This window comes from Periophthalmus magnuspinnatus, chromosome 16 (genome assembly GCF_009829125.3).
Source record: "Periophthalmus magnuspinnatus isolate fPerMag1 chromosome 16, fPerMag1.2.pri, whole genome shotgun sequence".
NCBI lineage: Eukaryota > Metazoa > Chordata > Actinopteri > Gobiiformes > Gobiidae > Periophthalmus > Periophthalmus magnuspinnatus.
The window spans coordinates 11,594,513-11,867,400 of NC_047141.1; the positions used below are offsets into that span (position 1 = coordinate 11,594,513).

Genomic DNA, 272,888 nt, shown 5'->3' on the forward strand with positions numbered 1-272,888 from the left:
CACACTTAGTGCAGCTCAATAGACCTACCCTACAAACAGAAACTGTAAACAATAGCAGTCTACAGTTTTAGTGTAGCTAGCTCCTCCCTTCAGATAGATATAAGTCAATGTCCACCAGCAATCTGACTGGAACTGAAGAAGCGGCTTGTATGAGCAGCGAAACGTCTTCACTCCTACAACGTTTTGTCCATTTGACAGATTTAACTTTCGCTTTCACTATGGATCAGATGTGGACAACTGAGGTATTACAGAGATATCCATTATAGTATCTTTTCCGATGAAGGGTCCACCACTTGCTTGTCACCATAGAGTTATTGTTGTATGAAATGAGATGTTAAAATAGCGTTTCACCACTTTTTTATTTGTCAAAGTGCGTTCTGTTTTAAATTTGTCAGTATTTCCTAATTATTTCGAAAAATACCACAACATTCTTGTACCATTACAATCAGTTGTGTACCTCTTTGGGCCCACATTCCCCTGATTGAGAAACACGAAGAACAGATGGTACACAGTGAGGATTAGGTTGTCTATGTGGTGCAGAGTAAAACCACATCATTTGAGTTGGACACTGGGACCCGCCCTGTTGTTTTGATGCAGAACAAAGCAGGTGTCTGTCAGTGAGGAGGTGAGGCAAGGGGGCTGTCCCGTGTATTGTTGGTCCAATACTGACAGATGGGATACTGTAGTCTGCCCCTGTGCATCGCTTTCACTGAGATTCATTCACTCTATATACTGTAAAAGGCAGGAGAAAATGTGTTATGTAAAAGGAGAAATAGATATTTACGTAAAACACAATTTTCTTAAACAAAAATTCTCTTCTCTCCTCTAAATCTTAACTTTCACACTTGGTCTATTTAGGTCAAAAGTGGGATTTAACACAAATTTAACCTGGACTAGAGCACTAAATCAAGATTAGAATGGGACTACTGTGCACAAAGTTTTGTTTCATTCACACATGTTTAACTCACCACCCTGCATATTTAGGCTAAGTTCTTCTCTCAAACTGAAAACACACTGTTCCACCTTGTGATGTCATGTGGTAATACAAGAAGTGCTCCAAAGTGTTTTAAACTCCATACACTTTCATTACAATAATTTGGATGATTTTGAATTGCCAGTCTCTACTGAATAAAAGATAAAAGGTACCGGGTATCACAAAGCGGAACAGAGCATTTTGAGCTTTGGGGATGTGGACAAACTAATAATAAAGTGCTACTCAAACATGTGTGAATGAAAGAAAACACAACTCTGGGTATGTTTTTGAGGATGCAACAACATTATAACATGACTTCAAGCTCTCAAGAATCCATTTTGTGCAATATAGGACCTTTAGTATTTGCAGATACAATTAGAAATCACTGAACTTGCTATAGCCAATGGGCCAATAATCTGTTTTTACATCTTGGGACACTTCTTTACAATGGAGTGATATTTTTTGTCATTGTTGATCTCAATACTTGATAACAAATGTAAATGACTAAACTAGAATGATGAGCCTAAGTGTCAAAATGGATCATTGCAACTTCTGCTGATATGAAATAATAATAACCCATACAAAACACAACCATAAATTGCAAGCTTACTTTGGAATCCCAAGTATTGCTTGTGTCTGTGTGCAACTGCATTTTATGACAACCACAAATGAAGCATTTCAGCCAGGGTGACACCCACAGAACCTGTCCTACTGCTGCTGTTCAGAGCTCCTTGAGTGAGTAATAAACATCTAACTTCAGCAGAAAGAAAAGATTTCAATCACAGAAGTCACCCAAACCAGTTCAACACACAATTTTCTTCTAGTTATATTTCTACCTTATACATAAGCAGACAAAAATGGTCCAAGTGGCTCAAATTACAATTTAAAGCCGACTTATGCATCTTTCCTGATGGAGGGTCTGCCAGTTGATCTCCATGGATTGTTCCACAGTATGGCATTAAACTTGCCTACCTCCATGGAGAATTCAGATCTGTGGAGAGGTGCCCTTGCTCACAATAATCACACAGTTCTTCCTAACATTTTGCCAGCTAATGTTTAGAGCATACACTTTGGTTTAGAGACCGCAATTTATATTTGCATCACCAAACATTCTGTATCATCTCACATCACAACCAGAACATTCACAGCTTTTCAAAGGATAAATCTACTGTAGTTACTTTTACGGTCAAATGCATGTGTATTATCTTTATAGGAGTGTTCTACTTGACATAATGTGGACAAGGGGAGTAGTTCTAGCAACCTCTTACACAAATACACAGCATTTTCCGGAAATGAAAAAATCATGGCAAACTGTGAGGCCTTAGCAAAAGCAGTCCAGAACAGCCATGTTGACACAATGTAGGAAATTATAAAACTGTAAAATAACCTTCAGTCATGTAATGTGAAAAAGGTGCAAGGAATAACAAAGTATGAAAGGTCAACAATAAAACTTTATCAAATATTACACATACTTTACAGATTAGAGATTTCATGTTCATTTATTCATACCAGCACCAAAAACAACCTGACACAAATCAAATATTAATATTAATATAAACTGTTAATTTCAAACATTTTATGAAATTATATTCTTCATTCATATCATACAAAGTAAAGCACTTTAGACTCATTTAGAGTAGGTTGAATATTATGAGTTCAGTATTGATTCAAGTTTTTTAAAATTTCCTTTTGTGTTGGCTAAATTTGGTGCAATCCACAAACCAAATTGGCAGGAACCGCAATATCTGTAAGATATGAGAAAGTTATGTTATAAATGTTAGTGTTTCTTATTACTAGAAAATGTAAGGTAAAAAGTTGTAAATACCAATTTTCCCAGGCATGGACAGGTTGAGGTTGTTCATGATGTCCACAAACTCTTCTAAGGTTTTTGTTAGACGGGGATTGTATTTGCGCTCCTCGCCAACTGTAGATACTGTCTGGCCTAATGTGAAATAAATATACAGCATTTATTGTAACATGACTACAATGAATCATATTTTTTATGTAAATAGGGCAACTTTAGTGTCTTTGCGTACCTCGGTAGTCGTGCGCAGGGTAGACTAGGCAGCCATCAGGAAGGGTGAAGATCTTGCTGTGAACGGAATTGTAGAGCCTCTTGGAACAACCTGAAATATATTTTAAAAATATAAAATAAAAAAATCTGCATAATCATCATAATAATCATAATAACAATAACAAATTCAAGTTAACTGCACGATCCTGTATTATTTTAAGGAGATAGGGTAAATTAGTATAATTCTAAATCAATAACAAAACTATAATACAGTGCAGTGATGTGGGTTCAAGGGAGGCAGAGCCTCACCTGTCAATCTTGGGGGAAAAAAAAGCGTACTTATAAAATATAATAAATGTTTATATTTGTCATCCAGTATGTATTATAAACCTCTTTTCCAATTGAATCCAGCATGGAACATTATATTTTCAATGAAGACAATCAGAATTTTTGCATGTCCCGTAACTCCCGTTCAAATACAGGGTGGAGGGACGCCGTGAGGCAGCACCTTGCTGTGCCACTCGGTGCACAGTAGAATTCCACACAAACTGTGCAGGTATGCGATGGAAATAATGTGTCACTGTCCGTCTGTATATAACAAATAAAACACTCTGACGATATGCTCTGTATTTCCATATTCTGGATAACGTATGAAACGTATTTGTGAAACATGTTTAGTCTCACAGATTAATTATAAAACAGCTGTAAAATTCTCACTCTGTGAGGCAAACAAAACGCCGGACTCATGGCAGAGGGCAAAATAGAAGATTACATTTCCAAGCTAATAAGCTTTGCAAATCTGGATTTTCAATCAAAGCAAGAAGTTATAAACTAAAGGAAGACCTACAACGGAGTTGAAAGGCTTGCTTCAAAATACTGGAAAGAGCATTACTGTTCTTTTCAAACTGAGTGGTACACTCAAAAAAACTGGCTGTGTGGATGTCCTATGAGAAACTGCCTTTTCTGCTTCCTCTGTCTTCTATTTTCAACGAGTGACAATGTCTGGTCTCAAAATGGATATTGAGACATGAAGAATTTGCCTAGAAGCTTGAATAAGCACAAACAATCAGCCACTCACAAAGTCAGATAGCTTTAAAAACTTTTGGGGTTTCTAGGACAGACCTGGCTTTGGAAGAACAGCGGAGACTCAACATTAGACTACACAATGAAGAGGTAAAGGAAAACCGTGATATTTTAAAAGACCTCATCAACGCGACCTGTTTCCTTGCTAAACACCAGCCAGCATTTGGTGGCAATGAAGAGAGCGCAGGCACTACTAATCATGGCAAGTATGTGGCGCTATTATATGCATTTGCTTAGAAAGATGAAAGACTAATAAAACATTTAAAGACATCCACTGTGTTTTCTGGCTTGTCAAACAAAGTGCAAATCTCTGTCATTTTGCCCTATGTAGTACTAAAGACTGGAGCGGTTTGTGAAGTGAAGGAGGCGTTTTGGGGTTTTGACGACGTGAGTGCAGACAGACGAGCCCCTGCAGTAGCCGAGGATGTTATGGGTGTGTTGCAGAAATACACCTGTGTTGAAAAGCTTGTAGCTCAGATGTACGATGTGGCTTCTGTTATGGCATCACAATACCAGCAACAACAGCATCTGTAGAGAGGTCCTTCTTAGCATTATTTTGTCTTGAAATAGGCTCAATTGGAATTCATTTAGACTTTAAATATAATATGTGTCACATGTTTTAGTAAAGAATGCCGACATGTGATATATAGCATAACTCATTGTCTGTTCTCAATCAAATAATGTTTAAGGTGCTCTTTTGGGACCTCACTGCACATCACTGCTACAATGAAAGTTATTTTCACTGTAAGACTGAATAAAAATACAACACTGCTCTCTAGTGGTTAGACTGAGGAACTACAAATCACATCATTTCCATTTAAAATAGACAAGTTAAGGTTTGTAGTAACATTGATTGACACCTTGCTGGAAGTCTGTTCTGCCACACCCCCTGATGAGAAGGGTGTCTCCAGTGAAAGCCATGCTCTCATCCCCCATCACCAGAGTCATGCAGCCATCTGTGTGACCCGGCGTCTCCCTCACCACTAGACACTGCAACAAATCACAGCACTATTGTTTGGTATCATCTGGGAAGAAGAAATCAAAAGGAAACAGAAGGCAATAGTACTTACATGTCTTCCAAAGGGGATCTTGTCTCCTTCTGTGACTAGTAAGTCAGCCTGGGCACCACTGTGTTTGCTGATTGCACTTTTCAGCCCCACCAGTTGCTTCTTCATGAGCCCTGTGCTTGTGATGTGGTCAGCGTGGCAATGAGTGTTTACTGTAAATATATATATAAAAAAAAACACTACGCAATGTTATTCTATGCCGACATCAGATAAAATATGAAAATATATAAACATTTATTTTAACTACTCAAAAGTTATGGATGTAAAATAGTAGTAGAAAAATACAATAAAGCAGTCCTTCTCAAATAGTGGGGCTCGCGGTGCGATGCCAGGGGGAGGCGCGTTTGGGAACATGCTTTTCTTTTGCCGTACTAGAATAAATTGTAATTGCACATCCACTACAGTAGGTGGCAGTAGCGCTCTCATTGTCAGAGTGTGGGCAGGTTGTATGAGCTCTATGCTGTAGGGTTTGCAGGTGTACACAGCAAAGAGGAGATAGTGAACAGATCAAGAACACAGAGCAGTGAACAAACCCCTCAAGAGACACGATGGAAAAATATTTAACAGGCATGAAAAGAAAGGTGGAGATAGACGTAGGTAATGAGATAAATGAAAGTCACCTGAAAGCTAAGACAAGGAAGTATGACGAAGAGTATCTAGCACTTGGCTTCACCGTGATTACTGTCGGAGACGAGGAAATACTGGGTGTTTTAATGTTTCATTTATTTCATTTTAATTTATTCATTTGATATTTATTTCATTTTAATTTTTTTGATATTTGTTTTTATTTTGTTATATTCTATTTTATTTTTTCACTACCAAATGGTTCAATCAGTTGGTTAAAAATGTGTATACTTTAAATAAGAATTGCATTTTCTATGAATTTCAGGGAAATTGATGCATTTTACATATTTTCTGTTACAGATTTTTAAAACAAACAAAAAAAAAAAACCCCACAAAACAACAATGTTACTAAAGTAATTTTTTGTTGGAAGTTGATCTATATTTTTATTTTTTATTTTTTGTTTTGTTGTTATGTAGTACTTATAAGAATTATAAGAATAAAAAAAAAAACATGAGAATGAGTTAAATATAAATATGCACTTAATTTTGACAACTAATTTAATGATATCAGTCCTAGAGGTCCAAAAGTACTTTTAATGATCAAGAATGTTAATCTTTTTCAAGTTAAAATTATCTTTATAAGATGTTTGCAGAAAGTATATGTAAAAATATATCAAAACATGGATAATATTATAGTGATTGAAAATTATTATAAATTATGCTAAATGTACTGATTTTTTTTTTTTTTTTTAAGTTAAATGTGTAAATGTTGTGGTCCATTAAAAACTGCATGTTTCATCATTTCTGATGGACATCCATATTATCAATGTGTGGAATGTGCAACTATGGGAACTGTGCAATGTGTGTAGTGTACAATTTTTATGTTGACCATTTGGTGACCCCAGCCCTTGTGACAGCAGATGGAAATTTGCCTTTGGGTATAATCCGGTGTGTTTACGTTCATGTTGAATCATGTTTGTTCATTAACATGCATTGTCCCAATCAAATAAATAAATAAAAATAAAATTACCCAAATATGTATTAAGTATAGACATTTATTGTTATCAGTGTATTGCCTGTCTCCAGCTATGAAAAATCCTACATGCAATGCAATACAAAATCCCCTGTACATCCTGATGGTACTTGCTGTGCTCATGTACCTGCCACTTTCAGGTTGAGTCCCAGCTCCTCGATGAGCTTCACGTCTCTGCTGAGGGTCTCCAGCACAGGGTCTATGAGGACAGCCTCCTTGGTGTCAGTATCTGCCAACAGGTATGTGTACGTGCAGCTGTCTCTGTCAAACAACTACAAACACAGACACAAGCATGACTCAGCAAACACAGCACCACCTCGGGACACAGGAGCAGGAGGCACACGAGCGACTTCTGTTATGATCGTGGACTGCTTACACTTTTTAAATAAGAATAATGTACTCTCTGGTGTAACTTGAATGTTTAAACATCTTAGGTGAGTAGCGTTTAAACCAAACCACGATCAAATTTCCCCTCTGTTTGCAGAAAATTATGATAATAAAGTTATGGAGAAGTCATTACAAAGCAGCAGAACTTCACAAGCCCAAACAAACAAGGGCAAGGCTGGAGAGTCCAGATGAACACTAGAGGAACTGAATCCACAAACACAATATGTCTGTTTATGACATAAAGCTAACAGCTAACAGTTAAGACTTTCCACCTACAAAACCTCTAAGCATTTACAGCATGAACGCAGTAGAGATCATATCCAGGACTGTACCTGTCTGAATAAAAGCCCTTCAGTCCGTGCCATCCTGGTGCAGTATGCTCTGAGAGCTGCTCGTAGCGGGGACACGGAAGTGCACAGGCCCGGGGAGACGCGCCTGGAGTGGGACAGTGCGTAACTGCAGCTCTGGCTGTTTGCTCTGAGGCTCAGGACTAGAGCCAGTCGGACTGGCTTCGTCCTACTAATAACGGAGCATTATAGTTCTCGATAGATCGTGACAACAAATGATTATCATCTAGGGCGTGTCAAACGAGCTATAACGATAAAAACGTAGGGTGATAAGCGGCAGTTTTCTCTTTGAACAATTAATAATTTAATCTGGACTAGAGCACTAAATCAAGGTTAGAATGGGACCACACAAAGTCTACATCAGGATCTAAGCGGGGATCACACCAGGACCAAGGCAGTACTATTGCAATTTACTGCGTTTGGTTAAAGGGCACATATTACGCTATTTTCTGATGTTATAATGTTGTTCATCGAAAACATACCCAGAGTTTTGTTGCGTATCATCCACACATGTTTAACTCACAATCCTGCATACTTAGACTGAGTTCTTCTCTCAAACTGAAAACACTCTGTTCCACCTTGTGATGTCATGTGGTAATACTGTGCTCCACTGTGTTTTTAAACTCTATACACTTTCATTACAATCATTCAGATGACTTCAGTCCTGGAATTGCCCATCTATACTGAACTAAAGGAAAAGATAGTTGTTAACAACAGATTCATGAGATAAAGCGAAATAGCATTTTGAGCTTTGGACTTAGACAGACTAATAATAAAGGGTTATTCAAACATGTGTGAATGAAACAAAACACAACTCTGGGTATGTTTTTGAGGATGTAACAACATTATAACATGACTTAAAGCGCACAAGAATCCATTTTGTGTACCTTATTTTTCCCTCTGGAGTATAAGTTGTACCAGCAAAAAAATTTGTAATGGAGAAAAAAAACATATATAAGTCGCATTTTGGGAGGAAATTTATTTTAGAAAATCCGAGACCAAGAACAGACATTTTATCTTTAACGCCAAGTTATAATAACAATAAAATAGAGAACAACAGGCTGAATAGCAGTAGAGCACGCTAATTTAACACATAGACAACAAACTGAATACGTGCCTGGTGTTAATGTAAGATATTAATAGTTAAACAGATGACTATGTTAACGTAACATATGCCGGCTTGACCACAAACACGAGAGACACGAGAGTTGTTTTCACTGATATTTACTGTGGTCTTACTTCTTCATCACAGTTCACAGTGTAGAACTAGCAAACACATAAAATTGTCATGATCCGCACTGTCCGCTCCTGGTTTTCCTCCCTGTGTGCTCTTCCCCCTCCCTCACCTGCCTGTACCTGGAGCTGGGCGGAGCTCTCGGCTCCTCCCGCGCACACCTGCTCCCCATCTGGCTAATCACCACACCTGCCATGGATAAGAGGAGATGGGGGAAGACACTCAGTGCGAGATCGTCTGTTTGCACTCACCCTGTCTGTGCTGTGTTTGTCGCCCTCACTTGTTCCTGTCGTGCTCCAGCCCTGGATGTCTCCTGCCCGCTCTGCCCTACGCCCGTCTGGTCTGCCTGTTGTCCTGTGGTCCCTTCATGTCCCTGTTTCCTGTGATCCTGCTCACCTCCGGATCACCCACTGTTTGTACCTTGTCCCTTTTCTACAATAAATCCTGTAAATATTCCCCGAGTCTGCATCCTTTGGTCCGCTACACTCACCCGTTACGACAAAAATATAACACAAGCTCTGGCTCATATCACATATACACACAAAACTGCACATGAACGCATGGAAAATATACAAAATACTTTGGCCTGCAAGTAAACAAACTGGAGAACCAAAAACTTTATATTTTACTCCTCAATTGTTTCTTAAATAGTGCTCTGTCGGGTAAAGACTTTGTATTAGAATAAAAGCTGAACCAGAAAACAGGAAGTAGTTTTCGTGACCTTTAACTAGACTTATGATAAACTAAACATTTACAATATTGTTCCAAATGAAAAAAATATCACCTTTATGGATTTATAAATACGGGGAAATTAAATATGAAATGTATAAAAGAAAACAAGTTAAGTGAATTTTCTTACAGGTATTACAAACACAACACACATCTAGTGGTCATACTAATGAACTGTAACATGTATAATCAACCGTTACATAACAAGTATGTAAACATGTACATGAAGCATAGACAGCGAATACGCTCTCTATAACTGAATACGTGCCTGGTATGTTAACGTAAGATATTAATAGTTAATCAGATAACCGAAGCATAAAAAACAAGCTAACATGTTTACTCTAAATCTCACTCCAAATCACTAAATCCATTTAATTCTTCACCCTCGGTGTCGTTTCTAAACAACTCCATCTGCTCCGGAAGTAAATGAAGCACCGCCTTTTGAAGGTGCCCTTCGAAGTACCCCTTAAAGTGTAGTTTGAAGCTTCCGGACGAGAATGTGCCCTCCTCAGTGTAGCCGCCACCTTGCTCAAATGGGACAGGCCTACACCACAGACCGCACTTCCACCGCTGTCTTTGAGTGTCCGATACATACATTACGTACGTTATTTTTAATTATTTATTATTTAATAGAAGAAAAGTCAAGATGTCGTCGTCGCAGCCGTTTCTTTCTGTTTAGAATATCAATAGGCAAATATAACGTTCAAGGTGATTTTTTTCTCATTTGTGGCTACTTCATAACTTTAACAAAATATACCTTGTGAAAACATAATAACAGAGACAGAGGTAATAGTATCATTTTTACTTTCATAGTCTATAAACCAGAGAACACTGATTAGTTGTACATATAATGGGATATTGCAGTTTAATGGTTTGGTATTTTGGCCAATGGCTACACCACTTTAATAACAGTAGAGGGCGCTGTTTCCCTTCTATGCCGTGTCAGTTCCTTTCATCTTATTATTGTAAGGTATTTTCTAGCAGTGCAGCGCTACATCAAGCTAGTATCTTGATTTACTAACACGAAGGTGAATGACACGTGCCCACCAGGGGACGCAGACCTATGGAATGTACTGGAACTCATGAAGATTTTGTGCACGTCTCAGGACTCTCTTCTATCCTTTCTGGAGAGTCCATTGTGTCATTGTTCACATTCCCTGTGTGGAGCTCATTAAACCTTCTGACTTTATGTTTCAGTCTCTTGGTCTTTGACGCTTACAATAGAAACGAACATTCTTACATTATTCTTATTGCAGTAATAATTTCTAATGATAATAATGTCTTCTTATTGTCTAGAAATAACTGCACATTCCTTTATTCAGTGTAACTCATTTTTAATCCTCAAACACACGGCCTGTACATACCTTTATTCAGATTTAACAGTTTCATGTCACACTGTTGTAGATGAAGTAAACCAGTACAAACATTTGAATGTGTATTGCGCAGCGGACTCCATTTTCTTCTCTTTTTTGAGTAGTCGCGGTGCATGATGGGATATAGCAGTGCGTGAAGTGTGCATGGATGCACGCTTCGGTTACGTCCGACCTCCATGGAAATGCTGGAAACGCAGGGCAGGTTTGTCAGGCGCATTCAGTAGGGTGCATTGAAATGGGACAGGCCTTGTCGCGCCGGAAATTACGTAACTGCCCTTCGACGCACATTTTCAGTGGTGAATCTAACGCCATTTTGGCGAATTGAGACACGGCCAGTGTGACAATAATGATGTGAAATTATACTTTAACAATTTCACATATAAGTCGCACCCCAAGTCAAACTATAAGACCTTTAATATTTGCGAATAGTGAGGTGACCTTGCTCACAATAATCATACAGTTCTTCCTAACATTTTGCCAGCTAATGTTTAGAGCATACACTTTGGTTTAGAGATTCTGTATCATCTCACATCACAACCAGCACATTCATAGCTTTTCAAAGGATAAATCTACTGTAGTTACTTTTATGGTCAAATGCATGTGTATTATCTTTATAGGAGTGTTCTACTTGACATAATGTGGGCAAGGGGAGTAGTTCTAGCAACCTCTTACACAAATACACGGCATTTTCCGGAAATGAAAAAATCATGGCAGACTGCAAACTGTGAGGCCTTAGCATAAGCAGTCCAGAACAGCCATGTTGACACAATGTAGGAAATTATAAAACTGTAAAATAACCTTCAGTCATGTAATGTGAAAAAGGTGCAAGGAATAACAAAGTATGAAAGGTCAACAATAAAACTTTATCAAATATTACACATACTTTACAGATTAGAGATTTCATGTTCATCTATTCATACCAGCACCAAAAACAACCTGAGACCAAATCAAATATTAATATTAACTATTAATTTCAAACATTTTATAAAATTATATTTTTCATTCATATCATACAAAGTACAGCACTTTAGACTCATTTAGAGTAGGTTGAATATTATGAGTTCAGTATTGATTGAATTTCCTTGTGTTGGCTAAATTTGGTGCACTCCACAAACCAAATTGGCAGGAACCGCAAAATCTGTAAGATATGAGAAAGTTATCAGAAATGTTTGTGTTTATTTCTAGAAAATGTAAGGTAAAAAGTTGTAAATACCAATTTTCTCAGGCTTGGGCAGATTGAGATTGTTCATGATGTCCACAAACTCTTCTAAGGTTTTTGTTAGACGGGGATTGTATTTGCGCTCCTCGCCAACTGTAGATACTGTCTGGCCTAATGTGAAATAAATATACAGCATTTATTGTAACATGACTACAATGAATCATATTTTTTATGTAAATAGGGCAACTTTAGTCTCTTTGCGTACCTCGGTAGTCGTGCGCAGGGTAGACTAGGCAGCTATCAGGAAGGATGAAGATCTTGCTGTGAACGGAATTGTAGAGCCTCTTGGAACAACCTGAAATATATTTTAAAAATATAAAATAAAATAATCAGCATAATCATAATAGCAATAACAAATTCAAGTTAACTGCAGAATCCTGTATTATTTTGGACTGGACAGTTATTTCAGAATAACTGAATAAAGATACAACACTGCTCCCTAGTGGTTAATCTGAGCACTATGAATCACATCATTTCCATTTAAAATAGACAAGTTAAGGTTTGTAATAACATTGATTGACACCTTGCTGGAAGTCTGTTCTGCCACACCCCCTGATGAGGAGGGCATCTCCAGTGAAAGCCATGCTCTCATCCCCAGTCACCAGAGTCATGCAGCCATCTGTGTGACCCGGTGTCTCCCTCACCACCAGACACTGCAACAAATAACAGCACTCATGTTTGGTATCATCTGGGAAGAAGACAGCAAAAGATACAAGGAAACAGAAGGCAATAGTACTTACATGTCTTCCAAAGGGGATCTTGTCTCCTTCTGTGAGTGGTAAGTCAGCCTGGGCACCACTGTGTTTGCAGATTGCACTTTTCAGCCCCACCAGTTGCTTCTTCATGAGCCCTGTACTTGTGATGTGGTCAGCATGGCAATGAGTGTTTACTGTAAATATAAAAAAAATACACAATATCATTCCCAGCCCACTTCAGATAAAATATGAAAATATATACACATTTATTTTAAATACTCAAAAGTTATGAATGTAAAATAGTAGTAGAAAATTACAATAAAGTGAAACCATTTGAATGAGTCTGTACAAACCTAAATATAAATGTGCACTTAATTTTGACAACTAGTTTAATGGTATTATCAGTCCTGGAGGTCCAAAAGTACTTTTAATGATCAAGAATGTTCATGTTAAAATTATCTTTATGAGATGTTTACAGAAAGTATATATATGTATATGCATTTTAAATCATCAGATATGTCCACATCAGTCTAGTTAATTTGTCCTGTTCTGCATTCACTGTAAAAAACCTGCACATGATTCTTATATATATATATATATATATATATGGACTTTGGGAAACATGTATTGGACATGGGGTCATTTCACTGTATTTAATTGCTAATGTTAATGATGAACTGATAATGTAATTGCACAATGCAATTGTAATGGAATGTGTATTTTTAATGTGTGTTCACCTGCCCAGAGACTGCAGATGGAAAGTAGCAGTAGCTAAATCTGGTACAAATAAACTTTTCTTTTGTAAGATTAATACATTTGTACATGGTCTCTGACAATTAAATAATAAAGAAAAAGATCAAATATATATATAATATTCATCATTAACATTAGCAATTAATATTATAATATAATATAATATAAACTATTATAAGTTATGCTAAATGTACTGATTAAGAAAAAAAATACCAGAAAAAGCTGTAATCTTTCAATAAGTAAGGGTATTGATTGGTAATACATTGTTGTGTAAATGTTATGGTCCATTAAAATCATGCATGTTTCATCATTTATGATGGACATCCATATTATTACCCAAATATGTATTTAGCATAGCCATTTATTGTTGTCTGTGCATTGCCTGTCTCCGGCAATGAAAAAATCCTACATGCAATGCAATACAAAATCCCCTGTACATCCTGATGGTACTTGCTGTGCTCATGTACCTGCCACTTTCAGGTTGAGTCCCAGCTCCTCGATGAGCTTCACGTCTCTGCTGAGGGTCTCCAGCACAGGGTCTATGAGGACAGCCTCCTTGGTGTCAGTATCTGCCAACAGGTATGTGTACGTGCAGCTGTCTCTGTCAAACAACTACAAACACAGACACAAGCACGACTTAGCAAAGTTAAATCCACAAACACAGTATGTCTGTTTATGTTTATGTAGATTTAACATAAAGCTAACAGCTAACAGATAAGCTAACAGTTTCCATCTACAAAACAACAGTGTTCATCTACAAAACAAGTTTTCAACTACAAAACCTCTAAGCATTTACAGCATGAACACAGTAGAGATCATATCCAGGACTGTACCTGTCTGAATAAAAGCCCTTCAGTCCGTGCCATCCTGGTGCAGTATGCTCTGAGAGCTGCTCGTAGCGGGGACACGGAAGTGCACAGGCCCGGGGAGACGCGCGTGGAGTGGGACAGTGCGTAACTGCAGCTCTGGCTGTTTGCTCTGAGGCTCAGGGCTAGAGCCAGTCGGACTGGCTTCGTCCTACTAATAACGGAGCACATTGTGGTGACAACAAATGATTATCATCTAGAGCCAAACGCGCAGAAACGACAACCACGTAGGGACGATGGTGTAGTGATAAACGACAGATTTGTCAGTGAATTGTACCGAGTAGCCGAGCTAAAGCTACACTCTCACCTCACATGCCCCATGTGGCGCAGACACACTGCACACCGCCGTCACCGAGCTCCTGTGCGGGAGTTCAAAGTTTAGGAGGTCACCTGCAGTGATGCAGCGTTCGTGAACGATTCGGTCCTTTGAACGGTTCCTTAACGTGAACGGTTGAAACCAGATCACAAGCCACACAGCCGACAGGAAGTAATCTACCTTCTACTGGCGAAAAGTGAAGACTAGCTTGCTACGTGACAAAGTGCAGCTTTACCAAACTAGTAAAACCTCCCTACAGTTATCACACCCCATGAACCACTTTAAATGCTGTAATCCATTGGCAGAGTGGTAGTAAGTGTGACAGAGTAATGGTATTGTAACCACAAAAGTTTAGTGCACCTTGCCCACTAAAAACAAAACACAAAGTGCAGGTGTGATTGGCTTTTTATTATCTCCACTGAGCTCATAATCAGTGTGCAATCTTGGGTTAGCCCTGCAAAAGGTTAAAGCATGTGTTTGAAAACATTTCTTTTTATTTCACTCAATACCATGTGATATTTATAGCCTACCTCCAAGTACCCCCCAACCCAATCCACCACTGCTGTCACTCGTGTGTAGACTCCTGGTTTGTTGCGGCGCCACAGCCCTCTCCCCAGCTGACCACGCCGGCCAGTCTCCACTCCCCCATGGCTGTTTCACATATGAGGGGCCCACCACTGTCTCCCTTGGGGTCAGAAAAATACTTATTTGTCAGACAGATTGCTAGACCTTGAGGAACACATATCATTGTTTCAATAGGTTACCTGGCAGGAGTCCACCCCTCCATCCATGTTGCCAGCACAGATCATGCGAGGAGTTAGGAAAACCCCGTAGACATGTGGACGTGAACACACAGATTGAGCTATTACCGTGACTTGCGCCTGCCTTAAATCAGTCATTATAAAGCCTAAAAGGAGGAAAAGGATATTAGCGTTTATCAGTGTAACACTATAATACAGCGCAAGTATCAAACAGAGAGTGAGGGCATAACCTGTATGACCTATGGTATCTAATCTTTCTTTTTTTCCTATGGTATCTAGTCAAACAAATACTGTAAATATGTAGATGACATGCAGATCTATGTCTCACTGGCAGCAGGTGAATATGGACCAGTGGATTCACTCAAAACAACTTTCTGTGGGCCAAAGACTGAAGTCATTGTCTTTGGCATGTCTTTTGGCACAGAAACAAAGAGAACATGTCCGCAGTCACCTCCAGTCTCTCTCTCTAAAACCTTCATATCAGGCTAGAAATCTAAGGGCTGGAACCTCAGGGACTGGCCTCCTGCTGGTGTCCAGAGTCAGGACTAAACATGGGGAATCGGTGTTTGAGTTCTATGCAGCTAAACCTGGAGCAGTCTTCCTTAAGATGTCAGACAGGCCTCTACTGTGACAATGTTTAAATCCAGGCTCAAAACAGTTCTGTTTAGCTGCACACTAAACTAATCCTGTTATATACTTAATTTAGAACTAGTGGTACTCTGAAAGCTTTTTTTTTTTCTTTGGTGGTACATGGTGTGAAACGTTTGAGAGCCACTGGTCTAGTTCATATATGGAGTAGCCCACCTCCTTCCATGACGTGACCCCAGCCTGTGATCCAGCAGTTGGCACCAGTGGGAAAGGACTCACTCGCCCTGGGCAAACACACCGGGCGCACACCATCTAGAGTTCACAAAAAAAGATTAAACTTTATCAGGAATGGAAATAATACTGAAAATTTGTGCTCAAGTAAAAATATAGTTAGATTTCTAAAAATGTACTCAATTACAAGTACAAGAAGTGTTGTCGAAATTGTAGCCTACTTAAGTAAAACTAAAAAGTATATATTCTCTGTGCTCTGGGTAATCAGAGCAGGTGTGATGCAGTGCTCTTATGCGTGTTTATAGGTACAGAGAGGAGCTGACACAATTGGGGACATGATGGACTTGAAAGTACTCAGTAACTTTTATGACTTAAAATGTATCTAATTAAAGTTGCGTGGCTAGAATTACTACTCATGTACAGTTTATAAAATGTACTCAAAAAAGTACTATTAAAAAATAGACTCTATTAAAGTAGTAGTAGTAGTTACTTTCCATGCCCAGCTTTTAATTTACTACAGTACACTTCTTTCAGCATTAACTCATCCAGGGACATCACTAGACCTACAGCTATACTAGGGGACTGGCCCATTTCATTTGGACCTACATATTTTTCCAAAGTCTGATGTAGTGCTCCTGTTTAAAGCAAGGGTTTCTGTCCCCCATTAGGAAATTCTGCACAAAACAGAAGTAATTTCCTGTAATCTGGTGGCTTTTAGATGAATAAATGCTTGTAGCAGCTAAACTGAGAATTAACTCCCAAGATAAGATTTTGCATATTTTATTATTAGTACAGCTGTAGGATACTCTTATTAAACGTAGCATGTGTTTTCCACAAGCTACCGATCATTTGTGTCCAGCTCCTATGCCAGTGGTAGTGAAACCCCCGGCCCTCTACTAAACTGGGCTGTGGACAGACCCTCCAGAGTAAACAAAACAATAGACGAAACTAAAGCCTCAAACATCTGTTAGGACACCTGGCCTCACGCCTTATGCTTTGCTTTGCTTTGCTTTTAATCCAACTGTAATATAGTGAGAAACTTCGCCATGATACTTTGTAGAATCAACATGGCTATATCTTGACTGTTTATGCATCTAACTACACAAATATGAGGTAGACTTTAAAAAGTGACTAAAAAAGCTTGGGCTTTGTAAAACATCTTCATGGGCTCTAAAGGTTTCCCACAGGCTTTGATTTCTCACTATACTGGTAAAATCCAACAGCATTCAGCTTAAGAAACAGCCCTCACTGGTCACCTCAGTGCTGTCACAGCTCCTCTCCTGCTCTGTGCTGTACTATAGGACCAAGGCCATATATAAACACATACATACACTGCTCAGGTCAGAGTTTTAGGAGTTGTTTGAACATACAAGTAAAAGCTTTTAGGAGTATGAGACTAGTAGCCTGGATCATGTTGAAGCCAACCTGAAGCAGCGTGCTTTGGATGAGTCCAGATTAGGAACCTGACTATATGCTTGGTGCACCAGAAGACTTTGTTCTGTGATTTGTTTTTTTATGCTAGAGCATCACTTTCATAGTCACAAAGGGTGTTTTTCAATTCCCAGGATCCTTCCTCTATAGACTATTGGGCTGCAGATTGTCCTGGACCTGACGCACCTGCACCCACTGTATCTCATCTATGTTTGTTACTGAAATACACTATGAAGACAGTAAATTGTTTACAACCAGCAATTATGTTCTGTACCAGTGTTTATTGCCATTGCCATTACCTGACATGACCCCCACTACCTGCATTCCTCCAGCAGATGGCGCCACCTCTCCTCTTACCGCTCATGTCTATGTTGGTGACGGTCCGCAGCAGTCCCACGTCGTAGTCGTTGTTCACGGGTTTGTAGCTGGGGTGGGAAAATAACTGCAATCCTCTGTAGCGTTTCCCCACAAACCCATCTCCAATGACCACACTGTTCACCAGCACGTGCCAATCAGCGGGCTCCACCATGTCGTTTCTACACAGGGGAAGCAACAAGGGTGAAAAAAACAAACAAAAATTATTATTATTTTTTGTGGGTTGATAGTGTGGCCAATTTTGGTGTCAAATCTGCAAGCAACAAAGACTCTGGAAACCTTGCACCATGCAGCATGTAGCAGATAGCCTTTTTCAGGAGGGGAAAAACTAGTGCATTGTAAAAAGCATTTTATTGGATGAGAAGCATAGATTAGTTCCAGAAGGAGTCAACCATAATTTTGATTTAAGGTGAGTTAATGTTGGCTTCATTAATAAATTGTTTTTTGCTCCACTAACACAAGCAGAAAAACAAAAATTTGCCCCATGCACTTAAAGCTGTGTAGACTTTTTTATCTATATATAATTTTGTGCAATCGTGGCTTTTGCAAGTTCATATTCAGGTTGTGCAATATATAGGTCAAGGTCTGAATTGCTAGACCCTGGATTATAAAGTCAAGATGGTGGGACTGTGGCGAGGGTTCACTTTACACACTACTCAATAGAAAATGGATTTGCTCCACCTTTGTACCGTTATTTCATACTTATGAGTTAGTTCTTACTCCATAAAACAGTGAGCAGCGGTGATGACCCAGTGTGCGGAGACGATGGCCCCTCCACAGATGTGCTTGCCTTTCCACTGCATACTGATCAGCCACTTCCAGTCACCTTTGGATGCCAGCGTGCCTCCCACTATTCTCAGGTTGTTGCTTACAGAAAGTGAACAATCTATGAATTAAAGAGAGATCTGTGAAATCATATGAATTTCTCAGGCTTTAGTACTTGATGCATTCTGTTTTCAAGTTAATTCTCAACCATTTAAAAAAGTAATTAAGCACCAAAATATGCAGTATTTCTGTATTATTGCTCTTTCCATTGTGCCATAGAATAATGTTTCTCAAACTGTGGTACATGTACTACTGATGGTATGTGAGCTCCGTCAGGTGGTACTTGGACAACTCTTCAGTTTGTGGGTTTGCCTAAGTCCATTTTAACCACCTTTTGTCCTATTTTGCATAATGTCTGTTTCGAACTACAGTACAGTGGAAATGATGCAGTCCATCTTTAAATCTGCTTTAGTCCTATTAGATTAGACCTGGAATAGTCCTGTTATAGACATGATTTAGATCTGGTGGTACTCGGAAAGCCAAATCTTTTCTTTGGTGGTACTTGTTGTGAAAAATTTGAGACCTACAGCCATAGAACATGTTAACTTCATATCATTGTTATTTGGCCATTTATATGAGACAAGAATGAAACATGTACCAATTAAAGAAAGAGTTTTGCTAGAAGTCATGTTTACTTTTGCCTAGTTTGACATTTTGGTGAAGTCTGTAATTATTTCACGGTTAGACGAGTCATACATATGTAGAGGTAATTCCATAACTGTTACTATGCAATGAACAAAGGCCAAAGCTTTCTGAATTACACAATAGTCCTGTTATAGGTTAAAGGTTATTATTGGACAAAAAATATGACCTTTATTTTGTGTTGTTGTAAGCTGTTATATGAATACTGTATATGAATAGATTTGCCTCCACTTACCTGCAGTGCTGTTTGTTTGGTTGGTCTGATTAGTTGGGTTTTTGGATAGAAAGGGAGGCTGACTGGAAAGGATGCAGCTTCCCATCACTTCACAGAAAGATGGCTTATGGTTCTCTGGCTCTGATGGAAACGCGACAAACTTGACTGATGCGAAGAGATACAAAGTGATACAAAGTCAACATGCAGATCAAACAGTCCAAAAAAGTCAATTTTAGCTTCTCTATTGCTGTGACCCAACTGGAAAATAAACATGCTCTCAAAATCGGGGCACTTTTGATCCACGTGAAATTATCTTGACCCCATAACATTCTTTGAACGTTCTAGCTCAAAAACATTCTGTATTCCTCCCGGGTTCAGATTTTCTCTTCATAAATGATTCAGATTTTGTCTAAATTAATGAGAGGGGCTTATGAGAGGACACTATCTGACATTTGAAATATGCAAAACCAATTAAAGTGAATTAATGGCAGGCAGGTTGTTTTACCATCTGTAGTCAAGTGCAGAGTCAGCGTGTGCAGACAATGTAGAAGAAGGTAACATTATCTAAGTATAAATATATAATAGTAGTTAAATACTGGTATCCGGTGAAGTGCAAAGAGTGCAAAGCAGTGATCAAAGGGTCACTATTTAAAACAAATCTATAACATGTTTTTAATTTATTTTTTGTTTACTACATTCCATACGTTTTCATTCACTGTTTTGATGCCTCCAGTGAGAATTTAGAATGTAAATATAATCATGGAAATAAAGAATGTACAGAAGAAAATATTTTGAAATAGCAAAGTTTCAGATAGCACCTAAAATCTGGGTCACTTTTTCTCTTTCAAAATCATCCTTTTCAACCACAAAACACTCCCTTAAAAAGAAATTTCATATTATGTTTGAACCGATTTTGTCAGGAATAATCTTTTTGACAGTTTTTCAATGAAGAACATTCAATCAAGTAGAACTATTCATCATCTTTAACTGACATAGGAAACCATTGAAATATTTCCAATAAAACGGCAATTCTCTTCACATCCTTTCTTTGTCTGGCTATTTATAATTAGTAATAACAAGTAGGGATGTAACTGACAGCTGTAAAGTTAATCATCCATAAGTAATATCCATAAATTATTCTTGTTTTTCTAGCTTTTTTATTTTTTGACAACTTACTTAAAAGAGCAGTGAGGATGACAAGATGGACAGATATGGCTATGCCCAGGATCAAGAGGAGAACACGTTGGGAACAGCCTCGAGAATTGACTTCTGCAAAAACACAGGGAAATGTGGTCAATAAAGCAGAAGTTTTAACTTCTGTAATGCACATAAATAGTTGTAATAAAAGGGATATTATCACAACTTCCTCCTTTTATCTCACCCTTCAGTCCACAAATGTGTAAGGCGAGTCGCTACATCCACAAAAATAAAAACATATATAAAAAAAAATGAACAAAAAACAAAAATAGAAAGTGATGGGTAAAGGTAAAAATGCCTGCATAAAGCGTTTTATTGTCCAATAATCAGGAAGCACTGTGTTAGCATGCTAGTTATTGTAGTCAGCATTACCGCGATAATGACAACAATCATGCTGACTTCGCTCTGGCCTCTGAAAGTCGTGAAAAGCACTTATAAACTCATTGCGGTGAATAATTAGGATGCTCTGAATGCATGAGGTAAGAGAGGGATAACTTTGACCACTGCTAAACGTTTAACATTTAACAGTACCAGTGCCTTTTGGTTTAACACACACAACCTTACCTACGGCATCTTCAGACTTTTTAATGAAAACATTCTATTCTCAAGACCAAGGTGCACAGGGCCATGCATGAATAAAATAGTGTAAAGCCTTAGCAGTTTATATCAGGAAACTCTCCAAATGTAAATGTCACGTAGATAAAAATATGCAACACCAGTCATTTATAAGTCCTGAGCAGTTATAGACAGAAACACAGACAGAATACATCTATACAGTTTCCCAAGGACCAGTTTATTTTTTATTCACATTAAGGCTATGGCTCCCTGGCTATGGTGGCGTATGTAACACTGATAAATTACATGTGCATTCTCAAGTACAGCGTCCTTGCAGAATGCATCTATTCTATTTGCGGGTGTAAGCGCCATAGCAACCAGCAAAAAACATGCTATTCACCCTTCATGTTCTCTTTATTCTAGCACTCACAAGCCGAAGTGTTTCATCTTACAAGAATATGTAAGGTGAGATGTAACTGTCCTCACTCACCTCAGCGACATGTTTATTAAATTGATTTTTTTATTGTTTTGGGTCTTATTTACAAAGATGAGTAGTTCTCAGTTACATTTACTCAGAGATAATATTAGCACCATACCATACATCCAGTGTTGTCACGATACTAAAATTTCAAACTTGATTTTGATACTAAGGAATAAGCTTGATACTCGATACCGATTCTGATACCATGATGATTTTAAAAAAAAAAACCACACACACTCTTTCTTAAGACAATAGAATGTCATTTTCAACATTAAATCATAGTAGTGTTTTATATTCCCATGTCATCTTATGTCTGTGTAATCCCTCAGTCGTCCAGGTATGTTCCACAGTGGTCCATGGGTGTGTACTAATCTATGTCTTACACTTGCTCTGATACAGCTCAAGATCATTCTAAAGCTATTCAGGAAGGTTCATTTCTGTTTTGTGAATATGACTTTTTTAGTATCAATACCTGTTCAAATGAGCATTTACTTTCGGTACAAATTTTAGTATCGCGTCATTGTACTCTTACTTGAGAAAATGCTTGGTTACTCTTACCACTGCTACTGTGAGTAAGGGTTCATTACATTAAAACTGGAACTAAACCAGGACTAAACTTGAAATGAAATGAGAACTAAACAAGAGATGGAATATTGCCAAACCAAGTTCACATCAGGTCTAAAATGGGCTCAGTGTAGGACCAAATAATAAGTGTGAATGCACTCTTAGTCTACAAGTGACAAAACCCATATGAGGACAATACATTAATTTCAAATAATCCAAACAGTTACTCTTCTAATTACTCTTATTTGAATGCCCATCCATTTTCTTCCGCTTGTGGAGGCAGCAGTTTCAGCAGAGAGGCCCAGACTTCCCTCTCCACACACTTCCTCCAGCTCCTCTGGTGGGACCCCAAGGCAGTCCCAGGCCAGCCAGAGAGACATAGTTCCTCCAGCCTGTCCTGTGAATGTCCCCGGGACCTTCTCCCGGTGGGACATGCCCGGAACACCTCTCCAGGGAGGTATCCAGGAGGCATCCGGAATAGATGCTAGAGCCACCTCAGCTGGCTCCTCTCAAAGTGGAGGAGCAGCGGCTCTACTCCGAGCTCCTCCCATGTGACTGAGCTCCTCACTCTATCTCTAAGGGAGCACCCAGCCACCCTGCGGACGAAACTCATTTCAACCGCTTGTATCTGCGAACTTGTCCTTTCAGTCATTACCCAGAGTTCATGACCATAAACGAGTGTAGGAATGTAGATTGACCAGTAAATCGAGAGCTTTGCCTTTCAGCTCAGCTCCTTCTTTACCATAACAGTCTGAAACAGCGACCGCATCACTGAAGACACTGCACCGATGCTCCTGTAAATCTCACGCTCCATCCTCCATGCTCTTACTTGAATGGTCGTTTTAAATTCTTCGTACTTGAGCAGTTTTTGGACCACTACTTTGTATTTCTACTTGAGTAATATTATTTTGAAGTAACAGTCCCCGTGACTATTATTCTTTTTGTTATTATTAAGTCATTACTATTTATGTAAAAAAGAAAAAATATTGCTACTTCAACTAATTAGTGTCCTTTTTTCTGTGAGGGTTCTCCAAAGTCCTGTCATGTTCTAAATGGCTCCCATCATTAGCTGCAATTAGTCTGATCACAATGTCCCCATGTCTGACGCTGTATTGGTAAAGAGCACAATTAAAATGACAAATTACACCAGAAGGCTATAATTAAGCCCATTCCTGTGAATAGACTACTTGATGGAGGACTTTCACCAGTAAATAATCCATTTGTTGCCATTTGGTAGATGGCTTTCAATCCAATCTCGGCTCAAATGTGGTGCTTAAGCTCTATAAAAGAAAATCAGGTGCCTTTGTATCAAAAACACGGCAAGGTCGAGAGGTATTAAAACAGATTTAAGTCCTAATCTATGTAAGTATTTGCCTGGGCTCGTATTCAGGCTGTAATCAAGCCTCATTTCATAAAGATTTTTAAAAGCTGTGCATCTACTTATATTTATTTTGGGGGAAAACTGTACTATACTTCTCTGTGCATGCAACCATTATAAAACTTGACTGAACTGCTCAAAAGTTAAGATTAGACAAATAAAATAAACAAGAATTAGCTTTGTTAGATGAAGTTTAAACTACCAATGTTTCTAGCTTGTAAATGGTGTTGATGACACAGGTACAAGTATTTTATTTTAAATCTCACCGCTACTTCCTGTATTTTTGTACTTTTCTTCTCAACTTTTTTTTCTACAACTGTCACTTAACAAACTCAATTTTAAGACTAAGGAATAGACTCGAGAATGATGATAATAAAAATAACATGAAATAATAGTGTTCCAGTCTTTTATATAACACTTTCATGGTTATATAAAAGAAAGGGTTCACATTTGCACATTCACTACATCAAAACTGGAACTAACAAGTGTCACTTAAGTGATGTAAAACTATGTTCAATATTTGCCACAAGTACTAGCCCTCCAAACCATGTAATGATTAGAAAAACGTTAAAACCTGTCAATATGCACTTAAAATTGATTTGGGGAACTGCACACATCAATATTTCAAAAAGCAAAAACACAAATATCTAAAAGAAAAAATAGAAAAATGTGCACAAAGTCGTACTGACAACTACTTTATGAGTGTAATTTGAGCACTTTAGCCTTAGGGTTTACTGCGAGTAAAAGAACTGCCAGAAATACAGATGGAACTAGTAAGAATATCAGAAGATGCACTTGAAATGCTCAGCTGTCTTTTTTTGAAATAATTCACACTACCGTATAAATGGAAAAACATTGGGGCTGATTCTGTTTAATTGGTCTAAACAGCAGGTTTTAAAAGTGAGATGGAGGAACAGTGAGAATTGTTTGGTAGAATTAGTAACAGGATCCTTTATGAGTATGAGTAATATCCCAGTAATTACTACACCTTTCTGCACAAAGAAGTGACATACAATTCAATGAAAAATAACAAATAACAAAAAGAAAAATAACAAAAAAGTTTAAAGCGATGGACTTATTTTAAACATGTGCTACTGTTGAGAGGGTTCATATCTCTACAGACCTGACCTGTAATTTATCCTGCTTGCTCCTTGTCTCCGTGTTGCATTATATGTTATAGCTTTTCCTATAATGTTTCATAGAATGGTATAAAACGCATCACCTATAGAATTACTGTATACAGGCCCTTCAGTGCTGTTGTTGTTGTGACGTCAAAGTTTAGAATAGCATGACCTAAAGCTGCTAAAATGTGTTGTTCAGGTGGAAAATTATTCATATATAAAATAACATGTGTCTGTATTACCTCAGTGAAGAGAAAGAGGCATCAGAACGGTTCTGTTTAGCCGTGCGTATGACTGAAAGGTTTTTATTCTGCACTCTTCTCTTAATTTTTATTATTGTATTTTTATTGTTGTAATGAAATTTTAGACCCATAAAAGAGGTAATACATTTGTCCTAAACACTCAACATGCAGAAAGCTTTAGAGTAGGACACAGAATTATTCATAAAAAGAGATCCTTTATGTCATATCCAATATATTTTCAGAAATACAACAGGCCTCTACTCTAATCAAATCTGACAATCTGACCCCTAACTTTCACCTAAAGATAATCCCAGCAGTTTTAATTTACGCTTATTCCCAACGCTTCAAGTCAGGTCAAGTTATATTGTGAATTCAAATTAGTCTCTCTAGTGGGCTAAGAATATACGTTTTGTTGTATCTGTATCTTGTAATTTGCATTTTAAAGGTAAGACACGTGATTTCTCCAGTCGCTGCATTCAGCTTGTCCAACCTCAAAAAGTTATTATTTTCAAGTTTTCAGCTTTATGAATAAATCAATGATAACTATTTATGCAAGCTCTGTTGCATTTGTCTGCATATTTATTTGAAATGCCATCATACTAGTAATTATTGGCTTGACATTTTGAGTGCACCTGACATCGAGCTTTCTTGCGTTAAATCTATGAAGCTAAACATTATTTATTTGAGGGCCTGTGCCTGATTTCAAACCATGAGTTGGGACTATGTTTGAACTTTTAACTCCGCCCGCTTAGGCCTTTCAGCCACTGTGATATTGCAGCATGACACAGAAACAATTGTCTGGGATAGGAGCCACGCAGTTTTTGCTTTTTAGTTCTCCAAATCTCTGCCGAGTGTTTGGTTTTTTGACACAATCAGCTGTAGTCGCTAAAGAAATTCATGGTCAACTATAGTCGGAATAGTTCCCTTAAAATGGGGCTGTCAGAACTGTTAAGTATCTCTATGTATCTGACTCACAAAACTACACCTGCACGGGAGTTCATGCAAAAACAACTATTTATGCAGAAAAAAATCAATAAACTAACATTTTTTATAAAGAGAAATCCAACTTCATCATGAGTTTAATCTGCCTTTTTACATATAAATTCCAAAAACACCAAATCTTCAGCTGTATAACTCAGTTGCCAGGTTCTTTCTGCTGTTGCCCCATATAAATCCTTATAAACTACAGAAAATTACTAAATAAAAGTACAAATTGTGACACCATCGCCCAGTTAATCGCCTAAACAACTAAACATCCTAGTCCATACAGTACCTGGCTGTTCAGGTGAGTCATCCTTAGGCAACACGAGACTCACAGCCCCCTCCTCCACCGGGCCCCCATCTGAGAGCTTCCTCTGAGCAGACTCTTCAGGCACGTTACTAGGGACTGGTACGGTTGAGCTTGACGGATGAGTGACTTCTGGGGGATTTTCAGAAGAAAAGGAGGTACTGCACAGTGCTTCCCTCTGCTCACAAACAGCGGGTAACTCCGGGTACAGTCTTCCAGTGGAATGATATTCAGGCAGTAGTGTCAAGACTGTGGAGGGGACTAACGATGAAATGCTCGGTATCGGTTGACTCACGGCGGGGTGAGTTGGTACGGAGGTCGCAGGCGGGGGAGCTGGATCGATTGGTGGATTGGCAGGCGGGGGGAGGTCAGAGATGCAGAGGTCGCTGGTGGGTACATTTGTGCTGGTCATTTTGATGCTTGATTCTGTTGTATTAGGTTTTGAGTTGTAGTCAGGAATCAAAATGGCGGAGATGAAGCATGAAAGAAAAAGTAACCTCCTCCTCCTCCTAAAAATAAAGCAAAACAATATCAGAGTGTAGGTACAGATAGGAATCAAAATATCAGAATATCAAAACGTATATTTGGCGTTAACAACCAATATACATAGAGTTTGATTGTTAACTTAATGGCAATTGGCCTTAATATTTTAACACTGCATTTTTATACCGTTGACAATATTTAAGTAGATGATGTATATATGTGTGTCAGAATTCCACATGTTAACTTTTAAATCACAAATAATAATAACTCTTGATTGCCCAAGGACAGTATCCTCTGATCCAAATTGGGACCACCCCGGAAAACAGAAAACCAAAAATAAATAGGTAAGCTAAATGGCATAGAGACATAAGAGTCATTACTGAACCCTGTACCCTGTGGTCTTTGATACATGTCATCAAGAGTGTCTACTTATAATAATAATACATTTTATTTATAATGCACTCTTCATTCAACAGAATCCCAGAGTGCTACAACAAAAAATTAATTTAAAATACTAATTGCTAAAAGCTAAAAACATCAGCAATAAGCTTTTCTAAATAAAAAGGTCTTTAGATCAGCTTTAGGCTCGGTCCCCTGTCGTACGGAGCCTAATGGGGGGACCTGAAGATCTGAGGGTGCGGTTTGAAGACTGCAAAGTGATGAAACAGGGAGCCAGTGCAGTGATTTAAGAATGAGAGTGACATGTTCAAATTTCTCGACTTTCATCAGAATTCTGGCAGTGCTATTTTGAATGTATTACAGTTTTTGAATGTCCTTGGCAGGAATCCCACTTGAGTTTCTTCAAGCACCAGAGTAAATCTCTAAACTTATGAAACAAAATGGTAGCTATTTGCAAAAGTGAGCTGAATGAATCAACTTTTTTTACGCATGTATTAACATTATTTGTCAAGTCAAAAGCATTTTACTCATGAATACACGAGTACACAAGTAGAGATCAAGGACCTATCTACTAACTGAATGTTTACCAGATATGATGCAAACTAATGTAATCTGAGAAAACGCTTACACTGCTGTCCAATGTAGAACGTGGAAGTTAAGAAAAAAAGAAAATTACACTTTTTTTTTTTTTTCTTTGCACAAATAACTGCTATGAATTGGTCTGGCGTACCACTGAATTCAAGCGTATTCAAGTAAATGACTGTATTATTGAAGCTACACATATCTGCCCATGACTTATGGCTAAAAACGGGCCTATTAGTCTATAAATGAACACACACCTACACGCACACACACACCCTCACCTGATGTCATCTGTACAAACTGTGCTTCATTTGCTGTTGCTGTTTATCCAACTCTGCCAAGCTCCATCTCTTATTAAAACTACCTCTACAGTAAAAAAAAAACAACACATCAACAACAAGCCCCAAACGACAACCCAGTGCCTCTAACTTCTTTGCGCTGCATCTTTTCCCAACAAAAATCCACTCCTTAATGGGTTGAAGTCATCTTTCGCCTGCACCACTTCACCACTACCACTTCTCTCCTTTCTTTGTCCACCTAATACGTTTCTTGTGTCGCTCTCTTCATTACCAACCTCCTCTCTGTAACGTCCACTCTTAAGTCATCACTCCCCATTTTCTCACAGCCAGGTCAGTAACGAATAGCTGCATTCCTGCCATTGGCCACCTATAAAATATGCATAGTGTTAATTGTAAGCCGGGGTCATAGTTTAGCAACAAAAGGTAACTTTAAACCATTCTGAATCACAATGGGAGGGAAAAGCAAAGGGTGGATACGGATAAATTAACCAGGAGAGTTGATCCATGCACAGCTCAAATAAATGTGCTCAAGCAGTTTTATATATATGTGAGTTTTATTTGGAGTTTGACGCAGTAGTGGATTTTCAGTCTGTACGTGCACAATCTCAAGAGGGGGTGTTTTGTTCGTAGGATCACATTACCTGAGTTGACAGTGTAAGCCGCTGGCACAGACGAGTAGAGCCGGGATGTTGTTACGTCTTCTTCTCTGTAACACTGAGCTCATTTCAAAGATCAAACAAGCAGGACATGGAGGCTCGTTCACAGGGATGGCATAAACACAAACTAAACATTGAGTGGAGAAAATGTATGACTTGAAAAGTGGGTTTATAGGTGTGGTAGATGACAAACAGTCTTGGACTTTCTTGGACTGGGGTGAGTGGATCTGCATGGTTGGAAATACATGGAGTCGGCAAAAAAAAAAAAGAACTAATTGGGAAGTCTATTCCAGACCCACCATTGATTATTTTAAAATAGAAATTGGACTCTTCAGGGGGTCTTCTATGCCGACTGCTAGATTTTGATGCCCTGCTGTGAAGTTCATATTTTTGGATTACAGAAATGCTATGTATCTTTTAACTTTCATCTTGTGCTGCGGCTTCAAAGTTTGAGATATTCGCTTTAATGTGTACGGAATTTAAGAGACAAATGCTTAAACATGAATACATTAATCTAAGGGCGAGTTGTAATGTACGACGGAGTATAACAGTCACACTGACAAAAGTCGAAGCCAGAAAAAGTCAAAATTTTACGAGAAGAAAGTTGGTATATTTTGAGATTAAAATTGTAGCTGAAAAAAAGGATATAATTTTAACAAAAATAAAGCCAACATTTAAGGGGTCGAAACATCCAAGGTGAAGGTAGACTGCAAAAAAGTGGTGCTTAAATGAGTGTAAAGCTTATATAAATGCCCATAAAGGAGGACAGACTTTGAAATGCAGACGTTTTACATGTACCGTGTGTTTGTAAATTATTATTATTATTATTATTATTATTATTATTATTATTATTATTATTATTATTATTATTATTATTATTATTAGACGATTTAGCTGCCACCGCTCAACTGCTAAGCTTTGCTCACAAACAAGCTCCTGGTTGGAAAAAGCCTGCAGAGTGTGGAGCTCATTGGGCAGGACACAGGTTGTGCTCTGAGCCACAAACAGGTGGAGGAGTCTCAATGCAGTCTTTACCTGTATTTAGAGAGAAAAATCTGTTCATTTTTTTGTTCTTGAGGGTGTAAAAAAAAAAAGGAAAAAAAAGAAAAAAAGGGTAATATTTTTCTAATTATTCTTTGGGTTGGTGGGATTGTACCTTAGATAAATATTCATAATAATTTTACACCAAACGAGTGGCAGTTTGTAAAGAAAAGTAAAAAAAAAGAAAAAGAAAAAAAAAAAGTAAAACGCAGGGAGTAGTGTTCTAAAACCTGTGTCATCAACTCTATTTCTCTAAAACTTTAAACACCGATTTAACAAAAATAAAGCTGTTGCCAATAACTAAGTCTTGGCCCTTGTTAAGATTATGGTTGCTAGGTAACACCCCTACATCACATCTACAGCCTATGTCCAACCAGGAAGTAAAACTATAACCTTCACCAAAATTACAAAACTATAAAAGACTAGGCAAAATATTGATGTTAGCTGTGTTTTAGTGAAATGAGAAGTCTAACCTGTCATAGGCACTTTAAATTGTACGTTTTCACATTTGAGTTTCAAGTTTGAGGATCTGATAGTTTAACAAAAACTATATCCACTTTATTAACCTGTTTTTTTCTCCTTATAATAGATTTTTGGTTTATATTTTGTCATTGAAAGTCATTGTTATGCTGTGACCTGGACCGCTTTCCTGCTCTCACTAAAATGTCTCTCTAAAATGTCTCTCTAAAATGTCTCTCTAAAATGTTCCTATCGTTAAACAAGCAGACAGCATGTGATTGCTAATGTCGGCAGATAGTAAAATTAGCCGAGAACACCCATTTGCGAACACCTGCTGTTTCTGTCCTGCTGGTGCTACACTCTTTATGTCAAGCACCATTTATGTTTATTTTAGAAGTCGATTTACAACAGAGATTTTAGTTTAGGCCAAGTTTTTATTGTGGTTGTATGGGGAAAATCTGTGAAATGTCGCAAATTTTTCCAGAACAAATCCACATGCATTACTGTGCTTTTCTTTTAATGACTTCCATGTGTATAATGCTTCTTTTAGGACAGAGATATAGACGTTAGTGGGGTCTCAGTACAGTCTGCATCTCTGTCTGTTCCACCTCAAAACTTTACTTCAAGAGGAAAACAGAATTTCAAGGTCTGTTACGTGAGAGCGGAACAAGGTGGAGGAGAGTTTTCTGTTTGAGAGAAGAACTCAGCCCAAATATGCAGCGTTTGTGTGTTAAACATGTGTGACAACAAAACACAACTCCAGGTCTGTTTTTGATGAGGAAACTACATTATAACATAGATCTGACAATAGCGTAATATGGGCAGTAATAATAATAATAATAATAAAAAAACAAACACCTAAAGAACATAACTTGCTGATTTTAGTAAATTTGTGGACTGAATGTGTTAAATGTTTTACCTACAAGTGACACTAACAGAATATATGAATAAAATAAAACTCAGATATATCCATTTGTTGGATTGATGGCAGCGTGCTTGTTTACTCCAATCATGCTGACTGGCAACTTGAACCAATTTAAAGCTGTTAGATTGACTCTGCGCTGCCAGCCTCTGCACCGCACACTATCACAGCATAGAAGCAATGTAAGCCCCAATTTGCTGTGGATGGAGCGGTCGCTCTTTTGACACAGCAGCTGGCAGCTTAATGACATTCTGTATATGCGAGGTATATAAGAGTTACAGGCAGTAACAAACTCAACTTGAGAGTGTAAAAGTTTCTGAGTTAGAAAAGTGTCAGTTTTCAATAGATTATGTCAATGTGACATCACAGAGTCTTAACTGCTCATGTGTGAAAATTGAGCTGGAGACCAGGCCATACGTCTATGGTAGAATTTCCCTCTTTAATTGTCATAATTTAGATGTTTTGACCTGGTTTATGGTTAATTTTTCTATAAAACTGGAAATAGCCACAGAAATAAAAGCTGATCAACTTTAATGCCATCTCTGTCAGCACAACAGTTTCAATATGGGATGGCATAATTACGTGAAAGGCGTAGAATAAAGATGTGTACTGTATACACAAAATGACAGAGGGCACGAGGCGAGCTTCTGCTAGTACTCTCAAAGAAGGAGCAGTTTGTCAAGTAAAAAAACTGAAGTCAGTCAAAGTGACTGAAATGTGAGTGATATGAAATTAAAATATGGACTTTTCCTTGCTTTTGAGTTGAGTATCACCTGACTAACTATGTAATTAGTTTGGCTATATTTGATTCCAATTTGCTTCTACTGGTATTTTAAAAGTATTTTTAAAATACATATCATAAATTAAAAGACTGCTTTTCTTGATTTTAAGAAAAAAGTGAACCATAGGGTTGCTCAGTACTCCTGTGCTGGCAGTAGTAAAGAGCATTCTGTGGGACAGGCGGACAGAATTACTCCTTTAAAAAAATTAAGAAAAATCTATAAATAAATTAGATAAACACTGAAACTTTTGTGATGAAACCTTTTGGTGAATTGAATAAATGCAGCTTTTGTGAGTATTTAAGAATTAATAAGGTCTGGTAACAGTAAACACGCACACTAAAGATCAAGCCAAGCTCCAGAGTATAAAGGAAAACATCTGAAAAAATGAAATATCTTCTGAGGGTTATATGAAGCCATTTTCAAAATGGTCCGACATTTCAATTTTTGAATAATATTTGTGTTTAAAGTTGCACTATATCTTTTCTGGTGAAGGGGCAGCCACCTGCTGGTCTCCATAGAGATGTTATTTTGTCTATATTATTCAACAGCATGACATTATACTTATCTATCTCCAAACAAACAAGGTTACAGGTTGGATCTGTGTAGAGGCAAGCCCCCTCAGTGGGAAGTATGCATGCTTTACAAAGTATTGTTGATGAATAAAATGATTAAAGTAATTATTATTAAGTAATTAAATAAATGTAAGCTATGAAAGATAAGCTTAATGTCATAGGCGCGTAGCATTCTATACAGAGTAACACCTCCATGGAGACAAACAGATAGTGGACTAATAATTGAATATTTTACTAAAGTACATTTTAATAGTTGACTACACCATTGCAGAGAAACACATTTAATATGGTCAATGTTTTGTACAATAAATGAACAGGCCAAAGCACTGAGGCTGAAAATTATTATTTACAAAAATCTGACATAAGAAATGTAAAGATCACTGAATATTTATGAGTCAGTCACTGAGGCAGTCATTTTAGCTGCCATCTGCTGCGGCCATTTCTCACAAGAGTAAATACAACGTGCATGATACACAATTTGTGTTTTCACAATGTTACCACCAACTACTCCTATTCACTATTTTAACATTCCTTATAATTTTGAATCTGGCAGGTGCTCAATATTTATGACATTAACAAGTTTGTTTGTCAAACCAAATTGTGTTACCATCAAAACACCAATTAGCCATAGCTAACCGTACACACCTTCCTCCAATATCTCACCATGGACTTATGACCGCCTCTTAACCGTGACCACCTCTGAATTATGGCCACCTCTGATCTGTGAAATTTTCCCCTCTCTATTCTATGATTTGAGTCATGGTGCGGTTCACTTACAAGGACATCTTTGGAGGACCATAGAGGCTAATTGGCTTTTCTGATCATTGTATTTGACACAAGAATATAATTAGTGGCAGTCAGTGTATAAGTGAGTCAAATTTCAGACTAAGCCTGTGTGTGCAGGATTTTTTAATAAATATTTTTTTTCTTTGCACCCCTGATGACCAACCGGGAAAAAGGCCCCATACCTTCTCACTCATAGATCGAACAATGTTGACATTTCATGTCTATGGTAGGGGGCGCTATAGTGTACACTATTCAAATACTCTATAGTCCATTATATTCAAATCAGGATCACACATAATTGATTCCAATTGGAGGTCTTTAGGCCAATGACTGTGACCATAAGAAGTCATCAATTCAACAGGAAATGAAGATCTTTTTTCACCAGCGTGCTCCGCAGAAACCATAAGGAGCATCCCAGAAAAACTGAGAACTTTTGAAAACCTATGTCATTACATATGGCATGTCAAATCTGATTGGATTGCTCATTTGGATCAAAAACTAAATAGGTTTCATACAAAGGCAGTAAAAGTGACAGAAGTTGAATCCAATATGGCCGACTTCTTGTTCATCACAGCACAGGACCTTACCACTGTTTTGAATTTCATGAGTTTTCTACAAAATGTGCCTGTTCCCGTCCCCAGTGGGGTCAAATTTGACCAGTTGGAGATAGAGGTATGTTCTCAATGAGTTTTTGGTTAAGGATGATGTGTGGAATATGTATAACAAATTTCAGTGATCTATGATTTTTTTTTTCATCCCAGTTAACCAAAACCATGTCTTGAAATATTACATTTTTCAGATTGGCTCCATGAAAATGATAGTTTGAGATGGCATTACTGATCCATCTTTCATTATTTTTTCTCAGTGTCTTCACTCAAAATTAGAGCTCATTAAGTTCTGATTTTCTATACTGATTACTGGCTTGTCCATTGTTGTTTATTATTTGTTTTGTTGTTTTTTCTCCTATAAGGGTAATAGATACAGTCATGTGACTTTCTCACACTGTGCCCCATCACAAATAAGCCACCTGTAGACTTTTTCACAAGTCCACAACAAACAGATCTTGTGTAAATTTTTTAATATAAACGTTTAAGAGGGCGCTAGAGAGCCATTTAGTTAGATAGCACCTTGATTTGCATATCATTGTGTTCAGCTCACAAATCTGCACACTCTCTATTGGCTTTTTTGCTCATCAAGTTCTAATTTTCGAAACCCGTCAGTGGCATGTCCATTCTCGTTTACTACTTGATTTAGCAATTTTCCGGGCTCCGGACGTGGTTTTAATTAGCCCCTTGCTGGGACGTTGTCCTTGGCTCGGGACTAATAAGAAACTGATCAGGAACAATGCCCTTCTCAATTACTTCAATTACTTTTTTACTGACTTGGGCCAATAAATACATAACTAAATTTTGTAGTCACAACTGCACACTAGGAATCTGATTATTATCAGATTTTTTTTGTAGCTAAAACATTATTAAAATGTAAACAGCAAAATCATCTGATTTCATTTTGATCATGGTCCCTCTTATTATTCACACTCACATGTGCAGTTTGCCTGTCCTTTGACTTTGGTAAGCTTGTAACCACAACCATTGAGTGTATTGAAATAGTTTTGAGATCTGCACATTATTGCATAACCATCTTATTTGTATCAACAAAGTCAATATTGTGTGAATCAGGTTTAGAGTGACAAACTTGGTTGCAGATAAAATCATTGTCATGATTGTGGCTGCTTCAATCTGTCACAGAATCCATATTTTTTCCATGGCAAATCAACTGTGTACAGGCCTGTTACATCAATACTTTTTCATTTTCCCACAATCTTTCAAAGAAAAAGACTGTTTACTTAACAAAAAATGCTTGGCAAATACTACAAGAAAGTCCATCAGTCTGACACCAATCAAGAGTTACATAAAAAAAAAAACTTCTGATGTCTTGTCTCTTCCTTGAAATTCTATTTTCCTGTAGATTCTCAGATCACATTTATACACAAGTGTTTGTCTACAGACCATAACATTTCTATGTCTGCATTGTATCGTGAGTCACATTCACTTTATTCTGATCATTTTGTTGTCGCCAAATATTATTTCTGTACATCATCCCCCTCAGTTCAAGTCTTGCATGGTCATTGTATCATCCATTTTCAGTGTTATAAGCCGCCGTTACTGTCTCTTTACTTCTTCCTCTTAAGTTTGTTGTTAAACTACAAAGTATTCCCTCTTTGGCCCTCTCCTTCTTGTTTCTCAGCAGTGGAGGATTTTGATGAAGGCCTTACGAAACTCAATGTTGAAAGTGGTGTAGATGACAGGGTTGACAGCGCTGTTGAGATATCCCAGCCAAGTGACAGCGCTGTACAGTGAGGGAGTGATGCAGCAGCTGGAGCAGTGAGCCTTAAGTACATGGGTCAGAAAGAACGGCAGCCAGCAGATGATGAAAACACCTGGGGAACAGAACGGAATGTTTATACAGTATAAAGACTACAAAGTCAAGGAAACAAAAAGCCATTACAGTACATTTTTTATTTTTTTAAACAATCTGGTGTGATGTGAAAACATTACTGAAATGGGAAATACACGAGTAGCATGTCGATGTAATTCATTTGTTCAGGAGCGGTCCATGGTATGAAAAGATTTCAAAGGTAGATCTGTTTCTGAAATCAACACATTTCAATTAACCATTGGGAAGCCATTGATAATTTGTCATAATCAGAATTTACTTTATGATTTTAAAAACACTTTCCAGATGACTATATTTGAAACCTTTGATCTAAGTGCCAATGTTCTTTTGAGACGTCAATTTTAGTCTGAGCAACCCCCATTACATTTGCTTCTAGTCACATCTGGATACATTTGGCTTTCAAGCCTAGATAAGATGTTCGTTTTTAGCCCATGGAGACAGGCCTTCCCTGGATAATCACTGTGTTGACAGTGATGCTTACACACTTATTTATGGTCAATTAGGTCACCTTTTCACCTAATTCCATTTTAGTCGGAACAGAAGGTGAAGTAGTAACCAAGGTGTAGCTTCTTTTTTAATATAGATTTTCTTTTCTCACATCTTTCTGTTAATGGTAAAGGTTAATGGACTGATACCGGTACTATACTAGTAAATAGACTCCCCTCACCAAGCACAATAGCGAGCATCTGTGTGGCTTTGCGCTCTTTCTGTTGTGAAAGCCTTCCTCTCACTCGGTCTTTATTGAGACCCCACTTGTCTCTGCCCGTGCTCCTTTCCCTACAGCCCTCACGGCCCCTCATGCCGTCTTCTAAGGTGGCAGAACGGGGCATGAGAGCTGAGCGGGACACTGTGGCGGGCAGGACAGGAGACGGGCCAACTGAGATGGACAGAGAGATCCTGGCACGACCAGCGTGGCCAGAGGTTTGTGGAGCAACTGGAGGACTCAGAGTCTGTTCCGTCTGTGGCAAGAACTGACCAGGCTCCAACTCCAGAGGGTGGACCAGAGCCTCTTTCACCAGAGTCTGGAAACAAGACATAACTTTAAAATGTGTGCATATGAAATTGTGTCAGTGCCAAAATAGTATTGCATTGTTGTGAACTTGCCACATAATACGTAATATAATCAAAGATTCAGTCCAATTTGACAACTCACAACTTTCTTTCTTGGCGCAGCGGCAGTAGATGGTCTAAGTATCAATGTGCAGAGCTTAACATCTTCTGGCTGTGTACATTTATTCTGAAATAGAACAGATTTAGTAGATGTAGTAAGTACGCAAAACAATGTTATTGTTCACATTTACTTACATTCACTTACTAAACATATAAATATGATATAGAACATAAAACAAAAATAACACTCACATTGATACCTAGGGTGGCATTATGTGATGATATTTTTGCTGGTTTTATGTGTATGATTTCTTCAGAATATAAATTTTTATTTGCACTGCCAAATTATATCAAGAGCCCAGTGACGTATAAAATGAAAGATTATGAAATTTATCCACTGCAAATGTTTTGATATTTTTGGCAACCTACTGAGACGTACGATCTCTCAACAAATGATTTTATTATTTGAGTAGAGTGCACTCTGGTATCGGATAGTGGTACCAATCCAGGAAATTTTGCTGGATCGAATATTCGTTCGCGATATCGGTTCAGCTAATATCCTGATTGTGCCAATTTATAGGCTGGTGTAGGCCTAGAATGTCTCAGGATGTTAGATATACTTTGATAAATATTAATTACATAACATACATAATTTTGTAATAAGTTAACTGTGTTTTTGGTAGAGATGCACCAGCTGGTATTGGATATCAGCACCAATACTGGGAAATTTGATGGATTGGATATCAGCTTCCAAATATCAGGTCAGCCAATATATATATATTGAAACCAGTATCGGAACTGAAAAAGCTGGATAGGTGCACCTCTATTTTTTGGGGAAAAAATGCAATTCTCAGTCCTTGAACTGGTACTGGTTAATATTGGGCCTCTGCAGATACTTACAGCCAAAGTATTGATATCGATATCAGAGCTGGATAGGTATATCCTGAAATGTGTTATAAGGGGTTTGCCAGCTGTGTCTGTGCCAACTGAATATTTATGACAAATGTTATCTTAAAGTCACTGTGCCCCATTAGTAGGTAAATATTTAGAGCTTAATTCTTCTTTTTTAAGTAAAGCTGATGATATTTACCTTCCGATGCCTGTGTGGTTCTGCCCCCTCAGGGCCACCTGCTGCATGGAGGCCGTGCCTGCGCGGGGGAGCAGTGCGTCGACCACGTTTACGTAGGACCACACAGATCTGAGCGTACACCAATAGCGTGACAATAAAGGGAACGTAAAAGGAGGCGACAGACGAGTAAACCACAAAGGCAGGGTCTGCAAAGCTGCATGTGGTGCCATCTCGACTGGCTAATGACAAAAAGAAAAAGGACTACTTGGAAAATGCAAATACAACATACAAATGTAGACAGCATTATGCTTTAGATAGTTCAAAGAGAATAATGATAATAAGTAAAAATGACCCCTTAAAAGTCTTGAAATGTCTTTTGAAAAACATTTACACAACAACGCACTTACACATGTTCTTTTTTTACCTTGAAGCCTGGTTCACAGAATTTGTTTGATGATCTTGTATTACACCTGTCCTTGTGCTTACATTATTTAAAAAGATGAGTCAGTTTGTGTGACGTGTTGACAACACTCGGATGGCGTAGGTGAATCCATTTGTTTTCAGGTCAGTCTTCCCTTCACTGCATGGAAATTCAATAATTGTTTCTTGCATCCCCCTTTAACTAAGTTAATATTTATTTCTATACGACTCAGGGGTTGGTGAATTGTTTATAAGGTCTTATTTACCATTTTAAACAGCAATTCAGTGATGGGTTCACAAGCCTCTCAAAATATGGGCCATTATTCATTCACTGTACACTATTCAGTTATCCCAGTATATTGGCTTATTTCTTTTACAGACCCATTTTTACACATAATTTCTTTGCAGTTGATGATAGATGTACTTTATAATTCACAATAACATAACATAGTTCAGTTTATGTAGTTCACTTTATTCAAGTAAACATTAAAACTTCCAAACCCTCCACACAGTGGATTTACCTGTTGGAAGTGGAAAAGAACTGAAACAGAAGCCTAGTGACATGTGTTGTTTGTTTGTGTTATCATAGATTGATTGTTAAACTTCAAAACAGATGGTTGGTTTAAAAACACAGTTGCGAAAGCCAAATAAATCAAAGTGAGTAGTGTCTGTAATATTTTTTGAGCTTGCAAGTTATGCATCATCAGATTTGGAGTTCAGTACAGCCATTTTAAAAGACACTAGAGAGAAGGGATGATATAGAATATTTTACCTGTGTTGTTGAGTCCAAATAGCAAGGGGCAGGAGATGGCAAAAGACAGAAACCACACAACAGCAATCATCACAGCCACCCTCCTCCTGGAGCTGTAGCGCGTGTTGTAGAGCAGCGGCATGGCTACTGCTGTGTATCTGTGACAATACAGACAGACACATGAGTACACTCTTTCAATAAGAGGCCTACACTCTATTTGTAAATGCATACTCATTCATGAACTGTCACTATTTGATCCCTTTGACATGTCTGTGCATTTTAAACAAAGCACAAAAGGGCTTATGTAGTGGTACTTGTTACATAACAAATGTACTGTGTACTTCAAGAAATGACGTTAACGAGTATATTATGCAGAGTTGTATCAAAGAACCTACTCCAGTCTGGGTATAAGATAATCTGAATATTAAACATGCATAAATTATGCATAATGTCAGTATGGAAGAGTAGGTTAATTTCAGTTATCAAAAGACAAAGTAACAATGATGTGGATTGTGGTCTGTAAAGATTACAGCACTACATGTTTTACTTCTGGTAACTAGTACACATTCATGATTTGCACAAGGGAAACTTTAATCAGTTATTTTTATTTAGTTTGGTTTAGTTATTGTTTTTTTTTTTACCTAGGAATGGTCCAGTCACAATCTTTCACACAAGTAGTATATTTTATAAAACAACTTAAATAAAGTTTTGATGTTTTATTTGGACATCAGTGATTAGCTTGGGTCTTTATAATTGAGAGGTCCACAGCCAAGCCGAGTTCAGACACAGGAGGAATACATTTACCTACTTTTTGTATTACATGGCAAGTATTACACAACTGTATTGTTTATGTTCAGAAAATAATATTGAAAACAGGTTTTATTTGTTTTTAATGAGACAAAATAAAATAATAAATCGTGATTGATCAATATGAAGATTTTTTTTTTTTGTCACACCTCTTAGGCCTAATTTCATGGATGATGATGAATGAATGAATTTAAACTTCCTGAACCAATGTAGCTTTGACGTGTCACTTTAGTCGAGGAATCAGTGGCAGGTGCAGGCAGCCTGCCCTCTGGAAGTCTGCTTGCTTCCTGCTGTCCTCATAAAGAGGAAGAAAACCAAATCAGCTAGTCTCCTTGATCTAAGGAGATCTGCCCCAATGACACCTTAGACTGTTAGAGCTCAAACACAAACAGTAAACAGAACCTCCTACATCATGCGCTCTGTGTCATAAAATCATTTTTATTGATTTGGAGACAATGAAGTCTGTCTCATTATGAGGAATCCAGCTGTTGTGTGTTACAGAAGAAAATCAAATCAATTGTCAAGACATATTTATTTTTATAAATGGACTAATATTAATCAATTTATTGGATATTAACTCTAAAGGCTGCTTTATGGTGCAGCGTCTAATCCACGTGGATTTCCGGCTCGATGCACGTGAAAGCCGGTCAGACTCTCATTTTTTGCAGCCATATGCGTGCTGTGTACGTGCACCTCGGTCGTTTTTTATGCGTTGAATTTCCATTGTAAATAAGGGCTGTTATTGGATGGGCCACATCCAAAATTGGATTGGAGTATAGGATTTGACTTGTTATTTTGTTTTTTGATTAATGATTGGTTTTGCATTACTAATTTTGGTTTTGTTGATATAATTTTATATTTCAGTACCAATTTGTCCATCCATCCATTTTCTTCCGCTTATCCGGGGCCGGGTCGCGGGGGCAGCAGTCTAAGCAGGGACTCCCAGACTTCCCTCACCCCGGACACGTCCTCCAGCTCCTCCGGTGGGACCCCAAGGCGTTCCCAGGCCAGCCGAGAGACATAGTCCCTCCAGCGTGTCCTGGGTCTTCCCCGGGGCCTCCTCCCGGTGGGACATGCCCAGAACACCTCCCTAGGGAGGCGTCCAGGAGGCATCCTGAGCAGATGCCCGAGCCACCTCAGCTGGTTCCTCTCAACGTGTAGGAGCAGCGGCTCTACTCCGAGCTCCTCCCGTGTGACCGAGCTCCTCACCCTATCCCTAAGGGTGCGCCCGGCCACTCTGCGGAGGAAACCCATTTCATCCGCGATCTTGTCCTTTCGGTCATTACCCAAAGCTCATGACCATAGGTGAGGGTAGGAACGTAGATTGACTGGTAAATCGAGAGCTTCGCCTTCCGGCTCAGCTTTACCACAACGGACCGATACAGCGACCGCATCACTGCAGACGCTGCACCGATCCGCCTGTCAATCTCCCGCTCCATTCTTCTCTCACTCGTGAACAAGACCCCGAGATACTTGAACTCCTCCACTTGGGGCAGAGACTCACCACCCACCCGGAGAGAGCAAACCACCTTTTTCCGGTCGAGAACCATGGCCTCGGATTTGGAGGAGCTGATTCTCATCCCAGCCGCTTCACACTCGGTTGCAAACCACCCCAGTGCCTGCTGCAGGTCCTGGCTCGAAGAAGCCATCAGGACAACATCATCTGCAAACAGCAGAGATGAAATCCTGTGGTTCCCAAACCAGGCCCCCTCCGGCCCCTGGCTGCGCCTAGAAATTCTGTCCATAAATATAATGAACAGAACCGGTGACAAAGGGCAGCCCTGGCGGAGTCCAACATGCACCGGGAACAGGTCTGACTTACTTACTTACTGGCCTCGTTGTTTCTCTATTCCCAATTTGTTGTGTTGGAAATTTATTTTTGTGTAGCTAGCCTCAAAAGTCAATTAATATAAAAGAAAGAAAAGCCTTTTAGCATGATTGTCTAAATAAACTTTGTACATTACCACTACATGCCGCCTTCATCCTTTGCTTTGGGAAAAAGTGTGGGTCTGGGACTAAACACCTAAACTGCTCACAATCATATTTTAAATAAATCCGCTAAACTTGGCAGTAACTGTGGATTAAAGAGAGTGAGGGGAGTGATTGGCAGGGTATGAGAAATAGTATGATTGGTCTAACACCCCAACTCCGCCCCTGCAGCCAGGTGTTAGTCATCAGAAACACCTGGCTTTAATCAGGGAAAGTCATGCATAATGTCACCAGCTACTTGAAATTCTGTGACTACTGAAGGCAGCACAAATTCTGATATTTTTTGACCAGAAAGCTGCAAATGTTTTAGTTTGCACTAAAATTACAAAACCGAACAGTAGATAGTAGATAAAAAAACCATGTACACAGTTTAATAGCAAAAAAGTCCCACTTCCCGGTGTTACATGAACTCCCGTTACCTCATTCAAAACACAAGCCTCTATCTTTGAAGAAGGAAATTAAAATTCAAATAAGCCCAACTGTTTGTGAAAACATAAGTCTTCCCGGAGACTGCCTTTAATGCACCTGTCAATGCTGATAGCGCACAGGTTGAGGATGCTGGCCGTGCACATCATGACGTCCAGAGTGAGCAGGATGTCGCAGTGAATGAGGCTGAAGCGCCACTCTCCCACCACCTAGACACAAACAGACATGACATGAATGCTTATGCACCCCACTTGGCCCAAGTCTGACGGTATTTGTAAATTAAATGAGAGATAATGGCAACAAGCCAGGTGGGTGCAGTCATATCTTCAAACGAAAGGTCTACTTAAAAGGACCACCTGTAACTTTTCTGTCGAAAGGTCTACCACCTGCTCGTCTCCATGAAAATGAAAAAGCTTTGACTATTGTTCTACAGGCTGCTTGCATTAAACTTATATCCATGAAGACAATGTCCATAAGTGGACAAAAGTGGAGTCTCTGGTCTATTTCATGTAGAGCTGTGCAATCACTTGCAATCATTTTTAATAAAGGTCAAGACTCAAGTCATTTCTAATTATCACTGATCAGCTTGAGGCTTTTTAATTGAGAAGTCCCCAGTCAGCCCTTTGTCAGTAAAGCATGTGGTTAGGCAATTATTAAAGCCTATATTGTTTATTGTGGAAATTACAAGTTTTCAGTTACATCAGAGGAGGAAAAGAGTGACAAAAGTCTTTTATCCTGGCAATTTAAATTGTGAGGTTTTCCTGTAGAGCATGATGTATTCTCCTAATCAGCCAGCAAGGACACAAAGAAGAAAATCATTTGAATGTGCTGTCATTAATAATCAGAGGAGTAGTAGCACCAGTACAATTCAGCCCTAAACCTTGAATGAACTTACTGAATGACTTCTCCTTTGCTGTTGAGCAATGTGGTTGTGAAGCTCTAGCTCAAGTACAAGCTGTTTACTGGGTCTTAAAATGCACATGACAAGTTTTCATGGTTTTTTCTAATTATTACTTGGTTTGGTGGGATAGTACCTGTGGTAAATAGTTATAATACTTTTACATCAGTCAAATGTCAGTTTGTGGAAAAAAGTTGAGAAAAAAGGTTAAAAAAAAAAATGCAGGAAGATGCACTGAGTTCTAAAAAGAAAACCTCTACCTATTCCAGTCTATTCAAAATGCAGTGACAATAGACACACAAGGATGGCATTTTTTCTGATGGATTAAACATTGATGTAACAAAATAAAGGTGACCTCTATTAAAAAAACAAAAAACAAAAACAAAACAGGCAAGATTTTTGTGAAACCTTAAATATAATGTTTTAGTGAAATGAGTAGTATAAGGTATAAATCCCTGTTAAATAAAGGTAAATAAAAATATCCCTCCAGATATATTGGTATGTTACAAGTAGATGTAACAACTAAAACTCACTGATACTTCCCCCATTCCGTATAACTATACTATATATTTTTACAAGCTCCATTGCCTATGAATAGGCAGGAATATATCAAAAAAGATGACACACTGGAATTTACAAGTATGATAAAACAAGTGAACAAATGATGTTTTGTTTAATCAATAAGTCTATTCTGTACTCTGAGCATGACAGAAGCTGACCAATAAGAGGAGTGGGTGGGGAAAAATGATTTAGTTTGAGCACAGAGCAGCAATAAAGAGAAAAGCAATGACTCAAAATACGACATCATGATTACATTTTTATCATCATCCAGCCCTAAAAATGTGAGCATAATGGGAGCATAATGGGAGCATGATTATTTACACCAGTGTCTTTCACATACAGACCTCTAGGTAGACTCCCCATGGCATGACCAGGATGGCCAGCAGCAGGTCAGAAACAGCCAAGGAGACGATAAGGTAGTTGGTGGTGGTCTGTAGAGCCCGCTCCCTGGAAACAGCCACACACACCAGCACATTCCCAAAGACAACGCAGAAAATGAGCAGAATCAGTAGCACAGCGTAGAAGTTGTACGGAGGAGAGGACAGTGATGGAGGGACGGTGCAGTTAGGCGAAGTGATCAAGGATGCGGTGTTGGACAAAAAGGGGTCATTAGAAACGAAGACAGACAAATTGTTTTCGGCCAAGGAGAGAGTGAAGGAGGGAGCGGGCGGTGACTCATCGGACTCGTTCAGAAAAGTCATGATGTCACTTCACTGGTCATGGTCGACCTGGAAATGGACCGAACAAAACAGAGGACAGTAAATGATGATGCTCAGGCCCTTCATACCCTGCAGTTCAGAGTTCAGCAAAGCTCTGACAAAGACAAAGCTCTTTTCTCCTATAAAAGTTTTAAAAGCCAATGGTTCCTCGACCAACAGGATCCTTTATCCTGTTATCCCTTTTACAAAGATACAAAATAGAGCTTGATCTTTTCACAGCATTGAAGCATACTGTCCAACCAAAAACAGACACACAATATTTAAACTAGCTCATGACAAAAATAACATTTTAAAAATACATGTCAAATCACCCTCCCTAATCAAACTTGTAAAAGCAGAGGGCCAAGAACTCCACCTGCTGGCTGCTATTTCTATCAGATAGAGCACTTGTTTAGCTACTATGTGAGGACTGGAATGATTGGAAAATGATTGAAGAACACATACTTACAATTATTGCTATGGATCAGACCTGGACGACTGATTACACAGACAAGTATAAGTTCTTTAACCTTTGAGAAATAATAGGACATATATAGGACAATGCCTGCCTAAACACTTACAATTCATCCTTGTTAGCAGTGTAGAATCAAAGGAACCATTCTAAAAAGACATGACTTACTTCAAAACATAGTTTTTATAAATGATTAAAAGAAAACCTATACGAAACAGCATTCATCCATGCTCAAGGGCAAACTTTATCTACAATGTTTCTATTGTGCCAGCTCACCCAGTGAGCCTTGTCTAATGATACAAACGACAGCAAACATCAAACACATAGTCAGAAAAAAATGAATAGACATATAAAATAAGATAGTGTTCGACAGTACTTCATTTTATTTTAGTCACTCTCTGTAAGATATATATATATGTAACACTTTTGACCCAAATGTAAGCTCCAGATGGATGATCAATGAATAGGAATGAATATTCTAGATTGCATCCCAAAAATCAATAGCCCACCCCACCTGTTGACCTCAGCATATTGACCAAGGCCCCTGAACTAAACACTACTTACTGTGGCATATCTATAGATTTCACATAAGGCCAGGATATTGACTGACATCCAGGGACTTGATGGGCTCGATATATAACACCATTTTTTTTTTTTTTTTCTTTTATTTGTCTCCTTAAGAGCAATATAAAAAGCTTGAGTCATTCTGTGAAATGTTCTTCTTAAGGACACTACTGTGGAGGCAGGGAGTTCATGTTTGCCTTCAGTACAAAATTTCACTAGCCTTAAAGGAGCGCTGTGGACTGCATAAAGTAATTCTACCATAAGAAATGAAAACTATAATAACTAAGACAAAAGACAGAGCTCCCCATGAGAAACTGATCTACACTGGACAAACTGCTCTCCATCATGGACACTATGGCTCACCACTCACACACTCCACGGCACATTAGGAGGGGAGAGGAGCTCATTCTCCTACAGGCTACTACAGCTCTAATAAAGGACGACATTCATACCATATTCTGGACTGTTCTACTACTAATATTCATGAAACAGATAACTTTTTATCATGCCAAATCTACCATTTTTATCTTTACACTGCATTTCCTTGGACTAGTGGCTCATTTATGAAATCGTATTTAAGTGACAGATTCAAGTGTTGACAGTTTCTTTTGAGGGTATTCACTACCTTTTTCAGGGGATAAAATGTAAATGGAAAACATAAATAACCTGAAAGAGATCTGTTGTAAATTATTGGAATTGAGCCTTCAAATGTTTGTTCAGTATTAAAAATTACCTTTTTAGATATGGTTACTTTTCAGGACTTTTGTCTCATTTCAGGGGCTTAACAAGTAATTGCACAAAAAATCAAAAAGTCACCATTATCTAAAATGTTCATTTTTATCCCTACAAAAAATACTTTGTCAACAAGTTTTAAACCTATGGACATTATAGGTATTGGGTGTCTCTGCACTGGTGCTGCTGTTTCAGAGCTTTACTGTAAATCTCTGCCAGCTTTACAAAGTGTTTTTACTTGCATCCAATTACTTTTGACCCTTTTGAAAAAGCACCATGACCTTCATAATGGGGAGCTGTGATCACTGTTCCCTTGCTCTAATTTGGATTTGAGCGGATTAAAGCTGACATTTCCATTAGAGATTACAATACAACAGTATCACCTAAATAGCAGCTAACTGTATTCTCATATTGCTCAGCCCAACTCCATGTTTGCACAAAAGTGATCTAAAATAACATTCGTGTAAAAAACAAGGATCCAAAACACACAGTTTAAAAGTTATTGCTTAAAAAAAAATGCCCAAAAGAAACATGTAATTTAGAAGATATTTTGGATAGTCTCCACAGGAACATTGTCAAACACGCCACACCTTTTTGCCTCAAAATATCAGATATTGCAGTTTGTTGAAGACTGGGTGTTATAGTATATTCCCAATGTTTTAACACACAGTTGTTGTTTTTTGCCACAAATCCCTTCCAAATCCTTCCCAATTAAAATTTTAATTGCTAAATGAGATAGATTTCTTCTTCTTATTATTATTATTTCTTGCAATTTGCAGCCCCAAAGATGTCACAGTATTTAACTAAAACAGGGATAAACAGCTTCTACTGAATATTTCAACATAACACAACCACTGGAGCGCCTCCATTGATTTCCCTTCACTGCACTCCACTGGTCTGAAGAGTCTGTACATGTTCACACTTGGTTGACAATGCACAACCTCTATATGCATCATGTCTACCACATAAACACAAGACCGTTAAAAGGTTTCTTCAGGTCAGACCTTCATATACCGGTGTGTGAATATGAATACAACCTTGTCCACTTAAAGTTAACTACTGTGCTGAACAGAGACATGACTTCTGTGGGGTATTCCAGGCTCCAGTGGAATTTCACACTTTAGGCAGGGCAAGGCAAATTTACTTGTATAGCCCAATTCGTACATAAAGTAATTCAAAGTGCTTTACAGAATAAGAAAGAACAAGAATCACAGAAATGTTTATTTTATTTTTCTGTGAAAGGAGCTGGGTTTCTAAGATTTATCTTCTTGCAGTTCCTTTTGTTAATGCCAATAATGTCAAGGCACATTATGGTTGTATTTATGTCAATTGTATGATTATTTAGTTTTTGACTATTTAAATTATTCCCAATAAAATGAAATGGCACGAGTAATAAAAAAATACTAAAGAATGGACTCGATACAGATTTTGATACCCAAATAATCATTTTAAACACTCTTTTTTTAGACAATATTGTAATTTTCAAGACAAAACAATAGTATTTGTTTATTATACCATGAGGATTTATATTAGTTCTGATAAAACTCAGGATGAGTTCAAGAAACGTCAAATTTTATCCAGTTATGTTTTTCAGTATCAATAGTTTTAGTATTGATTAGTATCTGATTTTCAATAGTTTTGACAATCCTAATTCATACACATTCATAATTAAAGTATGTGAAGTCACTACGTATTGATGGAACTGGGATGGAACTGCCAACCTTTTACATGATGGGAAACTGTCTAACAAATATGTATTTTACACTTAGCTTTGATATTAAGTGATTAATAACTTATAACTTGCTTTACAAAATTCAAAACCCAGGAAAGCTAAAAATGCTGCTTGTGCAAAAATAAAGGACAATTTGAACCAATGCCCCCTCCCCGAACCGCCACCTTAACGTGGTGGAGGGGTTTGAGTACCCGAATGATCCTGGGAGCTATGTTGTCGGGGGCTTCATGCCCCTGGTAGGGTCACCCATGGCAAACAGGTCCTGGGAGACGGGTCTGACTAAGAGCGGTTCAGAAGCCCATCATGAATAGAGAAACAACGAGGCCAGTTACGTCGCCCGGACTGGCGTTACCGGGGCCCCACCCTGGAGCCAGGCCTGGGGTGGGTGCTCGGCAGCGAGCGCCTGGTGGCCGGGCCTTTCCCCACGGGGCCCGGTCGGGCCCAGCCCGAAGAAACGACGTGGGGCCGTCCTCCCGTGGACCCACCACCTGCGGGAGGAGCCATGAGGGGCGGGTGCGGAGAGATCCGGGCAGCAGTCGAAGGCGGGGACCTCGACGACCGGATCTCCGGACATGGAGACTAGCTCTGGGGACATGGAATGTCACCTCGCTGGGGGGGAAGGAGCCTGAGCTTGTGCGGGAGGTTGAGCGTTACCGGCTAGATATAGTCGGCCTCACCTCCACGCACAGCTTGGGCTCTGGAACCCAACTTCTCGAGAGGGGTTGGACTCTCCATTTCTCTGGCGTTGCCCGCGGGGAGCGGCGGCGAGCTGGTGTGGGCTTGCTCATTGCCCCACAGCTCAGCCGCTGCGTGTTGGGGTTCACTCCGGTGAACGAGAGGGTCGCGTCCCTGCGCCTTCGGGTCGGGGACAGGTCTCTCACTGTTGTGTCGGCCTACGGGCCAAACAGCAGTGCAGAGTACCCGGCCTTCTTGGAGTCCCTGGGAGGGGTACTAGACAGTGCACCAACCGGGGACTCCGTTGTTCTCCTGGGGGACTTCAACGCCCATGTGGGTAACGACAGTGACACTTGGAGGGGCGTGATTGGGAGGAACGGCCTCCCCGATCTGAACCCGAGCGGTGTTTTGTTATTGGACTTCTGTGCTAGTCACAGCTTGTCCATAACAAACACCATGTTCGAGCACAAGGGTGTCCATCGGTGCACGTGGCACCAGGACACTCTAGGTCGGAGGTCGATGATCGACTTTGTTGTCGTGTCATCTGACCTCCGACCGCGTGTCTTGGACACTCGGGTGAAGAGAGGGGCTGAGCTGTCAACTGATCACCACCTGGTGGTGAGTTGGATCCGCTGGCGGAGGAGGAAGCCGGACAGACCTGGCAGGCCCAAGCGCATTGTGAGGGTCTGCTGGGAACGTCTGGCGGAGCCCTCTGTCAGAGGGGTCTTCAACTCCCACCTCCGGGAGAGCTTCTCCCTGATCCCGGGGGAGGTTGGAGACATGGACTCCGAGTGGGCCATGTTCTCCACCTCTATTGTCGATGTGGCTGCTCGTAGCTGTGGTCGTAAGGTCTGTGGTGCTTGTCGCGGCGGCAATCCCCGAACCCGGTGGTGGACACCGGAAGTAAGGGATGCTGTCAAGCTGAAGAAGGAGTCCTATCGAGCCTTGTTGGCTCGTGGGACTCCTGAGGCAGCTGATGAGTACCGACGGGCCAAGCGTGCCGCGGCTCGGGCAGTCACAGAGGCAAAAACTCGGGGTTGGGAGGAGTTCGGGGAGGCCATGGAGGAGGACTATCGGACGGCCTCAAAGAGATTCTGGCAAACCGTCCGACGCCTCAGGAGGGGAAAGCAGTGCTTCACCAACACTGTTTACAGTGCGGGTGGAGAGCTGCTGACCTCGACTGGGGATGTTGTCGGGCGGTGGAAGGAATACTTTGAGGATCTCCTCAATCCCACTGTCACGTCTTTCGAGGAGGAAGCAGAAACTGGGGACCCAGAGGCGGACTCGTCCATCACCCTGGCTGAAGTCACTGAGGTGGTTGGCAAGCTCCTCGGTGGCAAGGCTCCGGGGGTGGACGAGATCCGTCCTGAGTACCTCAAGTCTCTGGATGTTGTGGGACTGTCTTGGCTGACACGTCTCTGCAACATCGCGTGGCAGTCGGGGACAGTACCTGTGGAATGGCAGACCGGGGTGGTGGTCCCTCTGTATAAGAAAGGGGACCGGAGGGTGTGTTCCAATTACAGGGGAATCACACTCCTCAGCCTTCCCGGTAAGGTCTATTCCAGGGTACTGGAGAGGAGAATCCGACCGATAGTCGAACCTCGGATTCAGGAGGAGCAGTGTGGTTTTCGTCCTGGTCGTGGAACACTGGACCAGCTCTATACTCTCCATCGGGTCCTCGAGGGCTCATGGGAGTATGCCCAACCAGTCCACATGTGTTTTGTGGATCTGGAGAAGGCATTCGACCGTGTCCCTCGTGGTGTCCTTTGGGGGGTGCTCTGGGAGTATGGGGTCCGGGGCTCTTTGCTAAGGGCTGTCCGGTCCCTGTATGACCGGAGCAGGAGCTGTGTTCGCATTGCCGGCAGTAAGTCAGACCTGTTCCCAGTGCATGTTGGACTCCGCCAGGGCTGCCCTTTGTCACCGGTTCTGTTCATTATATTTATGGACAGAATTTCTAGGCGCAGCCAGGGGCCGGAGGGGGCCTGGTTTGGGAACCACAGGATTTCATCTCTGCTGTTTGCAGATGATGTTGTCCTGATGGCTTCTTCAAGCCAGGACCTGCAGCAGGCACTGGGGCGGTTTGCAGCCGAGTGTGAAGCGGCTGGGATGAGAATCAGCTCCTCCAAATCCGAGGCCATGGTTCTCGACCGGAAAAAGGTGGTTTGCTCTCTCCGGGTGGGTGGTGAGTCTCTGCCCCAAGTGGAGGAGTTCAAGTATCTCGGGGTCTTGTTCACGAGTGAGGGAAGGATGGAGCGTGAGATTGACAGGCGGATCGGTGCAGCGTCTGCAGTGATGCGGTCGCTGTATCGGTCCGTTGTGGTAAAGAAGGAGCTGAGCCGGAAGGCGAAGCTCTCGATTTACCGGTCAATCTACGTTCCTACCCTCACCTATGGTCATGAGCTTTGGGTAATGACCGAAAGGACAAGATCGCGGATACAAGCGGCTGAAATGGGCTTCCTCCGCAGAGTGGCCGGGCGCACCCTTAGGGATAGGGTGAGGAGCTTGGTCACACGGGAGGAGCTCGGAGTAGAGCCGCTGCTCCTACACGTTGAGAGGAACCAGCTGAGGTGGCTCGGGCATCTGCTCAGGATGCCTCCTGGACGCCTCCCTAGGGAGGTGTTCTGGGCATGTCCCACCGGGAGGAGGCCCCGGGGAAGACCCAGGACACGCTGGAGGGACTATGTCTCTCGGCTGGCCTGGGAACGCCTTGGGGTCCCACCGGAGGAGCTGGAGGACGTGTCCGGGGTGAGGGAAGTCTGGGAGTCCCTGCTTAGACTGCTGCCCCCGCGACCCGGCCCCGGATAAGCGGAAGAAAATGGATGGATGGATGGATTGAACCAATGCAATTCTCCAATTCCATGCAACAGTTAATTGTTTTTCAATGACTAAAAAAACTTGTAAATAGTTAGATACAGTTAAGTGGACTTGTTGCACTGCAGATGTTCAAAAAACAAATCCATGAGGCATGTAAAAAAGTGGCAGATGAGTTATAAAGATGTTCTCTACGGCTTTAACACAGTGTACCGGTGTGAAAATGAAACACACCTCAGATGCTCCGCAGCTACAAATAAACTTAGTGCTCCTTTCAATGCATCTCCCAAGCACTGCCGCCAATTCGGGCTTCATTTAGTTCGTAGGCATTAACATTCGTTATAAGCATATGGTTTAAGTCAGGTAAATTTATCTTGGCGGTGACAGCTTCACAAACAATTTCCGAGTTTCAGGTAGATTCTAGGTAGACAAGTGAGGGATAATAAAGCACTGGAAAATTAAATGAAACATGGTTGCAATACAAAGCACCTTATTTTCACATGAACTCCATTCTGAACATTTACACTTGGATGGGTTTGGCACACACAGCCTTTACAGAAATACAAGACAAAGGTCAAGGGAAGTGTCAAACGGTCCATTGGCTATCTTCACTTCATATGCCCTCACTACTGCTTTAAGCACTGCCTCATTTGCATCGTTTACTTTTCGGCTTATTTAAAAATGCATGGACTGATATTATGCATAATGAGCAACAAAGGTCAGTCTGCTAGAAACTGAAACTGTTACTCTGATATGTAGCATTTACCATTATATAAAAAGGACGTAACTGGAAGATTTGAGCCAAGATGTAATTATGTGGCACAATCAAGCATGGTATGTATAGACCTTTCCCTGTTTATTTTATTTCTCTAATGTAGAAAGTTACATCAAAGATATACCCAGATGTCAGTTCTTCAGTAATCAGTGAAGCAAACTGAATGCCAGGTTGGCTTGGCCAATTGACAAAAATAAATGTTAATTTTTGGGAGTTTCCCCAATTATAGCATTTGGTGTTGAAAATATCAGGAAGACAGAGGTAAAGAAATGTGGATCGGTTTTCATTGTTAAAAAGTGGTAAAAATTCTATCCATCTTCTTCCACCAGGGCCGAGTCTGTGGGCACAGTCTAACGTCTAAGGTTACTTGCAGACTGCACCGTACACAGCACAGCGTCATGCAATAACACTTGACTAATTACCTAAACACTGGGAAAAATAGACTCCTTGCATATTCTTTGCACAGACCCACACCCGCAGTGCTCCCAGGTCAGTGTAACAGGAGTCATTGATTTTAATCAGCATTCTTCCTCACACACTTCCCAAAGCTCCTTGGGGATGATGCCAAGGTGTTTCCAGCAAAGAGACGTAGTATCTCCCACATGTCCTAATTCTTCTTTGGGGTGTCCTCCTGATGGAAAATGCCTTGAACACTTCCCCAAAGAAACATCCAGGGACGGTTCCTCTAAATTATGTCAAAAACAACAATGTGGCAATGTGGCTCTTAGGACACTTCATTCTAAGGGAGTAACTGTTGAATGTCATATTTTAACACTGCCTTTACTATTGGTAGGTACAAACAACATAAATCGATTCTCAAGCTTCTTGTCTGTCAGCTCTCATCTCCTCTACTCTTCTGTTTCTCTTCCTCTGGGGACTTTTTGCAAAGACACTCAACAGCTCCATTACACCCTTGACCTTCACTGACCCCCGACACCAAAAGAGGGATTCTTGAAAAGTTGCCCTAGCTTCAGAAAGGCTGAGAACTGTCCTGCGATAAGTCTTTTATTTCTTTCAGAAGATTGGGCTGTGGCCGTTGGGAATGATGTGGATGTTCGGCAGCACTATAATCATCTCTCACTGCTGTGCTTTTGAACAAAATAAAAAATAAAATCAGTGTTTATCTCACACTTTTCAAACTTGTCTCAGGCATCAACCACTCCCAGAAGTCATGTGGATCATCACTCCAACATATTTTAATGAACGTGCAAACATTTGGGCAACAGATAACCACAGACCTCATATATAATGCAGCATTACTGAAAATTTACAAGGCTAATCATTGTTTTTTACAATATACAGTAGAGTAGAGCCTCTTTTGAAGGGCTATAAATTAATCAGTTGACTGGTACGTTGCCATTTCTTTTTAGGGATGTGGTGTGGCAGCACCCCCCCCCATGTGGTTATACGTAGTACATCGATTCCAAATGACTCACTAAAGTCATAAAATGTCACATAGTTACTTTTGCACAAATATAAGCCACCTGCTGTTTCCCTTGCACCTCATCTTTCTAAAAATTGCAATAAGTTGTTTATTGGCCATCTAAAAAAAAATGAACATTCTATCTCAATATCAAAGCATTTCTTTGTAGAGTGGCATATTATCAACATTACTTTTTGTTTTTACTTTGTAAATATTTTATCTTGTTTATGTTTTTACTGTGCAAACAATGTTATTTTTAGTGAGAAAGATTTTTCTTTCATCATCAGACCTGGCCCAGAATGATATCTCTCCATATTTTTTATACAGAGTGATGACGGTCTGGTCACCTCTCCCTCCGTGTCCCTCAAGCCAGATTCAGACACTATCAGATTTTATTACTTCAGTGAAGCATGTGAAACGAAGGAGCTCATTGGTCAGCCATACTTTTGAACAAAATCTAATTTCTCTCAACTCAGATTAATAGTGTTCTATAGTTTAGTTCTTCACTCATTGATTCTACAGAAATCTGCACTCTTTTCAGCCCCTTGTGATTTTTTTTCCTTTTCTCATCTTAAATAAACATATTTTATTTGATACTCAGGGTGATGCAACCGGTGACCAGACTCACAAGTGTATATTCTGGATCCCAGGCAAAAGACCTAAGTGAGCACATGGGAATTGCATATACATTACTTGAACAGTCACCTCTTGGATGTACTACTTTGTTAGCAATTCTGTTTGTCTGTGGAATTACATACCTCCAGCCTGGAATCAATAAAAACATTCTGTCTTCCACAATGCATTTTCAAGAGCATCCATTTGTAGCAATCAGTTATATTCACAGCTGAAAAAAACAAGCAAACAAAATGCAAAGCCCTTAATATAACATTGATGCCAAACAATTGATTGTGGTGCTCAGATGAGCAATAGGAATAGGAATACACAAGGACTTTGATTCCTTAATGGAATTACATCTTACATTCTTAAATATTGATTGACAAAAATGAGGAACTCGCGGCAGAGGATATGGTATAGTTATGAGGCAGGACCTGGGGAGGGGGGGTACTAATTCAGTTTACATCATTTATGCAAAAGAAATTTTTGTATTCTCGCCATCTTTTATTTAAACTGAAAGACTGCAGCGTCCAGAGGGCTTGTGTGCAGCTGCTGATGTGTACTGAATTGTAATACAAACTGAGAAGGAGCATTGCACTGGGAAAGTGTGGGTGAGGAGAACTGGATCATTTGATTGGCAATAAAAAATAAACAAAATATATGGTAGAGCTTGTGTTTTTTAGTGTTTTTAAAATTAATATTATTGAAATCTTGATAAACATCTTTTTGAAGATCTCTTCATTATGAAAGAGGTCAGATACAAGTGCGCTTTGAGTGCCTTGAAGGTGGAAAAGCGCTATAGAAAAATGTGACCATTTACCATTTACCATACAAGTGTTCATGTGCACTTTAGTAGAAACCACATAAACAATAGATGATTGTATTATGGTTGAGACATTTTAAATATGTACTAATTAATACTGATATTAAAACTGTTACTACCCCCTGGTCTCCCCATAATGTCACAGTAACAACAAAAGGGAATTTTTTTAAAGAATCTTTATAAATCTGTATCTAATTTGTATAAAAGGTACAAAACATAGGCTATGGAAAGAACAGGAAAATATATTTTATGTTTAGGGCACAAGGCCATGAATGCTTTGCTTAAACCTATAGGTGTTTTCATTTTTACGAACTCCAGGTTGAGAATCACTGATTTTGTCAACAACTCCTCATTAGGTCACTCTTCACATAAACTGACACCTAGGGGTATTAAAATGGAAAACAAAATTGAATGTTCTGGGTTTTACTTGAGTCTTAAAATAGATAATGTCATCACATTTAATTTGGAAGAAGAAAGTAGTTTTAACCTAATCCAGCAGCAAACAGACAAACCCATGAGGTGAAGACTGATTAAACCATATGTCACATTACATATTCCCAAATAAATAATAAACTAAATGCCAGGAGTGGGTCAAAAACCTAAGATTCAACTTTCTGACATGTTAAATTTTTCGGAGTAAGTCGTTTTTTTATTATGAAGAGCTTTTCTACAATTGCAAAGTTTGTCTTGTTGAGGACAAAACTGTGGCGTTACACTGTAGATAATCTCTAATGAGGCTCGGTCAAGAGCATTCATCTGAGAACTTCCATTATGGGAAAAAAAAACAACAACTCGAAGTTACACAATCTTATGAAGGATACAAATAGCTCTGAAAACACTTACCTCAGAGCACAGGGCTGTTCATTGACCGCGCAGCGTGTCCTTAAGAGCTACAAAATACAAACTGATTGACCGAGAGCGTCCCATCTTTTTTCTGTCTGCGGTTTCACCTCCCACCTTAGAGCCGCACGCGCACGGTACCAGCTGGGGAAGAAATGCGCCCGTCTCCTGTCTCCTCTTCTCCTGTCTCCTCTCCTCCTGTGTCCTCTTGTCTTGTCTCCTCTCCTCCTGTGTCCTCTTCTCTTGTCTCCTCTCCTCCTGTGTCCTCTTCTCTTGTCTCCTCTCCTCCAACCTCGAGCGGGGTCAGGGCGGCACGAGCGCTCACAAGAGCCCGCCAAAAACCAGATAAAAGAGTTGAGGCGGTGAGTGAAAGGAGGCACGAGGACAGTGAGGGAGCGTTTATCACTTTAGACTCTACTGGCGCGCTATTGGCTGCCGTCATTATTAGTGGGCGGGGTGATGAATAAAGACGCTTTTATGATGAATATGTAAAATCAGCTTTAATGAGGTTTGTACAGTGTCATAACATTACACATTAGTTCAAGAAATTCTGTAGAGCTCAGAAAATGTTGGTTTACATCTACCCAAACACTGCCCAGTATTCTATGCTCACTGGCAATTATATATATATAAAATAAAAATCTGATGCTTTCTATAGTGAAATTAAACTGAACTGCAGTGTAAGTCTTGCAGTTTGAACAGGTCAGTGAACGTTTATTATTAGTTTAGATCACATGTGTCAAACTCAAGGCCCACGGGCCAAATGTGGCCCTCCACATCATTTTATGTGGCCCTCGACAGGGTAAATTAAAAGGTATGATGGTCTTAAAATGTCATTTTATCATGAGATGCACAGTTACACAGCCATATTTTTACATCTAGGAAAATGCATATACAATATTTGTAACTTGAATAAGTAATAAATACAGAACTAGTCAATTAACAAGTTTAAAAAGTAGTTAGATTTATTTTACATCTGGCCCTTTGAGAGCAGCCATTTTGCTGATGTGGCCCTCGGTAAAAATGTGTTTGACACCCATGGTTTAGATAAATGTGCTCTACAATGGACAAAATGCTAAATAATGGTCCACATATGATATAATATAGTAAAAAAAAAAAAAAATCAAAGAAAGAAGTCATTGCTAAATTTAAGGTGTATGAGTTGCTGTAATGCAGGGCAATCAGGGCAGACAGCAGCATCACTGTGAATCTGACAAACACCAAGAAATTGTAAACAGATGCTGCAAGATTTCCGTTCCCGTCTTTTATTTTTAACCTGTATGTATGTAAGTTTAGTAATAGGCCTAACAAATTTAAAGCTACCATTTATTTTATTTTTTTAGATGACAAATGTGAAACCTGCTCTCTGTTCCCCCCTCCCGGACTTTGTTCAGTCTTACCTGTGCTCATCTTTGGCCAGACAGGAGAAGTAATATACATAGCCAATTACAGATAGTAGCTTTAAGACATTTTCACAATTTATCATGTTGCTTTAGGCCTACATTTTACAGTGTAATAGAGATTTCTTCAACAACAATAGGCTAAACTGACTCCAGAGCAGACAATACAGATTGGAAAAGTTCTGATATTTGAACACAACTTGAATATTTACTTTTTAATATTTGTTTCAGAGACTAGATTCAATGTGGTCGACTTAGGTGACATTTTTATTACAAGTTAAGCAAGAACACTAAAATTTCGGGCTGTAGCTTGAGGCACTCTAAAGCTTTCTAACCTGGGTTTTTCCTTTTTCAGCACTAACCGGGAATGTCTAGATCAACATTAATTTGTGCAAAATGTCACAGATTCCCCGTCTGTAGTGTAGTTCGGAGTGACATCGGGGATGGGCTCCCAATTGTCAGCTGTTTGCCTTTATAAATGTACAATGCTCAAACACGTGCACACAATTAACACATAATTCTTAAGTGTCAGAGTGGTAAATTGGAGTGCGGTATTTTTAGTGCCTTTCTCTGTACATCTCAGTGAAGACAACATCTTTTTGCAAGGGTATAATTTACAATACAGAGCCTATAAATCGATGACAGCAGATTGACAAGTGAAGTGTTGAAGACATGAATAGCTGTTGATGAATAGAAGCCACTGTCCAAAGAGCAGAGAAATGCCAGAATATAGAATATGCTGAACGAATGGTAAGAATAGATAGATATAAATGCATTCATATGTGCCTATATTATTCAATTTTTCATCCATGGTACAGTGTTATTTCTTCATCAAAAACATACCTGGAGCTGTGTTTTGTTTCATTCACACATGTTTAACACACAAATCCTGCACATTTAGGCTGTGTTTTTCTCTCAAACTGAAAACACTCTGCCCTACCTTGTGATGTAATCAGTTGATAATGAAGTAATAGGAAGTGCTCTACTGTTTTTGACCTCCATCACTTCACTAGAATCATTTGAGTCATTTGAAGCCCTGGAACTTTGAAACTACAGGTATTGTTTTAGTCTTTTTGAAACTACATCACTTTCTGGTGCAGAAGAAGATCTTGGAAACATTCCGTGACAATCTCAACCAGACAAAAAACAAGCAAACAACTTAAAAAAACACAATAACTTAAGACCATTAAGAGCCTGAATGGTTATGCAAAATATAACTCGGGCACAGTTCACACTTAAGGTAACTCAATAAACCTAGCTAACAAACAGGAACTGAAAACAACAGGGTGTTAGTTTCAGTGTAGTTAGCTCCTGTCTTTCACCAGCAATCTGATCATAACTGAAGAAGCAGCTTGGATGAGCAGCGAAACATTTTCACTCAAAAAACGTTTTGTCCAGTTGACAGAATTGAATTTTTAAGGTTATTCTGGGATATTGCAGAGAAAGTCTGTTCAATCGAGCTGTTAACTTTGAAACTACCTCAGCTCTTGACCTTCATGAGACAGAGAGAGTTTTGCTGTGATGCAATTTGAGTTACATAAAATTGTTTTAATAGATTAATGGAAACAAAGCTGTTAAAGCGTTGATTGTTTCTGAATGAGTCCTTAGACAAGAAAAACAAAAAAACAAAACAAATCAAGGTGTGATTTTCCAGGACTAAAGAGAACTGCTGCCTCTTATCCACATGAATGAACCGCGGATGTCAACCCACCTTCGGGTAACATTAATTCCGTATATATTCAACGACTGTACTAAATATTGCATGTTTAGGGAATTTCTGAATTGTAATGAAAAATGTAAATTATTAAGCAACTGAACAGGTTTGTAATTTAAACATGTATTTACTAAAAGGTATGTTACATGTGATGAATTTTTTACCCAGAACTCTTCTAAATCTGTTATAGTCTTCTGTTTTGGCTAATTGGAATTTAAAGGAGCAGTTTACGATTCCCTTTTTAGGCAAATCTCAGGTGCACGAAACAGCAGTTCGTGATCGCACTAGGTAATCACTGCTATTCACCAGGCCAAGGGATTCAATAGCAATCGTTCACTTGCCATTCACGTCACCACAAACCAAAAACAGTCAGAGAGTGGAGAAAGGCTTTTTTGTGCTGATAAAATAAGTGACTTTGGGTTTTTGAAAATTGTGCTCATATCTGTCTTATTGGGCTGTAAGCATTTAATCATTGGTAAGCTGATCTGTTGATTTCATAGTTGAATTTCTTTTTATTGCACAAATGTTTACAAGGACTTCTTTAGTTACTACATTTTTGTGTCCATCTTTTGAAAATACCAGGTTTTGTGCATTATTTCACGTTTAGTCACTCAACTTACCTTCAAGTTATAAACTTGTATATACACTTGTTTACTTAATTGCTTGTTTACATTTACCAAGTTACAAATTAGGTTTTTTTGTTGTAAACTTTTGACTCATTAATTTCAAGATATTTCATACAGAAAGATTAGAAAAATAACAACTTTTTCTCCAGTAAACAGTAACTAAATTGAAACAGCCTAGGAAGTCAAATCAACACAAAGACAACAATAAAAGTCGTGATTCTAAGCGATTTATATTTATGGCATTATCTGCAGCAAACTCAAGGTCGGAGCCAAAACCCACCAGAGATAAAAGAAGTCAAAAGAAAATTGGTGGAGCAGACTAGATCAGGTTGACAGGACAGAGTCGAACCTGCCGCTGATCAGAGCTGACCCGTAAAAATGGGACATTTTTAAAGCAGTCTGTGCCACTTCCCTGCACGGTGAAATATAGCATAGTGTTAGGATGAGGCTGATGTCATATCTTCTACTTCCTAATCGAAATCCTGTTGCCCTTGTCTGGTCCCCTTCGTGATAAATGTATCAACAACCGGTACAAGGTTTTGAGGAGTCCCAACATAACCCAATTGGAATGCTTGTCAAGTCCACTTTCGTCTCACCATATAGGCTGTATTCACATTTTAGAATTCAAATGTTTTGTTTGTTGGTCTATGGTTAATATCTCTGACAGTTAATCAGCAAATCTCACCGGTCCTCCAGCCCCGTTTAAACTAAAGGGATTATAGACTATTGAAGAACCGTGCTGGTACGTCTATATGCAATTTAGTCCCCTTTCATCATCGGCTGTACCTTAATGAGAATGTTTTGTTCCAATGCATCCCTAGCCTACCGTTTATGGCAACGCTTTGTAACAAGATGTCCTAGAGGAAATATCAGACAGATAAACTATAGTCACAAAAACAGAATTCCCAGTCTGACTTTAAAAGTAGTCTCAATTTACTGTATATAAAATGATAAATAATCTTTCTTAAATGCATATTAGATGTAGGGTTGCAAGATTAATCAAATAAATTTTTTTTGGTCTCAATAAGCAAATTGCAAAAGAGTGCAATTATTTTGGCAATAAATGTATAATATCTCAAGAGGGTATGAGGGCAAAATAAACATCTAATTATGTTGTTTTGTTGCCTGGCCAGCCAAAAGTAATTTCTTATTTTATTCCAAGCTGGTTGAAAATGACAACCTGCGTCTCACACTAGAAAATTACCAAAGTATAACCGCAAAAATGCTGGAAAACCCATGGAAGCAGCCCACAAGACATCACGCTGTTCCCTCATCACAAACATGTCGGAAGAGGTTTTAGTTGTTCATGAATGTTTCAGTAATTTAGCGATCTCTCCTGGGCCCCATTCGAACCCTTCTTACAGTTTGCAGTATGATCCTGTCCAAAACTCAGCCCACAGACAAACGTCATCCACGCTCCCGCAAAACAATATCTCCAAGTATACAAAAGCATGATACAAAACTGTACACAACAACATGTGTGGTAATTTCATTAGTGGGATGAGCGCTGAATGTGTTGTGATTGTGCTCTGAAGGGGAGTGACTTAGCATGGAGAGCAGGGGGAAGAGAGACTGACAAAAATGAATGTGAAACTTCTAAAACATAATAAATTTTTTAGTGAATATAGCATTTTCAATAAACAACTTTTCTGTTAGCTAGTAATTTTTTTGAACTTATTCTAAGACGACAGAATTAACTGTGGCTCCCATTTTTACAGTTTGGACTTGAGCAAAGAGTGAATATGCAGAATCACAAACCCCCTCCTTCGTGCTGCTACTGGTCTGGCAGAAACCCTCCAGAGGAATTGAACACTCCTTGAACCGTAACCAGACTTTCTCTGTGTGAAATACAATGAGAAAGTTGTTTTGGCTGGCAGGCAGGCAGTTTTGATCTAAAAAGCATGCAATTCCTCATTGATGATCTCATGTGATTAGTTAAGCCGCTCACATTTCAATCTTAATTGATGTTAAAGCTGCTGGACATAAATTTCAAATCTAATCAGAGTTATTGTAATGGCATTTCCCCCCAAACTGTTCAACCTTAATTGGGTGCTTGAACAAAAATATCAGCACATTTTTTATAAAAAAGACACGCACAAACTTGCATACAGTTGGATCTATGCCAGATTGGTTGTACGGACATATAGAAGGTTGTCAGCGGCTGCGGGCTCTCACTTCGACTTGTGGCCCTCCTGTCTGTCATGCACATTAAATCTTCATAATCCCCTTGAGTGAAGAGCGTGAGACTCAGTGGCTTCAGGATACAAAACAGGAGGAGAAACAAATTAGAGAGGGCCGGCTGGAGTCAGAGGGCCTTCAAGTGGTAAAAAAGGATGTGGGAGCTAAGAGCAAAGACAGGTCTGTGAATAAGAATGAGAGAGTGGAATTAATAGTTAAAATATTTTATTGTCTCAAAATAACATTACTGTAACAACTATAAGAAAAAAAGTTATAAAGAGTCCTGAACAGAAGTTGTCCTGGATGAATAGGGAACTCAAGCTAACAGTTAATTTAACATTTCACTAATCAAAAAACATATTACCCAAGTGACACTAGCCTGGCCAGCCTGGGTTTGAATATAGAGCAGAATAAATAAAAAAAAACAACACAAATGCAGCACCTTATTAATCAACTGGACACAAGCCACCACAGTTTGGAACAGAGAAAATTCATTTGCTTTAGGATTTCATTTTTGACAGACTTGAGTGCGGAATCGACTGGCCAGGCTGTGGACTTGTGACTGTTTTGGGCTTACCTGTCAATCAAGGCCACTTCATTCATCACAAATAACAGAAAAACACAAAGACATAAAAAAACACAATCTATCTGTAATAAAACATTCAGTCGTTCCCACTCGTACATGTGGAAACAACATGGCCGTGTTTGCATTTATGCACAGGTTAAGTACAATGTAAAAGATCAGTGTTTCTCGAACTTTTCATAAGTTTCATCTCATACAGTTTTGCTAATATATGGACAGAACCAGATCTAAAGGGGGCTCAAATCGGCCTAAACATAAGTAAACCTCGATGGAAGTAGAAAAAAACTGGTCAAAAAGAGGACTAGCCCCAACTATAAAGCAGACTGAGGTATAAATATAATTGTTTCAGATTAAAACAATAAAATAACTATAACTGCCCAAGTCCCTGAGAGCCTCCAGCAGGTACATGTCCCACAGTTTGAAAAACACTGCAACAGATCTTCAGTGAACTAATCAGCATTAGTCACAACTGAGCCTGAAATGTGAATGAACAGCCAAAGAGTGCTAAATGGTAGAAGGCAGTAAATTCTTATGATATACTGAACTAGTTATAGAACCATGGAAGACAACAGTCAAAGAAGAATTTTGATGTCTACAAACAATCCCTTAGAAAGCCTAGCTGCGTGATCAAAATGAGCACACGTTTCATTTTATTAATTTACTCCAATTCTCTTTATATTTTTCAATTCATCAGAGAAGCTTTAAAAACAATAGGGATGGTCCGATACGGATTATAATTTTATTTTTATTTTTTTTGAGCCGATACCGATACCTGATATTTGTCTTTGGTGTTCGTCGGATAACCGATATCTGCCAATATTGATATTAACCATTTAAAATCTATAGTAGACCAAATTTATGTTCAGTTATAGTAAAGTTTACAAATTAACTTCTTGCTTTTGTAAAAAAAGGTAACAATGTATTTATCTGAATATAAATTAGTATTTTCACGAAAAAGACAGTTCTGATGCATGGAGGACAAACTGGGAATGACACATGGGCACAGAGACTAGGGTAGTACAGAAAAAATATCGGTGCCAAATATCAGCAAAATTTTCAATATCCGATCGATATCTGGGAAAATCCTCTGATATCACCTATATTGCCGATAACTGGTATACCATCCCTAAAAACCAACACCTGACTTTGGCAGAGTCCTTGCTTCCATAAGTAATAGTCTTATCAGTGCCACAGGCCATCAGAACAGGGAAGTAATTCATTCTCAGACAAGTCCAGAGGAAGCAGAGGTGATCAGAGGCCAGTAGATGAATGGGAAAACTTCCAAAGTTACAAAATTTGCTTCGTAAAAATTATTAGAAAAAAAAAAAACAAGCACCAATCTAATGTAATGGATAATACTCTTGGCTCCAGAAAGGTATTGCTTCGCCAAATGGAAGAATTGCATGGCTTTGCTCACTGTGTTTTCATCAAAGACTCCGTGTACTGTTCATGGAACAACCGTGTACGGCTGGTAGGGCAGCAGTTTTTGGCGCTCGTTGATGGAGTAAATCCAAGCTGGTTTGACAAAGTTCAGATTGCTGTTCTCCATCAATGCCTGTGAAGAGAAATAGTGCAACATATAAGGTGTTTATAAGATCGGAATGTGCAACTAGAACTGCTCATTTGAATGCACTGAAAGGCTTGAAATCCAGAAGCACAACTATCTCCCAGCATTTTTGTGAATGCACGGAAACTGCTGCTTTGGGACTTTTATTACATTATACCACAAATAACAGATGTAAGTAGTTATTTCTCTAAAATAAATTGCCTAAAAATCTCCCACTGTATTTGAAAAGGTTGTTTTTTTCCACAAATTGTTATTTCTAAACCATGTTATCAGAATGCCATTTTGCTTATTTTAAATTTGAAGGGGACCTTTAACCATCTGAGGGCAAAACCTTCAGAAAAGTGGCTGTAGAACTGAGATAATGAAAGAAGTGCACATTCATTAGGAGAGGTGAAGGCAGCACTTACATCTTCAAAGGAGTCTTGCCATCCTTCACTGGTGACTACAAACTGCACCTTCTCCGTCATGTAGTCCTCAATGGTCCTACAATTAAAAAATGAGTAATTATATCTATTAACAGTCAATGAGAACTAGAGGGAAAAACTAAAAAAAAAAACTAACAGAACTTTGGTATATGGCACATATGCAGTCTGCCCACCACAATAACTCAGTTCAAGAGTGCAGTATTATGTTTTATTGTTTTAAAAACACACCACTCTCAAATGGGCTGCTAAATACAGAAGTTCAAAACAGTGAATTGTACTGTTATAGTCTGTTGTATCTAGTTATGTACGTTCATGTTCCTCTCCTGTTAAAAAAGTAGGATACCTTATATTCTCCTTGCATATGTATTTTAATATGGATGCATTTGGTCTTTATGGTAACTTTTTAACATCTGTTCAGGGACATCACATGAGAAATATCAGTTTAGGTTTGTTCTGGTACATATACAGAAATGTTTATGAATGTATATAGTACTGGAACAAAAAAACTATACATAAACAACACATTTTTAGTCTGCACATAAAAAACCAAAAAAAAAACAAACTCAAAATACTGCAAACTACATGCCTCAAATTTTGCATATCTTCAAAACAAAATGTAGAATATTAGTGATAGTCTGATATATTGCCCACTCCTATGGACACCATGATCCAATTTATGATTTGTAAAATATTAAAAGTTTGAAAGACATTTGAAGAGAGTATTCCTTCTGTCAGTGATGCCCTATTTTATGTATTCTCCTCTGTAATGTACATCTAACACTTGATTTACCTTGACCAGCCAAGCACAAACAGACTATAAGACAATGTTAATTAAACTACTTCTGCAGTTGCACCCTGACTTTATATAACTCATCATTTTAACTCTGTCAAAGTGTTCAGGGGACTTGGTTAGTGTTCATACATACAAGATTTCATGATGCAAGTCTTTCACTCGTATTGACTTCCTAATGTAGGTATTCTTTCCTTAGTCTGAAACTTTCCTCAGGCCTACATCAGCCTGCGTCATTTCCTTTCAGGTTTTCTGCTATAGCTGGGCTAATGCATGTTAAAAGGTGTGAATGTGGTTTTATTTACATTTTGATGCTGCGGCCTGTTCCATTACCTACCCATTGAAAGCCACGATGTACCGCAAAAGCAGCCGGCGCTCATTGTTGGGAAATTTACCATAGAGGAAAAAGTGCTTTCCCGATAGGAAATCTGAAAAACATCATTTGAACAGAGCTTTACAAAAGTGCAATTACAGGTGGTCAGTGAGAAAAAGAGGAAGGGACAAGCGCACAAAGCATGAAAGGTTGGGTGCTGTCCAATGACTTGATTGCAGCGCGGAGTGCAGGAGAAAGCCCAAGCTGCAGGTGGGACAAAGGGGAGAAAAGTGTCCTTACCTGGCAGCTCGGGGATGGGGTAGTCCTGTTCAGCCTCAGCGTCTGTGTTTTCATCTGTGGAGCCTCCATACGGGTCGTCCTCCTCCTTCACTGCTGCAGCCGCTTTCTTCTGCATGTTGTTTTCCTCCACTCTACCATGGACAAAACCTCCTTTAGACAACCACTAAACCAAAATCTCCAGCAACTTAGCAAATGCATTACACAATTAACACTACTGTGGTTTTCACGTAGGACTTCACAGACGGCAATAGTTAAATAACAGTTTGACATATTAAGTACTATCAGTCAGTTTATCATTTTATGGGCCTTTTATATGGGTTCAAAGGACGCTACTTTTCCAGTGTATGTGCGTCTTCTACTTACTTGTCATGGAGATGTTATTGTTTGTTTTTTTTAGAAAGTTCTACAGTATGGGATTCAATTTATTCTCCATGGAGACTAGGGATGGGACGATATAAAATTTTAGACTCACGATTATCGTGGCCAAAATAACGATTAACGATATTATCACGATAATTATTAACCTGTTAAGGTTCAGACGGCCCGGGCCTACTTTACAACTTTACAGCAATGTACATACACTTCTGCATCACCCACACAAACAATCTACACATCAAATGAAAGCTGCAGCGCTTGTCTTTCTGGATATGCAAACCATTTCCATCTCCAATCACCACAGTGCTGACAGGAAAGACGTTTTTACAGAAAAGTGTGAATCTGGACTTCACTTACCATTGAGCGTTCTGGTTCTGTCAAACATCAACATATTCACACAAAGTTGGTCTCATTTGTTTTGAAAAAAGGTCCAGAGAATATATTCCAGTCAAGAAATTATGTCCACAAAATAAGATCCTCCATGTCCAATCTGCTGCAGGAAAGTACTCCAAATGTGAAATCTGCTCCGTCACTTCTTTGCATTTCTTTTGTCGATTTCAGGCATAATAAAATTCTCACAGCGCCAACTTTGTTCGGTGCTAAACACACACGTTAGCTTGTGATTGACACCGGTGTTGGCCAATAAGGTGGGGGTTGTGGGTTACTGAGGCCGCAGACAGTGAATCAGTGCTACAAATGACTGAAAGTTTACGCCCCACTTTTCCCCTTGTAGAATCAACCAATTACATCACACACATTTAGTGACCCCTTACAGCCAATGAGCAGCGGCGCATGATGTATGACAGGCAATGGTTTTCTGTAAACAGATGTACCTGGAAGAAAATGTGTACTCCTCAATGCCATGTTGTCAAAATGGACCGGTCCTTGTTGCGCCGGAAGTGACGCAAGTGCCCGTCGATGAACACTTAGAACGATGCAATTCAGGAACTTTGGCAAATTGGGAAACGGCCGAAGCCAAATGGATGCAGAAATGTGTGCATAATGGCGAATTTTACGCACTGTTGTTTTGCATTTTAAACATGACGAAACGGACAAACCAAAGGGAGTACGTGATCGAGGACACTGTGGATGTTTGTACAAGTTATACTAGAGGCATCTCTGACCCGGAGCGGTTCATGGCAAAGAGTAAAGATCCCACAGTGGACTCAGGAGTAAAGGACCTTATTTTTTGATGGATTGGATACTGTTCTCGATCGGTAAGCGTGGTTTATTCTACTATTGACTTTGCAGGTAAAATATACCGTGTATAATCGTAAGCATTGCTTCTGTGCACATAGTGCACATTCGGACCATGCGCTCTGGCACATTTGTGTTCAGCTGTATGAATTAGACTTAATTTGTCTATTGTTTAAAAGGTGTTGTTTTATTCTGCAGTTTGCATTATTGTAGGTAAAAATATAAGATGTACACACATTAGCATCTCATCTGTGCGCACGGGTGAGGCGCGCACTGGCACGCTCCTGTGGAGAGTTACGGATCAGACTTTGTTTATTGTTGATATCTGGCGGAATATAGTTCAGACAGAGATAAGCACAGAAGCTACAAGTGTCATTGCTATGACAGAGTGGGCAAAAACCAGAACTAACATCTAAATGTTGTATTGGATCTGGAAACATGAGGCAGTGTGGTGCCGTAAAGGCGATTATCGCGATTACTAAAACATGCCACGAACGATTAATTGCGAACCCTTTTTATCGCGCTTAACGATATTATCGTATATCGTCCCGTCCCTAATGGAGACAAGAAGATGACACTATAGGCCAAGATACATGCCAGATCTGTAGAGCGAAGACTCTGCTCACAGTGAGAATGCATGTTTTTAAGGTATTTTTAAGCACTAAAAACAATGATAATTAAAAAAAATAAAATAAAATCAATAGACGATGTGATACTGTGGAACATTCCAAGTAAAGTAATACCATCTCCAGGGAAACCAGCAGCTAGAAGATCCAGAACCATAAAAGTTATATTGCTTTAAGATCTGTTTAATTTGTGAATGTACATTTTTCTCCATCAGGACTACAAATCGAAAGTGCTCAAAACCTTAACCAGAATTGATACTGCACGCTGTAATGCATTAGAAAAACACAACCTATCAAAAAGAAATGTTTTCTTATGTCAGTCAATATTCAGTGTGAACTAAATTGTGGTTCAATGGGTGAAACAACTGACCCTGAACTTTGAGAGAATAATTATACCTCAAAACCAAGAATATCAATATTAAACATGTGTACAACCATTTATTTATAAACAATTATATGGTTTATTATCTGGATCACTATTAACTGCTTTGTTTACCTTTGGAGTTCATCTTCGGTGTCCACAGCTGATTCGTCTTCATCACGGCCTCCTGTCAAAACAACCCTTGTTTGTCAGTGTTCTTTTATATGTTATTTATTATCCAATTTAAATATGACTTTTGCACAATATCCCTTTGTGGCAATGTGATTAACCATACATAGAGAAAAATCAATCCCCTCCCTGAACTGCCACCTTAACGTGGTGGAGGGGTTTGAGTGCCCGAATGATCCTGGGAGCTATGTTGTCGGGGGCTTCATGCCCCTGGTAGGGTCACCCATGGCAAACAGGTCCAGGGGGACGGGTCAGACGAAGAGCGGTTCAGAAGCCCCTTATGACGAGTGTAAAAACAATGCAAGCTACGTCACCCGGACCGGCGTTACTGGGGCCCCACCCTGGAGCCAGGCCTGGGGTGGGTGCTCGACAGCGAGCGCCTGGTGGCCGGGCCTTTCCCCACCGGTGCCCGGCCGGGCTCAGCCCGAAGGAGTGACTTGGGGCCGTTCTCATGTGGACCCACCACCCGCAAGAGGATCCGTAAGGGGCTTGAAGATCTGGGCGGCAGTCGAAGGCGGGGGCCTCGACGACCGGATCTCTGGACATGGAGACTGGCTCTGGGGACATGGAATGTCACCTCGCTGGGGGGGAAGGAACCGGAGCTTGTGCGGGAGGTTGAGCGTTACCGACTAGATATAGTCGGCCTCGCCTCCACGCACAGTTTGGGCTCTGGAACCCAACTTCTTGAGAGGGGCTGGACTCTCCATTTCTCTGGCGTTGCCTGCGGGGAGAGGCGGCGGGCTGGTGTTGGCTTGCTCATTGCGCAATGGCTCAGCCGCTTCGTGTTGGGGTTCACTCCGGTGAATGAGAGGGTTGCGTCCCTTCGCCTTCTGGGTCGGGGACAGGTCTCTCACTGTTGTGTCGGCCTACGGGCCAAACAGCAGTGGCTGAAGTCATGGAGGTGGTTAGCAAGCTCCTCGGTGGCAAGGCTCGGGGGTGGACGAGATCCGTCCCGAGTACCTCAAGTCTCTGGATGTTGTGGGGCTGTCTTGGCTGACACGTCTCTGCAACATCGCGTGGCGGTCGGGGACAGTGCCGCTGGAGTGGCAGACCGGGGTGGTGGTCCCTCTGTATAAGAAGGGGGACCGGAGGGTGTGTTCCAATTACAGGGGAATCACACTCCTCAGCCTTCCAGGTAAGGTCTACTCCAGGGTACTGGAGAGGAGAATCCGACCGATAGTTGAACCTCGGATTCAGGAGGAGCAGTGTGGTTTTCGTCCCGGTCGTGGAACACTGGACCAGCTTTATACTCTCCATCGGGTCCTCGAGGGTTCATGGGAGTATGCCCAACCAGTCCACATGTGTTTTGTGGATTTGGAGAAGGTATTCGATCGTGTCCCTCCTGGTGTCCTTTGGGGGTGCTCCGGGAGTATGGGGTCCGGGGCCCTTTGCTAAGGGCTGTCCGGTCCCCGTATGACCGGAGCAGGAGCTGTGTTCGCATTGCCGGCAGTAAGTCAGACCTGTTCCCGGTGCATGTTGGACTCCGCCAGGGCTGCCCTTTGTCAACGGTTCTGTTCATTATATTTATGGACAGAATTTCTAGGCGCAGCCAGGGGCCGGAGGGGGCCTGGTTTGGGAACCACAGGATTTCATCTCTGCTGTTTGCGGATGATGTTGTCCTGATGGCTTCATCGAGCCAGGACCTGCAGCAGGCACTGGGGCGGTTTGCAGCCGAGTGTGAAGTGGCTGGGATGAGAATCAGCTCCTCTAAATCTGAGGCCATGGTTCTCGACCAGAAAAAGGTGGTTTGCCCTCTCCGGGTGGGTGGCGAATCTCTGCTCCAAGTGGAGGAGTTCAAGTATCTCGGGGTCTTGTTCACGAGTGAGGGAAGGATGGAGCGTGAGATTGACAGGTGGATCGGTGCAGCGTCTGCAGTGATGCGGTCGCTGTATCGGTCCGTTGTGGTGAAGAAGGAGCTGAGCCGGAAGGCGAAGCTCTCGATTTACCAGTCAATCTACGTTCCTACCCTCACCTATGGTCATGAACTCTGGGTAATGACCGAAAGGACAAGATCGCGGATACAAGCGGCTGAAATGGGTTTCCTCCGCAAAGTGGCTGGGCGCACCCTTAGGGATAGGGTGAGGAGCTCAGTCACACTGGAGGAGCTCGGAGTAGAGCCGCTGCTCCTACACGTTGAGAGGAACCAGCTGAGGTGGCTCGGGCATCTGCTCAGGATGCCTCTTAGACACCTCCCTAGAGAGGTGTTCTGGGCATGTCCCACCGGGAGGAGGCCCCGGGGAAGACCCAGGACACGCTGGAGGGACTATGTCTCTCGGCTGGCCTGGGAACGCCTTGGGGTCCCACAGGAGGAGCTGAAGGACGTGTCTGGGGTGAGGGAAGTTTGGGAGTCCCTGCTTAGACTGCTGCCCCCGCGACCCGGCTCCGGATAAGCGGAAGAAAATGGATGGATAGAGAAAAATCACACTTTTACGCCATTTACAGTATATGAAAATTGCTTGTTCCTCTGTATCTCGGGCTGTTGACAGAAAAGGTGTAGTGGCTCTTAATTAAAATGCTGCCTCCCCTGTATGTTTGTTGTGTCTCCTCGCTAATGCGCCCTGGCACTTCACGACTGGCCCTGCATTAACATAGAAATGAGAATCATGCTCAAGTCCTTCCACGATGATTACAACATTCCGATCAACTCTTGGAGCTCTCCACAAAGTATTGCCAGCTATTCCTTCCTTTTTGTCAATGAAACTTTGGAAGATGCATCAGTTTCGCAGTACTTCATAAATGTGATCCCTTTTGTCCGTAACTAAAGCACTTGAGCCGCCCCCTTGCCCTCTCCATTCATTCAGCCCAATCCAAGCTGCTCCTCTTAGCCAAGCCGTGAATAAATGCTCCATGATTCAGAAAGGCTATAATGCAGATTTTAAAATGCATATTTAACCAGATAAAGGTAAAAACAAAAAGCTGAAAATAGTAAATATATAATACACTTTTTTGGTGGAAATTGCAATCTGGTTTAAGAATACTATCTATTATAAAATGGTTTCATAATAGATGAAAATGTAATAAACTTGCAGATGATATCTTTAATCAACGACAAATTATTAATATTCCTTGATCCTAAATTAGAAGAAATTTGCAATTTATAAAATAAAACTTATCTCAAACGTAATAGTTGCAATAAACAAAGAAAACGTTATTCATTTCAGCTTAGGTTAGCATCCCGGACTATAGCCTGCTTTACATTGACAGAGGAGATGAACAGCTACGTAATGGTTTATCGTCCTTGAACTCAGACTAATAATAGATGCTTCTTCATTCTTATTTGTGGGGCATAAGATATAGTTTGTTTTGGTCTGGCATTGAATTTGATTCTGTGGTTTGTGTTCACTTTGGTCTCTTAAATCCTTGCTGTCATTTTGCTATTTCCTTTTGCTTGGAAAGCTTATGTTGTACCAGTCCAACTGTCTGACCCAAGTGAACTTTGGGTGCATATCGATTGGAAAACACAATTTAAGTCTTTGCAAGGGCATTTGGAATGTCTAAAAGGAACTGATTTTTTGTTTAAATTTCATAAACAGACATGACCTTGTCCCCAGATACAAGGTAAACATGTTCAAATCAAATATAGCCTTTGATAACAATTGCAATGCTGATTTATTCTTAATTACAAAAACATTGGAATATTTGTTATAATTTGGTATTTTGGTTCAAGATTATCCTATCAGAAAGCAGAAGGAGCATTTGTGTTGCCAGTTTCAATGAAATCTAGTTGGTTTAAACCTAAAAGGACTCTCTCTTTGATCTGAATCATCACTACCAGCACTTGCAACCATTATTAATCAGTGCTTGTGCAGCCTCTTCAGCTCAGAGAGTGAATTCTGGAGGTTCTGAATTTTCACATGAGGCATGGCCTGTCCATATACTGAGAAAAAACTGCATGTGTTATTTTAAATGTAGGTTAACCCTCTGGCAAACGAGGCTCAGTTGTGATTGTGGTACATTTTTAAAACAGTAAGAGCTACATCCACAAATTTAATACCGAGGACTTGCACCAAAATAATGATTAATTATGTGAGTTTAAAGTCTGGGCACGGATACCAATAAATGCATTTATATTGCTCCGACTGCAAGAGTATTTGTATTCATTCACATATGCAAACCTGCTTCATCTACGTCCGTTGAGCCGCCATATTCATCATCATCTTTCTTCTGCGGTGTCTTTTTGGGGGTGACCTGTCTCTTTTGTGGCGTCTAAAAAACATAAAAAATTGTGAATAAAGATTTACACTAGTTTATTTATGGATCCACTCAGATGTGAGACGTACCTTTGTGTTTACTTCCTCATCACTCTGGTCATCCGCCTCCATTTCACTCTCCGAACTCGACTCTGCGCCATCCATCAAATACCTGCAGGAAAGACACAAGAGAATGTGTTCAGGGATGATTAAAGGCACAAGGGAACGGGACACACCTGCTCAATTTGAAACTAGGAATCAATCAGTTAGTTGTTTTACACAGCGAACACGTACCAGGACAGCCAGGTTCACAATGAAGGAGAAACTGCACAATTTAGGCCTGATGTTTAATGCATTGTCTGATAAGACTTTTAAGTTTATGTGTGGTATCGAAACCCTTCCCAAAAATCCCCCAAAAAACGATGAGTAAACTTAAATTAGTTGACAGATATTTTGTAAGTGTAAAAATTATGCAGAATGAGCAGCTAAAAGAACAAAAAAAGAGCATATCAAAACACAGGCGAAGTGGGGGTGGGGACTAATTGAGGGCCATAGACCAGTGGTCAACAGAGTAAATAATTGAAATTAGAAGCCTGAGGGACATAGTCTGAACATTTCTGATTGTGCAAGTAAATACAAATAAAACATTGTGCCTGATTGTAAACAGTAGTGGTCAGAAGCAGATTCGAAAAAAGAATTATACAGAAAATAAATGAGATGACCAACTTGTCATCTTAAATATGCATTTCCTCTAATGGGAGAAAATGTAATGTTGGATCATTACTCCTCTCTGAGCCCATCTATGCAGAGTGGACTCGAACTAAGCTAAAATACATAAAAATGTATTATTCGTATTAACAAATACAATTTTCAATATATCATGATACTAACTTAAGTGATACAGTATAGTTATTAAGGGGGGGGGGGGGGGGGGGGGGCTGTACTGATATTGCCAAGAGTATTCTTTGGTATATTTTACTTAATTATGCTATGAGAGCGCTAACATTTGGTTTGTTTAAGAGAAAGGAAACTTGTTTATGCAATAAATTTCACATATTCACCGTTTTTATAATTAAAATAGGTGTTTTTATATTAAGTTTGTGCAGGTAGTGGTTGGACAAATAAATGTTAATATGTTTTTGATTCATAAAAAATATTATTGCAGATATCATGTGCAATATATGGACGATCATATACATCACAAAATTGTGAGCCTTTTATCGAGTATAGTATCGAATTATCAGGGACCCTATGATTCTGAACCCTGATTACTCTAAAATTGTATACAGTCTTGACATGCTAATATACATGCAGGCTGAGTTTCAGATCCTTAAAAAAAAAATAAAAAATAATGTTTTTGACCTTAACCTGCCCTGAAATCCATCAAAAGGGTAGCATGCTTGGCAGTAATAAGGTTTTATGGTTAAAGATTGTCAGGAATGGAAGATATATGATGCAGAGTAAAGGCAAAGAGCAGCCATTGTCTATTTTGTAATTAAATTAGAGGAGACCTGGGAAATAAAAAAAACAAAAAAACAACTTGTGTATTCCTAAAAGAATTCTCAGCCGTTAACAATAAAACATGGAATGCTTACTTCAGTGAAGTGAAAGCGAGCTAGCGCCGCCGGGTTCAGTAAGGACGTGAGATCTTTAGCCATTAGAAAGTCTTTCAGATTATCAGATTGAATGAGGAGGAGGAGGCTGGAAATACCAGCCAGGTGGAATCATTTTCTAGCATGCAGCAGGGGATTTTATTGACCCATGGCCACTACCAACTCCAGGAAATTGCACATTAAAAATGGACACTTCCTTACAAGAGTTCTAGAAACAAAATTGACTTTGACCTAGCAGGGGAAAAACTATGAATGCAATTTGTCAGCGGGCAACAGTCAAGAGAGCGCCACCCCCACAAATATGATGGCAGGGACTTTGATTTGGACTTTTCCTTTTTGTGGCCCAACCGAGAATTACAAGGGCAATAAAGTGGACCTTAACCTTAATTTGTGAAAGCTGTAAGCTGTACCCATGAGCAACTATAAACGTACAGACCATTTGGCTGATAACACTGTTCAACTGCCCTGACTGTATAATTTAAACAGTGTGTAGGTTGGTTTAATAAAAAGAACTACAATCTCAACTAAACCTGGATTGCCAGTGCCTTAACCTGCAAATATAGGACACATGCATGTGGCTATATTTGATTTGAACGTGTTTACCTTGCATCTAAGGACACAGACAGTCAAGTTCATGAAATTAAAATCTTACATACAGTTCCTTTAAATACAGTAATGACAAATATAAAAAAATCACAGTCACAGTTTTTAAGTATCATAACTGCCTCCACAAACAATTAAATATCCAGTCGTATTTTGGATAAAAACTGCAAAGCCTCAGTAACTTCATATTTCACTCTTTTTGTTAATTCTTCTGGATTCATTTAAAATGTAAACTTTGAAAAAAAAATCATATTAAAACAATGTAATCTAATCACAGTTGCAATGTTTGTCAGAAAAAATGTAAATAGATATTTTTCCCCAAATTGTTCAGTCCTATTGCTTCATCCCCCACTCCTGCTTCTGGTAAACATGCATTTACTCTAATGACCCATAACTGCCAGTGACCACCACCACACAGCCTGGACATTCTCCACCAGTGTTACAGGTTTTTTTGTGCACTAATTGAGTGACAGTTTGAGTGTTTGTGTGTGCCTATTCTGTTGGCCACTTGTCATAATCAAAGCAAGAGCTCCTTTTAATCACTCATAGCAGATGCAGTTTTTAAATACAGAACACATCATCAAAGCCTCACACTCCAGGCACAGCACAATAGCTCCTCTGGCCTGGGGAACGGGTTTCAGGGAAAGACAGTGGAGACGAGAGAAAAAAAATGGGTGATCCCTGGTCCCGTAACCAATATCTGTCACTATGCACTACATCCACGTCCAGAATAATTAGAGTGCGCTAAAAACAACCAAATTCTATTCATCTTTGCCCCAAAACAGACCACAGGGTCAGACCACTCTTGAACCAGTATACATGCAGGTCCAAGAACCGAATAGGTGCGAACAGGAGGCTACGAGATGTTCAGGGATGTCTACTAATTTAGCATTGGCACCGCTATTCACCTTATTCCAGAAACTGCTGTGGGCGCTGCCATTGCTATTCATTTTGCATGAGGCTGCCGATTTTGACAGCAAATAAGTTCTCACCTCAAACATAGTTCCGAGGTTTACATGCATTTTGATTAATCACTTTATAATAACTTTATTTGTATAGCACTTAGGCAAAAAATAGTTACAAAGTGCTATAAAACATACAGCATACACAGAAACAATAAAACAGTAATTAACCACCAAGCAACAATAACATTTTTAAAAATAAAAAATCTATATATTTATATATGAGGGTGTGCAAAATCATCCTTCCGATGTGAATTTACAATGCTATTCATTAGAGCTTGATGTGTTGCATTAGCCCTTTGTGAATTATTTTAACAAGCTTTTTAATGCTTTCTGAAGAAAGAAGCAATCCTGACAACATGCAGCTAAGATGACATATTTTCTCCCTGGCTGTGGAAACAGCAGTGCAAATTGATTCAGGGAAGGGGTAATTCTGTGCAGAGATGAAAACTAGATTGAATGCTCAATATTACACAGATTTTACAAGTGTTCCATGCGGTACACATGGTAACAATGTGGTTCAAATACATTCTTATAACATGCACACATTGTGTTACGATGTGCATGTACTTTCTTGGGCTTCCTTTTGAAATTTCTATTAATATTCAATAGAATATTTAACCATCAAGAAAACAAGCAAAATACAAAAAATATTTTCAAAAACAAATGAGTTCTGCAGCAATTATAAAGAAGCCTTTTCACAAGCATTACATTTTTCCAGGAAACTCTTTTAATTTTAAACATTTTAACATGCGGTGTGACTTTTCCTGTCACCCCAGTGGAGATGGACATTCACTACAAATTTGCTGTGTAAAAAAAAAATTGAATAAATTACTTAATAAATCCATAGTGCTAAATTAGTAATTATGCAACTGTCCCATCTTAGATTTATATCATTTTAACAAATAGAATATTTTTCTCAGGCAATACAGCTGAGAATCACCAGTGATCATTTTTTTCAGAGAAGTTCAATTTTACAAAAAGAAATGATAACTATTCATCTTGATCTGTAGTTTAAACCCTTAACCCCAGCCATCCCCTGGCGCATAAATGTCAGATGAGCTCTTGAGTTTTGTGGAACTGTTTTTTAAATGTGTGATTCTTCATGTCACACCACAAGACTCCCTTTTAATTAGAGCAGTGGTTCTCAAATAGTGAGGCGTGCCCCCCGGTGAGATACCGGAGGTCGAAATTTTTTCTTCTTTATGGGGGGGCATGATAGAAAATAATTGAGAAGCACTGAATTAGAGCATTAAGCTGTTTACCATATTTTCTGGGCTATAAGTTGCACTTTTTTCATAGTCTGGCCTGGGTGCGACTTATACTCAAATGTGACTTACGTATGAAATTATTAAAATATAATTTCTTCGTTAGTCACACTGACAACTGTGTGAGGCCACTCTAGGCTTGTTTATCAGTATGACAGCCATTTACCTCCGGAGCTGTGCTTCATCTACTTCTGGAGCAGGCAAAGTTGTTCAGCAGCGACACCGAGGATGAAGAACTCAATGGATTTAGTGATTTGGAGTGAAATCCAGAGTAAACTTGTTAGCTTGTTTTTTATGCTTTAGTTATTTGATTAAATGTTAATATCTTACGTTAACATACCAGACACTTATTCAATTCACTGTCCATGCTTCATGAATGGTTAATTATACATGTTGCAGTTCACTTGTTTGACCACTAGATGGTGTTGGTGTGTTTGTAATACCTATAAGAAAATTTACTTCACTTGTTTTCTTTTATACATTTCATATTTAATTTCCCCTTCATTTATAAGACCATAAAGGTAACAGTTTTTTATTTATTTGGAACAACATTGCAAAGTCTAGTTAAAGGTCACGAAAAATACTTCCTGTTTTCCGGTTCACCCTTTTATGCTAATGTGAAGTCTCACCCCAGAGAGCACTATTTAAGAAACTATTAAAAAGTAAAATATACATTTTTCAGTTCACTGGTCGGTTTACTCGCAGGCCAAAATGGTTTGTATATTTTCCATGTATTCATTTGCAGTTTTGTGTGTTTATGTAATATGAACCAGGGCTTATGTTTTATTTGTGTTTGCTAGTTCTACACTGTGAACTGTGATGAAGAAGTAAGACCACAGTAAACATCAGTGAAAACACCTCTCGTGTCTCTCGTGTTTATGGACAAGCTGGCATATGTTACGTTAGCGTAGTCATCTGATTAACTGTTAATATCTTATGTAAACATACCAGACAAGTTCAGTTCACTGTTTATAAGTTTAGTTAGAGTGCTGTACTACTATTCAGCCTGTTGTTCTCTATTTTTTGTTATTATTATAACATGCCTTTAAAGATAAAGTCTGTTCTTGGTCTAAAATTTTGTAATATAAATTTCCCCAAAAATGCGGCTTATAGTCCAGTGCAACTTAAATACGTTTTTTTTTTTTTTTTTCATTATTACGCATTTTTTCGCTGGTGCACCTAATACTCCGGAGTCCAGAAAATACCGTAGATGTTTTATAGATTTAAAGTAGAGATAAAGGTGTGATTTTATTAAATGATTTATACATGATCACTTTTAAGCCAACTGTTTTATGAACCATCTCTGACACAAGAGACTCACTGTAGAATTTTTCTGAAGTGTTACAGTCACACTAGAGGACATTTTAGTGTTTTTTGTTAAAAAGACAAAAAATCAAACATGACTTCATTGTAAAACTATTTTCTAAAAAAAACATTTGTACACAGTTACTTAGAAAGTAATTTAAAGTAATACTGAAAATGAATGTCAAATACTCATTTAAATATATAAAAATACCTTTAATATTTTCTTTTCATTAAAGCTCTGAAGCAAGTACTTTCCAACCAGCTTTCAAATCTAAAACTTGAAACTTTTAGTTGATTACTGAAGAGCCCTGTTTGCCAGACTTTTCTGTGTAAATGATTGCATTCATCTTACAGTCTCCATCACCAGAGACTGTACACTAGTCTGGAATGACCAAGAGGCCAGTGTGGGATGTGCGATTTCAAAGTAGACACGATTATTGAGAAAGCTGCGAGTTTGAAAGAATGAGCCACATGACGCAAAGCTCCTTGCAGTAACACAAGTGCGGGTCCAATTAGCCAGCAGCCGTCTTCTCTCTGGATGAATCCTCACTTGTGCATTATTTAGCAAACAGGGATTCATATGTAATGACAGAGAGACTTGGGTGTTGCCATAGCCCTCCTTATAATGAGCCATATAATTAGGGAGCTTCCGGACTGAGCAGGGAGCAGCTGTTCAAGGTTACAATGATCTTGGTATGAGTGGGCATCGCTACAACGGTGTGTGTATTTTTGGACGCTTCAATCAACATAAGAGGCATTCATGTAGTGAGCAGGACACATGGCTTAAGAGAAATAATAATCAAATGGAAGAACAGCTATTTGGGGATGTCGGGCTTTACACAATGAGTTATCCTTTGTGGGCTGGAGGATTTTCAAAATGTTCAACAGTTTAAGGATAACTGTAACCAAAGAAAAAACATGAATGTGTCCTTTACCCCTCAACCTTTATCTGATACTTTGCAGGTGATGTGGACATTCTCTGGGGGTGTTATGCTAACTGAAGGCTCTGCTCTGTCTGATGCCCTAACAGAAGTGACTTAGTTGGACCTAGAACAGGTGAGCTGATTTGTGCTGTTAAACAAGTCCCTCTCAAACAACATTATAGTTATAGGCTAGCTGGCATTAGCCAAAAGTTCATTAAGTTAGTCTTGCCTTTTTGTTCAAACACCTAAACAGGACCATGATTTCTTGTATTGATCACAGGCTCCTGGAAATGTGTGTCTGCTAATGTGTGCATTATGACACCATGGTAACTACTGAACATTCTGTCACAGCCATAAAGGAAGAACACTCCCAACATGATGTCACTGCAAAGTATTAATTGTTAGTCAAATACTAATGTTTTCATTTGAAAGAGTGGGGTTAGAGATCTATTTGTTCTTCCAACCTTGTTTGGTGAGAGCGTAAACAGGGTGACTCAATAGAGCACATCTGTCAGATCACAGGGCATTTAAAGGGCCTGTCTTGCCCCATTACAGATATATGGTATAAGCAGCTCTTCAGGGCAAAATACGTCAGTTGTGTAATGTATGCATCTAATTATTATGCATTTTATTGTCTGAAAATCAAGAACTCATCGCGGTGAATAATTAGAATACTTGGACTGCATAAGGACAGCAAGGACTAACTTAGGATCACTGCACTTCTTTTTTCTCTATGTTTTTAAAATAATAAAAAAAATCAGGTGCAACCTTTAAGAACATTTTTGGAGCATTCTAGAGTCTGGAATGAAAACTGCACTGAATTAGAAAAAAAAAAATACTTATGTTAAAACTTTAATTTCCTGAACTATTTGTTTTTTTCTAATCAGTCACATTTTATCGCTGGCTCATCAGTGGCATTTTTCAAAACAGTCACACAATAGTTTGCTTCAAAGCTTCATTTGTTCTTTCAACCTTCAGTTCTGTGAGAGGAATTTTAACCAAGGCAAATATCAGCTAATATTGTGACATTTTTTATATATATTGTGCAGCTCTAGCTCATATGTCCGACACCTCTCAAATGCCAATGCTCTGTCACAAAAATTACATTTAGAAATAGAAAAAGAAAAAAAACTCAACTATTTATATTTTTATTGTGTTGATAACTGTAGGGCTGTCAGAAGTATCGAAAATCAGATACAGTACTAATCTATACTTGAAACTAAAATCGAAACTAGATACTCATTTGTTCAGGTATCAATACTAAAAGAAGTCACATTCACAGGACAGAAATGAATTCCTCAGTAGCTTTAGAATGACCTTGGACCACTATGGAACTTACCTAAACAAATGAGACATTACACAGACCTAAAACCACTTGGTAACATAAAAGAAAGTAGTAGGATTTAATGCTGAAAATCACACTATTGTTTAAAGTTAAGTTTTTACTTATCATTGTGATACTGGAATCAGTACTGAGAATCGAGTCTGTTCCTTAATATTGAAATTAAGTTTGACATTTTATTATCATGACAAATGCTAGTTAACCCTAGAATAAAACTACAAAGAAAATGCTCCCCTTATTAGAATCCAATCTGGTGTTAACAAGTCCCACCATCCGACCAATCAACCCAACGTCAAAATGTCAGTGCCATTATCTCTAACCTCGGCTCCCGCTGCATCTCACCTCTTAAAGGAGATGTTTTGCTTCCTCTTGTGGCAGTCCATTACCCACTCTTTGCGCACGATGATGCCCCCTGCTGCTTTCACCTGGCTGTACTTGGGCGTGTTGGCGAAGGCGCAGCTGGAGAGGAACGGGCCAGACACACAGAAGGGTTGCATCAGTGAAAGGAGAAGTGGACAAGGTTAATGATGACAGTGACAGTGCTGATGGAGAAGGGATCAAAGCGAATTACTCAACAGAGCGTATCCGGGTTATGACTTTCTTTTTTTATGTTTTTCTAATTATTACCTGGTTTAGTGAAATAGTACACGTAGTAAATATTAATCATCAGTCAAGTGGCAGTTTGAAGAAAAAATACAGGAAGATATTCCACTTTAGAAGTGAGTTCTAAAATTCAATATCTAAACCTGTGTTAGCAACACTGAACACTCCTAAATACAAAGACAATTTATGCTACAGGAAGACATTTGACGGATAGGATTAACATTAACATCTAATTGTATTTGTCAGATCAGGACGTGAAAATAAATCAAATCATATTGTGTAAATTAGACCCTTGGCCCTTGTTAAAATTATGGTTGCTAAGTAACAGTCATGGAATTAGCTCTATGTATGTCACATCTGCCGCCCGTGTCCAATCATCAAGTAAACATTTTAAATATTATTATGTTAACAGTGATTGTTTTTGTCTAATCGCTCGCTTTTTATTGCTGGCTCATTGGTGGTATTTTTCCAAGCAGTCTTAAGAGACAATAGTTTGCTTCAAAGTGTTCAAAGTATTTGTGAGATGCCAAGGACATAAAATCAGATCAAGCAGATTTCTGACTGTGTAACGTGACAAGATAAAATATGAGGTTCAAAGCCTTTCAGTAACACGGATAATCTCAACCATGTAATATAGTGCATAATAAGAAGATGACAATGTAAACACTTTTCCACTCAGAATACATTCTCAAAGTCACTTTCCTTCAAAGTCTAGTGTTTTTTGTCTTATTCAATTGCATAGAATTTGGGCGGAAATAGAGCAATATACTATGCCAATTAATTTTTATTTTTCCATTTTCTTTTCTTTCTTTTTTTAGGAAACAAGCAAAAAGTTGACCAAGAAAGAACTTGGAGTCAGATTCTGGGGTCTTTAATTTTTTATGTCAAATTTAGTGATACCTACCATTTTATAGAACCACCATGTGCTGAGCTACAAGTTGGATTATCTATAAAAATGAACTACAAATATTGCTTAGTGACTTACATAAGGTGCGTGGCATCTGGGGTCCAGTCTGGCCTGTACTTGGCTCCCATCTCCAGGGCCTTCTCCCTCAGCTCTCCTCTGAAAGGGTTCTGGAAGCCGCTTAGCACAAACACAACCCCCTCCATGATGCGGTTAAATGGCACCTGCTGGCTGCTCTTGCCTTTGGCTTTCTGTACTTTGGGTTTGACTTCTGGTTTGGATAGGCTTTCCCTCTTCTTTTCAGAGGGTTTTGGAGCTGGTGAGACAGAAAAAGCAATGCAAAGTTGATTATTGATGAAGAATAAACACACTGAAAAGAAGAACTGAACTGAAGAAGAGGCAGAGCGTACCTTTTGCAGAGCTGGGAGTGCTGATTGGACTGGCCTTGTGTTTGGGTGTAGTGGCTTTGATTTCAGGTGAACCCATAGGACTGGTTTTCTTTGCAGGTGGAGGGCCGGGCGCTGACTGCCGCTCTTGGCTAAACTCAAATTTTCTTTTCACGGGAGCCTAAAAACATTAAAAATAAAATTAAAATTGCTGAATTTACTTGCCAATGCCAATCCATTCACCCTCTCTTATTCTACTTTACACAGCAATTATTCATGTTTTCAAGACAAATCTGTCAAAGTCCAGTAAAAAATATAATTCCATCATGATTAAAACATTTTCTTTAAAAAGCCCCTATAACACTATTTTCTGTTCTATGTTATAATTGTTTCCCTATCAAAAACATAGCTGGAGTTGCGTTTTGTTTTATTCACACAAATCCTTCATATTTGGGCCAAGTTCCTCTCTCAAACAGAAAACACTGACTGGATAATTTCAGTCCTGGAATTGCCTATTTCTACTGAACTAAAGGTCAAAGGCAGCTGTTAATTTGAAAACTACCGCTTCATGATAGCACAAGGTGGAACAGACCATTTTGAGCTTTTGAGACTAACAATAAAAGGGTTATTCCAACATGTCTGGATGAAACAAAACACACTCCAGGTTTGTTTTTGTTAACAACATTCTAAAATGGTTTAAAGCTCACAAGAATCAATTTTGCATAGTATAGGTGTGTAGAAGACTAAAACGAAGAACACACATCCTTGCTCTGGTAGTGTTGTTTTTTTATGTATACTTTGCCATTTGTCAAAAGATTCTAAGGTTTTCACCATTAAAGGTAATTTTCTGTCAGACGTCACAGCAGACAATTTACAAAGATGTCCTGAGTATCCTGCAATTACTCAACAAATGGCTACATATAGATCTACAATAGGGCCATTTGTAAGCACTGTACTTTTACCTTTAGTCTCCTTCCTTTTGCAAAATTAGTCCTTGATTTCACATAAGGTTTTCATTCAGCTCTACCTTTTTAAATGTGACTTTTTGTTTATTACCTTTTGGCTGAATATAATGATAATATAGGTGCATAGATCATAGAAGCGTAATTTTTCCTACCCTGTGCACCTGTTGGTGTGATTCTAATTGTGCTCCAGTTTGATGCGCATGAGTGGATGGGTGATTAGTACCTGTGGAGAGGCAGAGCTGGAGGAAGAGGCCTGGCTGGCTGAGTGGGAGCTACCACTGGTTTTCAGTGCAGCTGCTGCGTAACTCAACCTCTCCTTCTGAGGAGATGCTAAAGAGACAGGAGAAAAAACAGATCGAAGTGTCACAATATATCCAACTGTATCTAACAAACACCCAGGACAATCCATCCCTTGTCAGCTTTATTTATAAAACAGCTACAGAGATGAGCTGTTACAATAAATGTGGTATCGTGATATCCATGCTTTGGAAAGTCATAATATAAGTTACACAAAAACCTCATCAGGGCCCTTCAGTGTGCCCCTCTGGCACACTATCTGACAGCAGTAATATAGCTAGCATCTAGTGATATGTGAGAATACAACATGGCATGTCAGGGATCCCAGGTCGGATTTAAACAAGGAACTGAATCAATAGATGAAAAACATTAGATGTCAAAAAGTAAACTAATTAATAAAAAATGACAATGCTGTATCATGTCTGTTCATTATTTTTTATTTTTTTTATTTATTTATCTTTATTTATACAGGGGGACCCAATGAGAGCACTTGGGCTCTTTTTCATGGGTGCCCTGTTTAAAATACAACACAAACCGAAAAAACAATCAAAACAAATAAGTCCATAAAAACCATCAATAACAAGTGCAGGTGTGTGTATAAACGTTTGTTATCAGATTATTAAATTGCAATTGTGTCACCAACGTGTCCAGTTTTGCTTTTCCTTGGAGCATATTCCATTTTTGTGAAGCAAAACAGCTAAAAGCCCTCTTTCCCATCTCAGTTCTGGTGTGGCTCATCTTTAGTCTTATGCAGTCATGTGCTCTGGTGTTAAATGTTCCGGTATCAATAATTAACAAGCAGGTGAGGTATTCTGGCTGTTTTTGAAGTAATCCCTTATAGATAAACTTAATGCAGTGCTGTTCTCTTCTAACAGACAGTGATAGCCATCCCACTTTTTCATAGAGCGTACAGTGATGAGTTACAAATCCATCACCTGTAACAAAGCGAAGGGCAGAAGGAAATAGTGGATCCAATGGTTTCAAAGCAGAGGCTGAAGTCTGCATATACACCACATCCCCATAATCCAATACGGACAGGAAGGTTGCTTGCACTATTTCTTTTCTGTAACTCATTGGGATACAATATTTGTGCATTTAAGACCTCCATGTAACTGAAAAGTCTTAAAGAAAAAATGTGGTTATCTGTCCGAGGTTCAGATTCAACATAATCAACATCAGAAGGACCATCATTGTTCAACATATCACATGCAGAGATAAAATGTCTATTGAAAGCATCACATATTTCCTCTTTAGAATTTATAATACCGGAATCTAATAAAATATCAGTTGGTAAGGTATAATTGTTAGGTTCAGAGAGGGATCTGATTGTCCTCCAGAACTTAGTTGGATTTCCGTGGCTCTCTATCAATGCAGACATGAAGTAGGATGTTTTTGCATTTCTAATTGCTGATAGACATTTATTTCTCTTCTGACGAAACATTAACATCCACTGCAAATCAGTCAATCAAAACAAAATCATTGTTTCATCATGTTTTCTACACTCACCAACGGTGAGTTTTTTCGTCTTTCAGATTTGAAGAAATCCAAACTGTAAAGCTTATACGCATACCTTTAAGTTCACCACTAGACTTGGCGGCGCTGAAGAGGCTTCCGGGCTGAAGGCTGGATCCGGCTGAAGGAGACTCATCTTTCAGTCTGAACTGTCCCAGCTTCGTCAGTTTCTGTTGAGAGAGCAGACACAAGATGGAGTGGAGTTATGGGCAAATGCGCTGTGTGAACAGAGAGAAGTGCTATTTCATTAAATAAGATTTGAGTGTGACATGTCATTCAATAAAGGAAATGAAGCATGGCTCAGGATTTATGTTCACAGTGGACAATTTAACACACAAACTGAATGCACTACATTTGAACCAAATAGATGTGCACTCCACAACACAGCTATACAGAACTACGGAGGATGCCAGGTTTAATCAATGGTTTTAGAAAATTACTTATAGCCTGGTCCATCTCAGTAAAAATCTGATTGGGGATATTGATCATCTTATTCCACACAGAACATTGCTGACATCTGATTTTTGGGTCAGTAAATAATTACCATTAAATGAGAACGCTGGCATTACTCACAGGAGAAGTTGGTGGAGGGTCATTCTTATCTGGAGGCGAGTGGAACTTGACAAAGGCCAGACCATACGCTATATTCTGTTCAAGACAGAAAGACATACATTCAATGTCTGGAAATAAAAAAAAATGTGAGAACTGTCTGGCCTGTTTTATGTTTTATCACAGTAATATTTCCATCCATCCATCCATTTTCTTCCGCTTATCCGGGGCCGGGTCGCGGGGGCAGCAGTCTAAGCAGGGACTCCCAGACTTCCCTCACCCCGGACACGTCCTCCAGCTCCTCCGGTGGGACCCCAAGGCGTTCCCAGGCCAGCCGAGAGACATAGTCCCTCCAGCGTGTCCTGGGTCTTCCCCGGGGCCTCCTCCCGGTGGGACATGCCCAGAACACCTCCCTAGGGAGGCGTCCAGGAGGCATCCTGAGCAGATGCCCGAGCCACCTCAGCTGGTTCCTCTCAACGTGTAGGAGCAGCGGCTCTACTCCGAGCTCCTCCCGTGTGACCGAGCTCCTCACCCTATCCCTAAGGGTGCGCCCGGCCACTCTGCGGAGGAAGCCCATTTCAGCCGCTTGTATCCGCGATCTTGTCCTTTCGGTCATTACCCAAAGCTCATGACCATAGGTGAGGGTAGGAACGTAGATTGACCGGTAAATCGAGAGCTTCGCCTTCCGGCTCAGCTCCTTCTTTACCACAACGGACCGATACAGCGACCGCATCACTGCAGACGCTGCACCGATCCGCCTGTCAATCTCACGCTCCATCCTTCCCTCACTCGTGAACAAGACCCCGAGATACTTGAACTCCTCCACTTGGGGCAGAGACTCACCACCCACCCGGAGAGAGCAAACCACCTTTTTCCGGTCGAGAACCATGGCCTCGGATTTGGAGGAGCTGATTCTCATCCCAGCCGCTTCACACTCGGCTGCAAACCGCCCCAGTGCCTGCTGCAGGTCCTGGCTCGAAGAAGCCATCAGGACAACATCATCTGCAAACAGCAGAGATAAAATCCTGTGGTTCCCAAACCAGGCCCCCTCCGGCCCCTGACTGCGCCTAGAAATTCTGTCCATAAATATAATGAACAGAACCGGTGACAAAGGGCAGCCCTGGCGGAGTCCAACATGCACTGGGAACAGGTCTGACTTACTGCCGGCAATGCGAACACAGCTCCTGCTCCGGTCATACAGGGACCGGACAGCCCTTAGCAAAGAGCCCCGGACCCCATACTCCCAGAGCACCCCCCAAAGGACACCACGAGGGACACGGTCGAATGCCTTCTCCAGATCCACAAAACACATGTGGACTGGTTGGGCATACTCCCATGAGCCCTCGAGGACCCGATGGAGAGTATAGAGCTGGTCCAGTGTTCCACGACCAGGACGAAAACCACACTGCTCTTCCTGAATCCGAGGTTCGACTATCGGTCGGATTCTCCTCTCCAGCACCCTGGAATAGACCTTACCGGGAAGGCTGAGGAGTGTGATTCCCCTGTAATTGGAACACACCCTCCGGTCCCCCTTTTTATACAGAGGGACCACCACCCCGGTCTGCCATTCCACAGGTACTGTCCCCGACCGCCACGCGATGTTGCAGAGACGTGTCAGCCAAGACAGTCCCACAACATCCAGAGACTTGAGGTACTCAGGACGGATCTCATCCACCCCCGGAGCCTTGCCACCGAGGAGCTTGCCAACCACCTCAGTGACTTCAGCCAGGGTGATGGACGAGTCCGCCTCTGGGTCCCCAGTTTCTGCTTCCTCCTCGGAAGACGTGACAGTGGGATTGAGGAGATCCTCAAAGTATTCCTTCCACCGCCCGACAACATCCCCAGTCGAGGTCAGCAGCCCTCCACCCGCACTGTAAACAGTGTTGGTGAAGCACTGCTTTCCCCTCCTGAGGCGTCGGACGGTTTGCCAGAATCTCTTTGAGGCCGTCCGATAGTCCTCCTCCATGGCCTCCCCGAACTCCTCCCAACCCCGAGTTTTTGCCTCTGTGACTGCCCGAGCCGCGGCACGCTTGGCCTGCCGGTACTCATCAGCTGCCTCAGGAGTCCCACGAGCCAACAAGGCTCGATAGGACTCCTTCTTCAGCTTGACGGCATCCCTTACTTCCGGTGTCCACCACCGGGTTCGGGGATTGCCGCCGCGACAAGCACCGCAGACCTTACGACCACAGCTACGAGCAGCCGCATCAACAATAGAGGTGGAGAACATGGCCCACTCGGAGTCCATGTCTCCAACCTCCCCCGGGATCAGGGAGAAGCTCTCCCGGAGGCGGGAGTTGAAGACCCCCCTGACAGAGGGCTCCGCCAGACGTTCCCAGCAGACCCTCACAATACGCTTGGGCCTGCCAGGTCTGTCCGGCTTCCTCCTCCGCCAGCGGATCCAACTCACCACCAGGTGGTGATCAGTTGACAGCTCAGCCCCTCTCTTCACCCGAGTGTCCAAGACACGCGGTCGGAGGTCAGATGACACGACAACAAAGTCGATCATCGACCTCCGACCTAGAGTGTCCTGGTGCCATGTGCACCGATGGACACCCTTGTGCTCGAACATGGTGTTTGTTATGGACAAGCTGTGACTAGCACAGAAGTCCAATAACAAAACACCGCTCGGGTTCAGATCGGGGAGGCCGTTCCTCCCAATCACGCCCCTCCAAGTGTCACTGTCGTTACCCACATGGGTGTTGAAGTCCCCCAGGAGAACAACGGAGTCCCCGGTTGGTGCACTGTCTAGTACCCCTCCCAGGGACTCCAAGAAGGCCGGGTACTCTGCACTGCTGTTTGGCCCGTAGGCCGACACAACAGTGAGAGACCTGTCCCCGACCCGAAGGCGCAGGGACGCGACCCTCTCGTTCACCGGAGTGAACCCCAACACGCAGCGGCTGAGCTGTGGGGCAATGAGCAAGCCCACACCAGCTCGCCGCCGCTCCCCGCGGGCAACGCCAGAGAAATGGAGAGTCCAACCCCTCTCAAGAAGATGGGTTCCAGAGCCCAAGCTGTGCGTGGAGGTGAGGCCGACTATATCTAGCCGGTAACGCTCAACCTCCCGCACAAGCTCAGGCTCCTTCCCCCCCAGCGAGGTGACATTCCATGTCCCCAGAGCTAGTCTCCATGTCCGGAGATCCGGTCGTCGAGGTCCCCGCCTTCGACTGCTACCCGGATCTCTCCGCACCCGCCCCTCATGGCTCCTCCCGCAGGTGGTGGGTCCACGGGAGGACGGCCCCACGTCGTTTCTTCGGGCTGGGCCCGACCGGGCCCCGTGGGGAAAGGCCCGGCCACCAGGCGCTCGCTGCCGAGCACCCACCCCAGGCCTGTCTCCAGGGTGGGGCCCCGGTAACGCCAGTCCGGGCGACGTAAACTGCCTTGTTGTATTTTTCTTCATGAAGGGCTTCTGACAGTACAGTAATATTTCCACACAAAAAATGAAAACTACAAAATCAATGTTTTTTTATTCTCCAAGTACAATATTTCTTGTCTTTTGTGTTGAAATACAGATGTGGACAAAAATACATTGAAATTGAACTGGGTACTATTCATTCCCTTTTCTTATTCTCCATCAAGCGATTACTCTGTCTGCAGTTTAAGCTGATTCTTTTTCAGAATATCCTTCTTTATTGGCACTGAAGCTCATCACTTAATTTACAGATCGGTATTTTGTGATTTCTCAAAATAATTCAATAATAATAATAACTCAATTCAATTACCTTGACAAAGACTTATGAAACAATTATGTACACATTTAAACATTTTGCTTTGTGTCAGTTCAATTAAGCTACAGCCTCTTTCTACAAAATCGCAGCAGCAAAATCAATGATACAAACCTTCTAACAAAACTCCCTCCTGAATCCAGAAGTCTTTGCTTGCCACAAAACAAACTCTCTCCATCGAAATTGCAACTTAAATTGACATAATTAGCACATTCCGAAGGCTGCAATTTTGAAGAACGATAATTTCCTTGACAAGTAAGAAAATATCCTTATACCTTATTCTGTATAAAAACTGCTAAGTTTAGATCCGTATGTTCTGAAGTAACCCAAAATTGTACTTACGAATGAGTAATGTTACTTCAAAATAATATTAGTCAAGGAAAGTCACTGGAAGAACAAAATATTAAATAATGCACAAAATGTTGTATTTTCAAAGGATAAACACAGAAATGAGACAAACTAAATCATATGTGAAGGAGCGGTGCAAGAAACACAAACACAAATCATTTAACCCTTTAAGGACTGAGCACACTATGGGCCAGTATAGGTCACCTAGACTTTTAGATTTTTGTTAGCCATAAAAATCATATTAAAGGAAGTATCAGAATTTACTGCATTTTTTCACACATCTACTTCTATTTTTCACTTTCATCTGTATTTTTTCTTTTAGGCATCGAGTAAATGACTGGGAAAATCCCCGCAGCACCCGCGCTCTCATTCGTCACCTTCGCGGAGCAACAGAGGCAGATTACCGTAACTCACGGAAAAAATATTTAAATAGCCCCGTGCCTCCGCTTTGAGACGCTGTTTGAATTTACATGAGAGCACGACTGGTATTACGCTGCTGAAAAGTCTGCATCCGTGCGCTATCGCCGACGATAGGATCCGATGCTATAGGGTTAATAGTGTCAACATAAAGCTTTTGTCAAACAAACTAACTCACAGTGGGAAAAGGAACCAAACCTTTTACTGAAGTCAGAGTACTATTACTTCAATAAAAATATTCCTCAAGTAGGAATAAAAAGTATGCTGCTAGAAAAGTACTCTGAAGTTATTCAAGTAAATGGAACAGAATACTAACCACCTCCGTTTGTCAGTTCATTTTTCAGTCTTTTTGTTAGTTCCTCGGCATGTGTTTAAAAGTGAACTTTGAACAGCATCCTATTATTAAAACATAAATCGCGAATCGAATCACGCTTGTCCGAAAAATCACAATTAGATATTTCTCCCAAATCATGAAGCCCTACTTAAAGGCATTTTTAAAAGAAAGTTAGTGGGTCTCGACAAAGCAGTAGCATATGCAAAATAGCTGACGATGTCTAAACTGACCTTGGAATACGGCTGGGTACAGACAATCTTGACTCTGTCCCACTTCTCCTGTGCTGTGCTCTTCTGCAGCTGACCAGGCCCAAAGAAGCGCACTCTGTTCAAGTTAGTGCCATTTCGGCTCTCAGTTGGAGACATAAAAGAGGATGTCACCAAGAGGACCTAAGAAGGAAAAGCACAAAAGAAATATACAATTAAAGAGTTTATGCCATTTGCTGATCTACATTATGTTGCTTCCTCATCAAAAACATACTAAGAGTTGTGCTTTGTTTCATTTATATATGTTTTAAACAGAAACCCTGCATATATAGGCTGTGTTCTTCTCTCAAACAGAAAATACTCTGCTCCACCTTGTGATGTCATGTGGTAAAACAGGAAGTGCTCCAAAGTGTTTTTAAACTTGATACACACGTACACAGAATCATTTGGATAATTTCAGCCCTGGAAATGCCACTCTTCACTGAACAAATGCCAAAATAAAACAGTTAACTTAAAAACTACCATTTCATGACATAAGTTGGAACAAAGCATTATGAGCTTTGGAGAGCTCAAAGCTCACAGGAGTTAATTTTGTGTAACATAGCACTAAATCACAACAAATGTACATACTATGTAGTGTGTTTTATGTGAATACCTCATAGTCCTGGTCTCTTGAAGCTGAGGAGTTGCCCACCAAGACTTCAATAAATGCCGATCCTTCATTTCCAATGTCAATGCTGTGCACCTGCTCCTCTTTTTCAAACTGTGGTCAAAATTATTACATTAAATTTGTCATAAAAGTCCAAAAATAAAAACAACCAATCCATACAGCAACCAGACATTAAAATCAACTTCATAATTTCTAAAATCATAAAGGCTAAATTGAAATATTTGAAACAATGATAACACTGGTCAACACTAAATTTATTGTCTAAGATTTTGTAGCTGATTTAGGATAATTTTGATGTGCTGAATCCAAAAATCACATTGGTTTTGCTCAATCAGGTCACGTACAGCTACATATTTGTTTTTGGACAATTTTGTTTACATGTATGAGTATTTTCAAGTCATATGATACAAAATTCTGTTATATTTAACGCTATAAACAAATTCTGAAGATTTTGCATGTGCCAACTTATGACTAATTGTTTTTTTTATATTACAAGTGAATGAAATGGCTTTGACTAGAAGATCTTGCAAAAATAAGCCTGACATATTCTGCTACATCTGCGGTGAATACACCAATGTTCCTAACAGGAATCAAGTCACAAGTTTCATAAAGAGTGTTTACCATGCTTATTTTGGTATTAAACTTGGTGACCAACATGAAGCTTGGGCGCCACACATGGCATGCAAGTCATGCACCGAGTATCTGCGTCAGTGGACTAAAGGCAAGAAGAGTTGAAGTTTGGAATTCCCATGGTTTGGAGGGAGCCGATATCAATAGCTACTTCTGGGCTATTGATGTGACTGGGATCAACAGAAAGAACCGAAGCAGCCTCAAGTATCCTGGCCGTGAATCAGCACGTCGTCCTGTAGCTCACTGTGATGAAATTCCAGTACCTGTCTTTGTAGAAGTTCCTGACATCAGTGACAAAGATTCCTCCAGTGTGGTTTTAATGATGATGCTCCACATCCTTTTTCCCAAAAGGAGCTAAATGTTCAGGTTTCGTGAACCTCAAGGGGTTCATAGAAACAGAAGTTCATGTCCTGAATTTTGCACAATGATAACGTAACGTTCCAATTTACATGTACTTACCTTTATCAGTTAACATAACGTAACATTTAATTAATACATTCTGTTAGAAAACTATTTTTTATCTCCGAAAACATTTTTTGGATGAGAAATATTAAAGAAAATCAACTGATGATGTCACAAAATTGTAATCAATTTAGTCAGAAGATTGGATTTTTCAAAATCAAATTAGCATAAAAACCTGACCTGACTGAGAAAAATAGATATCATTTTTGGATTCAGCGGTGCAAAATGGTCCTAATTCAGTTGAAAAAACACAGACAACTTTCAAAAATGTTTTTTTGTAACCCAGTGTAATTTATGATTTTCCAATTTGAAAAATTCTATTTGAAGTAGTGTTTTCACGATACTAACATTTAAAGTAATTGATACTGATTACGATACTAGAATGCTACATTTTCAGAATCTTATTTTCAACACAAAATTTTATTTTCTTTATGTTACTAAGAGATCTTATATAAATACGTTGTTCAGGAAAGCTCAAATTGTGTCCCATTAATGTGATGTTTTTGCTGTATCAAAACTTGTTCAAATCAGTATCTAGTTATGATATTACTTTCAGTATTGATTAGTATCTGATATCAGATTCTTTTGACAACTCTAATTTGAATGATTGTGTATTGTTTTGTTTTCTTCCATGTCTCGTTTCTGTGCCTGTCGAGCAATTTGAATGGAACAGTTTTCACATGACCATCCAACATGTGTGCATTCATGTGCTTTTGGTTGGATGCTGAAGACACACTGCGCATCTTTTGTGACTCAAAATTGTTACCTGATGCCATTTCAGAGAGTGATACAAAATAATATTTCAATCCATTCCCATTTGTTTTGAACTCTCTTTGGATTCCCACCAATCAAACGCCCCTGACGTCACGACTCAGCTCATTCCTGCTTCTTGGAAAGCAGTATTTATGGTTTATTCAAAACCACATGAAAGCAGCATCAGTTTCAGGTCTTTGTGCAGATACACAAAACTCCCAACATGTTTTTAATTTGGGTAACTGTGATTTTTACCTCCAAGTGTTGCAAAATAACAAGCAAACAAGGAAGTGTGTTATTGGTCAAAATATTCTAAAGGTACTTGTTTGAATCAATTAAATTTGAATTTGTGATGATGTCAAATCACATATTGATAACATTATACTATCCAAAATATCCAAGAGGTAAAAAAACAAACAAACAAACAAACGTTGAATTTCAACTGGACCCTCGGACTCAACAAAATGTGCATAAGCGATAATATTGAAACTAATTTATGCCACTGACACAATAATCCTAAAGTAGAATAGAACTTCTAAAAAATATTTTAAAATATATGGATAAATACACAAACTGCAATCAATAAATAGCAGCATGATACAATTTAGTACTTAGCTTGTATCTGAGTGATATAAGTTATTTATTCTATGCTCTACAGCTCAAATCTAATTGTAGTACATAAAAATAAAAAGAAGTTCCCCAGTAGTACAAAGAAGAAGTCCAAACGATACATGATTACCCCCAAAAATGATTGTTCCACCTAAAATATATTGACCGATATGTCGATATAGTAATTATAGCGAGAGGCTTGAATATGCATTTTGGGTAGTCAATGCATTTAACCCCCATATCTGTATTAATATTACTGGCCAATAGAATGCTTTGAGGTCTCCTAAAGCCCACCAATTAAGCCCACCAATTGGGACTTACTTCTTATACAGTCATGCTAAAGTAACACTAGGGATATTCATGGCATTACAACAGCACTGAGTCACCAAATATTATACAAATCCTGTATCTTTTGAATGGGGAGGGGTCTACACAAACACCTTAAAACCAGAATAAATAAGAGATGTAAGAGAGTGTGTAATCACCCATCAATAAAACAGGCACATTCATATACAAGTCTATCACGTTAATAACGAGGCTTTTAGCATTTACCTGAATGATGACTGAAGTCTGTTTTTCTCCTGGTTTAGCTGCTTTCCACTTTCTGTAGGTGTCAGAACTCAGCAGGTTGTCTGCCTTGTGCGTCTGCATCACAAGAAACAATTACATAATAACGAGAGACCCTTTTCCGTCACGATCTGACTGCAGTTTAAACACAAAACAGAGACTTGCCGTGTCTTCTGTGCTGCAGGACACAACGTGCTTGAGTTTTATTTCTGGCATGTTGCTGTTGTTTTTGTTAGCATCCAGCACGTGTCCCCGATATCTCTAATGAAAACTACTCGTCCCCTTATCGATAAGACTAAAAACAGCTCACGGAAACCACGAATACTGAACGAGATGCACGTTTATTACAGCTCAAACTAACGTGTGGCTAAAGAGCTAACATGCTACCAAACAATGGCCAGAATAGGCAGTGTTAGCTTTGACACTGTAGCATCAGGTTTTATTGCACGTAAATGGCTTCTACGACTAAACCTTTCGAAGTATTATGGGTGTATAATGTACTCGCTTCGTTTGGCAATAAAATGAGCGTCAGAAAATGTATAAATCTAACTTTAAACCTAAATAAAATACGACTGGGCTCATTTTCCCACCAAACTACGTGCTGCGTCTACGTGCTGCGTCACGTCCGGCAGCGCGCTGGTTCTGTCCAATCAATGAGCAGCACATTTTCTTCGTTTACTAAAAAGGGTATCGTGCAGATTTTTTTAGCGTTCCCTGTTTGGTTGGAGGTCATAATTATCAGTAATAAGCCTGGATCTATGGTCAGAAGTTGTACTATTAAGTTATACATATAAATACATACACTAGCAGTTACATTTACAGTAACCTTACCAATAACTGACTCTTATAGTTGTTATTTATATGCTTATGTTCAGAACTCTTGAGTTTAGTTGTTGTCTATTCATTAGGGTAACAAGATTTTGGTCATATTGCACATGAATCAAACTTCTACATTCAATCTCCAAACCCTCAAAATAACCGTGTCCTGTGGTTCATGCCCTAGGACCCCCATAGCAAAAATGAAATTTACATGTTAAAACATGTAAATTAAAACATTTAGTATCTGGGTTAATTGTGTTATTTGACATATTTTTTTTAGAACACAGTTTTTAATTTAAACATATATTTGAAGTGGCAAAATTACATTCTCCAAGTCATCTCACAGCCCACACTTTGGGAACCACTGCAGTAGCCATTAGTTTTTTTAGTTTATTTTTTAAGCCTTGTAATGAACAGTTATTTAAATAATTCATATACTGAAATAATATTAGTTGACACAGGTTTATTTTAATTACATTCAACATATCTATTTAAAGAATAGCAAAAGACAATTTAAATCTGTCAACTGGACAAATCGTTGTAGGTGGAAGACAATAAGGGCCATTAAAGGTTGAATAGGGTCATTAAGGCTGAAACCGGAGACAATAGCTGTTTATTGTTTCAGTGTTGTTAGTTCTTCCCTTCAGATAGACATAAGGCAGTGTCCACCAGTAATCAGACCAGAACTGAAGAAGCGGCCTGGATGAGCAGCGTCAACGTCTTCACTCCTACAATGATTTGTCCAGTTGACAGATTTAATTTCTTCTTTTGCTATGGATCAGGACCTGGACGACTGAGGGATTACACAGACATCTACTTTTTAAAAAAGTTGATATTGTACAGAAAAAGGGATATGAAATAAACATGAAAAAACATCAACAAGCCTTTAAGTTGTTACAAAGTTATTTCATTAATAAATGAATTGCAGCCACATATCAGTTCAGAGTATCTCCAAGTATATGGCAGTATCCGCATCAGCCACTGCAGTAGTCTGGACTGTCCGTCTGGTTTGTACATTGGTTTGTCTTTCTCTCACTCCACGCTCTGCTCCTCTGCGTCTCTCTCCTCCTCTTCTGCCCATGGGACGAAGCTGAAAATATCAATATATATTTATATGTCTGAATGTGCGTTCCTCATTACAAAATTTACTAAAGTGCAATAGTATACCTGCTTATTTTGAACAAAACAAGGCGTGGAGTTCTGGTACACAAGTTGGTAGCTGCCATTTGTGTAAATATGAGTCACTTCAGTGCAGTTAATATAGAGAGGCATTCTGTCTTGATAAATGCCAAGGTTTTCAGGATATGCAGCTAGATGGTGGCGCAACGTACGTCTGGATAAGTTAAAGTAGAAGATTACCAAACATGTTAGATGTGTTAAAAAAGATAGAGGAACTGAGTCATGTCACCTACTTTTTCTTTCTGTTTCTGAAGCAACACAAACAAAGACCAATGGAAAAGATGAGGACCACAAGGCAGATGGCCACAGCTGGAAGGATGAGCCACAGCAGAAGAGAGTCTGCTGTATGAGAGAAAACAATACAATATTAATACCAAGTCCAGTTTGGCTGCACAGGTCAATACAAAAGATCATTTAAATGTCATTATTTGCAAGTTAAAAAGAGTGAGTGAGGGTTTCTCAAACTCTGGCTAATCACAATACTTAATTTCATTCCAAATCCTAATGAGGTATACCCTCAACACAAACAAGTTAAAAAAAGATTTGTGAAGTGAAAAGACTAAAATTCTGCTAACACAAACATGTATTAAAAAATAAAAAATAAAAACACTCATTAAGTTTATTTGTGTAGATAGTCAGTCAGTGTTGTTGAAGCTGGAATTTAGCAAGGAAAAAAAACCCAGCTATCTACACAAAAGCTATTAGGTTTATTCATTTATTTTTGTATTATTTACCATAATGCTTTCCCACCAAAGCATTAATTCAAATTCCATGTCAAATGTTTGATATTTTATTTTTAAATCTGTGTTCTTTTCATCCAAGGTCTGACCAGCAAGTCCTGAGCAGCTTCATAAAATAAATGTAAACATAGAATTTTAATAAAACTATAAGGCACTCACTGTGTATCTTTGGATAAACCTGTAGTAAACTGATTACATGAACTGCAACACTTTGTACATACCAAGTTGCCAAATAAATTTAAATATAACTTCCTCCCTCCAGGCTGGAGGCCTGTCAAACAGATGTCTCACCAGTAGAACATAAGTGCTCATATAAAAAAACAAACCCTTGATTGTTTTTCCTTCTTTGTTTTAGTGGTTGTTGAACATACCTTCTCCTCCCTGAAGCAACAGTGCAGAATCATTCCCTAGTGCATTCACGGCGTAGCAGAACACTGGTAGTGCGCTGTCCATGTGTCCCCTCATAGTGGCTTTTAGAGTGTGAGAGTGGCTTGTGAATGAAAAGTTGTAATTCTCAGGTGGAATGCTCCCATTGACACTCCAGGTGATGGAAGGTGCGGGCTTGGATTGGACTGTGCAGTGACACAAGACATCCGCGCCATCCCGAACACAAAAGGAAGACTGCTGCAGGATGGTGGGCTTATCTGAAAGAGACAGATGCAATTCAAAAGCGAGTGGAGGTTACAAGTTTACATATAACCTGGTTGAATGCTTCAGTCAGTTTTGCTTCCTTCTGCAAGCCCCGGTCCTATTTCAATTTGAGCTTTTATTGATCTATTCAGTAGTTCGTACAATGCAAAACAGGTCTTGGACAGCAAGTGAATTTGTAAAGTCATAAATTGAATGAATAGAAGATTGTAATTGGTTTGTAAGTAAAGCTGTAAATAAGTTAAACGAAAAGTTATGTCTTCAGAGCTGCTAGTATAAAGTTTTCTGAAATGTAAAAGTACATTCTTTTCTTTCTGGTGCACACTGCTCAGTATTGCCCAAAGTTGCACTTTTTGTCTGACACACACACTTTTATCGAAGTCTTTTTCATTTATGCCCTAGTTGAAGTAGGTCTCTCCCATTCAATCTGTTGCTCAAGGGTGATCCTACCAAGCCAATATTGAGTATGCAATATTAAGAGCACCTCATACACTTTTCTTAAATTGAATGTTAAGCATATGCCAAGACTGAAGCACTTAGAATCCCCCTTAATTTTTCTGTTAATAGGGACGTTTATTGATAATCTTGACATAAAATCACAATAACATTACCAAACAATATTAATCAGTATTAATAAGAAATTTAAATTTAACAGCAAAATATAAAGGGCTTTTTATTTGGTTGTTTATGTCACACTGACTTCAATATCCTTCACAAAGTTTGATTTCATAAAGCTGATCACATATTTACAGGAATGATGATCTACTAGGCAATGGGAATAAAAATGAAGGATTTCACTGTTTTGTCACGTAATTGTGAATAATCATAAAATTGTCATGCCTCTTTGTACAATAATCACAATACAAAAATCTGATATTGTGACATCCCTACCTCTTTAAGAGCTTATCTTGCACTATTTTTTATCTGTGTTATAATGGTGTTTCCTTATCACAAACATACATGGAGTTGTATTTTGTTTCATTCACACACATTTAAAGCACAGATCCTGTATATTTTTCCTGTCCACAGACTGAAAACACTCTGTTCCACCTTGTGATGTGATGTGGTAATACAAGAAGTACTCCACGGCATTTTTAAACTCACACCATAAACCTTCACCAGAATCATTTGGCTCATTCCATCCCTGGGTTTGTCAAACTTTGAAGTTACAGTTGCTGTTTTAGCTTCATTGAAACTGTTTCACTCCTCGGTGCTTCCAGCAGATATTGGAGACTCCCTTTCTCTCTTCTGTGACAGTCTCAACTGAACAAAGGGTAAAGCTAAAATATTTAAAAATAAAAATAAAAGCAACAACTTAAGGTCTAGGATTCCTTAAACATGTGAACACGTGTGAAGGAAACAAAACACAACTCCAGATATGTTGTTAAGGGGGTAACAACATTATAACATGGCTAAAAGGTCACATGAGTCAGTTCTGCATAATATAGAACCTCAATAATAACCATTAAATTTTCTGTAATTCTATCCACTTGAAATAGGTTTAGAAAGTTTAATCTGTTTGTTTTGCTACGTGAGTCAGCCTCACTCCTCACAGCCAACCTAGATTTGAAATTCCAACCCACTGAACAAACACAGAATAACTATACAGAAAAAAACAAAAAAAAACAAACACTTTTGCAGACAACAACCTCAATAATATGCACATTTACTCATACTATTACTGCTGTGCGATAGGGATTGGTATCTTGTCTTAATTGTTGTGTATGAAAAGGACAGCCCTCCGGAAAACACAATGGTGGATGATTACACATACGAACGAGACTGAGAGAATGTTAACAACGTCATTCTTTAGGGGAAGATAATATTCTTTGGGTGAAATAGCAAAAGGGCAGTTTTCAAATATACATCACAACAAATATACACACTTAGGGGCTTTGTGAGGCTGTCTGATTAGATGGGTCTGATCTGCAGACAGCACAGTGATTAAGAGCCATCCAAGCAGATGAAGACATTATCCTCCTGAGACCGAGCTCTTGCAAGTCAGGCTTTATTAATTTCTCTTTGTTATTTGGGCTGACTGGGACCTGATGAGTGTAAATACAAAAAAAATATCTTTTTATATTATGTAGTTTCTGAGAAAAAATTATGTAAATCAAATGTCCTCATATGTGGACATTATACTCATTTTGATAAAACATTTGAATAATAATGATTTTCAAAAACTATTTATTAAGACCCTGAACACAGCAACATTTGTCCTGATGTAAAAACAAAATGAGAAACAACAATTGTGCCTCTTGAAACAATGTGTCTCGTGTGAAGAGCTGCTGACAGGAGCAGGAAGGAAAAAAAAAAATTCTAAACATTCTAAGCTGTTAAAAATGAATATATATATAATATATTTCCATTGTTGCTGTTCTTGTATTATGTTTTTCGTCATCTAATAATTTGCACTGTGGACTAAACAACCCAAAAATGTGTTGTCCACATATGACGCCAGGTCTCAGGAGGTTAAAGGCTATTACTTAGGCTGCAGGGTAAAAGAGGAGTTGGCCTAACGTATCTGACCTGACTAAGTCTCCAGAATCAGAATCCAGTTATACGCATGACAAACATTTGAGACTGTTTGAAGACTGTTTGAACTAATACTACATCCTAAGTGATACTTCCATAGTTTGGGGTTCAAAAGAATTCTGTGGTGGAGTTTGATGTTTGCAGGTTTGTTGAGCTGGTTTATGGCTAATATCTTGGCAAATAACACAACATTGTATTATCACATGTCTATAAGCCAATCATGTTTAATACATATGAGGTAAGTTAAAATGAATAATATCTGTGTAATCCCACTGTCGTCCAGTGTTTTTAGTTTCAGTGTAGTTAGCTCCTCCTTTCAGATAGACGTAAGGCAGTGTCCAACAGTAATCTGACCAGAACTGAAGAAGCGGCTTGGATGAGCAGTGAAACATGAAACTCCTACTCCTGTTAACAGATGGTATATTCGTATTATATTGAGTCTATCCATATACAACAAAAACTGACACAAAGCTTGATATCTTAATTCTCTTATAACACAACTAAACTAAAATAAGTTATTCAACTTCACAGACATGATTTTTTTGGTCAGTTGAAAGGGCTTAAAGCCTCAAGATTAATATGACAAACTTGTGAAGCAATGTCCTAATTCATTTCAAAAACAGTACATCTTTTAGTTATATAGGCTCCTGCCCTCTATCTGAAATTATGATATTATCAAATTTTAGAAAGTGTGAACAACCTTTTGACCTGACCTGACCCAGAATGGTTTTGTAAAATAGCAGATTGCAGATTTGTTGACCTATTGGCCTATCCACATGAAACAAAAGGTTCAAGTCTTAAGATACTACTTTACTACTTGAGTAGTTGTTTTTATTTAGCTCAAAACCTCTGCATTTACTTTTATTATTGTCCTCTTTGGAGTTGAACTGCAATGCTGTAGCTCCTTTCACCAATCGTTAAAACGTCTGGACCACACAGTTAAAATCCTGGTCAATAAAACTACTTTTTATAGCTGCGCAAAGTGCCGCCTGTGCAGCTGAACACTTAATATGATCTTCTATAGTACATAAAGTCAATAGAGTGTGAATGCATCACTCAAGTCCCTCTATTCACTTTGGTCATTTCAACTGTGACAAATGAAACAGAAAATGTGACAGTTTGTAAGTTGCTATGACCTAACCAGAGACAGGGTTAGCTAAAGTCTCTAGCACTTTCTTCTTCACAATAAAGAAGAGCAGAGTGGTAGAGTGGAGTACGTGACAATAATAACGTGCAATAAAATGTTATCTTTTAAGAATGCCGCCTGAGTGAAGTAGTGCAATAAGCAACATACAACTGAGGTTATTATGACTAAAGCTATTCAAAATGATGACTCAAATGACTGTATAGTTAGTAGTGTCACAATGCAAAAAATTTCAAGCTCGATTTCGCTACCTAGGAATGAACTCGATACCAAGTCTGAAACCACAAAGACAATAAAAAACATTATTTCTTTAAACAGTGGAATGTGATCTTAAACATTAAATCATAGTACTTTCTTTTATATTATCATGTGGTCGTACATCTATGTAATCCGTCAGTCATCCAGGTAGGTTCATGGGCGTATACAAGTCTGTGTCGTCTTATACTTATTCTGCTACAGCTCACGGGGATTCTAAAGCTATTCAGGAAAGGTTTATTTATGTCCTGTGAACGTTAATTTTTTTAGTATCAATACCTGCTCAAATGAGTATCTAGTTTCAATACTAGTTTTAGAATCGATTAGTATCTGATTTTTGATACTTTTGACAACCCATATAGTTAGGTTTTAAGGTGGACAGGGCTATAGCACTAGATCAAATAAATCCATTTGTTTATTGTAAAGCAGGTAATTTAAAATTGCCTTATTTAAGGTTGCAGCCATAATCATTCGTCACTCATTCACCTGTAAACAATGGCACTGACACATTCAAAGGTTAGGTGCGTGAAGTGTTTTGCCCAAGGACACAACAACAGCATAAAATATGGATCTAACTGCCAGCCTTTAGGTTAATTGGTGAGCATACCTTCCAACGTGTTTTGACTCGCTTTTTTCCATACCTTGTCACTTCTTAATACATAAAAAAATACATAATTTTTTTTTTTTTTTTCATTAAAAGAGGAAAAGGAAAAAGGAAAAAATACTGAAATAAATGTTAATATACTTACATTGGACATTGAGCAGCAGGGGCAGGGACTCTCCTCGTCCAATCAGGTTGAGCGCAGAGCAGTGGACCCTCATATCCCGGGTGACGTTGTGGAGGCGGACTGTGTGGGTCTTCTGGTGTAGGTGGACAAGGTGGTCATGTTGGATGTAGGACCAGCGGTACTCTGAGGCGGGGGGGTCTGCCTTACAGGAACAGGACACCAGAGCATTGCCCCCCTCGTGAACTGACAATGTCTGTACTTGCACCCTCACGTCTTTGGGGGAGACTGGGAAGAAAAGAGAGATAGGAGTTAAAGAAACTTTTGAAAAAAAAAAAAAGATTTTGTTTGCAGTTGCAACTGTTAACTATTCAAAGCAGAAAAAAATCTTGTCCTGAAAGTGCTAACAAGTAATGATAGAAGGAAGACAAGTCAAAAAGTCCTGCTTTAGAATATGGCCAGCATAGGGCTGGGTAGTTTTTCATTTTTTGGGATAACAGTACTTGAACAATACCTGTTTTTTGGTTACAAAAAAACTAGTATTGTAATAACAAACAATAACAGTGCTCTTCCAGCAACCATCAGGCATAAAAATGTGTTAACAAAAGAATATTTTTGGTATTAGTTTTTGATACATTTTTTTCCCATAGTGCCAGTAGTACCGTAACTTTATTTCAGTACTGTACTGGTACCTTTAAATGGTACCTAGCACTAGGTTTGCATGCTAAGGTTATTAAGTATTAATTGAGAGATAGTTACAGTGTAATTACAGCATAGTTTGGGGTTACTATCTCAGAAGAGAGGTTTACTTGTAATGATAAAGAACCGACTGTTTCATACGTACGGTAACTATAGACAATATTCCTCACTATAGCTTTGTTATAAATACACTCCCCAAGTCTGATATGACAATGTCATTTTGTGTATGATGTCATAGAAATACAGTAATTACATTTGAACTACTACACAAAGTATGCTATGCAGGTACAGTAGAATTAAGTAGAGCATATTTCAACACCGATGACTTTCTAATAAGAAACTTTAAACTGCCTGCTGTATGAACAGACTTAGAATACCTACAGGTTACATGCAGATCCTTCAGAGCTGCTGCACTCTTTTCCCCCGGGTACCTGGCCTCACAGCGGACTCGGGGCTGGACCGCATGTGTAGCCGTGAACAACAGCGTTGACACCAGCAGGGGGCGGTGTGGCTGAGGGAACTGGGTCAGCTGTCGCCCCTGCTCGGTGCTGTTCAGCTGAGCCCCTCTGTCCCAACTCCATATCAGAGATGGAGGTTTGGACGGACATGAGAACGCCACCGAGCAGTTGAGAGTCACCAGCTGTCCCTCTGTGAAAGCCCAAACCCCAGTGATGACGGGGGAGGCAGGCTGATCTGTGAGGAGGAAGGCGGGCAAAATATAAAAAATGGACTGTTGAAATAGGCCTGTCACCGTAACAAATTTTGAAGTGCGATATATGGCTGAAGAAACAATAATATTGAATGCCACAAATACGAAAACCCTACTGCACGCTTTCAAGGGCTGTGGTTGACTAAAGAAATTCTAGGTTGACTAAAGACATGTCTTCCAATTTATGGAAAACTATTACATGTTTCTATGTATCTGACACAAACTGCATTCAGAAGACTATTTAAGGAGAAAAAAGTAGTTGGAAACAATGTATTCATATAAAGATATCATCACTTTAATCTGCCTTTATACATATAAATACCAAATCATCTAACTCACTTACTAACTTCTCCTTTTTACTATCGTCCCATATAATTTTTGTATAATCTAAATAAAATGAGTAGTTGTCTACAAATTGTGGTTGACTGAGATGCCATCTACCAATTAATTGACAAAATGATTACAGCCAACAGCCCTAATGACCCACAAGCCACCCCCCTTCAAAACAAAAAACAAAAAACAAAACAAATCTATATGTACAGTGATGTTAATGAACATGAGATGCAATTAATAAATGAAACACTTAAGGAGTCATATAAGTTATTTATTCAATCCTCTACAACTCAAATCTTATCATAGTACAGAAGTTCCTCACTAGTGCAAAGAAACGGTACCACCAAAAATAACTGTTCCATGTATTGAACTATAAGTTGATATAGTAATTATCGTGAAAGGCTTATGTGTAAAAATAAAACCAACACTGCAAAGTTTGAACATTGAACAAGGACGTATTTCAAAAGAACACAATTGTCTGAACGCTCTATGAAGAATGATGTAATAAAAAGTTGACCTTGAAACTGTCAGCGTATTTTTAAATTAAATTCTTCAATTACCGAAATACTTTGAACTACTTTGAAACCTACCACTCAATTTAAGTAATAGTATCTTAGCAAGGAGTGGTGCAAAAATACAAATGCTTGTATTTAATATTGTAGACTTAACCAGCAGACGTACGGTACTCTTAGTGGACAGAGCGCTGTTACTTCAATAAAATATTACTTGAGTAAGAATAAAACTATGCTGCTTCAAAAGTACTCTAAAAAGTTAATCTCCTTAAAAGTAATTACTCAAGTAAATGTAACTGAGCACTACCCACCTCTGCCTGTAACACTCACCTGTAACCTCCAGACTGAACGTGCTAGGCTTTCCCCAGAGCAGCTCCCCTCCTCGTTTCAGTGCGATCTCAAACATCCGTGAGTCGTCCCGGTTCACCCTGCTGATTTTCACTGAGCAGTCACCCTCGGAGGTCTGCCCCACCAGATAGGAGCGGCCCTGGAAGTCCCTGCTCACCTGGTCCCTGTCCTCGCTGTTGAAGGCAGTGCTGCGCAGGGGAAAAAGGTGCCCTCCTCCTCTGAAGCGGATCCGGACGTCCATGCGCTGCTTTCTTACGCTGAGAGAGGGGCCAGGGAGAGTGAAAGAGCAGGGGATGACCACACAAGAGCCAGCCAGTGCAGGGACCCGCTGTGGGACTGATGGGACAGGGGACACGGTATGCACACCACTCCATAGTGCTTCAGTTACTGCAGTGGAGAAAATATTATCATTTATGTTTTATTCATGTTTCATTGATGTGGACAGAGCATGTGCATATAACCCATACAAGTCCTTCAATATCCACTGCCTGAATGGTCTTGAGCTGTATCAGAACAAGTATAAGACACATAGACTAGTATTCTCCCATGGACCACTCAGGAACCAACATGGACAATTGAGGAATACACAGATATAAAGCCACATGGTAATATAAAAGAAAGTGCTACGATTTCATGTTGAAAATCCCATTCTTAAGAGTGTCTTTTATCATTGTGGAATCAGTATTGAGTACTGAGTCTAATGAGTATTGAGTCTGTTCAATACTCATTAGTATTGAAAGAGTATTGAAAGAGAGTATTGAAAAAGAGAATTGAAAGAGAGTTTAAAATTTTAGTAACATGACAAAACTAGCTTACACTTACACAACTACCACATCAAAAGACTGAGATTAATGCAGAATGAGATTAAAGTTGGACTAAACTTGGAACTAAACCTGAAATATACCACAACTAAACCAGGACAAGAATGGGACCAGGCCAAATTTACACTGGGACTCAAACTGATCCCAAACCGGGACCAAATCAAATCTAACAAGACTAAAATGCCTGGCTGGGCTTGTCACATACAAATGCAATAAAAAAGTAAACAAAGGAACCATCAAAATAATACAAAATCTGTGTTGTGCAAAGTTGCTTTGTCTATACCTCAGACAAAGGATATTTTGCAATGAAACCATTTTTAGAAAGAGGAAGACCGACAAAGCACTTCTGACTTTGGAAATCTATCATCCAATGACTTAATAGTATTTATTGCAGATTTAAATAGTTTTCAAGACAAATTTAAAAAATCATAATTAAAACTTTAATTCTGTAAATATGTATACCATAATGTAAAATGTAAATAATGTTTCAAAGCCAGGTTAATGAAATGCTGCCTGAATGTCTTTGCAGGAGTAGCAGTAGAATTCTACCCAGGTGTTCTTCTGATTGTAAATAATGTAACTGCAAGTGGCACAATAAAAAAGGTCTGCATGAGAAATAAGAAATGTTTGCAACTACAATCCAGTGTATAATCCACATCTATGTGCATGAGCCAGTGTGAGGATTATCAGCAACTTCAAATAGTACAGTTTTCACAAGATTAAAGTGTGACTTGATCAGCCTGCCATTTTCTATCGTCGTGTATGAAAAGTTGAATTACTTACCAAATATCAGCACATATATGACAAAGCCAGTGTCCGCATGCATGACTGCCCCTGTCTGCCCCTGTCTGCCCCTGTCTGCCCCTGTCTACAACACTCCGCACTGCTCGTTTGAACATTGGCATCTGCAAACAGGGAAGTGCACAGTTTCAGTATCCATCATGGAATATGTAACGGACCATGTATCCTGTTATAAACAAAAAAGCAACAATTTGTGTTTTTAATTTTACTTAACACAATACACAATGCATGTTTCATTTGACTTGTTTTATAACCCATCCAAGGTGATAGTTAAATTGTATGTAAGTTTATAACAAAAACTGGTTAGGGAAAGAAAAGCTCAGCATTGTAAGAGACAACACATGACCGTGGATGAGTCACTCTCATGTTGGGAGACAGTTCCTCTAAACCAAATGCCTACAGCAAAGACAATGAAATGAAAGGTGGATTAAGGAACAAACTGTTGATGAAGAGTTTGCTGATTAACATTATGTCATACGTCATTTTTCAACATGACATTTTCAGTTTCATATCATATAGTGGTTTATATTTTTGTTTCATCACATGGAGTCTGCATGCGATTCCCAAGATGTCAGATGGGTAACTCCTTGAATCTATGGGTTGCTGAATGTAAATGAGTGTGCTTATATGTGAACACACAAGTCATGACAAAATGGCAAAAAATATGTGCTTTTTTTCCTTCAGCATTTCAGTTTTATGCAGCTAAAACCTAGAAGTCTTTGTGAAGATGTGAAACAGGCCTCTACTTTGACAATGTTTAAATCCAGGTTCAAAACGGTTCTGTTTAGCTGTGCATACAACTGAAATGTTTCTATTTTGCAGTTTTCTCTTTTAATATTAATTTTATGATGATTATTTATGTTTTGATTTGTTGTATTGTGATTTTAATGGCATTCTTATTCTGTAAAGCACTTTTAATTACTTTGTGTACAAACTGTGCTATACAAATAAACTTGCCTTGCCTTACAAATATGTTGCAAATGCATGGTTGCCACTCGTTGCTTTGTCCTAAACATCATTCAAGAAAATGTAAAATATCTCAACTCCATAACAGCTTGAGAATGCCCAGTCTCGTCAGATCGTAGAAGCTAAGCAGGGTTGGGCCTAGTTAGTACTTGGAGGGGAGACTGCTGGTTATAGTCGGGTGTTAGTGCATAATGTCTTGTGTTTCCTTGAGCAAGACATTTCACCCTAGGCTACGTATATGTATGTTTATGAAAGTGCACTTTTGATCAAATAAACAAACAAATAAATAAATAATTCATACCATCTATGTAGTTTTTACAATATCTGTGTTTATTTTCTTTGCTTGTTGGTTGCACTACACTGATGGACCTACCTGTATTTCTCAAATAAATTGGTTACAAATGTGTAGGATTTTGGCTGAGGATAAAGTAGTAATGGGCTATATCCAATTATTAACTTCCAGTCTGAGAACTTAATCAGGAAACTGACCTGTCGATGTTTTTGAGCAGTAAAACACCACAAAAAGTAACATTTACGAAGGTTTAATTATGCACTTATTTATTTTAGGTATATGTGTTCATAGTAGATTTTAAAGAAAAAAAAAAAGACTAAGAGCTGGAAAGAAACTATACTTAAGAAAGGCAGATTTGAGCAGTAAATTTACTCAGCGTAACATCTGAAATTGATAATTGTGTGATAATCTTTTCATGCTTTGCCGCTTAAGTTGCTGCCAAGCACTTCAAACAGTACAATCTGGCAATGACACACCCTTATGTTTGACGGACTTTGGACTTTTTCAATGATCAACCCTTTGAGTAGACACAGCATTTACTGCTCGATAATAGTCCAGATTTGGATCATTGAGATTAGAGCAAGAATGCAGAATACCTTTTACTGCAATGCCGTTTTATGATTTGCTTACCTTGGCTTAAATGTGACATCCAGCGCTATTGTTTTTAGAAGACATGACCTCCTCTCAGCAGCTCCTCCGCTCCCAGAGGGACCTGCTCCTCTCCTGGACTCGTGAGCACCCTGCACCCCTGTTGCGTTGGCTGTGTGATGCTGGGGTGCTGTCTCATGCACGTTACCTGTCCCTCCTGGAAACCTCACCCTCCAACGCGGTGGTCCAGGCTCTAGAGTTGGTGAGTGCCTCAGAGGAAAGCAGTTACAAGTTTCTCAACGTATTGGCAGAGGTGCAGGACTACTATGGCCGGGACTTGCAGCTTTGGGTGGAGAAGCACTGCAAGAATGAAGTCTCCAAGATCCAAGAGACATCTGGAAACAAACAAGGTGAGGTGATTCAAGTTGGGAGATTACGGTAAATGTTAAGTAATGATAATACAATACATGATAACTGTGCCACTGTTCATGTAATATGCTTTTCTACTAGGGCTGAACAACTTTGAAAAAACTATCTTTTTTTTAACCAGCACCCCTATTGTTATTATGTTTATAAAATATTCTGTTCAGAAAATACATTTTAAACCCATTCAGAACTATTGAGTAGTACTGATAATAAATATGAAATAATGGCTAAACTTGTACAATAATCAACTGGATTTTGGAATTTATCTGAAGACAAACCAGCTAAACAGGATATTGTGTTGTTTATAAAGGAAGAGAAATGATGTTACCTTAATAACTGCAGTCAATGCAATTTGCTAATGGCAACTATTCCTGGTGCAATTTCATATGATTCAAATATATGTTGCAGCTCTGTTATCAATCTTAATTGGGGAAGCAAAGCTCTTTGTCAAAATCATCCAGTGAAAAACACATTCCTTTACAATTGTATGCAGGCACCATCAATACCACGGGACAAGTGTCTTGCTACATAAAGACAGATAAACATAAACTTTACCACAAGCTACTGTCACCTTAATGGTAGTTGCTTCTTGAGTAGGTAGTAGTAGTATAAATAATTCCCCAAATATTCCCAACAAAAAAAAACATAATACTGTAATGCATTTTTGCAGTCTGTATATCTCCTAATCAGCTTGCATATAGGCTTAAAAGTGATTGTTGTTCTAGCATGCATGGTTGTTGATATGAGTTTGCATGCTGTGGTACTCTGTCAATACTTTTGTCATATTAAGTTGACCAGTTAGCAGGCAAAGAAATGTCTCCAATCCCAAACATAATATAATCTATTTAAGAGTCACAAATCCCAGTTTAATTATTTTTCTAGCTTGCAAATCTCATTAGGGGCTCTGAGCATTGCAACCTGTCCAAGTTTATTTACACAGGAGGGTTCATCTTGGACAATTGCCAGATATAGAATTAACAGACACATAATGACATGGAGTCAATATACCTGGATTACACGAGCATTGTAATTGATTCAAGGACAACTTCTAGATACACAAGATAGTCTGTGATGCAAAGTCTTTTTTCTCCCAAAGTATATACCATATTATTTTAATAATTTTTCTCAGAACAAAGATATATAAAATAATTTATTTAAAAAATGATTAGATAAAACTTCTCAATTACTTTTTTAGGACAAACAATTCTCCCACAAGTCCTGAAGAACTGTTTTTGATATTTGTTATGACTGGACCAATAATGTCTGACATAAGGAAACACATTAAGAAATCTGCTATGTCAGGATTAAAGCTGATCATTAAACTGCTCTCAAATAGCTTTTTAAAACAACATAAACAAAAGTGTTACCTGCAAACAAGCTATGTTTGGACTTAACGGTGCAATGTCATTCATAGAGAAGAAGCCAAAGAGTTCTATTGCTAAATTCTTCAAAGGAAAAAGTATGGGATTCACGTTGCCAGCAGAAGGTAAAGGTATTTCTATACTAAACTAGTATGCATACATGTATTTAACGTTATTTAAGAATTACTGTGTCTTACAATTGTCTTTTTGGTGTAGGGAAAAATGAAATGAAAGCAAGAAAAAGTATGAAGTCAGGAAACATCCGACGTAAGTGCAAAGAATAATTCCAATGTTTCAAAGTGGTAACTGATGCACTAGACTTATTGAAGCAATTGTTACTGACATCCCTGTTATTATAACACATAATTACATAGTAAAATAATTTATATAAATTTAATTTGAATAATTAATTATTATGTTGATTAGCAAAGGTAGATAAATGTAAGATAGATATGGACTTGATGATTGTTTTTAAACAATATTTGGAACACTATTTGAAAGTTATTATGCAAACAGCCTTTTGTATCTTTTATGTCACTGTCTATGTTTACATGAAGACCAAAAATCTGATAATTATCTGATTTCTGGAGTTATCAGATAATTGAAATGCCATGTAAACAGATACATCTGATGTGAGTAATTGGACTTCTTTCTTAATATTCACACATGTGCAGGCTTTGGTAAGAAAAAAGTGCAAAAAAGATCACACTAAAGTGGTAAAGGCAAAAAAGTTTAAGTTTGAAAAAGTTAAAAGAAAATTGTCTGTGTAATCCCTGTGTCATCCAGATAAAGAAAAATTCAAATCTGTCAACTGGACCAAAAGTGACTGAGGAGCAGTGAGGATGCTTCACTGCTCATTTTAGCTGCTTCTTCAGTTCTGGTCATATTACTGGTGGACACTGCCTTATATCTGTCTGAAGGGAGGAACAAACTACGCTGAAACTGACACACCTATTGTTTACAGTTTTTTGTTTGTAGGCTAGGTCTAATGAGCTACACTGTCACTGACAGTGTGAACTGTGCCTGAGTCATACTTAATCATTCAGGTCACTAATGGGTGCTCTCACACCTATTAGCATACTGACTAGCCCTATTGTTTTTTAAAGAAAATTATTGTAGTTTATCATCCAAATACACCAAAAATCCATTGATGAACTGATACACGTAACTAGTTTTTGTGGCCATGTAAATACTTTCACATTATCATAACTGCTTCCTCCACTATCCTCCAGTTGCTATATCTGCCCATAAAACCACAGTCCTAAAGCGCACTGAACAACTCAAAAGCTACTCGGAAGGCAATACCATCTCGGCAAACTCGGCCACCCACATCGAGATCCGCTACACTGACCTTTTTGTGACTGAAGACAACGAACAAGTGGACAGCAGCCGCCATGAGTACTTCGACCTGGCCAGCAGAAGGGCCCGCATCTACGTCCATCAGGCCTGTCAGCGCATCCAGCCATGCCATCTGCTCACGCCACGGGAAGGCTCGACTAGGCCCCCCAAAAGAGTCAAAGTCAAAGGGATCGCTGGGATTGGTAAAAGCGTGGCGGTCCAGAGGCTGCTTTACGAATGGGCTATCGGGAAGAACATGCGCGAGTTTGACTGCGTTTTTGACCTGCGTTTCCGAGAGCTCAATCTGATAAATGAACCGGTGAGTCTGTTGGAGCTGCTAAGTGATCGGTTCCGCTACCTTAAAGAAGTTCTCAAAGACCTGTTTATGTCTCCAAATTCACTTCTCTTCATTCTGGATGGATTGGATGAGTTTAAATTTCCTCTTAAATGGAATAGTCCAGCAAAGGACATTGGAATGGAGTCAAAAATTCCATTGTCAGAGTTAATGGTTGCGTTGATTAAAGGAAATCTTCTCCCGGAATCCTCAGTCATTCTCACAACTAGACCTTCCACTGAAGCTCCAAAGCAGTTCTTCCAAAGATGCTGTATAGTTCTGGGCTTCGAAGAGGAGCAAGTGAAGAAATACACTTATAAGTTCTACAAAAACATTGAAGTAGCAGACAAGGTGTACGACTACATTTTGAGCAATGACAATCTTTTTGTCTTGTCCTTCATCCCGCTTTACTGCTATATCATTTGCACAGCCATGGCAGAATTCTTCTGTTTGGAAAAACAAGATGGTGTTGCGTTACGATCTTTGGAGCTCAATCCTCCCAAAACGGTGAGCGAGGTTTACTTCTGCTACCTCTTCACGGCTGTCAAGCACCACGCGCTGAAGGGAAGCACTGATAGGGACACCTCCAGAGCGCAGGTGTTGAGCCTTGCCAAATTGCAGCTAACCAACTTAGGCAAATTGGCTTATGAAAATCTTCTGCAGAAAAAGATCATGTTTGACAAAAATGACCTGGAAAAGTTCGGAGTTAGACCTGTGGACATCCAAAGCACCTTCCTTTGCCACATTCTTCAGCTGCTCAAAGAGGAGACTGTGGACATGTATTCCTTCTTCCATTTAACTGTTCAAGAACACCTAGCAGCGCTGTACTGTGTGATGAACCTCTCAACCGAGGATGACATACTCCAAGCTCTGGACTTCTGGTGTTTTGGTAAACCGCCATCTTCTACTACCCCACCTCTTTGTAACATAGAAGTCCACATGGACAAGTTGGAGAGCCTACAAATGTTCACGCGCTTCTTCATGGGTATGCTAAGAGCGCGCCTTGCAGGACACTTGGTTGGCCTTGTCAGTGGTCCAGTGGAAGAAGCCAATGGTATCCCTGCCAAGCTTGGTGAGTGGTACCGAGATCAGTTCAAAGGCAGAAAGCTGAAAAACCTAGAAGCTCTAAACCTTCTACACTGTCTGATGGAGTTCCACATGGAGGACACCACTAGCATAGCAGCACCTGAAATCAAGAAGCTGAACCTGTTTAAAATGAAGCTGAGTGTGGTGGACTGTGCTGCCATGCACTATGTCCTACAGTTCTCCCCACACAAGCTGCAGGAGCTCAACCTGGGATACTCCAACATTGGCAACCGAGGGCTGAGCCGACTGGGGCCCATCCTTCACCGCTGTGAGTCTCTCTAGTGAGTAAAATATATTTATATGTATCAAGATAGCATTTAATTTAGATATTCAAATAAGGTTTTGGCATCAGTTTTACCTGAACATTCATCACCCTTGAACTTAACTTAAATAACTATCTATGTATATTTAAGAAAAGAAATCACCATCAGAAATGTTTTACTTTCATATTTCCCCTGTTGTTTCCAGGATAATAATCCCCTTGCCAAGTTGAACTGCTTAAGCAGTGGTTCCCAATGTTTTTTGTCTTGGTTTTTCACACACTCAAAATCTGTACAGTGACAATAGGTCACTGATATATTTTCTTGTTTTACTGATATTTAAAAACATAAAATGCACTATAATTAAATTTTCATGGCAGTGTGCCATGATCTTTGTATTATTTGTGCAGTCTAACATTTGGAATAATGTACAGTACAATGTTCCAAATATTCCAAATATTAGTCTACACAAATAGTACAATGATTTCAAAATCTTGAATTACTTGAAATTATTTATTTATTCTTTTATGTGACAAGTGTTTTTAATTGTAATTCCCAAACAGGGCTCTGTAAATAGCTACAATCAATATGTAAGCATTGACATCTTAGTTTAACCATACAGCATTTTTATAGGCAGGTGTTTATTGGGATCAACAACAATGGGGTCAACAGCACTGTGGGGGATATTTTATCTGATTTATTTTTTCTGTTTTCTCTTTCTTTCAGCTTGAGGTACAACTGCTTAGATAGACAGGCAGCAATTTTGGAATCATCTATTTTGAGGTCAAACGAATGTCAAGTAAAGAAGCTATTGTAAGTCATTCACTTGTTTTATAATTAAATAAAAAAGCTGTAAACTATGTCAGTAATATTCCTACTATTGTTTATTTTTACTCTTTAGTATGTGTGGGAATAACCTGGGTCCTGAGGGAGTGCTGGAGCTGTGGAACGCCTTGGAGCACAACACCACAGTGGAGGAGCTGTATCTGGACATCACTGGCATCACTGAGAGAGGAACAGAAAACATTGTCAACTGTCTCAGCAAAAACACCTCACTGAAAACTCTAACGTAAGACTACACTATTTATAGGGAAACACAGCCCTCTAGTGGATAGGTTAGGAAAATGAAATAAAATATACATAGATTCATCATTTTGGGGAATTATTTTCATCTTTTTTTTCGTAAACTTTAATACCATACTGTAGAAAATTCCTGGCAAAGTAGTAACATCTCCATTAATGTTTTTTAGATTGTGTAATGTGATTATGTCATATTGCCAAATGAAATGCAAGAGCCAGATTTCCCTATTGATTAGATTACACTGTCATAAGAAATATCTAAAAGGTACATTCACAAATGGTGAACTAACTTCTGTTTGTAGTTTTAGCTGCCCCACATCTGTAGCTCTTAAATATGGCAAGCAAGTGTTAAACTCTCCACTAGAAAGGTTAAATAGAGCACTTTCATAATGTATCTCTGTCTTGTCCTGGTTTCTAGTGTTGTGGGGAATGATTTTGGAGATGAAGGCAGGAGGAGGCTTCAGCAGCTTCAGCAGTGCAGACCAGAACTGCGGGTTATTTCCAACTTTGTGGATGACATGGGGTTACTGCAGGCCTACCTAGACTGGGTGGAGGAGATCCAGGCTGACAGGGATCAGATGGAGTCAGTGAAGAATGCAGACGCCCTCCTCTCAGTGCTCAGAGGCCTGCAGGTGGCTGGAGAGGTGCACAAGGCAGAGAATGCACAGAAGGCCAAAGAACTTCAAATGAAAGTCACACAGCTGCTGGAGACAGTAAAAAGATGATTAAAAACGTGAAACAGTCAACTTGATCTAAAATTGTGTGTGGTATACCAATTAGCCAAATAAACCATGTTTTGTTATTTCATCTGCATTTTACAAAATCAATAAATTGACATAGTCTACTCATTGTACACATTAATGAGGTCCAAAAGGCGTTTGTTTTTTTAGTGCTAAGTGTATATAGATTCCAAGATGATATACAGTCTATGATTGAAACACTGCTAACTCCCCCACACCCATCAAATAATGATACTCACTCAACAGAGAAGACCCATGCAGTCTATGACAAGACCAGACTGTAAGTTGTTTTTCTTAGTAATGTCCTTTTAACTGTGTAAACTATTATTGTAAAGTCCTTAGTGTTTTCGTTTTTAAGTTATAATGTGTGGATTGTATGATAACAAACCCAACAACCGTGTGCGTTATTCCTTAGCATTAGCATGCTAATTAGTGCGGCAGGGTAAAAAAAAGCTAATTGTATGCTAGTTGTATGCTAGCTGTATGCTAGTTGTATCAGGGCAATTTTATCGACTGAAGTTCTTGAAAACAGACCCACTCAACCTGAAGTAGCTGATGTAGTCTGTTACTTATTTTCCATTTAACTATATATAAAAATCTAAATTAGCTTTAGTCACTTTAGCCAGTAATGTCACAGCTTTCTATAAAACAGTGGTTCTTAGTCTTGTCCCTAAAAACCAAAATAGGCTTTCTGGAAGTATTATGTCTAGGTGGTCTGATTTTATTCAGACCACCTAGATAAATTAAACCGATAGACCAACTACCACAACTATCAGCCAAAAGCAATGTGAAAAATTCAAGGAAGGAGCTATGGAAAAACCTGATAAGCTGCTGGATCACTGCAGCTGGGAGAAAGCCTACATTTTCCTGGGTTTCAGAGGACATCACAATATTCTATAGTCCAATAATATTTAATACAGATGGGGGCAGCTAAAGTTAATATTGTTAAAATGCAGTTTTTTGTTGTACTACAGTGCATTCCAGGATCTAGTCAGTAATTGAAAGGAGGTATTATCAATTATCAGTTTACCATTTGGAGATTTCATGGCAAAGCACAATGTAATCAATAGGGAAATCTGTCTCTGCGTCTGGGAGTATGACATTTTCACATTCTACAATATGAAAAGCACTTATAGTGTCTTTAAAAAAGCTCACTACCACTTTAAAATGTATTTATTTAGGTCATCAGTGGTAAAAACATTATCACTCTCTTGTATCAGAAGAGAGCTGGTCACTTTGGTCTGTCACAGCAGGACTGACAAAGGTTTTATTTTAAAATATTATCAAACCAACAAGGTCAGTGGGTGCCATGTACCAATAGATGGAGCCACAATCAAAAATAAATTACTTGAAGTTATGTGGAAATGGAGTTGTTTCAGTCCACATTCCCAATTATATCTACAGTTATTTTCAGCTTTCTCAATTGCACTGTTGCTTGGTATGGGTATATGTGCATTTGATAAATATAAGAGATATATCCTTTAATTTGTAAAACTTTTAACATTTTTCTGAACATAATTTTTACAATAAAAAGACAAGTAATACAATAAAAACAATATCTGTGTCAATGGTCCAGACTGCCAGATTTAAAGTGTATCTGTATTCATTTAAGGAATAGACTTAGGTTAGGACATGTATATATAAGATAAGCTGTGTGTTTTTCCAGGCTTCTGAACATGAGTCGTCAGCCTCCCTAGAACAAGTGTCATTGTGTGCTTGGGCAAGACACTTAACCCACCTCACCCCAGTATGTGCGTACACTCCTGTATGAGTGTGTGTGTGAATAGGTGAATGACTCTCTGATGTAAGGTGCCCCGAAGGTGGAAAATCGCTATATAAAAATGTGACCATTTACCATTCTAAGGATTTGTGTGTAACACGTATGCTTAAGGTTATGATATTCAGCATGTTACATTTTCAATCCAATCTGACTTGAATTGTATAGCATATTATCTGAACCAGATAGTTTCCAAACTGCGTTATTTTAAACTAACATTTAGTGTTAAAAGTCAACAGTGCTTTGGACAAGTGGAACAAATAAAACAAATATATATTTACAATATGAATAAAATGGATAAAGCAATGAATAAATCAAATCAAATGAAAATAAAAAAAAAGAAAAAGAAAAAGAAAAACGCAGAACACGACACAGCTCTCACAGTATTAAAAGCCATAAATTAAAGTGGGTCCAGTGCTTGGTGCCGACCACAGAGAAGGCCCGATCCCTCCTGGTTTTAAGTCTTAAGACAAAATACATAACGTAAAGATATATGAGTGGAAAACAATGAACAGTCCATATAAACCTCTTAATCATTTATTTCACTGGGTAGAATTATGATCATGAAATAATAATCTAACATAGAAATGTACAATCGTACACAGTTTGTTTGTTTGAAGATTTGATGTTTTCCCATGCTTAGAGTTCACTGTAGTTCAAGTACACCAACACCTGCATGTCAGATAAATAGCAAAATAGACTCTCCCAAATAAAATGTGTAGAGACAAAAAGTTGTTGGTGATAAGTTAGATGAGATTTTCAATGTTCATTTGATTAATTATGGCTGTAACCAGGCCCAGCTCATGATAAACAATGAGTTCATTCTGACCCTCAGACGACCTGGTCAACAATCTCCTCCCTGACTCTATTTATCTACCTGAATTTCACAGGTCTGGAAGTATGTAAGAAAAATAAATGGACCAGTAAAATGTATTTCATCAAAACTGTAATAAAACACTTTTATACACAATTTATACAAATCATCTGTAATGTTTTTTGTAACATTGTATTTAAGGTTATTTTAGTTGATTCTATATGTTGCTTGATTCTAATTGCTTGGTCCTCAAATATTAAACTTCCTGTGTTGTATATATTAGGCTCTTTGATTCAAAATAGTCGAGACAGAGACACTTTTATTGCGATTATTATTTGCAAACCCGAACATTCTTTTATAGTTTTTTGTACATATATGATATGTGAACCCAATGGGGCATTTGCAAGGTGCAAAAACATCAACAGAGCCAATATATGACAGTCCACACACATTTGAAACAACATTTTGAGGAAACCACACAAAGAATGAAAGTATATAGTGTGATAGATAGTATGATTTATTTAATATTATGTAATACATTTTGAAAAGCCCAAAATGGTGGTGACTCAGCAGTGTGTCTTTAGTTTAAGTTGTATTTAAATGTTCTTTTTCAGTTTGAAGCTTTACTTCACCTGAAACTACTTTAAAACCACTTGACGTTCCCTCGCCTTTACGTTACAACTTTACAGCAATGTACGTGTATTTCTGCATCACCCACACAAACAGTCTACACATCAAATGAAAGCTACGGCATTCATCTTTCTGAATATGTAAACCATTTACACCTGTAATCACCACAGTGCTGACAGGAAAGCCGTTTTTACAGAGATGTGAGAAATGTGGATTTGGACATAACTTAACTTTGAGGGCTCTGGTTCTGTCAAACATCAACATATTCACACAAAGTTGGTCTCATTCGTTCTGTACATGTCCAGATAATATAATCCAGTCAAAAAATGATGTCCACAAAAGAAGTTAGATCCTCCATGCCCAATCTGCTGCAGGAAAGTGAAATCTGTTCCGTCACTTCTTTGCATTTCTTTTGTCGATTTCAAGCATAATAAACTTCTGACAGCGCCAACTTTGTTCCTCAGCACAAAACAAACTTGTTAGCTTGTGATTGACACCAAAGTTGGCCAATAAGGTGGGGGCTGTGGGTTACTGGAGCCGCGGACAGTGAATGAGTGCTACAGATGACTGAAAGAGTACGCCCCACTCTCCCCCTTGTAGAATCAAACTGTTACATTACACACGTTTAGTGATGTTTTCCTCTTACAGCCAATGAGCAGTGGAACACAACGATGCATGACATGCAATGGTTTCCCATAAACAGACGGACTATGCTGCACGCGTAAAAGGAGTAAAATTACGCGTACATAATTGCGTAATTTTACGCAGCAGTTTTGCGTTTTAAATATGATGAAACGGACAAAACAAAGGAAGTACGCGACCGAGGACACTGTGAATGTTTGTACAAGTTAAACTTGAGGCATCTCGGACCCGGATCGGTTCGTGGAACCGAGTGACGATCTCATGATGGACTCAGGAGTAGAGGACCTTATGTTTTAATGGACTGGATGCTGTTCCTGATCGGTAAGCGTGGTTTCTACTGCTATTGACTTGATGTGTATTATGTGTAATCATTAGCATTAGCTAATGCCAATCTGCGCCCCCGACCACGACCAATCATCACGCACACACCACTTGGGCGAAGTGTCTTGCCTAAGGACACAATGACAGAACTAAGGACACAATGACAGAAGTTGGTCCGAACTCTAACCAGTGAGCCACTGTTGCAGAATGACTGTCATACTGTACAATCATGTACAGTGTGTTTTTAGTTTCCAGTGTGTGCTTGTTTACATTTTGAAATGTGTGTGTGTGTTTGTTCACTGTTTGCAGTGTGTGGTTTGTAAATCTATATTTATTTTGACTATATTTTATATGCAAATATACATTTAATATTGTGTTTTGATATGATATATAAATGTACAGTAATAGAGCAGCTGGGTGTGCAGATACAGATTCCTCTCAGTGTGAGTTTTTAGTAGAGCCCTCGTTGATGTCTGTGGGTTGAAACATTCAAAAGTTATTGCAGTTTTTCCAAACTTCTCCAAATGTCTTCATTTGGATAGGTTTGGAGAGACCTAGACTTACTGATGATAAAATGATTGTAAAACTCTCATTTTTATAGGCTCAAATTTGAAGTGCAAGTGGTCAACAATCTTATCAGTTGAGATATAGTGTATTTTTATCCCCAGCTACCTACTGCACCTTTATTTTATACAAAAAATTTAGGTGAGGATGAGAAAATTTTGTTTTTATGTGTGTTCCAAAGTGTATAAATGGTCAGCAGACATACTAATAGTGATTCTGACACCTGTGGGTAAATCTATAGGGTGTTACCTTTACAAAGACCCCAAACTTGTGTATTTACTACTGAGGGTTCAATAATTTTAATTTGGAGAGGTCAGAACAAAGGCAATTTCACCAAAATGACCTGGAATGCTAGCCTAACTTAGACAACTCAACTGAACTCTACTGCCTCTTCACTGCTGTTTTCTTCTTTTGTTGTTGGATTGAGTAGCAGGGTTGAGTAGGTTGATAATGTACAAAACACAACACATATAGAATAATTACAATTCATTTTAACAATGCAATTTTTAAACATATTTACATGACTGAAAAGGAAACCCACATTGGGTAATTTAAATGAAAACATGGATTTTAACATATTATAAGCAACCAGTGAATTGTAGTATAGCACTTTACTTTTTAATCAAATATTGAGTAATTTTGTCATTTTAGTTTTTAAAGTAAATTATTCCACATATTTTAACCAAATGTCTCAAAATGACATTGAACTAAATGAACTACACATTTAAGCAACAAATAGAATTGAACCAAACTCATGTTTTTAACCCAGAGTTTACCAAAACATCATTTACACTAATTTATAGGAAAATATAAACACTCAAGTCCATCAAAATATGACATTTATCTTAACAGTGGTGTCTTACTTCTGGAGTGTTCGGACTTGGAGGCTGGGTAGTTTGGGAGAGCTTGGTTTGACTTGGGGTGCAGCCCAGCTGGGTGGGCTGGAGCAACACTTTGTACAATGTTGTGGAAATAAATGTTAAACAGCTTCTCCATTCCAGTTAATGTGAGAAATACACCCTAACAACTTGTCACATTTAGTTAAGTTTAACAGTTTCTGTTTTTCATGTGCCAATCCTCCTTCAGTCGCCCTGGTATTCAGGACTTCCCCAGTTTAAATATATTTACTTAAAAGCTTTACAGAAGAATCATCTGGAGCGACGGCAGACAGTGTGAGTACTCCTGAAACAAACTATGACCACATGGAACAAAAATATTTCTACTAAATATAAATGACTATTCTTTGTTCACTTTAAAGGTCAAATCATTAATACTGTGTATAGGCTGCATTTGCTGAGGTCTGTGTTCTGAAATGTCTAGTATAAATGTAATATCACACAGGATTAGTTTAGAACATCTGTACTTACAATGCTGATGAAAGAAAAGAACAATAAAATATACTTTTCAACTATGATATAACCTTTGTAACAGCACAGTAAACAGTGCAGTATTTACAGCTTTTTGTTGTGAAAATGATTGGACTGTTAAATCAATGCAGCACTTATTGAAGCTGAAATGATGTGTATGTAACTTTGCACGTCTGAAAATACACTGATTGTATTTTGTTTCCATGAAATTAGATGTCTGCTGTTATGAATGTTCTCCTTTTTGGCTTCCTGCTGCACAGTGAGTGGTTGATTATTAAGCATTGCAAAAATTACCTTTAAAATAGTTTGATGAAAGGCTTTAATGTCATCATCTGCATTTTATTGTTTGTGTAGGTGTCCATTGTGAGGACTTTAGTGTCTCTCTGCCACAACAACTGGAGGCTGTGCGTGGATCCTGTTTGACTATACCCTGCTCCTTTACAGTACGGGATAACTATAATAAACAATTTCACAGTGGATGTAGAGCAGAATGGAGAGATGCCAACAATGTCCAGACAACAGTAGAATTCACAAGACCAACAACAGGAGACTTAACCCAGAAGAACTGCACCACAACAGTGTATGACATCACTGAGCAGCAGGGACGAGGAGTTTGGTTCAGACTGGACTGTGACAATCCTCTGAGATGGATATTTAAAGATAAAACACTGAACATTACAGTGAATGGTCTCTGCAGCACTCATTACTCTATAAGTCAACATTAAGAGGGTAAAAAGTTAATTTTATTTATTTTTTCTTCTAGAAGTCCCACCCACACCTAAACTGACTCTGTCCACTGTGAGTGTGAGTGAGGGGCAGTCAGTGAGTGTGCAGTGCTCTGTTCCTGTCCCGTGTCTGTCTCTCCCTCCCACTTTGACATGGAGCCCTGTCCTGGGGCACATTCAGGAGACTCTGCAGGAGCAACCGGACAAGACCTATGTCAAAGTGTCCACTCTCAACTTCACTGTTTCTGACCCAGAGACAAGCCTATCATGTTCTGCAGTCCACAACAGGGTTGATGGGACGACTGTGTCAAGTGCTGTTGCTACAGCTCAGGTCATGTGTGAGTGGATTTTCTTTTGCATATTACAAACATTTTTTCACACTGTTGCCTTCTTGTGTCAGATGTGTTTTTAAATGCTCATTAAATTATTGTCCAGGAATTTTAGAAATGCTTAATTTCAACTGCATTAACAAATTCATATTTCTCTTTGATGACTGACTTGTGTTTGCAGGTCCACAGTGTCATAAGTTTAGTGTCTCTCTACCACCAAACATAAAGGCTCTGCAAGGATCATGTGTGACAATACCCTGTTCTTTTCAAGTCGAGAACAAATATAAAACCAACTTGGACAGTGGATGTAAAGTTGTATGGAGAGATATTACTGAGAATACACTTTTAAATACAAGACAAACTGGAGATATAACCCAGAACAGCTGCTCCACAACTTTTCATGACATTGGTCATCAACACAACCAAACATACTTCTTCAGAGTGGAATGTGACAATTTACTGAAATATACCTTTAGAGAGGCAGGTGTGAATCTACAAGTCACAGGTATGTCTTTGATCAAATTTAAAATCCCATTCAATTATATCTACTGTTATGTATTTTTGTTCATTGTGTTTCAGAAGCCCCTCCCACACCTACACTTACTCCGCCCACTGTGAGTGTGAGTGAGGGGCAGTCAGTGAGTGTGCAGTGCTCTGCTCCTGTCACGTGTCTGTCTCTCCCTCCCACTCTGACATGGAGCCCTGTCCTGGGGCACATTCAGGAGACTCTGCAGGAGCAACCGGACAAGACCTATGTCAAAGTGTCCACTCTCAACTTCACTGCTTGTCCTCTCCACCATAAAACAAACCTCTCATGCTCTGCAGTTTACAGCAGGGAAGATGGTACACATGTATTGTCTCCAAGTGCCCAGATTACTCTTGATATTACATGTGAGTTGCCTCTTGTAAAGTATTTATTGTTTTAAAAAAATAAATTAAAAGGCTATTTAATATTTTCTGAGGCTATATCAGCAGTGCTGCTAATGCAAAATGTAATATGCCATGAGTTTACTTTAAAGTGCATCTCAGGTGTGGTTGTAAAAGAATGAGAAGAAATATGGACCATTCTATAACATTTTTTGTGATCAACATTGTGTGAAACTGTTAAGCTCATGGGAATGTGTATTTATAATGTTTAGCTATACATTTTATTTGCTCATTGAATCAAATACGAAGAGAAGAAGAGCATATCTGATTTTTTATTTTTTATCATCTGTCACAGATCAACCTAGAAACACCAGAGTGACAGTGAGTCCCTCTGGTCCAGTGACAGAGCACAGTAATATGTCACTGAGCTGCAGCAGTGATGCCAACCCAGCTGTACAGCACTACCACTGGTATAAAGCTGATGGAGGAACTCACACTCTGATCGGAAACTCATCTGTTTTAAACATGAAAGCCTCCAGAGATACTACTGCTATTTTCTGTGAGGCTCAGAATGAACTTGGGACTGATAAATCCACTGTCACTCCACTGGATGTACAGTGTATGTACTTATACATTTATTTTTGTTTCTGTTCTTTTTCTTAAATAACATGTAATGTGTTGCTCTTGTTGCTCTTGTCGTCACAGTCCCTGCACAGATCCTGAGCTCTTCAAACTGCTCTGGAGACTCAGCCCGGATGAGCTGTGTGTGTGAGACTGAGGGGAACCCCTTTCCCCTGATACATTGGAGCTTTCCAGGAGTCTATGCAAACATCTCCATCAGCAGTGAGCCTCTGAGTGACAAAGCTCTAAGAAGTGTCATCACTGTTATTAAACCTCAGTGGAGAGATCCAGTCACTTTGGTCTGTCACAGCAGCAACTCTCTGGGATCTGACTCACAAGGATTTGATGTCTCTGCATTTGAACCTGAAACTGTTGTTCAAGAACAAGGTGAGTTAATTTCCTTTTATTTGATTTAGTTTTGTAATAGATGCATATATATATATATATATTGTAAGTAATGAATCCGTAGTTAATTGTACCAACATTAGTTCAATATTCAGCCCATCATGTCAGACCAAATTATGACACTGTTAATAATATGTTTTCTGTAAATATGTTCACATACTTTTTTCCTTATTTGCTGCCGTTTAGAGGACGTGTTGATTCTTGTCTTCATTGCTATCAGAGTTGTGAGCCTGCTAGTATTCCCGTGTGCATTCTTGTCTATTATGAGGTAGGAAACAAACCTCTGTCCTCATGCTTGTAATTACAGCCTTGTCCTTTATACCAACATTCATTTAAAACTACATCACTAACAGTCAACACTGAATGTATTTGAATGTCTATTTCAGGAGTCTCAACACTCCCCATGATCATCACCAACCAACAGACATGGTGATGATGGAGCAGCTACTGTCACATCAGGTACAGCTGTTGGCCTTCACTCCCAGAACGCTTCTACATCTACTGTTCTACTGCAGCAGAGATTTACTGATTTAGTTGAGAGAAAAGGAACAAAACTCCCACGTAATTGATATAATGTATCACTGAGTATTTTCATCTGTTTTTCAGGTGCCGACAGTTAACTTGGATGATGATGATTATGCAAACACAGCAAACTAAGATGGATGTGATAGGCCTAAATTTTAAAATGTCATATATTTTATGTACTATGTTGTGTAAGATTAATATTTGGACTGGTTTTGATAAATTTATGGTTATTCACTTATCTCTGTTCATACTATTTATAAACTTCTTCTGAGGTGACTGTACTTTCATTAATAATGTAATTAGTGTTTGTGTGTAACATCTGTGTGCTACAGATTGTCATATTTATGGTTTTATATTTTAAATAAAAACAATACCACAGTATGGAGTTGGCCTAAATACAAACAAAATAGTCACTGAACATAATATATTCTATATATATTTGCTAACACAGTAGATTTAGCGATGCTATATTTGAACTATAACAAATCACATTGTGCAAAAGTACAGATGCATTTTAAATGCAAATGTGTCTTTGTTGCAGTGAGTGATGCATACAGTGATAATCGATGCTAATGACAAATATAATGACTCTAAAAAAATCTTCTAACACTGGAAATGTTTGTAAATGTGTCCAAAACTGTGCTTGGCAGCAATGCTGCACTAAATATTTACTACATTTTCAAGTTATTTTGAGCTTGTAGTGTTTAGGTTGATAATGTCTCTGCCTGTTATAATTCTGTGACAGCCGTTCAAAAGCCTCTGTGTCTGCACTGACTGCCCTGTGTGGCATTTATTTGGGAAAAACTGACACACAACATGCAACATTTGTGAACTTTTTTTTTGTTTGTATAAAAAGGCAAAGTAAAAGAAGTAAACACTGGCCGCTTCCCATAGAAACGATACGTCTCTGACAAACCTCAATACAGCTGTGTTATGGACATGTGATATATGTTGGCACAAACCAATAGCCACTTTGGCCACTAGGCCTGAGATGATATTGAAATCACAATTATCAAACCTAAAGTAACTGCGAGTATAATCACGATAATTATTAAAGTTGAAATATGTTATGATATGAATAATTATCATTTTAATGCTATGAATAAGTTCCATGTTTCAACAATTTTTATATAATGCTCTATAATGTAATGTTTATCAGTGAAAACAACTATGATCTAGTGGAGAACATTCTGGATAAGTTGCTTATTTCTGCACATTCTGGTGATTTAATGTAGATTTTCTTTGTTGGTGATTTTCACAATTATATAAAATGTCCCACAAATATTTTTTTCTACCCTTTTTAACACGATAAATTATATTATTGTTTATTGTCCCGTCAATATTGGCCACGCAATTGTTTGGAACAACCTGATAAGCAGCTTGAACAGTACAGCTTGAACAGTACAGCTTGAACAGTACAGCTTGAACAGTACAGCTTGAACACTACAGCTTGAACACTACAGCTTGAACAGTACAGCTTGAACACTACAGCTTGAACACTACAGCTTGAACACTGCCTATGCTCTGGGTGGACATGGGCACATGATAAATGGATGTAGTTCAGTAACTGCAGGTCACTAATGGTAAATACATTTATCAAACTTGTGTCATGAGAGAGTCACTTTGCTCTGTCACAGGGATTTTATTTTCAAATATTGTCCAACCAGCAAGGTCAAAGGTGGGTGTAGTGCACCACTAGGTGGAGTCACAGTCAAAAATATATGATTGATGATTGATGCATTGATGAAGTATAGGGCACATGTTACTATAACTACATTTGATAAGTATAAATTCATATGATAAAGAATATGAAATATAAAATATTAACTGTATTACTAACTATTATTATTAATAACAAAGTTGAAAACATTCATGAACATCCTTTGGTATTAATGTCATATTAAAAAACAAATGATACAATAAGAACAATAAAACCTCACACCTCCCTGAACCGCCACCTCAACGTGGCCGAGGGATTTGAGCACCCAAATGATCTTGGGAGCAATGTTATCAGGGGCTTCATGCCCCTGGGAGGGTCACCCATGGCAAACAGGTCCTGGGGTACGAGTCAGATTAAGAGTGGTTCAGAAGCCCTTTATGACGAGTGAAAGAGCAAGGTCAGCTACGTCTCCTGGACCGGCATCACCGGGGCCCCACCCTAGATCCAGACCTGGGGTGGGTGTTTGAGTGCCTGGTGGCCTTTCCCCACGGGGCCCGGCTGGCCTCAGCCTGAAGGAGCGACATGGGGCCGTTCCTATGTGGACCCACCACCCGCAGAAGGTTGCGTAAGGGGCCGGTGCATGGAGATCTGGGCGGCAGTCAAAGGCATGGATGGGCCTCGAATACCAGATCTTCAGACTTTATATATATATATATATATATATATATATATATATATATATATATATATAAATCTGAAGATCTGGTATTCGAGGCCCATGCATATATATATATATATATATATATATATATATATATATATATATATATATATATATATATATATATATATATATATATATATATATATATATATATATATATACATACATACATATATATATATATATATATATATATATATATATATTTACGCAGCAGTTTTACGTTTTAAATATGATGAAACGGACAAAACAAAGGAAGTACGCGACCGAGGACACTGTGAATGTTTGTACAAGTTAAACTTGAGGCATCTCGGACCCGGAGCGGTTTGTGGAACCGAGTGACGATCTCATGATGGACTCAGGAGTAGAGGACCTTATGTTTTAATGGACTGGATGCTGTTCCTGATCGGTAAGCGTGGTTTCTACTGCTATTGACTTGATGTGTATTATGTGTAATCATTAGCATTAGCTAATGCCAATCTGCGCCCCCCGACCACCACCAATCATCACGCACACACCACTTGGGCGAAGTGTCTTGCCTAAGGACACAATGACAGAACTAAGGACACAATGACAGAACTAAGGACACAATGACAGAAGTTGGTCCGAACTCTAACCAGTGAGCCACTGTTGCAGAATGACATTGTTGTCATACTGTACAATCATGTACAGTGTGTTTTTAATTTCCAGTGTGTGCTTGTTTACATTTTGAAATGTGTGTGTGTTTGTTCACTGTTTGCAGTGTGTGGTTTGTAAATCTATATTTATTTTGACTATATTTTATATGCTAATATACATTTAATATTGTGTTTTGATATGATATATAAATGTACAGTAATAGAGCAGCTGGGTGTGCAGATACAGATTCCTCTCAGTGTGAGTTTTTAGTAGAGCCTCGTTGATGTCTGTGGGTTGAAACATTCAAAAGTTATTGCAGTTTTTCCAAACTTCTCCAAATGTCTTCATTTGGATAGGTTTGGAGAGACCTAGACTTACCGATGATAAAATGATTGTAAAACTCTCATTTTTATAGGCATTGAACTCAAATTTGAAGTGCAAGTGGTCAACAATCTTGTCAGTTGAGATATAGTGTATTTTTGTCCCCAGCTACCTACTGCACCTTTATTTTATACAAAAAATTTAGGCGAGGATGAGAAAATGTTGTTTTTATGTGTGTTCCAAAGTGTATAAATGCTCAGGAGACATACTAATAGTGATTCTGACACCTGTGGGTAAATCTATAGGGTGTTACCTTTACAAAGACCCCAAACTTGTGTATTTACTACTGAGGGTTCAATTATTTTAATTTGGAGAGGTCAGAACAAAGGCAATTTCACCAAAATGACCTGGAATGCTAGCCTAATTTAGACAACTCAACTAAATTCTACTGCCTCTTCACTGCTGTTTTCTTCTTTTGTTGTTGGATTGAGTAGCAGGGTTGAGTAGGTTGATAATGTACAAAACACAAAACATATAGAATAATTACAATTCATTTTAACAATGCAATTTTTAACCATATTTAAATGACTGAAAAGGAAACTCACATTGGGTAATTTAAATGAAACCATGGATTTTAACATTTTATAAGCAACCAGTGAATTGTAATGTGTAATGTGACTTTACTTTTTAATCAAATGTTAAGTAATTTTGTCATTTTAGTTTTTAAAGTAAATTATTCCACATATTTTAACCAAATGTCTCAAAATGACATTGAACTAAATGAACTACACATTTAAGCAACAAATAGAATTGAACCAAACTCATGTTTTTAACCCAGAGTTTACCAAAACATCATTTACACACATTTATAGGAAAATATAAACACTCAAGTCCATCAAAATATGACATTTATCTTAAAAGTGGTGTCTTACTTCTCGAGTGTTCGGACTTGGAGGCTGGGTAGTTTGGGAGAGCTTGGTTTGACTTGGGGTGCAGCCCAGCTGGGTGGGCTGGAGCAACACTTTGTACAATGTTGTGGAAATAAATGTTAAACAGCTTCTCCATTCCAGTTAATGTGAGAAATACACCCTAACAACTTGTCACATTTAGATAAGTTTAACAGTTCCTGTTTTTCATGTGCCAATCCTCCTTCAGTCGCCCTGGTATTCAGGACTTCCCCAGTTTAAATATATTTACTTAAAAGTTTTACAGAAGAATCATCTGGAGCGATGGCAGACAGTGTGAGTACTCCTGAAACAAACTATGACCACATGGAACAAAAATATTTCTACTAAATATAAATGACTATTCTTTGTTCACTTTAAAGGTCAAATCATTAATACTGTGTATAGGCTGCATTTGCTGAGGTCTGTGTTCTGAAATGTCTAGTATAAATGTAATATCACACAGGATTAGTTTAGAACATCTGTACTTACAATACTGATGAAAGAAAAGAACAATAAAATATACTTTTCAACTATGATATAGCCTTTGTAAGACAAGGCAAGGCAAGTTTATTTGTATAGCACAATTCGTACACAAGGTAATTCAAAGTGCTTTACAGAATAAGAAAGACATTAAAATCACACAAATTAAAACATAAATAATCACAAATAATCATCATAAAATTAACATTAAAAGAGAAGAGTGCAGAATAAAAACCTTTCAGTCGTATGCACAGCTAAACAGAACTGTTTTGAGCCTGGATTTAAACATTGTCAAAGTAGAGGCCTGTCTCAAATCTTCAGGAAGACTGTTCCAAGTTTTAGCTGCATAAAACTTAAACGCTGATCCCTCATATTTAGTCCTGACTCTGGGCACCAGCAGGAGGCCGATCCCTGAAGTCCTCAAATTGCGAGATGGTTCATATGGCACTAACATATCGGAGATGTACTTTGGACCTAGGCCATGGAGAGACTTATACACAAGCAGAGCTGCTTTAAAGTCTATTCTTTGAGCTACAGGAAGCCAGTGCAGAGACCTGAGCACAGAACTTATGTGCTCGTACTTCCTGGTTCTAGTCAGGACCCGAGCAGCAGCGTTCTGGATGTACTGCAGCTGTGTTAAGGCTCGTTTGGAGAGGCCAGTGAGCAGGCCGTTACAGTAGTCTAACCTACTGGAGACAAATGCATGGATAAGTCTCTCCAAGTCTGGTTTTGACAGTATACCTTTGATTTTTGCAATGTTTTTTAGGTGGTAAAAAGCTGCAGATGTTATTGATTTGATGTGGCTGCTAAAGTTCAAATCTGAGTCCATTGTTGTAACAGCACAGTAAACAGTAAAGTATTTACAGCTTTTTGTTATGAAAATGATTGGACTGTTAAATCAATGCAGCACTTATTGAAGCTGAAATGATGTGTATGTAACTTTGCACGTCTGAAAATACACTGATTGTATTTTGTTTCCATGAAATTAGATGTCTGCTGTTATGAATGTTCTCCTTTTTGGCTTCCTGCTGCACAGTGAGTGGTTGATTATTAAGCATTGCAAAAATTACCTTTAAAATAGTTTGATGAAAGGCTTTAATGTCATCATCTGCATTTTATTGTTTGTGTAGGTGTCCATTGTGAGGACTTTAGTGTCTCTCTGCCACAACAACTGGAGGCTGTGCGTGGATCCTGTTTGACTATACCCTGCTCCTTTACAGTACGGGATAACTATAATAAACAATTGCACAGTGGATGTAGAGCAGAATGGAGAGATGCCAACAATGTCCAGACAACAGTAGAATTCACAAGACCAACAACAGGAGACTTAACCCAGAAGAACTGCACCACAACAGTGTATGACATCACTGAGCAGCAGGGACGAAGAGTTTGGTTCAGACTGGACTGTGACAATCCTCTGAAATGGACATTTACAGATAAAACACTGAACATTACAGTGAATGGTCTCTGCAGCACTCATTACTCTATAAGTCAACATTAAGAGGGTAAAAAGCTAATTGTTTCTGTTTTTTCTTCTTCTAGAAGTCCCACCCACACCTACCCTGACTCCGCCCACTGTGAGTGTGAGTGAGGGGCAGTCAGTGAGTGTGCAGTGCTCTGTTCCTGTCCCGTGTCTGTCTCCCACTCCCACTTTGATATGGAGCCCTGTCCTGGGGCACATTCAGGAGACTCTGCAGGAGCAACCGGACAAGACCTATGTCAAAGTGTCCACTCTCAACTTCACTGTTTCTGACCCAGAGACAAGCCTATCATGTTCTGCAGTCCACAGCAGGGTTGATGGGACGACTGTGTCAAGTGCTGTTGCTACAGCTCAGGTCATGTGTGAGTGGACTTTCTTTTGCATATTACAAACATGTTTTCACACTGTTGCCTTCTTGTGTCAGAGGTGTTTTTAAATGCTCAGTAAATTATTGTCCAGGAATTTTAGAAATGCTTAATTTCAACTGCATTAACAAATTCATATTTCTCTTTGATGACTGACTTGTGTTTGCAGGTCCACAGTGTCATAAGTTTAGTGTCTCTCTACCACCAAACATAAAGGCTCTGCAAGGATCATGTGTGACAATACCCTGTTCTTTTCAAGTCGAGAACAAATATAAAACCAACTTGGACAGTGGATGTAAAGTTGTATGGAGAGATATTACTGAGAATACACTTTTAAATACAAGACAAACTGGAGATATAACCCAGAACAGCTGCTCCACAACTTTTCATGACATTGGTCATCAACACAACCAAACATATTTCTTCAGAGTGGAATGTGACAATTTACTGAAATATACCTTTAGAGAGGCAGGTGTGAATCTACAAGTCACAGGTATGTCTTTGATCAAATTTAAAATCCCATTCAATTATATCTACTGTTATGTATTTTTGTTCATTGTGTTTCAGAAGCCCCTCCCACACCTACACTTACTCCGCCCACTGTGAGTGTGAGTGAGGGGCAGTCAGTGAGTGTGCAGTGCTCTGCTCCTGTCCCGTGTCTGTCTCCCACTCCCACTTTGACATGGAGCCCTGTCCTGGGGCACATTCAGGAGACTCTGCAGAAGCAACCGGACAAGACCTATGTCAAAGTGTCCACTCTCAACTTCACTGCTTGTCCTCTCCACCATAAAACAAACCTCTCATGCTCTGCAGTTTACAGCAGGGAAGATGGTACACATGTATTGTCTCCAAGTGCCCAGATTACTCTTGATATTACATGTGAGTTGCCTCTTGTAAAGTATTTATTGTTTTAAAAAAAATAAATTAAAAGGCTATTTAATATTTTCTGAGGCTATATCAGCAGTGCTGCTAATGCAAAATGTAATATGCCATGAGTTTACTTTAAAGTGCATCTCAGGTGTGGTTGTAAAAGAATGAGAAGAAATATGGACCATTCTATAACATTTTTTGTGATCAACATTGTGTGAAACTGTTAAGCTCATGGGAATGTGTATTTATAATGTTTAGCTATACATTTTATTTGCTCATTGAATCAAATACGAAGGGAAGAAGAGCATATCTGATTTTTTATTTTTTATCATCTGTCACAGATCAACCTAGAAACACCAGAGTGACAGTGAGTCCCTCTGGTCCAGTGACAGAGCACAGTAATATGTCACTGAGCTGCAGCAGTGATGCCAACCCAGCTGTACAGCACTACCACTGGTATAAAGCTGATGGAGGAACTCACACTCTGATCGGAAACTCATCTGTTTTAAACATGAAAGCCTCCAGAGATACTACTGCTATTTTTTGTGAAGCACAAAATGAACTTGGAACTGATAATTCTACTGTCACTGACTTGGATGTACAGTGTATGTAATTATAAATTTGTTTTTGTTTCTGTTTTTTTTTTTCTTAAATAACATGTAATGTGTTGCTCTTGTTGCTCTTGTCGTCACAGTCCCTGCACAGATCCTGAGCTCCTCAAACTGCCCTGGAGACTCAGCCCGGATGAGCTGTGTGTGTGAGACTGAGGGGAACCCCTTTCCCCTGATACAGTGGAGTTTGCCTGAAATATCCTCCAACCACTCCATCAGCAGTGAACCTCTGAGTGACAAAGCTCTAAGAAGTGTCATCACTGTTATTAAACCTCAGTGGAGAGATCCAGTCACTTTGGTCTGTCACAGCAGCAACTCTCTGGGATCTCAGAAACAAAGGTTTAGTGCTCTTGCTGTCCTCTGTAAGTTATCATTTTATTTTTACCGTTAATTCTAGTCCTAAAAATGAAACTGCAAAAACAATTTTATAAAAAAAAAAAAAAAAAAAAAAAAAAAAAAAAGATTAACTCAATGATGTTATTTGGTGTGAAGACTTTTCTGCTCCGGATGTGTCTTAAATCCTTCAGGAAATTCAGACAAAGTCCCTGTTTCTGGATTTCTAAACATTTGGACCTAAACGGCTGTGATCATGTCATCCTTAACATATCCATATTTATAAACACAATGTTCTTGGGTCTAGCTCAGGGGTATATATATTATAGATGTGGTCTGTAACATGTAGCAAAGCATGAATATGCAAGGCTCATTGCACTAATTGTTTCCCAAATACATTGATTAAGTTAATAATTCATGTATTACATTTCAGCTAAATAAACACAGCAGAAAAACTTTGAACAAGGTTTACCCTTACCTGTTTTAATACAATTTGATCACGTTTGGTGGGCCAGATTAATAAGCCCAAAGGGCCTTGTGTGGCCTCCTGGCTGTAGTTTGCTCATATCTGCGCTAGTCAATAATATTAATGATGAAGAAAACATGGCCTGTCCCCATCTGGGATTATGACATCATCAAGTTAGTTTGAAAGTTAGTTTGAATGGTCAGCAGTCCTCAAAATGGCACCATATCACAGAAAGCTGAAACCCATTAATACCAGATAAAATATGTTCCTGTCATGAGACACTGACAGACTCAAGTTTATTTGTTGCTCATAAAGAGCTTTGCTCAGTTTCTGAAATGACTGACAATGATTTTCTCAATTTTTATATCTTCAAAATAACTATTTCAAATTAGGTCTATATGCATTATTTCACAATAATTAAATCCTGTAACAGAAAACCAATTGGGCATTAACATGATAGTCTGTTGTTTTGATGATTTACAGATCGACCCTTAAACACCAGAGTGACAGTGAGTCCCTCTGGTCCAGTGACAGAACACAGTAATATGTCACTGAGCTGCAGCAGTGATGCCAACCCAGCTGTACAGCACTACCACTGGTATAAAGCTGATGGAGGAACTCACACTCTGATCGGAAACTCATCTGTTTTAAACATGAAAGCCTCCAGAGATACTACTGCTATTTTCTGTGAGGCTCAGAATGAACTTGGGACTGATAATTCTACTGTTATTCATCTGGATGTACAATGTCTGTACTTTACTGTATTTATTTTTGTTTCTGTTCTTTTTCTTAAATAACATGTAATGTGTTGCTCTTGTTGCTCTTGTCATCACAGTCCCTGCACAGATCCTGAGCTCTTCAAACTGCTCTGGAGACTCAGCCCAGATGAGCTGTGTGTGTGAGACTGAGGGGAACCCCTTTCCCCTGATACAGTGGAGTTTGCCTGAAATATCCTCCAACCACTCCATCAGCAGTGAGCCTCTGAGTGACAAAGCTCTACGAAGTGTCATCACTGTTATTAAACCTCAGTGGAGAGATCCAGTCACTTTGGTCTGTCACAGCAGCAACTCTCTGGGATCTCAGAAAAGGCGACATTATACACATGAATTTCAACAAGCAGGTAAATTGTTCCTCTTAACTATGTTGTTAAGTTCTAGTTAGTTACCTCTTTTATTACTCACAATTTCTGACACTCATGTCTTGGTGAGTAATAGCTGCATAACTTCAAATACTGTATAATGTGTATAATTTTTTTTTCGCCCCAAAAATTTGATATTTGGCTTCTTTTCACATTAACAACTTATTTTCCATACATCCATCCATTTTCTTCTAAGCAGGGACTCTCAGACTTCCCACACCCCAGACACGTCCTCCAGCTCCTCCGGTGGGAGCCAGCCGAAAGACATAGTCCCTCCAGCATGTCTTCCCTGGAGCCTCGTCCCGGGGGGACATGCCCATAACACTTCCCTAGGGAGGCCTCGAGGGGCCATTCTGTAGATGCCCGAGCCACCTCAACTGACTCCACTTGACGTGTAGGAGCAGCGGCTCTACTCTGAGCTCCACCCGTATGACCAAGCTCCTCACCCAATCCCTAAGGGTACATCCAGCTACCCTATGGAGGAAACCCATTTTGGCTGCTTGTACTCGAGTTCTTTTCATTTCAGTGATTACCCAAAGCTCATGACCATAGGTTAGGGTAGAAACGTAGATAGACTGGTAAATTGAGAGCTTTGCCTTTCAGCTCAGCTCCTTCTTTACCACACTGTGGTCCAATACACCGACTACATCACTGCAGACACCTGTCAATGTCACACTCCATCCTTCCCTCACTCGGGAACAAGATCCTGAGATTCTTGAACTCCTCCACTTGAGGCAGAGACTCTCCACCCACCCAGAGAGAGCAAGCCACCTTTTTCCGGTCGAGAACCATGGCCTCGGATTTGGGGGAGCTGATTCTCATCCCAGCCTCTTCACACTTGACTACAAACTGCCCCGATGCCTGCTGCAGGTCCTGGATTCATTAAGTCATCAGGACAACATCATCAGTAAACAACTGAGATGAGTTCCCGAACCAGACCCCCTCCGGCCCCTGGCTGTGCCTAGAAATTCTGTCCATAAATATAATCAACAGAATCGGTGACAATGGGCAGCCCTGGTGTAGTCCAACATGCACCGGGAACAGGTCTGACTTACTGTTGGTAATTCGAATACAGCCCTTAGCAAAGAGCCCTGGACCCCATAATCTCGGAGCACCCTCCCAAAGACACCATGAGGGACATGGTTGAATTCCTTCTCCAGATCCACAAAACACATGTGAACTGGTTGGGCAAACTCCCATGAACCCTCGAGGACCCGACATGCACCTGGAGGTCAGGTGACACAACAACAAAGTCAATCATCAACCTTCTACTTAGGGTGTCCTGGTGCCACGTGCACTGATGGACACCCTTATGCTTGAACATGGTGTTCGTTGTGGACAAACTATGGTTAGCACAGAAGTCCAATAACAAAACACCACTCGGGTTCAGATCAGGGAGGCCATTCTTCCCAATCACACCCCTCCAGGTGTCACGGTCACCACCCACTTTGGCATTCAAGTCTCCTAGGAGAACAACGGAGTCCCTGGTTGGTGCACTGTGAAGTGCCCCTCTCAGGGACTCCAAAAATGCTGGGTACTTTGCATTGCTGTTTGGCCTGTAGGCCGATACAACAGTGAGAGACCTGTTATTGACCCAAAGGTGCAGGGACCTGACCCTGTCGTTCATTGAGGTGAACTCTAACACGAGGCGGCTGAGCTGTGGGGCAATAAGCAAGTCTCCATGTCCGTAGATCCTGTCGTGGAGGCCCCTGCCTTCGACTGCCGCCCAGATCTCTCTGGCCTAGCCTTTCATAGATCCTCCAGCAGGTGGTGGGTCCAGGAGAGGACGACCCCACGTCGCTCCTTCAGGCTGTGCCTGGTCGGGCCCCATGGGGAAAGGCCAAGCCACCAGGCGCTCACTCTTGAGCACCCATCCCAGGCCTGGCTCTAGGATGGGGCCCCAGTAACACCAGTCTGGGCAAAGTAGCTGGCCTCGATCTTCCACTCAACATAAGGGGTTTCCGAACCGCTCTTAGACTGACCCCCCCTCCGGATCTGTTTGCCCAGGATCATTCGGATGCTCAAACCCCTTCACCACGTTAAGGTTCAGGGAGGGGACACCTTTATATGGTCACCATTAGTGGCACAAAGCACATAAAGATGGTACTCGACGTTTGCTTTAGCATAGCCTCATCAGTGGTTGCAATCTCAACTGAACTGTCTTTTGCTTTAGTTCACTAATGTTCTACATCTTTGTTCGATACACAATATCTTTAACACAGCCCCATAGAGAGAAATCCAGAGGTGTGATATCTGTTGAACGGATGTCCATGAAGTTGGTCCATCCCTTCCAATCTGACGGTCTGAAAATGTTTGAGGAACTCACAGACATGCAGGGGAGAGCATCCGGGGGGCACCATGTTGTTGGAAAATGATGGTTGGTTGAAGATCCTGCAGTTGTTCAGTCAAAAGGTCAAGACGTAGATGTAGACATTTGCAGTAATTGGTCTCTCATGGAAAAAAATGGATCAATAATTGAACAAAAATGCAATGTGATTAAAAACATTTATAACCACTGAGTACAATATAACAAATCTAATTAATATATCTTCTCAATTGCCTGTGTAATTAGATTTTAAATTTGTAAAGACTTGAGACTTCATGGACACACTGTATATCGTGTTTTTTTTTTTGGAATAATACTTAAATACAAAAGCATGATACAAGAATATACAACAACTTAACAAACCTGATGCAATGTGCAGTAGTTTCATTAACAGGATACATGCTGTAAAGTAAATGTTGTGATAGCGCTCTGAAGGGGAAGTGATTTAACATGGAGAGCAAAGGAGAAATATACCATTTTCAAAACAATAGAAAGCAACACTGTTATATAAAAATGATGTGTTAGCAGTTAATACCTCATGTTAGTAAAAAAAAAAAAAAAACTCTCTTTAATTGCATTTTAGATTTCACATTCCCTTGAACTATTTGCAGTTTTGATTGCACATCCCTTTATCCCGTGTCCAAGAGGGGCCCGCATTATAACTTATCTATGATTTTATTGTCATTTCTGTTCTGTTCTTTTTTTTTTCTCTCATTTTTGTATTATATGTTAACATTTAGGAGCTGAAATTGAAGTGAAAAGTCTGCTCCTCATAAGCATTATTATTATTCTACTGGCCCTGATGTGTGTTCTGTTGTATGTGATCAGGTAAGTGTAGGAGGTGTTTATGTGTGTGCATTGGTTTGTTGATGATGTATTGAATTATACCAGTGATTTTTGTATCCAACCAATACAAAGTACATCCCATACAGATTCTCATACAGATCCCAGTAAGTTATTTTCTTTGCTCCACTGCAGCTTATACTGATCTAAGAAAAAAATTATATGTGTGCAGATAAACTAAAATATATTCAGTACTTTTGATACTTCAGTCAGTATCAATATATCATTTAGGAATTGATTTGCCAGTCACTAACACCTCTATGCACTGTAAACCTGGACCAAACTAAGGTAAGACCTTTATAAATCTTACAGTGAACAAATTAACTCCTGATACACACCATACAGAACAGCGAGTGAGTGTGCAGATAAATAGTGTTTAAACAAAAGAAAATAAAAGACTTAAGCCAGAACATGTCCACTGGTTTGTAGTTACTTACTGTAGACATCGATACTTGTGACCCCTAAAAGGTACGAGTAATTGGAATCATGTTGAAATAATAATTATCTATATTTTTTTAGAACTCAAAATATTCGTCTTAAGTGTCGGTCTGATGATGTCGCCTTGAACCCAATACCACTGTCAAATGAGGTACTTTTGATGTGAATAATGATAAATAACAACAAAAAATCATAAATACTATTCTAACTCTTTTACTTTGATTCAGTCACAGGTGGAGACTCAGATGGGCTTTTATGCCAGTACAAATGAGGTAGTATTCACAGTTTTACAATTGATCTGTGTTTAATTACAACATACATACATATATTTAACAATAACAACATATATTTTCATCAGCTTTAGTATAGCATTGTCATTGTAATGCATTCAGCCTATAGCTCATGTGCGCTCATTTAATTTTGACGTACTAAGTATATCCATGTATAATAACGTGTTTTTGTTGTTATTATTATTAGGATTATTACATTATTATTTACATTTTGCTGACTTATTTTTCAGATGGTGCCCCAGGCTGAGTCAAACATATATGCCAACGCAAATGAGTTGAGAGCAGAAGAGCAGGCAAAGAGCAGTGCACCAAACTGTAACAAAGAAAATATCCAGGCCTCTGACAGTGGCCAGGACAATGCCCTTTATTCCATAGTGAACTGGAAGACCAGAAGCAAGAAGAAGGTGCAAGAGACTGCGGCTAACACAGATCCTCCATGTAGCTCCTATCTGGAGGAGGAGAGGAGCATTGTGGGAGACAGAGGCAGATTTTGTGTCTCTGAAAAGCTGGTAGAATGTGAATATGCCCAAGTTAAATTTAAACCAAAGAAGCAGGTGCAATAGACTTGCTCTATGAAATAAATGTATTGATTTAATTTTACACTGATCCCCACCTAAGATAGAAGTTGTTGGGGAGTGTATAAAATGTATATTGTGAAATTGTATTATGTCACCAATGGCTTTATGTAAAAAAAATGTGTGTGAAAAGTTCGCCTTAATTCAATGAAGATTTTTTGCAGTTATTTTTTATTTCAAAGCATGAAAAACCACAACAACAAAAAAAAAAAAGTTTGCTAGTTTGTAACCTATAGTCTTATTCTTGCTAAAACTTCCTTTATTATAGAATGTAATCTGATCTCTGTACTTCCTTTTGACAGTATTTTCTATGTTCCTCAAAATGGTGTTTTCTAAAAAGAGTGCTATTCAGTGTGAAATATATATAATAAACGTTTTGAAATTATCGTATTATTGTCACACGTAATATATTATCATATTTTGTATTACAGAGAATGTAAGTTTTCAAAATTAAAATTGGGTGGGGAGGCCTCAGTGAAAACAACTGGAGCATCTGAGCCCAGAAATGTTTCAGTTATCATAAAATATCATATCACTGGCAATAAAATAGTGACATTTAAGAGGCCCATATTAAAACTCGGAGACTGGCAGACTGCAAGAATCTGTGGTGAATGTGCGTTTGGAACATCTGAGATTATTGATAAGTAGATTTATAGAAGGTTTTATGCATATGCTGCTTTTAAGGACCTAGTAAAACTGCAAAGTATGTGTTGATTAAAGATTAAAGGTGCACTAAACACCAAACTAAACTTTTTTGTGTGATAAAATGTCTGAATGGGTCTTAAATAGTCTGCACTAAACATTCTTGATTTTATTGTGATATTTTATTGCAAACTTGTTAAAATACGGACTTTAGTGTCTAAAACGGTGCCTCTCTCTGATTTTCCTGTAGCCAGCACATATGAATTTCACTGTCGAAAGTGGCCGAAGATGACATCACAGCTTTGACCTCTGCTGTGAGTCCATCCCCAGACTGACAGCAGAGACATGCTGTTGTCATGGAAATAGTGGACAGGAATCTCGGTTGTGGATAATTTCACATCGAGATAGCATTATGGCAGACTACAGTCCATGTTCTTCTGCTGCTGGAGGTTTCATTTAACTTGGAGTCACTTTTCCATCTGAACCGAGTTTGGAGCTTGTGGTTCCTCCTCGGAGCCCAGCCTTGACAGCTTTGTCCGGGGAAGAAACTATCTGGAGATGAGTGTGGTAAAAAGCTAAATAATTTCCCTGACATGACTCATTATTAGTGAGAAATGCCGTTTGAAAGCACGTTACATTTCACACACATTATTTGGCATCACGTTTCACACACATTATTTGGCATCACGAACCCTGGTCCATCTAATGTTACGTGGACAACACTTGATAAGGTGCCTCCGGGCTCTCTCTGGGCTATAATGCAGGGTTTGATCTGGGGATAACAACAACATTATTGACTTAGATCACAAAAAAGTTTGGATAGTCCTCTATAAATGTGACTCCTGACGGTACATTGTAGGACTGGGGACTATTTCTATCACAAGACCAGTATAATTGTAGGCTAACTTGTTTTTTGTTTTGTTTTGTTTTTTTTTAGACTACATTAGAGCAGTGATCCAAAAGACTCAAGAACCCAACCCAGGTAAATGTATTTTGTATAATAATTGCTAGTTTTCACTACATTCTATAGGCAAACATTATGGTTAAAAACTGTATATTTGCAGGCTACTGTATATCGATCAGTGTAATATTGTAAACTAAGTACTAAAAAGACATGTCATTGTATTATATTTTCTTTACTTGCAAACTTGATTGCTTATTAAGTGTGAAGTAACACCACTGTATCTGAGGAAGAATGTGTTGCTAAAGTGATTCTAATGTTCAGGTTACAGAACATGAGGAACTGAAGAGGAACTTGTCTGAAAACGCTCCTGTGCTTCCTGCTGTATCCACGCTCGTCACTCACTGGATGATGAGCAGATCTTTTGTGGTTCAGATGTTTATATCACCGAGGTCTCAGCTCAAGTGGCATTTTTGGAGGATGTTCTCTTCAAGTTCAGACTGTGATCATAATCATTACAACATATTTAAATTCATACATGGTTCCCTTCTGTGAAATAAAGATGTTATTTTCATTTAACTTCATTATTTGTTTAGATTAGGTAAGAATATTGTAAGAATCAATGCACATATGTTTATAGTACAGTTTAGGAGGTTTATAGCGATGGACAGGGTTCTTTTTCAGTATAGCAGCACAGCAGTCTTTATTATTGTCTTTATGTCAGTGGTAAATACTTCAAACTAAATGATTCAAACTCAAGGCCTGGGGGCTAAATGCGGCCCGCCATGTCATTTTATGTGGACCTGCAAGAAGATATAATAAAAGGCATGACTGTCATTTCAAAATAAGTCTGCGCTGCTAGAATGTGTGCTTTGACCATAAGACCACCATGACATTTTCCCAACAAGTGGAAGTGAGAAATATTTACAAATAATGATCCCAAAATGTTCGGTAAGAGGAAATGGAAGGCAGTTTCAAGGAAGGTGAATACAAGTTTGTGCTTCAAGGAGAAAAACCTGTATGTTTTTTGTGTTATGAGACTGGGTCGATTGTGAAAGAGTACAATCTACATCAGCATTTTCACACTAAACATGGAGCTAAGTATTGAAAAGTCAGCCTTCCAAAAAACAACAATAATTAAAAGGCTGTTTTTGAAGCAGTGCTGAAAGTCTGTGAGCAGGTGTGCCCCGACCAGATAAACACTTTTAAAAATGTCAGGTTATCACGGGATACGCCATTACACAGACATGCAATATTTGCAACTTGAATAAGTAATAAATACAGAAACAGTTATTGAAAAGTTAAAAGTAGTTGCATTTATTTTACATGACATTTGGTTACATTTAGTGACATTTATCCTGCCTTACAGTTACATCTGGCCATTGATGGAAACCATTTTGCTAATGTGGCCCTCAGTTAAAATGAGTTTGACACCCCTGATTTAAAGACTAAGTGCTTATCCCGGTGCTTCTGCATTAAACAGCTCCAAAACAAACACATTTTCCGTACAGGACAGTAAAGTGTGCCTTAACCTTAAAAATAAAGTTAAATAAAGTTCTACAACTGAAGAAACTTGTAAAAAAGACAAGATCAATAGCAGTTTCAATTTTTCTTCAATGACAGTTGTAATTTTCACATTCTAAATGTTTGTTTGGACATGTTTTACACATAACAGAATAGTTTCAATTCTGTGAAAGTTATAGAAAAACATTACGTCACATAAAAATGATCTTACAGTTTCTATTCATCTGAAAAGCCCGTCTGATGATGTTGTGCAATCACAACTTCCCCAAATTAAATATAACCACTTAAGCATTTATGTGTTCGGCTTTACTTTAAGGAACCTCTGGAATGACCACAGGCAGTGTAAGTACTCACATTCATGAAAGTAATCTTACAATAACATAACTATAAATATGAAATCATTATTACTGTGTATAGGTTGCACTTTGTTGAGGTCAATGCTCTGAAATGTCTAGTATTGTCATAGGAGTAATTCTTAACACATGCACTTTTAATACAGATACAATGACGTCTTTCTTATGCAACGACACTAGTCATTATTGAATTGTATATTGATAAATGTGTGTGCAGCTACAAATTGCAGTATGTATATTTTAAATGTATGCATCATTCACAATATTTACTTAGGTGTATTGTTTTCCATGATATTAGATGTCTGTCCTTGTAAATGTTCTGCTCATGGGCTTCCTGCTGCACGGTGAGTGGCTGTTGACCTTCATTGCAGCTTTCACATGTAATTCATTAGCTAATTTCAGTGTCATGCCTTGTTTGTATAGGTGCCATTTGCGAGGACTTTAGTGTCTCTCTGCCACAACAACTGGAGGCTGTGCGTGGATCCTGTTTGACAATACCCTGCTCCTTTACAGTACAGGATGATCATGAAATAAACTTGAACAGTGGGTGTAGAGCAGTATGGAAGGATGCAACGAGCACTGAAGTAGAATTTACACGTCCAATAACAGAAGACTTAACCCAGAAGAACTGCACTACAACAGTGTATGACATCACTGAGCAGCAGGGACAACAAGTTTACTTCAGAGTGGAATGTGAAAATGCCCTAAAGTGGACATTTAAGGATAAAAACCTGCACATTAAAATTAGAGGTCTCTGGTTTTCATTAATCTGCAAGCTAACAATTTGAGTGTTTAGCAAGTATATTGATTTTTTTTTTTACTTTTAGAAACCCCGCCTACACCCATACTGACTCCGTCCACTGTGAGTGTGAGTGAGGGGCAGTCAGTGAGTGTGCAGTGCTCTGCTCCTGTCCCGTGTCTGTCTCTCCCTCCCACTTTGACATGGAGCCCTGTCCTGGGGCACATTCAGGAGACTCTGCAGGAGCAACCGGACAAGACCTATGTTACAGTGTCCACTCTCAGCTTCACTGCTTCTGAGCCAAAAACAAGCCTATCATGCTTTGCAATCTACAACAGGGAAGATGGGACTACAGTTTCAAGTGCTGTTGCAACAGCTCAGATCATGTGTGAGTTCATTTCTTTCCTTTTTTTGCTTAATCTCCTTGTTTGTTTTTATGCGGGTCTTTGGTATGTGGTGTTAAATGGGACAGTGGCAGCACATTTTTGTCTCAATTTTGACAACTTTCTTCTCTTTTTTAGGTGACCAGTGTCCTAAATTTAGTGTCTCTCTACCACCAAATATAAAGCCTCTGCAAGGATCATGTGTGACAATACCCTGTTCTTTTCAAGTTGAGAACAAATTTAAAACCAACTTGGACAGTGGGTGTAAAGCTGCATGGAAAGATATCAGTGACAATACATATTTCAATACAGGTCAGATGGGAAATTTGACTCAGAAAAACTGCTCCACAACTTTCCATGACATTGGTCCTCAACACAATCAAAACTATTTCTTCAGACTGGAATGTAACAATCCACTGAAATATACATTTAAAGAGGCAGGCGTGAATATACAAGTCACAGGTATGTCTTTGATTACATTTAAAATCATATACAAAAATGTTTTATATATAAATTTGGGTGATTTTGATTGTTTCAGAAGCCCCTCCCACACCCACACTTACTCCACCCACTGTGAGTGTGAGTGAGGGGCAGTCAGTGAGTGTGCAGTGCTCTGCTCCTGTCCCGTGTCTGTCTCTCCCTCCCACTCTGACATGGAGCCCTGTCCTGGGGCACATTCAGGAGACTCTGCAGGAGCAACTGGACAAGACCTATGTAAAAGTGTCCACTCTCAGCTTCACTGCTTCTCACCTGCATGATAAGAAAAACATAACATGCTCTGCAGTGTACAGCAAAGAAGACAGCTCTCTGTCTCTTACGAGTGTGCAGATTATGTCTTTTGTTACGTGTAAGTCACCATTAAGTCACCATCACCCAATATGTGTATTTATTTTTAATTTTTTTTTTTCATTCTGAGCATTACAGATTAAGTAAAAATGTGTTTGAACTGAATTGTTGCCAAATTCAGCATTATTCAGTCTTCCCTAGCTACTCTAACTCTGAAGCCAAATTACCAGACAATTTAAATATTTCACATAAGGTCTATTCTAGAAAGACATGGAACTTGTGACATAAATCATTTCCATTTGTTTTTGATTTTAAAAATGACATTTCCTGTGTTGATGCTGAATGCACATGAAACCTCTCATTATCTTTGTAGATCAACCAAGAAACACCAGCATAAGTCCCACTGGTCCAGTGACAGAACACAGTAATATGTCACTGAGCTGCAGCAGTGATGCCAACCCAGCTGTACAGCACTACCACTGGTATAAAGCTGATGGAGGAACTCACACTCTGATGGGAAACTCATCTGTTTTAAACATGAAAGCCTCCAGAGATACTACTGCTATTTTCTGTGAGACTCAGAATGAACTTGGGACTGATAACTCCACCATCACTTTTTTAACCATCCAGTGTATGTAGTTTCTGTTTGACCATGATATATTTAAATCCACATATTCTTCACCATATAAGATAAAAGAGCCTGTATGCCTGTACAATTTGTTTGTTTCAGATCCACCTAGAAATACAACAGTGACACTTACCCCTGCTGGTCCAGTGACAGAACACAGTAATATCACATTAAACTGCAGCAGTGATGCCAACCCAAGTGTCTTTCACTGGTATAAAGCTGATGGAGGAACTCACACTCTGATCGGAAACTCATCTGTATTAAACACAAAAGCCTCCAGAGATACTACTGCTATTTTCTGTGAGGTTCAGAATCATCTGGGAACTGATCGTTCTGTTGTCAAACAGCTGGACGTACAATGTGCGTTTTTCCTATTCAAACTTACTTAAGATTTTTTGTTATATGGTCAGATGTATTATTATTTATTCTGTCATCACAGTCCCTGCACAGATCCTAAGCTCTTCAAACTGCTCTGGAGACTCAGCCCAGATGAGCTGTGTGTGTGAGACTGAGGGGAATCCCTTTCCCCTGATACAGTGGAGCTTTCCAGGAGTCTCTCCAAACATCTCCATCAGCAGTGAGCCTCTGAGTGACAAAGCTCTAAAAAGTGTCATCACTGTTATTAAACCTCAGTGGAGCGATCAAGTCACTTTGGTCTGTCACAGCAGAAACTCTCTGGGATCTGACACACAGAGTTTTAGTGCTCATGCACTCAACTGGCAAGGTTCATGAGTTCTTGTTTTTAATATCTCTATTTGGTTGGTTTATTGGAGACTTGCTAACACAAACAGTGGCAGCGTGGTGGCTGAGTGGCTAGTACTCATGCGTCACAGTAAGAAGGTCCTGAGTTTAATTCCCACGTCACCCAGCTGTGTGGAGTTTGCCAACCCAAAACATGCACCATAGATCAAATCCTCCAGCTAAGATAGTCCTGACCATGATTGGCAACAAGATTATGATGATTGGTCCTCGGGCACTGCTCTTGATGAGGTGTCCCAGTGGCATTGAGGATGGGTCAAATGCAATGGATGAATTTCCCTAAGGGAGATATAAAGTTGGCCTTACCTTGAGCACGATTTTATAGGATGCAGGTTGGCAAAGTTAGTTTTAAAATAGTGAAAATAATGGTTAAATCTGCACTATTTAAAATGCAAACAGAAAATAATTTGGACATTCACACCACTTTTACTGCGTGACACATACTGCAGCAAAAAAAGTAAAACTTTCATTTATTCTCCTGTGTTGGTCTTTTACAGATCGGCCCAAAAACACCAGAGTGACAGTGAGTCCCTCTGGTCCAGTGACAGAACACAGTAATATGTCACTGAGCTGCAGCAGTGATGCCAACCCAGCTGTACAGCACTACCACTGGTATAAAGCTGATGGAGGAACTCACACTCTGATGGGAAACTCATCTGTTTTAAACATGAAAGCCTCCAGAGATACTACTGCTATTTTCTGTGAGGCTCAGAATGAACTTGGGATCGATCACTCTTCCATCATTGAGCTGGATGTACAGTGTATGTATTTAACTTTTTATGTTTTTATATTATTAGACTAATGAATTACATTTAGAACTCCATCCCAATTCCGGGACATAGATATATATTATCCTGCACTGAACCCACAGGTAGACACAGGTCCTTATGACTGAAATGGAGGAGACATAAGGTTATTTTGGAGCTTCATTTACTCATAAATTATACATTTTTAAGTAGACTATATTTTAAGTATAAATTATAGGGGGATGTCACTTCCATCCAATAGAACATTTATGAGCAGACCTGAAGAGGCATCTGCGAGCAAGGTTTGTTTGTGCACAAACCAATCAAAGAAGTTTTTTAGTGCAGAACACTCTTCCCTATATCATTCAGAGTCCTTTCCTTTATTTCCTGTGGATTAGTTGTCCTAGTCCAGGCTGTGATCCAATCCTCATTGTCATTATTTGGTCATTTAAGGAACAGGAAAGTCCCAATGTAATATTTTCTGCAAGAATGTTTTCTTCCTCAAGACAAATATCTTGTATCCACATATTCTACTGTGATCATCTTACACAGAGCCAATCTAAAACACCACAGTCACAGTGCATCCTAGTGGTCCAGTGGAGGAATACAGTCAGGTGACTTTAACCTGCCACAGTGAAGCCAACCCAGCTGTAAAACATTACCACTGGTATAAAGATGATAATGGAACTTACACTCTGATTGGACACTCAGCGGTTTTACACATTAAAACCTCTAAAGATGCAAGTTTTCTATGAAACTCTAAATGATCTGGGAAGTGATCGCTCAATTCTCACTCAGCTACTTCATTTGCAGCATCTAGCCAAAATCTAGCCATTGCGAAAGTTGATCCATATTCTTTCATAAAGACACAACAGAGACAGTGAGTCCCTCTGGTCCAGTGACAGAACACATGTCACTGAGCTGCAGCTCACACTCTGATCAGAAACTCATCTGTTTTAAACATGACAGCCTCCAGAGATACTACTGCTATTTTCTGTCAGGCTCAGAATGAATTTAGGACTGATAACTCTACTGTCACTCAGTTGGATGCACTTATTTTCATATTCATTTTTTTTCTGCACCAACCTGTTTGAAGGGGTATTATCGCCTCACAACTCACAATCTGAAACAGTAATTAGAAAATACACAGAAAGAAAAAGGATAAGGCTAAATAAGAAAATCATAACATTACTATTTTATACAAACCTCTCCCTTCACAATAAAAATTTATCTGTATTATCATGTTTTTTCACTATGACACTTGTGTGAACATTGCATGGTCTGTGCAAAGTCTCAATGGAACAATCTCATTTGCCAAAACCCCTTATTAAAAAAAAATAAAAATAAAAATGAAAAATAAAGATCAAAATCAAGATGGTGGCAGCTTATACAGTTCATTTCTGGTCTTAATTTAGTTTAAATTACCAGAAAGTGTATGAGTTTATAATGGTATTATAAAAGAGACGCATGATTGATTACTTAATTAGGGATGGTCCAATAAGGATTTTTTTCAGACGATGTCAGTATCTTTTATTTGTCCTGTTGTTGTAGCAGATTATCAATATTTGCCAATATCATTTTTTTTTTATCAAAAAAGTGGAAATGGCCACAAATTAAAGTAAAGTTGTTGATAACTTCACAGATTTACTCCCTTTTTGTAAATATTGTAACAAAATGTATTTTGTAATTTGTTGTACTTCTTATTTTGATCATGTTAACATTCATTCACATGTGTACTGCTCTTCTATTTCGATTTGAGGGAAATTCTGCAGATTTTATCTTTGAATTTTAAATGGAAATTTGGCAATAGCTGTGTATGAATACATCTTCTGATAACACAGATGATGGAGGATTTGAAACTGTTTATAAACTCATCATTTTCAATTGTCTTCTCCAATTGTTAACCATTGAGGTAGCTATACTGTTTCTAAAGTGTTTTCTCATATCTGGTATCCAAATTGTTTTGCACCATCATTCAGCCTCTGTTAATCATGTTCATCTTTCACAGATCCACCCCAAAACACCACAGTCACAGTGCACCCTAGTGGTCCAGTGGAGGAATATAGTCATGTGACTTTAACCTGCCACAGTGAAGCCAACCCAGCTGTAAAGCATTACCACTGGTATAAAGATGATAATGGAACTTACACTCTGATTGGACACTCAGCGGTGTTAAACATTACAGCCTCTAAAGATACAACTAGAATTTTGTGTGAAACTCTGAATGATCTTGGAACTGATCACTCCTCTCTCACTCAAATTAATGTCATATGTATGTTTTTTTTTACATTTTTAAACTTATTTGAGGTCAGATATAAATCAAGTCATTGTCAAAGTTGATTCATTTTCTCTCTCAAAGACAAACCAAGAAACACCAGAGTGACAGTGAGTCCCTCTGGTCCAGTGACAGAACACAGTAATATGTCACTGAGCTGCAGCAGTGATGCCAACCCAGCTGTACAGCACTACCACTGGTATAAAGTTGATGGAGGAACTCACACTCTGATCGGAAAGTCATCTGTTTTAAACATGAAAGCCTCCAGAGATACTACTGCTATTTTCTGTGAGGCTCAGAATGAACTTGGGGCCGATCACTCCTCCATCTTTGACCTGGATGTACAGTGTATGTATATTTGCAAGTTCTTATGCAATCTAATGAGTATTTGAGCCTAAGATTCAAAAAGCTAATTAAAATGTTCCGGCCTGCTGAGCCAGCCTGTCCTCTGTTCTCCAAAAGAAGGGCAGTCTGGTTTCTTCTGCACACTGCTCCATTCTGGAATAACCAATCATTCTACAGTGTCTTGAAGACCTTTCTCAAAAATCTTTGTACTATTCAGAGCGAACTATTCTCACCTCTGATTGCTTTTATATGCCACCTGTTTATTTTGTGGGTTCAGGTAAATTTTTTGGCCATTTAAGAGGTTTAGGTTGTTTTCACAGGTTAGTGTGCTCTGTGGCATGACCCCAGTGCACACTAGGTTTAGATCTGTTTACTTTACTTTGGGTCAGCCTTGTTCACATACACCATGCATCATTCACCCCAAACACGCACCATGAGTCATGTTAGAGTTCATCAGTTGATCGGCAAACTTCTCATCATACTTCATACTGTACTCGACCTGCTCCAGAGTGCGAGTCGAGCTGCTCCGAAACCTCCTATTTCAAGCTTGCTCAAGTGGGCTTTTAATGCTGTTCAGAGTGCGACTGTTTGCACTGGCCCAAAATTATTGCTCTCAAAAAAATGCTCTTTTACACTGACCCAACTAGTGGCAGACTGAGAATGACCTTAAAGTCTTAGTGACTTCCTGTGTAACCATAAACTTTGGAAATGCATTTTACATATTTTGCATCTTGTATTTCAGTTCTTCAGAATAAATCAAGTGAGATCGTATGTTATATACCAGCCTCCCTGTTCATTGTGTTTATCTTTCACAGATCTACCCCAAAACACCACAGTCACCGTGCACCCTAGTGGTCCAGTGGAGGAATATAGTCATGTGACTTTAACCTGCCACAGTGAAGCCAACCCAGCTGTAAAGCATTACCACTGGTATAAAGATGATAATGGAACTTACACTCTGATTGGACACTCAGTGGTGGTAAACATTATAGCCTCTAAAGAAACAACCACAGTTTTCTGTGAAACTCAGAATGATCTTGGAACTGACCGCTCTTCTGTCACTCAACTGCCAGTCAAATGTATGCTTTTTCAATTTACATTTTTAAACTAATTTGAGGTCAGATGTAAAATGAGTCAATGTCTAAATTGCTAATTTTCTCTCTCAAAGACAAACCTAGAAACACCACAGTGACAGTGAGTCCCTCTGGTCCAGTGACAGAACACAGTAATATGTCACTGAGCTGCAGCAGTGATGCCAACCCAGCTGTACAGCACTACCACTGGTATAAAGTTGATGGAGGAACTCACACTCTGATCGGAAACTCATCTGTTTTAAACATGAAAGCCTCCAGAGATACTACTGCTATTTTCTGTGAGGCTCAGAATGAACTTGGAAATGATCACACTACTGTCACTGACCTGGATATACAGTGTATGTAGTTAAATGTTTCTTTTTATGTTTGTTGTAGTTTCTCTTAGATAACATGAAGTGTGTTGCTCTTGTCATCATAGTCCCTTCACAGATCATGAGCTTTTTAAACTGCTCTGGAAACTCAGCCCAGATGAGCTGTGTGTGTGAGACTGAGGGGAACCCCTTTCCCCTGATACAGTGGAGCTTTCCAGGAGTCTCTCCAAACATCTCCATCAGCAGTGAGCCTCTGAGTGACAAAGCTCTAAGAAGTGTCATCTCTGTACCTCAGTGGAGTGATCCAGTCACTTTGGTCTGTCACAGCAGCAACTCTCTGGGATCTGACTCACAGAGTTTCAGTGCTCACACACTCCACTGTAAGTTATCATTTTATTTGATAGTTTTTGTTCCATCCATCCATTCTCTTCCGCTTATCCAGGGCCGAGTCAAGCAGGGGCAGCAGTCTAAACAAGGACTCCCAGACCTGAACTCCTCGACTTGAGGCAAGGACTCACCACCCACACAGAGAGGGCAAGCCACCTTTTTCCGGTCAAGATCCATGGCCTCAGATTTGGAGGAGCTGATTCTCATCTCGATTGATAGCTCTGCCCATCTCTTTACCTAAGTGTCCAAGACACACGGCTCAAGGTCAGATGACACGACAACAATGTCGATCATTGACCTCCGACCTAAGGTGTCCTGGTGCCACATGCACTAATGAACACCCTTGTGCTCGAATATGGTGTACGTTATGGTCTAATTGTGGCTAGCACAGAAGTCCAATAACAGAACACCGCTCGGATTCAGATCAAGGAGGCCATTCTTCCCCATCACGCCCCTCCAGGTGTCACTGTCATTGCACACATGGGCGTTGGAGTACCCCAGCAGAACAACAGAGGTGTGGAGGTGAGGCCGACTGTATCTAGTTGGTAATGCTCAACCTACCGCACAAGCTCAGGCTCCGTCCCCCCAGCGAGGTAACATTCCATTTCCCAGAATCAGTCTTCATGTCAGGAGATCGGGTCATCTAGTCACCCAGCCCACCTCTCTGCACCAGCCCATCCTGCAGATGGTGGGTCCATAGAAGGACGGCCCCATGGGGAGAGGCCAGGCGCTTGCTTCCAAGCACCCACCCCAGACATGGCTTCAGGGTGGGGACCCAGTAACGCCGGTCCGGGAGGAGCCATGAAAGGCTGGTGTGAAGAGATCTGGGCAGCAGTCCAAGGCGGAGGCCTCGACGACCGGATCTCCAGACATGGAAACTGGCTGTCGGGACATGGAATATCACCTCTGCGCCTTCGGGTCAGGCACAGGTCTCTCACTGTTGTGTCGGCCTACGGGCCGAACAGCAGTGCAGAGTACCCGGCCTTCTTGGAGTCCTTGGGAGGGGTACTAGACAGTGCACCGACCGGGGACTCCGTTGTTCTACTAGGGGACTTGCCCAAGTGGGTAATGACAGTGACACTTGGAGGGGCGTGATTGAGAAGAATGGCCTCCCCAATCTGAACTCGAGTTGTGTTCTGTTATTGGACTTCTGTGCTAGTCACAGTTTGTCCATAACGAACACCATGTTCGAGCACAAGGGTGTCCATCAGTGCACATGGCATCGGGACACCCTAGGTTGGAGGTCGATGATCGACTTTGTTGTCGTGTCATCCGATCTTCAGCTGCATGTCTTGGACACTCAGGTGGAGAGGGGCAGAGCTGTCAACCGATCACCACCTGGTGGTAAGTTGGATCCGCTGGCAAAGGAGGAGGCCAGACAGTCCTGGCAGGCCCAAACATACTCTGGGGTTAGGGTTAGGTTCTGTTGGGACCGTCTGGTGGAGCCCTCTGTCAGGGGGTTCAACTCAGCCATATTCTCCACCTCTATTGTTGATGTGGCTGCTCGTAGCTGTGGTCATAAGGTCTGAGGTGGTTATCGCGGTGGCAAACCCTGAACCTGGTGGTGGACACCGGAAGTAAGGGATGCCATCAGGCTGAAGAAGGAGTCCTATTGAGCCTCGTTGGCTTGTGGGACTGCTGAGGCAGCTGACGAGTACCGGTGGGCCAAGTGTGCCGCAGTCTGTGCTGTCGCATTGGCAAAAACATGAGGTTGGGAGGAGTTCGGGGAGGCCATGGTGGAGGACTATTGGACAGCCTCAAAGAGATTCTGGCAAACCGTCCGACACCTCAGGAGAGGGGAGCAGTGCTTCACCAACACGGTTTACAGTGCGGGCGGAGAGCTGCTGACCTCAGCTGGAGATGTTGTTGGATGGTGGAAGGAATGCTTTCAGGAACTCCTCAATCCCACCGTCACATCTTCCGAGGAGGAAACAGAGACTGGGGACCTAGAGGCAGAATTGTCCATCAACCTGGCTGAAGTCACCAAGGTGATTGGCAAGCTCCTCGGTGGCAAGGCGCCGGGAGTGGACGAGACCCGTTCTTAGTACCTCAAGTATCTGAATGTTGTGGGGCTGTCTTGGCTGACACATCTCTACAACGCGCGTGGTGGTCGGGCACAGTACCGTTGGATTGGCAGACCGGAGTAGTGGTCCCTCTGTATAAGAAGAGTGTGTGTTCCAATTACAGGGGAATCCCACTCCTCAGCCTTCCCGGTAAGGTCTACCCCAGGGTACTGGAGAGAAGAATCTGACCAATAGTCAAACCTCAGATTCAGGAGGAGCAGTGTGGTTTTCATCCCGGTCGTGGAACACTGGACCAGCATTATACTCTCCATCAGGTCCTCGAGGGTTCATGGGAGTTTGCCCAATGAGCCCACATGTGTTTTTTGATTTGGAGAAGGCATTCGACCGTGTCCCCCATGGTGTCCTTTGGGGGGTGCTCTGGCAGTATGAGGTTCAGGGCCCTGCCAAGGGCTGTCCAGTCCCTTTATGACTGGAGCAGGAGCTGTGTTCGCATTGCCGGCAGTAAGTCAGACCTGTTCCCGGTGCACGTTGGACTCCACCGCGGCTGCCCTTTGTCACTGGTTCTGTTCATTATATTTATGGACAGAATTTCTAGACACAGCCAGGGACCGGAGGGGGTCTGGTTTGGGAACCACAGGATTTCATCTCTTCTGTTTGCAGATGATGTTGTCCTGATGGCTTCTTTGAGCCAGGACCTGCAGCAGGCACTGGGTTGGTTTGCAGCCGAGTGTGAAGCGGCTGAGGTGAGAATCAGCTCCTCCAAATCCAAGGCCCTATTTCTCGACCGGAAAAAGGTGGCTTGCCCTCTTTGGATGGGTGTGGATTCTCTGCCTCAAGTGGAGGAGTTCAAGTATCTCGGGGTCTTGTTCACATTTGAGGGAAGGATGGAAAGTGAGATTCGACAGTCTTATCGGTGCAGTGTCTGCAGTGATGCGGCTACTGTGTCGGTCCGCTGTGGAATAGAGGGAGCTGAGGAGCTGGAGGACGTGTCTGTGGTGAGGGATGTCTGGGAGTCCCTGTTTAGATTGCTACCCCTGCAACCCGGTTCTGGATAAGTGGAAGAAGATGGATGGACCAACCAATTGGGCATTCAGATGACAAAAAGCAAAAATAAACAAGTTTGTAGCAAATCTGTTTTTTTTTTTATTATTATCTACAGATCAACCCCTAAAAACCAGAGTGACAGTGAGTCCCTCTGGTCCAGTGACAGAACACAGTAATATGTCACTGAGCTGCAGCAGTGATGCCAACCCAGCTGTACAGCACTACCACTGGTATAAAGCTGATGGAGGAACTCACACTCTGATCGGAAACTCATCTGCTTTAAACATGAAAGCCTCCAGAGATACTACTGCTATTTTCTGTGAAGCTCAGAACGAACTTGGGGCCGATCACTCCTCCATATATGAGCTTGATGTACAGTGTATGTATATTTGCAAATTCTTATCCTACGTTATGCTGTCTATATTAGAGGAAATAGTCTTTTAGCCTACAATCCTAGGATTTTTTAAATACATAAATAAAAGAAAAAATAGAAAATAGAAAACTGCGTTGAGCCAGCTTGTCCTCTCTTCTGCAACCGAAGGGCAGTCTGGTTTCTTCAACACATGTACACATTGTCTTGCAGAAAACCTTTCTCAAAAATCTTTGTATTATTCAGTGAAAACTATTCTCACATCTTAATGAATGCTTTTGTATGCCACCTGTTTATTTTGTGGTTCTGGCAAATTTTTTTGGCATTTAAGAGATTTTAAGTCTTATTGATTTCCAGTGTGACCATAAAGTTTGAAAATGCATTTTACATATTTTACATCTTGTATTTCAATTATTTAGAAAAAATCAAGAGAGATTGTTATATATCACGTTCATTTTCATCTTTCACAGATCCGCCCCAAAACACCACAGTCACAGTGCATCCTAGTGGTCCAGTGGAGGAATATAGTCATGTGACTTTAACCTGCCACAGTGAAGCCAATCCAGCTGTAAAGCATTACCACTGGTATAAAGATGATAATGGAACTTACACTCTGATTGGACACTCAGCGGTGTTAAACATTACAGCCTCTAAAAACACAACTAGAGTTTTCTGTGAAACTCAGAATGATCTTGGAACTGATCACTCCCCTCTGACTCAACTGCCTGTCAAATGTATGTTTTTTAATTTATATTTTAAATTAATTTGAGGTCAAATCTAAATTAATTCATTGTCAAAATATTTTAATTTTCTCTGTTAAAGATAAACCAGGAAACACCAGAGTAACAGTGAGTCCCTCTGGTCCAGTGACAGAACACAGTAATATGTCACTGAGCTGCAGCAGTGATGCCAACCCAGGTGTACAGCACTACCACTGGTATAAAGCTGATGGAGGAACTCACACTCTGATCGGAAACTCATCTGTTTTAAACATTAAGGCCTCCAGAGATACTACTGCTATTTTCTGTGAGGCTCAGAATGAACTTGGGACTGATAATTATACTGTCACTGAGCTACAAATACAGTGTATGTATTAATAAGAAAACTTTTTCTCAAATATGCCTTATTAGTCAGAACAAACTACATTAACCACCGATTGGCCACGTGTAATGCATTTTCACATTGTATTTAAATTCTGTAGCTCCATTAATTGACTCTTATATAGTGCAATAATTCAGTCTCTCCATTTATTGTATTCATTTACACAGATAAACCCCAAAACACCACAGTCACAGTGCACCCTAGTGGTCCAGTGGAGGAATATAGTCATGTGACTTTAACCTGCCACAGTGAAGCCAACCCAGCTGTAAAGCATTACCACTGGTATAAAGATGATAATGGAACCTACACTCTGATTGGACACTCAGCGGTGTTAAACATTACAGCCTCTAAAGATACAACTAGACTTTTGTGTGAAACTCTGAATGATCTTGGAACTGATCACTCCCCTCCCACTCAACTGCCTGTCAAATGTATGGACATTTTTTAAAAACCCATTTAATCTGAGGCCAGAAATAAATCTGGTTATTGATAAAACATTTCATTTCCTTTGTTAAAGACAAACCAAGAAACACCAGAGTGACAGTGAGTCCCTCAGGTCCAGTGACAGAACACAGTAATATGTCACTGAGCTGCAGCAGTGATGCCAACCCAGCTGTACAGCACTACCACTGGTATAAAGCTGATGGAGGAACTCACACTCTGATCGGAAACTCATCTGTTTTAAACATGAAAGCCTCCAGAGATACTACTGCTATTTTCTGTGAAGCTCAGAATGAACTTGGGGCTGATAAATCCACTGTCACTGAGCTACACATACAGTGTATGTGTTTTCTCATATTGTTATTTAGATTTTGCAATTATTTTTGTCAGAGAGGAGCATTTGATCACCTTCATTGTGCGATGGTGTAGTGACATGTCTTGTAGGCTTCTAAGGAAGGCTACAGTAAGAAACAAACACTCCTGTCTAACTAAAAGAATTGCTTATTCTGAGTTTAAAACTAAAGACCGAACCTTTTCTAAAGATGTATTGTTATTGTATATTGTATATTGTTCATATTCTGTCATCTGCAGTCCCTGCACAGATCCTGAGCTCTTCAAACTGCTCTGGAGACTCAGCCCGGATGAGCTGTGTGTGTGAGACTGAGGGGAACCCCTTTCCCCTGATACAGTGGAGTTTGCCTGAAATATCCTCCAACCACTCCATCAGCAGTGAGCCTCTGAGTGACAAAGCTCTAAGAAGTGTCATCACTGTTATTAAACCTCAGTGGAGAGATCCCGTCACTTTGGTCTGTCACAGCAGCAACTCTCTGGGATCTGACAGACGGCAACTTGATACACAAGCATTTCAACCAGTATTTCAACAAGCGGGTTAGTTGTTCTATCATGTATTCAATTATACTCTAAATATATTACTGTTATACTGATTTGTTTAGGCAAAGCTCTAATACTGCGCTCAGATCAGAGCGCCAATAACACATTGGATGCCTTTGCATTTGAGAACAAATGCCTCTGATGCTCAACGTGGATGCCGTGGACTCATGTCGAAAAAAAAAATAGTCGACACGTGTCCATTATAGTCTACGAGTGCCTTTGGATGTTTTGTTTTGTCTCTTTGTGAAGGATGGGAGTCCAGTTTGAGAGTGGCTTTAGTGTATTTATTACATAAAACCCATCAAAGCGATCAGCTCAGCGGTGTATCTGGGTCCTTGACCAGTCCGCCCTGCATGATTAAGTTGCCGCTTTTGCAACGTTGTCTTTCTACTTTTTTCGGATAATAACTTCACTACATCACTGGAGCGTAGTCTCTGATTGGTCGACGGTACATATCAAATGCCAAAAGTTGAGCTTTTTCAACTCTGGCGTCTGATGCTTTGGACGCACGGACAAACCGTCCAACATGTGAACGCTCAAGATGCACCACATCAACATCAGATTTGCACCACTCTGACACTTGAAAATTCACCACAGAAATGCAGGGCAGATCCACTAGAGACTTTGCATGTAAACTAGATGCCCCTAACACCTGGTGTGAACGTTTCATCAGACTGATAGATAAATTAATTGATGTCCAATTTTAATGCAAATGTGGCATGTCAATTTTTATGTATTATGTTCATTGTTCATGTTTAGGAGTTGGAAAGGCTGTGATAAATCCATTTCTTGTGGCCATTATTTTGATTCTACTGGCTCTGATGGCTGTACTGCTGTATGTTATCAGGTAAGCACATGGTTATATAAAAGTTTGTGATATTTATTTTCAATTGTGATGAGTGATTTATATTAACTTTTTTTTTTCTGAAACATCAATCTAGCTAAATATATTCTTGTCAGAGTGCAGAAATTCAAACAGGCAACAAGTCAGATAATGTGTACACATCAATGTATTGTATAGGCTAGTTCTTGGGAAAAAAAAGGGTCTTTTTTAGACAAAAATAGAAGATTAAAATGAGAATATGATTTTATAACCTGATCTGTTTGCTGGGCTGTCATGGTGCTGGCTTGTAGTTACTGTAGTAGACCTTAACAGGAATAATCAGCAGATTAAACAATGTTGAATGAACAATGTTGTGTTATATTTTTTAGAACTCAAAATGTTCGTCTAAATAAGCGTCAGTCTTCTGATGTGGCCTTGGACCAGATAACACAGTCAGAGGTACTTGTGAATTATGTACTATACAGAAAAAAATGTTTTTTTTTATTTTTTTTAATTTGTTTTTTGCTTGTCTAAATTTCAGGTGTTGTCTGAGTATGTCAGTGCAAAGGAGATGACAGCAGAAGAGCAGTCAGAGCAGAGCACCAAACAGTAATGAAGGGCATGTCCTGGCACACATCCACCATGTAGCTCCTGTTTGGAGGAGCAGAGGAGCATTGTGGGAAACAGAGGCATGTTTAGTGTCTCTGAAAAGCTGGCAGAATATGAATATGCCCAAGTTAAATTTAAAGTGCATGTGACAAGTTTATATACTTTCATATTATTAGGCCTACTTGGTTTTGGTAGGAATATTATAGTTTTACCTCTACCCCTACCTATACCTCTACCTATGTCCTCAACACGGAAAATTTGATCGAAAATACAGGGACAATATACAACAGGGACAGTTTAAACATTCATTTAACCAAATAAAGGTGTTATTTTTATTAGTTTAATCATAACTATTGTGTAAATTAGACAAGATTTGGCCCTTGTTTACTGAATATTATTAAACCATTACTGAATATTATTAAACAATTTTATATATATATATATATATATATATATATATATATATATATATATATATATATATATATATATATATATATATATATATATATATATATATATATATATATATATATATATATATATATATATATATATATAATGTTAAGCTTTTTAAAATAAATGATTTGCACACCTAATCTTGGCATTCATTATTGGTGCTGTAATGATCTGATATTTTGTGTTTAGTTCAGTGTTGACACCTTTTGTTGTTATTGTAACTGTTTACATGTTGTTCTTAATGTAACTGTTTGTGTATGTGACACTTGGTTGCTATGCCGACAGGATGATGTAAAGCTTTTATTTCTCAGTTACTGGTCTGTTTTGGAGACTGGCTCGATTAAAATGAGACTTCTGCATGCTGTCTGGAGCTAATAATAATAAAAAAGTATTTTTTCTGAAAGGGCACTCTTGTGTTGTTCACACAAGTTTTACTTCTGCATCTGAGAAAAGCAGCTCTAAAGGATATTAACAATGTGCTAAAGGGTTTGTGAGAACTACAGACAAAAACATACTTCCTCCTTCTGCTGCGTGACAGTCAGGTACCCAGTTTTATATTTTGCTATAAACTAAAACCTCACCTGGTATGTCAGTAGTGGATGGTAAGTTTAAAATTGTAGCCACTGGATTCAGTGGGCACACATTTGTCCAGTTATTTTACTGTTCATTTGAGATGAGAGAAGTTTGATGTTCTTCTAAAAGATAGATGACCAGATGATAGGTGACCAGACTAGATTAGTTTTTCTGTTATAAAATATACAGAGAGAACCAGTCTGAATTCCAGGATCAGTAAAACATTGTAGTCAGTGTATGGAGTATATGTTGCATGCAGTCATCTCATTATGTCTCAGAGTTTACTTTATGTCTGGTTTTGATTCACTGGAGATAAAGTGAAAAAAAAATATGCTAGACAATAGAGCACTATGTTTTCATTAATGTGGTTGCACTAAATAATTTGTTCATGATGAACTTGAAAGTTGTTGGTACAGGATACAAAAATGCACAATAGCTTCTGAGTTCTGTAGATGTGAGAAGTACACCCATTTAACACATACAAACATTTAACCCCACCCAGTGGCCCTGGTGGGGTGCTATCAGAACTTCCCCAATTTCAAAGTCCAGCTTTGCTGTTAGGACGTTCCAGACGAACCACTGTAAGTACTCAGACATTATATTATAAAATATGATATAATTCTAATATAATTACTGTATGGGTCCTGTATAAATGGGAGGATGCCATTGTTTTAATGTCTATCTTCTGAAAAGTCTAACATAAATGTATTATCAGGAGATGTTTTAACTCCAATTTAAACCCTTGTGTCTTGTTAAAGTAAATTTGTGTATCTGAAGAGACCAGAGCTTGTTTGATTTTCATGAAAATTCATATGAATCTGTTTTTACAGAATTTTTGTTTTCTCCTGCATGAGCAGACAATCATACTCCCTTCCATTTTATGCAGTAAAAAAATATAAATTAGCAAAATAGATAGAAATTGAATTTTCATGAAATGAAAGTAATCATTTTAAAAGATTTCCAGGCAGTGTCAAGAAATCTAAGAAGAAATAGTCAAATGCACAGCTTGAACTGCTCATAATAAATATTCAGGGACAAAGTTAAAGGCGGGAAAATGGGCAGATACCCAATAAAAATATATATATATGTTTAAAAATGTAAAAAATAAAGCATGCATTTACCATTCAATCAATTATAATGAAAGTCTAAGGGATAAATCTTGTTGCAGACAGTATGGACAAAACTGCTTCAAAAATCTTAAAAATAAAAGGCTCGACTGGAACTGGTAATTTCTGGACTGAGGATCTGTGCAAATTATTGAATGTGAACTTTCAGCTCAGCCCAGCTGCAGCCATACTGGGGAAAAACTGAGGGAGTGGACTCTAAAATGGCACAAAAGCTCATTGAACTTACCTTTCTATTTATAAAATGCACAATCCTTATTAACTGGAAATTGTGTGTGTGTGTATATATATATATATATATATATATATATATATATATATATATATATATATATATATATATATATATATATATATATATATATATATATATATATATATATATATATATACATTTTTGTGTATTATTAAAAATAATACAAAAATATAAACAAATGTGAAAAATATGGAAATGTTGACCTTGGATAAATGTATTGGTGCATTTACTCCAAGGCAATCATTTATGGAGTGATGTGTGACTGTGTATGTGTATATAAGTACATACCTCATGTACTACACATAGGCCTGTCATGGTGGTACATTTTGGGGCACAACATACTGCTGCAGAGAGGTGCTGCTTCGGGTGAATCCAGTGCAGTTATGAGTAAACAACAGGGTCAGCCACCCCACCACTTTCCTCCAGCCCATCCAATGGTTGATGTTGTTGTTAATATCTAATGTCAGTCACAGCCGCAGATTTAAGACCTCATATTAAAAGTGTTTATTTATTAAAAGAAAATCTGTCAACTATAACATTCCTGAAACATTTCAAGCATTTAAAATGTTTGCTGGTCAAACATGATCAACAGACAGATTAGATTCCCGAAATGTAGAAGTCACAGCCTCAGAAAAAAAGATAAAGCCCATGAACAAAACAATTATAACTAAATCTAACAATAACGGACATCTAAAGAGTTCATCATTTTGTCATTTAAAAAAGTATTACATTGAAGAGAGTTCCTTCGAGAACATCATAAGAAAATAATAATAGAAAATTTAAGAATAAAAAACATCACATTATTTTTGGGACTGAGACTGGAGACATGTGGCTGATATGCTACACGTTAAATAGACACATTGGCAGAAAAACAGAATCAAAACGAAAAGAGCAGTGGTACAACCTGATAAGCTGCTATGTCCCTACTGGTAAATACATTTATCACAGTACAGTATCAGAATATTATGAAAGTGATGTTTAATATTTAGTATCATAACATCTCCATTAGTTTAACATTAGTCTCTGTAAGGCCATGCTGGACTCTCCTGTAAAACAGATTCTGAATCTCAGTGTGGCTCATAGTTAAAAAAGTCAAGAAAGAATAATGTGTATGTGTATGTAACCATATGTGCACCATTGAATAGATGTTGATTATATTTTGTTTCTGTAAAATTAGATGTCTGGTCTGACAGCTGTTCTCCTTATGGGCTTCCTGCTGCACAGTGAGTGGTTGCAAAGAGCAACTTGATTATTGAGCAATGCAGTATGTACAATAGTTTTAATGGTTTAATTTCAATGTGTGCACTCTTCATGCCTTGTTTCTATAGGTGTCCACTGTGAGGACTTTAGTGTCTCTCTGCCACAACAACTGGAGGCTGTGCGTGGATCCTGTTTGACAATACCCTGCTCCTTTACAGTACGGAATAATGTACAGGATAATTTTAATGAACACCTGAACAGTGGATGTAGAGCAGAATGGAGAGATGCCAACAATGTCCAGACAACAGTAGAATTCACAAGACCAACAACAGGAGACTTAACCCAGAAGAACTGCACCACAACAGTGTATGACATCACTGAGCAGCAGGGACGAGGAGTTTGGTTCAGACTGGACTGTGACAATCCTCTGAAATGGATATTTACACTTAAAACACTGAACATTACAGTGAATGGTCTCTGCAGCACTCATTACTCTATAAGTCAACATTAAGAGGGTAAAAAGTTAATTTTATTTATTTTTTTCTTCTAGAAGTCCCACCCACACCTAAACTGACTCCGTCCACTGTGAGTGTGAGTGAGGGGCAGTCAGTGAGTGTGCAGTGCTCTGTTCCTGTCCCGTGTCTGTCTCTCCCTCCCTTTTTGGCATGGAGCCCTGTCCTGGGGCACATTCAGGAGACTCTGCAGAAGCAACCGGACAAGACCTATGTCAAAGTGTCCACTCTCAACTTCACTGCTTCTGACCCAAAGATAAGAATATCATGTTCTGCAGTCCACAGCAGGGAAGATGGTACACATGCATTGTCTCCTCATGCAGAGATTACTGTTGATATTACACGTGAGTTGCCTGTTGCTATTTAATATTTTCTGAGGCTATATCAGCAGTGCTGCTAATACAAAATGTAATATGCCATGAGTTTATTTTAAAGTGCATCTCAGGTGTGGTTGTAAAATAATGAAAAGAAATATGGACCATTCTATGACATTTTTTGTGATCAACATTGTGTGAAACTGTTAAGCTCATGGGAATGTGTATTTATAATGTTTAGCTATACATTTTATTTGCTCATTGGATCAAATACGAAGGGAAGAATATCACATCTTATTTTTTATCATCTGTCACAGATCAACCTAGAAACACCAGAGTGACAGTGAGTCCCACTGGTCCAGTGACAGAACACAGTAATATGTCACTGAGCTGCATCAGTGATGCCAACCCAGCTGTACAGCACTACCACTGGTATAAAGCTGATGGAGGAACTCACACTCTGATCGGAAACTCATCTGTTTTAAACATGAAAGCCTCCAGAGATACTACTGCTATTTTCTGTGAGGCTCAGAATGAACTTGGGGCTGATAATTCTACTGTCACTGACTTGGATGTACAGTGTATGTAGTTATACGTTTATTTTTGTTTCTGTTCTTTTTTCTTAAATAACATGTAACATGTTCCGTCTGTCATCACAGTCCCTGCACAGATCCTGAGCTCTTCAAACTGCCCTGGAGACTCAGCCCGGATGAGCTGTGTGTGTGAGACTGAGGGGAACCCCTTTCCCCTGATACAGTGGAGTTTGCCTGAAATATCCTCCAACATCTCCATCAGCAGTGAGCCTCTGAGTGACAAAGCTCTAAGAAGTGTCATCACTGTTATTAAACCTCAGTGGAGAGATCCAGTCACTTTGGTCTGTCACAGCAGCAACTCTCTGGGATCTAACACACAGAGTTTTGAACTTGAGCATAATTCTCCTGAGAAGCTGAATGGTAAGGTTTTTGGGGGTTTTTTTGGTATCAACAAGCCGACATTTTTGGTTGTTGTCATGTTGCAGCACATGTGCCTTATGTCTGTAAAATTATCTAATGTTAATCTATAAATATAAATGTGTTCTTGCTACAAATATTCCTTATGTCCTAACTTACTTTTGTCTTTCTAATGACCTTCAGGACAAGAAGATGTGATGACTCTATTGTTAATCACCTCAGTTGTCATTCTGATGGTGGTGGTGTTGGCGCTTCTCTGTGTGATCAGGTACTGCATTCTGACCAGTCACAGTTGTTATGGTTTTGCATTTTAGGGCCTCATTTATCAAGCATTTGCTCATGTGCTAAACAGCTAAACACGCTAAAAGTATAGCAAAAACTCATTTTTGAGTAAATGAATATGCAAACAGAGCATTTTTTGCCATCATGTGCAAAATCTAAGGCAGAGGAAATGCAAATTACATTGTTTAGTGCTGCCACATTTACCTCAGCTATTAAACCGTGTGATAATATTGTACTTTGGAGAGACAGGTGTAAACATTTTTAGACAGAATAGCTGTTGCGCACTGTGCTCCTATAGGGCATTTCATATTGATTTTAAATGCTTTAAAATGACCCACCAAGACAGATAAGATAATAACATGTTTTTTTTTCAAAGTAGCAATAAAAAAAATATTTACTCTTTTTTTTACCCTGTGACACTTTGGCCCTGCTCCACCTCCTAAAGACTGTCCCATGTCCCAAAGTGGAGACTGTGGGGTCCAGTCCTGTCACCCTGGATGAGGTGCGACATGCTTCCTTGTCCTTGCACTACTCTGTTGCCACAGGCATGCATGCTTTTGTGCACGTACTTTCAAAATTCGTTTTAATCCAGAGCAAAAAGGCTCATGCTGGTTAACCTACATTAAAAGATTTAACAATTCTCCATCAGATGCTCATTAATCCAAACGCTATGCGAAGATATTGGGAAGTAGGGGAAAGGTGAATATGCACAAAACAACATTTCAACAATTCAGCAGCCCACAGAAGCAGAACCTTTTGCACTCACCAAATCCTGTCATTTACATATCAGTTTTGTGGCAGAAATAACACGCACATTCCCAATGGATCGCAACATGCCAAGAAATTGTACAGGCTATTTTTCAGTTTATACTCACATTTTACTGCATGGATTAATAACGGAGGCTCTTAGTGTCCCTGCTAATTTAGGAACCAATGTGTGTGTGTGTGTGTGTTTGTTTTTGTTTTATGTCATTTGTCATTTAGTACATTGCACCAAATACCAATAAAACACCAATAAAAATAGCACCTCATTTATGAAGCATTTCCTAACATACTAAACAGAGAACCACGCCAAAAGTGGAGCAAAACCTGAGGCAAATTTGTCACAGAGAAGCTAAAAACATGCAGACGAGTGAATAAATATGCAAAATCGGTGTTTTTGCTAACTTGAGGTGAAGGAAATCCAAATGAAATTGTTTAAGGGGTGCTAGAGTTACGATTACAAAGACCTTCCTATCTCTCTGGAAAAGAGCACAGAGATTTTTTTCGCCGCAGTATCAATGGACTGGCCACTCCCAGATGACCAATCTACAACTCACCACAGACCACTCAGCCATTTATCAGCCCATCACCTCAGCTTGTACATCTACTCCCACCACCACGGAGGAACCCAGCCCGATGACATCTGCCCAGGTCGAGAAAGCTCATCAAAGCAAGTCTCCTGAGTCAATCCAAGTCAACCCATGCCTGCTGAGGATTTGTGCTGCAGAGCTCACTGGAATCCTGAAATTTTTCTTTGAGTCCGAAGCTTGAAAGGATACTGGAAGACCGGTTTCACTGACGTCTCATATCGTGAAAGTGTTTGAGACTTGTTCTGGCTCAGCTCAGACCACCGGTGCCCCCATCCTGGACCCTCTACAGTTTGCATATTAGTCCCATGTTAGTGTGGATGATCTTCTGCAGCGTGCTCACTCTTACCTGGATAATGTTAAGGGTCTGTGAGGATATTATTTTTCGATTTCTCCAGCCCTTTCTGATGGCGTGAAAAGATGGTCAGAATCGGTGTCAGCTCCTCCATTGTCTCCCGGATTACTGACTAATTCTCAGTCAGGCCTTAGTATGTGCAGTTGGGGAGCACCCTGTCTGATATTGTGGTCAGTAATGTAAGCACTCCCCAGAGGACAGTCCTGTCTCCGTTTCTGTGCAGTCATTACACCTCTGATTTCCAATACAGCTCCGGGTCCCGCCACCTGCAGAAGTTCTTTGATAACTCTGCGGTGGTAGCGTGTATCAGTGATGGACAGGAGCTGGAATACAGGACACTGATGGCAAATTTGTGTAGTAGTCCCACGCAAACCATCTACTCCTGAACGTTGACAAAACCAAGAAAATGGTGATGGACTTCAGGAGGAACAAGACACCAGTGGAGCCCGTCACTATCCAGGGTCATGAGGTGATGATAGTGGACTGCTTTATGTACAACAGGCTGGACTGGAGGAACAATAGTAATGCTGTGTACAAAATGGCCGTGAGTAGACAGGTCTTTCAATGTGTGCAACAAGTTACAGGACATTTTCTACTATTCTATGGTGGCCAGCCCAGCGCCCTGTACTTTGCTGTGGTCTACTCGGGATGTACACCTGTAAAAAGGATATTGAACCGATTGACAAACTGATCCCTAAAGCTGGTCATGTGATCGGCTGTGAGCTGGAGACATTTGCCACAGTGAGGGACAGGAGGACACTGGACAAACTGCTGTCCATCATGGACACTCCTGCTCACTCACTGCACCAGACTATAGAAGGACAGAGGAGCTCATTCTTCAACAGGCTCCTACAGCTCTGATCAAACAGTGAGAGATGCAGGACTACATTCACACTATACTCCATATAACAACTCACCTTTATGTAACAGATAACTCTATGTCAGGTCAATCACTATTTCAGCTTTGCATTGTTTGTCCTTTCCCCCTTTATACTGTATAGCCGAGATATATTTTGTATTTACTATATTTCTATATTTGTATTTTTACTTGTACATATACAACTGTATAATTGCACCTTATTTGACTCTAATCTCTTTCTATTTTTGCTACTTATTTTGAATTTATTATTACCATTTATATTTTTGCTCTGTGTTATTAAATTATATTATGATGTTTGACCTATTGTGTCCAAGTGAGTCTAAGTTTATCCACATGTTATAGATCCATGACCATGGCACATACAAACAGTTCCAGGCAGAACAGAAAATCACATCTTCTATCCTGGAAGCTTTTCTAAATTAAAGTCTAAAATGTACACAGTTCCTTTCAAACATTGCTGTTAATCTCTATTTTGTGCTTTCAGAACCATGACTGTCCGGCATAATAAACGTCAATCTTGTCCAAAGACCGCAGAGCAGTTACCAGAAAATCCAGAGAACCAAGACAGCGGGCTTTACTCCTCTGTGAACAGGATGAAAAAAAGGATCAACAGGGGGGAACAAGAGGCCAAAGATGATGCAGAGTCCACTGGCAGCTCCTACCTGGAGGAGCAAAGGAGCATTGTGGGAGAAAACAGACAAATCATTATCGGCAAGGAAGCAGAATGTGAATATGCTCAAGTTAAGTTTAAGCCCAAACCAAAACCTAACCAATAGTGAGACATTATAATAAAGGAAAGCAGGAAAAGTACTTGTGGTCAAAATAAAATAAGGTTCTTACAAAACAAAAAACAAACAAACAAAAACATCTTAATCACAGAGAACTGTACTGCTTTCAACCTTTAAAAATTATGTGGCTTAATAAATGAGACCAGCGGAGAGTAGCTTGGTTATTACAGTTATTGAGTAGTTGTACTTTCTTAAATTCACTGTGTAACTTTTCTGGAGATGGGTCTGCTATTTGCTTGTTTCCATGGAGATATTACTGCTTTGCCATAAATGTTCTAGTGTGGCATGAAACATATCTCTCTTGCATTTATTTAATTACAGGAGTTTTTGTTGCCAAAATGGCGTTGAAAAACAGACATTCTTATTGTGAGCACAGTTGCCTCGCCAGGTCTGACCTGCAACTTGACCTGGTGACATCATCTGCCTGTCTTTATGGAGATAGTAAGGTTTAATGTCATGGAGACAAGCTGATGAAGAACTCTCCACCAGAAAAGTCACATACTGTAGCTTTTAAGTTACATAATATGTTCATTAATGTTGCTTATGTTCTAAAATGTGCAGTTATCAAATGTTGCTAATAATTATATCACGTGTGTTATGATGACTCAGTGTTGCAAATATTGTTCTGTATAATAATCAATATATTAATAATACATTTTTTTAACAATACATTTTTATGAAATATGATAATTTTCTATACATTGTGCTTGTTTCATGATATTTCCTCTCAAACGTTCTAGCCAGAAGGTCAATGGACCTATCAGAATAAAACAGTGTTTCTGGGCTGTGTATACGTTTACCGGGTCTGTGTTGTTTAACTAAACATAGGTATCTCTTAGGCATGTCAATTAACCCATATTGTGTAATTAAAAATATTTGCTTGAAAACATCACATTTTTAGTTACAGTTTACAGTGTAAGTCTGGTACAAGTTTTTACTCAGTCTGCATAGTCTCTGAAATAGTCTTTGGCCTTTGGATTGGAGCACCAGTGAATAAAACTCATTGTGTCCTTAGGGAAGGTACTTCACCCATATTGCCTAGTATGGATGTGGTGGGCATGTGTGCGTGAATGTGTGTGTGTGCGTGTGTGTGGGGGTGTGTGTGTGCAGGGGTGTGTAGGGGTGTGTGTGTGTGTGTGTGTGTGTGTGCGTGTGTGCGTGCACGTGATTTACTATTGCAAACTGAGCATATTATTTCTCCTGCAAAACCAATATGTAAATGAGATATACATCAGGTGCTCAGTGTCTCTCCTGCTGCTCCTATAATAATTTTGTGCTACTAGAGCAGCTCACAGCAATGTGCAAATATATGATGTTAGATTGAATATGACTGAGAATTGTTACATTAGAAGCCTAAATAATAATAGATAAATAATAATGCAAATTAGTTATAAGTTTCTACCTCCGTAAGCTACAGTTTCTTTTAAAAAAAAAAAACCTTATATGAAATATTTAAAAGCTAACAGGTTTCTATAATGAGCTGATTGTGAATCTTGTTACTTAAGTTAAGTCACTTGACACTCCTCGAAGATCTGCCCAGTGCTTAGGTCAATCTGATACTTGGGGTCAGAAGGACATGCGAAAATTTAAGACAAAAAACAAACCCAAGATGTCAAAAGTGTGTTTTTACTGCTCTTCAAAACCACATGTTATTATTTTAACTTTGTGAATGAGCAATGTCAAGAAACTCTTTATTATTTATAAAGCCTCATTACTGGCAAAGGTTTATACCTGCTATTTTGCGCATTGTGGCATTGTTCATGAAATTAAACGTATCTATCCGCATGTAAACAAATCACACTACAAGTCAAATCTGTGCAGGGACAACAAACTATTTATTTGTAATTTAAGCATGATATTAATGGCAATTAAAACTTGGATTCGCTGCCCAGCTCTAAAATAAATACATCATCAAGACCCAAGGAAGATGAATAAATATAGAATGTAATAATTATATATGAAAAGATAATAACTAAACAAGTAGTATAAAACCAGTTTGGGAATAAGCTAAGCTAAAATATACAGTATGCTTATTCCTAAACTAGAAAATATGAACTTTCACAGCGAACCTTAGGTCTTCAGGTAGACTTTTCCACAGATGTATTTTGTTTTGCCATGTTATTTTCCTACAGGACTTGTTTTACAGCAAGTCCATGCAAATCTATAAACAAATGACAAATTTAACCACCACAACAGGTAAATACAAATACAAAGGTAACGTTTGTAGATAAGTACATTTTGTGCATTTCCATCCATCCAACCATTTTCTTTTTCTTTATCCATGGCTGGGTCACAGGTAGCAGTCTAAGCAGGGACTTCAGACTTCCCTCACTCTGGACACTTCCTCTACTTCTTGGTGGAGACCCCCAAGCGTTCCTGAGAGATATAGTCCGTCCGACGTGTCTTGGGTCTTCCCCTGGGACCTCCCCAGGGAGGTGTCCAGAAGGCATCTGCATCTCCCTTTGGATTTTGAAGGTGAAAGTGTTTCCATCACGTATATTCCATGGACTATATTGATCCTTTCATCTATTTTTGGGGGTTTCACTTTTATCCATTTTCTTGTGATGGCTTTTTTGCTTGCCACTAGGAGTGTCAAATAGTCTTTTATCATTCTTCCTCCAATTATGAACATTAACCTCCAAAGTAAATACTCTCAAATGTACAGGGACAGTCACAAATAACAGTCACTGCATCTACACCTACACCACTCACACTTGATATTCCTTCCATAGTTGCCCAAACAATTGCAGCAGATGACCATACAGATGATCCCACCAGTGACACAGCAACAGACTCCATCTGTTCTGATCCAACCCCCACCTCAAATCATTGTCCCACCAACACCACAAGAAACTGGAGGATATTGAGGATAGAGACGAGGAAGCCGGGGCCATGAAAAATGAGGAGGCAATGGGCAATCATTTAGAAACCAAACAACAAAATAATACATGCTTTGGCTGCAGAGGAAATGACCGCTGGGTGAGAGACTGCCCTCATGAAAACCAACAATCCCAGATGCAACAGCAGTGGCAAGACTCACCACAGCAAGGCCCACCCCAACCACCATAAACCATAAACCATAAACCATAAAGCAGATCATCTGTCTCCTCAACCATGGACAATGAACACCTTGGCTGCGGCAGTCATGATATAATCACAGTCCTAAAATGGAACCTCAGAATAGGCTCCATCCAGAACAAGAAAATGGCTTTGTAGACACAAAGAAGAAAAAGATTTGACAACTTGTTCTGAATGTAAACAAACTGATCTCACTTCAACTTCTGCCAAAGCCACAGAGATAGAATACTCAGAACAGACTTGATGACTTTTGATTATACATCTACAGGACTAGTTAGGGACAGTTGAGGATAATTCACTTTCTGAAACCCTTACCTTTGGACTCAATAAGAGTCACTGTTTGGCTGTGCGTATCATTTTTTCCCATGTACCATTTATGTCATGATTTATACATTCACGCTTTCTCTCTTTTTATTGAACCAAATTCTTATCACAGCGCTCCTTTCCACCTAAATGGAGTTCACACCACTAGCACCACAGGGCAGGCAAAGGTGGGACAGGATGAGGATGATGACTCTAGCTCAATGAAAAAAGACAACGCCTTCAACGGTTTTAGCCCAAATTCACAGCTGAAGACAAGGAAGGATGAGCAGGGTTATAGTATGGTGTAGAGGAAGATAACTGTAGGAGTGGATGAAAGGTTCTGGTGCTGTGTTCTCCATGGGTGAAGTAAGAGTTTTCTTGTTATCTGCAAAATCTATCTAACCATTGTGCTTCATTGCAGCTTTTTTTCAACAGCTAGGAGGGAGGAGGGAAGTGTTAGGATAAATAAATGGGCTAGCTGTTTGGTGTAACCACTACCGTCATCATTGTACCAAGGTCAAGTGAAGATAAGTACTGTGATCATAGCTGTAGATATAGCTGTAGCTGTAGACATAGAAATATGTTTAGACAAATACATGATATTCTAATCTATCTAATAGCAAACAAACTAAATAAGACTAGAACTACAGAGAGGGATGATGTCATGTTACCCAGACATGCTCCAGAAGGATGCTCATCACAATCTGATTGGACTGTGCAACATGCCAAGAGGCCTGGATGGCCTGCGTACCAACGAAGAGGCGCTAAGTCTAAACCATGGTAGCCTCTCACAATAATTTATGTATAAAACTTATTGTATAGGCGTAAACATGCAGCCTCTGCATGGATATGTCAACACAGACTCCTTGTACAAGTATTGCTCAAAAAGTTGATTAACTAAATTCTCTGGACTTTATTTCTGTTTCAAGTGTATTTTTATCTAAGCAGAAACTAATGAACACAAGAGGCAAAGGCTGTTTTCCTCAACAGTTTATTGCATTTTTGTATGTTTAATAGGTACTTACATTTGAGTTTTGCAATTACATGGTATAACTGGATATTGACTGTTTTGGTATTATGACACACCATAAAAGTTTGGCTCCAGCCAAATGAAGCTTATCGTGGCTTATCGAGGCTTACAGTTATAGGGGTGAATTTAAAGCTGAGTTTTATATTTGGAATTCTGAGCACAAGTATCATAGCAACCAAAGAGCCAATCCAGAACAAGGTTGGTGAAGGTAATGCCCCTTCCCACCTGCACTGTTGGTTTAGCAGGGAGCAGGCATTTAGCAATGCTGTCCATCAAACCTGTTGCTAACTCTACCGGGAACAACCTCGTGGAAAGAAGGCACATGATTTTTTTTGTTATTCATGTTCATATCTTAATTTATGAGAAAAATAGTGAGACTGACAGCAGCAGTTACAGAGAGAGGGGCGATTGTTTTTGAATAAATAGTAAATCGAAGCCAGAGTCGATGGAGCCGAAAGCGTGCCCATGCTCACTTCTTATTTGGATTTGCGATTAAATGGAGAAATTAGTTTGAATTCCATAAGATGTCCACTGTGTGGAGCCATTAATTCACTCGAGGCAGATGCAAGCTAGCGCTAATCGGCTTTCCTTAAATGATGGCTGATTGGTTGGTTCTGATGGCTGTTTCTCAATATTTTACTCCTACAAAGGAGAGAAAATCTGACAATTTTTATCTATCACCATTAAATGAAACAGAAAGTTTTCAAAAATGGGTGGGGAAGACATCTATGAATCACCGGTGATTACTCTACAATATGTATATTCTTCGGTTTAGTATCTGTATGTTTTAGACCTTTGCATGTAGAGAGTACCATGTCTTAATTAACCAAATTTTTCTTTGACATAGATATAGTCCATGCCAAATTTTGTATATTTCTAAGTGAATGTCTTTGCAATTTGTCTTTTTCCAGTGCTGTGTTGACATCCCACTTTTTGTAATAAATAACGTTAAACTTTTCAGAATGCCTTGGACAATGTTTTTATGCCCCTTTAACAATTTTGAACTGGAAGGTATAGACTAGGAGGCTTGATTTTGCCATTTTAATATTTTTAGTTACTCTTTGAGGAGCACCTGACTTTTTACTTGTAGGGCCCATTGCTGCACTCCCACCTCTAGTCTCATTTGTATGAAAACATTGCAACAATTTTCATATCACTCTTACTCAGGAAAGATAATGCTAGGTTATTGTTCCTAATCGACACAAAAAAAACTTAATTTACATAAATACTGTTTGCAATGCAAATCTGCTGCAGATCCCCAATCTTTGATGCAGATGTTTTGACGAAACACTCATTTGTCTGTTTACTCAGTCTGCATAGTCTTTGAAATCATTAACTGGCCGCAGCACTGAGACACATGTAGAGGACACATGTAGTGTGTATCAGTACCACCTTTATTCTTATTTGGATGTGAGTCTACTGCAGAGGTGTGGTGGGAGGCTAGAGTCTGACTCACACCTCAATTGTTTCCACATCATTATGTGACCACATATGACCTTTCCAGGGAAGTCACTGTAATAGAGAGGAAAGCAGAGCACACAGGGCCTGTGCTGTCAGTTAGAACACATTTTAGAAGATAAGGTAAGTTTATTCTTTACTTTGTGTTTAAAGAAAATTTGTCAAATATTGAATGAAAGTCAGTAATTGTAGTTGGCAAATGTAGCTGCCCAGTAAATGCTGTTTTTGGACTTAAATCAGCCGTGTTATGTATTTTCGTTACTACATAGCTGATAAGCCTCTGTGATGCCTTTGAATTTTTCAAAAAAGTCTATGGGAAGAATGAATGAAAAATTTACTTTGGAAAACAGAACCAACTTCAAAGCCAAGCACAGGAAAAACATTGAATTTTCATGAAATTAAGTAATCATTTTAAAAGGTAAAGGTTTCAGCCAGTATCGAGAAATCTAAGTCAGTAGTCAAATGCACAGCTTGGACTGCTCATACTAAATATTAAGGGGCAAAGTTAAACATGGGAAAATGGCCAAGAAAAATAAATATTTTAAAATGTTTTTTAATTAAAGCATGAATTTACCATTCAATCCATTATAATGGAAGTCTAAGGGATAAATCTCATTGTAAACAGTATGGACTAAACTTATTGCTTCAAAAATCTTAAAAAATAAAAGGCTCAACTGGTAATAATAGTAACAACAATTATTAGATTTTTGTGTAGTATTAAAAATATTACAAGAAAAAGAAAAAAAAGAACAAGTGTTAAAAATATTGAAATGTTGACCTTGGATAAATTTATTGGTCTATATTTACTTTTATTACATTATTGTGTGCCAGCCAATATATATGTATATATGTACATATGTATGTAAGTATATAAGTACATATCTCATGTACTACACATAGGCCTGTCATGGTGGTACATTTTGGGGCATGATATACTGCTGCAGAGAGGTGCTGCTTCGGGTGAATCCAGCACAGTTATGAGTAAACAACAGGGTCAGCCACCCCACCACTTTCCTCCAGCCCATCCAATGGTTGATGTTGCTGATGTTTGTGTTAATGTATTTGCTTTTGTGTCCCTGTAAGTTGTTTGTGATGTTTTGTCTATAAATATACATAAGTAAATAAATAAATACAAGTTTAGGGACCTAAATTACAGTTAATATCTAATGTCAGTCACAGCCGCAGATTTAAGACCTCATATTAAAAGTGTTGATTTATTAAAAGAAAATCTGTCAACTATAACATTCCTGAAACATTTCATGCATTTTAAAATGTTTGCTGGTCAAACATGATCAACAGACAGATTAGATTCCCGAAATGTAGCAGTCACAGCCTCAGAAAAAAAGATAACGCCCATGAACAAAACAATTATAACTAAATCTAACAATAACGGACATCTAAAGAGTTCATCATTTTGTCATTTAAAAAAGTATTACATTGAAGAGAGTTCCTTCGAGAACATCATAAGCAAATAATAATAGAAAATTTAAGAATAAAAAACATCACATTATTCTTGGGATTGAGACTGGAGACATGTGGCTGATATGCTACACGTCAAATAGACACATTGGCAGAAAAACAGAATCAAAATGAAAAGAGCAGTGGTACAACCTGATAAGCTGCTATGTCCCTACTGGTAAATACATTTATCACAGTACAGTATCAGAATATTTTTGAATGAAAGTGATGTTTAATATTTAGTATCATAACATCTCCATTAGTTTAACATTAGTCTCTGTAAGGCCATGCTGGACTCTCCTGTAAAACAGATTATGAATCTCAGTGTGGCTCATAGTTAAATAGGTCAAGAAAGAATAATGTGTATGTGTATGTAACCATATGTGCACCATTGAATAGATGTTGATTATATTTTGTTTCTGTAAAATTAGATGTCTGGTCTGACAGCTGTTCTCCTTATGGGCTTCCTGCTGCACAGTGAGTGGTTGCAAAGAGCAACTTGATTATTGAGCAATGCAGTATGTACAATAGTTTTAATGGTTTAATTTCAATGTGTGCACTCTTCATGCCTTGTTTCTATAGGTGTCCACTGTGAGGACTTTAGTGTCTCTCTGCCACAACAACTGGAGGCTGTGCGTGGATCCTGTTTGACAATACCCTGCTCCTTTACAGTAAAGGATAATTTTAATGAACACCTGCACAGTGGATGTAGAGCAGAATGGAGAGATGCCAACAATGACCAGACAGTAAAATTCACAAGACCAACAACAGGAGACTTAACCCAGAAGAACTGCACCACAACAGTGTATGACATCACTGAGCAGCAGGGACGAGGAGTTCGGTTCAGACTGGACTGTGACAATCCTCTGAGATGGACATTTAAAGATAAAACACTGAACATTGAAGTGAATGGTCTCTGCAGCACTCATTACTCTATAAGTCAGCATTAAGTGGATAAAAAGTCATTTTTTCTTTTTCTTCTAGAAGTCCCACCAACACCTAAACTGACTCCGCCCGCTGTGAGTGTGAGTGAGGGGCAGTCAGTGAGTGTGCAGTGCTCTGCTCCTGTCCCGTGTCTGTCTCTCCCTCCCACTCTGACATGGAGCCCTGTCCTGGGGCACATTCAGGAGACTCTGCAGGAGCAACCGGACAAGACCTATGTCAAAGTGTCCACTCTCAACTTCACTGCTTCTCACCTGCATGATAAGAAAAACATAACATGCTCTGCAGTGTACAGCAAAGAAGACAGCTCTCTGTCTCCTACGAGTGTGCAGATTATGTCTTTTGTTACGTGTAAGTCACTATTAAGTCACCATCACCCAATATGTGTATTTATTTTTAATTTTTTTTTTTAGTTTGAGCATTACAGATTAAGTAAAAATGTGTTTGAATTGAATTGTTGCCACATTCAGCATTTCTAACAATATTAATTCAGTCTTCCTTAGCTACTCTAACTCTGAAGCCAAATTGCCAGACAATTTAAATATTTCACATAAGGTCTATTCTAGAAAGACATGGAACTTGTGACATAAATCGTTTCCATTTGTTTTTTATTTTAAAAACGACATTTCCTGTGTTGATGCTGAATGCACATGAAACCTCTCATTATCTTTGTAGATCAACCAAGAAACACCAGCATAAGTCCCACTGGTCCAGTGACAGAACACAGTAATATGTCACTGAGCTGCAGCAGTGATGCCAACCCAGCTGTACAGCACTACCACTGGTATAAAGCTGATGGAGGAACTCACACTCTGATGGGAAACTCATCTGTTTTAAACATGAAAGCCTCCAGAGATACTACTGCTATTTTTTGTGAAGCTCAGAATGAACTTGGGACTGATAACTCCACCATCACTTTTTTAACCATCCAGTGTATGTAGTTTCTGTTTGACCATGATATATTTAAATCCACATATTCTTCACCATATAAGATAAAAGAGCCTGTATGCCTGTACAATTTGTTTGTTTCAGATCCACCTAGAAATACAACAGTGACACTTACCCCTGCTGGTCCAGTGACAGAACACAGTAATATCACATTAAACTGCAGCAGTGATGCCAACCCAAGTGTCTTTCACTGGTATAAAGCTGATGGAGGAACTCACACTCTGATCGGAAACTCATCTGTATTAAACACAAAAGCCTCCAGAGATACTACTGCTATTTTCTGTGAGGTTCAGAATCATCTGGGAACTGATCGTTCTGTTGTTAAACAGCTGGACGTACAATGTGCGTTTTTCCCATTCAAACTTAAGATTTTTTGTTATATGGTCAGATGTATTATTATTTATTCTGTCGTCACAGTCCCTCCACAGATCATGAGCTCTTCAAACTGCTCTGGAGACTCAGCCCAGATGAGCTGTGTGTGTGAGACTGAGGGGAATCCCTTTCCCCTGATACAGTGGAGCTTTCCAGGAGTCTCTCCAAACATCTCCATCAGCAGTGAGCCTCTGAGTGACAAAGCTCTAAAAAGTGTCATCACTGTTATTAAACCTCAGTGGAGAGATCCAGTCACTTTGGTCTGTCACAGCAGAAACTCTCTGGGATCTGACACACAGAGTTTTGAACTTGAGCATAATTCTCCTGAGAAGCTGAATGGTATTTCTTTTTTTCTGGTATCAACAAGCCGACATTTTTGGTTGTTGTCATGTTGCAGCACATGTGCGTTATGTCTGTAAAAAATATCTAATGTTAATCTATAAATATGCCTGTTCCAAATATTCCTTATGTCCTAACTTAATTTTGTCTTTCTGATGACCTTCTAGGACAAGAAGATATGATGACTTCATTGTTAATCACGTCAGTTGTCATTCTGATGGTGGTGGTGTTGGCACTTCTCTGTGTGATCAGGTACTGGATTCATTCAAGTGTTTGCTCATGTGCAAAAAAGCTAAACAGAGCATTTTTTTTTGCCAACATGCTCAAAATGTAAGGCAGAGGATTACTATGCCAGATTTACCTCAACTATGAGAGCTAAAACTGTATGAAAATGTAGTACTTTGGAGAGACTGGTAAAAACTTACTTGCTGCACATTGTGCTCCTATAATATGTTATTTTCAAAGAAGCGATACTTTGGCCCTGACTCCCACAAGGCCTCCACTGTACTGGGCATTCCACAGCAGCTGTCCATCAAACTGGACATTAACTCATCTGCCCCACATCCTAAAGACTGTCCCATGTCCCAAAGTGGAGACTGTGGGGTCCAGTACTGAGGCATGATGCACATCCCTGTCCCTGCACCACTCTGATGACACAGGCACGCATGCTTTCATGTACATATTTTCGTCATCTATCATCTTGCCAATTAGTCCAAAGCAAGAAGGCTAATGCCGGTTTAGCTGCTGTTCAGAGTTTTCTATTCCTTAATCCAAACGCTATGCAAAGATGTTGGGAAGTAGGGCAAATGTGATTGACAAACTGATCCCTAAAGCTGGTCATGTGATTGGCTGTGAGCTGGAGACATTTGCCACAGTGAGGGACAGGAGGACACTGGACAAACTGCTGTCCATCATGGACACTCCTGCTCACTCACTGCACCAGACTATAGAAGGACAGAGGAGCTCATTCTTCAACAGGCTCCTACAGCTCTGATCAAACAGTGAGAGATGCAGGACTACATTCACACTATACTCCATATAACAACTCACCTTTATGTAACAGATAACTCTATGTCAGGTCAATCACTATTTCAGCTTTGCATTGTTTGTCCTTTCCCCCTTTATACTGTATAGCCGAGATATATTTTGTATTTACTATATTTCTATATTTGTATTTTTACTTGTACATATACAACTGTATAATTGCACCTTATTTGACTCTAATCTCTTTCTATTTTTGCTACTTATTTTGAATTTATTATTACCATTTATATTTTTGCTCTGTGTTATTAAATTATATTATGATGTTTGACCTATTGTGTCCAAGTGAGTCTAAGTTTATCCACATGTTATAGATCCATGACCATGGCACATACAAACAGTTCCAGGCAGAACAGAAAATCACATCTTCTATCCTGGAAGCTTTTCTAAATTAAAGTCTAAAATGTACACAGTTCCTTTCAAACATTGCTGTTAATCTCTATTTTGTGCTTTCAGAACCCTGACTGTCCGGCATAATAAACATCAATCTTGTCCAAAGACCGCAGAGCAGTTACCAGAAAATCCAGAGAACCAAGACAGCGGGCTTTACTCCTCTGTGAACAGGATGAAAAAAAGGATCAACAGGGGGGAACAAGAGGCCAAAGATGATGCAGAGTCCACTGGCAGCTCCTACCTGGAGGAGCAAAGGAGCATTGTGGGAGAAAACAGACAAATCATTATCGGCAAGGAAGCAGAATGTGAATATGCTCAAGTTAAGTTTAAGCCCAAACCAAAACCTAACCAATAGTGAGACATTATAATAAAGGAAAGCAGGAAAAGTACTTGTGGTCAAAATAAAATAAGGTTCTTTCTATAAAACAAAAAACAAACAAACAAAAACATCTTAATCACAGAAAACTATACTTCTTTCAACCTTTAAAAAATATGTGGCTTAATAAATGAGACCAGCGGAGAGTAGCTTGGTTATTACAGTTATTGAGTAGTTGTACTTTCTTAAATTCACTGTGTAACTTTTCTGGAGATGGGTCTGCTATTTGCTTGTTTCCATGGAGATATTACTGCTTTGCCATAAATGTTCTAGTGTGGCATGAAACATATCTCTCTTGCATTTATTTAATTACAGGAGTTTTTGTTGCCAAAATGGAGTTGAAAAACAGACATTCTTATTGTGAGCACGGCTGCCTCGCCAGGTCTGACCTGCAACTTGACCTCAATTCAATTCAATTCATTTTATTTTTGTAAGGCCCAAAATCACAACAACAGTTGTCTCGAAGTGCGTTCATGTTTTGGTTGATGGGGGAAACTGGAGTACCCGGAGGAAACCCATCCAGACAGGGGGAGAAACATGAAAAACTCCACACAGAAAGGCCTGGGCGACCCGGGGATCGAACCAAACCTTCTTGCTGTGAGGCATGAGTGCTGCCACTCAGCCACCGTGCTGCCTACACACAAAAACAAACAGGAAAATCAAACAACAGGAAAAATCAGACAAAACAAGAAAAACTGACCAGGTGAGGAGGAGGGAGGGGGCGGAGGAGGGCCAGGTGGGGAGGAGGAGAGGGTCCAGCTGTCATCGGGGCATCTGAAAGAGTTACACTCCACAGGGGGGAGTGGGACAGGGGACAACATATGAATAGCATTGCTGATGAGAAAATAGGAGGAAACAGAGGATAGTGCTCAGGTTGCCATACTTCCCCCAGCTAGTTATATCCTACTGCAGCCTGTCTTATCCCGGGTTTTAATGTCACTCCCTAACTCCCTCACTATGTAACCTGGTCATAAGCTATACCGAAGAGGAAGGTTTTAAGCCTGGTCTTAAATACAGAGACTGTGGGGGCCTGTTTAACATCAGCAGGGAGTTGATTCCATAGCACAGGAGCTTGGTAACTGAATGCTCTCCCTCCCACTGTACTTTTGGACACTCTAGGAACCACTAATAGTCCTGCATTCTGAGAGCGGAGTGCTCTGTTTGGCTGGTACGGGACAATAGCATCTTGCAGATAGGATGGGGCCATACCCTTTAGGGTTTTGTATGTCTGGAGGAGGACTTTGAATTTGATTCTAAGCTCGACAGGAAGCCAGTGCAGATATTTTAGTACAGGACTGATGTGGTCTCTTCTTTTAGTTCCTGTTAGGACTCTGGCCGCTGCATTTTGGACCAACTGGAGGCTCCTTATAGTACTTTTGGGGCAGGCGGTGAGCAGAGAATTACAGTAATCAAGTCTGGAAGTAACAAATGCATGGATGAGTTTTTCAGCATCGTTTTTAGGTAAAATATGTCTAATTTTAGTTATATTTCGCAGGTGAAAGTATGCAGTTTTACAAGCTAGGTTTATATGGGCTGTGAATGAGAGATTTTGATCAAATAGGACTCCAAGATTTTTTACAGTAGGGCTAGAAGCTATACTCACATTGTCGAGTGAGATTATCTGGTCCGACAGAGAATATCTTTGACCTTTGGGACCAATGACAATGACCTCTGTTTTTTCAGGATTTAAGAGCAGGTAATTCAAGGTCATCCAGGTTTTGATGTCCTTCACACAGGCACTGAGTTTATCTATTTGATCAGTCTGATTTGGTTTCATTGATAAGTACAGCTGAGTGTCATCAGCATAGCAGTGAAAATGAATGCCATGTTTTCTGATAATGTTACCCAATGGCAACATATACAGAGTAAATAGGATTGGACCAAGCACAGATCCTTGTGGAACAACACAGGCTACTTTAGAACAGGGAGAGGTGCTCTGGTTTATACTAACAAACTGGTACCTATCTGATAGATAGGATTTAAACCATTTGAGGGCGGTCCCTCTGATTCCAATGTCACATTCTAACCCCTGCAGTAGAATGTTGTGATCAATGGTGTCAAACGCTGCACTGAGGTCCAGTAGGACCAGGACTGAAGCCAGCCTGTTATCAGCAGCTAGTAGTAAGTCATTTGTTACTTTAAGCAGTGCAGTCTCTGTGCTGTGGTGAGCTCTGAATCCAGATTGAAATTTTTCAAATATATTATTGTCCTGCAGGTGGCGGCAGAGCTGTTTCACCACTCGTTCTAGCATTTTTGAGAGGAAGTGAAGATTAGAGATAGGTCTATAGTTGGCTAGTTCATCAGGATTTAGGTTAGGTTTTTTCAAAAGGGGTTTAATCACAGCATACTTAAAGGACTGAGGAACGTAGCCAAATTTCCAACTACATATTTATTATGTTATGGATGGAATCTATTATTAGGGGAAGGGCTTTTTTGAGGAGTCTGATTGGAATAGGGTCGAGCAAACAGGTTGATGGTTTGGACAACATGATGGCTGAGGTAATCTCCACCTCATCAACAGGAGTAAATTTATCTAATATTATTAGAGGATCTATGTGGGATATTGGCATTACAGACTGGATTTGCTCAGAGCTGATTTTAGGAGTAGCTTTGTTGATTTTGTCTCTAATGGTTGTAATTTTGTAATCGAAGAATTGAAGAAAGTCATCACAACTAATGTTCGAGGGGATAAGAGACTCATTAGCAGTGTGGGAGTTTGTCAGCCTGGCTACAGTGCTGAACAGAAATCTGGGGTTATTTTAGTTTACTTCTATTAGGTTTGAATAGTATCTGGTTCGGACTTTCCGCAGAGCGGCCTTATAAGTGAGCAGGCAGAGCTTCCATGCCTTCAGAGACTGCTCAGAGCGCGAGCGGTGCCAAAGCTTCTCTGTGCGTCTTACATGTTCTTTGAGTGTCCTGAGCTGTAACGTATACCATGGAGCGGAGGTCTTGGTTTAATGCTTTTCTGTTTTAGCGGAGCTACAACATCGAGAGCAGATTTTAAGGTGAGCATTGTTCTGTCAACCAATTGATCAGTGACAATTGGATTAAAATTATTCTCATTGTCACATGACATATCTTTTAGTAATGGCTCAATAATTTCTTTAAACTCTGTAACCGATTTATCTGATAATGTTCTTTTCATTATAGTTTTTTTCTGCGGGGCTGGATAGTCTTTTAGTATAAATTGAAAGGTAACTAAATGGTCGGAGAGTATAGGGTTTTGAGGAAGGACAATTAGATCATTAATCTCAATACCATAGGTTAGAACGAGATCTAGAGTGTGATTGTGACAGTGAGTCGGCTTATTCACACTCTGGGTGAAACTGATCCCATCCAGGAGTGCGCCAAAAGCATTACTGAGGCAATCACTGCCGTTATCAACATGTATGTTGAAATCTCCAACTATGACAATTCCTTCCTAATTCAAAACTAAACTTGAAATTAAATCAGAAAACTCTGTCAGGAACTCGGCATATGGACCAGGAGGTCGATAAATTATTATAAATATAACAGCTTTTTGGTTTTTCCAATTGGGGCATGTAATGGAGAGTGCGAGGCTTTCAAAGGAGAGGTATGTATAGTTGGGTTTGCGGCTGAGAATTAGACTGGAATGAGAGATGGCGGCGACACCACCACCTCGACCTGTCCTCCGGGCACTCTGAAAGTTCATGTGACTTGATGGTGTAGATTCGTTTAGTCTAACATAATCATTTTCCCGAAGCCATGTTTCAGTTAGGGCTAGCAGATCAATATTAAGGTCGCCAATTAGTTCATTTATTAAAAGGGATTTGGAGGAAAGAGACCTGATGTTTAGCAGTCCACATTTTACACAATTATCATTTTGTTTATTTGCGGCACATTTATTTATTTTTATTAAGTTATGAGATCTGACAGCTTCCTTGTCAGAGTTTAGGGGTGTTTTATTTGTGCTTTTTGTACGTGGGGCACACTTAGTCTCTGTCTGTTTGTAGCTGTTCTCGCTGACTGAGCTGTGCCTCACTGGTCTAAACTGCTCCCTAACGTCACTATAACTGTGCTTCCCTGAGCTATTCTGCATGCTAGTCTTACCTGGTCAATCTAGACCTAGTGGCATCATCTGCCTGTCTCTATGGAGATAGTAAGGTTTAATGTCATACTGTAGCTTTTAAGTTAAATAATATGTTCATTAATGTTGCTTATGTTCTAAAATGCGCAGCTATCAAATGTTGCTAATATAATGTTGTATAATGTATAATGTTGTTGATAATATTATGTGTGCAATGATGACTCAGTGTTGCATATATTGTTCTGTATAATAATCAATATATTAATAATACATTTTTTTAACAATAGATTTTTATAAAATATGATCATTTTCCATACATTGTGCTTGTTACATGATATTTCCTCAAAATTTCTAGCAGTGGCGGCCAGCAAGGCCTTCTCTGCTGAGAAAAGAAAGAAAAATGAATTGATTTTATTTAATAAATATGTAAACAAAAATATTCTCTGTTCTCTTTATTTTGTATTATATGCACTTGGCTTCCTATGTTGTTTATTGTGGTAGAGTTTTTATCCAGTTATATTTCAACTAGCTTGTGTTGTCAGGCAAATTTCATTTTCCTGGGACCTTCAGAAATAACAGAGTAGGCCCGTCCACTGTAAGTAGACATAGACATAGTCAGTTTTAATAGCCAATCAGATCTTGATTCTGCATTTCAGGTCTTACTCAAACTGGACGTGTCCTGTGATTGGATGCGTATATGCATTGAATACAGCGTGAGACGGGGCAGTTTGCACAATATCAAACTAAACCTCGAGATCCAACAGCTATTGCTGTATTTTTAACCCATAATGGCTGAAGGAGAAGAGATTGATCTGGTTACAGATATACTTTCCACATCATTTTCAAGAGCTAGCTAACCTGTCTCAACAGGGAAAAGTGTTTGTCTGTCCTTTCTAGACGCACAACTATGAACTGTACCCGTGGCTGACAGCTTTTGAGAAACGCTGCCAATTGTACTGTTGTTGTACGGCTGGGCACTTGCAAGCTACAGTGCATTTAAAAATGTTTGGAGACACTCGAGTGGATCTGCAGCTCAGCGGCACTCAGGGAGACAGAGCTCCACAATGAAAAGGTGCGTTTATAATAACTTGGCGCATTGAAGTCACCTCAGTTAAAACTGCACTAAAGTTTGTTAAATCTCCGCTGCACCACATTTTCAGTTATTTGCTGTATAGCCTTTTGTCAAAAAAATGCAAATGATCTGTGTACTTCATTTTCAAAGAATAGTTTGTTTTGTTATTGTTTGGTTGGTGTTTCATATGAAACGGTGACATTGCACAGTTTATTGGACAAACTTGTTTAAGCTCATATAACGTATTTTTGGTGGCATTTTGTTTGGCATCTTTAAATCTCATTTTTATTTTTTATTTTTGACAGTATCTGTAAACATAGGTATTTAGTAGGCATGACAATGAAACTGTATTGTGTAATTTGAAATATTTGCATGAACACGTACATGAAGTCTGGTGCAGGTTTACAAGGATTTGATGCAGATGTTTAGAGGAAACAATATTTTTTTTCTGCTTACTCAGTCTGCATAGTCTCTGAAATAGTCTTTGGCCTTTGGATTGGAGCACCAGTGAATAAAACTCATTGTGTCCTTAGGGAAGGTACTTCACCCATATTGCCTAGTATGGATGTGGTGTGTTTGTGTGTGTATGTGTGTATGTGCTGCTGTTGCTAGCACATTATTTTAACACTGTATTTTATTGTATAGTACTTGCAATTTTATTAATGATCTGGGTTCACTATAAATAACAATATTGCATCATCTATACAACTAGCATGAATTATTAATTATTTTTTACTCTTGTAAATATTTATTTGGTTGTCAGGAAGAGAGTGACTCCAGTCCCAAACTAGAGCGGGGCAAAATTAAAACCAACTTAAACATGCCCAGCTAGTCACAGTAACATTGGAGCAGCCACTAGACTCGCATCTGTGCTGCTGCTGAGATAGTTATCACTGCTAATGCTGTAAGTGTTGCAAATATTGTTTTAAACACCGTAATCTTGAATCTAAAAATAACCTATACCCTACCTACATTACAATGTTTTTACAATGTTTTTGTGTATTATTGTTTTCATCAGGGCTCTTCAGATTGTCATATCTTCATTGCGCCCCAATAAATGGGGAAAAAGGATTCTATCTTTGTCATTAGTGTGAAGAGGGCACAACTGCCTCTCCTACAGTAATTTAGTGTTACTAGAGCAGCTCACATCAATGTAAAAAGTTGTGATGTTTGATTGAATATGACTGAGAATTGTTAGAGGCGTAAATAATAATACATCTAGTTAATAAGTTTCTACCTCTATAAGCTACAGTTTATTTTTAAAAAAGCTTCATGGAGAGGTCTGTGTCATGATCCCGGTCTGTCCTGCCTTGCTTGTTGTCCTTTCCCCCTCCCTCACGTGTCTGAGTCTGGAGCTGGGCGGAAATCTTGGCTCCTCCCATGCACACCTGGAAGCAATCATCATCAGCTGCACCTGCGGTGGATAAGAGGAGCCAGGACCCGACACTCGGCGCCAAATCGTGCGTGTGTTCATGTGAATATACCTTGCTCGGCTTTGTTCATGTTTTTTCTCTGCTTTTTACGTGCTTACCGGATTACCTTTGCTCCTCACCAGATCCCATTCCTTAGACCCTGCTTCTCTGTGTCGGTACCAGTATCAGTTTCAGCTCTTCACGTTTTCCCCCGAACCACGGCTACTCCCTGCTTCCGACACACTATCTGATCTACCTTCATTTGTCAACCCTCACCTTGTAAATAAACACTGTTAAAATTTCCCTGAGTTCTGTATTTTTGGTCCCTCGTTCCTAGCGTTATGACAGTCTGTCTTTAAACCATTGAACATTTAAGAGCTAAAAGGTTGAGCTGATTGTAAATTTTGTTGAGCGGTCTGTGGCCTGTGTTACTTACATTTATAGTTATGGAGTGGCTATTTAAATAAGAAAATGTACCAACATGGTCTCGAGAGCTCCTCGGACCCCAGTCCGCCGCACATCTCCATTTCAAAGCCACTAACCACTACTTTGAAGACAGTGAGGTACAGCTCTTAGCCAGAGTAAAAAGAAATGGTTTGAGAGAGGAATTAAATAAGCTATTTTTTTAAGGAAAGACAATCCTTCCTTGAACAGGAATGAGGGCCTTAGACACCACTTGTCCCCATATACCACTCAATTCTCAGACCCAAAGCAAACAAAGGAAACAAAAAGATAGACAACAGAGCGAGCCAATAGGGCCATTAAAGGTTGAATGTTGGGCATTAAGGCTAAAACTGTAAACAATACCTGTTCTGTCTGACCAGAACTGAAGAAGCGGCTTGAATGAGCAGCAAAACGTCTTCACTTCTACAACTTGTTGTCCAGTTGACAGATTTAACTTTGGCTTTTACTATAAAAGATAATAACTAAATAAGCAGTAAGAAAACAGTTTAGGAATAAGTTAAGATAAAATATATGCTTATTCCTAAACTGGAAAATATGAACTCTCACAGAGAACTTTAGGTCCTCAGGTAGACTTTTCCACAGATGGGGCTGTAAAAACTGAATGACGTCTCACCGTGATGTGAGGCGTGTTTTTTTTTGGCGTGTTATTTTCCTAGGACTTGTTTTACAGCAAGTCCATGCAAATCTATAAACAAATGACAAATTTAACCACCACAACAGGTAATTACAAATACAAAGGTAACTACTGTCTTCGTAAGGGTAACCTTTTTGTCCTAAAGCCAAATTATTTTGTAGATGAGTAAATTTTGTGCATTTCCATCCATCCATTTTCTTTCTTTTCATTCAGGGGTTGGTCATAGGCAGCAGTCTATGCAGGGACTCCAGACACTTCCTCCAGTTCCTACCCCCAAGCTTTCCCTGGCCAGCCGAGAGATACAGTCCCTCCAGCGTGTCCTGGGTCTTCCCCTGGGAGGTGTAACAAAGGCATCTGCAAGAGATGCCTGAGCCATCTCAACTGGTTCTTCTAGATGTGGAGGAGCAGTGGCTCTACTCTGAGCTGCTCCTGTGTGACTATGGTTCTCACCTGATCTCTAAGGGATCATCCAGCCACCCTGTATCTGCTTGTATCTTGTTCTTTCAGTCATTACCCAAAGGGTAGGAACATAGATTGACCAGTAAATCGAAAGGTTACTTGAACTCCTCCAGTTGAGCCAGGAACTCCTGTTTTTTTCCAATTATAATAAAACAAGAACATAAGTGGGAAGAGTAACTGCTACAGTCATTAAAATAATTCTTTTTTTTTTAAATAATTAATAATACTTTGTCCATTCTTCATAGAATTTGTCTCTTTGGATCTTGAAGGTGAAAGAGAGTTTTTCCATCATGTAGATTTCATGGACTATGTTGATCCTTTAATCTATTGTTGGGGGTTTCACTTTTATCCATTTTATTGTGATGGCCTTTTTTAGTAAAGTAAATACTTTCAAATGTGCAGGGTAATTTAGAGCCAAAAATCATATTTATATGGTTGGGTACCTGTGACCAATTGGAGTTTATAATAATACTTAATACACACCATCCCAACATTTCTGAAATTCATATATAAAATCCTCTATAATGTCTATTTTTGTTTTGCAGTTTTTTGTCTGTCATTAAGGCCATGATTGATGTCCATGTCTCAGTACCTTCAGCACATTTCCAACATGAAGAATAGGCTGGTGAGAGGTCTAAGTTGAGCTGCATAATAAAATTTCTGAAGTCACACTGACCCCATCCTCTCTTCTCTTTCATTGATTGCACTGTTTTATTTTTTTCATCCTTGCTGGCTGCTCAGGTCTTTGCACTGCCTTCCTGTGGCTCAGAGAATAGACTTTAAAGCAGCTTCGTTGGTGTACAAGTCTCTCCATCACCGTGCATATGACTGAATGTTTTTTATTCTGCAGTCCTCTGCAGTCTTCTCTTTTAATGTGTCATGAGTCCAGTCTGCCCTGGTGTTTCTTTGCTGTCTTCCCCCTGCCTTCTGTGTCTATGCCTGGAGCTGGGCAGAGACTCCAGCACCACCTCCTCCCACCTGCACTTCATCAAGCAATCAAGCCTTCACCTGCGGAGTATTAAGAGGCTGTGGGTCTCTACAGTCGCTGCCAGATTGTCAGTGTGTCCTCGTGGTGCTGTCAGCTTAGCTTAGTCTCATTTTTTGATGTTGGACTTTTTTGTTTTTTGTCAGATCTTGCCCAATGGACTACCCGTGCACCGCCGCCTCAGATCCGGCTCATCTTGTCCCGTGCCAGAGCATCACCCGCCGACCCAGCCCTTCCCACCTGCTCCGCTAACCATCTTTCATATTTATATTATAAATAAACTCTGTTGAACTGTTTTGCGAATTGGACCAAGCCGACTCAGGGCCAGACCAAATGTTACACTGGGTGTTTTGACATCATAGAATAATTATTGGCCAACACGAATAGAGTATCCGGATTTTGCTCGAATGCAATCAATCTTTGACCCAGCAAGTTACCCAGCTCCCCCATCAGCATTGCTCTCCCTTCAGTCACTGGCTCCTGGGGCTGCTGCCACCGCAGCTGCCAGAACCTCCGCAGCGCCACGCTCCCTGGAATCAGGAGGCACGGATCCAGACTCATACTCAGGTCAGCCTAGCCTCTGCCGTGGTTTTCTCTTTCAATGCTTTTCCATGTTCCTACAATGTCCAGCCTGTTTTACAGGAGACCCGGCTAAGATACGGTACTTGTGTGGACTATTGAGAGGGAGAGCACTCCAGTGGGCTGAGGCTAAGTTAGCTAACTCCGCTTTTGATCAGATGACTTATGATGGGTTTGTGGAGGAATTTAAACTGTTTTTTGACCCTCCTCATTATCAAGCGGATGCCTATCTCCACCTGTTAAACCTTGTTCAGGGAGCTAGGTCAGTGGTGGACTATACCATTGAATTTTAGACGTTAGCAGTGGATGTGGATTGGACTGACAGCACATTAAAAGCTGTCTTCGTCAAAGGGCTTAACGACAATTTGAAAGATGAACTTGTTTCTCGAGATGAACCCCCAGAAGTCTTTAATTTCTCTCTTTGTCGACTTGATAAGAAGTCGACAAAGAGAGAAATGCCCTTCTCCGCTTCGAAAAACGGGCCATCCTGTTTTCCTGCAGTAGTAAAACCTGCCTCCTACGCCACCCCCGCCAGAGAAACCTATGCAGCTGGGCCGGGCACACCTCACTGCAGAGGAGCATCAGCGTGGGAAGCATGGACATCTCCTCGCAACTTGTCCGGCTCGGCCAAAACGGGGGTGCTCATCAGTAGGTCTGGGAGTACTGGTGGGCCAGCAATCTGTCCCAGATAAGTTAAACAATAGACTGCAGACTGACGCTACTTTGTGTGTTAGGACTGTTGTATTCTCTATGGTGGCTTTCATTGACTCTGGGGCGGAGAAGGATTTCATTGATCAGGAGGTGGCTGAGCAGATTGGGGTGGGGTTAGAGCCACTTGAAAAACCACTTACGGCTTTAGCCTTGAATGGAGATCTACTCATCAGAGTAACACACATCACTGAACCCATTTGTATAGTCCTGTCAGGTAATCACCAAGAAACCAAATGATTTTACGTCATCTCTGCTCCCACTACACCATTCATTCTCGGCCATCCCTGGCTGGTCAAACACGGGGGGGGGGATAAGCCTGACCTTTCCTCAGTACCCCGTGTGTATCATGACTTGGAGAATGTTTTTAGCAAAAGCCAGGTACTATCTCTTCCTCCCCACAGACCCTAAGATTGTGCCATCGACCTCCTACCCGATGCCCCCTTGCCTTCCAGCTGTCTCTACAACCTTTCCAAACCTGAACAGGAGGCCACGGGATAATACATCCACGACTCCCTAGCGGCTGGCATCATCCGTCCATCTTCTTTGCCCCTAGGAGCTGGGTTCTTTTTTGTCGCTAAGAGGGACAAAACCCTGAGACCATGTATTGACTTTAAGGGCCTTAACAATATCACTGTTAAAAATAAGTATCCTTTGATCCTCATAGACTCAGCCTTCATCCCACTCCACGAGGACACCATTTTCACTCAATTGAATCTCAGAAATGCTTACCATTTGGCGCATATAAGGGAGGGGGACGAGTGGAAAATGGCCTTTAAAACGCCACTGGGTCACTTTATTGTGTGTGACCTTTTTTTTTTTTTTGGTGGAGACATTTTTTTGGCCAGTCAGTGTATATCCAGCTGAGGCGTTGATGTGCCACATCCGTGACAGGTTCCCTATGAAAGTGAAGTGAGGGGAAGAATTGGTCAAATCCCCATAAATTTTTATTCTAGCAGTTGGTTCATTGTACAGCTGGGTGGTTTTACTTTCAAGCACCCAGTTCAATGTTTTTACTAATGCTAAAACTAGTTGTTCTTTTATAATTTTATACCATTCTGAAGTAAATCTGTTTGTGCCGGATCTGTGTTCTTCAGTCTTTTAATTGTTTGTAAGTTACTTTTGATGAACATGAGTTGCCTGCACTAATGCTTAAGAGAGAGTACAATTTCCATTAGTACTCCTCAAAACATTTTTTGTATTTTTTCAGAGCTGGTTTCTATTTTGCTTGTTACTGGGTGTTTTATTTTATGAATTGTTCTTTCAGCCTGATGTGTTGTGTTTTTAGTCTGTCAGTCAGTCTTTCCCTTTCAAGACTTTGCGAATCTCTCCATATTCCCTCCGTTGATCAGTGATGACAGGTGGTAAGTGTGATGCTTATCTTTCCATTTAAATCCCTTTGCTCAGCAGGACTTGCAGAGAACATTCTCATTGGTTTTAAAGCTCATAAACTTTATCACAATGGATCAAGGAAGAGTGCTTTATGGTGAAAGTGGGCAAAATGCTCTTTCAATGTGCAAATCAGGTCATCCGGAAACTCAAGACCATAACAAAGCAGCTTTTCAACAAATAAGTCTGTTTCCACATCGTTGCTCTCCCCATATATTCGTATATTTTCTCATCTACTGCAGCACTCAAGGTCAATCGGCTTCTCTTCTAGCCTCGAGTATAGCTTTAGCATGCCAGAAGCTTCTTCTGAGGCTTGAATCCACTCTTTGACCTTTCAGCCTCATCCAGTTTATTATTAATTGCAAAGATGTTTCTTTTCAGCTCTTTCAAAATCTTGCAGCCCACCATCTTTGCAATCGGGATTTGCTAGATTCTAGTTAGCCTTCACTACTCAATATAAAACTGAAGTTTTGTTCCCTTTTTGTGACCAAATAGTTAACTGTAACATCTTCTCCCGTTTTAAAGTCTGCATTCTTCTTTCTTCATTCATTTTCAAAATTTGTCATCTAAATAGAGCTTTCAGTATGATTTTTCAAGTTCACTCAGGAGCCTTCTCACTGTCCTGCCAGCTTCGCGGTGTTCTAACACTCAGCTGCAAACCACCTCAGTGCATGTTCCAGGTCCTGGTTCCATGAACCTATCAGCACAACATCAGCTGCAAACAGCAGGGTCTATTCCAGGGTACTGAAAGGAGGATCCAAGGAGAATCTGACCAAATCAGACCTCAGATTCTGGAGGTTTTCATCCTGCTCACATAACATTGGGCCAACTACAGTATATACTTTCCATCAGGTGCTTTGGGATTCATAGGAGAATATGGGGGCCGATGCCCTTTGCTGAGAGCTGCCCGATTCCTGTATGACTAGAGCAGGAGCTGTTTGCATTGCCTGCAGTAAGTCAGATCTGTTCATGTAAAACCTTGAAATAAGCCTCGTAAGAAGTGATTGGCTGATTGGCTGCACTCAGGTAGTCAACCCCAGTTTCACTTTTCCGTCTGATGTTCTAAAGGCATGCACACACCTGAAAATAATAATAACCTAATGTCCTAAAGGGTTTGTGAGAGCTAGGGATGAGTTAAAGAGATTTAAATAAATAAAACATATATTTAAATGCCTTCTTCCTCCTTCCACAGTATGAAAATCAGCTTTGTAATTTATAGAGAGCCTCTGGAGCCACTTGCTACCAACTCCAAATGATTGTGGAGAGGGTGGGTAAAAAACTTGGTAACAAATTAGGAAGTCGGGGTATCCAGGACTAAGCTCATAGGCCACTGCATTCAGTGGGGACACAAATCTGTGCAGTTATTTTACTGTAAAGAGTAAGAGAGGTTTGATGTCCTTCTAAAAGATAGATGACCAGATGATAGGTGACCAGACCAGTCTAGTTCTTCTGTTATAAAATATATGAAGAGAACCAGTCTTGATTCCGGGAGCAGTAAAACAGTGCAGTCAATCTAAGTATATGTTGCATGCAGTCATCTCATTATGTTTGAGAGTTTACTTTATGTCTGGTTTTGATCCACTGGACATAAAGTGAAAAATTATGCTAGACAATAGCGCACTATGTTGTTGTTAATGTAGTTGCACTAAATTATTTGTTAATTATGAACTTGGAATTTGTTGACACAGGATTTAATAAAAGAAAATAGCTGTTCAGTTCTGTGGAGAGCCCTATCACCTGGGAACCAGAATGCACGCTTCTTCAGTATTTTTATGAGGATGTGAGTCTGATCACTGGTGAATCTCCCTCTTTTCAGAGGGGGGGTTGACAGGTGGATTAGCCAATCAGGGACACACATGAAAACAACATTATAGGGTAATCTTGAATTCTGCGCAAAGAGTATTTTAAAAACAGACACAATAGTAGCTAATACTATTATGTTTTTTATGGTTATACCTGCTTGTGGCCATGGAGATATTGTTTTGCAACAAATGTTTCAGTGTGGCATAAAACACATCTATCTTAAATTTATTTGATTTCAAGAGTATTTTAAAAGAGTACTTTTGTAATGTAATAATATATTCAAATCTCTTACCTCTTGCGCTTGTTATGTGATTTTTTTCCCCCCTCAAACTTTCTATTAAGCAGTAGAATAAAAACTTGTGTTTCCAGTCTGTTCCATGCTATTACCTATTAGTGGCCACTAATCCAACTCAAGACACCTCTAAGAAAGCAATACCCTATCCAGTTATTTTAATAGATCCATGGGTAAAATGGCACGTGGTGTCAAAATAAACTTCCAGTGGCCTTTCAAAATAATGTACCTAAGAACAATAGTCATGTGATGCATCGCATCCAGGAGTTTGGGGAATGATGGGGATGGACTGCAAAAAGTTTATATCTGTGGAGAGGAAATAAAATTTCCCTACATACCTCATACCTCGTATGCACATTCAGAGAGGTCTCGATGTTCCCCTTGTTCATTTAGCCTATAGCCTTCTTCTTAACAATGCACAGTAAAATGAATGTAATTATTCATTCATGATCATTTTAAATGGGAAAAAGGGACATTCAAACAAAACTTATCCGGATTCGCTTTAGTTATGCGTAATTGCCTATGTAAATAATTTCCACAGGTAGTCTATTAGTCCAACCACCACATCCCCGACCTTGTGCATAAGTCCACGGGTATGTGACATGCGAACCGGCCCAGGCAGCCCAGAGATCGCAGTGTAGAGGAGAGCTCTCAGCTGTTGCCACCCCGCATGCATGGCAAAAAGGACAGCGTGGTTCTGCATGATGAAGTGCATGTCTTTGAGTGAAGCTTGATTGATGCTTGGTGCGTTTGTGAGGTTCTGTTGTAATGATGGGCAAGGGGGACCAAAAAGACAGAACTCAGGGAATAGTTTAATTCAATTTTTTCAATTCAATTCATTTATTTTTGTAACGCCCAAAATCACAACAACAGTTGTCTCGAAGGGCGTTCATGTTTTGGTTGATGGGGGAAACCGGAGTACCCGGAGGAAACCCGTGAACATGAGTCAATCCTTTAGTGTTGTAGTACTTGAGACCAAACTTGAGGCCATTTTTTGTCTTCTTGGTCTTCGAGGACATTTGGATTTGGTCTTGTCACGGAGCTGAGGTCTGACACTCAACAACAGTTGCTGCTATTGGCAATAAACTTGCACTGAAACTTCATGGGGATTATAAAAGAAACAATAAAACAATAGTCTTGATTTGGTTTTGATGGGCTGTAATCTCTGAGTCTTCTCTCGGTCTTTAGACGTTTTGGTGTTGTCTTGATTAGTGTGGTCTTGACTAGACTAGACTCACCATTGTTTGTCTCCTTGGAGACAAATCATGAGTGGTCAAGGGAATCTATCAAATCAACAGTGACAATATTAACATGGGCACCAAAGCAATAGACCATCACAGACACATAGTGGTCAAGTGCTCTTCTGTTTTCAAATGGAATGGTACTCTGCCATACACATATAAGCACTGTAGCACTGTTTAGATAAATCCATCTACTGGCCAGGTATTAATAAGGACATTGAGGAGGCGGTACAGAAATGCAATACATATCTTAAACACAACAACCACAAACAAGTGAAGGAGCCCATGCTGGTGCCAGACCTCCCCACAGCGCCCTGGGGGAAAGTTGGCACTGCCCTTTTATAGTTGCATGGTAAAGGCTATCTTCTGCTCATTTACTACTCAAAATGTAACAAAGTAAAAGTAGTAAAGCCCCCAACAGTGGGGGCTGGGGGAGAGCCTAGAGCGGGGATTGGGATACGCTAGCAGTTGTTGTTAGCATCAGGAGTTTGCAGCTTTCATAAAAGGAGTATAGATATTGTTTGGAGGCGAGTGTGTTACTGCTAAATATTTTAACGCATACAGGATGTTATTTGCAGTTTGTAACTGCATAAACTGTGGTATAAGTTAGATTGTTAAGGGGGAAATTTTGCCCCAGTACATTATACTTGAGAAGAGATGTAGCCTGCATATATGACAATATATATCACAATATATGACAATATTTGAATGGCATTGAAGACTATTTGTATTATGAACCCAGCAAAACACAGATCCTCCAGTCTCATGCAGGGCCAGGTCTTTGGTCCCTGCCAACACCTGGTCAGAGAGTTGCAAACAAAACCAAGGAGCTGTTGGTGGACAGGCAAGTGGAACGCGATTCAGACCAGGCAAGCAGCTACAATGTACGGACATCCCTTTACTTAGCTGGGATGTGCACCATATATATCCTCCCCTTCTCACCGGTGACAAGTGCACCACTGATACCTTCACCTTCCAGGCTTTCTCCAGCTCTTCTTTGAGCCCCTGGTATTTCTCTAGTTTCTCACGTTCCTTTTTCCTGATGTTCCCATCACTTGGCACTGCTATGTCCACCACAACGGCTTTGCTCTGTTGTTGATCCACCACCACAATGGCCGGTTGGTTTGCCATCACCATTCTATCAGTTTGTATCTGGAAGTCCCACAGGATCTTGGCTCAGTCATTCTCCATTACCTTTGGAGGTGTTTCCCACCTTGATCTTGGGGTTTCCAGTCCGTACTCTGCATAGATGTTTCTGTACACTATACCCGCCACTTGGTTATGCCGCTCCATGTATGCTTTCCCTGCCAGCATCTTACACCCTGCAGTTATGTGCTGAATTGTCTCAGGGGCCTCTTTGCACAGCATACGCCTTGGGTCTTGTCTGGTGTGGTAGATCTGGGCCTCTATTGCTCTGGTACTCAAGGCCTGCTCCTATGCAGCCAGGATGAGTGCCTCTGTGCTGTCCTTCAGACCAGCTCTCTCAAGCCATCGGTAGGATTTCTTGATATCAGCCACCTCAGTTATGTTCCGGTGGTACATCCCGTGCAGGGGCTTGTCCTTCCATGATGGTTCCTCCAGCACTTCTTCCTCTGCACTCCACTGCTTGAGACATTCGCTGAGTACATCATCTGTCGGGGCCTTGTCTTTGATGTACTACTGTGGCTCTCATGCTCACTAGTCCTCGGCCTCCTTCCTTTCGACTCACGTACAGTCTCCAGGTGCTGGATTTGGGATGGAACCCGCCATACATGGTCAGAAGCTTTAGGGTCTTAACATCTGTGGTCTGTATCTCCTCCTTTGGCCAGCTTATGATTCATGCTGGGTATCTGATTACTGGCAGGGCGTAGCTGTTTATTGCCTGGGCTGTGTTCTTGCCATTGAGCTGACTTAGGACTTACTCATCTGAGGTATTTGGCCATGGCTGCTTTCCTTGTTTCCTCTTCAAGGTTGCCATTTGCTTGTCGGATACCAAGGTACTTGTAACTGTCCTCAATGTCTGCTATTGTCCCTTGTGGGAGGGAGACCCCTTCTGTGTAGAGTACCTTCCCTCTCTTTGTCACCATCCAGCTACACTTCTCAAGCCCGAATGACATTCCAATGTCTGTGCTGTAGATCCTGGTGGTGTGGATCAGTGAGTCGATGTCTCACTCATTCGTAGCATACAGTTTGATGTCATCCATGTAGAGGAGGTGACTGATGGTAGCCCTATTCCTGAGACGGTATCCGTAGCCAGTATTGCTGAGGATTTGGCTGAGGGGATTCAAACCTATGCAGAACAGCAGTGGGGACAATGCATCTCCTTGGTATATGCCACATTTGATGGTCACTTGTGCAAATGGCTTGCCATTGGCCTCAAGGGTGGTTTTCCACAACCTCATCGAGTTTGCAATGAAGGCTCTTAGAGTCCTGTTGATGTTGTACAGCTCCAGGCATTCAGTGATCCATGTGTGTGGCATTGAGTCGTAGGCTTTCTTGTAATCAATCCAGGCAGTGCACAGGTTGGTCTTATGGGGCAGGTTATTGGCCGATAGTTGGATGGGACAGTACCCTTTGAGGGATACTTCTGGATCAGTATCATGCGCCCTTCAGTTAGCCATTCAGGGTGGGTCCCATCCCTTAGCAGCTGGTTCATTTGTGCTGCTCATGGAGAGCAGTGAGCTTCGTTAGCCAGTAGGCATGGACCATGTCAGGGCCTGGTGCGGTCCAGTTTTTCATGCCTAAGACTCTTTCCTGGATGTCTGCCACTGTGATGGTGACTGGATTCTGTTCGGGGAGGTTGCTGTGGTCTTCTCTCAGAGCCAGTACCTCTTGGGCACTTGTTTTTTCATTGCACCTCTCTGGGCCTCTGACAGTTGGCTCACTCCTCTCTGCACTACCTTGATTTTAGCCTCTAACCATTGTTTCCATGGTGGGTATTATTTCTCATGGCTCCCATGGTTGCTCTTATAGCCAAGCCAATCTCTAGGATCACTGCTGCTGAAGTGTATATCAGCTCATTGGTCTCTGTGATGGTTGAGGTAGGGATCGCTCTCAATGCTGCATAAGTTTTATTCTCACTCATCATTGTATGAGGTAGGCAGTAGCTTGAAGGGTCTTGACCAATTACCCACACTGGTTGTTGGTAATTGGTCATATATATATATATATATATATACTATATATATATATATATATATATATATATATAGATATAGATAGATAGATAGATAGATAGATAGATAGATAGATAGATAGATAGATAGATATAGAGATAGGTAAATAGATAGATAGATAGATAGATATAGAGATAGGTAAATAGATAGATAGATAGATAGATAGATAGATAGATAGATAGATTGATTGATTGATTGATTGATTGATTGATAGCTGTAGTCTACCTCATATAGTCCATGGCATGTCAATGTATGTAAGTGAATGTCTTTGCAATTTGTCTTTTTCCAGTGCTATGTTTTTAGTCCATGTGATGCGCCCTAATAAAAACACCTGTTGTCTGTCTAGGTCAAAACGTTGAGGTCCCACTTTTTGTAATAAATAACTTATTTTGCACTCGAAGGTATAGACTAGGAGGTTTGATTTTGCCATTTTAATATTTTCAGTTACTCCTTGAGGAGCACCTGACTTTTTACTTGTAGGGCCCATTGCTGCACTCCCATCTCTAGTCTCATTTGTATGAAAACATTGCAACAATTTTCATATCACTCTTACTCAGGAAAGATAATGCTAGGTTATTGTTCCTAATCGACACAAAAAAAACTTAATTTACATAAATACTGTTTGCAATGCAAATCTGCTGCAGATCCCCAATCTTTGATGCAGATGTTTTGACGAAACACTCATTTGTCTGTTTACTCAGTCTGCATAGTCTTTGAAATCATTAACTGGCCGCAGCACTGAGACACATGTAGAGGACACATGTAGTGTGTATCAGTATCACCTTTATTCTTATTTGGATGTGAGTCTACTGCAGAGGTGTGGTGGGAGGCTAGAGTCTGACTCAAACCTCAATTGTTTCCACATCATTATGTGACCACATATGACCTTTCCAGGGAAGTCACTGTAATGGAGAGGAAAGCAGAGCACACAGGGCCTGTGCTGTCAGTTAGAACACATTTTAGAAGATAAGGTAAGTTTATTCTTTACTTTGTGTTTAAAGAAAATTTGTCAAATATTGAATGAAAGTCAGTAATTGTAGTTAGCAAATGTAGCTGCCCAGTAAATGCACTTTTTGGGCTTATGGTGTTATATATATTAGTTATGTATATTAGTTACTACATAGCTGATAAGCCTCTGTGATGCCTTTGAATTTTTCAAAAAAGTCTATGGGAAGAATGAATGAAAAATTCACTTTGGAAAACAGAGCCAACTTCGAAGTCAAGATGTTAGTATTACATTTTCTGAATCAAGTTATTGTGAAATCAGTTAATATTTCAGCTGCTGTATTCTGCTTTGAGTCAGTCTGATGGATATTCTCGGTCATAAAAACAACAATAAAACCTGCTGTATTTCCAGTGGTTCAAATTTAAGATGGAGGAGGTGCAGACTGAGATCATCCTGTCGGTCTACATCCTCTCCTTCCTGATGGGACTTCCAGCAAACCTGTTAGCCCTGTATGCTTTCAGCACTAAAATCCACAGCCGTCCTCTACCCATAGACATCCTGCTGTTGAACCTGACTGTTTCCGACCTGCTCTTCCTCTGTGTGCTCCCGCTGAAGATGTATGAGGCAGCTTCTGGGATGACCTGGAGTCTGCCGGATTTCCTCTGCTCCATCACCTCCTTCATCTTCTTTTGCACCATCTACACCAGCTCACTCCTTCTCACGGCTGTCACTGTGGTGCGGTATGTGGCCGTGGCTTTCCCAGTGACCTACCAGAGGCTGCAACGGCCGCTCTACGCCATCCTGTGCAGTGTACTCATCTGGGTTGTTTCAGCGGCTCATTGTAGCATCACCTTTATTGCCCAGCACCACCCGTCTCTGTCCAGACACAACTCCACCAGGTGCTACGAGGGCTTCTCCGACAAGCAGCTGCAGGTACTTTTGGACATACAAGTAATTTTGGCACCCTGCAAACAGTGCCTCTTGCCCTGTCAATCAAATTATGAAGCGCTAATCACCGATCGCCAAAACAACTGTCTTTACCAAATCCGTTAGGCTATTCCATTAATATTTAAATCCAGTCAGTCATTCGCTTCTTCTCCTTGCTAGTGTGCAGCGAGTTGTGCCTGAAGTTATGCATGTGTTTTATATTTAAACCAATGAACTCATTGCAAAAGAAAAATAAAATCTGTCAACTGGACAAAACGTTGTAGGAGTGAAGACATTTCACTGCTCATTCAAGCCGCTTCTTCAGTTCTGGTCAGATTACTGGTGGACACTGCCTTAAATCTATCTGAAGGGAGGGGCTAACTACACTGAAACACCTATTGTTTACTGTTTCTGTTTGTAGGTTAGGTCTATTGTGCTACTCTAAGCGTGCACTGTGCTGAGTCCTACTTAGCATAGTCATTCAAAGCCCTAATGAGTGATTTCACAGCTATTAGCATCCTGGCTAGCCCTATTGTTTTCTTTGTTTCCTTTGTTTGCTTTGGGTCTGAGGATGGCGTTATAGATGGGAGATTATCTATGAGGCCCCCATTCCTGTTCAAGGAAGGATTGTCTTTCCTAACAAAAATAGCTTTTTTAACTCCCCTCTCAAACTGTTTCTTTTCTTTGGCTGAGGTTTGTACCTCTATCTTCAAAGGAGTGGTTAGTAGCTTTGAGATAGAGATGTGCGGCAGACTGGGGTCCCAAGGAGCTCTCGCAAAGTTTTATTTATTTATTTATTTATTTATTTGTTTCAGACATTTCTGTCTTAAGTCCACAAGTTGTTGGTGCATTCTCTTCTGGAGTGGCTGTTTAGTTTTTCCATTGCTCAGTGCACTCTTCACTACACTGAATGGAGTAGACTACATCGCTTTGTTCATTGTTCAAATTTTGTCGGTGGTTCTGTCATACAATTTTTTTAGACTCAGTTATGCAAGAAATATTTTTGAAAATGCCTGAAATTTAGACAGAATTTTGTGAGATTTAAAATTATTCATTCTTCAAGAAAACTAATAAGCTGTTTTATATTACTTTGAAATTTAAGAAAATATTAAAATAACATTGGCACATTTTCTCATCACCATGGCCCAATGAAAAATACCAAATAGTTCCCATTTACTTTTTTGATTGGGGTGAAGAGTCATTGTGCAAAATTTCATATTATTCCTTATCATTGGGAAATTTTGTGATCACTCCAATTAGAATAACATTGGCACTTTCACGCAACACCATGGCAATGTGGTTAAAAATACAACACGGCTTTCATTGACTTTTTAAAATTTTGTAACATTTTGAAAAACAAAATTTTCAGTCCTCCATACAAATGCATTTCTTATTCTGAAGGGGGCACAATTTTGTTTCTTTTACAATGAGTAGGCTAAGGCAAGAAAGTTTTACAACTGATACAAATTTTAGAGTTAGTATGCACTTGGATTTGTATAATTATTTTTATTATTATTTATTTTTTATTATCCAATGAAAACTGTGATAGTTATCAAAATAATCTTTTGATGCCGTTTCTCTGATGTAGAGTGATTTTCAGCCCTGTTGGTGAAACACCCTCAGAAGAGATTCTTAAAATGCAGTATCAGCAAAAATGTTGACTCATGGTGCATTCCCACTGAATGCGAATTAGGAGGAAAAAATTGCGACAAATGCCCCTAGTTGGACGCTTGAATTTACTGAGTCACTCACTTCATTGGTGCTTCAAGGACGTTCGAGTTTGAGAATTTGGTTGTGCGAGTAAATTGGCTCTGTATGTTCTGTGGGCTCCAGAAAGATCAACTGGATCTGTTTTTATTTTGAAAAATGGCGGGCTGGACTACAACCAGCAATCTGCATTTTTTACTTAGCCTCCGCATATTTATTTTTATTAGAACTGCATTTTGTTGCTATCTAATATATAGGTATATATTTATGAATACATTTTCAGTGTACTTAAATGTACAGAGTTGTATCAGTAGAATCAATGACTACAGGAGTCATATGGTGCTGTCTAGTGGGCTGTAGTTGTCTATGTCACTATTTTTACTTACCGGGATGTGCTGATTCACAAGTACAAGTATGAGAGATTTTCTTGCACACTACCCAAACAGAAATTACAATTTCATAATAAATCTGACCCAAAGGACACATATTTACATAAATGATATGAGATATGATTTATTTCAAACCTGCAAACCATTTTATTCACATATTATATAAACCATAGGTGACTATAAAAACACAGCCCCTGACTGGTTGACGCAATGACAATAGATGCAGAAAGCAGTAGCATGCGGTGACTTTGATGGGTAGGCAAGCACACTTTGGCTGGACACCAATATTTAGTAAAAAACTATTTAATAACATTTTAAATACAGCATCTTTTTGACGCTGCTAAACTGGATACTTTTGAGCCATTTGGAGATGAAATTAGAGAAGTTCAGATCTACATAGTTTATTAATATTTGTATATATTGGACTGTATTTGACCTCCTGTCTATACAAACAGGGCTATGTGTGGGCTAATTGTTTCTTCTTGTACTACTCATACACCTAATTTTTGTAGCTGAGCCTTTAATACTATTGTTATCTATGTAATTATCATTTTGCATCTAGAAACTGTATGAGTGTCTCACGATCCCTGTCTTTCCTGCCTTTTTTTTGGTCTTTTTTCCCCTCCCTGTGTCTGAGCCTGGAGCTGGGGCGGAGATTTTTGGCTCCTCCTGTGCACACCTGGAGCTAATCTGCAATCAGCTGCACCTGGGGAGAATAAGAGGAGCCAGAACCTGACACTTGGCGCTAGATCATCCACATAGCTCTATGGTACTCCCTGCTTGGCTCATGTTCATCGCTCTTTTTGACGCTGCTAAACTGGACACTTTTACTCCTCACCACATCCTGCTCCCTGGACCCGATCAGGTCTCCCGCCTCCGACCCTGCTCTTCTCTACCGGTACTGTTCGTCCCGTCTCTGCTACTCCCACTCTGTCCCTGTACCACGGCAAACACCCCGCTCTTGACTCAGCGTTTGATCTACCTTCATTTTTGCACTTGCAGTCTTGTAAATAAACACTGTTAAACTTTTCCCCAAGTTCTATGTTTTTGGTCCCTCCTGTTAGACCTTACGACAGAGTGACAGCTGTGTAATGCATTTACTACACAAAATGTACATTCATGAAGTGATACTCATGAATGTACATTGAGTATCGCTTTAACAGTGCACTGGTCACACAGGTGTAATGGTCAGACAGGGGCACTTATATAATATAGACTGTGTCACAAACTGGTGACCAGACCCACATCTTCTCAAAGTACTGGAGAAGTGAGTATTCTGCATTTCAGAGAAGGCGAAAGGCGAGGTGGACAGATTATCTCATCCATTTATACAGCACTGTGCTGTGTTCAAAAGATTGACAAATGGACTAAAAATGTGTAGTGATGAATATTGGTGGAAGATGCAAAATTATTCAGTTTTTTTTTTTTTAAAGTAATCTACTATTCCATATGTCCTCAGATCCTGGTGCCACTGCGCTTGGAGTTCTTTTTTGTCCTGTGCTTGATCCCTCTGCTCATCTGTGTGTTCTGTTACCTGCGCTGCATCTACCTGCTGTACAGCCGGCCCCGGTTCTCCCCCCAGCTGAAGCAGAGGGTGATGGGCATGGCTCTGGGGACTCTGGCTGTGTTTTTGGTGTGTATGCTGCCCTATAACCTCACTCACCTGCTGGGATATGTCAAGGGCCAGAGCCTGGTATGGAGGTACTACACACTGCTTCTGTCCACCTTCAACACCTGCCTGGATCCAATCATCTTCTACTTCTCGTCCTCAGCCTTCCGGAGCAGGATCAAGGAGACTGTGTTGTTCAGGAAATATGAGGTGCACATTTCTGTCATACAAAGGCCACATATTGCCTCAGTTTCTTAAAGTGGAACTAAAATCTAAATCAGCTTTTTTCTACCAAACTGTGCATATGGTGTTTTAACAGCACTGTCTACTGTTCATGGTGCTTCCTTCAGTTTTAGTGCAGGTTCTGTAAATTTGCAGCTGTGTGTTTAAAAACAGTGTATGCTGCCTCCAGTGGCCAGTGCAATTTCAAGTACTTGGTGAGGTCACACAGGAATGCCCTCCGTTGACGCAAATGATTATGGCTTTGTCATCTGCAAATGTTCATCTTCTCTCGCTTTATTCTTTACATAATAGGAAGCTGATCTCCAGTCTCTGTTTGTGTTGTGAGCAAACAGCTGTGCGGTGCTGCTCACTTATTGGATCACGGTCTACGATGTACTATTGTTTGCATGACAAGACCACAAGTTTTGTGAAAATGTGCAATGTTGAAGGGCAACAAAGTGGGTCTGAGTAAAATATATTGGATTCTGTGTCTTCCCTCGATGGAGACCTATGTTTTCATGAAAGTAAGCAGATAGACTCTCTTGGCCCAGCTCCTGCTCCAGGTACTTCTCAGTTTAGCAGCTCTATTTGTAATGTGGTTGTGGGTGGAGTTTAGTCCCACTTTAAATGAGGCAAACTGTTATTCTGGTGGTGGTAAAATAAATTTGGACATTAAAGGTGTAAAATTGTATTACTTTTGGTAAAAGTATTGTGTGTGTCCCCCTAATGGCAGCAGGGTTGTACAACCAAGTATAGCCAAGTTTCTTGGCCAACCATGGTTATCATTAGGCCTAAAAGGAATTGAGTGTTAAAATATTTAGAATTTGACTGGTGAAAAAGGCCTCTTAGCTTTAACAACAGCAGTAAAGTTTACAACCTGTTTGGATTCGTTTTCAATACTCCATTTCCTCCTAAAACATTTCACATCTGACTGGCCTGTAGTGGTGTAACAGTATTTTGAAATGTATAGACACTATGATGAAAATTAAAACATGTTCAAAAAATACATGTAAAGACACTGTCAAATAAGAATAATAATGCCCTGTAAGTGTGAAAACACATTTCTGCACATGGGGAGGGCATTAGGACCTTAGCATAAATTATTTTGGTGCATAGAAAAAAAACAAAAGATTATTTTGAGAATGTCAATAACGGAGAAGAAGCTCATAAAAAGAAGCTAATAGTTATTCATTATGAATTAATAATAGTTGTATTAACTGAATTTATGTTTTGTTTTGGTGTGTTACTTTTTGTATTGGCATGAATTATTTTACAGCAAGTACATGCAAATCCATATACAGATTTAACCACCACAGCACACAGTGATAAATACGCAAAACTCCCAGTTTTATTATGTGACATCATTGACAGCATCCTTTGCCTTACATGTGACCTCCTGGTCATTTACCGCGGGCCAGCCACCCTCCGGCACTCATGCATTCTGTAGGCGCACATGTAGAAGATACCTGTGAAAAAAGCATTCAAGTTCAGCCTGTGTTTTTGACACCTGTGGTTAGCTATTAATAGGGGTGGGTCGAGACACAATTTTCATGAGCTTAAGTCCACAAGACAACATAAGATTTTGTTATATACAGTATATATTCATATGTTTTGCATTCACAATTTTTGCATTTTTTATTTAATATTTTAGCTGCAACTATAACAGTTCCTTTTGGAACTACAACTTCTCAAGAAGCACAACTCAGCAAAGTTGACAATTTTTTGTCCCATCCACATGTAAACAATTTTGCATGAGCTCTTGTTCCATCCCTAGTTATTATCTGATGTTATGAGGAGTGCTGGGGCTTACATTAATAAAACCTTATGTTTGCTTTTGCTTCACAAGCTCAAAGTTTCTCATAGTCATATCTCACAGTCTGTGTGCACCATCAGACTCACACATCACACCCACACCAAGAAGTTGTTTCCCAAGAACGCTACAACAACATCTGAGTCGACACCTCTAAGTGGAGATGGACACTGTTTTTGCCATTCTTCAGTATATTGATAGCTATGCAAGCATATTTCTACACAAACCTTTCTTTAAATGACATGACATAAACTGGTTTATGCTGGTTCACAAGTTCAGAAGCATAACCAGCACTTATAATTATATTTTGAACTAACCTGCAAAGAACGTCATGAGCAGAGCCACCCAGCCTAGTATGTAAGACCAGGAGAAACGCCAGTCCCCAAAGCGTTTGCCCAGGAAGTTCACCGTCACTCCGGTGTAAATGGCCATTGCAAGCAAAACAAAGAGGGCTGTAAATAAAGACATATCAATGTAATTAAAAATGAACTTAAGGGGCCTGCCCCTTAACAGATCTGTGTCTGCATCTAATTATGCATTTCATGAGTTAGAACTTTAAAAAACAAACACAGTCTCACTGCCCCTTGCAACTGATCCGGTGCAACTTACCATCTGCTGGCAGCAGAGGGAACTGCAGTGAAAACAGTGTAAGCTTGTAATGTAAGCATGGAGCAGTAATGAGCCCAGTTTGACAGCAGACCAAATTTGACTCTAGCAATGATTTATGGACTGTGCGGGGTCTCACAATTCTGGGAATGTCAAACAAAATGGTGGTGTTTGGTGAGGCTCAGAGACAAAGGACTTTTTACAGAGGATTACTGAAACCAGGGTGAAACCAACTCCAAATATGTTTTTAATGAGGGTACAATGCTATAACATGGTTAAAAGGTCAAAAAGGTTGATTTTTAATAATATCCGTTCTGTAAAATAGTAAAAATCAGGTACATCAAATACTCACTGGAAACAAAGAACATGATCCCAGCAGCGAATGAGCGGTTGAACCTCTCAAAGGCAGAGAAATGGGCAAAGGAGAGGATCCCCGCGATGATGCCCGCAAAGCACGACATGGCAGACAGGATCATGAAGGCACGGGTAGCATTCCAATAAGCTGCACACAAATACATGCATACATACAAGTGACAAGACCTCTTTTTTGGTTTTAGGTCAAATGTCCAATCTACTCATTTTAAAATTAAAATGTTAGTATTAATTTAGTTTGATATATCTGTAAATCTTAGATTTTGATTGAAGACAATCAATCATCATCCCCAAACCATTGCCACTTAAACATTTAGTTTACAGTAATGTCAGTTCAGCTGTGACAGTATATTTACACCGTGATCCCAAATACACACGAAGATCTGAGTCAGGTCATCCATGAAGCTCCCCGAGTTCAGATGGGCATTATTGACAGATGTATTAGCCAATCTATATCAAAATAAATATGGCTGCTTATGAAGAATAAAGAAAGGAAAGAATAAAGAACAAAAATATCATAGGGGACTGAAAAACATTGCAGATTTGTGCGGAATCAATGAGCGAATCCCATAACTCTGTTGATCTCAAGTGAGAGAAATGCAATTTTGCTCTAAATGATAGGTTATCAATGAGCTCATTCGTTTGGTGTGGTGGTGACAGGACTGATAGCCAGGGTGTCATTTGTCCAAAAAGCAGAAGGATGGGGGGGGGGGGGGTTGTGACATGAGTTATAGCTTTTGGCTCCAATCAAATGAAGCTCATCGAGGCTGGCAGTTATTGCTGGTTTTCAGATAATGTCACAACATTCTATAAGCCAATAATATTTAACACAGATGGGGGTCAGCTAAAATGAATATTGTTTAAATGTTTTTATCTTTATTGTTAAAAAGTGAAATGATCAGGTTCAATATGTGTGGATTTACATATTAATAATAATAATAATAATAATAATAATAATAATAATAATAATAATACATTTTATTTGAAAGTGCCTTTCAGGACACTCAAGGACACTGTACAAGACGAAGTTAAGTTACAGATAAAACAGAGATACAAAACTGGATGATGGTGAGAGTGACTGATTATGTGGTGTAGGATTGTGTGAACAGGTGGGTCTGGATTTGAAAAGTGGAAGAGAGTCAATGTTGCGCAGGTCAGGAGGGAGAGAGTTCCAGAGCTGGGGAGCAGAGCAGCTGAAGGCTCTGCCCTCCATGGTGATGAGACGGGCAGAGGGGACAGAGAGCTGGAGAGAGGAAGAGGAGCGGAGGGAGCGAGAGGGAATGGAGATGTGGAGGAGGTCAGAGATGTAAGGTGGGGCCAGGTTATGGATAGCTTTGAAGGTGGTGAGGAGGATTTTGAAGTGGATTCTCTGTTTTATGGATATTGGATATTTCATAGCAAAGAACAATGTAATCTATATTGAGATCTGGCTCTTGCCCCTATGGCATTATCACATTCTAATATCTGAAAGCCAACAATAGAGGCGAATTTGCAGCTGAGGTCCATATTTAAAATTCTGACCACAAGTATCATAGCAACCACAGAGCCAATCTGGAGCCTGTTTAAGGTAACGGCCCTGTTATGGCCCTAGGCCTTAAGTCCTTTTTGTTGTTTGTATTTGTCCTATGTTTCATGTGGGTGTCCCTGAATTTGTCTACCTTCCCCATAATCCTGGCTAAAGGCCTTATTTAAAGGTGGGATAGGGTATGACGATCCTGGACAAGCCCCCAATTGTAACAACCCAGCTCTTGTGGGGACAGGGAAGTAACAAAAGAAATAAAGATGGAAAATGGTAAATTAAGTAATTTAATTAACAGGGATATAAAGGGTAAACTAAAGAAAAGGGGAGGAAAAATATTGAAACAAACGGTACCTTGCAAGGTTTAAACAAAAACAACAGGTAAAGTTAACTAAAACATACATTTTGCAGTAACAAAACAAAATCTTGATAAACAAACACAGTCAGTACTGACGACGAAATGACTCACCACACAGAGTCACTACCACTGTAGTGACTTGACCAAAAGAGACACACGAAATGGCATACTGGCCACATGCAGGCCAGCAGTCTCGAATCTTCTGAAATGGGTGGGAGGTGGCTGAACTTGGGCCCCAGGATTGGCCAGGCTGGAAAACAGTCCTCCAATCACAGCCAAGGGCTCCAACAGCCATGATTATGAGGAAAGTTGACAGATTCGGGGACACACACACAAAACATAATGGACAAATACAAACAACGAAAAGAACTTAAGTCCTAGGGCTGTAACAGTCCCTTCATTTGGCAGGGTACAGGTGCTTAGCAACACTGTCAATCAAATCTGTTGCTAATGCTAGCGGGAGCGACAGAAGATGCCAGATTTGTCTGTTATTAATGTTCATATCTTGAATTACAGACATAATAGTGAAATAGAAAGACCAGGATCATGTAGAGAAGGTTAATACAAACATTTTAAGACCAAAATGATGAGCCTGACAGCAGCACTTACAGAGACAGGGGCTAAGGTTTTTCAATACAAAGTGCACTGGAGCCAGTGGAACAGGAAGCACACCCACCCATTCTTATTTGGAATGCTGTGAGTAGCAGGTTAGTTATGTCCATTTATATATACAGTCTATGGTTGCAAAACCACCAAGATCACAACGTCTTTAGCGCTCACATATGATATGTAAATAGTAGCTGTATGTGTTTTTGCATTACAGCAAATGTCTTTGTCTTGTTGAGTGACTGTGAATTATGTTTATTGTTGTTCATGTATGTGCTGTGCTTTTAGGATGTTCTAATTTTACTAATATGTCTACTGTATTATTCACTGATCTTTAATGTGTTTTGTCATGTGTGATGGACTGAATGTTTTCTGTGCCTATGTCCTTTTTTTGTCTTGCCATCAACCTGTCAATGTCAGTGTCACTGCTCTCTGAGGAGTCGCACAAATGTCACGTGGTCAAATACGATTTGAAACTGTCCTCCTTTCATAAGACACGCCCAGCACATGTGTCAGCACTGTTTCAGATCATTTTTGCTTTTGCATCCCTCTGTTTGTGCATTGCTCCAAGAGGCACAAACACACAGATGCATGTGTAGAGAAGAATGCACGAAAATGCTTTGGCACACAACGCACAGATCAAAACAGGGCCAACAATGACGATCCTTCTATGCGGTAAAGCAAAAAACAGGTCGGTCATTGGCAGATGAAGCGAGATGAAGACTGCAGCGATGATCAATAGGTGGCTGTATAAAGCAGAGGGAGGGACAGGAAAAACAGAAGCAGAGAGAGGGACAAACAGACCAGCAAATTGCAACCTGCTGATATCACTGTATAAAAAATAGATACAATCAGACTGGCCAATCACAGAGCACCATTGTTGTTTGAGCTCAAGTCCACACCAAACAAACCAAAGCAAAAATGGTGATGCCGACAAACATACTTCAACATATTTTAGCTGAGATGCAGACTATTTTGTTTGTTTGTTTGTTTTTTAAACGGGCAGTTCTGCTGTTGGGTTGCTTTGGCCAAAGAGCAAGTATTTGTTTGGTTCCGACTGCTTTCAGTGAGAGCCATCCCAGATTGATGTATAGGGCTCAGTTCAAAGGGCTACATATATCAATATTTGGAGGGCCAGGTTAAAATAGTGCAGCATGTCCCGTAAGTGATATTCAGGGTATTTTATGATAAAAACAAGGTTGCCATACTTTACAGATTTGGTCACCAGACTATAGGGAAGCTTAAATATTTTGGCTAGCTTAATATTGTGTGCAGTCTATATATCCTCCAGGAGTGACATGTTTAGAGAGCTGTGGATGCAGCCATGTACCCATGCAAACATTCTGTCCCATTCATTTTAATGAAGCAGCCACATGAAAACATAAGAAACACAGACATTCTAGCATAATCTACTATGTTCACAGTCAACTGTAGTACTGTCATGACCTTATGCCTTTCTTTGTGAGGCATGCATTGCTTGTTCAAAAAGGAGATGTCGCTGCTCAATCAAATCAAATATACTTTATTGTCCCGAAGGGAAATGTGCCAAGGGCAAACAGCTGCATAACAGCAATACACAGATTTAACTGTGAGTCCTGCCTTGAGCTAAAATAGTCTAATTCATCATATCACTCTCATAAAAACTTAGGTTAAAAACAATTAAATGTCATACCATGTCTTTTTTCTTCATTATTATGCATTTTTTCACTGGTGCAACTTATACTCTGGAGCGACGGTGAACATGGTAAATTATTTGAACATAGATGTTTTTGCATCACTCCTTTAGATATAATGTTGTTTTTTCTAATTTTTGTGTTTATAATTTGAAAATACCAGATTTTGAGCATTATTTAATTAAGGATTTGCCCTCCCTATTACATTAACTTCAAATTCAAATTATAGAATGTCCCGCAGTATGGCTTTATGGCATTGCACTTACCAATACTGTCAGTCTGCATGTAGCACTTGCCGGACATGCAGTACCTCCACAGGCCCTGGTGAGCAAAGCTGCCCGAGAGCCGATACTGCATCCAGTAGTCTGTGGCTGTGGACACTACCAGCAGGATGTTCCCCACAATGGCACAGAACAGGCCCCCTCCCATGAAGCTGTACATCATGAGTGACGTGATGACAGCCGACAAGATGCGACGCACTGCGAAGAGGCAAAACATAACAAGGGTTAGTGTTGACATGGTTTATTTTGCAGTTTTGGTTATTCAATATCCAAAAGCTGTCAAAAGCATCATGATTCCTTTGTTTATACAGTGGTGGAATGTAACAAAGTAAAAGTCATTAAGCATATACTTAAGTATACATTTTAAGTATCTGTACTTTATTTGTGTACATTTTAAAGAGGATACCTTTTACTTTTACTTCACCACATTTGAGAGAAGGTATCTGCACTTTCTACTCCACTACAGTTTTAAAGTTAAGGTTTTTGTATTATTGTTTGAGACCTGCTGAAAAGGCTCAGGGGTTTATTTTTAACACGTTCGTAGTTTGAGCAAACACAAATACAGTATACAAATAAAAACAGTTAGAAAAATATTGATTCAACTGTTTCTGCTGAACAAAATTCAGCACAAGTCTATCAAAATCACTATAATTGAAGCTTTATTAGATCTCAAAATCTGCACTAAATGCTTTTACTTTTTACTCTAGGGTACTTGAATACTTAAGTAGATTTTCTAATGTAATACTTTTACTTGAATATTTCATAGCTCTGACATCTGTACTTTCACTTAACTTTTAACTGAGTACTTCATTCACCACTGCTTTTATGTACTGTAATGCATTATCTGAACACAATTTCTATCAGTAAATAACACTGATAAGGTCACACTTTATAATAATTACATCTTAATAAGCGTTAATAAAGCATGAATGAAGAACGAACAGTAGAATAGTTAATGATGATTCAGGCTTAGTAACTACTTAATTAATTTCAATCACAACTTCCCCTACATCTCATTCGCGATCTCCGCTATATTGCGACCATACCTACATCGTGACCACCCCCCTGTTCATGACATCCGCTACACCACGACCCTCCCTACATCAAGCCCACCCTTACATTACAATCTCCCCTCTCAATCGCGACCTCCGCTCTCAATCGCGACCTCCGCTCTCAATCGCGACCTCCGCTACATCACATCCGCCCCTACATTGCGACCTCCCCTACTTCACGACTTCCCTACTTCACGAGCGCCTCTCATTCCACTGATATTGGATGTTGGTCCAATTGACATTTTGGTATGTTATGGTGAATACAATGAATCCCCCAGGTTTCCAGACAATTGTATGTGGACGTTGTGTGTGTATATTATTGGTTATGTGCTCATTACTCTGCTCTATTGAGTGTCATTATCTCTAGACGTGGATTGTGGAGTGTGAGCTCATTTGGATCAATAACCCTAGGACTAAATAGATTTCATATAAATGTATGTCAAAGTGGCAACAACAATGTCATCGATTATGGCCGACTTGATATAAAGTATTGATATAGAGTATTGCTCCAATAATGTTTTAGGATTGTTTTCATGTGTCATATATGACTCTTCCAAATTTCATTGCCGTATGACAAATTCACCTTTTAAGTAACTCCTATGAGATAAAAATGTAGAGCCCTTTTGTGTGGATCATATAAAAAATAATAAATTTTTCACTGAGATTGTTCACACTGCCAATTATTGTGTGTTTTGGTCAATGTTTAGTGGATCGTTTCGTATTCATTGCCTGATTTGTGTCACAGCCCTATTTACTTGGGCGATTTGGATGACCCTACAACAAAAACTGTAAGATCTGGGGCACATAAAGGAATTTTCTGCTAATTTTCAATCATTTCTGTCGAAGTAACTTTTTTCTCCCCAGTCCTATTCGTGGCATTGTGTCACTGAGCATTAATTGTGAATTATTAATTTAGTCGTGTCAGACAGTGTATAAGTGACGCAAATTTCAAACCAGTCAGACAAAGCATTTGCATATAAGATTTTAAAATATTTTCTTTGCACACCTGCCGGTCAACTATGAAAAATAACCCATATACATACATTTTTTGCATCTTCTCATGCATAGAAATCAGATAATGTTGATGTTTCATATAAAGGGTAGGAGGTTCTATAGTGTACACTGGTTATATGATTATTAATCCATTACATTCAGGCTGGGATCATACAATAGTTATTCAAATGTGTGCCCTCTAGGCCAATGCCCATGGTCTTGAGAAGCCATTGAATAAACAGGAAATTTGAAATTTCGATCCAATATGGCCGACTTCATCATAGGGCAATGTTTCAATTCCTTTTTAGGCTATCACTGTACAGAATTGTTTTGTCAGGCTGATCGATTTTTGTCAGGACCAACTAAGCCTGAATAAATTACTTGATTATTATGAACTAAGCTTTAATAAATTACTTGATTATTATGAATTAAGTCTATGTTCATGCTTTATTTAAGCCACAGTATGACTTTTTTGCCAAAATTATATATATATTAGAATATAAACATGTTTTTTGTAATTGTTTCTGGCACTGAAAAACAGAGGGACATCATGCTTCCTTACTCTGAGCAAGCTTGCATCTCCACAAACCTGACTTTGAATCTGAATTTGGTTCTCTTCCTACTTGTTTTCATAGAAATGTTTTTCCTTTGGCTATAATCTTCCACAACATGGCATAAAATGTATCTCAATTGAAAATTTTCAGAAATATGATTTTCATTTTCTCTTTCCATGAAATCATGCAGGTGACGTGCCAGTCAGCTGCATACTGTACCTTTAAAGCCAGTGTGGTAGTAGATATTAGAAAAATGTAACCCATTGATAGTTCAAGTTCAAGTTTAGATTTGATCAGGCTATAATGTTGAAATCAGCAGGGTCAGTATGACAAAGCAATTGTTTTTTTGTGACAAAAGTAAAAAAAAATCAAACAATTGCATTAAATACACTGTTGGAAAGCCTTATTATAATGAAAACTTGTAGCTAGTAAATAAATCTGGTACAATATTTTTTTTTTTCTTTTGTTTGATTTATGAACTTATACATGGTCCTTGACAAATAAATAATACACTAAACTAACTAAACTATCATATTTTTCCCACACTCCATTTCAAATTACTGCAGCCATCCTTATATTCTAGGTCGTCTTACCTGAAGTGGCGAGGATTACCCAACCCTCTTAAGGAAAGTGTGAACCGGGTGCAGGCTTGGAGTGCGCCTAGCGTCAAAGAGAGCGCCCTAGGCTGGATTCCAAAAAGTTATCCCCTCCACTTTCTGTCGATGGAGGCAAAATCCTTTAAAACCCCATGCACTTGAGCTGGAGGGCCCGGGGGCACGTGACTCTTTGACCAGAGGACCACATAGGGGCGCGGTGTGGGGCCCGGTGGGTGTGTTGTGGCAATAGTGGAAAGAGTACTAAAAAAGTACTTAATGACAAGTAAAAACACGGCTGCCAAAATTGTACTTTGTATGTTGCCCTCATAGTGTAACATTACTATTGTATTGCAAAAGTAATAAATACACATGAAAATTGTTACTCAAAGTACATGCTACTTGTTGCATACCAGTATTTTATACAAAACTTGATAAACTAATCTAAATTAAGTTGTTTTAAACAGCAATTCATGTGTTTTCAGAGCTCTGGACACTTATTCTTTTTTTGTTTTTTAGCCTCTCAATGTACAAACTTTCATGTGTAAACAACAAACTATCAACTCGCAGCCATAGATTTATATGGGACATTGTAATTTCAAAGGCCATTTTCTCAAAATGCATTTTTCACCCATATAAAGGATCACCTTGGCACTTATATACACCAAACTTTCCAATCTTGTACTTAACATGATTTTTGACAAAACATACAGAGGGATTTGTTGATATCTAATTCCAAGCCTGATTTATTAAAGTAAAAAAAAAACCTTAAACTTAAAAAATTGGTGAAATTCAAAGGACTCAAATACTAAATATAAGATCTCCAGAATCCCCTCTATATATTTTTTCGTGGCAAAAAAAAATTAATTGTTGTTGTGACAATTTTTGCACCTAAAATGCCATTTTTTCCTATTGACCTGCAGTGTCTCACCTTAAAAATGTAACAAATTACAATTACATGGCTAGAAGTATGCTTCATTTTAAGTACAGGTTTACAGGCTACTAAAAAAGTATAATTACTGTTACTCGATAACAGTAACATGAGTATTTGTAAGTAGTAGTAGTACTTTCCACCTCTGGGCTGTGGGGTGGGTGGATTAGATGGTTTGGTTGAAGTTATAGGTCCCTGGACGTTGGGGGTGAGGGGTGGGGGGGACTTTGGGCTTCATTTGTTGGGCTTGCTCCTGAGTTGCCCTTTCACAGCATAAAAGAGGTGATATGACCATATACAGTCTACATGATTTGGTGTTAAATATCCTAATAAGCATATGTGCATCTTATTAGCGCTCATTCAGTTGTGACCTTGATGAGGTTACACTTCACTTTTAACTATTTGCTTCTATTTGGGGACTCTTTTAGAAGGGCTTGAGTCACTTTTTGCTCTCTGAAAATCTGACAACCCTGGGCCTGCTCCACTGTCCCGCGCTCTGTTGTTCTATGAGGCATTCTGGAAGCTGTGGATGTGCCGAGGCTTGCAGTACTGCTTCAGTCAATGGAACGAGCTGAGAGTGCACTTTGATTCTGTGTGGTCAGTAGGACTCATGCAGGTTACTGAGCACAGGTCTAATGCAAGCCAATTTATTAAAGCAATGAGGTATGGTGGACTGAAGAGGGAAAAAGCAGACTACATTGTAATAACATATCACCTGTAGTAATCATGTGCAACACTGTAAACACACTCTTAAACACACATTTTGGAACATTTCTGTTTCAATCCAGATTCAATGAGAGTCAGGTTTTATATATATATATATATATATATATATATATATATATATATATATATATATATATATATATATATATATATATATATATATATATATAAACCTGACTCTCATTGAGCAAGGCCACAGCTGCGTCACATTGCTGCATCTTTATTTGTTTGTTACACAGACTGGTGTTTTAAGAAGCTTTTTAGTTCACTGACAACTGACAACTAACACCTCCCTCTGGTGGCTACCCTGTAGAACTACAGCAGATTCAAGAAAATTCAATAATTGATTGATAGAAACAAAGTTACAGTGGCTACAGTGAAAATACAGTGAAAATACTCAAGAGTATTTACATACAATATTGCTTTATACAGTGGTAGCAACTCTGACAGGAGGCGGTGGCACAAACATGGGCAGACTCCCGGAGTGTTCAGAAGGGGCCTACAAGAAAAAAATCTTAGAATGCAGACAACGTACAGAATAATCCAGGTTTCCTTTAGTAGTGTGATACCTTGCGTAAGCGGTTGTAATCTGGGTTATAATTATTTAGACCTGCAGCCATTCGGATGTTATTAGAGGCCAGTTCTGCTTTGGTCTTCACACCCTTTAAAAAGAAGTAAAAGGTAAAAAATCCTAAAAGTTTTAAGTGAATTTCTATTTCGTAACATAACATTACTAATATTTAATTATATTTTCAATTCAGTTCGTTTTTGTATTGTCCAGAATTCCAACAGATATCTTGCAGGGCATAGCAAAATTGTTGATTTAAACAACAGAAAGTAAAAAAAAAAAAAAAAAAAAAAAAAAAAAAAAAAAAAAAAAAAAAAAAAACTATGACAAGTTCGTGAAAGTAAAAGGTCTAGATTTTGGACATCTCAAGTTTGACGAAAAATAAATTCTCCTCCCCCTCCTATCTCATGATGTACTTTAATTTTCCAGAGGGCGCCACTGAGCCATTCTGCAACATAGATTCATGGCAATGTTATTAGATTTGAGTCGATTTCAAATTTTGTGTTTTAGAACTTTATTTTCTTTCTCCCCAGGAGCGATTTTCTTGGCGTAAATAATAATAATACTTATTATTATTATTACTACTACTACTACTACTACTACTACTACTACTACTACTACTACTACTACTACTACTACTACTACTACTACTACTAATAATAATAATAATAATTTTTTCTCTCAAATTTTTTTATGCTCAAACAATAAAAGTTAGAATGATGGGACTTTGTCACACCATTATGAAGAGCCTCTATGTAAATTCTTTCACAAGTTCATGACACATAGACTGGCTTTCATGAATTTTTAAATAATTAAATTTGAAGGAGGTGCTATAGAGCCATCTTAAAAGATAGAGCCTTAATTTGCATGTCATTACGTCCAGCTCAGAAACGTGCACAAGCGCTTCATTGGGTCCATTCAAATCCGACAATTAGTTTTTCAAAAAATGTATATTTTGTTGAAAAATCACCATGATGGCGCTCAACATTTTATTTAAAAGTTAATTGATAACCTTTGATTGCACATGGGTTTTGTGTCTTATGGTCAAGGTTGAAGTGTTTTTGATGAAAATTATTGGAGGTGATGTCAAAACATTATGATGAGGATTTTGTCAACCTGGGTTTGAACCAATATGGCCGACTTCCAGTTTGGTTTAGGCCCCAAAATATAATTTGCAATCATTTTACTGTAATGATTTGTAATAAAAAAACAAACAAATCTCACCTTGTCTGTTGTCACTGGATACCTGGCCTGCTCGCCTGAACAAAGGAACGTCACATTACACAGAAATTTTACCATACTGTGTTCACTCAAACACTCTTGTACTCACTGTCATCGTTTCGGTAGATCAGAAGGTAGATGAGTCCGATCAGTATCAGTAGCAGAATGATCCCTGCTGGAATACCTGCTGCTATCCCAGCGATGGCCGACCCACTCAACCCTTCAGCTGGTGGCATAAAGTCATGTTAAATACAGGGCCGGTTTACATACTAATAACTTGAATATAGAATGAAAAGGGTTTCATAATTTGGATGAAAAGTTTAGTTTTTTTATAGTTGGCCATATTATTTTGAGAAAACTAGATCTGAAACCATTTGGGATAAAAAAAATAATAATAATGGAAGTTTCGTGCTGATCTCTATTCTACAGTGTGTTGAAATCTTTTAGAAAGTTGTCTGACTTTAAAATTTCATATGCAAATTTATTGCTGAAAGTTGATTTGCCTCCATCTGTAACAATATAACTTCATGCAAAAGTATTTTAGTGAGAATTCTTTCTTCTTTTTTCTCTTTATTAAACATACAAAAACTTAAATATTGAAGTATTTTATTTCTATGAGGCATTACTTGCTAGCACATAACATATTTAGATCATCACAGTACCTTGTATGGCTTGAAAATGCTATATTTCCCTCTTCAGAGCTATCCTATCACAACACAATCCCGCTAATAAAACCACCAGACATCGCATCAGTTTTGTGAAGTTGTTGTGCTCTTGTAGGCTTGTGGACTAAGAATTCCACAGAAATTTGCAGCTAACTGTAAGGGGGTTCAAAGAGGGCCAAAGACAAAGCCCTAAATTACTGAAGAATTTACAAATGACTTCTAAAACCTCTTCAGGCATGTTTTTGAACATCGTTACAACATGTTTGAAAGCTCAAACAACTTGATTTTGCTTAATATCCCCTCTTTAAATTAAGACACAACAAATACTAAAATAAATAAAATTTCTGTGGTCATATGACATTGGAAAACAGTTTTTAACCTTCCCCCTCTCATGCATAAGATAAATTTACACATTTAGGGAGTAAAATGGCCCCAAATCTCATGCTTGAAAAATCAGTTTGTCTCACTCGAATAGAAACACAAATCCAAAACACATAAACATAAAAAGTGTAATTCCAAGTTTTCCTGAACATAATCATACCAGGGCCGATTCGTAGTACTGTGGATGGCTCTCCTTCTGTGAGGCGGGCTTTGGGGATGATTCTAAACTTGTACCTCTTCTCAGGGTCTAGGGTTAGTATGTCCGTTGATCGAGCAGAGCCAGGCTTCTGCTGAATGGTGCGGAATGAATTTGACCGACCGACATTTTGGTTTGAAGGCATGAGATCTGGCCCCTGCATTTGAATGTCGAACCCTGTAAGAAAACCACAATGGTATGGTTAATACTGGATCAGATGTAGGGTGAAATAAACTGGGTAAACTTTCTGGAGTGGTCATGAATTAAATGTGATACAAAGTTAATGTATTCAATCAAATATAATTTTACTTATTCATCAAGACGGTTATTATTCAACAGAAAGCAGAATGAGCAAATGTTTTAATGCTGAAATCCAGTTGGTTTAAACCTAAAAGGACTCTCTCTGATCTGTATTGTCACAACCTAAACCCCAACACCTGCAGCCAGTCATTAACCAGTGCTAGTGTAGCCTCTGCAGCTCAGAGAGTGAATTTTGGAAGTTCTGAGCGTGGGTGTGTGTATGTGTGCATATGTGCATGTGTGCGTGTGAACCAGGCATGTTTTTGATAAAGAAATAGTTCATGAGTAAAAGTCTATAAAAGGAGATCATGCAGAATTAACCACTTTCGCCACTTTGCTGGTGAGGTGTTGCCACAAGCTTATCTCACGGTGATGTTATAGCAGTGTATTCCACAGTATGTATTGTATTGTATTGTATTTATTCAATTGCATGTCTTTTCTCATACATTCAGACTGTGAGTGGACTTGCTTCTTCATTGAACTGATATTTGAACTATTGGAGTCAACTGTTTGTATGGAACATTCTGGGGTAAGCAATAACATCTTCATGGGGACGAGCAGGTGGAAGACACACTTTTTCTGCTAATAAGTTTTAAACAATGTATTACAATCACAACTGAACCTGGGTTGTCAGTGCCTTAACCTGCAGATAAAAGACACATACATGTTTTTCTCATTTTCACACTCCAGCACACGCTCCAGCAGAGGAACTGATTAAAGATAAATGGGGCATCATGACCAGTGTTTTTGTAATCAAGAATAAATCAGTACAACTGTTATAGGTAAAAGTTATATTTGATTTGAACATGTTTACATCATATTGGGGGACACAGTTAGGCCATGTTTATAAAATGAAAATTTTACACACAGTTCTTTTAATGGAGGAGAAATGACATGACATTTGCAATGCCGGCTCTGTTTCCCAGGTCTAACCCTCTGTTGTGTTTACACCCCTATAATCTCAGGCTGTTTCCATTATCAACATCCCTCCTTACTTCTGCTGATGGCCACAGATTTAGAACCAGACTTCTCAGTAGATAAGTCTGTGTCCATGATTCAGCTTAACTATACACAGCAATACCCTCCAGGAGCTAATGAGTCCCTCACCTGTAACAACAGAAGTTGGCGGGACTTCCCAGGTCAGCGTGACGACTGTGCCCTCCTGGTTGGTGAGCAGACTGGAATCGGAGATGGTGGGTGCTGCAGACAGAGGGGAGAGGGCGGCTCAGAGCAGACTGTAGAGCTTTGTGTAAAGGGAAAGAGAAATCTCAGGTATTACTTAGGCCCCAGTCAGTGGCCCCATTGTTTCTATGCGACCAGCAATGCCAGCTTTTTAAATTACAAGTGCTGGGCAACATGATCCTAAGGAGATGGCTGTCTGCATTAGATAGTGATGAAGTCAAGTTAAAGCCCCACCGTGTAAAATTTGGAGTATAAAACAGAAAAAAACATACATTCTTACAGTGAGTAGGCTTGCATCTCCACAAACCTGACTCTCGTTTGGTCTGGAGGAAGGCCTCTATCTGTTTTCATGGAGATGTTGTTCCTTTGGTTATAACCTTTCACAGTATGAGATAAAAGTTATCGATCTTCATGGAGAATGTTGCAAAGTATCGTTTAGACTTTCTGTTTCCATGGAATCCTGCCGGTGATGTGCTACCTCCAGAAAGTTACACAGTGTTGCTTTAAACTAAAACAGTAGAAAGGAACCTAACAACAGAGGAAGAAAAGATCCTAACCTTCATTTCAGTGTAGTTAGCTCCTTCCTTCAGACATACATAAAGCAGTGACTTACCAGAACCCTGTCAGATCTGAAGAAGTTATTTGAATGAGTGGCAAAATGTTTCACTCTTTAAAAACTTTGTCCAGTTGATAGAACTCAGTTTACTTTTACGATAAATACAATATGTTATTAAGAAATCTGTCTGTGTGGGGAAAAACAACAACAAATAGACCCATACCCAGTAGCTGTATTTGGCGTTGCTGGACTCCCAGGGGGTTGCGGCAGAAGCAGGTGTAATTGTGGAGGAGGAAGGTGCTGATGTTATAGTCCTGGATGGTGAGCTGAGTAGGGCTGATGCTATGCACTGATCCGGTATTCACTGCCTCTGTGCCTCTGAGCCAAGACACCACGGACGTCGGCACCGCAGCGCTCAGACAGCTTATGGTGACCCGGATCTTACCCTCTGAGTTCACTCCAAATTCCAGAGAGGGCAAGAAGGGCACCGGGGGGCCTGCGTCGCATGACAATGTGCAAATGAATGAATTAAAGGAGAAAAAATGAAATAAAAGAAAATTAAGATAATCATATTGTCACACTAAATAAATACATACATAAATACATAAATAAATAAAATTAAATAATTGAGGATAATATTAATTTTGACAAAGTAAACAATGAGAAGTATTATTTTCAGGGTCCCAAGTAGGCAGGGGAAGGTAAACCTATACAATATATTTTTATCTTATTTAATGAAAAAAAGAAAGAAAGAACTAAATATTGCACCATTTATTAATGCCTAGGCACATTTTAAAAATGACAGTCATATATTTGCAGCTAATTAAATTAATTTGACACAACATTTTATATATATATATATATATATATATATATATATATATATATATATATATATATATACACATTTTTCCCTTTTTTCTTTCCAAAAATCACAAGCTGACATTTTATTTTGGCTCATGGTACATCTCAGCTACAGCACCCAGAATATGAATTTTTACTATACCAAGAACCTTTTTTACAATGGATTTATCAATTTCACATCAAACTGCTCTCTCTTCTGCGTCTCTTGCAGACCAAATTCACATACTTGCGGTGATGTTGCACATGCCCGGTTGCACTGGGTGGGATGCTGTACAGGAGACTGGGGTCCCACTGAGGCTGTCTGCTGCGCTCATGTTGAGGATGAGGTGTCCAGGGGCACTGCTGCTGTTGTTCAGTCCAGGGAAAGACACTACGGCCTCTGGGGTTCCTCCTGGCCATGCACACTCATACTGCAGCTCCACGTCAGCCAGGGACCTCACAGAGCACACTGGACTCCCCTTTGGCTTTTCTGGACACAGGGAGGAAAGGAAATACAGTAAGTTATCAGATTATTGTTTATGTATTCTACGGTTGCTTGACAGTCATCCTTGAAATCTACTGCTTCACTCATTGGGTACAGTTACGTGGCCTGTCAAACAGATAGCGAAAATACTAAATTATTAGATCGGAGTTTTGGAGTGTGTTTACATCCACAAAAAATCTGATCATCACAAACATCTGGTGACTAAAAAAGACTCAAATATATTGGGCCAATACTTCCACTGTTTAGCGCATCAGCCTTAAATCTCCAGCACAGGCCGATATTTTGTTTTGACTAGACTGTTGACAAGGCAAGTTTACACTGTACGTACAGCACAATTCATTCACATATTAATTCAAAGTGCTTTACAGAATAAGAAAGACATTAAAATCACAATAGAAACAAATCAAAACATAAATAATCACAAATAATCATCATAAAATTAACATTAAATCAGAAGAGTGCGGAATAAAAACCTTTCAGTCATATGCACAAATAAACAGAACCGTTTTGAGCCTGGATTTAAACATTGTCAAAGTAGAGGCCTGTCTCACATATGTTACAGGTTTTAGCCGCATAAAACTGAAAAGCTGATTCTCCATCTTTAGTCCTGACTCTGGCACCAGCAGGAGGCAGGAAGTCCTCAAAGTGCGACATGGTTCGTGTGGCACTAACATTTGGGAGATTGTGCCTAAATTATACCCATAAAGCTTTATTTGAATGCTGTAGTGCATAGAGATAACTGCACAAAACTTGACTACACAACTTTCTAAAACAGGGCTGTGAGTGAGTTTCTGGCAATGGAAAAAAAATTAATAACATCAGTCAATCTCCTCTGATGGCATGTGTCAATTAGTCAATTTAAAAGACAAAGAATTACAATGAATTTTAAAATAACTATTTCAATCTGTAAAATGTTTTCTTTCAATTTGTTTTTGCAACACTAGTTTACCCTTTTTGCTTAATTTCCCTTAAAACAACTTGCACAGGTGTGGGCAAGCAGAACGAATTCAGATTACTCACATTACTCAATTAGCTAGTTTAACCACCAATTAACCCAAGGTATTGCAAGTATTTTAACCTGCTCAATCTCATGGTAAATTTGATGCCATAGCTATTTCTTTCTTTCGTCTTTATTTTCCACAGGCCATGTACATATTCATTAATCTTACAAAAGACAAGATGATTCGCACCAGATTTAGCAACTGATACTTTCCCTCTGCAGTCTCTGGGCGGATGAACACACATTAACAATACACATTTGTTACCATGTTGGCCGTAAATTAACAAATCAGGCAAAGTCCCTTCCACTTTTCTGTTCTTTACAGTTAACTATACTATTTACGCCAGGTCTACACTGACCTCAAAGGAGTACAGAAGCGGGTGTGTAAAAGAATCCCAAAGAAGTCTGTTTTTCCCAGAAACCACAGCAGTCAGGTGTGGTTTTCAGGTCATGTGATACAAGCAATCTACAAGTAAACCCAGCGCTATGACAGTAACTCTTGACATAGTTATGTAATTAAATAAAAAATAAAAATACTAGAAATGTTATAGAAGAATAAAATGGGTTGGTAAGCAGAAGTACTTTTTAGATTGTGTATCTCTCAAAATAATATTAAAAGAAGAGCTCTCAACCTACACATGAGTTTGCACGGGTATGAACAGAATCATAAAGTGTAACAACATAATTCAAAAAATGTTGAAATGTCGTTCTTACCATATACTTTAACTGTCACGTTTTTTTGCCGCATTGCATTTGTTTGTGCATTGACCACTGTACAGGTGTAGTCTCCATCTTGGCTTGTCTGTACATCAGTCAGATTCAAAACTCCTTCCTTGGTGTCATTTAAAATTACAGCAGCAAACATCCATTTAACAGTGGGAGGCGGTAATCCAACAGCTTTACACGAGAGACGAAGGGAAGTACCGGACACATAAAACTGCTTGGCTGGGGTCAACGTAAGTACAGGGTCATCTGGTCCATCTGTCCAAGAAAAAATATTAAAATTAAGGTACAAAATTAGAGTAAAACAAATACCACTAACTAAAAAAAATAACGAATACTGATACTTTTGCAGGAAAATTTTAAGTGCATAATAATGAGTATATGAGTATGTGTCAAGTGCTTTGGTTTTTAACTTCACTCAAAGCGCTAGTTTTCATTTTTCCTTTACTGTGATAAAGAAAGAGAGAAAAGCTGACAAAAAAAAGTAAAACTGTCAGATTCACTGGCTCACAGGTTGGCGGTGCGATTCCAGCTCCCACAGATGAATGTTGTAGTTGTGTCCTTGAGCAAGACACTTAACCCATCTCACCTCCAGCGTCTGCGTACACTTAAGTATGAATGTGCGTGTGTGGTGTGTGTGAATGGGTGAGTGGTTTCTTTATGCAAATCGTTTTGAAGTGCCTTGAAGGTAGAAAAGTGGTATATAATGTGACCATTTTTTTTATTTTTTTTTTAACTATGAAGCTCAACAGTCCCGCCTAGTTTGAAGTCTGCTCTGATTTCAAAAGTAAAACAGCCATTCATTTTTTCCCATAGACTTTTTGAAAATTTCAGATATTAAGAGTTCAAAGAGCTCACGGAGGCTAACCAGCTACATGGTAACCAATATCCATAAAGCAGTTGTTTTAAGTCCTAACAGCACATTTATAACACACAATTCGGTGTAATGTTTTAATAAATTAGCAGTTTATTACATTTCAGAAACAGATTTTAAATAGATTCTTATTGTCATTAGTTACCACAAATCTGATTAGCCCTGAGCAAACATTCAAACTTTAATATAAAAGTCTATGGAAAAAAAATGTTACTTCCAGAACCAGGGGTTGGACGGTCACTGTTGAACTCCATTGTGAAGGACTAGTGACCCATTCCCATAAAAAGACATGTTCAACATATATGGATTTTGTTTTTCGATAAACAATAAAAAAGAAATTATAAACCCCTGCTCCTCTATTGCTCCTCCATCTGAAAATGACTCTTACACAAAACAGTGACAGTTCTGTGCACTGTCACGCTGCTGTAGGGGTTCCTCAGTGTGAGTGTGTACAACCCCGTGTCCATTCTGTTGGGAGTTTGGATCACCAGGCTCCTCGGCCCCACAGAGTAATGGGAGTTGGACTGGATATTTGTTCCTTTAAACAGCCACGTGGCCTCCTGGACAACACCCCGGGCCATGACATACTGCAGGGTGAAGTGATCAGATCCCTCCACAGCTAAGTCCGGTTGCGAGCTCAGAGTCACATTCTCAAACATCTCTGTCAACAAAAATAGACATTTGTTAGATCACAGCGACAAAGTCACTAGAACATGGGCTGAATAAGGAAAAAATCAACATGCAACAATAAGAATTTCACATGAACCAGCAAAACATCATTAATTCTGTGTTCTCAATAAGTGCTTGTAAGATATATTTATTTACACTAAACACAATTATGCATGACATCTGAAGGCCCCATCACCACTTTAGAAAAGATGCAAATGTTTTGATCCACAAGTGCTGCAGAGATCAGACGATCTCCCACGACATCTTTTCTGAAGGTCAAATTCAAACTCAAATGACTACGACATTATTTAAAGACTTCTGTATGGATACAGTAAACATTGTCTGTGACAAATAACACTAAATAGGGTCCATGTTGATGTCCTGGTGCTAAGCACCATGTCCCTCCACTCCTGTGCCTGCTGCGGGCTGAGGCTCACACATACTTCTGCATTAAACATCTTCCAAATGCTATCAAAGAAGTTTGGAGTCTGAAACTTCCCTATTTCTACTCCGAATATAGTTATCTACCAGGGTAATACTAAAACAACCACAAAAGCCACAGGTTGTTAGCGCCATTTTCGGCGTATTATTATTATACAAACAAACCTCTCACAATGTGATGTCTGCTCGTTCATTATGGATGCACTGTCGTATAGCAGCAGGGGGATTTGTTTAAGCATGATTTCAAGTCAAGCCTAAAGGTAATATGTCAATTGTAGTATTAGTGCCCCTGTGATTTGATCTGGAGAAGGTGTCAATGTGATTTATAGGCTAAATTAGGCTCATTACCAGTTTTACCAGACATCAAATACATATAAATAGTGTATTTTCTTATAATAATGCAATCCCATTTTTGGTAAAATTCTGGCACACTGTATAATATATACACTATAACACAGACATACCCTATAAATTAGGATGGATATAAATAGTGAGATATTGTTCTGTGCAGATACTAGTATGTCCCAGATGGGGGCAAGAGTCAGATCTCTCTATTGATTACATTGTGCTTTGTCATACTATGCAATATGTAAATTCACACATATTGAACCTATTAGTGATTAGACCCAAGAACTCAGCTGACCCCATATGTGTTAAATATAATTTGCTGGGATAATTAAACAGGATCCACCAAGACAGTGTGTATTCAGGGCCCAAAATTTGGTGGTTCGCCCCTGGTTATTACACTTCTATAGAGTATTACTTGCTAACACATAACTCCCACTTCAGAGCACTATCACATTACACTCAGCGTGCACTCCTCTAATGAAACTACTACACATCACGTCAGGTTTGTGAAGTTGTATTGTTTTGTATTTTGCTTTTGTATATTTATGGAACATTGCAGAGTGTGGGCATGGGTGACGTAGGTGTGTGGGCTGAGCATTGGCCAGAATGATACTCTTAACTGTAATGAGGGTTCAAGGTAGAGGGAGAGGTCACTAGATTACTCAAACATGCAGAGATGACATAAAATCTCTTCACCTCTGGCATTTTTTTTTGATGAGGGAACAACTTTATAACATGGTAGAAAGCTCCAAAAAGATTTAGCATAACACTCCCTCTTTAAAAATGTGGGCCATTCAAGTTTACTATATTCTGTATAAGTGAAATATAAAATGCAAATGAAAAGAAAAGATGTCACATCCCCAACAGCTAACCTGAAAATCTAGATGAGTTAAGTGTCCATGATTGATGTTTTTCTTTACACAGAATTAAGTTAAACTCAGTTTTCTAATGACACTGATTCAATTCCTACAAAGTGGAGATTTATTTGTTGAAAATGTGATGCATTAAAGGGTAAAATTAAGTTCATTTTACACTGGAGGGATGTTTACTCAGAGTCACTCATGATGTGGATATTGGATGCACATGTAAAATATATAATATAAAGTCACTGGTGAAGCTACATAGATTCCTTCTCCAGTTTGGTATCATGTCAGAATAGTGAATAAACGGGTATGCTCATGACTATTGCCACACTTGAGTGAGTAAACAGGAGTGTGGTTCATCACAGCCCTCAGGTCCACTGCACAAACATGAGACACTGAATAGTCCAATACCACATCTACAGTATATGTACAGAAGGTGAAACTGAGCTTTGAGTTTTAAGCTTCAGGAGTCAGTGTGTGTTGTTTGTTTTCTTCCTCTTGTGTAGTAGTAATGTTAATTGCATTGATTCAATCTAAAACACATTATTAAATGTTAGATTACATTAGTTTTCTGTCACAGCGGATGGATATGAACAGTTTGTACATTGGGGAACATGCAAACTTCATGCAGTGAGTGTGGGAACTGAAGTGATTAGCTCTAATAACAGTAATACCAGGTCAACATTTTACACTTACCATAGACAGTGAGGGTGAAGTTTAGTGTGGCTGTGCCCAGTCCAGACTTAGTCATTTCCAAACTGTAGCTGCTGGTGTAGTCCAGTGTCAAGTTCACAAACATAAGCGAGCCGTTGGTGTTGACCCGCAGCACATTGGACATGCTGGGAGGTATGTCTGGAGGAGTGTTGGAGTTTATGGTCCAGGTGACCACAGGGTCAGGGCCTTTCCTCCAGATGATGGCTGGGTTAGTGGCTCCGCTGTAGGACACAGCCAGAATCACAGTGTCCCCCACTAAAGCACTGTTCTGTATAGGCCCAGCCGCAGTTAGCTCCAGCTGACAGAATGAACCTGCAGAGGCAACAATGGTTTACCTGTCATGACTAAATCAACACCTAAAAACAAACGAAAACAACTTATTTCCCTATACAACACCTTGATATGTTGGTATTGTGATCAAATATAGGCTATACCTATTTAAACATGTGATGTAATGATCACATAAACAGGCTATAGAGCAAACCTTCCTCTGTTACTTTGACGTCATTAAACACTTTTTTTTAATCATGGTGGATTTGGTATATCAATATATCAATAAGGGATCGAGCCAAATCACAAGTAAGCTGTTTATTTGAAGATTTTAAACCTTCAAAGCTTACAGAAACAAGTAATTGACTATACTGTACAGTCTTCAGTAAGGTATATGCGTAATGACTCCATGCTGGCTTTAAGCACAAAAATAAAAGTTTGGAAGTTACCTTGAGGCAGAAGAGTGAGCAAAACGCAAACCAAAACACCATAAAGTCCGTCTGTCTTCAGTGACATTATAACAGATCCACGAACATCAGACAGTGAACTGTAAACGTGCCTGGAGCGCGGCACGACGCGTAAAGTGCTACACAAGTCTATATTCCAAATGGGCACTCGCAGGATGTCCCCGTTCCTCCAGGCAGCAGCAGAGCGGGGACAGGTGTAGGCCCACGTGCGCACTCGAGCTCCGTGCGTCAGGTAAACCCCGCCCATTCAACTTCACCGGAGGAAAAACAAAGCCACCGCTCCAGCTACTCCACAAGTTTACTATACACAATACTAATGCTTATCCATGCTTAAAGGTACACTATGTAACCTTCTTGAGATTCCATCACAATCTTGTCTCCATGTAGGTGTTATTCCTTTGCCTGGAATGTTTCACAGTACAGCATTAAACTTGGAATAAGGCAACTCCGCCCGACCACCTACATTTATTTTTTAGCAATTCCAACAAATTTAATGCAGTTTAATTCTGACAAAATGCAAATAAACCCACAACAATCTCCATGTGGATAAGAAAAATGATTTATTTACTATGGTAATATACTGTACAATCAATGGAGGTTTGAGGCGCTTATGGTAAATCCTTTCCTCTTTTCTGTACTGAGACACATCACCCATTTCTTTTATATTCCAGTTTATATTTACAAAAAGGGATGCACATAGAAAGTACCTCCTTGTAGTCTTCTGAGTCTTTCTATGACTACAGATATACAGTTTAAAGACATTTCTGGTTAGAGTTATTGCCTAAAGACAGCATGTTGGAATCCAGTTAATCCATCTATGGACAGTCAGTCTTACAGATGTAATTGAAAAGTACAACAGCACGGTGGCCCTCTTGCGACTGGATATGCTGCTGGACAGTGTTTCTCAGTACTCCTCTTCATCACCTCAGGAATCAGGCTCTGAAATGGATGTCACACAAGTAAGTCCCCTGGCTATGATTAGTGACACTTGTAAAACATTTCTTGATAAAGTCGTATAACAATGAGATAAGAGAATAGAGATGAGATTTTAAAAGACCACTGCAATTAAAATGGCTAATTGGTTTGACTTGCCTGAAGACAAACTGTAGTTACACAAAAAAAAATAAAAAAAAATGGGGAGGTTAAGACAGATTATTCATACTTTTAAAACAAATTACATTTTCTAAAAAACATTACTACACTTTATTGCAGCACAATGCCATATCAACAGAATTAAAGTTCTAGTGATTGTGACTTTTGCAGTTCAACTTAATATAAAATTGTTTTTAATTTAATGTATACAAAGTAAGAAGATATTATGCTACTGACAATAAAATGAAAAATACCGTCTGACATGTTATAGAATAAAAAACAATAAATTCAAATTCAGTTCTGATACTACACAATATGGAGTACCTGAGAAAATTAGCCTCCAAAATTATTATTCAGTTGTAAATGTTGAGCTGGTGAGAGGATTATATGTTGGCAAATCAATTCTGAATAGCCAAGACAGACATTTTTATAGATATTTTAGTAATGTTGTAAAAGTCCTAACCATTGAGTTTCATGGCTCTGCTGCCTGTTCTTGTGCAGTCTATATCCTCCCTGTATCCTTGAGTCTGGCCACCAGGTCCTCCACAGTCTCCACCTTCACTCCGGCCTCTCTCTGTGGAGGCTCTTCCACTTTGAGCACCTCCAACCGCGGAGCCACGTCCACCCCGAGGTCTGCTGGCTTCATGTTGGCAATCTTCTTTTTCTTTGCTTTCTGAAAATAAAATAGAAGTAACATTGTGTTTAATTATTATTACAATTAGTAGAATTAATAATTGTTTACATAGAAAAGTTGTTGCGCACCATGATGTTAGGCAGGGTTGCATATCTGGGCGTGTTAAGTCGCAGGTCTGCTGTCACCACTGCAGGTGTGTTGATCTTAATAGTTTCCAGGCCACCATCAATTTCTCTCACAACCTTAATTTTGTCTCCCTCCAGTGTCACCTCTGATGCAAATGTTCCCTATAATGGACATTTGGACAAAAAAATATATTTATTGTCTTAAGGTGCACTGTGTAACCTTTTCTGGTAGGGGGTATGCAACATGCTTGTCTCTATGGAGATGGTATTGTTTTACCTGCAATGTTCCACAGTATTGCATTCAATTTATCCATCTTGCATTTATTAAATTACATGTTTTTATTGCTCAAAAATACAGTGATAAACAAGCATTCTTAGAGTGAGCACAACAAAAACAATCCTGACCTGCATGTTTGTCTAGTGGCGTAACCAGCTATACTGTACTATACATTATATTATATTATATTATATTATATTATATTATATTATATATTATATATTAAAATGCTCTATTCAATATTAAATATTGAATAGAGCATTTTAATTGGCCTTCAATGACAGTGTTTTGGTACAAAAGGTACACAGTTACCTGTTAAAAGCATAGTTCAGGTCATACACTAGTCATTTACCACCATCTACTGGCTAAAAAGAGTACTACAGAAAAGCGTTACACAACTTAAAAAAAAAAAAAAAATAATACTGTAAAAACAATCATGTTTTATTCAAATTAAGAAATTTTGAAAGTCAAATACAATCATAACGGTGATATGTATGTATTTGTATTGAGAGTACAATTACTTGCGGCTTCATTACTTCAGGCAACCTTTGACCTCAATACATGAGTTCTATCTGACTCTAGCTGGCCTAAACTGACCTCCTGCTTTCAGACCTGTGGTGAAACTAGTGCTAGAGGAGAAAAAGCACTTCAGTTCTCATGTTATTTTGCTGTTGCCCATAGGGAGGACGCATTTGTCAGATATTACTATTATTTACTCAGGTTTACAGGTGGTCCTGACATTTAATAACTAATTACCGTTACTATAGAGAAGGACAAGTTATAAAATTTTAGTGAAGTACCCACTGCGACAATGGTCCTTTACAAATCATACATGAATTATCATTTGGGAAATAAGATAAGCCACAGGAATTTCTTACCTGAGGCCAGTCCAAAAGAGCTGCCGTCATCTGACCCGTCTGGTTACAGTCATCGTCAATTGCCTGAGATATGATAAAGTATGCATTTGACAGTTCTTGATAATGATTTTTTTTCTATCAGGATGCTAATGCTAATCTGAGTAACTCATCACCTGTTTTCCGAGGATAACGAGCTGAGCCTCCTCCTTCTTGGCGAGAGCAGCAAAGATCTTTGACACCTGCAGAGGTCCAAGGTGTTCATAGTCTTTGCCAGTGACTTCTACATGGATCCCTCTGTCTGCGCCCATGGCCAGAGCCGTGCGGATGGTCTCCTGAATGGGACCACAAAACGTATTGAAGACTCATTGCTGGTATAATAGGGATGCCAAAAGGAAATAACTCAATCTATTTTATGCATACACATTTTTGCTTTTTCCATTTTAACAATTACTATTGTGTAACATGAAAAACACTTTATGTTCAGCTTTTGTATATGGTTTGAGTATTGGAATAAAAGATTTGATGTCAGAGGTTACCTAATTTACAATATTATTAGCCGTACAGTGTAACTTAAGTAATTTTTTCAGGGTTCAAGAAAATACAAAAATGTATTCCTTATGTCAATAGGATGAGTGTGGCAGTTTATGTTTTTTATTGGTCAAGGACAGATACCTACAGATGCAGCAGGATCTAGTATACGGACATGGACCACTATAGAACCTATCTGGATGACTGAGGGTTTCTATTCCTTAGTATTGAAATTGAGTTTGAAATTGAATTATCATGACAACACTGGTCTGGCGAGTAGAAGGAGTCTGAAAACAGTTGATATGCTATGAGGAGATATGCCATGCATATTTGATTAAAAGTTGGTTGGACAGCTTCTAAGTTTTCTTATATTATGATAAAAGGGTAATTTTAACATTGCTCAAGGGCTCCATCTGATATAATTGATCAATGAAACAGATGGGATATTGCAGTTCATTAGCCGATCATTTTCCCCTGCAGTCACCTTTTTAATACTCAAGGGAGTTCATAAATGGGCCTGACCTTATCAGTATCTACAACAATAATCAAAAGTGACAAAGATAAAAGTGATCCACAATGAGAAGTGCCCACCTGTGCCTGCTGGGGCCCACAGCTGACAGCTACCACTTCTTTAATGAGCTTCTTCTCCTTCAGTTTGACCGCCTCCTCCACAGCGATCTCACAAAAGGGGTTCATAGAGTGCTTAACGCCATCCGTGACTACTCCACTTTTGTCTGGCTTCACTCGGATCTAAGGGGAATAAAAACAAATTTGCATGTATCACCATAATATACATAAAATAGTCTGTACATGTAACATGACTACTACATAAAGAGGTTTCCTGTTCTGAGACTGGGGTAAAAATGTCTCTGTTCAAAGTTATTTCAAGGGCTCTGTGACACAAACAAGAAGTAGTAGGTAAATAATGTCCTATCACCCAAAAGATAGGTATACATGTTTCAACTGGTTTTGAGATATGCTTGTAAATACCATGACATGCCATCATGCATATACGGCACTCAGACACATCAGCTTATTCTTTAAAAAAAAGAAAAAAAAAAAAGGCTTATTTTACAACTTTTTAAGTAGGCCTATAAAATAAACTATTGTAATTATTATAATTCAGCTGAATGTAGAAGTAGAGTGGCCCAACAGCCTATCAGTATGAAATGAAGCCAGGTGTTTACAAAGGCAGCACTGTCCAAATCCTGCTGTGGGCAGCTGGAGCAGGAGGGATCGAGAGGGAAACAATTAAAAACGCAGAGACGCTTTGCAAGACCATACAAATGTCGGACTGTAAAGATTCACAGAGACTACTGTCATTGTGTTTCCATTGTCTACCTTGCAATCCCTTTCGGAGTTTTTGTTTTCTATCTAAAATGTATTGTTTTATAGAATGCAAGATACAGGTTAATTAACTGCTGCAATCGGACTGTCACTCACGATTAGAACCAATGCATTCTTCTGAGTGAGAAGCATAGGAGATGTCAAATAGGTTATCTCTATGGCAGAATAGACAAGTGGCGTTTAGCTAGCTAGCGTCTGTTAGCATTACTGGGAAAGTGAAGTGAATTCATACAGCAATCGCATATAAAATTATAACACAAGACATGATTAAGAAGCTTAACAGCTATACCTTAACTGCATAATCAATCACACGCTTGACCCCGACAAGAACACGGCCAGACATCCTGCAAGTATTGCAGCAGCCAACTTTACAGTCACCGCAATGAACCTTCACTCAAGGAGGACGGGACGGACGGTTTTCACGGTAACACCAGTGCGGGAGCTACAGGGACCGCCCACCACTGCAGCCAATCAACGGTGATTGTGAAAGTACGCTCAACTCTCTGATTGGCCAAAATACTTGTCAATCATAACGGAGCCTGTCTGAATGAAACGCTGTACTATAAACGTTACAAAATAGTATAATATTGTCTAAATAAGATCGAAGCTGTGCATTTCTATCGGTCTTACCTTAGTACAATGTCAGTATATTGGTTAGAATTTAGCCATGCTGCTCTTAACAGAGTGTGTTTCATGTATATGAGCCATAAACAAAACGTGTGAAAGGTTCCGCTGAGTGTAGGGCAAAGTTCGCGTAAATTAAAAGGATGATTAGTTAACCTCTTTTCTTCAAAGTGACACTTGACATAGCCTAGTCAAAGAGTTATTGCTGTAATTTTTATTTTCTCTAAAATTAGCTATAAATTAACTAGCGGGTAATATCAACAATGACACTTTGGAGTGAAGTAGAAACATCAGCGGTCTATGAAAAACAGCGTTTAACCCATCTGACAGTTCCTTGTTACAAGGTTGACTCATGTATGTTCTGTGATTGAAATAACATCTGAACAAACTTCTTAAAGAGACACAAGATTATAGGGACCATACTGTGCTTATTAGGAGGGCACTCTTCTGAAATGTAGTTCCACAAGTGTGAAATAAAGCAGATAACTCGGGTTCACCCCAGGCCCGGGTCTAAAGGGGAGCAAAAGGGTCCATTGCAACCTCAGTTAAAAATGTTTGTACCCTCATTTCAGGCACCTAAAAATAATGTCAATGGAAGAGTATTATGTTTGGAAACGTGTTATGTTTGCACCCCTCTGAAACTTGAATGCACCCTGCGTTAGTTTGGTGCACCCGGGCCTGGTTCACCCCTGGTTCACTCCTGGTTCACACGTTCACACACTTCCCATGCCACTTCCCCAGACCCAGCGCAGCCAGCGGCCTCCATTTTGCCTGAGCCCGTGTCCTCCTCACGTGTCCAGCGCTGTATCTCTCACATGACCCGACTGTTTGTTCCCGTGATCAGCGCCTCCATTTCCGTCTGTGTCACCGAAGATCACTTTTTATTCTCCCCCTGATGGATATGCTTGAACAGAGTTTGGACAGCACAAGGTAACACCGCGTCGGTCAAACGGCTAACGTTAACTGCAGTTAGCTTGTAGCCATTATGCTAATGTGAGAGCTACTTTACGAAGATTAAAGGCCTAATCTAAACTGTCAAAAAAGTAAGTTTTACTAACTTTCTCAAACGTTCATAATACCTTTGCACAAAATCAAAACTGGTCACACGTCTGCACCAATGTACCGTTTCAAATCAAATACAGAAACCCCGCTAAACATGAGTTAGCACAGAGTGATAATGAATAATTTAAATAGACTGTCCTGATCTAACATATGTAAAGTGAAGAGCCTTAGTCATATTGATGCATGTTTGCATCTGTGTATTTACAGTAAACTGATGTATGCACTGTGTTTAATGTGCTTTTAAAAACAACACAGGTAATTTATTACTGTTAATAATACAGAGCTTTTGTCTGCTTTTTAGTCAAGATAAACACAAAGAAGAGATTGTCCAGACTGAAGGTAAGAAAGTAATTCTATTATAATAATTTTAAGCAATATCTGTATTAACTAGATTGAAATAATGTGATAACATTTTTGGAACTTTTCCTAATTCACATTCTTGCACTGTATTTTCTTCTCAGATGGAACAGGAGACGATTCTTCTGGTGTAACAATAACCAGTGCTCCACAGGGTGCAGCTTTTGGTGACAACCTACAATATCAGTTTCGCACAGAAGGTGCGCAGGTATGTGTCTGTCTACTAGCTTTAATTGAATGTGATTACACCTCCTCAATCAGATCTTCAATTTTATTGGATGTTAATAGATCTGATAATGAACAAGAGAAGGATCTTTGCGTACAACTTGAGAATTGTTTGTGTGAAGGTGTCTGTAATACTTTTAGCCACGTGCTCCTGTTGCAAAGCCACACAAGTCAGGAGGTTAGCGGTCTTGAAATTGCCTTAAGGTTTATGTGTTTTTCTGGTCTCATGATTGACCGGTGACTTTGTCCAGAGTGTCTCCTGTCCCCCAGTTGTTTCTGTAGAGGTGGCCACTTTAAACCATATTTGCCATACACACCCCAAGCATCAAAAAATGTAGCTTCCCCAAATTTTGGAGTCCTTACTGAAATTAAGCCAGTTATACACGTGGTTTATTTGGGCTGTAAACAAGGCAAGTGTGGGAGATCATGTGATTGCAGTCTTGGTCTATGATTGGCACGAGGCCCCTGTCACATGTCAGTCAGGAGGAGAGTCACATGATGGGAAGATACAAATACTGATTCTTGGAACAAACAAGCTCATTTTCAAGCACTAATTTCAACAAATTAAATCAGGCACATTCTAAAGAGTAAGCATTTCCAGTCAGATGGTCAGACGATAACTGTGCGGAAACCAGAACGGGTTTTAGTACTAGCTTGGTTGCGGAGTAGAAATGATAAACAAATCGACTAGCCAGGTGAGATGCGGCTGCTAAGATGATTATGGGATTGGTTGTTTTCTCTTCAAATGCCAAATGTAAACATTTTGCATTCATGCTTTAGGTAACATATCGCGTCGTCCAAGTGACAGACCAACACCTCGAGGGCAGAGATGAGGGAGGAGGAGCAGTGAGCGTGGTGTCTACAACTGCTTTCTCTGGAACTCCTCAGGCAGTTGCTCAGGTAATATTATTTAAACCTTGTGTTTGCGAGCTACTCAATACTGTTAAACACTGCCTAACTAAATTGCATGTAATCCCTCTGGCTGTAGATGCCTCAAGTAAAAGTGTGTCTCTTTTTTTCATTGTTTATGAGTAAACCAATTGTTTGTTGACATTTTTGGTGAAGCAGCTAACAGTTATTTGGATTTTTCTTTTTTTTTCTCCACCAAGCAGATTGTCCAAATTGGGTGTTGTTAAATATTGTTCTTTTTTTTTTTAACAGATTTTTATACAGAAATTGAAAAACAACAATTATCACTTCAACTTGAACACTTTGACTTGTAAATTATGTTTATCAAGAGTGAATGGAGTTGCATACAAAAGCGATCAATTTATGCAATAATGGTGTTATAGTCACTCCAAATTACAAGATTGGGGCTGAATGATTTGGCATTTCCAACAAGCATTGTAATCATGATTAGATTTGAGATTTATGTTTTAATACTAGGATTCTGTTCAAAGTTCACATTTACAACGTGGTGAGAAGAAGTGACAAAAAAGACTGAAATATAAACTCGCTTTGTATTTCAGGATATGCTTATGCAGCTCTAAACAACTGAGTTGACCGCCTTTATGCAAAAAAGAAATGCTGGATATTTTGTTGTTTATGGATGAAATTCAATAATAGCCTTTGCTATTTACCACTCACATCCATTCAAGTTGCAGTTTTGAATTGATTGTGATACATCTTGCAATGCTAATCAGGCTGGCTCCAAATTAGATTGACCTTCACAGTAAACTATTTATATTTTATAAATTGTGATTATAAAAAGATTATGTATTCTAAATAGTTATAGCTATTATTGTTATTGTTCAAAAATAACTGTAAGCAGAAGGGCAGAGCAGCAGTCTTTCTTTGAGAACATTCAGCTTGTCTTTATTTACATTTACTCCCTGGCCTGCAAATTCTGCTAACAGCATCCCAGTTCCCTATATTTCTTGTTCATTTGTTTGTCCCAGTTGTCAGACGGCCCTGTTCAGTGGGGGCATGAGTCTGCGGTCTGACATACAGCGAGGTGTATTTAAGCGGCTGTGGCTAACACTTTCTCCGCTCTCTCACACACATCTGTCGCAGGCTGTGATCCAGAACCCTTTTAGTAATGGAGGCAGCCCGGCGGGGGAGACAGTGGGAGGAGGGGAGACGCGCTTCGCTTACTTCCCCGCAACGGCAGTGAGCGACGGGACAGTGTCTGTGCAGGCGGCCTCGGACCCCACACTCACACAGGCAGGGGGTAAGTCTGCTCCTCTGCTCTCTGTGGGATCAAGCGCTACACTGTGCACTAGAGACTGAGGCAGAGACAGGAATCAATGTTTTTCTCAACCATAAAGAGACCCACTGATGCAAGTTGGGAAAAGTATGTCTATGGCTGGGTTTCAGCTAGGGTGGTGTTAAAAATTTTTGATCACGATTTTATTAGTCAGGTCACTTTTTGATTGAAGCTTATTTTAGCACATATTATAATGGGTAAATAAAGTTATCTGCTTCTTCTGAATGTGCACACTTCACTGTGAATGGTTAAATGGGGTTTATAATGGAAATGGGGTAGGTAAAATGACTATTTTTCATTTTAGGGATGGGTAAATGACACAAAAATCTTTTGTCATGATTATTTTTACTATATTAATCAATCAGGATTTTTGATGAAATTTTATTGTGTTCTACTAAAACAAATCCAGGCTTATTAATTACAATTAGAAATTTAATCTCCATCTCATAACTGCACAGTCCTACTTCATATGCAGATATCTGTTCTAGTTTTCACTTCACACATCTGTGGCAGCTCAAATTTTTTAAGCATTTTTTGCTGTTCCAAAATTAAAATGTGTACAAATAACCAACTGTAAAATCGGAGTCTTATTTTTACTATTTTTCAGCATGCAATCATGTGGGAGTCATTTTCACTGATTAGCTGAGATATGTGCCGATGAAACCACTAGAGGGCACCAACCACACAGCAGAGTTTTGACTTCTTGACTGTGTTTTTAGTGAGAATAAGTGCTTTTCTTCCCGAGAGCTTAAAGCAGTTTAGGCAGCCGTGACACTCCGACCGAGCCACGCGCCGCTGGATACAGTCAGGGCTCCTTCCACGCTCCCTTCTCCTCTGAAGTGAGCTGTGCTGCTTGTTAGTGCCACCGAGCCGCATTGTAGCTAGGCCAAGTGATGTGGGGGAATAGCAGCACATGTCAACAGAATGCAGAAACAAAAAGTATTATAAAATCTGTGGCAGAGTCAGAGCTGGGAGATGTATAGAAAAAACGATAATAACACTGTTGCTCTTGCAAAAACATCGAAAAATATAATGAAAATCTATTAAAGATGCTGTACCTGATTTTTAAAACATGAAAAAAATAACTAGTTTATAACAGTTTGCAGTGGTCCAAAGTTATGCCTTACTTACCTTTTCCACTGGCATGGTTCGCTTGGGGCCACCTTGGAGCGGGTCCCTCCAGCAGAGTTGTGTTTCCATGCCCTGGGCAAGGCTTCGGGTCCAGGGGCAGGGCTCTGCTCCATTAGTCACTGACATCACCCAAATATAACTCGTGTTTTGTTTCTTATCTGAATTATACTTGTATTTGTATGACCAATCTCAGAGATTTACAAAAAGTAAAGGGTAGTTTCCAAGTTTGCACTGTGATTTATTGTCAGCTTTTTCTGTATTTTTTCACTTCTCTGTACCTCCACTGCACATTTTTTTGCATCTCTTTATGCAATGTATATGGTTTGGCTCATGTTAGATGCATTATGAAAGTGAAATACAATATTTTGATCTTAATATGCAGGTGGCATGCATCCATAAACAGGAAACAGCTGTTGCATTTGTGCTAGGTTTGTTCTGTGGAGCCTGTCAGCTCAACATTTAAGTTGCCATAACTGGAAATACAGCAGTGTTTCACAAGGTCAAGTCAGTGTTTAGTGAGAAATTATTATTTTATGTTTATCAACTTTTTGCCATTTTGTTTTCTCTGAGTTCTCTCTTGTCAAATCATCTCGTTTGGTTAACGTTTGGAGTCTTCCAGACAGTCATTGCTGGTTTTCAGATGACACCATAACCCCAATAATACTAAATACAAGTGATGTTCAACTAAAATGAACATTGTTAAAATGCAGTTGTTGTTGTTGTTTTTTTTTATTTATTATATAGCCAGTTCTTGGGTCTAATCAAAAGAAATTATCAGACTCAACATTTTTGAATTTATCTTTTATATATTTCTTATAAGAATGTTTTGTAATTATTAGAGAAAAATTTGCATGATATTTAAGAATCTGAAAACCAACAATAAAGACATTTCTGCACTTTTGTCGCTAGACACATTTTGGCAAAACTTTCACAGACTATCATAATATTGTCTGAATATTGGCATCATGATAAGACAAAAAATGAAGATATTAAATATTATCACTAATGCTCACTTCAATAGTGAATCAAATCTTGCTGTTTTCTTTCTTTAGGGCAGTTTTATGTTATGATGACCCCGTCTGACGTCATACAGGCAGGTGCACAACGAAGCCTCGCTCCTCGGACACAGCAATATCCTGCGTAAGTATCAGATGGCTAGTAAAGCGTTCATTCAGTTAATGCAGGGAATGGCGTTGTATACAATGCAATTCATACAATAATATTCCAGTAGTAACACCTGTACCTCTATTGAACTACTATTATGAGAAAGTATCGAACATAACGGTGAAGGATTGAGGGGTTCTTCAAAAGAAATAAACAGCAACAACAAGAAACATTTGCGAAACATTTATATCTTTTCCATTGTGAAACAACATTGTATTTCTTTCGTACAGAAGTTAAATTTGAAAAAGTTCCAAAAAATGTATGCGTAAATGTGTTTTTGATGTTGGTTTAGTTTAAGGACTTCAGATTGGCATCTCAGAAAAACATGGTTTTAATTGTACTCCAAGGGATGGGACAAGCTCTCATCTCATCTTGTGGAGATTGTGTCTTGTCCCGCCCACTTCATATGTTGGTATTGAAAATTGAGTTGAGCCAGTTCAGTGGAAAGTGGAAAAAGCTGTAATATTTGTCATCTCTAAGGTCATTTTCACACTGCCACAGTTAGGTGGACCTCAAAGAGCATTTGCTCCGAGAATGGTGCACTTGGGCCGGTGTGAACCCAAAAGTTGCATTTTAATCCACATTAAACAGCCGCTCTGAGAGCGCTTCAAACAGGGACTCTGTGAGTGGCTCCACTCGCACTCTGGAGCGGGGCAAGTGCGGTGTGAACCTAGCTGACCTTGGGCCGACCTACTCAGTCTGTGGTAAAAGTAAAAGGGCTTGGAATTTGATTTTAAAAAAGTGCTCTGATCATGTATATTTGTATGAAAGGCACTGCAGAGCTGCTGTTTGACACGTCGGTCTGATGAGGACATTTGGATGAGGTTAATATCAGTGACAGTCTCTTCCTTCGTCTGCGCAAGTGAGCCTTAGTCTGTCATTGTGTATCGTTCAAAAAGCACAGGTGAAAGAAAAGAACAGTACGTATATGTGATTCCCTGATGAACTCTCGCGTGTCTCCTGGCGTGTGCTTGGGGTGAGTAATATAATGTATGTGAACATGGCTGGCTCAAAAGTGAAGGAAACAGAGCTAAATCTAGCCACTAACATGTGTGAAAATGACCTAAATGACATTATTGTCATGTTATTGATATTATACATGCAGACCTCCCATGCTCTGTATATGAGTATTACTTGGCTCTTGTGTGAAGTGTTGCCTATGTGTTAATACAGTACTAAAGCCTCTTACACTGAGGATTTGCGTCGCTTCAGAGGTCATTATTGTTTGTGTCCTCTTTGCCTATTCTTCTCTTATTTTTAATCCTCTTAGGTGCTGTTTATCCCCATATTTACTACCTGCAACCATTTTAATCACCCATCGCACAGTTCCCGTTGCGCTCTTTCCCACTGTGGGTTTCACACGGCTGATTGCGGTTATTAAGCTTAACAGCAGGATCACTTCAGCAGAGAGTTTTTATATATATATATATATATATATATATATATATATATATATATATATATATATATATATATATATATATATATATATATATATATATATATATATATATATATGCGCTTTAACAATAGTAAAGTAATCAAGCACCTTTGCCACCTGGGAAACTTGTTTTTTTTAAATGACCTTGAGTTTCTCCTTAACCATTGTAATTACATTTTAGTCTCTACCTCCTGAGATTATCTGGACAAAAATAGAGTAGTTAATTTAGCTCATTTGATAATTTAATGTTGTTCTACGTTGGTGCTTGTTTCATCTGTAAATCAGGGGTGGAAAGTAACTAATTACAAATACTTGCGTTATTGTAATTAAATAGATTTTTGAGGGGAAATTGTACTTTTTTGAGTAGATTTTTAAGCCTGTTCTTGTAATTTAGTATAATTCAAGCCTTGTAAGTTTAATTAGATACATTTAAAAACTACTGAGAACTGCACAAGTCAGAACACACAGTTAATAGGACTGCAGCACTCGGTCAGATTGAGATCATGCAGATAAACTGTTTAATTACGACTGATATAAAACATTACTAAAAATGTGCAAAAAGCTACTGCTACTTTCGGTAGTATTTTTCATACACGTAAATTTTGTACAAATTTGACAGCAGTACTTGATTTGTACTTAAGTAAAATTATATTTACATGGAAAGAGAATTGGGGACACATTTTTAGCCAACACTGCTATAAACAGGTCAGTGCATTTGAAGTTTCACTCATGAGTAATTAAACTGAATAATTTTGGGGAAAACCAAATTTAGTTGTGTATTTTGCATGTTCCATATTCATGTTCCAAAATCCCGATTAAGTTCACATTGGACATCTTAAACATGGGACATTAACATTTGAGTGAAGACTGAAATATTGTGGCCATAGTGTTTGCATAATAGAGCTGCACAATCCATTACAAAAATATTGACATCTCAATATTGTTCGATGCAATAATCAATATTGCAAGAAAATTAACAACACACTATTCTCCATTTTATAGAAATGTGCTGTGTTGCAAATTTTATCTGGATATTTGGTCTTATTTAGTCTGGTTTTAGTTAGTGTTAAGTTTTTATTTTAACACAGTTTGACTGGTAAATTAGGGCAGACACATTTTTTTTCCTTGAATGTTGCATTTTTTTCCTCATATCGTGCAGTCCTACAGCATAATATCAATTCTTATGCTACACAACTGGATATTTTGTATTGCCATGTAAAAGAGCTGCATATGATTTCCTAAAGAGTGAAAAGGTCTGGATAAGTAACTTTCTAATATGCATATAGCTCACCATCAGTCAGTAATTAGTTTTTATGGCTCGTAAAGTGCTGCCATTTAGCAGTTCAGCCCTCCACGGTGAACACATGACTTCAAATAAAATTATCCGTCTCTTCTGTGAATCTTCTCATTCTTGGACTCGACCCCCCTCCCTCTACTTGTGAAATGATTGCAGTCTTTCGTTCCGCTCGGAGTTAGATAACGGACTATGCCTCTACAACACAGACCCCCATTTAGCTCCTTAAACAATGACTCTTTTATTTTTATAAGTAACTGGCAGAAGACACGTACTACAATGTTATCACGGCTTCCTTTTCATTGCTTGCCAGTTTTTGGATAGAATGGATTGGACCATCGGCTCCTCTGTGGGTTCGAAAGTTCTCCACATCGCGGAGAATTAAGCTGCTTTTGTTGTGGGCAGCTATAGATTCACGCTGGGTTTGGCAGCAGCTCCGCGCTCGCAGAAATGATTTGATGTTTATTGCACACAGCAGCGTCGCGCTCCCTTCTACAGCGAAGAAAGAGCTTTGTGGAATATCTGTGTGGCCCGTGCCTCACATACACTCTCTATATCACCGGCCTCAGAGCATAACTAATTGGACGGTGTTGTCCAAGTCCACCAAAATTTGTATTTGTCGATTAGTCATTTTATTTGGATTATAAGCACTTATATGGGGCAGCAACAGTAAGAAGAAGTTAGTGAGTTAGCTGAAGGTATTTATGTAAAAAGGCAGATTAAACTCATGTGTCACGATTCATGATTCAATAGTTTAATCTGTGTGTGTATATAAGTACATTGCTTCCTCCTTTTTCTGCATGAATAGTTGTTTTTGTTTTGTTTGAGTGCAATTCAGATAGAGATAATAGTTTTGAGAGCTTTTGCCAAGCCCCCTTTTAATCGATCGGCAGGACAAGTCTTTAGTCGACCAAAATGTTCTGTAGTCAACGGCAACCCAAATTGTAAATGGTCACATTTTTCTATAGCGCTTTTCTACCTTCAAGGCACTCAAAGCGCTTTACAACAAGGAACCACTCACCCATTCACACACACATTCACACACCATGACTGCTTAAGTCATTTTCAATTTCTCTTTCCACCAATGCTATAAACAAATATGTATGCTGTGTTTTTCTCTCAAACTGGTTCGATTGCAAGTGGGACACTGTGTCCTACCTGTAAGATGTTTGGACGTGCGGCGAAACATCTTCACTCTAAACCCTTTGTCCAGTTGAAGCATTTGTATGTTTCTTTTGCTATAGCCCTGAAATTGTTAAACTTTGGAACTACACCCGTTGTTTGAGCCTAGTTGAATATTCTTTGTTTCTTGGTGCACCAGACGATATTGTGGACTTTCTGTAGCAATCGCAACTGAAAAATAAAACTTAAAAAAAACCACACAAAAAACAGCAACAATGTATGGTTATTGTAGTGTATTGCAGAGTAAAGCAGTTTAATTGAGGCTAAAAATAGATATAAACTTAAAACCACTCCAAGGTGGAACAGAGCATTTTGAGCTTTGGAAATGTAGACAGCCCAATAATGCAGGGGGTTACAAAACACAACTCTGGGCATGTTATTGATGAGGTAACATGGTTAAAAGCTCACGCGAGTTAATTTAGTATAATACAGGACCTTAAAGCTTTTTTATGTTTAATCCTTAAGGCTCAGAATTGCATTCCATTTTCAATACCTGGATTTTTTGTGTGTTATTTTTGTAAAAAAAAAAAAATGCACAAATTATCTAGCATGTTTAAATGATTAGGATTCAAAATGCATAAAGTGCCATTTTTCAAGTGCAAGCAAAATTAGTGAGTTTCATCTCTGCAAATGCTAGATAAGGTGACTGTGACGCTACAGCTGGAAGGTTAGAGCTTGTGAAGACATATCTTTCTCTCAGACTTTTTTACATTTTTTGGAGCATATGAACAAGTAATTGTAGAAAACACACCACCATCGTCATCGAACCCTCATCACTCTCACCCACGTGCTATTCTTCACTGATGACCCCAGTCCTTTGTTGTGAACAAATGTATTTCCATTAGGACTCTTAAAATTAGGTCATTGTACCTCACTTGGAAACAAATGGCCTTCTCCCGCTGTTATTTTAGAGTCCTGTTCAAAGTGGGATTGGTCGTCTTCACTCTCTCTTGCGTTTAGCCTAGTTTTCAACGTTTCTAGGTTACTTTTACAAATTTAGTCAAACATATTTTTTTTCCATGTATCTCATTTTTGAACATGGCATGAGTTTGGTTTTGGGTCAAGGTTGAGCTGAATTTTAACTTTCTTGGTTGGTAGTTACTTGTAGGGATACTCTGATCATGGTATTGGATATCAGTGGTGATACTGAAAAATTTGCTGGCTCGGATATCGACAAATATCAGTTCAGCCGATATCCTGTTTGAACATATTACAATAATTTATAAGAATATTTACTTGTCATAGCCAGCCCAGTTTCATAATGTTGGAACTTTTATTTATACAACGTTGTTTTGTAGTTACTTGAGAGATAAATAACAGCTATATAATGAATTTGGATCAGGTCTGTCTTATTTTATTTTTGCTTTAAGGAATTTAAGGAATTAAATGCTGTTTTCAGTCTCTGCACTGGTATGTTAATATTGGACATCAGCACATACTTAAAGCTATAGTATCAGAATTCGTATCGAAACTGAAAAAGCTGGTAGGAGCCTCCCTAGTTGCTAGCTGCAGGTGCTACAGTACTTTGATATGGCTTTGATATACCTAGATACTAATTGATGCTAGTCAATCACTGTGCACACCAATATCGAGTATCATGTCTGGTCTTTAGAAACAAAATTGGAGATGGACCGATATATCAGGGCAATATTTGCACTTTTTAGCACATTTGCTGTCGGCTTTAAAGTTCCAGCACATACCGATATTTAGTTTTGGCTGATCTGCTGTCTAACACATACACATAAAGCTCTATTTGAACACTTGTAGTGAGAGATAACTGTACAAAACGTGACTACACTGCTCTTTTATAGGCTTGTGGTAAAAAATGTCTGGCCAAACGACAAATTGCATTAGCGCTGGCCATGAAAAAAGCTCATGTCAGTTGAACTCGAATCAAAATTGTTGAATTGAAATTTCAGTATTGCCAAAAGTGAACCTCTGGGAAAAGAGACTTCTTATAATTTATTAGTTTTATAAATCAGAACCATCCTGGTTTCATCGATTTACACCATGTTTAAAATTGGAGCAATTATTGTAAATTAGTGCAACTCTTCTAAATCATTATGAATTTTGTTTGACTTTTTGTAGTCAAAAAATATCAAATGGACAGGCTCCTATCTGACTAATCCAACACTAAAAAAATCTTGTATTTTCAGACACAAGCAAAAATACCTTTTATTAAAAATGCAGCTGCATTAATAATTCAAAATCTAAAAAAATAATACTTTTTTTTTTTTTTTTTTTTATCAATACAATATTTTGTATTCCAAACACCATATTAGGTTAAAAATATATTCTCAATGTACAGTAGAATTATTTGATGTATTGACTAATTGAAAACATATTTGCTGCTTATTAAACTATTGTTAGTTATTCATCCTTGCAGCCCTAGTTCCATTACCAGCGATGTTACTGCATGTCTCGTCTCACCACTGACTGGATAAAGCCCACTACAGTCTTCTATGAGCTCCTAGGTTATACCAAAGGCATTCCTGTAGCTCTGCATCTTACTTATTCATTCCACATTTTTCCTTATTGCAGTATACAGTAAGCCTGGGCCTGCTGAATCCATTATGCAGCCCAAATCCCATTAAGATGTGTTGAGATACAAGTGAAACTGCAGCCGGGCTTGGTTTCCTATCTGGGCTGGAGATAGACTATCGGCTGTGGAGGTTGGTTGATTAGCCACAAATTCACCAGCCCAGAATAAAGACTTCAGGTGCTCAGGGGCCTAGAACAAGACTTTACAAGAATTATTAACAAGGAGAAAATTTACTTCAGGTTCATTTTGTTCTACTTTTGATTTTTTGCTATAGCAACTTGTAAAAGTTAGCCAAATAATGGTGCGTCATTGCCGTAAATGCGAATTGATGTTTTAACTGTTTGTGAACCAATGGCCAACTACCCAACTGCAGGTGTTTAATGTCAGAGTATGGGTTGAGAACATGGGCAAGACGGCACAATACAAACTTAAGAATAAGCTAGGGTTAGCCACTATTCTAAATTAGCAGAATATTTAAAAACAAGATAATGAAGTTGATATTATTTGTAATGACAGTGTCTTGATAGTTGATACTCTTAATATTTTCCACTTACGAGACCTATAGTGTTGTAGTTTTTTTTTCTGCTGGCCATTATGGTTGTTCTGTCACCACTCTACCACAATATCACACTTTTATACAGTATTTTGTCCTTTTTCTATCCACACAACACAGCCCAACTAAGCATTTTCAAAGAGCTTGTACCATTTCAAAACATGACTCAAGAACATATTTCAGTTTGACATTTTAGCCCCGACCACCACAATCTCTGCCTACTATTTGCTTTTTACTTTTTAGTTGCACCATGACAGAGAATCAAGTGTCTGGGGTAGTGTCAGGCAGTTGGTTTCCCATGATTCTTAGTTACGATGTATCTGATTGGATGAAAAAGGTGACCCTCTAGCTTCTGTGTTAACCATTGCCTGAGAAAATCCTATGTCAAATGAATAGATTATATTTTACAGTCATTTTTTTTCTTATTTTCTGCTTTTATAATATAATGCATGATGTGAAGAGCATTTAACTTTTTAAAATTTATTTGACAAGAAATTAAATCCGGTACAGGCCCTTTAAACTAGAATCAGTTTTTTACTACACCATATTTTATTAATGACACATTACAGAACAAACCTGATCATTATGTTTCACACGTTTTACCCAGTTTATTTTAACATAGGTTTTTTTGTGATTAAAATAATTGGTCCAGAAACAACACCCCAACCGACTTTAACAGCATAATAAAACCTGAAGATCCCTCCGGGGCCACATCTTGTTAAAAGGACAGCGGGCCAGAACAAAAGGTTAGATGAATCTCTGTAGTATTGTGATAGCGTGACCACAGCACCTCACTGCCGGAATTAGCATGCACACAGAGCCCAACCGCCGCTACAAAGGCCGCGCGACTGAAGATAACAAGTTTTCTAAGGCGAAGGATTATAGATTGAGTTGAGCAATTGGACTGGACCGGTGCCAGGGAGCATGCTAGTCCAACACAGGAGAGATATACCCAAGTGTGAAGAATGCTTTTATTTCCTTTCTGTGCAGGAAAATGGACGGACCCCGCACGCCACGAGATGAAAGGAGGAGAGCGCAACATAATGAAGGTGGGTAATTATGTCTGATTGTGTCTTTTGATTTGCACAAGACAATGAAGGGTTTTATATAAAGAGAATGACAAGGCACTGGACACTGTGAAAGCGTGTGTCACTAATGGCCACTAGAGGTCAGTGTTGGGCTGTGTCAAACGGGTCCTCTGAGTGGAATAAACAAGCTCTTAAGTGATGGTGAATGAAAACGAAATGCTTGCTTTAAAATAATGTTATTGCAAGGTCATTCTAATTCTTTCCTTTTCATGCTAAATTGTTAAGTTGAAAGACGAAGGAGAGACAAAATTAACAACTGGATCGTGACTTTGTCCAAGATCATCCCAGACTGCAACATGGACAGCACTAAGACAGGAGCGGTAAGTGTGTGTGTAACTATTCAGTATTTTTTTTTATACAGTTAATACAATTGAAAGTTGTAATATGCAGGATTGTTGCAGTTTCAAGGCATCCTACTGTTGTTTTCTAACTGTGACCTATTGCTTTACCTCCAGAGCAAAGGGGGCATCCTGTCCAAAGCGTGCGACTACATCCGTGAGCTTAGGCAGAGCAACCAGCGTCTGCAGGAGGCTCTGAAGGAGGTGGAGAGGATACAGGTGGACAACGAGCTCTGCAGACAGCAGGTATGCCTCTGCCTCACTGCTATAACACACAACTAGACTTAAGTGGAGTCTGTGTAACTTCACTACCGTATCGATAATGTTCATGAATCAAATATGAGTGCAAATTTGCCACGAGCTGGTTGGTATTGCACAGGTTTTGAAGCGGGCAGTCATAGGAAGCTCCATATGTGTCTGTGAAGATTGCTTCCTCTCAGAAGAGTTTGGGGCGTTTAAGATTGTTGAAACATCCCAAACTCCACTGCTCTGTATGAATTCTCATTTCTGAGACAAACCTCCAGAGACAGGAGGCTCTATAGCTGATCATCTCAGGCAGACAGAGGATCAAAGCATTTGCACTCCTATAATGAGACGTGTTACCTGCAGTCTGTCTGACAGACTGTGGGAATCTTATACACAAGGGTTATGAGAGAACTAAGTGCATGCTAATTCTCTGAAAACTATTGTCAAATCCTGCAGCTCTGAGGCAAAGCTTCCCTTTTGAATCCCAGGCCTCTAAGGCACGGAGAAAGATATTCCTGTTCTGATGCTCAAAGCGTCCCATCTCTTCCTCTGCACGGTGGGGAGCCGCTGTGTTTGGCTTTTACCCAGGGGAAGAGTAGCACAGATGTCATAGCTTCAGATTTGATAATCCACTTGCTGGTGGACAGCAGAGTGTGTGAGAGGGACCGCTCGCAGTCTGTCTTTAATCTGCACTTTTCAAAGTCGTGTGTGTACATTACCCACAGCTCGCACTTCCACTTTTCAAATGAAAAAAGTTTGTGCCGTACACTTTGAGGTATATTTAGCAGCCTGGCACAGTTGATCATTTTCCTCTTCTTTTTGTTCCACAGATCGAGGAGCTAAAGAACGAGAACGCTTTGCTGCGCGCACAGCTCCAGCAGCACGGCATCGAGCTGGTGGGAGAGACACCTCCTCAGTGAGAGAGGATCTGGGCAGGACCCTTAGCACGCTGGTGATGCCTCTCCATCAGACATTCTTGACAGAATGTCTGTCTTTGGACCGAACGCATCCTTCCACGGGTTTTACGGAGAACCCTTCAGTGGCCTATTGCAGCTGCACCTCACTGCTCCAATCTTGTTGAGATAACCACCTGTTACAACCAGACAAGCGCTTCAAGAAACTGTCCATTCACCTCCCCCGGAGAGCTGCACTAGCACGACTGTGACTCTGACGAACTCCTGTTTATTTATGTAGCCTTTTTATGGACTACAATTTGTCATTTAATTTTCCATCAGTCTGCACCCGCCCTTATAATTAATTTGGACATAGTTCAGGCTTTTATTTTGTGTTTTGAATTCAGTATTATTTAACCACTTTAATTTATTAGTCCGCTTGCTTTAATGGAGACCAGTTACAGCTTGGTACACAGAAGGCTTACTAATGTAGCGTACCCTGTTTTCACCCAAAGACTAAAAAAGCACCCTCTTTGACAAATATTTATGCAAATGACTTTTTACGTATTACAAATATAGGAATATACGACAGCCAATCAACAGCACTTCAAGTAAACCTCAACTTCTTGTTGTAAAACTCTTCAAAACGAGCGCAACCTAGGAGTGTTGTACGAGTGGTATACTTGAATTTTGGGGCATTCGTTCGAACTGAGATGATGAAAAAGAATCAACAAAAATCACTTTGAAGGATCCAGCTGGAAAAAGCTCTCTTTGTGCTATGTGGCAAATGCAGAATACTATTTAATAAAAAATAATGCAATATATTGTAACTGTAGCCAAACTAGAAAAGCCACTGATACCCACGTCTCAGAATGTGTAAAAATCATCATTCACTCTGTTCTATTTCGGTGTGGCTTCACTTCAAATGGAGCGAGAACATACGGAAAGGGGGAGGCACCCTGTGGAGAAACCACTCAAACAGACTTGGAATGAAAAAGGTGGTATAGCAGAGTTAAAACTTGCAATATAACTTCTTATTTGTGTGTACCGATTGCAAGAAAGCCAACATTATTTTTGTGTATGATTTCTGTGAATGAACACAGTTTTGTGCCCTGCTGGCGGCGACACGACAGCGGAAGAGAGATATCAAACTTATTAGCTGCATTATCTACAGCTCAGGATCCACGAAAGCAAAACCAACAGACCCCCTCGGCAAAAACAGCAAAAAGAAAAAAAAACGAGACAGCTATCCCATTTGAATATCTGTAAGTTAGCAGCTCATGTTCCTAGCCGCTGTTCTGCCACTACAGCGAGATTCAAGCCCGATACGACTGCTGTGTGTGTCTGATCTATCAAGAAGAGGCTGCTAGCCAAAACTCGAATCCATAGATGTGTTTTTCAGTCGTTTTTTTCCCCCCTCCTTGCTAAGAAAAAAAGCACAGATGCTGAATGTGAAAATATGAGACATGCTATGCTATATAGAAGATTTGTGTTGAGAAAAAGGTCATTCGTGGTGAATTTTTTTTTTTTTTTTTATAACAGATGACTCCTCTTCACTTTGTAGCAGCCTCACTCTTCTCAGGTTAGATTAGATAATGATAAAGACACATTTTCTATGTACAATGGTGAATAAAACAATCTCTTGCTATAAAACCTGGGTGTGGATATTGCATCTTTTAGTAACTGATTTCACAATATCAAATTTTAGTGTTAAGATTGTCAAAAGAATCATAACGCTTTAATCACTTTGGAATTATTGGCATGACAAAACAACAGAGTTTTAGCGTGTATGTAAATGTATATTAAATTAAATATTAAAGAGCGGGTATTATGCACATTTTATGGAGCTTTCTACGATGTTATAATGTTGTTCACTCATCAAAAACATGCCTGAAGAAGTTTTAGATGTCATCCACGCATGTTTGGGTAATTATATGATCTCTTCTGGGCTCTATTCAAACTTTCCTTACGATTAGCTGTAAGAATATGTGGAATGCTCAACCGACAAGCCTTTGTCTTTAGTTTCAGTAGCAGGTGCGTGCTGATTGTGAACTCTGAAGGGGGAGTGACTCAGAGAAACATATAAAACATGTTAATGCGTTACTTTTGGCGAATATACCATTTTCAAAACGATTAAAGGTAGCATGTCGATCTAAATATGTGTTGGCAGTTAATACCCCTTCTTTAAAATTACTTGAGAATGAGAATTTCTTTATTACTGATTTTGTTGTGCATGTAAACGAAGCCAGTGAAATCATTAATACACTTTTGTTCCCATTTTTGAATAGATAACCATTCCTCCAGTTTGTGAACAGCTTTATGAAATTAAAGCTTGTCAGTGATAAAGTTAAAGATGCACTTGGTAACTTTTCCGGTGGGGGTCACATTATGGTGTTAACTTTTTGTACTCATTATAGGCGTTTCTGGGCTCAGATGTTGCCTAAAAACATGCATACAAAAACCTGACCTGTAACTTGGCTGGGATCACCTACTTTTCTCCATGTTTAATGCCACACTGTGGGACATTCTATCCAAAGCAATAACCTCTCCATGGAGACAAGCGTGTGGCAGACTCTCTACCAGTGAAGTTACATGGTGCACCTGTGGCGTTCATGTTTTTTACATTGTGACATAAATAACCAGATAAAAAAAAAAAATCTGGTTTACTTTTTGGGAGAATAGATTGAAATGAAAGGACTTAATTGTTGTTTCTAAAATTCAATTACTGCCTGAATAGCGAATCATGATGATCCATTAACTGAATAATATTGACATTGCTAGTAGAAAATTAGATGGGATTCTCATGTGGTAGTTTTTATCCTTTAATTTGCTTGAAAGATGGTAAAGTAAAATATAATCAGTGATGTACACATAGATTGTACTACTTTTTCTTAGCTACTTTTATAAGCTAGTTCCACTCCTCTTCCTGCTTAAAGGTGCATGCACACTTCTCCTGGTTTAGTCTTGGTTTGCCTTAGTTTAGTTTTGGTGTGGACTTCATTAGACATTAGTCCTGTTCTAGTCCTGGTTTTGTTCTGGGTTTAGTTTAGTAATTTAGTTTGAATTTTGATGTAGTGTATGTGTAAATGTGCAGCCTAACTCAACTTTCCCAAATGTATTGCAGGGTGTTTTACATTATGGTACCTTATGTCAATTTCAACATCTTCATATTACCAATTCGGCACATTTCAAACTGTATAGTGCTTGCCAATCAACCGGAGAGTGCATAATATTTGTATGTCGATCCACATTGCAAAGTTCAGTCAGAGTAATTAAGAATAAATCAGCTTTAGAATTGTTATCAGTAAAAGGTAGATTTGACTTAAACATATCTGCGGACACAGACAGATCATGTTTATGAAATTTACATACAGTTCCTTTAACAATGTACAATGCAACTTTTATCTATTGACTTGTCTGTTGTGCTGTTCTGACCCTCCACTCTTTTAATCACATCACTTTTTAATTCTGTGGCACTAAAACTTCTGTCTTTCCGCCCTCAGATCTCATACAGGGAAGTGACTGCGTTTAACCTGTCAGTCAGCAGCCTGTTAAAGTGTCTACCACCTCCGAGGCCTTTCAGCGCTCCAGAATCTCCACGCGTCCAAGTGTCAGGAGCCGCTCCGATCCCCAGTATGTTCAACACTGTCAGAGCCCACCGCCAGTCTGCTCAGTGTGGGGTGTAAGAGTCAGACACTTAAATGTAGCACTATATAAGACTATGACTTGTAAAAGGTTGTTAAAGATAGTCCTGGAAACTGCAGCAGTGAAAGGTGCACTATGTACCTTTTTCTGTTAGGGGATCTGCCATCTGCTTGTCTCCATGGAACTGTTTTTGCTTTGTTTGAAATGTTCCACAGAATTCCACATTTACTCAATTAGATGTTTTTATTTCTGGCATTCCTCTCCACAGAGATGGACAATATATTGCCCTACTTGTCTTCATGGAGATACTTTTTAGCCATGTTATATTTTTGTCCCCTCATCAAATACTTGTATTTTGCTTCACTCATTGTTTTATTTATCCAAGGTCAAAAATGCTCAGCTCATTTTGCCTGGATTGTCGCATCACAGGTGAGAACCCATAAACGATCACTGGACGCATCCTCAGTCGGTCCCAGGGCAGCTCTGGCTACAGAAGAAGCAGAAGAAACTCAACTGAGTGTAAGGAGTGACTAAATAATGGCAAGTGTGAAACTCAAAGGCAAGTGTGAAACAGAGTGATACATTCTTGATTTATTGTAAAGGGAAATTTCTCAAACAAACCTCTTAGAAGTAGTGGGCAGCCATGGAGCAGCGCCAATGGACTCTCCTTCAGGACCAGGGAGACTAGAACTAGAGCACAAGAAATCTACCCAGAAACAATGAGAAATATCCAAGTAAAAAAACTACAACATGAGACTACTGCAATTGAACCTCTGACCTTCTTGAAGTTAAAGTCCTAACCACTCTGCCACTGAGCTGAGAAAAAATGTGGAAGAAGGGAGAAATACCTAATTTTTTATTTTTTTAATGCTGCAAAGTATGGAAGCCTAAAAGGGTCACATAAAAGCTGAAAAACAAGAATTGGTCCTTAATGCATGAGTCTTTGTTCTCGGAGGACTATTATTGCTGATGAACATGTGAAGTACTGGTGAGCATTGACTGGTAGTGGCTGATTTATATTGCCACCCTGACTGTGTCAATACTGTGCACTACTGCCCTGAACTGTTCATTTAGGCGCTAGTACAATCATTAAACTAGATATAAAGGCGAATATTGCAGTTAAATCCTTGTTGATAATCCTATAATAGTCTGCAGAATCAATGAGCTAAACACCAAACTCTGTTAATATCAGGTGTGGGAAATGTCCTTTTGTTTGTAAACAGGGGAGGTGCTACCATTAGACAAGAGTAGTTAGCCGCCTAGGGCCTCCACCCTGGTAGGGCCCCAAATCAATTGCCCTTCAGGGCCACCAATGGCCCAGGCCTCAGATCCATTTGATATTCTCTCAATATCACAATAAATGAGAGTAGCTTACTTTTAAATCAGAAAACACCAATAAAATAGTATGTGATTCAGAAATACATTTTATCTGTCAAAGCTTTCCCCCGTTTCAAGTTAGAATGGACTAGTCCAAGAGTGCGCACTAAGTGGGCGAGGCCCTGCTGCCACTGGGGTAGTTTCAGAGATATTTACAAAATGGACAGGCATTTGGAGAGGCGTGAGGATACCTGTGTGGTGAGCAGGGCCGGCCCTAGCCTTTAGGGGGCCCTAAGCAGAATTTGCCTTGGGGGCTCTCACCACATCAGCAACACAAATCCCACATTGCATCTTGATACTGCACAGATCTCTACAGATTACAGGCTGTATAAATAACACACCATAGACATCAAGAATGTTACGTCAGACACTGTACCGGTATCAAAATAGGTGGTGCATTATAATGTATAATGTATAATGTTGGCTAAAGTGAGAATATACGTACAGGTTGTAAAAGCTATATGATAAGATATTTTTACAAAAAACAGCTGTTTAGACTAAATCAGTTTTAACATAAGACCCACTAAATATACTTTTTTCCTTTATATATTTATGTTTGATATGATAAACACTGCCAAGAGTAAGTGACTGAAGTCAGTCAGTTGTTGATAGATTAGTATAGATAATTTAATACAGTATTGGCTATAACATTGAGTCAAACTGTGTTGATATCACAAAACACATTAGGCTATGTGTTGAATACCATATTGTATTTATTTATATTAATACATTCCTAATGTGTACACTCTGATAAATTACTTAGTAATAAGTAATAAGCTATTATCACCAGGCATTACCAGCTTCAGCATCTTCAGCAGCATCTTGAGATGTGGATGTCACTTCATCTCCAATGGCAAAGAGCCTTTGCAGAAAAAACATAAAACACAGTCAGACTAAATGTAAATCCAAATTCCTGAATAATGACAATAATGATGAAATGAAATCATTTTAGGCTTCATCACAGGCACTTTGCTGTTATTTGTGACTATCACGTTATTTATTTATTTTTAGCACTTACATAACATATAACAATAAAAAGTCTATACAAAAAAAAAAAAAAAAAAAAAAAAAAAAAACAGATGCAGGAAGAGGCAAAAAGCCCAAATATTAACCTTATGAATACATAAAATTGAAAACTGTGGTGGTGCACTGGATAAAAAATGACATTTATGCAACTTAAAAAGTGAATTCAAACATGGATTAAAATTCAATAAAACATCGCAAGATCGGGTGTAGCGTCATTCAGTTGGTTACCAGATTGTTAGTACAAATACATCATGTGTGCACTACAGTGTGCTCTTACTGTGCTACAGCGGAGATGCGTCAGTAGCGTGTACTGCGCGCGTACTAAATGCAATGTATATTGTGGGGGGTTGCCAGATAGGGGGCCCTCTTGAGGCCTCGGGGCCCTAAGCGACCGCTTAGTTCGCTTATAGGCTGGGCCGGCTCTGGTGGTGAGGGAGGCTGTCACTCTTGACTGTGCTTTTCTAACTTAATTTTCACTTAAGACACATCAGATAGTCTATTCACAGAATCAATGTTCTGGTTCGTCCACTTTTAGATAAACATGAATGAGCAGTGAGTTAATATGCATATTAATTACTCGCATATTAGCTGTGCATATTTGCACGCTGCATCCCCAAAAACATCATTGTTTGTGCATATTAATTGTTTGAATAACTGGAGGCAGAGAGACGACAAGCTGTCGAACCTTATGTACAGAAAAGTAGTCTCAAGTCTAGACTCAAACCCTCACTTAAGTCACTTAATATAATTCATTTGTGGGTCAGGCTGTGTACTACCCCGAACTTTCACTCCTCACACAGATTTGAGCTCATTCATTTGGATCTGTCACCCCTCTCTCTCTTATTGTCTTTACGTACAGCAGCAGCAATTTGAGCGGCTCTGTGAGCGGCTCTGTGAGCGGCTCTGTGAGCGGCTCTGTGAGCGGCTCTGTGAGCGGCTCTGTGAGCGGCTCTGTGAGCGGCTCTGTGAGCGGCTCTGTGAGCGGCTCTGTGAGCGGCTCTGTGAGCGGCTCTGTGAGCACTGTGTGCATCTGTAACAGTTGTTATGTGCTCAGATGTGTACAAAATCTCCTTCCCCAGTAAACAATTAAAACTGCAGGATGAAAACCTAATAGCCTGCAGCAAATTTGTCCTGAACTCAATATGAAGAAGTTATGAAATAGCCCTGGACTGAGTAATGTGAGTAGACCTATTACTGTAGGCTGTAAATGACAAAAACAAAAATGTAATTGTATCATAAATTGAAGTTCCCAGTCCACCCTAAATAAAATAAATAGAGATGTGTGTGTCTGAAGAACAAGTGGAGAAAACAAACAATAATATAAACTCACCTAGGGGTCCTGATATTGCTAACTCCACCTCTGTTTGTAAATGATATGTGACCAATGAGCTCCTTTGTTTCACATGTGCCACTGAAAAAAACCATAATGTGATTGTATGATCATGTTTGGTACCGGCTTGAGAAGTGATGAAGGGCCCACAGATCCTAAAAGATGCTGACAGCTATAATCAATCAATCAAACTTTATTTTTAGATGCTCTTTATAATGCTCAAGGTGACCAAAGTGCTTTCCAATAAAACCGACACAATATAAGAACATTGAACAATGAAAATAAAACAAATTGTACAAAGTGTTAAAAGACAGTCTGAATATGTAAGTTTTGAACCTGGATTTAAACAGGCCAAAGTCTGTGAGGAAATCAGGGTTAGGTTTTGTTCCAGTGTGTGGGGGCAAGTGACAGAGAAAGAACGATCACCCCAGTGTTTGAGTCTGGCTCTGGGGACTTCCAGCAAGAGTTGCTTGCTAAACCTTAATGCACAAAAAGTGTCAAAATTGTATGTTTTTCTAACTGTAGAATGATTTCAAACATTTTGTCATAAGTAGGCCTTAATTTAATGTTGTGAATCCACTGCTGGTACGGTTGTTGATCATTTATCCCCATCTACTTAACAGCTGCTGCCAGAACACAACGTATGCATGAATAACCAGTAAACAAATTATACCACTTTTTAACAATAATATTTCACAAAAACTGCTGCAAGTAAAGCTCACAGTTATTCCGTCTTTTCCAATCACTCACATCTCATGCTTAGGAAAGATGTGTGAGGTGTCTTGCCCCAGGACACAACAACAGAACCGGAATCGAAACGCCGACCTTCTAATTATGAGGCGACTACTTGACTCACTGTTTCCCCATTGCTCCGATAAAACTCACAAACTTCACCACCTACACTTTTCATATAGCGCCATTGCTCAGTTGTGAGCTTGTATGACGTGTGCCAGTGTCCAGTCCCTCTCTGAGTCGGGCGGGCTGCCAGGCGTCTGTGTGTCCTGCCTCTGTTTGAAGTGAGTAACCTTTGACCTCTCCTCACAGGGACATACGTACATGCTCGGACTGTCTGCCCTTCACAACTATTGCAACCAATCAACGCAATTTACCCAGAGCTAATTATACTGTTTTTCAATTCAGTATTTGACTCGATTTTGTGCATTTACGACAAAAGATTTGTGATCGTGGAGCACTCTTGAGTCATAGCTAAACAAAGATTAAACTTAAACCTTGTACAACCAAAAGCGAGCTGCAAGCATGACTTATATTTTGGTATCTTGGTCGCAGAGTGAGCCCTCCTTGCACTGTGTCTGTGATCAATCTTTGTGGCCAACAGTAAATAAAACCGCACAGGACCATCTCTCCCCGTTTAGCATTAGCGCCAACTGTCTGATATAAACATATGGAACGCAAATTAAAGACTTTGCACCAGGATGTTTATTCATGTGCTGTCCGGATGTCTTACCACACACTTATTCCACACAACAAAGTGTCGCCCTCCCCTCGCTGTCTACTCTACAGTTTGGTTTAATGTGGATCTATAGCTACAAATGCTGCTCCACATGAGGTTAAAGTTTGTGACCCTGTCTGCAGTCCTAATGCTGCAGTTGCGGATTTCCTCGTCTGCCCTTTCTATCATCAACACAATTTCATTTCATAACAAAAATAATCCTATTGTGCCGCTTTGTTTAATTAATAACGTTAGTCGCCAGTACTATCAGAACGCTCGCTCTGCACGGGGAGCGGGAGACGGGGACAGTGGTACTGGATCAGGCCCACACTTTGAGAGCTCGGGGCTGGGACAGAGCAAAAATAGGAAGAAGGAGCCTGAGTGACTACCATATCATTCCTTTAGACTTGCAAATTTTATTGACTTATCAAAATATGCAACAAATCGCATTCCGTATCACTTCAATTTGGACACGCTTTTGCTTTCCAAGTACGGTACGTTTCTGTATTTTATGTAACGGTTGCAAACTCTCAGTTAACCTGTATATTTTCTCAGACATTGCCATACGAAGCTTAGGGCTTTATATTTGGCAAGGCAAGACAAGTTTATTTGTATAGCACAATTCATACACAAGGTCATTCAAAGTGCTTCACGGAATAAGAAACACATAAAAAAATTAACATTAAAAGAGAAGAGTGCAGAATAAAAAACTTTCAGTCATATGCACAGCTAAACAGAACTGTTTTGAGCCTGGATTTAAACATTGTCAAAGTAGAGGCCTGTCTCACATCTTCAGGAAGACTGTTCCAGGTTTTAGCTGCATAAAACTGAGACACTGATTCCCCGTGTTTAGTCCTGACTCTGGGCACCAGCAGGAGGTCGGTCCCTGAAGTCCTCAGAGTGTGAGATGGGTCATATGGCACTAACATGTCAGAGATGTACTTTGGTGCGAGGCCATGGAGCTCGTACAAACTTTGACCATAATTCCCTGCATCATGTAGTGTGACACACATGGCTTTGAAAAACACACACTCTTACTGTCAGCTCGGTCAATTCTCCACAGATCTGACCTGTAACTTGGCCTAGTAGTGGTATCACCTGCTTGTCTGTGTGGACATAGATAAGTTTAATGCCATGCTGTGGAACATTCCAGACCAATCAAGAACATAATGGAGACAAGCACCTTTAAACAGTAAAATTCCCCGTCATCCGGTGAATAAAAACTCAGTCTGACTGTTTGCCCAGAGCTGCGGACTGGACCACATACTGAAAACCCTGCCCAACGGAAAAGTGTATTTTCATTTCTGTGTTTGGGCACATGCTGCAGCGTCCACGCCTGACTGATTTCCATCGGAGCCCCGCTGGCTGACACAATCTGCTGCAGAGGCCTGTGCTACCTTTGTGCAGCGAGGAGCAGTGGGGGAGCCCTGTCAGGAGCAGCCATTGTCCGCGCCATACTTTGCTCTCACTTTGTCCTCAGTGTTTGTCGAAGAAAAGCCCGAAAGAAAGAATCTCATCTCTCTCCACGCACAATGCATCCTCTCTACCTGTGAGTCATCTGTCTGCCTGTAATAAGTACACAGCGCCTCATAATGGGAGCGCCAGTGTAAACATGTGTAAGCAGAGATAGAGCAGACGGTTATAGTTTGTTATTCAAATGTAGACAGCTTCACATCTCCTACACTAATCAAAGCGATGGGTTTGCTCAAAGACATGGATCAAATGAAATTGCGCTAGCTCACAGCGAGAATTACACGGGCAAACAAGAAATATCAGATTGGGGTAAAATGGGTGTTTGAATGTGAATAATGTGTATGAGGATTCTGAAAGCTTGATGTATGTAAAGCTGTTAAATAGTAACATCCCACCAGCGCTGCCCTAAAATGATTCAGACACCTGCTGTGTGGTATTTTCTTATCTAAAAGAAACTATCAACAAAACGGAACAGCTAGAGATGAGTGACAGGTGTAGGAGGAAGAGCCAAAAATGATCATAATGTTGCTGAAGAAGTAAAAAGTAGTGACCACTGACATAAAGACTAGTAAGCGTGTGGAGTAATTGTTTAAAGGTGCATTATGTAACTTTTTCAAATGATAGACAATCCAATCTATAATATCAATCAAAAAAATCTAAACATAAACTATAAGAAATACAAAATTTCAACATTCTTACAATAGGGATGTAATAAAACTACTCTGTGTTTCAAAAGTAACTAAAATGTAATGTAATTTTTATCCTTATCCACTTCTGATATGAACTCGAACTTGGTGCCTTGGTATTTCCATTAGTACAGGTTAGAATCATTTTCATGGAGAATGTCCTGTATTACACAAAGTGAACAGGCAGGCCTTTTTCAACTAGTTTATTTAAATCTAGTTGCAGTGGTCCAAATATATTCCTCAATTTTCTAATGCATTATATTCATCCTATTCACTGCAATGAGCTTTTCACAACTCTCAGAGGCCAGAGGGGGGTTTTGCTGTCACGATAATGCTAACAACTAGCATGCTAACAGCGATTCCTGATTCTCTGACAATAAAACACTATAATTAGATGCAGACAGCACGCAACAGTCTCTCATGAGCCTAAGAGCTGCTTTTACAATAACCAGTGCCAGGGCAAAAATAATTTTTCTCAACAGGGAAAAATCAGTTAGAGCCTTTTTAATCTTTTGACTTGTGTCATTTTCTGTGCTGGTCACTGAACAACCACTCAGTGTGACTAGAGTGTGAATGAAGTGCACTGCCCAAGGACACAACCATAGTACGCACTTTGGCCAAGGTTCATTGACCCTGTACTTTTTGTCCAACTCACCTTGTCTTGAATTGTCTTTTATACTGTGATGAAAGAGAGCACATGATGATAGTATAGTGTGACAACTGACAAAAAACATTTATGGTCTACACTATTCATTGCATAAGAGCTAAAAGTTTGTACTATATATATATATTAATCGTGGTTTGGTTTGGTAGCCTACTACCTGTGATAGATATTTGTCATAGTACTATCATTTATGTGGCAGTTTGTGAAATAATGTTGACAGGAAAATTACAAAAATAGAGGAAGTATGCAGAGTTTTAAAATAGAATACCTCTATGTCATTAAAAAAAACAACAATTTACGAGTAAGGAACACATTTTACTGACAGTTTGAGTATTTAACAACATAAATTTGTCTTTTATTCTTCTTAGTCTAATAATAACTATAGTTTAGACAGGTTCTGGTTGGGTGGGGGGGTGGGGGTGTGTGTGTGTAGGATGGAGTTGTAGATGGGGGAGAGATTATGTCTCAGGCCCCCATCTACAACTCCATCCACAGACCCAGAACAATGAGAACAATAGCAGGGTCGTTAAGGGCTGAATAGGGTAGTTTCAGCTGAAACTGGAGACAATAGCTGTTTACAGTTTCAGTGTAGTTAGCCCCTCCCCTCAGATAGATTTAAAGGCAGTGGCCACCAGCATTCTGACCAGAACTGAAGAAGCGGCTTGGATGAGCAGCGAAACGTCTTCACTCCTACAAGATTTGTCCAGTTGACAGATTTAACTTCGTTGTTTGCGATGGATCAGGCTTGGATGACTGAGGGTCTACACAGACAATATTGTGAATAGTTGAATTAGCTACTAGCCTTATAGTCCAGTCATTGTGGGTATCCATATTGTGATGTGTAAATTGGTACTGTTCTTACGCTCCACACTGCCCCTAGCCGTGTCACCACTGCCACACGTTCAGCAGCACCGACCATCACTCAATGTACTTTCTCTTATTTGTGTACAAGCTCCATACATTATATAACATTATGGACAGTCAAATGCATTGAACTGAAACATAAACACAGTCAGATGTGCGCTGAGGTGGGGGTCTGTGGTGTTGCCTGTGGACTGTTATGACTCCACTGAAAGAGGAGCATGAGAGGAGAGGTAGGGGAGGAGGGAGAGAGGGGACGCGGTGGGTGTTCATGGGACAGTTGCGAGTTCAATGTCCTCAACCAGGGGAAGAGTGGCGCCTGCTGAGGTGAGCCCGCCCGCCGCGCTGGAGCCACTGTCTGTTTGGTCAGGAGATTCTCAGATTGGTTCAAAGTCATACAGAAACAGGGAAAATCCAAGACTTTAATATGCACACTATCCATACAAAAGAACGAACCATGTTTCCTCATAATTAAACATGCTTTATATAATTTTTCAGGTGAGGAATCTGGCATCTGTTTCTCTCCATGGAGATGTAATTGCTTTGTTTTGAATGTTCCAAATTATGGCATTGCATTAATCCATTGTATTATATTGTATTTTTTATTGCTTCAGTGTTTGAATTGCATTGATTACAAAACATTGTTCTGTTACCGTTACATTGACAATAACCATGCTGCTATTTTCATTTAAAAAAACTTCACTCCCCACTGTCACCAGCAGAGGGTGTTTCAAGAGAGTGAAACTGCAATCTGACATAAACCATTTATTTAACTTCACTAAAATGCATGAATATACAGCACATGGTCCTTGTAACTTGTGTGTTGTTGACCGAGGTTGGAGAAGCCCACGTCCTGACCTTTTACTCCTATACACAGTCAGATTCTGCCTGAATGACTTTGGCAAACAACATACACCATAATGTCTGTAATAAGTACCCATTTTTTCCCGATCATCTAGTGTTGGCTCTTTCTAGTGTTGGCTCTTTCCAATAAAACAACAAACCACCTGTTCATTGTTGTGCAGCTCTTCTAAATACTCAGTATAGTTTTTGAGTTCCTAGAGTTGTCAGCTCCATGTAACCACAGCTCAATGTTCCCATGTTTGTAGGTATGTTTTGAAAAAAGGTCTGTATGTTCCCATGTGCCTATGTTATGACGTTTTAGAGACATTTCATTTTGTTGTAGGTTTACAGTAAAGGCCAGGTTTTGGTTAAGTTTAGGGCCTTTTGTACAATAAATGGTTCAGTTTAGGGCTTTATTGTAGGGTTAAGGTTACAGCCATGTTGTAGGGTTCTGGTTAAGTTTGGGTTGAGGATTGGATTTACTTTCAAAAATATCTTTTAAATGTGAGCAAACAGGGCAGAGGGACCATTGGTCTGTAGTTTGTGTACATAGGTACAAAGTTGTGAAGCAATACTTCAAATTTAAACAGGGGATATTACATATAACATATTCAGATCACTGTGTCATATATTATCGTTTTGAAAATGCTGTATTTACCAAAAACAACTTATTAAATTAACTCTGAGTCTCCCCTCCCTTTACTCTTTGTGCTAAGTCACTCCCCCTTCAGAAGACTATCACAACACAATCATAGAGCATCTCACTATTGAAACTATTGCACATCGCATCAGGTTTGTGAAGTTGTTGTATATTGTTGTGTTTTCTACGTTTGGATATTTATGAAAAATTGCTGTTCAGGTGCAGGAGTGACATGAGTCACATTACATAATAACCCCTCTTTAAAGGTGTACTATGTAACTTTTCCCATAGAGGGGTCATCACTGCCACATTATTTATCCATCTGCTTGCCTTTTACAATTTCAGCTTGTCATCTATTTCTGTGACGCCTTGTGAGGTGATTGCTGTTGTAATTTAGTTTTCCTTAGTCATCATATTCTTCAAAGCGACTTTCTATTTTCACAGCCAGCTGTATTACTTTGCCCATTCTAATGACATCTATCTAAGTCAAAGCTCTTAATGTCTAAAAATAACTCTCCCTATAAACCTTCCAAATACATAAACGTAAAAATGAACGTGTAAAAATGTAATATATGCAGCATTAGCCTGTGGTGTGTCCATCAGTGTCACTTTGATTTGATCCTGGCTGCGTCGTGCTCACTGGAACATGACAAACAGACAGACATGTGTTTACTGTGACTGGACATGATGTGTGCTACTGGAATAGGAATCAGACCTGCTTCTCTGGCAGCTTTACCCACTGAAAAAAATGCTATGTTTTTTACTTGTATTGCAAAATGTGCGGCTATGTCCATTCAGAACCTTAAGCCATATTTTTTCTGGAAAGTATTGGTTCAGTGAAAAGTCTATATATAATCTCATACTATATTTTTGAGCTTGTAATGATGTAATGTTTCCCTATAAAAAAACAAACAAACAAAAAACAACCAACATATTATCTAAAAATAGTACATTATAGCCTCCAAGCACACTAGAAAATAAATACTGGTACTTTAAAGGACCCGCTATTTTCTGATCTATGTTATTATTTTGTTTCACCATCAAATACATGCTTGGAGTTATGTTTGGTTTCATTCACACATGTTTAACACACAAATCCTACATATTTAGGCTGAATTCTTCTTTCAAACAGAAAATAACAGGTAAAATGCATATAGTTTGGGAGAGTACTTTTAAGTACTTTTAAAATAACAAAAATCTCTCCGTATATACTTGGATACTCACTGCATATAACAGATCCGATTACATTTGGCGCAGACTTGGAGAGACATTCAACTGCACGCAGTAAGAAACAGCCAGGCAAATATTAGACATTTGTTTGGACGTTTGGTGTATTCGCTCGTTTTAGACCAGCAGCAATGGCCCCTCCACTGCGGACTCGCTTATTTCATCGTTTTGGTTGCCTGTGTTAAAGTGAAAGCAAAAACTACCGGAGCTTTTGTGTTTATTCGCGCAAATGACTTAGTAGCTCAGTGCCCTTGCATGTCGGAAAATCAAATGCTTAACATAAACGGCAAGAGTGTGGATGGACGTCTGATTTATAGCTGCAAAGTTTCAGCGCTGATGCTAAAAGACACACCTGAACCCTTTGTAGCCCCCCTTTTGGTGCATATTTGGTTCTTTGACCTGCATATAGACTGGGACAAGCGTGGTCTGACAGGTTTTGGTGCGAGTGATTACAGTACGATAAATTGTGTCAGCCAGGTCTTTCGCAACTGCTGTCAACCATTCATGTCTGTATGACTGGTGTCCGGCAGATGTAACCTCAGTCAGTTTACTTTGTTGTGGTCATCCAAAGCTAGCACGGGGCCGTAGGGTTATCAGTAAATGAGACAGGCTGGCGCAGGGTGAATCACAAGCTATTCCACTAATTGAGCCAAAACGCATTCAATTCACTTTAAGGTTATAATGCGAATTCAAGTGGCCCTAGATTTTATCACACCCCCATATATCAATTAGTTCCTCATTTTTGCGCTTTTGTTTTTTGTTTTAGTTCTACCAGTATTGATTATAGCATGTATTTCTAGCCTGATGTGATGTGTTTTGTGTTCTTGTGTGTTAACAGGTTAATTAATTTTACGGTCTTTATTGTTCCCGCGGTGATAAGGAGAAATACAGCAGTTTTCTAATACTGCATGTGAGGATTAGATCTTCTCTGTGTATACAATAGTCATGTTTACAGATTAAGCTGCACATATTAGCATTGTCTGAAAATAAATACTGAATAATAAATTAACACATGCAGCAGTCTTGTAATTATGTTCGCAATAAACTGTTATCATCATTAGCCTCCCATTGAAGTCAAAAGATCATATTTTTGTCTAAATAATGGAGGCAATTCGACTGGAGGATGGCACAGAGATCCAAAAATGCCCATGAATCTCTGCTGGGACTGGTTTGGGGGTCAAAAAGTCTCACAAAAACTAAAAGAGAAAAATGAGAAATTTGATAAAGCTAATAATTTAAAAGCACCAATAAAATCAAGTCAAATATCACAGTCACATCTGAACCTGAGTTGCAAGTGTCTTAATCCATACACGAACAGATACATGTTTTTCTCATTCTCTGTATTGGACAGGCCTCATGTGAAAGCTCAGAAACTCCAGAATTCACTCACTGAGCTGCAGAGGTTGCCCTAGCACTGATTCATGATTGGCTGCAGGTTCCGGGGTTTAGGTAGTGAGGATTCAGATCTGGGAGTCCTTTTAGGTTTAAACAACTGGATTTCAGCATTGAAACTAGCAACACAAATGAGAGACTGATGGATGTGAGGCTCACACTGCTTTCTGATTCAACTTGAGGGCTAAAACACCAAATTATAACGTAAACAACTTGGCCCTGATGCCCAATGTTTTCTTTCTTTGTTATGAAGTATAATGCAGCATTACAGTGTTATCAGTAAAAGCTATACTTGGTTTGATCATGTCTGGCTCATATCTGGGGACACAGATACCGTAGGTCAAGTTTATAAAATTTAAATCTTGCTGCCCCTTTAACCCAGCACTGAAACTTCACTGCTCACCAATCTGTAGCCTATTCTTGTTTTAGCCTGAGTTGGCGTATACTCCTGATAACAAAACACTGACATCTAAAATTACAGTATAGAAATAACACTATTTGGTCCAAATAGTCTACTTAACAGCCATTAATACCTCATTTTAGCTGCTTGTATCCTAAAGGAGGGCCGGGAGTTAATCCAGGCCACATTCTGAGCCTTTGAAAGGATTTAATTTGGTCCAACGGCAGGTCTCTGTGTGCTTGGGCCTGCTAAATGACTGTCTAATCATTCCATTGGGGAGGGTGTAATGACATCCTTTACACTGGGCTGTGGGTTTTCCATCAACCATTCTCTTCCTGCTCTGTAAGGGAGTTACAACAGTGCAACATGGTGAGTCATACACGTCGACCCCTGTGGCCTTAACCTCTTTCCAAAGACAATTTTGCTCACTGGAAAACAATTCGAATGCCGTTTGCAGAAAATGAAAAATATTACACCGTTTTGAAAGAGCTAAGCTGATAAAATACAAAAATGGATGAATTGCTGCCAACTCAAGTGACTATAATAGATTTTTTGAGTGATTGTAATGTTTGAGTAGACAAGTAAGCCTGTAGTTGTACTTAAGTATAATTCTAGCATGTAATTGTAAATGTCTCTACCCCATTTGCAAATATACAGTAGCACCACATCACCCTTTAGCTCAGAAAATAATTTAATATGGTTTAAAACTGCATAAATCACCATTAAAAAGTTAAATGAATCACATTTTGTATAGATGGATCTAATATACTACTAACATTTCATTAAACTGTAACTACTACTTTAGGTAGTGTTTTTCTTGCATGCCTTTGAGTTTTGCTTAAATAAAATATCCGCAGTAGCACTTCTATTTAGTATATTTTTAGCTATGTAACTGTACTTTTACTTGAGTGCAAATTTTCAACCTCCAATACAATAAACCAGATCAACCTTATAAATCTACACCACCCTGTGCCTCCGGATATATAACTTCGTTTGGATACACCAGGATACAGAATGGGCAGCACCGGGGTCCCTCAAGGTTGTGTACTCTTCACATCCAGCCATAGCTCAGCCTGCATTATCAAGTATGCAAATGACACAACTATATAATTATAATTAGACTCATCACAAACATCATAAACTTCACCCGCTCCAATATTTCATCTATACTTTTCATCCGAACCCATCGCCATCACTGACTCATTGAAGCTTCTATGCACACAGATCTCCAACTCACTTAAATGGAAACTCCACTCAGACCACATCTGCAAAAAGGCCAATCAACGCTAAAAAATGCAGTATAAGACGACCGCCACCAGTGAACGCATACTGACCTTCTTCGTAACTGTTGGTATGGTCATTCGGATTCACACTCAAGCAAAAGTCTCAAGCGTATTGTCGACAAATTCTCCCAAATCATCGGACAACCTCTCCCATCCATGGACACACTGGGCACAGACGAAACCCAGAATATCACCTCTGACTCCTCCCATCCTCTAGCTCTGGACTGTGTCACGTTTTATTGTCCCCTTTGTAGCTTTAATGTTCTGCCTGTCTGCGTTGTTGACATAAACGAGCAAGCTTCTTTTCAGTGCTGTGCCGAAAGCAAATTCCACCAAATTGTTTGTGTGGTCATTAATAAAGATTCTGATTCTGCTTTTTCTACCACTGCTAAAAAAAATAAGATACAGTGTTTTAGTGGTTTGGCTCAAAACTCAAAATCCATACATCCTATTGCAATGTCTGGCTTGTCCACATCAATGTTCATTTTGTAAACTAAAATATTTTCATTATAGTTTTCATCAATGTTGTATTTTTGTTGACTAAAACTAAACAACAAAGCATTCGTAATGACTACAACAATGATTAAAAAGACCTGCATTTTTGTCAAATACTGATATTGATTTGATTTCTTGTCAAATAATCAAAACAAAACAGAAATGAATGAAATGAAGGCGTCAAAAGACTATAAGTAAATTAAAAAAATTCTTGTCAAAATAAACCCATTGTAAAAAGATCTTACTTATAACCATAGACTGTATATATCAATGGGCATAGCTAACCTGCTAGCTAACCAAATAGGAAGTGGTCATGTGCGCGGTTCCGGCTCCATCGACTCTGGCTCCAATTTACTTTACACAGAAAAACTGTCACCCCTCTCTCCGTAAATCCTGCTGTCAAGCTTGTCATTTTGGTCTTAAAATGTTCGTATTAACCCACTCTAGATGATCCTGGTATTTTTATTTCTTTATTGTGCTTCTAACTCAAGATATGAACATTAATAAGACACAAATCAGGTGCCTTCTTTTCCCGAGGTCACTCCTGATAGAGTTAGCAACAGGTTTGATTGACAGTGTTGCTAAGAGGGCGGGAAGGGACGTTAACTTCAACAGCCTCGCTCCAGATTGGCTCTTTGGTTGCTATGATACTTGCGATCATAATTCCTAATATAGAACTTGGCTCTAAATTCGCCCCTATAACCGCTAGCCTCGATGAGCTTCATTTGACTGGAGCCGAACGCTATGAGTGACGTCACACTCACTTAATCCACTTCTTTATACATTTTATACTTGTAACAATGACTGAACTTACCTGTGTTGACCAGCATAAAAACAGAAAACCCAACTGCAATTTAAAAATCCAGAGAAAGCCATATCTAATTTATAAAGTGTGAAATTTTCTCTTCACAACAACCAATTTAACCATTAGCTCAAGATAGTTTATATTGAATTAAAAGTTAACTATTTTTGTTCTTCTTGTGGTTCACATACGTTTTGTTCACATTGGTCCCACTGAAGCACTGTTTTTACATATTATATCCAGATACAATCAAACAGGAATACAGATTTCCGTACACATTTCATTGTAGGATTTCCATCTTGTTCGTGCCACTAAATTATCATACACCATTTGCTAGGCTTCTCCCTAATCCACGAGGAGCTACAGTCCATCTGTTATATTTTAATATGAACCCGAAGAGCCTGCATTCTGTCACAAGCAGTTTTATTCTGAGAGAAATATATTATAATACGGCACATTCCCAGACTGTCTTTGCCTATCAACTCTGATTCTGCTGAGAATGAAGTTGAGGAAGGAGAGTGGTGGAATCATGCACAGGAATGAATAATTTAAACTTGGTATTTTGGTAAAAAAAAATGTTAAGAAATGTGTTCATGAAAAATTATACAACAAAGTAAAAAAATAAAATAAAACAGAAACTTTTATCACCCCACATACTTTTAGCTTGTACTTATTACTCAGTACTTGTATTTCTTAACAATACATTTCCTCGAGTCAGCTTACTTGGCTTCTCCTCCAACTAAACTTATAAGTGCTTTTCACAACTTTCAGAGACGAGTGCAGAGTTTGGTCGTCACGGTAAAGCTAACAACTAGCATGCTAATATACAATTCCTGATTGCAGACAATACACACCTTATTTTGAACTAAAACGCTGCTTACACACCGTATCTGCACTGGGGCAAAGCGAATTTTGCTCAAATACATGGGGAAAAAAATGGGTACAGAACCTTTAATAGTATCATTTCAATAAATCTGTGTTTGACAAAGTGAAAAGACTTGGGAAGACTGTGTACCTTATCAATAGTGTTTCGTTTTTTATTAAATTATAATTGTTACATAGACTTAGGCACTTTCCCCCTGACAGTAACTCATAAAAGTATTTTCACCAAATACATCTTGAGAAATTGTTTGGATATAACTTTTTTTTACCTTTAACATTACTACTGTCATATATCCAAAATAGGCTAGAATTTCCCTTATTGTATAAAGGGAAAAGTTCGGTGAAGCCTGATGAGGTCACAACTTCCCCACGGTTGGGTAAGAGCTGCCCGGAACTGTGTCTGCGCAATGAGGCAACACTTGCACGTCCAGAGTATAAAACCGTGCAGCCTCCATGCTCCAGTTGGGACAAGCACTCTGAGCCGAACTGAGAACCCAACAAATCCTCTCCATCGGCGGACCAGAAGAGCAGACTACAGGGTGGTCGCACACCCATGACAAGAGCCCAAGCTAATCTCTACCGGATCACTTTATAACGTGCTGACAAGATGAGGGCATTCAGCATTGCAGTTGCAGTGACACTCGTGCTGGCCTTTGTTTGCATTGTGCAGAGCTCGGCACTTCCATTCGCCGGGGTGAGAATTGAAAAACAGCTCCAGTTTTGGTTAGCTTGGAATTAGCTTGAATTTAGAGCCTCTTAAGTTAATCGTTGCTAATTGTTTAACAGGTGCCAGAGCCGGAGGAAGCGGGGAGCAATGACACTCCAGTCGTGGTGCATCCCGACATGTCAGAGCAGTTGTGGATGGTATGTTCAATTGGATGAATCAATTTGGACAATTAGCATTAGCAAAATTAAAGTGGATGAAATTGTCCCTTGGGAAAAGCTTGGCACTGATGAAATTTGAAACACTTACCTCATTGTTTTCAATTAAATGTTTATTTTTTTGTCAGATGCCGGGACATGTCCGCGAGAAACGCCAGAGCCACCTGTCAATGTGCCGCTGGTGTTGCAACTGCTGCCGCGGCAACAAAGGCTGCGGCTTCTGCTGCAAGTTCTGACCATGTGCACTTATTTATAGGCAATACTCTTTGTTTGTAATATTTAGTTGCACTCGCAAAATATAATGCGAAATATATATTTTTTGTATTTATTTTTGTATGTAGCTGCTATGTTGAATAATAAAATGTTCTGCATTGACATATTATGTTTTCTCCTGTTTTTGCTGTGTATATTGCTGTGTATACTTCAGTACTCAGAAGTTAAAAACTACCAGAAAATTTGAGTTTTTTTCTAGATTTTACAATAATTGACATTTGGGTCATTGTAATATTTTCAAGTGGCATTGGTAGAAGGACCAGTGTCTATGTTTTGTGTTTTGTTTTGTTTTTTGTCAAAAGAAGTTGTAATGTTCCTTTAGGTACACTGTTAGTCTGATTTTAAAAAAGGGTCAATTCCACATATTACTTAGATGTCATATATTACACAAAATTGACTTTTGTGAGCTTTAAGCCATGTGTTTAAGTTTATGTTTAAGCCATAATGTTGTTACATCCTCAGAACCATACCTGTGGTTGTATTTAGTTTCATTCACACATGTCTGAGTAATCCCTATTATTAGTCTACATCTCCAAAGCTCAAAATGCTCTGTTCCTCCTTGTGATGTCATGAAGTAGTAGTTTTCAAGTTAACAGCTACGTTTTCCTTTTTCAGCAGAGATTGGCAATTCCAGAGAAATTATTATCCAAATGATTGCAGTAAAGGGGTATGGTGTTTAAAAACACAGCGGAGCACTTCCCACATGACATCACAAGGTGGAACAGAGTGTTTTCTGTTTGAGAGAAGAACTCAGCTTAAATATGCAGGGTTTGTGTGTTAAACATATGTGAATGAAATAAAACACAAATCCAGCTGTTTGTGATGAGCATTATAACCTAGATCAGAAAATAGTGTAATATGGACCCTTTAATTTGGGCTCCTGCAGTGAAGAGCTGAGTGCAGAATTGTACAAATCACATTCTGTACATATAGCAGCAGTGCACATGAAACGTGTTATCTGAACTTGTACTGGAATAACAGTCAAGGCCATAGATAGGCCACTGTGTTGAATTTGGGGCATGTAAAAGGGCAGTAAGTTAAACATTGGATAGCAGCTTTACATAGCATTATGCCATCTGGTGGTCAAATATGAATACTTATTGCTCATTTTAAACTCCTTTTCATGGCAGTATAACTTAATTAAAACAAACAGAAACCAATTGTAGCTGCATAGGGAAGGCAATGTGAAATAATGAAAGGGGGAGAACTTCTGGCCATAGGTTAAATCCTTCATCTACAGTAGTCCTGACCAAGCCTAGCAACAAGACCACGGAGATGGTCCCAGCAGCATTGAATGATGGGTCAAATGCGGAGGACAAATTTCCCAACTCGGACAGTAAAGTGTACCTTAACTTTAAGCTTCCTTTTCAATGCTATGCCCAAAGCAAATCACACCAAATTGTTAATTCATAAAGATGAATTC

The 272,888-nt window shown here is 39.3% G+C and overlaps 16 protein-coding genes and 1 long non-coding RNA gene across 26 annotated transcripts; 9 read left to right on the forward strand and 8 right to left on the reverse strand.

Moving 5' to 3' along the window:
* Window positions 1-2,406: 2,406 nt before the first annotated feature.
* ethe1 (ETHE1 persulfide dioxygenase) lies at window positions 2,407-7,623 on the reverse strand. The gene is made up of 7 exons (XM_033981308.2): window positions 7,454-7,623; window positions 6,862-7,006; window positions 5,141-5,289; window positions 4,931-5,060; window positions 3,010-3,099; window positions 2,799-2,915; window positions 2,407-2,718 (listed from the first exon to the last, which is right to left on the reverse strand). Exons 1-7 carry the CDS (start codon window positions 7,484-7,486, stop codon window positions 2,672-2,674), a joined length of 711 nt encoding a protein of 236 aa, XP_033837199.1. The 5' UTR covers window positions 7,487-7,623; the 3' UTR covers window positions 2,407-2,671.
* Window positions 7,624-11,648: 4,025 nt separating this feature from the next.
* LOC117384039 (persulfide dioxygenase ETHE1, mitochondrial-like) lies at window positions 11,649-15,027 on the reverse strand. Of its 2 annotated transcripts, XM_055228194.1 has the most exons (8): window positions 14,645-15,027; window positions 14,305-14,491; window positions 13,939-14,083; window positions 12,764-12,912; window positions 12,547-12,676; window positions 12,229-12,318; window positions 12,018-12,134; window positions 11,649-11,942 (listed from the first exon to the last, which is right to left on the reverse strand). In XM_055228194.1, exons 1-8 carry the CDS (start codon window positions 14,656-14,658, stop codon window positions 11,896-11,898), a joined length of 879 nt encoding a protein of 292 aa, XP_055084169.1. In that variant the 5' UTR covers window positions 14,659-15,027; the 3' UTR covers window positions 11,649-11,895. The 2 variants fall into 2 exon arrangements, with proteins under 2 accessions (XP_055084169.1, XP_033837198.1); XM_033981307.2 differs by having other exon boundaries at window positions 14,305-15,027.
* Window positions 15,028-35,567: 20,540 nt separating this feature from the next.
* Window positions 35,568-62,162, reverse strand: drd2l (dopamine receptor D2 like). 2 transcript variants are annotated; one of them, XM_055228193.1, is made up of 8 exons: window positions 62,091-62,162; window positions 44,360-44,743; window positions 42,656-42,765; window positions 39,356-39,492; window positions 38,185-38,402; window positions 37,138-37,221; window positions 36,652-37,006; window positions 35,568-35,967 (listed from the first exon to the last, which is right to left on the reverse strand). In XM_055228193.1, exons 2-8 carry the CDS (start codon window positions 44,714-44,716, stop codon window positions 35,771-35,773), a joined length of 1,458 nt encoding a protein of 485 aa, XP_055084168.1. In that variant the 5' UTR covers window positions 44,717-44,743; window positions 62,091-62,162; the 3' UTR covers window positions 35,568-35,770. The 2 variants fall into 2 exon arrangements, with proteins under 2 accessions (XP_055084168.1, XP_033836998.1); XM_033981107.2 differs by lacking the exon at window positions 62,091-62,162 and adding an exon at window positions 56,179-56,254.
* A 141-nt stretch (window positions 62,163-62,303) lies between these two features.
* On the reverse strand, window positions 62,304-95,592 carry xrcc1 (X-ray repair complementing defective repair in Chinese hamster cells 1). Its single transcript, XM_033981149.2, has 17 exons — window positions 95,125-95,592; window positions 94,945-95,037; window positions 91,924-92,031; window positions 91,293-91,451; window positions 86,266-86,340; window positions 85,751-85,862; window positions 84,107-84,213; window positions 82,943-83,099; window positions 82,614-82,848; window positions 81,368-81,484; window positions 73,100-73,181; window positions 72,935-73,025; window positions 68,766-68,817; window positions 66,072-66,202; window positions 65,796-65,886; window positions 64,651-64,726; window positions 62,304-64,231 (listed from the first exon to the last, which is right to left on the reverse strand). Exons 1-17 carry the CDS (start codon window positions 95,173-95,175, stop codon window positions 64,124-64,126), a joined length of 1,845 nt encoding a protein of 614 aa, XP_033837040.1. The 5' UTR covers window positions 95,176-95,592; the 3' UTR covers window positions 62,304-64,123.
* A 729-nt stretch (window positions 95,593-96,321) lies between these two features.
* On the reverse strand, window positions 96,322-107,282 carry LOC117384151 (sialic acid-binding Ig-like lectin 5). Its single transcript, XM_055228192.1, has 8 exons — window positions 107,210-107,282; window positions 105,588-105,992; window positions 104,085-104,396; window positions 103,029-103,292; window positions 98,069-98,341; window positions 97,191-97,299; window positions 96,946-97,111; window positions 96,322-96,868 (listed from the first exon to the last, which is right to left on the reverse strand). The coding sequence occupies exons 1-8, from the start codon at window positions 107,250-107,252 to the stop codon at window positions 96,719-96,721; spliced, it is 1,722 nt and encodes a 573-aa protein (XP_055084167.1). The 5' UTR covers window positions 107,253-107,282; the 3' UTR covers window positions 96,322-96,718.
* Window positions 107,283-109,001: 1,719 nt separating this feature from the next.
* LOC117383901 (protein NLRC3-like) lies at window positions 109,002-115,803 on the forward strand. Of its 2 annotated transcripts, none has more exons than XM_055228064.1 (7): window positions 109,002-109,483; window positions 110,914-110,991; window positions 111,077-111,127; window positions 112,093-113,899; window positions 114,605-114,691; window positions 114,780-114,947; window positions 115,377-115,803. In XM_055228064.1, exons 1-7 carry the CDS (start codon window positions 109,159-109,161, stop codon window positions 115,681-115,683), a joined length of 2,823 nt encoding a protein of 940 aa, XP_055084039.1. In that variant the 5' UTR covers window positions 109,002-109,158; the 3' UTR covers window positions 115,684-115,803. The 2 variants fall into 2 exon arrangements, with proteins under 2 accessions (XP_055084039.1, XP_033837039.1); XM_033981148.2 differs by having other exon boundaries at window positions 110,914-110,985.
* Window positions 115,804-122,297: 6,494 nt separating this feature from the next.
* Window positions 122,298-122,828, forward strand: LOC129456876 (uncharacterized). The gene is made up of 2 exons (XR_008648996.1): window positions 122,298-122,500; window positions 122,577-122,828. It is a non-coding gene; the product is annotated as an uncharacterized LOC129456876 (long non-coding RNA).
* Window positions 122,829-123,320: 492 nt separating this feature from the next.
* LOC129456959 (hemicentin-2-like) lies at window positions 123,321-125,417 on the forward strand. The gene is made up of 7 exons (XM_055228068.1): window positions 123,321-123,372; window positions 123,447-123,758; window positions 124,090-124,353; window positions 124,440-124,742; window positions 124,947-125,028; window positions 125,147-125,219; window positions 125,367-125,417. Exons 3-7 carry the CDS (start codon window positions 124,152-124,154, stop codon window positions 125,415-125,417), a joined length of 711 nt encoding a protein of 236 aa, XP_055084043.1. The 5' UTR covers window positions 123,321-123,372; window positions 123,447-123,758; window positions 124,090-124,151.
* A 5,613-nt stretch (window positions 125,418-131,030) lies between these two features.
* On the forward strand, window positions 131,031-139,881 carry LOC117384152 (vascular cell adhesion protein 1-like). 3 transcript variants are annotated; one of them, XM_055227664.1, is made up of 13 exons: window positions 131,031-131,070; window positions 131,166-131,498; window positions 131,578-131,877; window positions 132,050-132,373; window positions 132,448-132,759; window positions 133,092-133,355; window positions 133,445-133,723; window positions 134,644-134,907; window positions 134,996-135,280; window positions 138,365-138,452; window positions 138,987-139,056; window positions 139,133-139,177; window positions 139,426-139,881. In XM_055227664.1, exons 1-13 carry the CDS (start codon window positions 131,037-131,039, stop codon window positions 139,756-139,758), a joined length of 2,931 nt encoding a protein of 976 aa, XP_055083639.1. In that variant the 5' UTR covers window positions 131,031-131,036; the 3' UTR covers window positions 139,759-139,881. The 3 variants fall into 3 exon arrangements, with proteins under 3 accessions (XP_055083639.1, XP_055083640.1, XP_055083641.1); XM_055227665.1 differs by having other exon boundaries at window positions 131,581-131,877; XM_055227666.1 differs by lacking the exons at window positions 138,365-138,452; window positions 138,987-139,056; window positions 139,133-139,177; window positions 139,426-139,881 and adding an exon at window positions 135,498-135,738.
* Window positions 139,882-143,126: 3,245 nt separating this feature from the next.
* LOC117384153 (sialoadhesin) lies at window positions 143,127-159,342 on the forward strand. 3 transcript variants are annotated; one of them, XM_055227661.1, is made up of 24 exons: window positions 143,127-143,179; window positions 143,489-143,534; window positions 143,614-143,940; window positions 144,018-144,317; window positions 144,451-144,774; window positions 144,851-145,159; window positions 145,472-145,729; window positions 145,829-146,086; window positions 146,166-146,450; window positions 146,983-147,246; window positions 149,240-149,503; window positions 149,591-149,854; window positions 150,667-150,930; window positions 151,020-151,283; window positions 151,364-151,636; window positions 154,827-155,090; window positions 155,552-155,815; window positions 155,904-156,167; window positions 156,350-156,613; window positions 156,700-156,963; window positions 157,215-157,511; window positions 158,274-158,361; window positions 158,727-158,796; window positions 158,879-159,342. In XM_055227661.1, exons 1-24 carry the CDS (start codon window positions 143,165-143,167, stop codon window positions 158,948-158,950), a joined length of 5,562 nt encoding a protein of 1,853 aa, XP_055083636.1. In that variant the 5' UTR covers window positions 143,127-143,164; the 3' UTR covers window positions 158,951-159,342. The 3 variants fall into 3 exon arrangements, with proteins under 3 accessions (XP_055083636.1, XP_055083637.1, XP_055083638.1); XM_055227662.1 differs by lacking the exons at window positions 156,350-156,613; window positions 156,700-156,963; XM_055227663.1 differs by lacking the exons at window positions 143,127-143,179; window positions 143,489-143,534; window positions 143,614-143,940 and having other exon boundaries at window positions 144,179-144,317; window positions 144,451-144,539; window positions 144,625-144,774.
* Window positions 159,343-173,968: 14,626 nt separating this feature from the next.
* LOC117384154 (sialoadhesin-like) lies at window positions 173,969-179,705 on the forward strand. The gene is made up of 9 exons (XM_055228069.1): window positions 173,969-173,980; window positions 175,747-175,792; window positions 175,898-176,227; window positions 176,300-176,608; window positions 176,933-177,190; window positions 177,290-177,547; window positions 177,623-177,916; window positions 178,084-178,168; window positions 179,414-179,705. The coding sequence occupies exons 2-9, from the start codon at window positions 175,747-175,749 to the stop codon at window positions 179,703-179,705; spliced, it is 1,872 nt and encodes a 623-aa protein (XP_055084044.1). The 5' UTR covers window positions 173,969-173,980.
* A 19,181-nt stretch (window positions 179,706-198,886) lies between these two features.
* Window positions 198,887-203,804, forward strand: LOC117384155 (free fatty acid receptor 3-like). The gene is made up of 3 exons (XM_033981439.2): window positions 198,887-198,939; window positions 199,326-199,847; window positions 203,397-203,804. The coding sequence occupies exons 2-3, from the start codon at window positions 199,341-199,343 to the stop codon at window positions 203,802-203,804; spliced, it is 915 nt and encodes a 304-aa protein (XP_033837330.1). The 5' UTR covers window positions 198,887-198,939; window positions 199,326-199,340.
* Window positions 203,805-205,113: 1,309 nt separating this feature from the next.
* On the reverse strand, window positions 205,114-214,294 carry lim2.5 (lens intrinsic membrane protein 2.5). Its single transcript, XM_033981134.2, has 5 exons — window positions 214,186-214,294; window positions 210,979-211,191; window positions 206,537-206,686; window positions 205,896-206,030; window positions 205,114-205,234 (listed from the first exon to the last, which is right to left on the reverse strand). The coding sequence occupies exons 2-5, from the start codon at window positions 211,154-211,156 to the stop codon at window positions 205,173-205,175; spliced, it is 525 nt and encodes a 174-aa protein (XP_033837025.1). The 5' UTR covers window positions 211,157-211,191; window positions 214,186-214,294; the 3' UTR covers window positions 205,114-205,172.
* A 1,947-nt stretch (window positions 214,295-216,241) lies between these two features.
* Window positions 216,242-228,814, reverse strand: vsig10l (V-set and immunoglobulin domain containing 10 like). Of its 2 annotated transcripts, XM_033981440.2 has the most exons (12): window positions 228,611-228,814; window positions 227,874-228,203; window positions 225,245-225,517; window positions 223,974-224,240; window positions 222,002-222,244; window positions 221,135-221,407; window positions 220,281-220,373; window positions 218,838-219,050; window positions 217,741-217,857; window positions 217,635-217,669; window positions 216,412-216,504; window positions 216,242-216,341 (listed from the first exon to the last, which is right to left on the reverse strand). In XM_033981440.2, the coding sequence occupies exons 1-12, from the start codon at window positions 228,675-228,677 to the stop codon at window positions 216,267-216,269; spliced, it is 2,079 nt and encodes a 692-aa protein (XP_033837331.2). In that variant the 5' UTR covers window positions 228,678-228,814; the 3' UTR covers window positions 216,242-216,266. The 2 variants fall into 2 exon arrangements, with proteins under 2 accessions (XP_033837331.2, XP_055083519.1); XM_055227544.1 differs by lacking the exons at window positions 216,242-216,341; window positions 216,412-216,504; window positions 217,635-217,669; window positions 217,741-217,857 and having other exon boundaries at window positions 218,848-219,050; window positions 220,281-220,416; window positions 228,611-228,748.
* Window positions 228,815-229,171: 357 nt separating this feature from the next.
* On the reverse strand, window positions 229,172-233,928 carry etfb (electron transfer flavoprotein subunit beta). Its single transcript, XM_033981354.2, has 7 exons — window positions 233,778-233,928; window positions 232,733-232,891; window positions 231,787-231,945; window positions 231,635-231,697; window positions 230,483-230,641; window positions 230,184-230,393; window positions 229,172-229,567 (listed from the first exon to the last, which is right to left on the reverse strand). Exons 1-6 carry the CDS (start codon window positions 233,829-233,831, stop codon window positions 230,223-230,225), a joined length of 765 nt encoding a protein of 254 aa, XP_033837245.1. The 5' UTR covers window positions 233,832-233,928; the 3' UTR covers window positions 229,172-229,567; window positions 230,184-230,222.
* Window positions 233,929-234,853: 925 nt separating this feature from the next.
* Window positions 234,854-251,487, forward strand: LOC117384005 (upstream stimulatory factor 2). 2 transcript variants are annotated; one of them, XM_033981264.2, is made up of 10 exons: window positions 234,854-235,042; window positions 235,476-235,513; window positions 235,636-235,739; window positions 236,537-236,656; window positions 237,770-237,926; window positions 240,146-240,233; window positions 248,260-248,318; window positions 248,583-248,677; window positions 248,813-248,941; window positions 249,772-251,487. In XM_033981264.2, exons 1-10 carry the CDS (start codon window positions 235,008-235,010, stop codon window positions 249,859-249,861), a joined length of 915 nt encoding a protein of 304 aa, XP_033837155.1. In that variant the 5' UTR covers window positions 234,854-235,007; the 3' UTR covers window positions 249,862-251,487. The 2 variants fall into 2 exon arrangements, with proteins under 2 accessions (XP_033837155.1, XP_055083521.1); XM_055227546.1 differs by lacking the exons at window positions 234,854-235,042; window positions 235,476-235,513; window positions 235,636-235,739 and adding an exon at window positions 236,239-236,451.
* Window positions 251,488-270,749: 19,262 nt separating this feature from the next.
* On the forward strand, window positions 270,750-271,567 carry hamp (hepcidin antimicrobial peptide). Its single transcript, XM_033980888.2, has 3 exons — window positions 270,750-271,004; window positions 271,097-271,174; window positions 271,321-271,567. Exons 1-3 carry the CDS (start codon window positions 270,918-270,920, stop codon window positions 271,426-271,428), a joined length of 273 nt encoding a protein of 90 aa, XP_033836779.1. The 5' UTR covers window positions 270,750-270,917; the 3' UTR covers window positions 271,429-271,567.
* Window positions 271,568-272,888: the final 1,321 nt, after the last annotated feature.

Coding starts and splice junctions, on each gene's coding strand:
- lim2.5 (XM_033981134.2), bottom strand. CDS start 211,156: ATGATGTACAGCTTCATGGGAGGGGGCCTGTTCTGTGCCATTGTGGGG. Junction 206,031..206,536: donor GATCATGTTCTTTGTTTCCA/GTGAGTATTTGA, acceptor CTTTATTTACAG/CCCTCTTTGTTTTGCTTGCA. Junction 205,235..205,895: donor GCTCATGACGTTCTTTGCAG/GTTAGTTCAAAA, acceptor CTTTTTTCACAG/GTATCTTCTACATGTGCGCC.
- LOC129456959 (XM_055228068.1), top strand. CDS start 124,152: ATGTCACTGAGCTGCAGCAGTGATGCCAACCCAGCTGTACAGCACTAC. Junction 124,743..124,946: donor AACTGTTGTTCAAGAACAAG/GTGAGTTAATTT, acceptor GCTGCCGTTTAG/AGGACGTGTTGATTCTTGTC. Junction 125,220..125,366: donor AGCAGCTACTGTCACATCAG/GTACAGCTGTTG, acceptor TCTGTTTTTCAG/GTGCCGACAGTTAACTTGGA.
- ethe1 (XM_033981308.2), bottom strand. CDS start 7,486: ATGGCACGGACTGAAGGGCTTTTATTCAGACAG. Junction 5,061..5,140: donor AGATCCCCTTTGGAAGACAT/GTAAGTACTATT, acceptor GATTTGTTGCAG/TGTCTAGTGGTGAGGGAGAC. Junction 2,719..2,798: donor GTCCATGCCTGGGAAAATTG/GTATTTACAACT, acceptor CATATCTTACAG/ATATTGCGGTTCCTGCCAAT.
- LOC117384155 (XM_033981439.2), top strand. CDS start 199,341: ATGGAGGAGGTGCAGACTGAGATCATCCTGTCGGTCTACATCCTCTCC. Junction 199,848..203,396: donor TCTCCGACAAGCAGCTGCAG/GTACTTTTGGAC, acceptor ATATGTCCTCAG/ATCCTGGTGCCACTGCGCTT.
- hamp (XM_033980888.2), top strand. CDS start 270,918: ATGAGGGCATTCAGCATTGCAGTTGCAGTGACACTCGTGCTGGCCTTT. Junction 271,005..271,096: donor CGGCACTTCCATTCGCCGGG/GTGAGAATTGAA, acceptor ATTGTTTAACAG/GTGCCAGAGCCGGAGGAAGC. Junction 271,175..271,320: donor TGTCAGAGCAGTTGTGGATG/GTATGTTCAATT, acceptor TTTTTTTGTCAG/ATGCCGGGACATGTCCGCGA.
- drd2l (XM_055228193.1), bottom strand. CDS start 44,716: ATGACTTTTCTGAACGAGTCCGATGAGTCACCGCCCGCTCCCTCCTTC. Junction 39,493..42,655: donor TGCGCTATCAGCATTGACAG/GTGCATTAAAGG, acceptor GTATTGTCACAG/ATACACAGCAGTAGCCATGC. Junction 38,403..39,355: donor ATTTGGACTCAACAACACAG/GTAAAATATTCT, acceptor TTTTGTCATTAG/CCAGTCGAGATGGCACCACA.
- LOC117384151 (XM_055228192.1), bottom strand. CDS start 107,252: ATGCATGCGGACACTGGCTTTGTCATATATGTGCTGATATTTG. Junction 103,293..104,084: donor GAAGGATCTGCATGTAACCT/GTAGGTATTCTA, acceptor TTTTCTTCCCAG/TCTCCCCCAAAGACGTGAGG. Junction 96,869..96,945: donor GTTTTGTTCAAAATAAGCAG/GTATACTATTGC, acceptor TGATATTTTCAG/CTTCGTCCCATGGGCAGAAG.
- vsig10l (XM_033981440.2), bottom strand. CDS start 228,677: ATGTCACTGAAGACAGACGGACTTTATGGTGTTTTGGTTTGCGTTTTG. Junction 217,670..217,740: donor GATCTACCGAAACGATGACA/GTGAGTACAAGA, acceptor TCCTTTGTTCAG/GCGAGCAGGCCAGGTATCCA. Junction 216,505..217,634: donor ATCCAGTGACAACAGACAAG/GTGAGATTTGTT, acceptor TTCTTTTTAAAG/GGTGTGAAGACCAAAGCAGA.
- LOC117384152 (XM_055227664.1), top strand. CDS start 131,037: ATGAATGTTCTCCTTTTTGGCTTCCTGCTGCACA. Junction 132,374..132,447: donor TGTGAATCTACAAGTCACAG/GTATGTCTTTGA, acceptor ATTGTGTTTCAG/AAGCCCCTCCCACACCTACA. Junction 133,724..134,643: donor TAGTGCTCTTGCTGTCCTCT/GTAAGTTATCAT, acceptor GATGATTTACAG/ATCGACCCTTAAACACCAGA.
- LOC117384005 (XM_033981264.2), top strand. CDS start 235,008: ATGGATATGCTTGAACAGAGTTTGGACAGCACAAG. Junction 236,657..237,769: donor CTCCTCAGGCAGTTGCTCAG/GTAATATTATTT, acceptor CATCTGTCGCAG/GCTGTGATCCAGAACCCTTT. Junction 248,678..248,812: donor ACAGCACTAAGACAGGAGCG/GTAAGTGTGTGT, acceptor CTTTACCTCCAG/AGCAAAGGGGGCATCCTGTC.
- LOC117383901 (XM_055228064.1), top strand. CDS start 109,159: ATGACCTCCTCTCAGCAGCTCCTCCGCTCCCAGAGGGACCTGCTCCTC. Junction 114,692..114,779: donor TGTCAAGTAAAGAAGCTATT/GTAAGTCATTCA, acceptor TTTACTCTTTAG/TATGTGTGGGAATAACCTGG. Junction 114,948..115,376: donor ACCTCACTGAAAACTCTAAC/GTAAGACTACAC, acceptor CCTGGTTTCTAG/TGTTGTGGGGAATGATTTTG.
- LOC117384039 (XM_033981307.2), bottom strand. CDS start 14,508: ATGTGCTCCGTTATTAGTAGGACGAAGCCAGTCCGACTGGCTCTAGCC. Junction 12,913..13,938: donor ACTCAACCTGAAAGTGGCAG/GTACATGAGCAC, acceptor TTATATTTACAG/TAAACACTCATTGCCATGCT. Junction 12,677..12,763: donor AGATCCCCTTTGGAAGACAT/GTAAGTACTATT, acceptor TATTTGTTGCAG/TGTCTGGTGGTGAGGGAGAC.
- LOC117384154 (XM_055228069.1), top strand. CDS start 175,747: ATGTCTGGTCTGACAGCTGTTCTCCTTATGGGCTTCCTGCTGCACA. Junction 177,191..177,289: donor CACTTTTTTAACCATCCAGT/GTATGTAGTTTC, acceptor TGTTTGTTTCAG/ATCCACCTAGAAATACAACA. Junction 178,169..179,413: donor GCACTTCTCTGTGTGATCAG/GTACTGGATTCA, acceptor TTGTGCTTTCAG/AACCCTGACTGTCCGGCATA.
- LOC117384153 (XM_055227661.1), top strand. Junction 143,941..144,017: donor CCTGCACATTAAAATTAGAG/GTCTCTGGTTTT, acceptor TTTTACTTTTAG/AAACCCCGCCTACACCCATA. Junction 144,775..144,850: donor CGTGAATATACAAGTCACAG/GTATGTCTTTGA, acceptor TGATTGTTTCAG/AAGCCCCTCCCACACCCACA.
- etfb (XM_033981354.2), bottom strand. CDS start 233,831: ATGTCTGGCCGTGTTCTTGTCGGGGTCAAGCGTGTGATTGATTATGCA. Junction 232,892..233,777: donor TGATTGATTATGCAGTTAAG/GTATAGCTGTTA, acceptor TATTCCCCTTAG/ATCCGAGTGAAGCCAGACAA. Junction 230,394..230,482: donor CAACCCTGCCTAACATCATG/GTGCGCAACAAC, acceptor TTTTATTTTCAG/AAAGCAAAGAAAAAGAAGAT.
- xrcc1 (XM_033981149.2), bottom strand. CDS start 95,175: ATGCCAGAAATAAAACTCAAGCACGTTGTGTCCTGCAGCACAGAAGAC. Junction 95,038..95,124: donor CCTGCAGCACAGAAGACACG/GCAAGTCTCTGT, acceptor CTTGTGATGCAG/ACGCACAAGGCAGACAACCT. Junction 66,203..68,765: donor ACCGAAGATGAACTCCAAAG/GTAAACAAAGCA, acceptor TGTCCATGGTAG/AGTGGAGGAAAACAACATGC.